This window comes from Haemaphysalis longicornis, unplaced genomic scaffold, assembly GCF_048455015.1.
Source record: "Haemaphysalis longicornis isolate Haplotype H1 unplaced genomic scaffold, Haemaphysalis longicornis Haplotype H1 scaffold_7, whole genome shotgun sequence".
Classification (NCBI taxonomy): Eukaryota; Metazoa; Arthropoda; class Arachnida; order Ixodida; family Ixodidae; genus Haemaphysalis; species Haemaphysalis longicornis.
Window position 1 is genome coordinate 60,579,380 of NW_027526422.1, and position 265,764 is coordinate 60,845,143.

The 265,764-nt window shown below is 49.0% G+C and overlaps 7 protein-coding genes across 15 annotated transcripts in view; 6 read left to right on the top strand and 1 right to left on the bottom strand.

Annotated features, from left to right (window-relative positions):
• The window catches only part of Myo61f (unconventional myosin 61F), a 150,982-nt gene extending 100,889 nt beyond the window's left edge, over nt 1–50,093 (top strand). For 3 of the 5 annotated variants that reach the window (XM_077677513.1, XM_077677516.1, XM_077677511.1), the window contains exons 2-31: nt 19,739–19,867; nt 20,509–20,624; nt 25,483–25,681; nt 28,358–28,438; nt 29,581–29,760; nt 31,156–31,254; nt 31,434–31,544; nt 33,778–33,849; nt 33,936–34,055; nt 34,170–34,246; nt 34,493–34,598; nt 34,954–35,034; nt 35,927–36,064; nt 36,499–36,547; nt 36,640–36,767; nt 36,879–36,984; nt 37,701–37,935; nt 38,944–39,020; nt 39,156–39,224; nt 39,927–40,011; nt 40,512–40,566; nt 41,084–41,188; nt 42,519–42,602; nt 42,690–42,783; nt 43,398–43,468; nt 44,525–44,666; nt 46,510–46,583; nt 47,893–47,996; nt 48,428–48,527; nt 49,513–50,093. In XM_077677513.1, the coding sequence (XP_077533639.1) occupies nt 19,739–19,867; nt 20,509–20,624; nt 25,483–25,681; nt 28,358–28,438; nt 29,581–29,760; nt 31,156–31,254; nt 31,434–31,544; nt 33,778–33,849; nt 33,936–34,055; nt 34,170–34,246; nt 34,493–34,598; nt 34,954–35,034; nt 35,927–36,064; nt 36,499–36,547; nt 36,640–36,767; nt 36,879–36,984; nt 37,701–37,935; nt 38,944–39,020; nt 39,156–39,224; nt 39,927–40,011; nt 40,512–40,566; nt 41,084–41,188; nt 42,519–42,602; nt 42,690–42,783; nt 43,398–43,468; nt 44,525–44,666; nt 46,510–46,583; nt 47,893–47,996; nt 48,428–48,527; nt 49,513–49,542 (3,117 nt within the window). In that variant the 3' untranslated portion in view covers nt 49,543–50,093. Of the gene's footprint in view, nt 1–13,878; nt 13,961–19,738; nt 19,868–20,508; nt 20,625–25,482; nt 25,682–28,357; nt 28,439–29,580; nt 29,761–31,155; nt 31,255–31,433; nt 31,545–33,777; nt 33,850–33,935; nt 34,056–34,169; nt 34,247–34,492; nt 34,599–34,953; nt 35,035–35,926; nt 36,065–36,498; nt 36,548–36,639; nt 36,768–36,878; nt 36,985–37,700; nt 37,936–38,943; nt 39,021–39,155; nt 39,225–39,926; nt 40,012–40,511; nt 40,567–41,083; nt 41,189–42,518; nt 42,603–42,689; nt 42,784–43,397; nt 43,469–44,524; nt 44,667–46,509; nt 46,584–47,892; nt 47,997–48,427; nt 48,528–49,512 lie in introns of those variants that run through there. The other 2 variants (XM_077677514.1, XM_077677512.1) reach the window with 2 other exon arrangements.
• A 4,012-nt stretch (nt 50,094–54,105) lies between these two features.
• LOC144145787 (mitochondrial import inner membrane translocase subunit Tim22) lies at nt 54,106–57,722 on the bottom strand. The gene is made up of 4 exons (XM_077677518.1): nt 57,470–57,722; nt 56,434–56,627; nt 55,244–55,316; nt 54,106–54,266 (listed from the first exon to the last, which is right to left on the bottom strand). The coding sequence occupies exons 1-4, from the start codon at nt 57,684–57,686 to the stop codon at nt 54,190–54,192; spliced, it is 561 nt and encodes a 186-aa protein (XP_077533644.1). The 5' UTR covers nt 57,687–57,722; the 3' UTR covers nt 54,106–54,189.
• A 185-nt stretch (nt 57,723–57,907) lies between these two features.
• Meftu1 (mitochondrial translation elongation factor Tu 1) lies at nt 57,908–59,562 on the top strand. The gene has a single exon (XM_077677517.1). The coding sequence runs from the start codon at nt 58,047–58,049 to the stop codon at nt 59,454–59,456; it is 1,410 nt and encodes a 469-aa protein (XP_077533643.1). The 5' UTR covers nt 57,908–58,046; the 3' UTR covers nt 59,457–59,562.
• A 439-nt stretch (nt 59,563–60,001) lies between these two features.
• On the top strand, nt 60,002–214,849 carry Med15 (mediator complex subunit 15). 5 transcript variants are annotated; one of them, XM_077677520.1, is made up of 17 exons: nt 60,002–60,116; nt 60,618–60,705; nt 67,047–67,098; nt 187,124–187,453; nt 188,560–188,723; nt 190,613–190,951; nt 191,613–191,720; nt 191,872–191,954; nt 192,415–192,557; nt 193,453–193,590; nt 197,991–198,054; nt 202,733–202,799; nt 204,790–204,995; nt 207,431–207,606; nt 209,969–210,067; nt 210,993–211,090; nt 214,596–214,849. In XM_077677520.1, exons 1-17 carry the CDS (start codon nt 60,046–60,048, stop codon nt 214,656–214,658), a joined length of 2,289 nt encoding a protein of 762 aa, XP_077533646.1. In that variant the 5' UTR covers nt 60,002–60,045; the 3' UTR covers nt 214,659–214,849. The 5 variants fall into 5 exon arrangements, with proteins under 5 accessions (XP_077533646.1, XP_077533651.1, XP_077533648.1 ...); XM_077677525.1 differs by lacking the exons at nt 60,002–60,116; nt 60,618–60,705; nt 67,047–67,098 and adding an exon at nt 88,497–88,530; XM_077677522.1 differs by lacking the exons at nt 60,002–60,116; nt 60,618–60,705; nt 67,047–67,098 and adding an exon at nt 117,113–117,182.
• LOC144145790 (uncharacterized) lies at nt 82,812–88,358 on the top strand. Its single transcript, XM_077677526.1, has 2 exons — nt 82,812–83,169; nt 87,328–88,358. Exons 1-2 carry the CDS (start codon nt 82,827–82,829, stop codon nt 87,603–87,605), a joined length of 621 nt encoding a protein of 206 aa, XP_077533652.1. The 5' UTR covers nt 82,812–82,826; the 3' UTR covers nt 87,606–88,358.
• On the top strand, nt 145,415–148,136 carry LOC144145788 (uncharacterized). Its single transcript, XM_077677519.1, has one exon. It carries the CDS (start codon nt 145,456–145,458, stop codon nt 148,105–148,107), a length of 2,652 nt encoding a protein of 883 aa, XP_077533645.1. The 5' UTR covers nt 145,415–145,455; the 3' UTR covers nt 148,108–148,136.
• Nucleotides 214,850–234,598: 19,749 nt separating the features above from the next.
• On the top strand, nt 234,599–251,291 carry LOC144145791 (salivary peroxidase/catechol oxidase-like). Its single transcript, XM_077677527.1, has 13 exons — nt 234,599–234,951; nt 235,590–235,833; nt 238,320–238,596; nt 239,202–239,420; nt 240,975–241,133; nt 243,068–243,178; nt 244,135–244,251; nt 244,786–244,940; nt 245,803–246,138; nt 248,231–248,436; nt 249,025–249,197; nt 250,959–251,055; nt 251,191–251,291. Exons 2-13 carry the CDS (start codon nt 235,615–235,617, stop codon nt 251,261–251,263), a joined length of 2,142 nt encoding a protein of 713 aa, XP_077533653.1. The 5' UTR covers nt 234,599–234,951; nt 235,590–235,614; the 3' UTR covers nt 251,264–251,291.
• Nucleotides 251,292–265,764: the final 14,473 nt, after the last annotated feature.

A 265,764-nucleotide genomic window follows, 5' to 3' on the forward strand; every position in this document is an offset into this window, starting at 1 on the left:
TCTTCAGTATATTAAAAAAAAATGTTTACCTCATTAACCGTAGTGAAAAAGAAAAGAGCCTAACCACACCCCTATGCCTCCTTTGGCGTTGTAGACTGCTGCCCTATCTTTCTGTATTTCCTCAACGAGCCCCTCATTTCCTTACTATATATATATATATATATATATATATATATATATATATATATATATATAGGTGCGTATATATGTATTTCAATAAAGGGGTAAGTAGAGACAGAGGCACACGAGCAAAACATTAAAAAATAAGTTTACTGACGTTTCAGGAAGAGGACTTCCCTTTTCAGGGTTATAGATATAAAATGTAGCAAGGGAGAGGGCAGGACAACAATTGTACGAAGTCTCCCTTCCCTTGCCCTGCCCTCTCCCTTGCTACATTATATGTATATATAACACTGAAATCAGCTTACCCTGTACTGTACTCTAAAGAAATAAAGTCATCTTCCTGAAGCGTCAGTAAACGTTTTTAATGTTTTTCTCGTGTGCATGTGAGCGAATCATAACCGCTGTAAACGAAGTATTTATTGCTTGCTTATAACGAAGTTTCTGGTCCTGTTTTACAACGAGGGTAGTGTATGTATGTATGTGTGTATTGGAGGTTAGGCATGAGGGGCTCGTTGGGGGAATACAGAAAAGCCAGCAATTGCTAGAACTCTCAGGAGGGGAGCCAAGGGGAGCATCGGGTACTGGTTTAACTGTTGTTATTATGATTTGCGAGGTTAACCAATTTATTTTACGTTAGGAAAGAAAAAAGAAGAAAAAGACGTGTCCACAGTGGGGACCGATTCCACATTTTCAATTACACGTCGGATGCCTTACTAACAATTCGGCTATCTGGGCGGCTGTGTACTTCGCAACTTTCTCGATCGGGTGTTCATGTTCAGTACAGTTGTTTCTGCCGGTTGAGGGTGGTAGCCAGTGCCACTCCGAATACGTTTACGTACACACGTGGTTATACGTAGTGTGGTGGTTCGGGGAAAACGAGCTCGCGACGCGCACGTTCTCACGACTTTCTCTGCATCAGACGGTGGCGGTTACATGCACCGATGCCGCCGGTTCTTTGCCGTGATTAATGCATACACGCCGCTGCCGAGGCCTCAAATGAGCCGGGAATTACGACAGCAAGGGCGGCAACGGTGACGGGTATTTGCTCCGACGTCGGTTCGTTGCCGCGATTACGGCGTATACACGCCAGGCACGCAGGTGCATACCGACGATAGCCTGGCTTCCCTCGGGGGTTATGCAGCCTGTAGAGCTGAATGTACGGCATAATTGCTCAGGCTGACAGGAACGCGTACGCGACGAATGCAGCGCGAGCTAACGAATGACTTTTATTAGCTGAGTGCGTGCATATAAAGCGCGCAAGGAAGGACGAAAATATTGATAGCACAACGGAAAAAAAAAACAAAAAAAACCCTGGTATTCAGGCGCACGCACGTGCAATGATTATTGGGTCACGGTTAGAGTAGGCCTATAGATAAAATCTATCTTTTCTTATTCTGATACAACAGGGGGCGGGGGAGAGTCGTCAGATTTCGCAGATGTTTTATAGTCAGTCGGCATTGGTTTAAATTGTTCACGCATGGCGTTTCCCCTGGAGAAATCAGGAATGTGACTGCATGTGTGCGTGCTGGGCAGTAAACAAGAACCAATTCGGTGAAACACTGAGACCTCCCATACCGGCACACAATAAAGTTGTTCTGTCTCTCTCTCTCTCTCTCTTGTATGTACTATCGTGATACATTGAAATACGAAGAACGGAGCGCGTGGATTTCAGTACATGCCGCGCATCCTTGCGACGGGCCGCGCATACGCAGTACGAACAAGTTACGAGAGTTCATGTCCAACCTGTGTATATAGAAAGACCATCGTTCGGCGTGTGAGCGTTTTGGTTTGTCGCCCGCTCACGCGAACGTTAGCTAACTCCGTCGCTGCGCTGAGTGAGAACAGCGCACGCATCATCATCATCCTGTCTACGCCCACTGCCTCTCTCATAGATCTCCACTTATCCCGGTCCTGTGCTAACTACGACCAATTTATCCCTGCAAGCTTCTCGATCTCATCTGTCCACCTTAGTGTTTACGAGATTTCGGCGCACGTTAAAGATCCCTAGGGGGTCAAAATTAATCCGGAGCCCTCCAATACGGCGCCCCTCATCGCCTGCGTTGCGTCGGCGCGTTAAACCCTACAATCAATCAATCATCTGCCCACCTTAATTTCTAACCTAGCATCTACCCTAGCACGCAGCTGTATACCTTCATTTTTTTAGATGCGGAGCATCTCATGCTCGGGGCTGTGTCCCTCCCTCCCTTGTCGTCCGCCGTCCGCACTCTACTGCGCATGCGCGTGTCTTCAGCCCCGTCAGCGTTTGGGCTGACGTCAGCGCAGTCCACTATAAAAAGAAATAGTTAGGCGGCGCCCGGTTTCGATCCCACGACTCTCTGACCGCAGCGGAGGTACGTGGCGCTCTTCCCACTGCGCTACGAACGCGCCTTATGTCCTTCACTCATTCAAACTACGTCAAGAAGCTACTGATACAACGAAGGCACACGAAGCTGAACGTCAACGGAAACGACGAACTGAAAACTAATGGGAACTTCAGTCGACCCCATGGCTGCTTCGCATATATCTTCTCAGGGTTCCCCTCCGAGAAGATGGTGTAATTTTTTTATTTCGTGCCGAGCGCACGACAAACGATGGAAGGACGATGGTCTCTGCATACCCAGGTCCGCCGCACGGAGAGACTGTATAAAACACGAGACCATTGCCATTTTCGAACATCCGTGGTTCACGTTTAATTGGCTGCAATTACGGAGGTTCTTTTCAAACTGCAGCCTTAACTCACGAACACTCGTAACTTATTTTCGTACATACGCGGCCCGTCGCCAGGATGCCTCGCGTTCCGTTGTTCGTATTTCGATGTATCGCGATAGTACAATTATGCAGGTTTGTCATCAAGGTGGTAGCGAAACACTGGGCATATAAAACGTCGCGCAGGCCCTTCGAACTGCGAACAGACGCGCTGAGATATGACGGACTTTGCCAAGTGGCCGACTAGAGCAAACAAACGGGATGAGGCAGTGTGCTGGCGTCCGTCTAATCTATTGTTCTTCTCTGAACCGTGCCCTTATCGCCAGAAACAACGTTGACTTGTGTGGAAGCCGTGACTGGGTGGGTACGGCTTGTGAGGGCGCCGTACTCTATCTGCAGTCGCTTCAAGGTGTGTGTCTTTCTGCGCGTATGCGCCTTTGACAACCCTGCGATAAGCCGTGTCGACCGTCATATCTGTCCGAAGAGAGCGCCAACACTTATCGCGGTGCGCCTCACGTGTTGTGCTATGGAAAGAGGGGGAGAGAGAGAATGCAGTTTTATGTAACTGCAGTCCACTTCGTGAGTTTTCAACAGCCCTGTGTTCGAATCCGCGTTTAACTACCGTTAGTTTTTTTTAAATACGGGTGCGCTTAGGGCCACCCGCCGTGGTGGCTCAGTGGCTAAGGCGTTGTGCTGCTGAGCCCAAGGACGCAAGTTTGATTCCTGACCGCGGCGGCTGCTTTTGTGGTGGAGGCGAAAACGCCCGTGTATTGAGATTTCGGCGCACTTTAAAGATCCCCTGCAGGTGGTCGAAATTAATCCGGAGCCCCCCACTACGGCGCTTCTCAGCCCAGGTGTATCGTCGGCGCGTTAAACCCCTCAATCAATCAGCGCTTAGCGACCACGCAAAGAAAGTCGTTACATGTCATCACGTCAGGGCGAATGGCGGTTCGGTTAAAGGGCCATAAAGACGAAACACACGTTTGCATAATGTTTTCGACTCGCCCATGGCGTTAGTGGCTCGTTTTGTTCAAGGTAACGGGTAACTCAGAAGCTGACGCTCGTTTCTCTAAGACAGTAGTATCAACGATATATGGACGATCATCGAAGGGACTCTGCAACAATTCCGTTGAACGCTTTCATTCTTTCATTCGCGTCTGGAAGCACTGTGAAAGCTGTAGTTATCGCAAGCATGTAGCACCAATGCGTGATTTTCTCGTCACAGCAGATCCACGTTCCGTTTCTGCTTTGCTTTTGTGGCGATTTTTTAAAAGTGGCTACCGAATTCGTTTATTGCCGCATCGGAAATGAAGTCGGCCAATAGACGCTACACCGCTCTAATGACGTCATTAAGGCGCTCGAAGAACGCCAAGACCGGGAAAGAGAGAGAAATTTTTGGAGCAAGATGGGCGCAGAGTAGCAATTTTGGCTGAGGTAAAAAGTTTAAAAAAGTGTTGCAGCATCTCTTTAAGGTGAGCGGCCGGCGAGCCAGAGGTTACATGCCGGGGCGAAAAGTTCGCGCTATCGTGCTTAGCTGCGCAAACGAGGGCAAAGTCGCTCGCACCGTTCTCTTTCAGCGGCCGGTATCTGTGCCGTTGGCGGTCAACACTGGCAGCAGGTGTTTAGCCGAAGCCGGGTGTTGTTTAGTTTCCACAATCCGGCTTTTAAGTCGCCCCACGGAGTTGGCGCGCACGCCTCAGGTCGTGACCCGTTCACCCGCCCGTGTCGAACGGCGAGCCATCGCCCGATAGACGCTGCCGCCGCCACGCCAACTTGGCCGAACGGTGGACCGCGCCTCCTCGGGGCTCTCTCGCGGCCTATTTTACAGTCCCGCTGGAGGAGGGATGAAACCAGCTAAAGAGGAGGAGGCAGAGAGGAAGTTTGTTCGACAGGGGGCAGATAAGCACACGTTCGATTCGACTGTGCGGCGGATGGGGTGACGCCATCGGCAGATAACGAGTGCGGAAGTCTTGGGGCGTTACGTAAAAGGGAAGTAAGACGCAATATAACGAGGCGGCTAGAGGAACGAGGTTGAAAGGACGTTTTCTTCGCGATTATTCAGTCGTCGGTCGTATACCTTCGTTCTGCGTCTGTGACAAGCTCGCGGCCGGAGGGCTGAAGAGGCGGCGGCGTGTTTCTGTGACCGCGTATGGTATACACACCGTGAAATACGAGGGAAAGAAAGAGGGAGAGAGGCCTTTCCACAACCACTCGGGTGTAACTCCGGTTTCCTTCCTCCATTCCTCATGTTTTCTTTTCTTCTATTCATTTGCATTTTTTTCCACAGCCCCGTTCATTGTGGGCGCTGCAGAGCGCTATATGTTGTTTTTTCTTCTCTTCTGATTTTCGGTCTTCCCCCGTACCCACAACGGGAAAACGCTTCGGTGCAATCGTGAGTGATTTACGAAAGACGGTTGTCGCATGGTTTGTCGACCACACGACAACCGCCCATGACAAATGTGACAGAATTGCTCCCTGTGTGTGAGTGCGTGTATATATCATTAGCAACTGTCTAAAACTGCGAACGAGTTGTGCTTCCGTAAAAAAAAAAAAAAAAAAAAAAAAGACGGTTGGCACTCAAATTTATTTGCCTTACTGTATAAACTTACTGATGCCATAATCTTCGTTTGATTGATTTGGGTATTCTGCAATGCCGCGCGCTGTCCCCGCTCATGTTTATCCGGCGGTAGGTCAGTCATCCACGTCTGTTATTCATACAGTCCTCTAGTCGACGTGTGCGATGCCAACGCGTCAACCCGAGCTATACGTGCGTCACATATCTCGCACCTGTCAAGTCGAAGTGCTCCTATCGCACGATGAAACGACACACGCACACGCATGCGTTGTGCCACAAATTGCGAGCATATACGTAATTTCACCATTTGTCGTAGCTCCCTGTGCTTTGAAACATATTTTAGCGCGAGACCGTTAGGTGCGCCCCACCTCGTAAAATCGCGTCTGTCGCGTGTGAAAACCATCAACCAGCAAAATAATCCCATGCGACTAAGAGGAGCTTTGATGGGTGACGTCGTTCGGTCAAATTGTGAAGCCTCTTAATCAAGGTAACGTCGGTGCGGTCGCCTTCATCACTTCAGGGGCTAATCACTACTCCATCACTCGACGCTGCACATCCCCAGAAGAAGCCGAATTTCTCACCACCGCTTTTGCCGCTGCTGACAACACATCCCCCGTCCGCACGACCAATATCTATACCGATTCCAAGTCAGCATGCTACCACCTGGCTCAGGGTCTCGCCCCTTCCCCTCCTCACTGTCCCTCTTCAACAACGTTAAAGGGCCTTTTCACGTGCACTGGATCGCGCTTCTCAGCTTGCCCGCGAAGCTCTCCTCGGGGCCTCTGTCGACGCCCTTGACGCAAATCCTTGCCCTCCCCCTCCGCTCCCCACCTTAGCAGACTTTCTAAGCACACGCCGCACGTTCCCTCCCCTCCACTCCGGGCTTACCCGTCGCGAGCAAGTGGTCATTCGGCAGGCGCAAGCACATACACTGCCCAAGCCCCCTCGGCTCCATCTATTCCAACGCAGGCCACCCCCCCCCCCCCCCCCCCCCCCTGTCCCACTCTGTCCCCACTCTCTTATTCCACCTACCGAAGACCACATTCTGTGGGAGTGCCCTTACAACCCTGCACAACCACACAATTACACCGGAGAGTGGCAGGCTGTTGCGGCGAGTCTCCAGGAGCAACGGGAACTGGCGGTCCACATCATCAGAACCCTCAGCGGCTGCCTGGACCGAGGCGGCTGATTCGCCCCACCATCCCATGAACAATAAAGTTTCTACCTACCTACCTACCTACCTACCTATCTATCAATCAAGGTCGCTGAAAGAATTCCGCGCGAGAGGAAAACTCGTTGCTAGGCAACACACAAGATGGTCGGTGTGTGGCGCTGCAGGCGGGAGCGTCCGAAAGCGCGTTGTAGCTGCTATACCTTGCCTCACTGCGACGTCGGTGACCGTTCTGGTCACAGCGATTGCTACATGTGCATGGAGAGCGTGCTAGCTGCACAGGATGCACAGAAGAGAGTATGAAGACGTGGTCAGGGCATATCTAGGCTGCTTTCGGCTTATTTTCTCGTGTGTCTGCAGTGTGTTGCCTCTATCGCCTTGGACGGCAGGGCCAAGCACTTCGACTGGTTTCGGTGATCAGCGTTGCGCTCGTCAAGCTGAACGACAGCGGAAATGATACCAAGCGTGATGCGTGTCCGTTAATCACGGTGTGGTGGCTAAACAATAAGCGAAGTTTCTTAAAGCGCTAAATTCCTGTGCAGGCAGTTGCATTGCGCGGCACTTAGGGCCGCGATTCCCCAGTTCAAGCATTTTTCATGAACTAGCGCTCTAGTTTGAGTGCTCTGGGCTTATTATGACAGGCCTTCCATTTCGTCCCGTGTTTCTGGCTAACTTGAGTACGTGCGCATTCGCAAATATTTACGTTTCGTAACGTTCAACGGCACCTGTTTTGAATCCCCGATGTTTGTTTCTAGGGTTAGCAAAATAATGGCGTTTTAAAAGCGTATACGAAACACACTGAATGCGACGATGTATTTTTATTTGCTTTTCTACAAAACTACTCTGCATGCCTCCCCCTAAGGGAAGGCTTGCCTTGTTGCGGTTGAGTAGGTTGAAGCCGTGACGCATTTCGAACTCTTCATAGGGGAGAGAGGGGCGGGGGGATATTACGCCACGGTTAACTTTGGTTTTGCAAGTGTCGTGTGATCTAACGTCAGAGCGAGCCACCGTTGTTCGATAATATCGCACTTTTGAAGCAGACAGAGGGCCAGACTAAGCATCTCAGTCGTTGCGTGTGCGTCAGACGCCACCCAGCAACAGCACGGTTTTGAATGGGCGCAAAAAACAACCGGCACCTGCGTTATATACAACGCGCGCACTTGCTTTTGCAAGCAATGCCGGAAGCTTCCCCTACCAGGTGATAAAAGAGGTCTCCCCTGGCCCGCTTGGCTTTCACCCAAACCACCGTCTCTCTCTCTCTCTCTCTCTCTCTCTCTCTCTCTCTCTCTCTCTCTCTCTCTCTCTCTCTCTCTCTCTCTCTCTCTCTCTCTCTCTCTCTCTCTCTCGTTTGTTCTCGCCGCACACATGCAACTGAGGCCCGGGTGGTAACCCGAGGTTTGGAGAGAAACCAGTCAGTTTTGGGTCCGACGAGAAACAGCAGCAGTGGTGGGTGGTGCGGCGTGCCATTGGAAATAGCGGTGCGCAGTGCGTGGGAGTCCTCCGCGGTAAAAGTAGTTCCAGGGGCTTTATTACGCAGCGACGCAGCCGCATCCGGCGCGTCTGACAACACGCCGCTGCGCGTTGCAAGGTTGTAGCTGCATCGGTGAATGAAATGCGGAAAGCCACGTACTCAGCTCAGGCTGCTATCGGCATCTTGGGAAGCGGACGGGGGAGGGGGGTGGGGGGTAAAGGAAAGCAAAACTGTGGTTGATTCCTCTGTCATAGGAATCGGTAAAACTCTAACGTTAAATGTGCAGCGAAATCTGTGGCTGAGCATGATTTGCGGGTCGGCGGCTGTCTTGTAGGTGTGCTTGGTGACCGACGTCCTGCTGGCGGGTCGCTTCGGCAAAGGTGTACTGCAGTCACTTCCGGGACGGATATGACGTCAGTGAAATCTTGGTGTATCCCGGCATAAATCACTTTCGTGATAAAATATAAAACCCGAAAACGAACAACCCTAAGTATAACGTACCAAGGAAGGAAAGTTGGGCTAGTTGGTTAGACTATACAGGGCACATTTTACTAGCGCAAAAGACTGACCACTAGAGTAAGAAAATCAGAGTAAGCCTAGCATTCGTCCTGTGATTTTCTTACTCTAGTGGTCCGTCGTTTGCGCTAGTAAAATGTATCCAATATAACGTACTCTTTAGTACTAAAGGTTGCTTCCCCGCAAGAAAGACCCTGTGTGCAGGGGAGCACCCTTTACAGGCCGCTTGCTTCGTTGAACTGGCGTCATTTCCGTGACGGATATGACGTCATTGAAATATTTGTGTATCCGAGAATAAAACACTTTCGTGCTAAAAACAAAACACGGCCTGCAATAGAGACAGGCGCGCATACACCTTTGCGGTAAAAAAAACCATTTCGACGTCGCCCTTGTTTTCACGTGTACGCATGAAATGAGAAAGTGCAAAGAAAGAGACTTTAGAAATCATTGGCGAATGCTTGCAACAGTCCAGAAAGGATTCGGTTGAGCTCTACTTACTTGTCGGACTCTCCCGTAAGGCCGAAGATCCGCGCGTACATTTTGCGCGTGCCCATATATACCTGCGTGTTGTGTGTCGACTGACGATTGGCTTGACCTTAACGCGGGCTACGTGCGTTGGAAGTTGATACGGAAGTGTCCGTGGTAGCGATAACAGCTCAATATTTTTTATTGGAATGCTTGAAGAGGTAATATGCTAAAGATAAGGCCAAGTAAACATAATACTGGGCGAGCAGAGCATATAAATTGGGGCTTTACATAATAACGAGTTCTTTGTGTATGTATATAAGCATATGTGTCTGTTTTTACGCATTGTATTGCAACCCTCTTCCATGCTTCTAGGCTAGGTGCGAGCACCGCCTTGACCTTTCTACTTCTCTTTCCTCCGTTCATAGCTACCGACCTTTGAGGACAATTATTTACCCGTCCGCATGACTAAGCCCCGAATCCACTGATAGTTTTGGAACATCAAGCTTTATACAAAGCGGATGTGAGGTGAGAAAAAGAATACTGAGGAATCTTTTTACGCCAAAGCCAACCTTCGTTGTTGAGGGTTTCACCCGTGTCCTTCACTAAATGGTGAGTGTGATGGTTGAGGGGATGTGGCCAACATGCTCACGTACGAACGTATGCACGAACAGATTTATGCTTAGAGCTAAGCATAGATTAGATTCTACGTCAAGAAATTTACCATCCCTTGTTAAAGAACGTTGAAAGAAGGGCGATAGCTAAAAGTGAGTCCAACCTTTGATGAAAGCGCGTCCAATCGGTCGTCAAATCTTCGTTCACGCGAAGAGCGAACCCGTGAGACGATTTTTCGCGCACTATGCAAACGCATCTACGAACGATCTAAATGTATGCCGATACGTGGTTTATGCGATAAAGGTATACAATTGTACTCCTTCTTCATGATTGATGCATGTATTGTATTATCTAGAACCGTTCGTTTTCTCGATTTTCAAATATCCGTTTTGACACAATGGAAGCCCCGTTTCACGCAGGCGCCGTGTGTCCATAGATGCATACCTGCCAGGTTTCCCGAATTTTCCGGGAGACTCCCGAATTTGCATGGTTTTGTACGGTTGTACGACCGAAACAAAAATCTCCCGAAAACGCACCCGTCTTCGGCTTAATTCTTTTCCCAGTATGGCCACAATGCGCAGGAGGTATACCTGACTACAGTGCCTAGAATATACTAGGCACTGTAACCTGACAATCCAACCCGACACCAGTTCGCATCATTATCAGTGAAGTGCTTAAAAAGCGAAGTCGGCCATGCGCAGACGGTGAACCTGTTCGTCCCATTGTTGGTTTATTGTTTATAAAAACGCAGCGCTGCCGCCGCTTTCATTTACGCACGAGCACGGCCGTTCTAAAGATTTAGCAAGTCTCCAGTGGTGTAGCTTGTTGTTAGTTTAGACGAAACAACAAAACAGTTCAGTTCCTGCTGTTTTGTATTGCGCTTGCAGTACTACTTCCAGGACTTCATGAAAAGGGCGGCGTTAGCAACGTCGAACATTTAAGTGGTGTAGATTGTTGGTAGTTTGGGCGAAGAAACAGTTCATTTCTGCTATCATGTAAGTAAATAAAAAAAAAATGTGTGTAAAGTTACCCATTCTGTTGTTGCTACTGCCCCCCCCCCCCCCCCCCCCCGGTAAGATCTCCCTAATGCCATCCCGGCAAACCTGGCAGGTATGTCTAAGATGTAATCAGAGCTTTTCGGTCGACCGACCGGTTTATGAGGATATGCATTAGCTTTTTCACAGGACGTCATCGGTTCCACTAAGAAAGCTTTCGCTTAAAAAAAAAAAAGAGAATTTCGATGCCTGTGATTAACCGATTGCAGCCAGCAACACTTTTTAAATGCTTAAACATTTTTATATGGATTCAACGAGTAAACCCGTCTGTTGGTCTCTAACGCTTGATGCGTCACACTTTCTCGGCATACGAAAATGATATTAATAAAGGGCCGCTTGGTCATCATGCTCTCATTTCAGAATTCCCTATACTCCCCTGCAAGAACGTCTTCTCAGCAATACAGTTGTGTCAGCAGTGAAGCCCACGCACTGGTTTTTGGTAGACATTGACAGACTATCACGGCTGAAAAGATTTCTTTCCAGCAGTCCACTTTTCTAGAGCAGTGGAGCCGACTTTAAGGAGGCTCGGTGTGTGGTTCAATCACTTATTCCACAATTACCACTAAAAATCTCTGCAATTGTTTTTCTGAACACAAGCCCTTCTAAACCCTGATACCCTAAACGTGGCGTAGACCTGTACAGTCATCGGCTGCGCTCTTAAGTGGACGATTGCCGCAATTGATGCTCCTCGTTGCGAATGTCATTTACATCTTCGCTACACCTGGATTTAAGCGCGCTGTTTGCCGTGCTTGCTACAACGTCAGTGCATGCGCACCTTGCTTTGCACTCATTTGATTTTTTTTTTGTTCCGGCTCACGCTTGCGTTTCGAGGCCCTCGGCATACATGCGAGGACATGTATGCTGAGGCCGCACTGTGCATCAGCAGTGCGGGCGCGGCGCGAAGAATCGTAGGCCACGCGCGCAAAGCCGCTCTCTCACGCACGCGCTGCTACCACACACCTGTCGACGTCGTGCGGGAGCCTAAAAATATACACCGCGTGCGCCGACACTCCACCACCCAGCGACCGACCTCACCCGCACAACACGCCCACAGTGGCCGCGGATGACATCGCATTAGAAGTATCATTTCATCCTCACGAAAAACTCCGCTGTGCGGCCGATCAGTCGGAAGGGGTGTTACACATTCACCCGGCAAACGACCACAGCTCGAAAACCGGCGTACAACGCATGATAAGTGTTGCCGAAGCTACGTTTGACGAATTTCGTGCAGCGCTTGTAGAACTACCACGGACGTCAACCAATAGTGGGAGCGCATGCAGCGACGTCAGCGGACGAGGGCAGCAGGTGTACCCCCAACGGTGTTCCTCCGCGGGGTCGGCACTCACGTCGTCTGCTGCGAGAATTCAAGCAGACGATACGACGAATGTCAGGACTACTTTCTTCCGCGCGTTTTTTTCAGCGTTTCATGTTGCAACGCTGCACCGAATTACAGGAACGTGATATCCATTTTTTTGAAGCACAAGGGCACTAGACCCGAAGATCGTTTTGTGCAAAGGGAGATTTCCGGTCTTCGGTTCCCTCCTTTTTTCCATTCTCGCCGCGTCCACCCTTGCATCAACCACAATCACTTTACTTTTTTTGTTTTGTATTTTTTCACCGTTCAGGGTGTGCCAAAAAGTAGGCCGTTAGGCTGGCGCCGTGACGTGCTTCGCTTACTGGCGCGTGTATTCACTCCGAGATCTCTTATCATGAAGAAGACACGAGTTGCGGTTGGGCTGTTAGGCGCTTCATTCCATTGCTTAGAATTCATGCCTTCCCTGGTAAACGAGGCAGAAGTCACGCCTGTAACATTTTTTTTAAAACGAGGCTTGTATTGACTGACTTGTGTCGTGGAAGCTCGTGATGGGGTCCCAAAAAACCAAGCCCCCCCCCCCCCCCCCCCTCCCCCGCCATTAAAAAATTGGGCCCATCTCCCCGCGAGGGGGACTCGAGTAAATGCGTCGCATAGGGGGTGGGTGTATTGCGTTAACGTTTAGTGTTTGGGGAGTTGGTGGTAGTGGATGCGTTGTATCAGCAGCTTCTTGACGTAGTTTGAATGAGTCAAGGATATAAGGCGCGTTCGTAGCCTTTGGTTCTGTGTCGGTTTTGTGGCGCAGTGGGTTGAGCACCATGTACCTTGCGTTCCACCCGCAGGGTCGTGGGATCGAAACGAGGCGCCGGTAACTGTTATTTTTTTATATAGTGTAGGGGGAGGGGTGCGGACCTGTTGTTGAGAGCGAGGAGGGTAGCGTGATGCGGGAGAGGAGGAGTGGGGGAGAGGGCGCACCTGCGCGCTGAGCTGTTGCGGACGGACGGTGAACGCTACATGTGAGTTAAAGAAATTAAAAAAAAAAAGAAATGCTTCCTGTGGTCGGAATCGAAGATATGAAGCCGACGTCTGTCCGATAGCGGCACTCAGACACTGTATTCACATGCAAAGCGTTGGAGGCGATCGTTGCGCTGCGTCGTTGCCATGGACGCCGCCGTTTACAAATAGTGCGAGCGATGTTGTGTGTGTGTGTGTGTGTGTGTGTGTGTGTGTGTGTGTGTGTGTGTGTGTGTGTGTGTGTGTGTGTGTGTGTGTGTGTGCGCGCGCGTGTGTGTGTGTGTGCGTGTGTGTGTGTGTGTGTGTGTGTGTGTGTGTGCACGCACGCACGCACGCACGCACGCACGCACGCACGCGGTTTTCTTTTAAGATCGGGTCAAGCTCAGCCAGTGGAGTAGGTCAGGGGTTCGGTTGGGTTGATTGGGGTTTGGGTTTGGTGTAGGGTTGGTTTGGGGTTTTGAGGTTTGGTTTGGTTTATACTCACTGGTGGCAAGCTTCGTGCGCACCCGTGTTTTCTGCTTTTTAAATTGTTGCTCACATATGGGCATTTTGCACAAGAAAAAAAAAAAGCCAGTAGCGATAATGACCAAGTGGGCGTGTTTCTCGTCCCGTACATTACTTTTCTTCCAGTCGGTCTGTTGGAGAGGAGACAAAAAAAAAAGAAAAACTGCTGCACCGTTATCGGTCAGGCACGTACGTTGCGCACAAAGGGCAGAAAAAAAAATACTGTAGCAGTATCTTTTTATACGTTTGTTTTTCTCACGTGAAGAATCACTCCTTCAGAAGAGTGATAAGATACTTGAAAGGGTAGCAGGCGGCAGATATTCTTCTGCCACGCAGATACCCTCCAGCAACCCACCGGTGACGAATACGCGAAAACTGTACTCGAGTGTCCGCTACGGTCCCTCGTACGTTGCGAGTTGCTCCGGGCATATAGGTAAGAGACGCAGCCATTACACACGGGAACGGGTGTTGGATACCTTGTTACTTGTAGTTTACTGTTTTGTTAATAATCACCAATAACATATCTGTGTTCATTGAAGGACGAAAACCTTTCCCACGAACATCCAACCACTCAGTTTTCCGAGTCCATTCTTTTTTTGCCCTCCCCTTGCACCTTTAGGATATCCTTATTTCACCGCTTCTACGAGCGCTTTGCATTCTGTATATCGATTACCGCCCTTTGGAAGCCGTTCTGTCAAACGGACGGTCCACCTGCTGCCCGTAATCTACATTATATGAACTGCTCAACCCCCACTTTTGCTTAGTATGAACTACTGGATGTCTTCCACCAGCGTTTGTTCCTTAATCCGCGATGATGTTTCTTATGTCTAAGTGTTTTCATCTTTCTTTCGTTCGTTGGGTGAACCTAAGTTGTCTTTCGGGATGCTTAGTACGACCTCAAGTTTCTGCCCCACATGTCATCACCAGAAGTAACGTGGTTAATTGTATACCAGTCTCTTCAGTGACAGGTATCTTACTGCTCAAAATTTCAGAATACCCACCGAATGCCGCCCAGCCCACCAGAATTCTGCGCCTAATTTCGTTCTCACGACTTGGATCAGCACTAGCAACTTATGAAGGAAAATTTGACGTCCACCTCAATTCAGCCATACGGCTACAAAGGAAAGCTATACAGCTTTCTCAGAAACTTCGCAGTTGAAGAAAAATTCGTCCTGGTCCAGGATTCGTCCTGGTCCCCTAAATCTAGTCTACTAGCAACTTATCCAGTGTCGTTACAATCATCCGTGTTTTTTTGCATATTTCTAACAGCGCTTTTGATTTCAGCGTATTTGTTTTTAACTCTGCGGCAAATCTATCATAGTAGGGTTCTTGAAACATGTTCTTCAAGGCCTACCGCGACTGACTCGGAAGGCGACGGAAGGCGACGAGCATTCCCAACGAAAGTTCCGTTAGCAGCGGTTTTATACTAAGTGTCATTAATTTCGTTTCGATGGTATCTCCTTGTCTGACACCATCCCTGGGAGCCTCTTAGTCTTCTTATGAAGGTCAATCGTACCTGTGCATCCTCCGGCCTACGCAAGGCTGCTGCATGTTCTTGATCTCAATACCTCCACCGCCGCAGTGGTGCTAGAATCATTGCCTGCGTTGTCGCATTTTTCTGTTCTTTTGTCACGTTAAATGACCTCTATCGTAGGAACTTGCGGCACTTTTTGGAGCATTCTCAGAGCGCGCTAACGCTTTGCGGTGTAGCGCGATCGATCTCTGGTTTCGAAGCTGCTCGGCTGTTCCACTTAACGCGCCCGCAAAGCGGTTACGGCTAGCCACGCCGTCTTGGGTCGGCTCGTTAATGCTTACTCGGCGGGGGCACTGGGCGTCTTCCGCGCGGCGAATAACACTTCTGTGTCAAGGCCGGGACCTCATTGGCTCTTCGGAACGATGCCAAATCGGCGTCGTCCGCGCACAAAGCGAGTTGTCAAGATTCACTCGCGCGCACCCGTCCTTCTTTCCCCTCTCTCCATTTTTATATTGAGGACGGGCGTAAGCGGATGTGTAGTCTGCGACTTACGAAGATCAACGAAAGGCTTTTGACAGTTCTCCTGGAAGTTCAACGCTAATATTAGAGCGCACAAGCGCGTGTTTTACACCTCGCTTTTGTTGTTTTACGCGCGCGTTCCTGAATTGTGTTAACAGATTTGAGGAACAGGTTTATGAACCTCAACAACTTCTAACAACTTTATTCAGTAGTTAAGTTGAATGATACCAGATTAAAAGATCTGGAAAGTTCCTTCGGCTTTACCCGGGCACCTCAGTGTCGTAGTGATGAGAAGTTAGGGGCGCAGCACTTACGAGGCGCGTTGCTTTGTTCGGCGTTCCGCTTTTCCTAAGTACAGCAAACGTCCGCTATGATGAAATCGTTGTATTCGAAATGTCGACCTATTCGGAGTGTTTAATGGTCCCCAATGCAGTGCGTTGAAAGCAATCATCTCTGCTCCAAATGAAGCGTCTAAATGAAGCCGGTTTGCTCTCCCGACTACTTTGTTAATAACGAGGGTGTATACTCTAAAGTTGGTAGAGCTCTATCTCCGCATTTGGACAATCGTTTTGTCCATCTCCGAATAAACATGGCGGCTTATCCTCCTTGGTCTCTTTTTGTAACATATGATATCAAACGAAGTTCGCCTCCGGTCGCCTGATAAAAGCGATCGAACTCTCCAAAACCGGGGTTATTTTTATTCTGATCGGGTTCAGAACTTAGGTTGTCAACATATATTCGAGTGTAACTCGTCTTTCGTCGTAATTGTCTTAAACGCCGCTTTATTTTACAAGAGCAGCACATTGAAACAAGTTCACAAAACAGTTTAATATGCATAGTCGCCTACAAGAGTTCGCCTTTGGATTGATACGAAAGGGGAAAGCCGTTCTTCAACGTTTATTGCCGCTTTGGAGAGAGCGACGCAAAGCCGTGCACGGTAGTCCAAGCGCAGCGTTCCGAACTCATGCGCGTGCTCCTCGCAGTCCTCGTGCGTGCAAACGTGCGACTTCCTTCTCGGCGCCTCTATCATCATCACCATGTTGGCGGTAAATTACAAATCCGCAACATGGATCTTACAGTTCGCCATCGTCTTTTGCGTCTGATGCGTTTGCAAGGTTTTTAAATAAACTCTGTAATTGCTTGTGTGAATTAATGAGTGAGAGTAACGCATTAATCGGATGAAAAAAAAAGATACCTCTCGATTCCGTCCCTGTGAAAGTGGCCGGATGACCAGCGATCAGCACAAAACATAGAGGTTACGCAGAATTTAGGTGAAAGGTAAGATGAAAATATTTCTCTTGACGACGGCCATCCCTCAAAACACACACACACACACTCGCACACTTTTATTTTGATTCTACTGATCCTCAAGACGGTCCTTATTGATGATGACCAATCCACACCAAATGCATATCCAGGAGATGAGGCGTGTAAGCTTCAGGTGCCAAATCGCATTTTGAACGGCGCGCGCGATTCTGGCGGTTACCGCATTCTAATAGCATATGCACCTGGCGTTCGTTTCCCTACGCCGCGCACCTGGTCGTCTTGTAAGGCGCACACTACATCACGCACTGCGTCATACATTCAGAGACCCTTAGCTCCGACGCGAGCGGCGACATGCACTTGCTTTGCCAATATGTGTTTGCTTCAGCGATAGGCTTGGTCTTTGTAAGCTGGCTTTTCCACATTGCGTTTTTTTTTTTTCGCGCACGCTCGCGGACGCTCAAAATCCCCGATCCGAGCCATAGAAGCTTCGCTTAAAAATTTATTGAAACTAGTATTTTCGCGCCGATGAAGAGAAAATATAAATTCGTTTAATTTGAAAGAACTAGGATTCAGTATCTCACTCAGTTCCATTAGAGCCACAGAAGATGTTTTTTTAACGAAAAAAAAGCAAGAAGTATTTAAAAACTTTCAAATTTTGCGCCACAGTGACGTGTTATGAGCACGAATGACGTCATACGGGCCAACAATAAAAACAATTTTCTGTGCAGTGCACGTTAGCATTCAAGTGATGCGGTCAAACGGAACTAGAGGCCCCATTACCGACGTCCAGTCATGTGTCGTCGCGACAGTCATGTGTCGTCGCGACAGGTCAGTTAGGCGGCCGCCAATCGCACAAACAAGGTTCCGTGACGTCATAGAAAAGTAGCGGGAAATTGGCTAGGGGGTCGCGACTGCTTCACACGTTTTCTTTAATATCTCCGTTATTTGTTCGAAGATTGCGATGATATTGGTATCATTGCTATCGGTACTAAGCAGTCTTTCTAATAAACCCAACTTGTATTTGTCTTCATGGCTCCTTCACAAAATTTCAAAGCCGAGATAACTGTGTACAAAGATAACTTTCTTTGTATGTGGATATATCTTCCAGTAAGCTTCAACCCTAACAGTTAAGTTTAATCTTTAAACACCTCAGAAATCTCAGAACGAATGCCCTTTGAACATCGGCATCAGCGTGACGTCATGTGCGCCTGGCCCCAAACTGCCGACGTCAGGGCTCCTGTGACGTAGCCAAAGCGCTGGCTGCTGTTGGCGCGCGCTGCTTCGCCTTGTGCCGGCAGTGGTGCGATGAGAACTGACGTCATGAGCGCCTTCCTGTCATGGCGGCCGCCTCAGTGTTCGTTTCGTCGAAACCGAAACTGACGCGTATAAACGAGGCTGTAAACAATTATTGACGCTGCGATAACCAATGTGTCATTCTATGATTAGTGGGCCGGTAGGCACCCATGGTAGCGAAAAAAAGAAAAAAAAAAATACGAGAATTTAGTGTCAGTACACCTGTAACTGCAACACTATGGTATCACGGTACGCAAATTAATTCGCATACATTTTCACGCATCAACCAGGACAATGCGTGTGTCGAAACTGCCTCGTTCAGCGTCTGTTGAGCACGGATACCTCCGCTTGTCTCGGACGTCCAACTTTATCGATGCACCCACTCGTTCGGCTTCAGTTTCGCCGATTTATCACCCTCACGGGAGCGTGCTGCCCACTTGCGCGTTGCGTGTTGCTTCGTGGTTACAAATCCGCTGGCGTGCCTCATTTGCAAGCGGGCTGTTCGTTATTGCGCGCTTGCCACTGCCCCGTGCACCGCGCTTGACGAATTGAAGCGTCGATAAGCCGTGACTGCAAGCATATGCGTTGTGATGTTTGGAGAACGTGTATGTATCGTGTAGGCGTGGCGCTAACAAGCAAGCGTGATCAGTTCGACTCCTGACAGAGGCTCGATGGCTTTAAAATTAAAATACGAGAACTCCCATTTGTGCGACCTACGTCAGCTGTGGCCTCAGCATCCTACGCCAAGAAATCGCTGCTACAAATAAAAAAACTGCATTGAAAAAATAAGCAGCTGCAGCGAAAAAAAAACAAAACGCAATAGCGGGTTAAAATTTGCGAACATGTTTACGTCAACAAAAAGGGCAATGCAATCCGCGGAAAAAAAGTCCACTTATTGAGGGCGGAAACGAAATGAACCTGTCAACGAAACAGAAGTTTTAGGTGTCCATATTGTTGGTTTGCAAAATAAAGCGGCCGGACTCTTGACATATATCCGTGTGTGATGTATTACGGCGGTGTTTTGTGAGCTGCTTTTTTTTCTTGTGGCCGTTTTTCTGGTTTAGTTTCCCCTGACGATGTTGACCTGTAAAAAAAATCCCGGGCCATCTCCACTAACGTCAAATTTGGGGAGGGGCGAAGCACGCTGTGTATAAGTATTCTTGGCGCCTTGGCGTTTTTGCCCGCAGACATGAAACCGTTGGAGGGTTGAGGTATACAGCTTTTCTGTAAAAAGTCTCGTGATTGAAGCACGAAGCGTTCTAGCTTGAGGCGTTGGAAAACGAGTGTCCCGGTGTTTTAGTACCGTGACTACATGAGACGACGACGACGACATAAGACGACGACAGCCCTAGACCCTATAGGGGCTTTGCCCCTAAAAAAAAAAAGGGGGGGGGGGATATCAACTTGCCCATGTCTGCGTTTGTAGGTTGACATCTCGGTTACAGTCTTGTTACGCAATAATTTACCACTTTATTAAACCCATGCTAAGTTGCAGGTGAGTATAAATAACGCGAAACAAGCTAAACTAAACACAAGTGAGCCGGAATTTATCCCATTTTAAACCACACCTAGTATATCCACGAAATAATGTTGGCGCCGACCCACCATGCGGCCTCACTCAATCAATCCCACTTTCTCTTTTCCATTTTTTCTGTCCAGGCCATGGAGAATGCGCTGCACTCGCGCGACCGAGTCGGCGTGCAAGACTTCGTGCTTCTCGAGGACTTCGAGAGCGAGCAGGCCTTCGTGGAGAACCTGCGGAAGCGATTCTCCGAGGACCTCATCTACGTGAGTTGCACACCTATTGTGTATACGTGTATGTAGGCCGGCTATACAACTGTATACGGCGCTCAGTCAGCGATCCGCTCGTTGTTTGTACAAATACTACCGGGGGCCCTGTCCAAAGGCTATTATGAAAGCGACGCACGAACTAATCGCAAATTGCGTTGGCCGAGCGCCCTAAGCGACTGCTTTCGCGTACTTAACGCGCCTTTATGGAGAGGAATCAAGGAAAGTCGTTCCGTAAACCGGTTGCTTCCGGGAACCTCGTTATCTCGTAATAATGACAGAATGAAGTCTCTGGATTGTCGCAAAACAAGTTTTTTTTTTCTAAATGCTGAGGGAGGGAGCACCAATATCCCATCAACAATACACCACGCATTTTAATAACAAAAAGAAAATGTCGAGGAATCGGGTTCTCTTGGGAAGCTAGCTGTGAACCTTCGCTTGGTTTAAAAGCTGCTCGAAGTCGCCAGTCTGATTAACTGTTAACTACTGCACGTTTTCTCGTAGTACTGTGCGGCCCAGCAGGGTACATGCATCAGTCGTTGCGCGTATATTCATGCAGTGCAATCCCTACGGCCGTTTAGCTTTAGCTGTGTACGGCGCTGACCGACGTTCACGCTGTCACCAATTCTCTGCACGCTCAGACATACATCGGGCCCGTGCTGGTGTCGGTGAACCCGTACCGCCGGATCGACATCTACAGTGACGACTACGTCAACCTCTACAGGAATGTCAACTTCTACGAGCTGCCGCCGCACGTGTGAGTATATCTTCTCTCTGATTCCGAAAAAAATGACGCTAGAATTTGAGCAACTGAACTTCTCACAGGAGAACACTTTCAGTTTGTGAACATGGTATCTGGTTTCGAACGCGTTAGCCGCTCGTTTAAGACTCCCCCCTCTCTCCCCTACATTTTATTAGAGCGAAAGCTCTATTACTCTGGGTACAAAACCAGAAAAGTGCTCGTAGCGTCCATCCGACCTTCAAGCTCAGCCAAGGTCAAGTCGGCACCTCACGCGTTTGCGGAGTGAAAGCGTCTATTCGCTCGCTCGTTCCAAGGGGAAGGATGGGGAGAGGGGGACAGGGAAAAAAAGGGGGCGTGGCTTGCACTAGTGGCACAAGGTTGGAGAAACTGCGGAGCTGGGGGTCGACCAAGCTTTTACCGGTTTTGCTAGGCCTTGCTAAGTTTTGTTAGATTGTGCGATGTTCTTGCTAGGCTAGGCCAAGTCAAGCCGGATTTTACAAGGCTGTTCTAGTGTGTCCCCCACACTGACAGCGAATCCCAGGGGGGGAAGAAGCTAGATCGACCCCTAGCTGCGCTGTTTCTGCAGCCTTGCACCGCTAGTGCTAGCGGCGGCATTTTTTTTTTTGCGTTTTAGAAGCCCAAGTATCACCTTCAAAATGGTATAGTAAGGGGTGCGCATACGTATATGCCCCTTGTGCTTACACTCGAACAGGCGCGAAAGCAGGCTTCGCTGTTATAATACCGTATCTGCGGTGGTGCACTCTTTACAGGCGGCACAATTTTTAATGCGTAACATCCTTTGCCGAGTACTGCCACAGCCAGGACCGTTGCATTCCCACAAAAATGCAGATATCGCGGAAGTTTCACCCATAATCGGTCTCTGTAATAGCGTAAATGGAGATAACTGGTCGCGCGAAATTTTGAAAAACTAAAAAATAAGAAAAATTGCACCATCTTCCCGTAGGGGAACCCTGAGTAGTATGCGATGCAGCCATGGGGTCGACGGAAGTTCCCATTAGTTTTCAGTTCGTCGTTTCCGTTGACGTTCAGCTTGGCGTGCCTTCGTTGTATCAGTAGCTTCTTGACGTAGTTTGAATGAGTGAAGGACATAAGGCGCGTTCGTAGCACATGCTCCCGTCTCGGTTTGTAGCGCAGTGGGAAGAGCGCCACGTACCTCCCGTTGCGGCCAGAGAGTCGTGGGATCGAAACCGGGCGCCGCCTAACTATTTCTTTTTATAGTGGACTGCGCTGACGTCAGCCTAAACGCTGACGGGGCTGAAGAGACGCGCATGCGCAGTAGAGTGCGGACGGTGGAGAACGACAACGGGGGAGGGACACCACAGCCCCGAGCATGAGATGCTTCGCATCTAAAATACAAAAAAATCGGGTAATGGGGAAACGCCCTGCATTTCCACAATAATGCAGATTTCGCGAAAGTTTCACCTGTAATCACTATAATAGCTTGAAAAAAGTTCCGTGATCGAACGAAATTTTGAAAAAGTAAACAACTACAAAATATATAAAATTATGAAAAATGACGCCCTGCATATCCACAATAATGCAGATTTCGCGAAAGTTCCAAATGTAATCGGTATACTAACGTAAATGGAGATAATTGGTCGGCTGAAATTTTGAAAACTAAAAAATAAGAAAAATATTAAAAATAATTACTGAAAATGGCAAAACATATAACTCAAGGCATTAATGCAGATTTCGCGAAGGTTTAATCTGTAATCGTTATAAAAGCCTAAATAAATATAAGTGGTCAAACGAAATTTTGAAAAACCAGAAAAAATATAAAATAATTATGAAAATGGCGAACCGTGTGGCGAACCCTGCGTATCCATAATGATGTAGATTTTGCGAAAGTTTGTAATGTAATCGTTATAATAACGAGAATGGAGATAATTGGTCGGTCGAAGTTTTGAGAAATAAAAAAATAAGAAAAATATTAAATTACGGAAAATGGCAAAACGTAGTTCCACAATAATGCAGACTTCGCGAAAGTTTCACCTGTAATCGTTATAACAGCGGCAACGAAGGTAATTTGTAGAATTAAATATTGAAAAACTAAAAAATAAGAAAAATATGAAATAATTACGGAAAATGTCAAACCGTACAACGCCCTGCACGTCCACATGAATGTAGACTTCGCGAATGTTTTACTTCTAATCGTTATAATAGCGTAAATGGAGATAATTGGTCGGACAGGATTTGGAAAAAGCAAAACATTTGGCGGTAAAAAAAACTCACACTCAAGACACGCGGTATAATGCTACTCGCCAGTAGATAATTCTCTGAATTTCTGCAGCATTTTTTTTCTTGGTATTTTTTCCTTTGCTAACGCTACCGGACCAAGCTGAAGATTAAACAGCTCCGTTGTTAAAAGTGTGAGGGCGCACACCACCCGAAAGTGTGCAAGGAGGGACAGGCTGAATCCAAGTTCACTGCGCGTTCGCGCCTACAGCGCCGACTGCGCCGAGCAGAGTGTTTTCTCTGGCGAGGGCGTCCATTGCGCGCTATCCGGGTGAAAACCGAGCAAGCGCCCGGCAAACTTTGTCTAATCGCGTTCCATCCGGCAAATATTTATATTTTTTTCTGCAGCCGTGTGTTCGCACCTGCATTTCCCTTCCTATTCCTGCTCTGCTGCTCATCCGCTGTCGCTGGCGGGAGGTTCCGGCAAGGACACGTGCCAATTTTCTGGCACACGCTAGTTTTTTGGAAACTCGATGGCGTGCAGCTGGCAATCTTTTCGTTATTTCAAAACTGTCGCGTAAAAATATCGCCCATGACTCACGAAGTCGGGTCAACACACACGATCCGACAAAGTGCGCACTCATGCTCCACGATCAGAACACACACACACACGCACGCGCGCACGAGGCTACTGTGAAAAAAAAATTAAAACGAACAAAAGTCAGTGGCGTTGTACGTATATGCGGCACGAGGTGCTGAATTTACAAAACAGTACGTATCCGGTTTGTGACAGAGCTAAGGTGTGGTGACGTACACCATGTTGCACGCAAGAAACAATATATGAAACAGCGTCGTCAAACCAGCGGGTGCTTTTGTTATGTTAGGCCTGTTTTTTCTCACCCCTACCAGCTCCGTATCGTATGGAATTAAGCGCTAGACACATGGACTGCGGGTGCATGCGATTCGCATGCGACTGATCCGCCAAAACTGGTCCTAACAATAAGTCGTAACGATCAGTCGCATGCGAATCGCGCGCACCAGCCGTACATGTGTCTAGTGCTTTAAGCCCCTACCGCAGCCCACGCGCAAGCACCTTCCGATACCCCAAAACCGGTTTTACGGATTACAGACCAGATTCTGTTTACGACCGAATATTCGCAGTTATCGGCTATCGGTTATAGGACGGAAGGAGTATTGTCTCGCTTACGCGCTGCCTCGAAAAAAAATTTCGAAGGGTGTTCGAACTTCCAAACCCCTCCTCTGGCTACGTCCCTGCTATGGACGTTCCGGCGTTACCGGCGCGATCTGTTCTGCAGAACCTACGGATCTGACAACCTTTCGGTTGTGCGCGCAGTCAGCTTCTGCTCCGTTCGCACGTCGGAAGCATCAGCTGCGTCGTGCTAGCGTGCATCGTGCTTAAAGATGGCGGTCGCGCTGCGTGAGATGATGGTAATGATGGCGAGCTGTAGCGCTCTGCGCATGCGCCTGGTGTAACGGCGCCGCGGCTCTGACGAAGCGAGATCGGCGTGACATGGTGGGCTGCTGCGAACGTAATAACCGGCTTGCCGCAGACGTAGCTAAAGCAAGTAAAGCGCCTAAAAATCATTGTGTCGGTAAAGCGTCTAAAAAGTACGTGTTGTATGTACGGACGTTGTTCTTCAGCAACGTCAATTCGTTTTGAGTGGTGAAGACAAATCACCTCGTCAGATAGCGCCGCATTCAATTAGCTTTTCTTGTGGGGCCTGTATGAACGAACATTATGTTTGCAAAGAGGTCATCAGCCGATTAGGGTGTACGCAAAACATGTCGGGGGTATACTCTGCGCTTGCGCTAAAAATGTGCTTGCGCTGGCGTGCTTCGCAAGAGGCTATTCGTATCCTTCTTCTTTCGTGTCGAATACTTTTGTGAGGGCAGCGGAAGTTGGCGGAGCGGGGTGTTGAATTCTGAAGCCATGTTTCTAGTTGCTGCCATGGAGCTGCTGTACACGACACGCTTGTGGCGGCGACGAATGAACATACCCTAAAACAAGTTATTTCGTCTTCGTTATCGCGCTGTTTAAAGTTCTTTAAGTTCTTTAAGTTCCAACTGACTAGCTTAACGAATCCACCTATTTACATTTCATCCATCCAAACAGCGCGAGAGCAGCCCAAACTTTACTATCCCTTCCCAAAGAAAGTTTAGAGAAGCGCGAAAACTTTTGCTAAACCTTCGCTAAAAGTGCGTCGAACCTTGGCTGAAAGTGCGTCCAGTCGATCGTGAAACCTTCAAAGACCCAAATCGCAAACGAAGAGCGAACACATGCGACGATTTTCGCGCACTTAGTAAACGCATCTACGAGCGATCCAAATGTATACCGATACGCGGTTTATGAGATAAGGGTATACTATCGTACTCCTTCATTATGATCGATGCGTGTATTTTCTTATCTACAACCGTTCCTTTTTCGCTATTTTCAAGTAACCGCTTTGACACAATGGAAGCCCGGTTTCACGCAGGCGCCGTGTGTCCATAGATCTTATCAGAGCTTTTCCGTCGACCGACCGGTCTATGGGGAAATGCATTAGCTTTTGGACAGGACGCCATCGGTTCCACTTGGAAAGCTTTCGCTTTAAAAAGGAAAAGTAGCCGAGCGGCGGCAATTGATGATCTTCTTCCCTTCTCACTCATAACCGCCCAGGTTCGCCATCTCGGACGCGGCGTACACGAGCATGCGCGAGGAGTGCCGCGACCAGTGCATCCTGATCTCGGGCGAGAGCGGCGCGGGCAAGACGGAGGCGTCCAAGAAGGTGCTCCACTACCTGGCCGCCGCCAGCCACCACTCGGACGCCGTGGAGCGCGTCAAGGACAAGCTGCTCCAGTCCAACCCCGTGCTAGAGGTGCGTGTGCTTCTTCTTCTCCTATGTTCCTCCCTCCTCGCTCTGGCGTCCAGCTGCACAGGCCTATCGGCATGGAAGACGGAAATCCTTGGATAAGGGAGCAGAACTCGATCGGACTTAAATTAACAGAAAAAAAAAAGGTGGGAGTCGGGCTGGACGTGCAACACGGAGAACTGACAACCGCTGAACCACCAGGGCAACGGAGGGGATACCGAGAGACGGTACGGGACTAGAAGTAGGAGACGGAATCGGATAGCTCGATGGAGGGAGTAGGGAAGAAAGCTTGGGGTCAGGGGACAGCATGGGATAGGAGCTGCTGGAAGTCAGTGGGAGAGGCCTTCGTACTGCGATGAGCGTAAAATGGTATGATGATGATGAATCAGGATGAACGTAATCTGGTAGTGTCGTACATGCCTATTTCTCTGGTGACGGTGTGAATCCGGAGACCTTCTGTATGGATGGTGTTAATGCCGCGCGTAAATTACAGCATGTTTACTAAAAAGCAATACGCAAGGAATAAAGCCCCTCCCTGCTGCCGTGGACGCGATGCGGGGGGGGGGGGGGGGGGGGGGGGGATGTTAGGACGCGCGGAGTAACCTGATCCGCGTGACCAGTACTATATTTCGGGCGCGTAATTACTCATGGAGAAAGAACTAGATTCAGGCAGCAGACGCTTAAAATCAACGCCTCTTTCTTAAGAGAAAAATGGTTAAAACGCGCTTTCTTTCCCATGAAACCTGAATCGGAAGTCAAAATCCTAAATTGCAAACTGCTTCGACTGTGTCAGAATGGCGCAGTCTGATTACACGTCGGCTTCATAACGCCAGGAACTCAGGTTGATTCCGGAACCGGAAAGCCTTTTTTTTTTTTTTTGATGAGCCTGATGTGCCCTCGCTTGTCATCGTCGTTTTGTAAAACCCAGTATGTGAAGTTAGCTTTCCTGCAGTGAGTCCTGGCGCAACACACATCAGTGACTCCGAGCAAGGCATAGAAACCTCTTCATGACTCCCCCGGTTAAACGTTCTGAACGAAGGAGAGGTGAATCGTTTCAAAGAAGTGTCCAAAATTATTCCTCGTTTTGTTAATCTAGCATTCTGATTTTAAATACTCCCCCGCCCTTCACTTTCCCCTTTGAGTATTTGGGTGCTTCCCCGCTCGCGTTTATGTACTGCGGCGGAAACTGCTTACGTTTCGACGCGCTTTAGCTTCCCCGCTTCTACGCCGCGGGCAGCTGCTGCCTTCCCCTCCCCCTTGCCAACCGCCAGTCGAGACGAAAATAAACGGAGGCCGAGACCGCGCGCGAAGCATAAATATGCGCCTAAGCGTTAATCCTCGAGTACCTTCTTTTTGGTTCGTTGTTCGATTTCTCCTGCTCTTCGTGCGGTCTCTACCCGACTTTGCTTTCAAAAACAGTTTAGTGTTTTATATACATTGCGCGTTTTTAGCCATTCACTTCCATTTACTTCTGTTTTTCGTGTCTGGTACCTCCATGCAATACAACCGCTTTTTACCTGATACCGTCGGTTCAGAAGGGTGGCTTCACCGCCGGTGCCACGGCTATGCGGTAAAGCACGCTTGCCGGGTATGCCTGACTGGATAATTATGCGGAGAGACAGAGAATCAACTGGTTATGCGGACAACGTTACTTTGATCAGGCGTAGAGCGAGGGAGAGTAGGAGACGAGAGGGCAGGGAAACAAACAAACAAAAAAACTTCAAAACTACCCGTATTGGGTATGCGTTCAAGACATATTGACGGTGGCGCTTCCTAACACAAAAATTAAAGCCGTTTCACTCAACGTGAAAGCTGTCGGGAAGTGCAGAGCAGTGATTCGCCATAATGGGCTGTGGCGCCGTTATCCGCTCACTCTTACCACAAATCGCGCTCTTCCCCGCCCTGTCTCAATCCTATCCTGATGAATTCAACGGAAGTTTGTCCAACGCATTTCAAATTTTCCGCCTTCGCAGTGCTAGCTCGCCCCCTGCCTGAAACTGCGCCAGCGGGTATTCTGTTCTTTTTGTGCTTTCTTTTCCTTCCGCACGTGCTGGCGTTGCGCTGCCACTTTTTTTTGTTTACTATCGTAAAAACCAACCCAACGAGCGTTTCATAACTAAATGAACGCGGGCGCTGCCGCTTATAATTACGTGTATTTTGCCTTAAATGCACCTGCAGTTTTCTTTGCGCTAAACAACGGAGAGATGAATGACAAGCGCCAGCGATTCACGAGTTTGGAACGGTTATGACTTCAAAAAACCGCTTGTTTTTCGAAGCCTCTGAATGGGTCCGTTACGCCGCTACGCCGGGTTCTACTTGGGTCCGTTATCTCTCTGCGCTGCCTGATTCCGGCAGTCGCTTGACATCGAGAGTTACAGCGAGCTACAATGACAAGGCGAGCCCCTACAGTGCTCTGCACTTAACGTGCTTTCGTAGATGGTCATTGTGGTTCATCCACACATGTCTCTGGATGGTGGTTCGTAAAGGCCCTCTTTACTGATCTAGTTCGTGAACGTGATGAAGGGGCATTAGTGGCTGGCACTGCAATGAGCCTCCGAGACATAAACAAGTTCAACCTTGCAATGCTGTACATGACCTTGGACATCGAAATAGAATGCCAGTGCAGGGATGATGCTCCAAGTAAAATTTTTCGACTGAGCCAGTGTCTGGTTTTTCTTTCAGGCCTTTGGAAATGCCAAGACAAACCGGAACGACAATTCCAGTCGATTCGGCAAGTACATGGACATCGAATTTGACTATCTGGTGAGTAGGGAGTCCCTTTCCTTTCCCGGCATCTGGTTCAGGGCTGGGTAAATCGCACTAGTACGAGATGGAAGATTTCCCGTCAGCGTTTTTCCGTGTTGAGGGAGAATAGGAGACAATCTGGGTAAAGTTGTTTTTTGTAGGATCATAGTGATTCCTTTTTTCACCACCAGTGAACAATTAAGTGCTGGGCTGCAGTGGCCGCTTTTTAAAGGGTGTGCTGTGGCGAAATACACCAGAAAGCTGAGATTTCATTGAAAGGGGGTAATCCTGCATGGTATGCATTACTTTATAGCCTTTCAATAGGGCACACTAGTTGTTTACTACTCCGTGGCTGAATTTCCGATATTCCAATCTCTTCAGAAGGTGGGCAGTAAATCTTGTGTGAAGTTTCAATGCCATAAGAATTCAGTTTGAGCTACTGTGCCCCTTGGTGACAAGCAAGTACAGTGGCACTGTAGAATGTCGTTCGTGTAATGGCGTCCCCATTTTTTTTTTTTCGAGTTAGCACACTATGATGAACCCCAGGAGTTAGTCTGAACTAACGAGTATCCTTTCGCTACTGTGTACCAAGTAGCCAAGCAGGTCAAACCCTGAACTGAGCTTTTGTTAGGTTGTCAGCACTAACCTTTTGATGTGAGTTGAACACCGTTCTAGCTACTGAGTTACAAACAGCGCAGTAACAGGACGATAGGAAGATCACACAAATGCTGCTCTGACTAACAACTGATGTTTATTGTCACGAACAGGTTAAATCTGCAGCAGCCAGCACAGTTTATATCAGAGCGCCCACTGTTGCTGCAGATTTAACAGCAGTGCAGATTACTGTGCCATAGAAGATTTTTAGTCTTTTGCTTTTATTGTTGTTTGTATTTGTCATTTCTAGATTAGTATGTCACGTGCTTCTGTCTTTTCATATTTACTGAGTGTTCGCGACAATAAACATTGGTTGTTAGTCAGCGCTGTGTTTGTGTGATCTTCCTATCGTCCTGTTCCTGCGCTGTTTGTAAATCAGTTATGTACCAACTGGCCCGCCTGCAATTCGTGTTGCTCTAGCGACTGCTTTTACTACTCTCGCCAGGTTCTCGCAAGTAGTTTACTTAAGGAATCCTTCTTCCCCCACTGTGTGTTTGCCTTAACAGGGTGCTCCCGTGGGTGGCCACATCCTCAACTACCTGCTGGAGAAGTCCCGCGTTGTGCAACAGGCCTCGGGCGAGCGCAACTTCCACATCTTCTACCAGCTCATCGCGGGTGCCGAGGACGCGCTCCTTGAGAAGATGTCCCTGCGCCGAGACCCCACCTTCTACTACTACCTTAACCAGGTAATGCGTGCAAACTACCGCATTTATTCGATTATAAGGTGGGCACGATTATAAGGCGAGGGTGCAGTTTGGAGAGTCGAAAAATAAAAAAAGGTATATTTCTGAGCTTCGAATATAAGGCGGAGTATGACTCTGAGACTACGGATTTTGGAAAAAAAACTCTCCTTATATTCGAATAAGTACGGTAGTTTCCTGTTGGTTCTAGCCAAGCATTGTCGTGACGTGTGAACATTTGGGACAAGTTTCAGCTTTCAGATCAGGCAGCTAGGCCCTAACGGTTCTTTGTTGAAATAATGGTTCATTATAGCAGGGGCTGAACACCTCAAAGTGGTGGCTAAGGCGTTATGCTGCTGAGCCCAAGGACATGGGTTCGATTTCCGGCCGCAGCGACCGCTTTCTGATGTAGTCGAAAGGCGAAAACGGCCCTGTGTGTCGAGATTTTGGTGCATGTTAAATAACCCCAGGTGGGCGAAATTAATCTGGAGTGCTCCACTACGGCGCGCCTCATTGCCTGTGTAGTGTCGGCCTGTTAAACCCCATAACCAGTCACACCTCAAGGTGCATGAGTGAGGCAAAGCTTTGCACAAAGTCAATACATCAGTATCAACCCATTCTCGCTGTATGGCTATAGGAATAAAGGCAAGAGATGCTTAAATATATAAAAAAAATATTTTTCTTGCCAATGCTCATGGCTTAGAAATAGTCTCTTTGTCGTACCTTTCGCGGTGCACTCTTTCAAACTTTGTCGTAGCTTTCGTGGTGCAATGTTTCAAAAGCTAGTTTTACATTTCAGCACCGTGGTGCTAGATGTACTTTGACATTGTTCCTAATTGTTGGAAAGAACCATGTGTTGCATCATAGATGTCGAATATTTTGCGACATTGGTAAAACAGGTGTAACTGTACTATGTCCATTGCTGTGACAGTATATTGTGGTTAGCCTGTTGCTACAGCACTTCTGTTGCTCTGTTACGCCTGAAATCAGCAACTCAATTCTGTATTGTTTAAAAGTTTTCATTCCATAAGAGGTTTTCACAGCTGGTGACAAGATACCTGCTTTATACTTCTCTGTGTGTAGCAAGCTGTTTGTAGGCTTGATCGATGCTAACAGAATTAACTGGGAGTAGAAACTTCATTAGAATTATACACAGACATGAGAACCTCTGGATAGGTATCAGCCAATGTGAATGAGCCAACCACAACATGTGTTGGCTAACTATTACATGAATTAGGCATTGCTGATTAATACATAAATCAGTGCAGTAAAACTCTGGCATAGATGTGTAGAATAAAAATGATGGCCCAGGAGATGCCCATAACACAAGCACATAACACAAGACCAAAGAGCATTTTTTAACAATTCTTCATATCCTTTCCCCGCATTTTATCCATACAGGGAGACAGCACAGAAGTGTTTGGAATCGACGACACCTCCCAGTTCAGGGTAGTGAGGGATGCCCTTTCTGTTATCGACTTCTCACTCAAGGAAGAAGAGGTGAGTCTACCTGAAAAAGGCTCTAAAAGAAACTTCACGCATTGGACGCAGAGAGAGATAAAATCCTGGTGTTGTTGTTGTTGGGCTGGATGGCCTGTGCACTGCATGAAAAGTGCAAATGTTACTTTTAGTGTGAAACTTTCACTATCTGATATGTTCTGAAAAACTCGATTCCGCAGGAGATCTTTGCCATAGTGGCCACCGTTCTGCACCTTGGCAACACAGGGTTTGTCGAGGAGAATGGTGAAGCCATCATTGCGCAAGACAAGCCCGTTGCAGCCATCGCCAAGGTACGGACACCGCCCGCAATTCTGGTTGGTTAGTTTGTGGTTGATGTAGCTTCCAGCAGGGGCTCTCAAACCAGTGCCACTTGTGATTACAAAGGTCTCAACAGGATTTCGGTACTTGGTGTCTCCTTTTAACAGTTGCAGGGGCAGTGTGCTGCAGGTGTTCATTTCTCCCACTCACCAGTGAATTGCCAACGAGGTTACACTGACAGGCTTAGGCTGCCACACGTGTTTGTCGTGATCGTGTGTGCCATGATTCACACTGGCTTACGGGCATCACAGCAGTGGACTGCAGCTCATGGTTTGTTTTAATACAGCATGGTTGGCGCCTGCACTGCTTTATTCTATTCGCATTTACCTTTTTTGTGGTTTGGGTTTCCCAGCCCTGCAAAGCATTAGTAGTTTGTAGTTTACATTGAAGTTTCTTGCAAATCTGTTGCACGAAACTGTATTTATAGGCGTAATTGCTTTTTGGCTTTTACGACGCCTGCATTTTGTGATGCTTTTTCACTGTCCCGAGAAAGTCGTATAATCGGGGGTTCTACTGTATTGGAAATTTTCGAAGTGAATTATCAAGGATTGTTACAGTTGAACCCCTTTATAAGAGACACGTACCGGGGAACAGGTTCTGTCTCTTATACGAGATGTCTCTTATAAGCAGGGAACCATGTTTTCACTTACTAATCAAATCCTAGTTTAATGTTGGCATCTTATGACTAAAATAAGCTCAAAAGAATGCTACAGCATGTTTCAAAAGATTCATTCTAATTTATGTTTGGCCCCGAAAATTTATGAAACAGTTCTGAATCTTTGTTTGCTTCATGACTGTATTTACACTGTTTTTTACAACCGATTCTACAAGCTTTTTTCCTTTCCTTGTTTGTGGAAGATGAATTGTAGATGTTGAGTTCACAAGCCTGATGAATAGCCAGAGAGCACAGCTTCTTCCGCTGTGTGCTCAGGCTATTCATTACGCTTGCAGGACCCAACATCTGCGATGCTTCTTGATTGGGAGCTACGTGAGTGGGAGAGCCCGCATGTGCGATCGCGCTCCATCCAATGAATGGCAGTGAGCTTCAATCACTTCTGTAAGTTGCATTTCCATTGGCAGGGCTTCTCATCGTCGTTTCATAGCTGACTGAACCACTTTGTGTTTGCTGAAGTTATAATAAATAGCGACTGCAGGCGTCTGTCATCCACCTGTGTTTCCAGAATGGAAGCAACTGCAATTAGTGACTGGTGGCACTACATCTGAAGTTAAAATGTCTGCTACAAGTGAGATTATCGATTAAAGTTCAAGAATGACTTGTCCCTTATAACCACTCTTCTACATCCGATGTCTGTTATAAAAGAGGTCAATTTAATGGGAAAGATAGGGCAGCCAACCATGTGGGTGAATAGTGTCTCTTATACCCATTTGTCTCTTACATCCATGTCTCTTATAACGAGGTTCAACTGTATGTGGGAAAAAGAAGCAATTACTGAAATTTTATGCCCAATTTTTGAAACATTAGTGACCTTGCCAAAGAAACTTGTGCAGAACTTCGCCAGCAGACAAAGTTAAAGGAAGTGTGCATAAAGAAAGCTTTGTGACAGTATTGGACAAGTTACGGCTTTTTGAAACTAACATGCACTGTACAGTCAGTGAACAAAAGTTTACCGACCACGAGGACAACAATTTTGGCAAATACCTCTCCCACACAGCAGCCCGGCAGCTGGTACGTGTGTTGTCAGGATGGCTTAGCACTCAAATAACCAATTACACACACATGCACGCACATGTCTGAAATTGCCTGAAAATTGTAATCCCACGTGATGTAAGCTCTTTCTCGTGACTGTACATCAGCAATTCTGAATGAGCCAGGACGAAATGAGCCAGGACGACAAGCCAGGCCCCTAAAGGGCACCGCACTTAAAAACTGGCGGGCAAAGAATGGGCGAGGGTGTTGAGAGACAGGACAGGAACAGCTGGCTGTGTATGGGAGAGGCCTTTGTGTTGCAGTGAACACAAACAGGCTGCTGCTGCTAATGATGATGATGTACATCAGCCAACACTGGCGATGATTCCTAAGGTTACTAGTTAATTTCACTGTTTTGGTTTTGACACTGCATGGTGATACAGGTGATTGCCGTCCTTGAGTAGTGTCGGGCAAACGCAGGCTGTAGAAGATGGCTGTTTGTCTCAGCATACCAAATGTACGGTTCGTGCGTGCTTGTATTTCTTCCACTGCTCTAGTTGCTGTGCTGTCCGGAAACAGTGCTGAGGGAAGCCTTGACCAACCGGACGATTGAAGCACGGGGAGAACTTGTAAGACCCAAGGGAATTTCTCTTGCGTATATACACTGGCTCACTGATGCAAGGCCTAAAGTACCCTGTGTTTTATCGTGTGGCAGGTGACGACCCCACTGAACCGTGACCAGGCCATTTACGCCAGGGACGCGCTGGCCAAGGCAATCTACGAGCGCCTCTTCAAGTGGCTGGTCGAAAAGATAAACGTGTCCTTGAAGCCAGTGGTGAGTTGCATCTGTTCAGTAGTTCTACTGCATAAGGTGTGTGTTGCTTGAAATATTATATGGTGCCCATATATTGCAAGTGTCTGACGTGATGCATGGCACATTTGCTTTTAGAAAACCCGCTCGTCCGAACGGAGGACCCTGATGGGTTTGCTGGACATCTACGGATTTGAGGTCTTCAAGAAGAACAGGTTTGCCTCTCCTTTTCTGTTTAGATAATCTTCATTTCTAGTATCAAAGCATCATGAGTGTTTTTATATGTTTTGGACATCTTTTGCAAACTGGTGGCTTACACAAGTCTTCCTTTGTCACCCACTTCCAAATAAACTTCGAGGCTTTTCAGATTACCATAAACGATATATTGCCTTTTCGTTGCAATTTGTTTGTGCGTGGACACAGACCACATATTAAGTAAAGGCACGCCCTTTTTTTTGCAGCTTTGAGCAGTTCTGCATCAACTACTGCAACGAAAAGCTTCAGCAACTCTTTATTGAGCTCACATTGAAGTCTGAACAGGAAGAATACTACAGAGAAGGCATTGAGGTACAGTGCTCACTCTTACACACTAGACACATTAGGGAGTTCTTTAAAGTGTTGTAAGAACTGAGATGTATCTGGTTGATATTAAAAAAAATAAATTGCGAGAAAACCGTCCTATCGCATGAAATTTCCTATGACTGATTGTGCCCTTGGTCATGTCATTAGTGACCATTCTAGAGCAAAGTCTGTTGTTGAATAGTGAGATTAGACCAATAATGTGATAAGAATGAAACTGAAGATAGTCAAGTTTCATTAGGGATTGGAAATGTAGTGAGGGCAACCTTGCCACGCAAATGGCTGCTCACCAAGTGAGAAAAGAGAAGACCTGACACATTTTCACTTTTTTTCCCACTTTCAGTGGACGCCCATCAACTACTTCAACAACAAAGTCATCTGCGATTTGGTGGAAGAAAAGCACAAAGGCATCATCTCTTTGTTGGTAAATTTCCCTCTTTATTTGCAAACATGATTGCCTCCATTCAGCTATTGGTTTTCGACTGACGTCTAACAACTCAAAGTGGAACAGAATGAACAATGCACTGCTGAAAATATTAGTAAATTGAACAAAAGCCTATGCAGGTATTTTATTGTATGTAGGGTTGCAGTTACATGTTAGGTCAACTGCAGCCACTAATAGTATTCTTCGTTGCTCTTTTGCATCTTCTGTGTACTGTATTTATTGCTGTACCCTCGACATGCCACGATTCATGGAAAAAAGGGGGTATCTTTTTGCTATTTTTAGCGCAGTCTAGCATAGATGCACCCAAATTCTTAAATCATGAGTGATGTTTTTCTTTATTTGTGATGAGATGGCTAGAAGCTGTGGCAGAGCCATAGGAAAAGTTGTGAGGGCTTTTCTCCATCTTTAGTGCATAGCACTTTGAAGCCCAGTAGCTGGGTTTGGCAACGGTGATGTCGATATCTATGTAACTGAGTGAGTGAACGAGGCAGCGAAGGCAGAAAGAAAACGGAGAGGAGCGTCTGGCGAAAGTGTGAGAGGGAGGGTGGCATGCGCTGCTATGATGTCATCTCTCTTATTGCCTCCCCCTTTGCACTTCCGCCAGATTCTCCTCCGTTTGCCACTCATCCGAATCACGTGACATTTGTGCGGGAGGTTCAAACACTATTTGCAACAACACACTTGGCGGCGGCAATGCGCTGCGAGATAATGGCAGACTAGCACACGCTGCTGTGCATTTGCTGATCACACGATCACTTCCTGAGACGCAGCAGCATTGCGCCGTGACCGAGAAGAGTGCAGTTCGCGCTGCGCACAAATTTTGCATTGGGGAGTAAAGTAACCGTCAGTGCCTTTTCCCCCAACACCCTAGGATGAGGAGTGCCTAAGGCCTGGTGGAGCCACGGACAAGACATTCCTCTTCAAGATGGAGCAGACGATCCGCATGCACCCACATTTTGTCTCCCACAACCTGGCCAGCAACAAGCTGAAGAAGGGCATTGCTAGAGATGTGAGTGGTGCATTGCACAATGCCCTTTCACTGATACCCTCTGGCAGACAATGGAGTATGGGGGAACTTTTCTCTGAAGGAGACCCAGGAAAAGAGTATTCTGTCCAATGCGGAGTCAGTTCAAGCCTGCTGGAAATGACATCTTCAGTGTGAAGAACTCTAGGCACATAAACAGAATTATGAGACACTGCGATTTCTCGTTTATGTTGCTGTCTTTAACAGCTTAATAACTAATAAACCGCTTCACAGTGCCATTGTTGTGTGCCATCTATTCCCCTGTCTTTACGCTACGACTACACTGTGGCTAGTCTTGAGTATTTCCTGTGTGAGAGAGATGAAAAGCAAAGTCCCGAAAACAGTTCCGACTATTACATAACAGTGAGCAGTACTGTTTGCAGCCATTTTCCTTACACCATCTCGCCTCTGTCTTGCAGGAGTTCCGCCTCATTCACTATGCTGGTGACGTCACCTACAAGATAGACGGTAGGCTTGCATCTCCTAGCCCAATCCCACTTGACTTAGTCAAACATTCTTGTAATCAAGCACATGGCATGCCTTTTCTTCTTCTTCACCAGGATTCCTTGACAAGAACAACGACCTACTCTTCCGTGACCTCAAGAAGGCCATGGCCGGGGCTGGCAATGGCATCATCAAGGATGCCTTCCCAGAGTCCGAGCTCCTGAGCAAGAAACGGCCGCCCACAGTGAGTTTAACTCCAGTGTACATGTTCAGCTAATTTTTTTTTCATTCAAAAAGTGTGAAGTGCAAGTTTGTTTTCATCTATCCATTCCTAAGTGGCACCATCTCTCTACAGGCTGCCACACAGTTCAAAGTGAGCCTGCAGGAGCTCATGGAAATCCTGATGTCCAAGGAGCCTTGGTATGTTCGTTGCATCAAGCCCAACGACTTCAAGCAGGCCTGTAAGTTGTTATCAGTTATGTCCATAAAGAACTTTGGAGCAAAATCAGTTGCTCCGTGAAGCGCAGTAAATATGACTGGAAGAGGTCTTAGCACGTGAGGAATGTTTGTTTACAGTTGTCCGAGTTGACAGCGATGTATTCAACTAATGTCGCACCATGTGGTGCACATAGTAAAGCTAATGTGGAAGGAGTGCCAGTTAAGGAATAAACTTCTTTCCTTTGTTTCTTGTTAAGCGCAATATAACTTAATTAAGCCTGTTGGTAATTGTTAGTCACCCTACCAAGAATGCAATAAGTACTCAAGCTTGGCCCATTAAGGCTAAATTAATCAGCTGGAATTTAATGTAGCACATTTCATAGGTGCAGTGGTTTCTCAGTGAAATAAATCTTGCACTTAAAAATTAGTGGTTCCACACACATTCAAGCATGCCACAGAACATGACTCGCATACACCACAGGTCACACCATTAGAGGCTAAAGCATTGTCTTGCTAAGTACATGGTCACACTTTCAAATCCCTGCCGTAACAGTTTTAATGGAGAAACGTAATGTCCATGCGTACGAGATTTTGATGCACATTGAGAACTTGAGGAAGTCGAAAAATTTATCCGTACCCCTCTGCCATGGTGCACTTCATAGTCCGTGTGTAGATTCGGTGTGCGGAACTCTGATTAAAACTTTAAACTTGCATTTTTTTCATGCTCTCTTCCTTTCAGCCAAGTTTGACGAAAAGGTGGTGGGTCACCAGGTACAGTACCTGGGCCTCCTTGAAAACCTGCGGGTGCGCCGTGCTGGCTTTGCGTACCGGCGCCGCTACGAGACTTTCCTGGAGCGGTACAAGTGCCTCTGCCCCGAGACCTGGCCAAAGTTTTGCGGCGGCAACGCCAAGGAAGGAGTGGCGGTGCTCATCAAGCACCTCAACTACGCACCCGAGGAGTTCTCCATGGGACAGTGAGTACATATGTCTGTGCGTTTTAAATGCAGCATGCTATATGCACAGTGCACATAGGCCTCTTGAGTTTGAACTGTGTGATTCCAAAGAATTCCCTTTTCGCTATCGTGATGAGGGGCACCAAATGTAAGGTGTTCATACTTAAAAATGAAAAATGATTGCACGATCTCTATTCTCTTTCTCCTTTTGGTTAGCTAGGTGGGTATGACACAAAGAAATGTGCAGCAGTTGTGCTGCTTACATCCTGATGAACACGATGTATGCTAGTGTAGGGACTAAAAATGGGGGCTTATGTAGAGAAATTTAAGAAGCACGGCTGTTGTAGATTTTCTTCTCCAAAGTTCTGAAAACTTGAGCTTTTCAGTCTTATAATGGCTGCCCAATTATTCCTTTTGACCTTGTTGAAGGTTTTGCAGCACCTAGACATCAAGCTTTGTTCCTCATCGAGTTTAGGCAGCCCTGAGGGGCCTTACAATTCAGTCTACGTATGGGGAAGATCAAATTAACAAGTGCAGCAAAATGAACTCGTGCGAATCCTTGCAATCACTGGAAATACTCTGTGTCTTTGTTTTTTTTTTTTACGTGCAACTCATTCTGCACGTGGTAGAGAGCTAAAGTATTTAAACACTCCTGCAGCATTGCACTTAAGTGAGAAGCCTGCGATAAGTCCAAAAGCTTAAATCAAAAAGTACCGCTATCTCATGAGTATGTCAGTTTCCCAACGTAACAGTATCTGGTGGTGCTGTGTGCCATACGTGTACATTGGAACACCACTGTACCTGCTGCTTGCAGGTTAATTAAATTAACTGACTAAATATGCCTCCACATTTTATAACTAGTTTTCCTTGCGTAGCAATGTACTAATGCTTTCCAGGACTTGGGGTGCAGACTAATCAAGCAAAAGGTCAACTGTAGAACCTTATACTTCGAAATTTCAATCACTGTTTGTGCAAATCGTGCCGTTACTCTCAAAATAAAACAACACGTCTCTCTCCGCTGCTTTCCAGCACCAAACTTTTCATTCGGTTCCCACGGACCTTGTTTGAAACTGAGGATGCATTTCAACAGAAGAAGCACTACCTGGGTAAGTGCTTGTCAGAGCTTTATACTCTGCAGCTCTGCTCGCATGGCAGCAGAGCAAATTATTACGAGTGAAGTGCAAACCAAATGACGTTTGTTGGCGACTTCATTTTGCCACCTTCATTTTCTCCCCGTTTAGCCTCCGTCATCCAGGCAGAGTTCCGGTGCTACTTGGCTAGGAAGAAGTACCTCGAGATGCGGAAGGCAGGTCAGTAGCCCACTTTGCCTGCTGTCAAGAGTTCAAAATCTGTCTTTTGGTGGTGTGCACATACACTTGCAATAAGTAGCAGTGGATTCGTGTTCTCATTTGAGATGAGAACAGAACAGAAAAGCATGCTAGCGACTGTACTTTAGACAAGGAACACTTCATAGCCCCTATAGCAGTGACACTTCTGTCATATGATGCATTTCTATACTTCAGGATCACACTAAGCACCTTGTGCCATCTAATGAATCGCTCGTGAGGGCCTAACCATGTGCGCAGCGTTACTTTTCTATGCCTCAGGTTTTGTGAGCGTTTATTCAATTCTTTTGGCACCCTTTTGTTCATATTTAGAGTAACTCGACAATGTTCCACATGGTGTTCTCAAGGGTAGTGGTTAAGCCACTTGCCTGTCACCATGCGTCCTTGGGTTTCATTCCCATCCCTAGAACACTTTTTGTTTCAGTTAGATGGCATAATTTGTGCCTTTGTGGATGCCTTTTGTGAACACCTGCTGAGTGTGCTTTCGCTAACCTAGACAAGAAATGTGTTGGTAGCAAAATATGTCTTTCGATAAGAATTACCTTATATGCATCATCAAGAAGAAAAGCTAAAAGCTAACTGGTGCAAATTCAGTGCAAGACCTTGTGTTGTTGAAACTTGTTTCTTGTGCTTTGAATTTGAATTGTGTTTTTTTTTCAACCACAGCAATCCTGATTGAGAGCTCTTGGCGGCGGTACCAGGCTCAGCGGCTTCTGGAGAGAAGGAAGAATGCGGCCACCGTCATCCGAAGGTGACAGTTTGTTTAGTGTTTCGCCCGTGGGAAGGAATTTTGTCCGAAAAGATCACCTTCCTTTGTACCCATTTGGAAAAGCATGCTTCCCACCTAAGTAAAGCCGATGGTTTTTCTCTAACAATTTGTTTATTGGTATGTAAAGTCATAGCTGACCATTTGTTTTCATAAAGTAGGCAGGAATTGAGGCCAGCCATTTTGTCTACATCTGTAGATCTTTCCCACTCCCCCTTTTTGTTTCCAAACCTCCACACAGTATGTGGTGCACGTGCAACACACTTTGCCATCTCGTGATTTCGCACCTCTTCACTGACACTAGTATGTTAATGTCACAAATTTCTGGCCATACCACATCTCCATGTTATGGCCAGAAGTTAAGAGGATACTTAAAATGTTTCAATCTGTTTCAATCCAACCATGTATCGGCAAAAATTTTACATGCATTCATACATTACGAAATCAAGGTTCACATGCATATCTAAAATTGTTGCGCCTTGCAGATTCATCAAGGGCTTCATCACCAGGAATGAGCCAGAGAACGACTTGAATGCCAGGGTAAGCGTTGTTGGCGATAGAAGCAACATCCTTGTCTGGCCACTCCCTGTAGTTGGCAACATTGGTGCACATCCCAGGAGATTTGTTAGGTTGTGCAACGGTGTAGGTGATCTAGGTGCTCTTACAGGTAACAGGGCACCAGTGTAGGCATTGTTAAAAGAGCCTAATGCAATTGGTTTGTGAGCAATAAAACGCTGAAAGTGTTCGTATGATAGTCTCTGTTGTCACAGCTGCTCATTACGCACAGCAGTTAAGTTTTACATACCTAGGCATACAAACTATACATTTCCTCGTTAAGACCTTGTTAGGCGTGTTGAAATAATCTCAACTTGCTCACGTGTACGTCAACATTCGTGGCTATGTCGCCAAATGGGATGTTTTGAAATCGCCGCTGCACAAGATGCTTTTGCAGTCAGATTACTTGCTGCTGTTTTAGTTCCAGAAGCTTAAAATAGAACATACAAGCAGTTACAACGTACAGGATGTACGCCCAAATACTTTTTTCTACGGCTTTCAGTTTGTGCGTCAAGTGCGTGTGGAGTTCCTGAAGCGACTGGCAGCCAGTCTGCCCCAGAGTGTGCTGGACAAGTCGTGGCCTGCGGCGCCCATTGTCTGCAAGGAGGTGCGTATACAGTTGAACCCCATTCATACGTTTTCCACCGGACTGGGAAAACAAAACATAACAACCAGGAAAATGCAGCAGTGAGAAAACCTTCGAAAATGAACGGAAACTGCGTAACTTTGACTTGCAACCGTGTATTTCTGCAACTTTGTCTTTCGAACCTTAAAAAACTCTAGAATGTAGGATTGCCGCTTCTTGCAATCGCTGGAAAACACCACGCGTGGCAATGCAAGGTCCCTAGCGATGTTGACCCTCTTCCACGCTGGTTGCTTGTCTACTGCGTTTTGTGGGTCAAGCTTTTCCTGAAGGGAAAGCGCCTCCCGTTTTTACGACGCCACCAAGGCCCGACAAAGCTTGCTGTTGCAAGTTCAGCGGGCTTCTCAGAGCATGAAGCACATGACGACAACGAGAGCGTGTGTTACTCTTGCGGTGGTGCTTTTATGGCAAACACACACTTCCGGCATTCCGAAGTGAAACTTTCATTGTAAGCACAGTGATGATGGTGATAGCATAGGGTAACATAGAGCCATCTAGTGTTGACGAATCGCACCCACGTGCAACTTCATGCAGTCAGTTCCGTAGCCAAGCCTGGCCAAGGCTCGTCAAATGTCAAAATGGCGGTCCGCTCATGTTTCCCGTGTTGCCCAGGTGGGTTTGGAGTGTCAGATTTCGACGAATGATCTGGGAACGTACTTTGAGCCACAATGTAACAGTGAGGATTTTAATACATGGGACTCTGTGAGCTGCGCCGGGGCTACACAAAAACAACATAGCAGCCGGGAAAACGCAGCACTGAGGGCCGTAAGAGCGGGGTTCTACTGTACACAGTGACAATAGTGACGATGCAGGCCTCTAAAATGGTGCTGCAAAGGGCTGGGGCACTGTTTATACACACCGGTTTTTGCCAGGCAGGGCTTACTCAGTACACCCTTGGCATTCCTCGCCACCTATTAGATATACCCCTCACAGTTTTACAACAGCCGATTATCGCTTGTGCTACTGTTTTACTAGAGTTGGGAATTGATTGCGATAAATCGACTGTTTGGCGATGGTAGACTCTTGGCAGCTCATTACCGAAAGCATTATAGAAGTGAGTTAGCAATAATGTAATGAAGTAATTGGCTTATTATAGTCTACCACCCCAATTCTGGTACTAATATAGATAGTAGTAAAGATATCTCCTAATCATACATCCCTCGAACAGGCTAAATTGCTATACATACATGGTCTCGTTTGAACAAATGCAGGCACTACGTTGGTAAAGCAGCCTATGCGCGCATTTTGCTTGCACCCTGAAATTAACGCACCGAATACATTATTTCGTTCTCAGACATCGGAGATCCTGCATGGCCTTCACCGCACGTGGCTGGTGAGGAAGTACTGCAACTCCATCACCCCAAAGCGCAAGGCGCTGGTGAGTTCGCCATTTCACTCTGTCTGCGGCACTTTTGAAGCTTTTGTCACATGTGAAGCATCGCTTGCTTGTCCAACACCCACCCAGATGGAGTGGAAGGTCGAAGCAGAAGCTTTGTTCGACGGCAAGAAGCAGAGCTACAAGGCGTCTGTGCCGCACGAGTTCCAAGAAAACAGGCTCGGTAAGGGGTCCAGCGGATCTGGACTAACATACGTTCCAGTTTGCAGCGTAATGATTTAACAATTGCAAACTCATATCCTGAAGAAGTCAAGTGTTGCCGTATTGCACTGATTCAAGTTCACGAGCGAGTCATTTCCTGTGCACTTGGTATTGCACAAAGCTGTGAACTTTGAACAAATCTCACTTTTTTTTATGCAGTTCCTCATGAGCAAGACGTTAAAGGAATTCTTCGCTGCAACATGGCTCTGAATGGTTGCTGCTGAAGTGCGGTCTAGCTAAACGTAGCCTTTATTGATGCACGGTATCAGTATAAACGAATGACATTTTTTTTTTTGTATTTTTTGTTCGGCTCACTAATTGCACAAACTGCATACCAAAAGCAGGCTATTCAAAGATACTTTAGGGTTCAACTTCGGAGGTCTCTCATGCAAAACTCGGTTAACCTATGTGCTTGAGGGTTTGAGCACTTGACGTGCTTTCATTGCATTAGCCGACAGCGACACTCCTAAACTAAGATGCTTGGCACACTAACTTACCTACGTTGGCATGTATAATAGAAAATGTTGCAAGGACTTACCAGTGAATGCAACTATGCCCTGATCACTTGTGTTCCAGCCCCCGACCTCGAGCTCAGGAGGGAGAACATGTTTGAGAAGTCTGTCAAGCACCAGGGCGAGAAGACCCTGGTGAGTAGTATATCACACCCTGACTATGCTCTTTGCATGTGTTGGCATAGCCTTAAAATAGCAGCACTGTTAGCCATTATTCAGCGCCCACCGCTTTGCGGCCTAATTTATCACAGTAGTGTTTCAAGGCTTTGTCAATGAAAGCATGAAACACTTGTGTGGGAGAAAAAGAAATGCCCCTCTGTACATTACCATGGCAGTACAGCCAATGCACTGGTTGCAAAGACTTGGAGGTTATTTTCTTGCGTGTGGAGATAGATTAATCAAAGTGGAGCATCACTTCTTTAATTCATGTTTTTTCAGAACAAACATTATCGTATTTTCAGCAAGTCATGATGGTGAAATTTGGAGGTGTCGGTGTGTTTTCTTGGTTTACCATCTGTGGTACAACTTGCCGTGAGGGTACAGGCAGTCATTCGGCATGTTTGGTTACACCTATCTTTTTCTGTAAGGATTGCTGTTCGGTGATAGGCGTTCAGTTTATGCGTAAACAGAATGACCATCAGCTATTTTACTAGCAAATTTTCTACTGAAAACAAAATTGGTAAGCAATTCGGGAAAAGTCCATCCTATTCCAGTTGTGGTAATGGCATTGGGAGTTTTTCTATAGTCTTACAGCAACAAAAACAAAGTATGCGCGGAGTTGCAAAACAAAGACTCCCGTACCCACATACTCGCGTTAAAAATGCAGAGAAAGAAAACAGTGGAATTCTAGATACCCTGACGCACACAGCCACAAATCTTCCGATCAAATCCTAATAGAATTTCCTTTTAGTCTACTCAATTCCACTGTGTCTCCGTGCATGAAGCTGGCTTTCCTTCATTACGCATGTGCTTGCAGCGAAGCATCCTTTACAATATCTGGTGTATGGTTAGACTCCCATTGACAATTATCACTGTAGTACAACTGAAAAATCCCCTGCTCTTCTTTCATTTTTGGTTTTCTTCATCTTGCTTTGCACTCAGAATGAAGTGCCTTCACGGCTGTGATTTAGAACCATAAATAGGGTTCCCCGGAGGTGGTGCAAATTAAGACGGTCTGTGTATCCCACGCAGTACTGCCTGGAGGTGACCAAGTACGACCGGCACGGCTACAAGCCTCGCGACCGGGTGCTCATCCTGACCGATGCGGCCCTCTACTTGCTTGACCGGAAGGACCTGCGCGCCAAGCATCGCATCCCCCTCAAGTCACTCGAAGGTAGGTGCTGTTTGTCGCGTTGTTTCCCAGTCATGTGTTGGTGTCAATTTCAGCCCCACATCAGTTACTAGTGTACAAAGCCCGTCGTCTGGCCGCTCCATTTGGTAGGCTACTATTATATCTGACATAAAGGAGAAGACAATGTGCTGTATTCATATCTGCAGTTTTCTGCTATTTGAGAACTGTAGCTTCAGTATAAGAATTGCCCAGCAAACCTTAATGAACATGACATAGTTAATTTAAACTAACTAATGTAGCTAACGTACGTAACTGAAATATTCATATCCTCCTGCTGTGCTTAAAAGGGACACTGAAGGCAACCAGCAAGTTGGTTTCAAACGAAAGTCTGGCCTTCCCATAGCCATTTCAGCATTGATTTGGTGCATAAATGTGCCTTATTTGCTGAGAAATCGCTAATCAAACAAAGCATTTCCCTTCCTCATTTCCTTTGCCGCCATTCTATGATGCTGCAGCCGCTGTTTGCGTCACGATAAACCGGGAGAAAGCGCGACAGTGGTAATTTATAGCTGTATAGAAGGAACCGAATACATCGGTACCACGTACCAAGCGGTTTCGTCAGTTTCCGTCAAATCAGTCGTGCTTTCCCGAACTCCCAGGTCCTTTGCTGCTCTGGACCACTAAGCACTATGCTTCCTCTTGGGACCCGTGCTATTGTCCTTTTTAGGCCGCGCAAATATTGTTGTCGAACCAGCCGCTTGTGCTATAGTGCACTAAAAGATAGAGGCATGTTGTGCAGGGGAAAAACCAATGGAGAGCAAGGATTCCTTTTGCAATGAAATAATTGTATGGAGCGCAGGCATTCTTCAGAACTCCTGTAGCAGCCAGCGCCACATATAAGTTTTTAAATCAAAATAAACAGTTATTTGACGGGTTTTATAAAACCTTATATCATGAAATAAAGAAAGAAGACTATTTAATGTGATAGATAAGGATTAATTTAACAAACAAAGGTTCTAAAACCAACTGATAAGCGGCAGCGGACAGGGGCACTGCTTACAATGGGAGTTCCTCAGCAGAAATTTTCATCGCAAAAGGGGACCTCCCTAATCGGCCCCAAACGACATACCTTTCTCTCCTAGTACACTGTACTTGTGCATAGCTTGCTCCTACATGCCTCCTTGCATAGCGGTACTGCTCCAAGTGTGGATGAGTAGTGCCGTCCAGTGGCAGTCAGGAAAGATTATGTGCATGCTAGACGTTGTGTACACTTGAGAATGCTGACCTTAGCTATAATAAGTAGTCCTGTGTTTTTTTATAAAGTGTAGCAAAAGCACATAGAGGGTCATAATAAAAGTGGTTACTCACAGTACTGTACAAGTGTTGCACAATTATCTGGCCGAATATCGCACCAGGTACTGCACCAAACTTAAACAAACGTGTTGGTGTTTGGGGTCACCACCAGATCTATCAACTGGGCTCCCATGATATGATGCTAAACATTATGCTACAAAAACTTCCAGTTAAGTTTTTATAAACTTGCAAAGGCATACTGTTAAAATATTTGCCACAATTTTAACCACTTCCGGTGCAAGTTGCACGGTATAGCCAGTGGCGGCGACACCTGTCTTCACATTTTCACTATGCTCTACCTTATTTTAGAAAAGCTACGTGCATGAGTGGTGTATTCATGTTCTCAGTGAGCTAATCATAGTAATCTATTGACCTGCAGCAACTTGCATTTTGTCTTCAGTGTCCCTTTAAGAAGAGAATGGAGTGTGTGTGCTCTTGATCAGAGTTGCGGTATGCTTGTTTAAAAACATGCCTAAAAGCTTCCCCGGTGATGAGATGACTCCGGGTGATCACGTCCTGTCTTGTCCACCAGCAGGAATCACAGTGAGCAGCCTGACTGATGGCCTGGCGCTGTTCAGGATACCACAGGACATGAAGCAAGACAAGGTAAGCATCCAGCTTTTCAGAAGGTAGCACACACCTGAAGCTCGTTGATTTGGAAATGTTTTAACTGGAATTTATGGATAATTTGAACTGGCCCTTTGGTCATGGCCAATAAATGTATATCCGAACTACCGCAACTTGCGATGTTTTTTTTTTTTTTTTGACAAAATTTAAGGTCTGTACAAATTGCTTTTTTGACACGAAAGGCAAGTCTGTGCAAATGGAAGTTGCATCGAGAGGAATGCTGAAAAGGCACGAGCTGTATGACAAATATTTTGTTATAACCTTAATTTTGCTATAAGTGGGTTATTAGTGTTATCAGTTGGCTGGACTATTTGCGTATACATATGAGCCTTTATTCAGCCCATCACATGATACATACTCATTAAAAAATGGCTGTGTATCTGCTTCTTTCAATGCAAATGTCGACACAAGATGATAGTCGACTGGCGACCCTGCCAAGTAAATGCATCCCTTCTCTTTCCCACTCACCTCTTGTGCTGTTCCTCTCCCGTCTCGTTCCTCCCAAGATAACACGCTAGAGGTTTGCTCAAGTCAGTTTAAATTTACCGCGTTCCACTGCTCCAAGTCGGGCGCCTCAATGCCAGCGCTGCCGTGTTGTGGAGATGTGAATGAATCGAGGCGCCCTACTCCGTTTATAGAACCACGTTGCTCTACTCCAAGCGGAACGTGGAACCTATCTAGTGGAACCTTTCGTTACTGTTGCCGTTTGAAGTTTCACCACGAGCTATAGTAGTGCGGGCAACAGCAGGCGACGGTTTTCTGCAGTTGATGTAGTATGTATTTATCCGAAAAACAAAGCATCCACGAATTTTTCAATAAACACTGCAAATATCACTTATATATTGATTTTCTGCCTTATATTTGCGTAATGTGTGTTCTTGTTTAACAATTTTGACAAGTATGAACATTGCTTCGGACGCAGACATTTAGATTTGGCTGTGCTGCAAGATTTTCTTGTTAATCATCCATGCAACACATGCATTGCACATCCGTATTTAAAAAAATAATCCATAAAAAGTTTATTCACTTTCTTGTTCAAGGTGTGTATCTCTATTTTGTAGGCAGTAATGCTTGAGCTCATATTTCCAAATCCTGCCATTTTAAGGGAGGCCTTCACCCCGCAGTGCTCGTAAAAAGACTTACGACGACGAATGAATGCTTGATCCTTTCAGCATGTTCACATACAGAACCGCACAACTTGCTGCATATGCTCAGCAACTGGCAGCCTGCATGCTTTCCAGTCATGCTTTACGCGATCATTCCAAGCCTGGCTCACTTCTATACGCAGGGCGACTTGATACTTGACATGGGCTCGCACCTGATAGAAGCCGTCTCCAAGATTGCCATGGCCTACGGACACAGGAACGTGGTCTCCGTCGACAAGAACAACTGGTGAGCAATTTTTTTTCTGCTCTTCCAAGTCAACTAGAATGGCTACTTACACGACAGGGCATAATTACTGTCAGTGGCTAACGCTCCAGATGTAAAGGCAGACTGTGCGTAGCTAGGCTGACTGCCAAAATGCTCGTCTGTACTGTGCAGACACCTTTGCTCACTCAGACCAGTGTTGCACAACAACTAACAAAATTTACAACTACATGTGCTTCTAAGGCATTTTTATCACGGAAAACTCTTATTCGAATATGTAATGTGCGGCATACGAGGTTGCCAAGTAATAAATTTTTTTCATTGGCTGCTCTTGTGCTGAGGCATTTTGGGGCTTTTGTGGGGTGAACTGTCAACCCCAAGAGGAGGGCATGGTGTAGCACAGTTTAAGCTCCTAAAAGTGTGATAAACATGATTTCGTCTCATTTCCAATTCAGTGTGGACCACAGGCTGTGTGGCGGGAAGCAAGGAACGATAGACTTCAACCAGGGAGCCAACCCCGAGATCATGAAGGGCAAGAACGGTCATCTCATAGTGGTAAGAACAATCTCCCATTTCTGTGCACCAACACTTGAACACCAGGAAAGCGAAATAAATTTAACAACAACAACAACAACAAAAAAACCTACTCACTGAGGCCATTGTACCCTGAAGCAATTAAGTTTCAGTGGTATTGCCACATTGTTACCAAGCTACTTACCTCAAGATGTCAATTCAGATCTAGCACAAGACAAATACGGCCTCATACTCAACGCAGTGAGGTGTTGGGAATTGGAGAGAGCATATGCAAAAGGAAATGTGTAACAACACAAATATTTATGCCTAGCTGCTCTGGGGCAACTTTCACCCATATTTCGCCTCATTAGTTAAGTTTCAGGTCCTACTCTCAAACGGCTCTCTTGTGCCTGCTTTGCCACTGTCTTTCGAGGGATATTAAAGGCCAACTGCACTGAAAATTTCGACCTCTTGAAAGCACTACTATTTCCGTATAGTCTGCTAAAAAAAAAGCAAGATGCAAAACACAACAGCTGAAATACGCGCATGGACGCCGCAAGCGGTCAGCAAAATTCTGCAATTTTGAAACCGAAATCGAGGAGTGCGCGGCCATTAAAATGACGTTGCAGCCGACCAGCGGCCAGCCAGACTGTCGGTCAGTAGCTTGGGAGCAACCCTGCGCGCAAGCTCTACACGCGCACGGGGCAGCAAATGGGTGAAGTGTTCGCAGCAGAGCTCGACCGGTTCCCCAGCTGTGTGGCTGGCCAGAGGAAGAAGCCCCCATCGGCTGGAGTGTCTCAGGCGCTTCATGGCTGTTTACGTGATTTGCTGGCAGGTGCCACGTGGTCTGTGGCGGAGCTTTTTTAAACGCTTCCGTGTGATCGAGGCATTTCACGGGGCTACCATTTGTGTCCCAGCTGATTTGATGGTACGTCGACGCGTAATTTGAGTGCAGTTGGCCTTTAAATTAAAAAGTCATACCAAACATGTTGAACATGCTGAACACGTATTGAACATGTTGCTGCAGGTTGCCATGGCTGCCCCTGAGCAGCGCTGACCAGCTGATGTTCCCGAATTTGCAGACTTGCCAAGCACCGAGACATTCTGCACAGAGCGACCGCTTGTGCCTTTGTTAACGACGTCCAGACTTTAGTGATGCACTGCTGCGCACTGCCTTGTTGCCACTGTGTGCCCCTTTTTGTCAAAGCTGAGTGCTTACTTCCGTCAGCATACAAAGTGTACAAAAAAAAAAAAGAACCTGCACACACACACACACACACCTTTACCGTTCTTTAACACACTTCCTCTTGTCAAGTGCCATGACCTCCCTTGTACTGTTGTATGTGTTGAGATGGTGCGACGGATACTTAAGCAAAACGATCATTGAGCTAGCATAAGTATGTCGTCTTTTTTTTTTTTTTCTTGGATGCTGTGTACCGTTGACAATCATTCAGATATGCATCTTTGAAAGAGTTTTTGTTGATATAGACTACGAATCAGTACTACATATTTAAGACAAATAAAAGAGGAAGATACTGTGATATAATCATGACATCAACTGTCTGCTGTTTACCTTTTTTTTGCAATAAAAACCTTTCATGCACTGTGTGACGGTTGTGGTGTCGGAGGAGCTCAGTTTCAGGATGAACTTCCATCTAATTTAACTAGACTGTACAGGCTTCACAAATTTTTGTCTAGTTCCGAGCAAAAAAACTCCCACCTCCCCTCGCGGGAACCCCTGTGTAGATGCGACGCATAGGGGGTTCACGTTGCAGTGTTGGACAGCGGAGGAACGACACTGGAACAATGGAGCGGAGCGGCGCAGGCACCGCGTTTTATAGCGCGCATAACGATGAGGGGACGCGCCGGCGCCAGTGCGTCTGCCGCGGCTATGATGCAACACAATCCAACACAATCCACTTTAATCCAATCCAATCGAATCGAATCGAATTGAATCCAATCCAACCCAATGCCCCTCGTGAGAGAGTGTTCGCTATCGGAGAGGAGAGGGGGTGAGTGGCGGAGAGCGCAGCTGGCGCGGCGAGGAAAATGGGGGAGGGGCGGACGCCAACAACGCCGGATGGATGCAGGGACAAGGCGAGTGAATGAGATGCGTTCGCATCTAAAAATAAATAGGCAAGTTCTATGAAGCAAAATGTTGTGCAGAAACTCGTGCTAATATCCTCTGATGAAATTTGAGGGTCTAAGCCTGTGATAGAGCAGTAATACGTGTACCTAAAAGTCAAGTAGCTGAAATGTACCAATCCATGTAAGCCATATTGCACAAAGCTCAGTGTAGTCTGGCACTAGAGTACACTTATTTTGCTGCTGTTCTTAACCTACGGTTAGTGGTGGACTCGGATTGTCCAGGCTCAAAACTTTAAAATTCGCATTCCCTCGCACAAAATGCCTACATGAAAGTGTGGGTTCCTTATAATTTTCTATTTAGGCAATAAGTGCTCACTTGGAGCATATCTCTGTACTTGGGTACAAGTTAAGAACTGCAATGGCTCATGTAGTGCACCACTCTGCCGAAGAGACTCATTCGGATGCGAACATAAAAAGTGTCTTTTGAAAGGAGATTGCACTCGATGTGTGGCATCGTCTGCTTTCTCCCATGTAGTTAGCCGTCATCAGCAGATTAAGTCCGAAATGTACTCGTTGTGCCACGCAGAGGAACAGCCAGCTGAGGAGATACGGTGCGGGGGCAACTTCTGTCTTTAAGTTGTACCCAAGTATAAAACCGTAGATAACTATCCGTGCTAACTAGTTAGAACTGTAACTATCACAGCACTTGAGAAAAAAAATTCTGCAAGACAAATCCACATATTCAACAATCTGCCAATGAGACCTGAATAAGAAGAGCATAAGCAGACCTTTCCAGGATTGTGTAATAAGAATAACTGCCTTTGTTGTTAAGCTCTGGAATCATCAGGCACGCATGCTACACTGCAACTACTTTAGCCCAGCGTCCAGAAGAGTTGGCTCATGTACTCCATACAATTGGTTCACGTCTGGTTCAAGAAAAATTTCTACAGACACTTATGGTGGTATGCTTTGCTTTGCCAGAACATTTTGGCGTCAGCTTGGCTAGTGTCATGGTGGAGTGAACACTTCTGTAGGTGAACAGGTCATGCAGACAAAACACAAGTTTGTTTGTTCGAAAGATTTAGTGTTTTCTAGCGCCCTCAGTGCTTGACCGGAAGCAAACAATGCTTTATTCACTGAGAAAGCCACTTTAAGCCAAAATTTCAATTCTCCCACTAAATAACATGTTGTGACGTTCGCAATGACATATCCAGGACAGGGCCTTAAAACTAGACAGTATGCTGACCAGGCCTGCTACCATCTCTCAGATGGCTGCTTGGTTACCTCGTTTACCTCTCACTTTCATAGATGGGGCTGCAATACCGCTGAAGTACCATGTTCGCACTTTGCTTTTGACTGCACTTTTATACCCGCTATATTTTTATTACGGTTGAGTAACTGTTTCCTGAAACAAGCTATGACTCAACAAACATGGTCACGTAAGCGGCTGTCCCGCAGGACAAGCCCAATGCATCCGACGGCTGTGTTAGGCAGTGTCATCCGGCAAAGTGCTGCACTAACTCTTTTGATGATTACGCATTCATTAGTAAATTTCATTGTTTACTCCACCATTCTTACTGCTATAAAAAGTCTAAGCATTAAATTTAAATGCAAATAGCTTGCATTGCAAGCTCATGAGAACTGCCTAACTTGCATTTGCTTTTGCCAGCCTCAGCCAATTGCACAGCTGCCCATAATACGTCATAGGCAAGTGAGCTAGTGAGTTGCATGGTCATTCGCTTTTTTTGCTAATTATATGACTTATGTGAGTGAAGTTTACATTAAAAGTGGTGTCAGTGTGATTCTAACGAGGCAATCTTTCGAATGAACCAAACTTGTGTTTTGTCTTCATGGCCCCTTTAATGCATGTGGTAGTGCATGGTCACCGCCTTTAAAGCAAGTGGTGCTTTCATGCCACTCTGTTACAAGCCGCACAAAGTGCCATGTCCTGGGCACAACTTCCCTAACTGCCTTTTGCAAGTCCAGGTGACATCACCTGGTGACATCATAAGGTGCTATGGGTCATCCAGTGTTGAAATGCCACACTATCTTTGTCTGTCATGATTATCTAGCTTAATTAAAATCCAGTTCATGCTAAGCTTGACACATTTGTTATTCTGCAATGGCTATCTTTTTAATGAATCGGCAAGGTTGCATGACGTCTCTGTATCCCTTCAATTCATTCTTGGTGCACTCGGCCACCAACGTTGCCGCTAAATACCGCACTATCTCTACACTGCTGTCCTGATTGTTGAAGGCAAAAAGTTGCGCACTAAGGTGCCGAAAGCAACGTGTCCTACAGTCAGTACATGCACTGGCAGAAAATCCTGTAGGCAGAGCACCAGAGACCACCATTTTTGGACAATGGTTCACTTCAGTATCCTATTTGAAGCAGCATCAATTGTACTTCGAAAGCAACAGCCACAGCCATTACACCATCAGGTTATTGAAAGAAATTTTAAGTGCAGAGCACTTTAGGGGCCCGCCTTGTCATATAGCTCACTCGCTGGGCCCAAGTAGAGCCACACGGCTTTCTGTCGCTGTGGTGTAACCCAGAGGCTTCGAAAGCCAAGCGGGTTTATAGGTGGTATTCGTTGAAAAGTTTAGCTGTCAATTTCTTCGCTTGGCAACACTGGAAACGGCCACGGACATGGCCGATGCGCCACGGACATGGCGCGGCTTGGGCCACTGCGTCTGCACGCCGAAAAAAAAAAAAACGCTGTCGTGTGTCGTCTTCTCCATTTCAACCCGATTCTCAACGGTGGTGTCAACAGATATGTTATTAATCGCACTCACATTGGACTCGAGGCAATACTCTGGGTTCGGTGAGGTAGAGTTTGTTAACGTGGGACCACGGTGTAAGCGTGGAACACAGTTGTGCTTAGCACGGACAAGTACCGCCATCTCGCGGAGCCCGACGTAACGAGTGACAGCGCACTCAAACGGTTGCCTGCATGCGCGCCTCGCCAGTGAATACAAGCAATATAGTCATAAGCGTTTGAAACTCGTGAGCCGCTGGTGCTTATCATACGTCTCCCCATTGTTTAGCGCAAGAGAACTGCTGGTATATTTGAGGCAGCAGTGCCCGCGTTCATTTAGTTATGAACGCTTGTTGGGTTGGTTTTTACGATAGTAAGAAAAAAAAGGGGCAGTGCAACGCTGTCACGTGCAAGATGAAAAGCAAGCAAGAAAGGAACAGAACTCCCACTGGTGCAGGCAGTGGGCACGCGAGCACTGCAAAGGCGGTAAATTTGAATTGCACTGGGGGGTAGCAGTGAGCGGATAACGGCGCTACAGCCCATTATGGTGAATCCCTAAACTGCACTTCCGACTGCTTTCATATTGAGTGGATAGGCTTTAATTTTTTGTACATGGTAACAATCACAATTGATGTTTGGTTGTAAGCTAATTGTAATATACATGGACAAATTACATAGCGAGGTGCGAGGGCACTGGTGTGTGATGTCGATAAGCTTAGCTACTAGGCTAGCATCATGGCTGCAAACAGCCAGAATAAATCTCGAGACAAATACTTCCTTGTCATTTGAATGGTTTAATATATATATATGTGCCTATAGTAATTGTTAAAGTATGTACACAATAGATTGACCAGAGGTCACCGCAGGTAGTAGTCGATAAGTGTTGAAAATGCTGCAAACCCCGCTGCTCCGAAGAGGCCTGGCTTCAATCCAGCTGTGAAAAAAAAGGACTATTATTATTATTTTATAATTATGGGGTACATGTACAGTTATGCAAAAAGTTTTATTATGGCCTGACTATATCACGGATCTGTTAGTTTTTCCCAACATGCTAGCTGTCAAAGAAGGCGTTTACCAAATACCCCTTTGCTCCTGCCACACTGGTGTGATTTAATACCACTTTAACTACATCAGTTATGTGAAAAGCACTGAGTAGGACAAACAGAATGATGATCAAAATAGAGTGAAGCCCTGACTCGATCAAAAATTGGGGACTTTTTGAGGCCACCATGGCAAAAGGTTTCTTTCTCGGTGCGCAACCTTGATGCAAGTAACCAGAAACGATGTGATTAAAATAAATTTAAAGTGAAATTTATATTTAAATCAGCTTAACTCGTTAAATTAGAATTGCATGCAGTGTGGTTTAGGCTATGCTTTATGGTTAAAGAATACAAATGTTGAACCACCTGTTCCCGCTAAACTGCGGCTTGATGAAAAAATTGGACTCCCCACCAGGCATGGCTTAATGAAATTCTACTGAACTGCAATTCTCCCCTCTTAGGCAGCATTTGTACAATTCAAAGCTGTTAGAAGGAACGCAAGTGCGTACGAAGGTTGCAGCGGCAATACAGGCGAAGCGAAACAGTGTGCAAGAGCAAAACTAACTCCAGTTGGATGAAAGTTAACAACTATTGAATTTGGACCCTCGGCCAACGCTTAGGTCAAGTGAAAATTTAGGTCAACACTTAAGCCCCCACCCCTTCGTGATACAAAGCACTCTTGAAGCAGATTGTGAAGCCAGTCGTGTGTGGTATGGATGGGCAATATGTTGTATAGTCACTCTAATTCCAATGTTAGTTAATTTAGTCTAGTATACAGAACAAAGCTCAATCAATGAAAAGTGCATTTAGCCAGCACCTTACGTCTTGCACTATTAGTGTTACAGCCAGCTCTACAACCCTCTCTACATACCTCGGAAACCTATGAGCCCTCCAGTAAGCGCGCCAGCCATGGTGCCATTCTTCCAGTCTGTTTTTGCACGGTGCTGAAAAAGTAAAAGTGATGGTTTAGGTAGAGCATGCACACCAAGTTTCCCACCTCAGGGATCACTCTGGCGGTGGTGAACAATGAAGGTGACCTCTGACAGCCATGTCAATGTGTTTTAGGATACAAGTAAAGCCCTGGACAGACAAAGTGGCTGCCAAAAATAAGTATGTGTTCCAGCAGAACTCAGCTTTTGCATTTGAAGTGAGGAAGACACAATCACCGCTTCAACATGAAACAAAAAAAGGGCCCATCTCCCCGCGAGGGGGACTCGAGTAAATGCGTCGCATAGGGGGTGGGTGTATTGCGTTAACGTTTAGTGTTTGGGGAGTTGGTGGTAGTGGATGCGTTGTATCAGCAGCTTCTTGACGTAGTTTGGGTGAGTGAAGGATATAAGGCGCATCCGTAGCCTTTCATTCTGTGTCGGTTTTGTGGCGCAGTGGGAAGAGCACCATGTACCTCACGTTCCGCCCACAGGTAGTGAATGCGTTGTATCAGCAGCTTCTTGACGTAGTTTGAATGAGTCAAGGATATAAGGCGCGTTCGTAGCCTTCCATTCTGTGTCGGCTTTGTGGCGCAGTGGGTAGAGCACCATGTACCTTGCGTTCCGCCCGCAGGGTCGTGGGATTGAAACCAGGCGCCGGTAAGTATTATTTTTTATACAGTGTAGGGAGAGGGGTGCGGACCTGTTGTTGAGAGCGAGGAGGGTAGCGTGATGCGGGAGAGGAAGAGTGGGGGAACGGCTGTTGCGGACGCTGAGGCACGCCAACGCCGGGTGACATCGTGAGTTAAAGAAATGCTCTGCATTTAAAATGCCGAGAGCATCCGTAATGCAAATGCTGATGATGAACCTGATTGGAAAGGACATAAATCATTCCTGCAGCAGTGTAAGGCCTAGGCTTGGCACGGTTACTCCAGCTAACAGAGATTAAATTAATAGCTTCATTTCAGAAGGTTGCTTTGTTGAACTCTGTAAGAAGTTTTGTGCAAATACGTTGATGTCCTTCCTTCCTATTTTGGATGTTGTCGTTTGATTGGTGATTTTTTCCCAATTTATCCAGACAACCCTGTAAGATCACTACAGCAAAACTGTCAGAGCGATCAGTTATCAGTCTTACCGATTCAATGGTGCATTCGATGGCAGCAAACATGGCCCCCACGATTGCAAAGTTTTTTGCGTACGACACAGACTTGGACTTCATGTCTGCAAACACCTGCCGCACGGTCATCTTCGCAGGGTCAACACCACCACCGGTCACATTCGGGTCCACACTTGCAGAGAAAAGTCCAAGTGCGGCTCCAAAGGCACCACCTGCGACCAGTGCGTTACAACACCATCGACATTTATCGGAAAAGCAAACAAATTCAGAAAAATAACAAACAGACGCAACCTTTTTAAGTACAAAGCCGCCATTTTCATGCACTTATTTTACTCATTTGACTTCATCAACTCGAAGAAAATTAAAAAAAAATCTAAAATAGAGTTGCGGAAATTTAGCAACGATTTTGATAACTTTTACACCTGCCCTATCGCTCTAAAATCTTTCGTTGTGTAAACAAACCTCCATCGAGCGTAAGAATTACTGCTTCAGGTAGTGCTGAGACTTCATATAGTCACATTTCATTTTGGCAAAAGGTTCACTCCAACCGTAGTTCGCTAATCGGCCGATTGTTGAAACAAACAAACAAACAAAAACATGCCACCGCTATTATTTACGGCAATGCTAAGGACGCTGATTAGGGCATTATTCGGTCCACGTCTGAGTACATTTTCGTCGCTTCAGCGGTAGGCAATATTTTTCTGTCAGTAGATCTATTTGAGTGTATGTTGGAATAATTGTTTAACACTCCAGAAAAAACTTAGTAACGTAGAAACGGAACGAAGAGTGTAAAACACGCAATCTTCTCACTGTTTGAAGCGAATTTCACCACAGATTTCGCGCGATTTTTTGCAGGTCAGGCATTCAAGGTTACGCTGTTCCACACTGCATGGTGCAACAGGTGAACACGCTACGCATACATGCGTTAACAATAACAGAAACATGTACAGATCACATATTAAAATCCTGTAAGGACTAGATTTTTTAATCCGCACACAACTGCACCATAAGCGACCGGTCGTCTGAACAAGCTGATGTCGAAGGGACTGCTGACCGAGAACACAGCTGATGCCGGTCTTGAAAACGCAGCTCTCGAAGGCGGCTTCCACGCGCAGTTCATCTTTCGTTTTGATCTTGTGCGGAAACAGCCCAGGAGGAAATATGACGTTTTCTCTAACACGCTTATTGGGTCCTATAAGCAAACCCATAAGCTCTGAGAAATTAATTTCGCGCACATTATCTGGCGAATGCACGTTTTTGCTGGCGTCCATTTTTAAACGCGCACTGCGTTGCCAACAGCATTTCCGAAAATAACCACATGTGAACAAAAAAGTAGTTTTGGTTCAAACAATTTAGAATAAATCAGCATCTGGCATTTCTAAACTTTAACAACACAATTTTTATTCAAAATATAAAGTAACAGTTTATTTACGACAAAATTTTTTGCTAGTGTTTGGTTTTGGTTTTGTCGTACACTTCCGCTTCCGGATTTGAACCTCACGTTTGCTATGGCGGAGCAGCGTGGTTGAAGTTGGAGGTGAAACGGAGATACGATTTTTGCCCCGTTTCGTGTCGAAGTGGCGTTTGATTACACCGGTAAGGAGTTCTAACGACGCCAGGGTACAAGAAATATGGCGAGCTCAATTCTTCAGCGGCTAGTCGGCACCACCCACGTACCCTTGAAGACGCTGGTCGGCAAGCAGTGCTCCGTGACCGGCGCGCCTCGACTGTGGATCGCACACCGCTTCTTGGCCACACCATCCCCTGCGGCTGCCAAGAAAGTGTACCAGAGGGAGAAGCCTCACTGCAACATCGGAACCATCGGTCACGTCGACCACGGCAAGACTACGCTGACCGCAGCCATTACCAAAGTGCTCGCTGACGAGAAGCTCGCGGCCGCTAAGAAGTACGAAGAGATCGACAATGCACCCGAAGAGCAAGCCCGCGGCATTACCATCAACGTTGCGCACGTCGAGTATTCAACGAGCAACCGGCATTACAGCCACACCGACTGCCCCGGCCACGCCGACTACATCAAGAACATGATCACGGGGACATCCCAGATGGACGGAGCTATACTTGTGGTGGCTGCCACCGACGGCGCCATGCCGCAGACAAGGGAGCATCTCCTCCTGGCCAAGCAAATCGGTATTGAACACATTGTGGTTTTCCTAAACAAAGCAGACGCAGCCGATAAAGAAATGCTCGAGTTGGTCGAGATGGAGCTTCGCGAGCTGCTTACGGAGTTCGGCTTCAAAGGGGACGACGTGCCCGTGGTTACGGGATCTGCCCTCTACGCTCTCGAGGGCAAGGAGTCGGAATTGGGCAAGAACGCGGTACTCAAGCTTCTGGAGACAGTCGATACCGCCATACCGACGCCCGTGCGGGACTTGGACAAGCCGTTCCTGCTTCCCATCGAGTCTGTTCACTCAATCCCCGGACGCGGCACCGTAGTCACGGGCCGTATGGAACGCGGCACTATGAAGAAGGGCATGGAGTGCGAGATTATCGGTCACAACAAGCTCTTCAAGTCGACCATCACGGGAATCGAAACGTACCACAAGATTCTCGAGGAGGCGCAGGCCGGCGACCAGTTGGGAGCGTTGGTGCGGGGCCTCAAGAGGGATGACTTGAGGAGGGGCATGGTGGTGGCGAAGCCGGGAACCGTGAAGCAGCACGACCGCTTCGAGGCGCAGGTGTACGTGTTGAAAAAGGAGGAAGGAGGCAAGGACAAGCCTATCCTGAAGTACTACCAGCCGATGGTGTACTCCAGGACCTTCGACTGCGCGTCCAGGGTGATGTTCGAAGGCCGCGACATGGTCATGCCTGGAGAAGACGCCAAGCTGGAGATCAGGCTCTACAAGCCCATGGCGTTGGAACAGGGGCAGCGCTTCACCCTCCGAGAAGGGCACGTCACTGCGGGCACCGGGGTGGTCACGAAAATCCTGCCCAACCTGAACGAGGAGGAGCGGCAGGACTTGGGCAAGTCGCAGAAGCAGAGGGAGAAAGAAGCCAAGAGGAAGGCGGAACAGAAGTCGTAAAATTCCATCCCAAGCTTTGCCCGTGAGGCTTCAACAAGGACTTTGTAGATTTTTGTCATTCATTATTGCCTTTTGTTGAGTTGTACCAATAAACAAGTCATCGTTATTTTTCTGTCTGTGTTCACGTGCAAAGAGAAATTTGATAGACATGCGAGAAATGCTTAGATTAAACGTTTCGATCGAGCGTCTGTGACACAGTTTGCCGCTATTTCAGCGGAAATTAGGCAGTGAACATGTGCTCTAAGAACCCGGGTGCGTACTACATTATAATTTTTGGAAATATGCTGACAATGTATAGTGCATCGAGTCGATTAAATTTTGCCCATTTGTAACGGGAATGTTTGACCTCTGCGCTACAGAATACAAATGAGGGGGTTTGTTTACGCCTTATCATCAATTTACTGATGCCATTTTTTTTTGCATTTACCGCCCTCAACCCCGCAGATTCTCAGCCTGCCAGAAGCGTAACCAACGCCTCCTAACGCGGTGACGTAAAATATAATTTTTCTGCAAAAACATTCTAACCATATCATAACCAAGGTTTCTACTTGTGAGGGCGCCACTGGTTCTCAAGACACGGAGTTTTGCAATGGCGGACAACGCGCAAGGCGACCAAAGCTGGCGTACCCAACCGTTTCGGCAAAATGTCAGGGGGAAAATGTAAGTGAACACTCCCGCAAACTTGTGAGGGCGCCTGTTTCATTCGTGCATTTTATTGCGCGACGATTGCCACCGGTCAAGCCGTACTTGCCGCCTATTTGAGCGGCATTGGGGGCGGCGTATCACTGCGTCGGTACTTTTTTTTTTCTCTTGTAAACAAGGAAAACGCCTCGATTATGTGCACTTGTCACTGGTTATGCAATACCCATAGTGACAATGAATGAAAGCATGGGTACCGACTCTTTAGTTCTTCGAAAACTCGATTGTTTAGGGAGCTCTGAACGCGTACTGGTAATCGTTCCCGTTGAAAGGTGAATACCCCTCGGTGATATATTTACAAGTCAGCGCTCCGTCGATCGGCGTTTGACTACGCGGTAGCAGAGTCTGGAATCGAGCGAAAGCACCTGGCCACTTTTCTCTGTGTGGCAATCGTGAGATATTGCGATACTGCCTTTTCGATGTTGACGTGCTTGACAAGAGGTAGTACTGTCTACATTTCAGTGAAGAAGCCATCAGACAAGCGGCGAATCCGACTTTTCGGAGCGCCACCGAGATGGAAAACCACGTATTTCAAAAGGCCCGGTCGAAGGTGAGTTGTTTTATTTATTCTCAATGTGGGCCCGTCCATTAGTTTAATGCTTTCTCACGCTATCGTCGATTGGGCTTTCTCACCCCAACGCATCGAAAACGTGCGAGTACGTTTTCAGCTGTCATTTGCACCAAGGAAAACCGTCATTTTATACCTTGCCCTAACCCGCTTACGCACTTTTAGGAGCTAAATGCTGCATGGGTGCCTAATTGGCCTAATTGTAGTGTGCGGTTAAAGGAGCCAAAAATGATTCAAATCTCGGGGAGTGATTTTTTTTTTTTTTAGTACGGTAGTTCTTCATAAAAACTGATGTTTAAAAGTAGCGGTAAAGTTGAAGGACGGCATTTTAAGCCTCTAATTTATGCATTCTTCCCATCTTCAGACATAACACATACGTGAACAAAAAAAAAGTGTATTTGGAATCGAGGGGATGCGGCATGTTACGTGACTATTCGAGCAAGAAGACAGCGCAATAGGGGCGTATATGTCTCAAGTCCTTGCAGAGAAGCCGTGCAGTTGACACAAGTCTGTTTTAAGCAATGTATGTGCTGAACGGGCGGCGAGCACACTGCATACGGAGACCGTCACCCAACTGAAGCAAGAATTTCGGCAAACAGAATATTGAGCATTAGAACAGTAAAACATCAAAGTGACCCTAACAGTAGCCATTTTTCTTTTTCCAGAATCCGTAAAAATGCAACAAGATGCCATAATAGCATTAATGCGTTTGATTCTGCCGAACTCTGGCTGCATGCAAGCGAGGGAGGGTTGCCCTCCCAATATCCTTTCTGGTTGCGTTCAGTCACAATGACACATTATTGAGTGGGCTGATACAAACAAAGCATTTCCTGTGCCTCCAAGGCATAGCGGGTAACAACACTGACGGTGGTGAAAGGGTTGGTCGAGAAAATCTGTGCGGTAGCCTTTCAGAAGCATGCTTAGGCCTGCTCGTAAAGCGAAGGCTTTACGAAGGCATTAAAGTTCTGATAGTAAATATCACCTCCATGCAAAAGCATGCTGTCATTCCTACCAGTGCTGTGACGTGACGGGAAAATGAGTTTGGCTACCTTTTGTGTACTCCATCTACTCCCACTAAGGATGCCACCTGTGCCTTCAGGGCACTGGCCAGCTTTTGTGAGCCTTAGTACAACAGTGTCGGCTTAGTTGGCTCTGGGGGGGGAGCATACTGCCTGAGCGCTTGCTTCTACAGTCTTGTTTCTTCCGCAGCAACAGCGATGAATAGATAATGGGGAACAGTTTTCTGTCAGTGCGGAGCATGTGCTCGTCTGTGGTACACTGTGCATGGGCCGTTGAAGGCAGCGCGAGAAGGGCCGAACAGCTTGAAGCACAGCGGCAGTTGGGTTATGGCGGCATATGCTTTGGACAGGATTGCCAGAGCAACAGCCAGAAGTGCGCACTGGGCAGACAAGTTCCTCTGCCGTGGTACCCCGAGGGGTACCGAAATCACCTTGCAGGCTTTGGATGCGAAAGTATTATGGCTTCTCCTGGTGTGCTATGGAGCCACAAGGGCTCGTGCTCATTTTGTGTTTTATATTTCCCCTTGGCACCTTTTCGTTCATATCTAAGGTACCTCGAAGCTGTGTTTAATTTGCCGTTGGGGTGGAGTAGGGGTTATGTCACTTGCCTGGGTTCGATTCCCATCCATGCCGGCAATGTTTTTTAAGGGCGAAGCTCTTTAGCAGATTGTGTTTTTTTGTGTCCTCTGTTAGAAGTACCAAAAAATTGCCCAGCATATGCGCTCGTGTGTGCGTGCCTCGCGACGACCGCCCAGCGTCCCAGGTGCACGTTTGTCAAGCCAAGCATACTTGCCAAGGTTGCCCCCCCCTTCCCCCTAAAAAAAAAGAACCTTCAGTATTTGTCATAATTGGGGCAACACTTGCTCAGAATGAGCAAGACACATCATAGTATACACCCTTTCAAGGTGACGTCCAATGATCCAATCACTTCCAAGAAAAATGAAAGCTCACACCTAGACCAACACTGATGTAGTAAAGGTCGTTGCGGCAGCGAAGATGAAGCAAATTGGCGGCAATTGTTGACCCAACCCGTCATGATGGTCGTCGAGGTTATGTACAGCTTCGCTACCTTCAAGTCTTGTGCGTTAGTGTGAGCTTCCTTCATTTTTTTATTTTGATGATTGCGCGCAGGCTGTTGGTTCAATTGGCTACTCACAGTGCTGCGTTTTTCCCCTCATGGGGTACATGTATGCTTTCGCTAAAAACGAAACAGTGCACCTCCTTCCTGCCTCGTCAGTTCATTCAGGTACGTGCTGAGTGTAGCACAGTGCAAAGTGTAGCACAGTGCAGAGTGTAGCACAGTGTAGTGGGCAGGTGACACAGTGCTGCACACATGCAGCACTGTGTAGCGCACAGGTGGCGCAGTGTAGCACAGTGTAGCACACAGGCAGCAGAGTAGCACAGTGTAGTGCGCAGGTGACAGTGTACCACACATGTAGCACAGTGTAGTGCACAAGTGACACAGTGTAGCACGCAGGTGGCACTGTGTGGCACACATGCAATGCAGTGCAGCACAGCGTAGTGCACAGGTAGCACAGTGTAGCATTTGGGTAGGCTGCCAGAAGGCAGCCATCAAATCACTGCAATGGGCTGCTGTAATTCTGCAGCTGGATTTTTTCCCCCCGTTATAATTAGAATACAAATCACTAGTGCTACGTAGTATTTTGTGTTTTTTTGCTGCTTTAAAAGGTTTGCCTAAGCCTTCACTGTTTATTTTGCCAAAATTTCTCAAAGGAGCTGCAATTTGCTCTCGCATTTGTTCATTACCGGGTGCAATGCAGTTAAACTTGGATATAATGAAGTTGACAAAAATTAGCAATTTTTCGTTACATGCAGGTTTTGAGTTAGATCTCGCGTGAATGAAGCAGAAATAAAACCGATATGCAAGGCATCACTGACGGTGAACTCACCCTTGACAGATTCATTTCACAGTGAAAAACGGCGTGATTTTCGCCTGCTGCTTTCACACGACCTTAGTCACTTCATGGCCCTGCAAATAAGCAAGGTCGCTTGCCCCAATATTCACAAATGTAACTTGCACCATTTCGCAAACTTTTTTCCGTACTCAAAATTGGTGAGAGCGTGCTAGCTGGGGTACTGTACCGGGCGGAGACGGTGGAGATGGAATTTAGAATTGCGAGTTTGTCTTGAAAAGACAAATCTTTTCGTTTTCAGGAAGCAGAACTCATCACCCACAAACCCATACCACAAGAAATACCAATCTTCCTACACAAATCGTCTTGTAATAATTGCAGTTGTTCTCCGGTTCATTATGTCTCGACTGTGAAGTACTTGGGAATATTTTTCAATTCTGACATGTTATGGAACAGCCAGTTGGTCTAAATTTGTTCCCATCTTCGTAAAATTCCCTGTTTGTTATTTTCAATGCGCTCAATATGTCCGGTTTCACTCCGTAAACAGATCGCGCACGCTCTTAGTTACAGCGTACTACGCTATGGTATTTGTTGCTTTTATTTTTGCTCGGCCTTTTGGCGCAACAAAGTTGACAGTTTATTGAAACTGGTATTGAAATCGATGTTGTATGGTACAAATATTGATGGCAATGTCTGTATTTTCTCATGGTCTCAGATGCCAAAATTCTTAGTTCTGTATACACAAACAGTAGTTCTGAAATATGTTTGGACGAAAGAGTACTGTGTTCTGTACATCCCTGTGAGGGACCTTCGTCAACGCAATCGTTTCGTTTTGCCTAGGACACGAACTAGGTATGGAGAACGTATTCGCGCTTTTTATGTCCCGCATACAATGAATTAGTTACCAGACAATGTTTTCTCCCTCAGTAGCCGAAAATTAATTAAGAAATGTCTGTTTGAACTTTTCTATTAACTATTTGCTCATCACTCGCCACATTTTTTAATATTATTTTTTTTCTTCTCTTCTTCTCTATTTTGTGTCCGTACCGGCGAAGCGATTGGCCTCGGTGCCGCCAACTTCTGTGGCTTCGGCAGGCCCACAAATGTACCTTGTATATTGCAATAAACATATATATTATTATTATATTTAGCAGTAGAGACGTGTGACTACATGCAGACAGGAAGGCACAGCACTTAAGCGACACTGCACTTGCACGTGGAAATGCGTGGTAGTGTGCGGTGCGGGTGAAATCTGCTAAATAAGTGCATTTCTGCAGCCAATTTTTTCGAAAAATGTGCAAAAGACGATGACCCATTAGCGTAGTGATTCCGTTTCATCAAGGTTAACCGTCTCAACGCCTTCAACACATAGAGGTCGCAAACACGTTGGCTTCAATGGGGGATGCCAATATGGAATTGAAAAACTTCATTAAATCCCAGAATTCGTTACATAGGGGTTCGTTACATTCAGGTCTGACTGTATAACAAAACTTTTGCTTCATAGCTCAGTGGGCTGCCACCAATCACTCTAGCAAAGCAGGAACTGTCAGCTATTGGTGCCTATAACGTCTGCCTTAAAGCTACCGTGGGCTGGGGTGCTGCACTTTTCATGCCGCTGAGGCTCACTGTGACACTGCCTCTGGAAGTGCCTCTGTAGAACTGGGTGTCATGCAAGTGTGATTGTGAAATGCAGTCGTCGTGTAAGGTTAGCGTCAAATGCCCAAATGCCTGCCTTGCCGCACTTGGAAAAGTAGGATATCACCGCAACGTTTGAATTAACATTGCAATGCGATTAAGAGCAAAATATGATGCAAGCTTTAGGGTTGGTGCTGATGTGGAGGCAAGCATGAACTGTGTTTATGCGCACGCAACTGTTGCAATGGCTGTGCGGTAAAAAGGGCTTCAGAAAGTCATTGCGATGCATTTGAGTGTCGCCAATGTCGAGGATGCACCTGCGAGTACAGTTATTGTGGGGTTGTGTAATTGAGTAAGATATTCAAACTTACCTCGGGTTCGTGAAAGCAGAATTCCAGTATCCGACGCAGTGAAAATAGTAATACATTGTGTTGTGGAAGTAATCAACAATGAAGGGAATGGTCCTGTCGAAAGTGGGCCACAAATACCCTTGCACCCTCATGAAAAGATTAAAATGATAAAATTAAAGAGGTTTTAACGCCTGGGCTATGAGCCACATCTCATTGGAGGGCTCTGGTTTAATTTTGACCACCTGGGGAGCTTTAATACATGCTGAGATATTGGCGCAAGGACGTTTTTGTTTTTTGACTCCATCACAAAAACAAGTTTGGAATACTGCTGCGGCTTTAACAGCATTCGGCTGAACATTTTTTAGAAATGATGGGTTGATTTTAAATATCAGAGGTCATGTATTATAGGGAATACTGTTATGGCTTAAGTAACACCCGGCAAAACAGCTTTAAAAAAAAATGCAAATGGCTCGTGAATATATCAGAAGTCACGGATGCAACGTTTGTTCTCCACTCAACTCTGTTTACTGTGGTATATAGGGCGTCTAAGTTGTTTGCGTTGACTTAAGGTTTATATAGCAGCTGCTTGTAGGCATGAGAAGTCGCGACACTGTTTTGACTTTTTGTGGGTGACAGTATTGAACTCGAAAGAAAGAAGTTTGAAGGATTGCTTGCTTTCTTTCGCATTTCGGTTGTTACTCTCACAACAAAGAATGGCTGCAGGTGTGCCCTAGCTGTGGGGCTCACAAAGCCACTAGTAGTATGCGTTGGGTGAAGGAGGAAGTTGGATAAGCAGCGGCTGTCGCTCTTCATTGCTCTAGTTCCTGCTCCACGTCCAGTTCAAAGACCCACATCTTGTTCAAGGACTCGGAGAAAGATACGAAGCGGGAAATGGACGCAGCCATCATGGTCTACAAATTATTTGACATTTAAATTAGTTAAGGTTGGCTTCCAGAGGATTGCAAAAGCTGCTAAATCAGTGTTGATCATGGGTCATCAGAGCAGAGGTGGATCATATATATATATATATATATATATATATATATATATATATATATATATATATATATATATATTTATATATATATGATAGCAGTAACGGTTTGGGATAGCACAACCTGAGTATACTTCGTATATATTGTATATATGGTGTGTGGCTTTCAGAACATACATCTGATGGGCTATACGTGGTCTTTTTTTCAGGTTTATTTTCTCGTAGGCACGTATGATATTTTAGCAGAATGTGGCTTTCCTCTGCCAATCTTATCTCTGACCAGCATTGATGGTGACCAGTTGTTTCTGGTGGATGACTATTGCTGGCTAAAAGCCCTCTTATCGTGTCATGCCTGCTGTGCTGTGGCTTGAAGTTAAAAGCCCTTGTTTGACCCCGTGTGGTTACAGACTGTGACATGTTTTGACTGTTACTATTGCTCTGTGTCTTGCAGGACGAGTACCTCTCCTACGTTGCGAGGCTCATCATCCATGTCCGGGAAATGAGTGAGTCGCTGCTTCATGGCGTCTTTTTTTTCCAGTCGGTTTTCTTTCATTGCAGCAAGAGCAATAAAGGTGCGCATCGGTGTCAAAGGCACCCAACCTGGGCTTAGTAAAATGAAGTTGTGTTTCATCTTTTGATCCACTTGATGAGACGTTCAACTCGTCGATTGGATGCAATATCTAAGCACAAGTTACTACTGCTTGTCTTACACGGCCCTCTGTAACTGCTGTTCACAGGGCTTTGGCTTGGGGAGCTGGAAAAATAGTTTACTGAATGCACGTCGCATGGTGCGTGTGCATCAGTGTCTGCGGTTATGGACTGTTCTCACTTCCATCTTAAAAACAGCGCACAAAAATTTGTGGTAACAACTCTACGTTACAGGGAAACTGTATGCGGCTAAGGTGTAGGATTTTTTGTGTCTGCGAAAATACATCTGCACGTGCACAGGGCATTTCATTCGTATTTGAGATGCTGTGAAAACGGCTCGTATAGGTTGCACTACTGAGGAGATGCATGTCTATGAAAAGTGACGCGGGGAACAGAGGAGGCAATGTGATTGGCGGATGCTGCGTGAAAAGAGACCGGAGAATCTAGTGGCGGGTATAACACACTCCTGTGGTAGTCGTCGGTGGCTGCAATGAGTGGGCGTCTGTAAGCCAGACAAAACGTGGTTTGTCTAGTTTGTTGAAACGGTTGGAACCACGGTATAATGATTCAAATCCACCACCCACTGTATGTAGGTCATGTATGCATACCCGCCAGGTTTCCCGAATTTTCCGGGAGACTCCAGAATTTTCATGGTTTTGTGCAATTGTACGACCGAAACAAAAATCTCCTGAAAACGCACCCGTCTTTGGCCAAATCTTTTTCCCAGTCTGGCCACAATGCGCTGGAGGTATACCTGACAATCCAACCCGACACCAATCTGCATCGTTATCAGTGAAGTGCTTAAAAGTGTAGTTGGCCATGCCCAGACGGTGAGCCCAGACGGTGAACCTGTTTGTCCCATTGTTAGCTTACTGTTGATATAAGCGCAGCACCACCGCCTCTTTCATTTACGCACGAGCACGGCCATTCTGTTGTTGTTGTTGATTGTAGGGTTTAACGTGCCGACGCAACGCAGGCGATGAGGTGCGCTGTAGTGGAGGGCTCCGGATTAATTTTGACCACCTGGGGATCTTTACCGTGCGCTGAAATCTCGTACACACGGGCGTTTTTGCTTTTCGCCTCCATCAGAAAAGCGGCCGCGGCGGCCGGGAATCGAACCTGCGACCTCCACGGCCATTCTGGACGGCCGTTCTGAAGATTTAGCAAGCCTCCTGTGGTGTAGCTTGTTGTTAGTTTAGACGAAACAACAAAACAGTTCAGTTCCTGCTGTTTTGTATTGCGCTTGCAGTACTATTTCCTGGACTTTCTGAAAGGGGCGGCGTCAGCCACGTCGAACACTTAAGTGGTGTAGCTTGTTGGTAGTTTGGACGGAGAAACAGTTCATTTCCTGCTATGTTGTAAGTAAATAAAAAAATGTGTGGTTAAGGTTACCCATTCTGTTGTTGCTACCCCCCCCCCCCCTTGTCGGATCTCCCTAATGCCATCCTGGCAAGCCTGGCAGGTATGATGTATGGAATCTTGCGAAACATCTCCGCGAAGTTGTAGTATTGATGTCTCCAAACCAGACGTGTGGTTCAGCCAGTTTATGTTGGGAGAATTTGGACCCTTGAATCGCTGAAGAACTGTGGCACTGACTGCGGAGATGTTTGTGCCATGCCAACAAAGGGCGGAATTGTGATGTTCACTGTGTATCCATTGTCAAGGCGCACCGAAGTGCAATATCAAGATTTTTGTGACTACGCACTTTGCATGGATTTATTGTGACGACACTACCCCTGTGTGATCATCGTTGGAGACTTCAACGTGGACAGTTCAAAACCTAATAAGGAATGGTTCACTCCATTGGTGCTAGAAGAGCTCGATTTGAATTGCCACACCAATCCAAGTTATGGAATTTCTCAACAACGATTGCATAAGATTTAACTTTGGCCAAGAAGCTGCCGTAACAAGATTGGGGCCAAACTGATCAGTGTGTTTTTAAGAGTAATCGCAAGGCTACCATTGCTGCCATTACCAAATGATAAAAATAAATACATGAACCTTTGTCTAACCCAGTGTGATGTCTTGACAGCTTCTCTGATCATCCACCTTCACCTGATTTTTATTTTATGGATGTTTTGCAAGCAAGTAAAACATTAGCTTATTGCAATGTTGTGGACTGATTCCAAAGGCCGCATCCCCACCATACGAGTTACAGCATGTGCCTCTATCCGCTTGCTGAATCTTCCATGCACTACGGCCGTGCAAAATCTGTTGTGTTCAAAATGCCTTCTAACTTTATGAACTTACAAGTCCCCAAGGGACAACCAACCGATCGTTGTGGAGTGCATGACCTCTAGCTTATATAAAAGCCAGCATTTTATATAGCACGCTAACCACAAGGAATTTGTAACTAAATTGGCAGATATAATTTTAATTTGCTACTATACTCTCTGAAACCTGAAAGGTGACACCATGTAGTGCCTAACATGACACTACTGTTTGCATGAAAGCAGCTCCATTTTGGTTTCGATGCGAGCTCAAAAGCTGCACAAAGGAATATGAAAGACCGTATTTTATTATTGCTTTAGCCGGGGACAAGTTTTTAAATGCTGTTCTTCATCTCACATAGCAGTTAAAGTACGGTGCCGTTTGGCTCACTGTCACTGGTGCCAGCATTAATTTTGGCAGCCCACTTAAGGCTTGTATATATCTAGCCATTCGGCTTTCAAATATTTCAGGGCCCTATCAGGAAAACCATTTTGGTGCCTTTCATTTGGTATCGAGAGCATGCACTTCACAAAAATCGGTTGGCTGTCCCTATAATGGGCTTCAATATAGTGAGACTCTAATCTTGAGCAAAACGCAAAAGATGTGCCTGGTTGAAATTCGGAGGCTGTCGGCATAGAGTGCGTGTTGTTGTGGGTCTCAGTTACCTCTTGCAAATTTCTCAATCAGACGCAAAACATGTGTCTGTTGGGCGGTGGAAATATCCGAGAGTCTCGGCTCCTGCACTGATGATACTGAGCGACCCAAGCCTTTCGGCATTCGTTTATATCTCTATGCAAAAGAATTCAGTATTTGTCTACATCTCTACAAGCATGTGAACGGAGCAGATGAAATGGCGGGCCATCTGAGACCAATCTGCGCATGCCCAGTGGTTTGTTTCGGGGAATCATTGCCGCGCAACTTATGTTGCGTCGTTCGTTAAGCGCTTATGTTGTCTTTATTTGAAGCCAGCTGGAGCTTGTTGGAACATGCTTGCCCACGAAGAGACAGTGGTGAACAGGAGTGGTTTCGCAAATGACTTCAGGGGTGCCCTGAAATGCTTTTGCGAATTTTGAAGGACACGGAATCCAAGTTTTGAGAACCGTCGCTGCAGGGCACAGGTGGCCACGCCTGACTGATTGTGAACTTCACGTGGTTGCCTAGGCAGCTGGGGTCAAGGTGCAGTTCATGTTATACCGACGGGAGACTGAGTTCTTTGATGGCTAACCATAATTATGCTCCATGTTTTCCTCCTGAAGAGAAAAAAAATGTTGGCGGGTCCATGCGTCCTGTGGAGCGACATGGTGGTTTTGGCGTACTGTAAGCATTCACTAGGATTTAGTGACAATGGGAGGATTGTTCGTTCGGTGTGAGGGGGGATAATGGATTAATGCAAAAGCATTAAATAAAATGGCCTATTGAAGAAAATGTGGGGGTGTAAGAATGCAGACGAGAGAACGAACAGACAGACAATAAATATCACCATCATCGTCAGCTTTCCCAACACGTGGGAACAGATTCGAGTAGCAGCATAACATAGAAGACAGATCGAAGCCATTCGAAAGCGTAAGGTAGAAGTGGATATCACAGAGCACATCAGTCTCTACATCTGGATATCACAGAGCACATCAGTCTGGATATCACAGAGCACATCAGTTCCTCAGACCTCTTCGTCCTGCTGCCCAACAATGCAAAGAGCGAGGTGAGGATTGGGGTTGTTATCTCGCATCCAACTCCTGAAAGGAGTGGCACAAGGAGTGAAATCCTGGTCCTCATGACGAATGAAAATTTTTTGTGGATTATGAAAGAAGTAAAAGAAAATGTCACCGATGTATTATGGTGCCGAAGAGGGAGTGGCATGTCACCCATTCCTCTCTAGAATGGGAAGAGAGGGGTGGAATCATTCTGCTTCGTAAATGGTAAATATTTGATAAGTAGGTTAGAAATGCCTTGAGCATTAAATGCTGCATGTTGAAAGCTTGGTGGTCTCAAGACTAGCATTATACGTGTGTCCCCTTCTGTCATACTTTACGAGAAACAAACTACCGTACATACACAAGAAACTGAAGTACATACTGACATTTGAACTCGCCCATTCATCAATAGGTGTAGCATGGCACGTAAAAATGCGAGTTGAGGAACAAGAAGGCAATAACAATGCTGTTTTTTTGCTGCCTTCTTTCACTAAGGCTAGAACTGGAATTTACTTACAAGAATTTACTAAAGAAGAATTCTTTTTCTCTTTCTCTCTCAAAAAAAAAAGAAAAGAAAAAGGCCTCTTTATCTTAAATCCAACACTGCATTTATGCTCCATATGATAAACAGCCTTTGACGTCGCAAGGAACAGTCTGTCAGTACTCAGTCTTTCAGTAATGGGTGAGTGCCTGCTTGAATAGTTCTATACAGCAGCAGTATTATGAAACTGCTAAGGTAGCTCAAGCCACATTTGGTCACAAGGGTATGGCAAAGAGACCGTCACTCATGAGTCAGTGTTCTCGTGACTTGTCCTTCTGGCAGTGCTTAAATCTGCACCAAACTTGGGCTCTGAATATTGCTTTTGCTCCCATGAGTCTCTGCCAGGCCATTACAGCGCACAGCAAGATCTACCAGCGCATTGCAGAGAGGGCATTTTTATTGCGAAACCGGTCTTTATTGCCCGAGCTACATGGCATCAGTTTCAAAACTGTGATGTAGTGCACAAAGCGGAGCAGCACGCACTAGCAGCAGCCAGTGCGTTGACTGCGTTACAAAGCCCTGACGTCGGCAGTTTGGGGCAAGACATTCAGCACGTCATGCTGAAATGTTGAAAGAAAAGCAATCCTGAGCATTCTCGTGCGTGCAGGTAAAAATTGATTTAGAGTATGTTATACTGAACGGTTACGGTTGAAACTTCCTTGGAGATGTCTCCATATGCGAAGGAAGCTTTTCACATAGTTATTTCAGCTTAGAAATTTCGTGCCAGTACTCCTTTGCGCCAAATGTTCAGAATTTGTGTCGGCACTGCGAATTTGAATTTAGATTTAGCAGCGGACTTGGCTGTTACTCCTTTTGTTGCCCACAAATACGGGTCTTTTGTTGCCGCCATACCCGTTCTTTCCCCGTTGCCACTCACACTGGCTGCAGTGCCGATTTTTGGTGCGTACAAGCGGTCACGGGAGTCTCAAACCCCATCGAAGCAGTGGCAGCTGGTGCTCCGCACTTCTAGTTGCTTCTACAGCAGTACAGCCGGAGTTCCGAAGGCCCTTCGAGTGTTGTCTCCATGGTGTCATTCTCTGCTCCCATATCACTCCGTCTGGTTACAGTACAATGCAAAAATGAACACAGCATTGTGAAAACTTTGCCATCATGCTCACGTAATAATAGGCACTGATGGTCTTTGCAGAAGAGTTTTTTTGGGGGGTACATGTGCCATGGCTGCTGGATGACTATGCACCATCCAGCACGTCCTGTTGTCCGTCACTGTTATCCACCATTGATGTTGTTTTGGAAAGGGTTGATTGATTGATTATGAGGTTTAATGTGCCGACGCTAGACAGGTGATGAGGCGCGTCGTAGTGGAGGGCTCCGGATTAATTTTGACCACCTGGAGTAAAGATGCTTGGGGGCATCTTTAACGTGCGCTGAAATCTAGCACACATGGGCATAGAAAGGGTTTGTGTGTTGACACTTCTCCCTCTGATCTGTGGCTCAATCTCCAATGACTGCCCGTGTCAAGCTTTGTTTTTGAACACAACTCGTATCTTCTATTGGGGAAGAAACTGAAGCAGAAGCAGAAACTGAAGCAGAAACTGAAGCAGAAACTGAAGCAGAAACTGAAGCAGAAACTGAAGCAGAAGAAAGAAAGTGAAAGCAGAAGAAACTGCTTTCTTGGGGCTGAGGGCATTCGTGTTTTGTGCGCACATACTACAGTGTAAAATGGTTCTCTCGTATGTCTGGCACTATTTGGACCTTGTGCGCGTATACTACAATGTGCTGGAAAGAACTACAATAAACATGGTTTTTCTTTTTTCCTTTTTTTATATGACCCGTGAGCCTAAAATTTCCAGTTCAGGGATGCAACAACCTTTTATCAAGCAGAGCATGCCCTTGATCTGTTTGGCATTTTGGAGCAGTAACTGATGTCTTTGGGTTGGGTGACTGATGGGGGAAATATTTCGTGTGCCTTTTTGTTAAACACTTCACTTTACTTATCGAGTACTGTTGAAGTATGCTTGAACTAAATTTTTTTTATAGCAGATCGTCCGAAAACGGTTTGGGAATTAAGTCGTTTACTCTGTGTGCCTAGAAAACTTCAAGACTGGTCTGTGTGCAAAAGTAAGTTCTTCTTATGAAAACCAAACTTCATTGTTTGGGATTGGACACTGATGCAGAGCTCACCATTTGGACATAAAATAAAGGTCATATTATCAGTAATATGATTTGATTATAAGATAATCAAATAATTTCAACAGGTTCCATATTACCTGTGTCAACACATGAAAATGTCTGTAGTTGTTTCTTTTTGTTTGTTGTGAAATACACCACATTGTCATGGACAGAGTAAACAAAAGTGCTCAAGAGAACTGCGAGCTCGTTCATCAGCTAGGAATGTTGTTTAAAAAAAAGTGGAATGAATTTCAATTGAAACATGGGATGAAGGAAGCTTTTCGGAAGTGCAGTTTTCACACACGCAGTACCAAATTATCTTCTGTATTTACTTCGGAGGCTATCTGAAATGCGACAGATAACACACAGCGCATGAATAAGTTGCTTCGAGGATTGTGTGCTTGTCAAATGAATATGCGGCACGTATTCAAGAAAGTCGTATGGGTTGTTTTAGTGTCCAAATAATCCTGAGCATGTAGTCAAGGCCACTGTGCTGAAAGCTACCTTTCACCAATGCTTTTGCGTACCAAGACCTGAATGCTGTGCTGATTACAGTGCACTACTGATGAGCATACCATGTGTGTGCTGGTTTTGTGGATATGATTTTTATTTATTTAGCTGTAAGCAGTTAAGGATACATGGAGGAAAAATATACCAAAATCAGACTGCTTGTGTCCGGCGATGTTCCAATGTTCTGCCATTCCTTATCAGACAGAGGTGGATACCCCGAGTTCCTGCGCGGCTTTGCTGTAAAGAAAAGGAAAAACAACATTGAAGGATAGGGAGTCTACATGTAATGGGCTTCTTGGTTGCACCGCATTAGTGGCACTGCTGCACATTCCGTTTGCAATCTTAATTAAATAAAAACTAGAATTGCTTACACTGTATCGTCCCTCCAGGCTAGTTTGATTTATGATGTCAAGGGCCCTCCCTGATTTCTCCTCTGCTTTTTTTTTTTCACCAACACACTAATGTTTTTTTTTGAATAACTTCTAATGCTTTCCTATTAATTTTACCATTAACCTTACACCCTTGCTTCGTCGGGAATCTGAATGTCTTCCTTACTGATGGCTGGTCAGATGGTTGTTGGTTCCTTTCTGCTGCGTACACAATTATTCTTCCTGTCCCCGCTTGAGGTTTAGGGCCGGTTTGCTGGCAGCCTTCTTGGGTTTAAAAAAAAAAAGAACACTGCAATCTCTTTAGTATTAATAAATATCTTCCCCATGTGGTCTGCCGCCTTTTGATTCTGTACATGTCTAAGGATTTTTTTTTGTTTCAAGCCTTTGTTTGCAGTTGGTTGTCTCTGATTCTCTCACTTTCTTTTTGACTGCCTTGAATGTTTCTCCTTTGCTTCCGGGTTGTACAGGGTGTTTCAGGGATGAGTACTTTTACAAAATATGCTTTCTGAGGTAAAATTGTTTTTATTGCGCGAAGTTGTCAGGGGCCGTGGCAGACGCAATAAAACGAGTTCCAATTGCTATTTAGGTCAATAGTTCACGAGTACTTGTTATTTAACTTCTTAATTGTTGCAGTTAGGCATGTGCTTGTAATGTGGTAATTGTAGAGGATCATCATTCAACCCGCTCGCTATCCAGCGTTAGATTTGCGAAAATGTAGTTGCCCGCAGACCCATGGGCTGAGTACTTCAGTCCTCCGGACGCGCACATCTAAGCTTCGCCGTTACGGTGCGCTTACGGTGCGCTTACCGTCTTGTGGCTACCGCGTACAAGACGGTAGGGATGCTGGGATGAACTGTCTCAAATTCGGTGCTGCGTATATTGTGGATGGACCATGACAGGCAGAGAGCACGCGGTTAACTGGGGATCTGGTTTTTAGGGGTAGGGGAAGCCTGAGCGTAAGGGCCATAGAGGTGACGAAGAGGCTGCTGGAATGGTAGGGCAAGGAAGAGGTTAGAGCCAGAAAGAGAGAGAGGGAGAGGGGAGAGAGAATTTTTATTTAAATCATCGGGAAACGGTGTCAGGCCTGGAGGCGTCTTCATTCCAGGATGCCTTGAACTTGGGCCTTGTTGACAGCCTTCCGATCGCGCATAGATGATCTTCAAGATTGGAACTGGCCAAGGATCTCTCCCAAAGCTCAGTGCAAGAATGTTGACTGGGGAGTTGTAGTGGTGATTTGTCGCAGTCACCCACTGTGTGTTTAACTACGTAAAAATTCGAATACGGGAGGGGGATGAAAGGAGGAAAAATAAAGGCGCAAATTCATAAATTTGGCACGAATAGAACGAATGTCGTGAACTGAAACATGCACAACGGTTGTTTCCAGCCGACGCCCTGATAGGAAGGGGAAGCCTGCAGTCATCGTCGTCATTATAATCGTTATCTCTCTTCGAGCAAGTGGCTGTCGCATCGTTGATCTGCGTCTAAGTCTCGTGAGAGCGACCACTTCGGAGAAAAAAAAAATGGAATAAACATCCCACGTTTGTATTGGCATTCTATACGTTCTCCTTCTCCGACGGACAGTTCGGTTCGAATTTCCTGTTCGCCGCGTTCTCTACGGCCTCGTTTGTCGGCGGTTTCGTAATGGTGTCGTGGAGGATTTTCTTCCATGCGCGGCGGTGCGTGCCAAAGAAAAAAGAAAAACTGCGGCGGCATTTTTTGTTTGTTTGTTCAACCTTGTCTATTTCACCCCTTCACATCAGATCACCTCACGCGGCTAGCCGCTGCCGCGGTGGCTCAGTGGCTATGGCGTTGTGCTGCCGAGCCCAGGTACGCGGGTTTTACTCCGGCCGTGGCAGCTGTCTTTCTGATGGAGGCCAAAGCGAAAACGCCCGTGTGTTTGGGATTTCGGCGCACGTTAAAGATCCCCAGGTGGTCAAAATTAATAATAAATTAATAAGTCACAGTCAAAGCATGGCCAGCCAGTAGTATTGACGTTGAAAATTAGAGAGGAAGTAGAAACGGCCCACACCTGTTTCATAAGTGAGCAGCTAATGGGGGTGAAAAGTGTAGGGGGGATTAGGAAATTTCATACCGGCCTCGTTACGTGACACGACGTTCAGCGCGGGAAGTAACACCTTCGCAGGTTATTACTGCACGGTAGCATGCAGCACGCACTACATAAACTGGCCAAGATCTGTGACACACTCTTCTAATTTCTAATTTCTAATCCGGTTGCATCGGCCACAAGTCTTCCGAACAACGCGGTCTTACCCATTCATTCTACCGCACTCGAGGGTCATTCCCTAGAAATCCGGTGGGACAACCCGCTAGCATTGGTGAACACAATTTTTCTGAGAGGTGGGTATGTGGTATGGGCTTACATGCCGGGATCTGGGCTGCAAAGCATGCTTGCGTGGTCAAGGGTTCGACGAAAGTTTGTCTGGTCAGGCATTGTATGAAGAAACAGTAATGTGGTCACTGATCAAGTAAAAAAAAAATGTACAAAGATGTTTTGAAGCCCGTACGGGTTCCTTGTTCACAATGAGGTCATTGTGAACAAGGAAACCCGTGTGGGTTTCGAAACGTCTTTGTACATATATTTTTTTTAATTTGGTCAGTGACCGCATTACTGTTTCTTCAAAGCATGTTCAGTTAGTTTTTTACCTTGTGCCTAACTACAGGCTTATATTTGCTGGTTTGTATCAAATGGGCGGGTAGGGTCGCGCCATGGTCTCCCAACTGCTACCGCACGGCTTCTATGCGGCCAGAGCGACACAGCGATTTAAATTCGCCGCCGGTTAGTCACGCGACACGCGTAAGGCACGATTGTACAGTGAACTAGAATAGTATCTGGAGGGCGGATTTGCGAAGTCTATCACTTGTGTAGACGGCTTACGACTTAAAAGCGTGGCTCAAGGCAGAGAGAATGACGTCAAAATGCAGACCGGTCGATTCAGTTGGATTTGTTTCCTTACGGCGGTGCCAACGCCGAGTGACATTTTGTAATGCGCCCGGCTAAGAGCGAGCTGTGCCAACACCATCTAGAAAAGGTGTTGGCTGTGCTCGTAAATTTGACCGCAAGGCGCCCGTAGGATGCTGCACCGCATTTATTCTTCGCCTGTGACTGTGGCTTTCCCGCAGTATGTGTCATGCCGAGGGGGTGCACGCTCTACAGGGGGAACTTGTGGCCTCGCGTTGTCGTCGGGCGGCGGCGGCGGTGGCGGCTGGAAGCTTCTATTCTGCTGTTGTACACCGGCGAATTCAATGTCTAGCGGCACTGGGAGCTTTTGGATTCGAAGTTTAGCGGGCTACGTTAAAGGCTCACGAACCCGTGGCGTGGTAGTGGACAAGATGGCGGGCTTGCGAACGCCGCTCATGTTTGCTGTCTACTCTTCGCTGCACCCACCGCGGTATCGCAGCGTCGCTTTTTTTTTCTCGTATACGCGAACAGCGCCATTGTTCCAAGCGCCATTTCAGCCTAACAGTGCGCGTTGTGGTATCGGGTCTTCTAAACAAATCACTGCAGAAAATCGTTGCGTGCGCCGCCGTAAGCCAGTCATAGGCGCGGGCACCCTTACATCCGCGCGCTATCACATCCACCCCTGGCTTCCCCGTCGTCTCGTTAATTATTTGCGCACTCAGCCGGACCCCTCCGTTCTTTACTCACATCTTTTTTTTTCTTCTTCTTTTCGTTCGTTTGACCTTTATATATTTTTTTAGCTCCCATTGCGAGCCGCCCTTCTCCGATGACACTTCTCTAGTTTCACCTCTCCCTCCTCTCTCTCCCCCTGCGTTTCGCTCCGTGGCTGGGCTCGTCGTTCAGTGCCCGGGGAACGCAGTAAACGACGGTGGTAGGGCTTAGTATATTTATAGCCGGAGGACACGAGAGCGCTGCACCTAGGTGCCGTCTGATTGGTCCATCGCGTCTGTGACGTAGCTGTGACGCGGACGCGTACGTCACGCCGGCTCTGTGTCTCCCGAACAGGCAGCCTCTTCTCCCGCTTTTCCTGCTTTTCTCTTCCCGGCTGTCCGTTTTTTCCCCCCTAAGCGTTTTTCCAAGCTTCGCTCATACTCGCTTGGCTTTCTACGCACAGCGTGCGACGCCCCGCTCTCTTATTTCTCGCTCATACAAACAGTTAGATGGAGAAACAGGAAAATGCGTGTTGTGGTGTTCGCTATTGTTTTATTCCTTTGTTCCTTACCGTTGCGTTGCGTTCTGTGTGGTAGCGTGCAAACGTAGGGTAGATGGGCGCTGTTTTCTTCTTATTCGACCGTCCGCGTCGACACCTGTGTTGTTTCGCATTGTGTAAGTGCGTTCTGGTACGTATCACATTATTGTTTGCGTATTATTCCCACACCTTCCCGCGAACTTTTTTTTTCTTTTGTTCCTGTATCAACCCCGGATCACCACCGCCTCCCTGGTTCCTTCTTTTTGTTTCTTACGCTTTTCTATTTTTATTTTCAATACATGCAGTACTTCACATTCCATACCCTTTCTACGTATCGCACAGCACGCGCGATACTGTTTATTTAGCGCGAGACCCCCCGGAACAGCGTTATAACAGGCATTCTGAGTCTGTTATAAAGTCTCTAGTATAGCAGTGCGCGCGATATCCAACGCCGCGTCCGAGGATGAAGGGGCGCCAGATGAGTTTCCCGCCCTACGAGATGCTCTCGAAGGTATAGTACTGCTACGCCGCAGTACAGTGTGCGCCTCTTCCCCCCTCCCCCCCTCTCCCCCCCCCCCCCTCCTTTTCCCGTTCCGGCCCCCACAAGGGGTACCGCTGGATGTTCCACTGGGGAAACCGCACCCGACTTTGCCCGCTGAGCCAAGACTCTGGTTCAGGGGCCTGCAATTTCGGTGTTTATGCGCGAACAGCGTGTCTTGGATCGAGCGATCCACCGCGCGTCGCTTTTTTTTTTTTTTTTTTAAAGATTGGGGTTTGTCTTGATGCGGCAAAGCGGGTGAAACTCGCTGCTTCTTTGGTCACTGCCTTCATCTGCGTTTTACTGGTGTGGGGGGAGAGAGAAAGAGATAGAGAGAGATAAAAACGTTTATTTATCTTAAAGAGAAAGGAGTAAGAGCGAAAGCGGTCAGCCTCCCAAGTCCAGGAGGCCGCGAGCCCGCGCTGATTCCAGTTCCCGGTTGACCAGGGCTTGTTGCTTAGGAGCCGAGCTGGTCAGCGCAGTCTCCCACTGCTCAGGTGATGGGTTGAGGAGGCGTGTAGGGCTGTCTGGGCACGAGTGCACCAAGTGGTAGGTAGTGAGAGGGAGGTTGCAAGAGAGAGAGAACATTTTAATGAGCTCAAATGTGAGAGGGAAACCCTAGTCCGGGAATATGCGTCGCCCTAGCCGTCTTGGTCCAGTTCACCAGGAGTGTCTGGTCCTCCAGTTGACAGCTGGTCAACAGTTTCTCCCACAGCTCAGGAAAGGAACGGATGGAGGGGGCTAACACACCTCGCGACTGCCACGTTTTAAGCTCGTGCCGTGGGACGCCTCTTGTTTTGGAGCGCCACCGAAGGAGTATTTCTGTTCGTTTATGATGAAAGCCGACGCCGGCTTTTTTGCTCAGTGAGACGCGTTCAAATCTTTCGCATTAAAATGAAGTGACGTAATCGCGTGGTTGCGCGCTGTTCTGCCCGGCAAAATGTAAATGTGCGCGGGCTCCTTAGGTTCAACGTGGGTGCGGTGACGCCCACTTGGATCCGGCGCCTATGTGTGACGATGTGTCATTTTGTGTCTGACGAATCGTGTTTGTTCATCCGTGACGACTATTGTCGCACTGTCGTCGCACCATTAGCAAAGTTGCGACATGCGTGTAGTTTCGTATTATCAGTTGAATCGCTGTGTACAATTTTTTTTTCTGGCGTAAATAGATGAAAATTGACGCTTTAGTATCTATTCTTTTCTGTGCATTAAGGGACAGTAAACCTAGTAATATGGAAAGGCGGGTATTTTTTTTTTTTGTAAGTTTTGGTGTAGATGTGCCTTCTCATGTACGCATTACCCACCCGCCGCTGGCTACTTCCTGCTTTTTATCCCCTCGCCATTTCGCGAGATTCACGCCGATTCCGTATGCGCGGCCGCATGGAAATGACGTTTCAAAGCCTTCGGCCGTGGCGTTTACTTATGTCCGGGCCAGCAGCATATATGCATGCCCTGGCGTAATCGAATGGGGGCGGCGCGGGCGCCGGTACCGTGCACGTGCTTTGTTCAGCATTCAGGGCACGTTTCGGCACTGACGTCGTCAGTAAAACCATGTTGCGCCACCCTCGCTTCCAGTGTTGTTTCTTGATTACTAGACATTTTCGTTTGCGCCGTTTCTTTCACTGTTTTGCCTTTGTCTCCCTTTTTTTTGCTACCTCTTACTGGAAGTGGACGGAAACGACGGGAGAGAAGTTTTTTCGCGCTGTGTATGCAAATGCGGGTCGTAGCTACGCGTGATTCGAAAGTACGGCGAAGATGAAAAAGACTGTCGCCGACGGCTCCCCGCCCCTTCATTCGGCTTACGTGTCCCTGTAACTTGAAGGCGTTGTATAATATTCGAACGATGAGTATTTCTGAAGGGCCGAAGCCTTCTCCAAAACATTGAAGATGAATTTAAGCGCGTCTTGCACCTTCGAGCCTTTTTTTTTTTCTCGACTGCGTCTTGGCTCTCCGTAGTTCTAGCGTGCTTTGCAGTAAACACGCGCGTTCACTGGGATAGTAGCCAAGACACGTATTTCCTATGTCTCCTGTTTAGTAATAGTTGGTACGGCAGGTTGCAAAAATGATAGCCGGCCGTCTTTTGTGACGAAGCGCGTTTGCTGTCTGCCTTGGTTCTACGTGTACACCGCGTGGCAAAGCCTTCAGCACTGCGCAGGCTTTTCTGTGGAACTGCAAAAGAATGGCTACTACTTCTCTCCGTTTCTTCGTGTTCGTGTAGGCATGCGGCGAGCTGGTGCGCGGTTCCCGCGAGTCACGTGACGCGCCTCCGTTTGTGTTTCTTGCCGCCGCCCTCGCACTGGGATCATCTTCCTTGGGCAAGGCGTGCTCGCCCATTGTTCGAACAGCTCTTCTGCTCAAGGAAGACAATATACGGGGGACAGAAAACCTGGACGCCACTCAGCACGCGATTGAGGAAGAATGGTGGGAAAGGACGCGCATACAGGGAAAAAAAAAAAAAATACGTGCGTAAACTGGCAAGAATAAACGAAAGCTTTTCGGGAAGATGAAAACATGGTCCGCGAAGAGGGTGCGAAGCAAGCCAAAAGGGAGCGAAAAAGGCCCCCCGCGAAATTTGCTCGGACAAAACGGGCGCGCCTGCGCCCAGCGATCGGCCTTCGGCGACGTCATCGTGTTCGGCGCCGTTTTTGTTCCTTCCGCGCCCGGCACTGGCCAATGGCGAGGCCGACAAGGACACTGCGAGGGAGGAAACTGGGAGGTTCGCGCATGCGCAGTGGACGCGCTTCCTGCGCGAGACGGAGGGAAGAGAGCTGCCTTGGGAGGGGAAGGAGAGGATGCTTGGGAACGGGGCGAAAAGAAGAGGGAAGAGAAGCAGAAACGATTGAACCAAAAGGGAGAGGGGGGAGGAGACAAAAGAAGAAAACGGGAAGTGGGGCATGGAGGTAGGGAGAGAACTGGGATGTGGAGCAGGGGAGGGGGTAGAGGAGGGCGAAAATTGTTGCGTAAGAATGGGCGTGAGTAAACGACGAGGCGCAGCGGGGGAGGGAGAAAGGGCGACAGCGAAGGGAAGGCGGTACGGGGGTAGAAAAGGAGGGGGGAGATGACGAAATTGCGTGCGCGTTCTCTCTTTGCACATGTTTATCGCGACTGCCGTGTGTTTAGAAGCTCGGGCTGAGGATGAAAGAGGGATGGTTGAGGGAGGAGGAAACGCCGGTAGAAGCCTGCGGTGGGGAAGGGAGCGGGGAAAAGAACGAGGAAACGTGCGTGCTGACTTTCTATTTTTTGCCTTTTTTTCGCGGAGAGCGTCGGGGTTTGTCGTCGTCAGAGGCGGGAGAGCGTCGGCGGGGGACAGGGGAACGTAGGGAGAGGGTGGCGGCGCGTAGGGAAGGCAAACAGGGAAGTGGCGCGCCTTTTAGGGAGGAAAGGGGGAGGGGGCCGCGAAGCTGATGGATGCTGGGAAGGGGGAAGGGAAGGGTCTCGGACCCCGGGAAATTCCCGGCCGCCGTGCCGCCGCCGCTGCTCCCGGCGCTCTCGCCCCGTGCGTGCGTCGACCCGAGCGAGCGGCGGCGCGGGGGAACGACTGCGTGGCCCGGCTCGCTGGCGCAGCGGCGTTCAGCGCCGCGTCCTCCGCCGCTTTCTGCTGCTGCCCCGAACGCGCTGGCCAGGAGCGCTGCTCCCCTTCTGCCTCCTCCTGCTCCTCCGAGCTGCCGCCGCCGCCGCGCCTCACAGCCGGATCCCGGGATTATTTTGCCTGTCTGCGGCGGCAAGAGACCCAAGGCTCGCTGCCCCGTCCGTCTCTTCTTATTCTTCTTCTGCAACGGCGAAAATAGCCCCCGTCGCTCGCTCGCTGCCTGCCCGTCGTAGTCGTCGCTTTTCCTTACCCGCTTTATTTGTCGTTTTTTGCGTGATTTTGCTTGCTTCCTGTTTCGGTTTCATCTTTTCCCCCCAGTTTCTCCCACTGGGGAGGGCCCCATTTCAGGCCGCGGCGTTGTCGGTGGTTTTCTTCCACCCTGATTTCTTTCCGCACGTTTCTTCCTACTTCCGCCTTTTATCTCTCCCTGTCCTCCGTGCGATATCCTTTTTTTTCTCGCACCTTGTGTGGTTGTTTATTGATTTTTCCCGGTTTTTCCCCTCGTGACCTTGTTTCGAGAGCGAGCACGTTACAAGCCCCGTTGGCCCATATTGGACAGTGCGCACGGTTCTGTTTCTCGTTTCTTTTTGTAGTTTCAGGTCGTTTACTTGTCGCTTTCTTGTGATTGCATTTCTTTAGCAGGCGGGTGTCGTGGTTGGTTTTGGGCTAGCGAACTTTTTTCCTCAGCGGGGCATCTAGAGCTTTGCGGTATTTTTGAGCATTTTGTTTTTTGGGATGTGAATCTGAGTTGTTGCTTCCCATGCCTAGTCTTACTGCAGGTATCAGTTATTGCATCCCTGCCCCAACCCTCGCTGCACTCCTTGTCTGTCTCTCTCTCTCCTTCCCTCTCTCGTTTTCTTACAGTTCTGACGTCATTTCCACCTCCAATGAAAGCTGTCGCTCTCTAAGGCCTAACTAGTGTAAATTTATATTTGGGAATCGTAGCACTTCACCTCTTTCAGCTCCATTTCTGTGTTGCCTTCCGAAGTTTACCTTTCTTGTTCAGCATTCTCTCTCTCTCTCTCTCTCTCTCTCTCTCTCTCTCTCTCTCTCTCTCTCTCTCTCTCTCTCTCTCTCTCTCTCGTTTTCTTAGTTTGGACGTCATTCCCACCTTCAATTAAAGCTGCCTCTCTAAGGCGTAACTAGTGTATATTTATATTTGGGATTCGTAGCACTTGACCTCCAGCTCCATTTCATTGTTTTTTTTTTTTCGGAAGTTCACCTTTCTTGTTCGCCGTTCAGTTAGTTTATTTTTTCTTCGCGGGGTCCGTATTTGGTCAAAGTGAATCTGTCTCGCTAATCGTTTTTTTTTCTCTCTCTCTCTCTCTCTCTTTCTCTGCTTCGTGGTATTGCTATTTGTTCTTTGCAATCGCGCTGTCCCCATCGCGTCCGTTTCGTTATCTCTTGCCCTCCTTGTCGCGTCGACGGTGGTGTCTTCTCGGCGTCCGCTTCCCTGCCTCCTCTTCCCTATTGGCGTCGGTAGCGTGCCAAGTTGACTTCCCCTGGGGCCGGGCAATTAGGGCCTCCCTCGTAGACGCGACCGACTCCCCCTTTCCCCCTGCGTTTCCCGCAGTCTCTGAGCCCTACCGAAGGTCAATTCTTGCCGATTCTACCTCGGCGTTTATCTTGTTGCGCGGGTCCGTGTCCGCTGAACGGTGAGCTGTAGCACAGTGTATCCTTTGTCTGGTCCTTGATTTTTGTGTTTTTTTTTTTCGTAATTGCCCGGTTGCTTTGCGCTGTGTCCCGTGTGTAGTGGTCTTTCCCTTTTTTTCGTCTTGACGAGCTTCGCTCGAACTGTTGAGGTCTAGTGGTATCTTGTGTCTTACTTTATTGTTTCCGGTTGCTCTTTTATTATTGTATTTCTTTCCTGTTATTATCTTGTAATCGGCCCTAATAAGAGCGCCAATTCCTCGAGTTCGTCAGTTTGGGGTCGATGCGCCAGCTCTGGCGGACCTTTGCCTGCTTCGTCCTGTCTCATTCTCGTTTTGTTGTTTTTCCTACGTACTGCGATCTGGTCGCAACATTTCCCGTCAAAGTCATTTTCGCCCCATTGTTGACTCTGTGTTCGCGTGGTGTAGGAGTCCTTCGTTGCAGCGCTTCTATTAAAACTGCCTTGCTACCCCTTCCACCCGTCCCCTCATTAACTCATGTGATATTTAAAAATGAATGAACAATTCCTCTTTTTTTGTTTTTATTTTCCCCGAAAACGTTAAGGGGAAAAAGCCGCCCCTTTGAGAGAGCGATAAAGCAGGGTATTCCTCTTGAGGCCTGTAGGTTGGCAAAGTTGGTAAAAGCTGTTTTTATTTGTCCCAATTTTTGTTCGTAGATTTGTTAGTCGTAAATTCTGAGCCGCGTCTCTCATTAGGCTTTCAGCCATCCTTGAGTCTGGGAAGGGCGCCTAAGGTAGCTCGTCTCACTACTCTGAGCATCATTTTTTGTTCTATTTCCCCGTCGTAGAGCCCCTTTCGGTAATATTCTTCAACCTGTTGCACAGCGTTTAATTTTTATCGACGTTGTATCGGTTAGCTTAAGAGTGGGCGCGGGTTGACTTTAAAAGCTTGCAGTGGACGTGGGAATGATTAAAAAAACAAACAAGAAAGAGTTCACTCGATGGTAGTTGGTAGGTCTTGTCGACGCTGACCTTGTCAGCATCGCTATATTGTGGCTCGAATGCTGTTCTCTTATTTAAGCTTTTTGATGGCTGGCAGTCATTTCTGCGCACAAATCACATTCTTATCCTTCGCCTTTCCGACGTCGACGTTGATGCTCTGTGCAGCAGAATGACCGGGGCGGTGATTTTCGGGAGTGCTCAAGGTCTGCTTTCTGTCCATAGGTCATTTGAGAAAAGGTCTCTTGCCTAATTTCATTTATGAAGCAGGGTAAACCTGCTTAATTCTTTCATTTTTTTACTTTTTCCGTTTTTTGCCTTGTTGCGGAATTCATTGGCTGTTTCGTCGCGCTGTCGTAGACGACGTTTATCGATCTCTTCAGATTAATTCGGCCTGTTTGTGGGCGATCCTTCTAGCCGTGCTTATGCAACGTTCAGGGCTCGTATTCTAGGTGGTTTTATAATTTCTCCGCCGCTCTGGGGTCTGAGTTTCTTTCGTCGTTTTTCGAGGTCTAGACGATCCTTGTGAACTGAGGCTTGTGCAAGGCGCAATGCTTGCGTTCTGAATGGTTTGGGAATTTTTGTTAAAGTTTGAGATGCGCGATATTTCGTGGTTTTGGTACGCTTCGGGGGGAGCAACGTTCACTCTGCGACTTTAAAGTGCAATTAGTGGCATTGAGCACCCCCCTCCCCTCTCCCGCCCCACTTTTTTCGATTGCAACGTGTCTCTGTGCGCAACATTCCGTTATTGCACGTTTGTGCTTGCTCTTGCCTTTGACTTGCTGTGCATGCATGCCTTACACTTGCGTTATATTGTTGACCTTTGAATTGATAGCTGCGTGAATAGTTAAACCTTTTGGAGGATGCTCGTGAGCTCCTGCCGGACGTTTTTGTCTTTTCGTTTTTTTACAAACTTGTCGATATTGCTTATAACACAGCGTAAATATATTCGTTTCATGGAGCCTAGATTTCGGTCGGCGGAACTACACAGCTCCTGCACCTTCGCGACGCTTTACTGACCTGCGTCTAACGATGTAATTGCACCGAGATGGGTTCGTTTGCTATATATTTCGTACCTCGAATACCGCGTTGTTTCTCTGTGAGTTAGCTCATTTTCCCGTCGCCCGAAGTGGTAAACGAGTGACAGATTTTAAACTTCGCGTTTATTCGCATGGCCGCAGGGATAAGCTACCTTATTGAGTATACTTTAACCTCTCAGTAACTTTTGGAACGCAACCCGAAGGCGTGTAGCTGCGGCGTTTTCAATGGGATGAAGTCAACCGTGTCCCAGTAACCAGTGCTCTTTACGCTCGCGGCCGTTGGAAGCCGAGTATCAGCCTCTGTAGAACCGGTGGAAATTAATGCAATACAGTTTAGGCATTCGAGTAGTTTAATTGTTGAACTGTGCAGGGGTAAAAGAGCAGTAAACCCGCGTTATAACGAAAGTTATTGGAGCAGCAAACCGGCTTCGTTATAAACGATCTTTTGTTAAAATTGGCGTTGACTCGCTGACCGTGCACTGTAGTGGAGACTGTGAAGCACTTCGAGAAAAGCGATATTTCACATAAAGCGAGTTCGTTATAACGACGGTTTACTGCTCACGGACAACAGTATAACTTTGGGGAATTAGCTTTAAAACGCGTTCCGTGTACTTAAAATGGGGGGAGATGTGCTTGAAATGGTGACCCTCGGTCTTCCATGGCGGCAGTTGACGAAGAAAAGGATGACCTTTTCTACCGGAGTGCCCTGCTGCCCGTGCTGCCACCGGCTTTCCACGCGAAGTGGTCGCCGCCGCACCCGCTGCCGTCTCGAACTGGCCACGGCGTGCCGTCCCTGACGCTGTTTGGCCGTCGATTATTTATTTCTTCGGCTGCTCTGTCGTGTTGTGCGCGCGTCGCCCGAGGATCGTCTTCCCTTCGTCGTCCGCGCCGGCTCGCGGCCCGCAGTTCTCACGCCTCAGGCTTATTGCGGCGCGTCTCACGTTGACACCTGGAGGGTGCAGGGTGTCTCGGTGTCCCCTTGTGCGAAGCATTTCAGGGTCGGCCGCTTTCCTGTGGCGCCGCCTGGTGTAGAAGACTTCGGCAGTGCGCCGCCCCGACTGACGACGACACCGTGACGCGAAGTGGACGAAACTGCGTTGCGGATTGTTTTCTTGTCTTATTACGGCCTTTGGTGAGCCGGATATTTATTAGTTCATCCCTGAGCGATTGAGACTGCACCGAAGAGGAGCGTGTTCGTTGGTTGTTACGGAACGCACTTGCAAGTTGTTTCGTTGTGTGAATTATTGCGTCGTTCTAGAACAAACTGTGGGAAGAAGTCTGCTTTGAAGACACCGGTTCTCAGAGTTGAACTCCTTGCAAGTTTTCGCCATTAAAGTGACCGTATTGCCAGTTCGTCAGGGCGCCAACGATCTGCGAGAAGTTGTCAGAAAACGTTGACTTCCCATGCACTGTCGAAGTGGAAAGACGGACCTCGAATACCTCCGTGGCGCCTTGCGCAGTTGCCAGGCGGCGTGGTGGCGCGATGACGTTGACGACCTAATTCGTTGACATCACCTCCGGAAGTTGGCGCGAACGAACTGTTTGCTTCGGGATGGGGAAAAAAAACAAAACAAATGAAGTGATGTGATGCGTCTCGTTACCACGGTAAACTGAAACTTGCGAGTGACGTGGGATTTTGTGAGCGGGGCCCTAGTCGGATCGATGGCGCAGTGATTGCATACGCGCCCTTGCACTTTAATAACGGACGACCGATCGACACTGGGCGCTACGGCTATGTTCGCCTGTACTGTGCCGGCGTGACCGAGCGCCGAACGAAGTGTGCTCGTCCATCGGGCGTCGAATTGACTTGATCCAGCCAACTTCAATCCACAGCACCGGAAAGGGGATCGTCATGTTCTATATCACCACATGTAAGTACTGGCTTACAGCGCGGCTCCCGGTGTCCCTTCGTGTCCTCCCCATCTTTGTTGTGCCACGACCCCAGCCTTAATTACGTTTCTCACTAACTAGCGTCGCGGTGTGAACGTTTTGAAGGCTGAGGTCTTTGTAGTGTTTTCCGTTTTCAAACGGCAAGCAGCGTTATAAATTCGCTGGTGCCTAAGTTAACTGGTTGGTAACTAAAGAACTACCGTTTTACCACTTGTTCGCGAGCGTACACATTGTTACTGCCGGGGTAACAGAAGGGGCTAGCGATAGACGGCCGGAACAAGTAGAGGTGGACCATTAACTCTATGGAGGGGTGAAACCAGGAAATTCGGGGGCAAAGAATGCACTAGGACATCCCAAGTTGGGATGTCCTAGTTGAAGGGACATGGGAGAAGCCTTTGTCCTGAAGTGGACACGAACAGGCTGGTGATGATGATTGGCACGCTCATTGTTTCGCGGCTTCAGGCAAACCTTAATGAGATTCCTAATATTTTTTTGGGCGTGGGCGTGCATTCACCTGCATGGACGCGCACTAATTTCCTGCTTTGTCGCTTAGAAGGCGTGTACAACTGTCAGCTTCCTTTTTCGACGCCCCCGGTTGCGACGGCCGCTTTTCTGGTGCAGGCGCAAAGCGAAAGCGCCCGTGTGTTCGAGATTTCGGTGCGCGTTAGATCCCCAGGTGGTCAGTGGTCAGAAGTTATCCGGAGCCCTCCACTACAGCGCGCGTCATCGCCTGTGAAGCGTCGGCTGGTTAAACCACACAATCAATCAATCAATCAATCAATCAATCAATCAATCAATCAATCAATCAATCAATCAATCAATCAATCAATCAATCAATCAATCAATCAATCAATTTTTTGACGGCATCGTAGCCTTTCTATTTTCGCGCTTTAGTTGCGCACCACGTGACGTCCTATCCGGTCTCTTTTGAGGGAGTTCTCATGTGGGTGTTCGTGGCTCTTAAGTTTCCAATTTGTTCGCCTCTCCAAACTGTCCGCCAAAGTAGTTCCTTCGGAGGGGAGGGGGGGGGGGGGAGCAGAACCCGTACTTTTACTGTAGCGTTTTGATGTCCGTGTGTCATCAAAATGTTCCGAGGCCTAAAACCGTATATCCCACTATCGAATGCCGGACATTTCATCTCGCTCGCTGTATGCATGCGGGCACAAACGTGAAACCCCCCGTTTTAATTAAATGTTTACGTAAAAGAAACGTTTTACGCAAGCGTCATACGCGCACACGTGGAGTGTGCGGGGAGCAATCTCGCGAAGTGGGCGTTCTAGGCTCAGAATTAATCGAGGCGAATCAGCGAAGCCGCAGTCGAAACACGGGATACGCATGTTTACACATTTTTTTTTTTATCATCTTGTAAGGGCCGCATGAGTTGCAGAAGGGAAGGTTAGAAATGGGATTGAAAGGGAAAATGTATAGGGAGGTGGGGAAGTTAGGAGCGAGGACTGGGGATTGTGCTGGCAAACGACGGTAAAATAGTGGAAAGAGCATCGCAATTGCGCCCTTTGTCGTAAATTTCTTTCTCCTTCGCGTGCCTTTAACTGCGCCAGATCCCGTTTTCGAACAGGCGCTTATACGCGAACTTATTCGTGTAGAGAGACGACCGTCAGCGAAGGAGAAAAATGCACATCCCATTCTCTGGTTAGTCCTTTGTCGCTCCTTCCGTTTCACATTTTGGTTTTGATTTTGCCGCGCGCAGGAAGTGATCCTACTTTACAGTAGTCGTCATTTTTTTTTATTGCGTGAACATCACCCACGCCTCGCTTGGCTAAGTTGGCGAAGTCCGCGCAGCCAAACAGCGTGGTTGAAAGCTGTCCTCAACATTCGGTCTGCGGGCGATTCACTAGCCCTGTGCGGGTGTCTTCTTCGCGATGAAGGAGATGCCATCGACAACACTTTGTTTCTAAGTGCGAAATATAAAACTGTCTTTATGTGTATTTCCACGCACGTGAAAAAGTAAAAAAAAAAATGTTCGAGCAGTTCCGCTCAACTGGAAAGCTGTCAAGTGCGGCGCAGTGATTCGCCACAGGAGCTGTGGCGCCGTTCTCCGCTCTCGGCTACTAACACCCCTCATGCTCTTCCCCTTCCTGTCGCACTCCTCTCTTGATGAGTTGAACAGAGGTTTCTACAATGCAGTTCAATTTTCCCGCTTTCGCAGTGCTCGCGCGCCTTCTCCCCTGGCAGCTGCTTTACCTTTTGTTTCTTGTTCTGCCGGGAGCAGCACGAGCGGGAGTTTTGTTCGTTTTGTGCGTCCTTTCATCTCGCAACGGCTGGAGCCTTTCTGCGCCATTTTGAAGGCGTCGTTTTCAGGGGCGCAGCACCTTCAGGCCGAGGCTTTTCCGGCGTCCGTGCTCACGGCATCGCACCTGTTAATCGAAACATCTGTGAACAAAAGGTTCAGAAAAGGTTAACAGGAACAAAATAAAAGGTTCTCAAAAGGTTAGAGAGAGAGAGAGAGAGACGCACAGCAGCGTGTAAATCGAAACATCTGTGAACAAAAGGATTTGGATTGGATTGGATTGAAATGGATTGGATTAAATTGGATTGGAAATCGTTTTTGGCAGCAGTAAGCACTCTCACGGATGATTTACGGTGAGAACGATCCCGAGTGCTTCGCCCACTCGTCATCATTCACTTCGTGGAGATGCGTGAATTTTTTTCTTCCGCGGCCACTTTTTTTTTTTTTTTTTTTTGCTATCGTAAAAACCAACCCAACGAGCATTACTAACTAAAAGAACGCGGGAACTGCCGCATAAGGGCATATATTTGGCCTCAAAAGTACCTGCAGTTTTCTTTGCGTAAATAATGGAGCTACAAATGACCAGTGCCAGCGGGTCCAGTAGCTTCGAATGGTTCTGCCTATATAAACCTCTTGTTCTAGTATCCCCTTAACTTTTGGCCGGAAGGCCGAGGGACAAGCGGGTATTTTTTTTTTTTCGAAGCCTCTGTTTGGGTGCGTGACGCCGTGTAATACCGTGACCGCGGACGAGCTACGACGACAAGCCGGGCCCCTAAAGTGCTCCGCAATAAAAAAAAAAAAATGAATCCGACCCCCAGCAGCGCCAGTCGACAGGTATGCGAGAAGGCTTGGGATGTTCCTCGGTTCGGCAGTAGTCCCAAAGGCATAATAAGGGTGTCCCTCATCCCGGATCCCAACTTACTCTAGCAGCCTGGGATTCTTCCTCTTGTCGGATCCTGATGAACCCGCATAACATACCCAAGTTATCGTTGCCTGCCTTAAGATGTCTCGACGGAGAAAGAAACGTCTTGTTGCGCCAGGAAACAGCGTAGAACCACTCGAGACCTCTCTTTCCAATTTTTTGTCAGATGCCGGGTTACCTACCTGCTTGCCCCTGGTATCCCCGGGCTGGTGGGTCGAAGCTGCTACAGCGGCCTATTGTGCGCCAAAGCGAGTAGAACTTTTTTTTTTTTTTTTTTTTTTGAGTTTGGAGAGTTCGAGCTTGCTCTCGCGGCTGTTTGAGACTTCGAACCTACTCACGTGGCTGTTTGGAGAGTTCGAGCCTGCTCTCGCGGCTGTTTGAGACTTCGAACCTACTCACGTGGCTGTTTGGAGAGTTCGAGCCTGCTCTCGCGGCTGTTTGAGACTTCGAACCTACTCACGTGGCTGTTTGGAGAGTTCGAGCCTGCTCTCGCGGCTGTTTGAGACTTCGAACCTACTCACGTGGCTGTTTGGAGAGTTCGAGCCTGCTCTCGCGGCTGTTTGAGACTTCGAACCTACTCACGTGGCTGTTTGGAGAGTTCGAGCCTGCTCTCGGCTGTTAAGGTTCTCCGACTAGCCAGCCGGTGGCCGTGGTATTTTTTAACAGCGGAGCTGTTGTTGCTGACCGCAAGGTGTGCGGCGTCTTCAGAAACCTCCGTGGCATAGTTACTCTCACCGTTTACCGCGACGTGAGCACGGGCTTTACGAGGAGCGCCCGGCGTCGTCCAGCCTTGCGCGTGGTGATCGCAAAAAAAACATACCAAGAAAACAATTCGCGTGCGTCCGCGCCTCAAGTGGGAGCACAAGACAGCTCGCGCTACAGACGCCCAGTTCACGAAGCCGATTGGCGCCGGTACTAGCGCCTGCTGACGCCTTCCACTTTGGGAGAAATGTGAAAGTCATGCATGAGGGAGACGACGATACAGATGGATGTGACGGTGACTACTGCTACTACCACAGTGAAAAGCAGCGACGGAACATGTAAATATACAATTTCGAACCTAATGCATTGCGTGGTGGTGTGTCCTGCAGTGCTTACATAGAAAGAAATCCTCCAGCTTCGCTGTAATTCAAGCTTTGCGCGACTTAGTGCAAGCTTCGGCAGCTTTTTTTCTGGCGTATTTTTCTCTGGAGACGATGTATATAAGAAAACAGGATGGCGCGAACTATTCGCCGTTGCGTTTCAAAACGTAAGAAGTCTTAAGAGGAAGAAGAAGCGCAGGAACACGTTTGAACGAGCGACGCGCGCGAAAGGTTCCGGTAGCTGGGCGGATTAACCGCCTGCAGACAGGAGGCCGCGGCTCGGAGTACAATCTCGCTGGATGTGCCTCGTAATGACTGGTTAGTTATGAGCTCACCTGCGCTACCACGGAAGAAGAACCCCCGCAATCGCGTGCGCGTTCCTGTAAGCGCCTTTGCAAGCGACCCGGATCCGAAGGGCTGACCGGCGGCACGTGGCGCCGATGGGGTCCGCATTCCGCATGCACACCGCAGCAGCGCGCGTATTAAATATGTACTCGCGTCTGGAAGGCACGCCTGTCTAGAGTGAGCGCGCTTACGCCGCTGCTTCCGTCGGCGTGCATGCGAGCTGCTGCTCCCTTGGGCAATGCGTTAGTACGGGCTCAATCACGGTTCGGCGGTGGCGCCATTTTGCGCCTCCTTTGACGCGCTGTCGTTTCGAAACGCGCCGCCGCAATCGTCGGTGGTTAGAGGCGCCGTGAAGGCAAAATACAACACTCTTAAAAAAAAAAAAAAAAAAAAAAAAAAGGTTGTGACACTTACTAACGGAACACTAGCCAGTTTCTTGTCACAGTATCCACGAGTACTTAGCGCATTTACGAACTACATAGTAAAAAAACTACGCGTCAGACTGTGAATTGATTGATTGAGTGTAGAGTTTTAACGCGCCGACGCAACGCAGGCGATGAGGCGCGCCGTAGTGGAGGGCTCCGGATTAATTTTGACCACCCGGGGATCTTTAACGTGCGCCGAAATCTCGTACACACGGGCGTTTTTGCTTTTCGCCTAGAATGTGAATCGGCTGAGCGCGCAGCGCCACATAGACAAATTCAACACGCACCTATCGCAACAAATAAATTGAGCAAGAAAACCAACGGGATGCACGAGGAGAGCGAGTATAACTTAGTTACCTTAGAAAGACATCTGTTCTTCTTGCTTTTATAGCCAGCAGCGGAAAGTCCTCTGATAGAGTCGGTGGGCTTGTCGCAAAAATTAAATATTTTGGCGAAAATTTTGCACATGCGTTTTAATTTGAGCCTATACAAATCAGCATTGGGATTTGCAAAAACTTTTTAATCGTGAGGTGGAGTGGGAAATGTGCTGTGGTTATTGTGTTCAATAACTCCTATCATTTTGTTACTATGAGTGAATGTTACTATCAAACGAGCAGCAGCGACGAAGTGCGCGGTCTAGACTATTAACGATAGCATTTAGGGTGCATACTTAGTGGCAGGTATACCTACGTACCGCTCTGGGGCTGGTAAAGTTCGTAAGTAGTTAGTAAATACAGCCCGTTACTACCTTTTTACTAGCCTTTTTTTTTAAAGAGTGAATTGTTTAGATTGAAAGAAGTAGGTTTCAGCATAGAGTTTCATACTAATATACACTAGAAGGAAATCTGGCGCCACTGTCTAGGGGAGCCACGCTTCAGCGAGCGTTCCGTCATGTACCGGGCAGGCACGTTCCACTTGTCCTTGGCATGGCTCACGAACAGGCTGAAAAGTTGGCTCTGGTTGCAAAAATTCAACAATATCACTGCAGAAGCTTAATCGAATTTGTTTTGTTATTATAAAATTAAAGCTCCAGAAAGATGTATTTGTCAGGGATTCTTTAGAAGTTTCATGCAAGGTGAACAAAAAAACAATGTTACCCGTTTTTATTGATTTTGGCTTCAAGACGAAAAAGATGCCATGCGGCTAACCAACTTAGCCAAGGAGGCCAGGAACGTCGCTAGCTGCAATGGCGCCCCCCACGGCGGCCCGCCAATGCAGCGACAGATTTCCCTTACTATATATTAGAATGAAACTCTGTGAGTACCTCACTCAGCTCCACTCCAGCCACGAGAGACGTTTTTGAACAGTTAATCCGCGAGAAGTGTTGCAAAAGTTTCAAATTTCGCCCTGCGGTGACGTCAGTGTTATGGGCAGGAGTGACCTGATTGGGTCAGAACTAAAAACGTCTTCATCAATGTGTTACCAGTACGGGTAGCGTTCAAATAACGCGATTAAACGTAACTATAGAGGCGCCACTTTCAATTGCCCAGCCTTGTGTCTTTCGGTGGTATTAGGTCGGCGGCCGTCAATCGCACAAACAAGATTCTGTGACGTCACAAAGAATTACCGAAAAGTGGCTAGGGAGTCGTCACCACTGCTTCATCTGTGTTCTCAAATATCTAGATTATTTGTCTGAAGTTCGCGATTACATTGGTACCATTGTTATCGGGACAACGCTGTCTGTTTAGTGAACAGAACTTGTATTTTGTCTTCATTGCCTCTTGGAAGAGGGTTCGAATGCAGCGTCTCGCTTGGGCCCAGTTGGCCCCGTCACCGCGTTACAACCGCTGCTCTGTACGTGTGTGGAAAAAGAAGAAACGAAGGAGGCATCGCGGGTGCAGGTACTATAGTGGCTGCAAGGGGTGTCCGCGCGGCATTGTGAATTGGGGGAGGGGGGGGTCGTTTGCAGCGCCTGTGGTAGCGTAGCTTATTTAGTGGTTCTACACACAACGAGTCAGGACGTCCACCCTGTCACGTGACGCCCGAGTCGGAACATTGTTTCAAAGCAGCCTTTCTGGCCCAACTGCTAACATCTAACCGTTACTAAAGATTAGTGGCAGCGAGGGGGTAATTCGTTTTCAGTTTATATGCGGTGGCCACAACAGGTGGTAGCATTCTATTTCGCCGGCGCTTGCAGAAGCTCGCGTTCAGTTCTGTAGTGCTGCTGAGACGAAAAAGTAGGCTGCGCTGTTTTGATCTTGACATAAGAAACGTTTTTGTTCATAGGTAGTAAGTTCAGAACGAACATTGTAGTGGGCCCAGCAAAGGCAGCTACACCTATCAGAGCCCAAAAGCTGACACCACTGAGCACCCGGCGGCATCAGTGGGCGCATGGAAGCGAGGATGGGGAAAGGGGGAGGTATATACCGAATTGTTACACCAAAAGTCAGTACACCAAAAGTCAGTACCAAAGTCAGTATATACCAAAAGTCAGTATTTATACGCTCCGCCAGTGTTCTCCTGATAGCGCACAAATTTATATGCGGATAGCTTCCCTCTTTACAGTACGATTAACCAATGTCGTGAGAGTGTAGGGCGTTGTAGGGGCTTTGGAGGGAGCTTTCAGTCGGAAAGATTCGCAAATTAGTATGTTGTATTGACTAATAAACAAAAATTATCCTCAGTTTAGCTGAATACAAACACGAACCAACGTGTTTGGTATTTATTTTCTCTTTACAGCGGCGGCCATCTTGGTATTATTCGTGTTGGCGATGACGACGACTACGGTCACTTTTCGCGTTTGGTGAGACACCTGAGGTTTTCGCCTCCGAAAGAGAAAGAACACCGCCTCAGCCCACGCTCGGCTGGGTCCGTGTGTGCAATGGCGTAAGTCACTGCCGCGTAAAGTCGGTCGCAGCGCTTCTGGGCAGCTGTTGTTGCGCTCCTGGCTACTACTAACCTCGCGGGAGTGTGTTTTGGTGCCGTCGAGTGGGCGCGTCTCCGCGTCAGCGTTCCCGGAGGAGCTCGGCAGTAAGGGCCAAGATTTCGCCGCGCCTCAAGCCTCGCCCGTCGTGGGCCGCGTCGCCTGCATAGTAAACGCTCTTTTTCGCTGCCTTTCGTTACTCGCTCAGGTGTTTGCTGCTTTTTTTTCTCTTCTCTCTCTCTCGTGTGTAGAGAGGGTCAGCAGTTTTCGTGACGTGTACTTCTGGCCGGGAGCTTTAGTAAGAAACGGAAGGACAGTATGCAGTTACGAGTAAACACATTGGGAGTGGCCGAAGTGCTGATGCAGGCAAGGTGTCGCCCTCCGCGGCACTCGCTGCTAGCTCGTCATCAGATATAAATAGATAAGCCTCTGGATTAGACGGAGCCTTTGACCGGCATATTTGGCTGGGAAACGGCGTTTTACAACTGCTGTTTCCTCATTGCAGTCCTTAAAAAAAAAACAAAAAAAAACAACACATTACATTTCTACAGCATCTATAGTTCATCTCACAAGCTAGCTGCAGCACTGTGGAGGCTACATTGTTATCAATAGTGCGTCCACTGAGGGCGCCTAATCCGCCGTGAAGGGGGTCCTGAAAGGACACTCCCTTTTCACCTCTCGGCAAGTGGCACCGCACGGCCCCGGCGCCTTGTGTCGCTTCCTTCGCGGTGAGTTAGGCGCCATGAGGGGGACAACAATGTAGCCTCCACAGTGCTGCAGCTAGCTTGTGAGATGAACTATAGAAGCTACGGTATCAGGCAGGTGCCATGCAACGATAACCCGATGTTGGCCGTCATTTCGAGGTGCAGTTTTACCTATGCAGCACGGACCCAGATATGCTATTTGAAAATGACTGTAAGGAAAATTGGCAGTTACTAAAATAATTTCTGTATATGGATGATACCCATCTTAACCCCAGAAAAATAATAGGAAATGAATGGCCGCCATCCCGCCCTGCTGAAGGGCATGTCTAGCGCAGCTTTCGTAAACCACGACACATGTTGATGGGGGAGGGTGGGAAACGTTTCTCGTTGTCTCGGCGGGCTTGTCGCTTGCACTCGGCTTCTCTGGCGGCAAGTGCTGGGTCCAGACGCTTGCGCTCGGCGTCTTGGGACAGAACTGCTGAGTCTCCTACCTTGCATGACGCATGCGCTAGCCCTCGACTGACGTAAACCCCCTCCCATTTCGAGAGCAGCTGCAAACCTAATCTTTACAGAACGCGTGTTTGGGGGGGGGGGGGGGTCCCATTGTTCCCCGGCGCCTCATCACCATGATGCTGTTTGGATGCTTTTTCTGTGTTTTTTTTTCTTTGCACCAGATGCACCCGCTCGGCGTCTTGGGCGAGAACTGTGGGGTCCGGGTTTTTTTTTTTTTTTTTTTTTTTTTCCCGACACGAAATTTTCCTACCATTGAGAAGCTAACAGCTTCGCTGTAAAATGGCAGCGCTTACACGGATTCCAGTGACACGAAAAACGCGTTTAGTGACCGTTTTGGCGACGCTTGCGAAAAAGCTGCACGAAGGAACAGCGCTGCACACGGAGCGGAGTACAAGACAAACAAACACCGCGCCGAAAGGTATAATACTCTAATCTCTTGTCAATTGAGGGTCGAAGGAATTCCCGGCCGCGGCGGCCGCTTTTCTGATGGTGGCGAAAAGCAAAAACGCCCGTGTGTACGTGATTTCGTCGCGCGTTAAAGATCCCCAGGTGGTCGAAATTAATCCGGATCCCTCCACTACGGCGCGCCTTATCGCCTGTGCAGCGTCGGCGCGTTAAACCCCACAATCAATCGAGGGTCGAAGGAAGCTGGTTACCGTCATTTGATGGCAGATTCAGGAGAATTCAATGGGCATATTGTTGGTGACGGTCGCCGCACTCCTCACCACTGTCCTCCCGTTGGGAAAACATGTCAACTCGTGTAATTATGGAACTTCCCACTCTTCTTTTGAAGTGGTACCCCGGCTTTCCAGGCGACAAGCAATTCTAAGGAAGCGGAACTTTCGAAATGAACGAAATGTTTTACTCCTCAAGGTTGGCGAAATGGTTATAACAAGAGATGTTCCCATTGCAGCCGAGAGTTACGCTCCTACTATCGTTATTTGTGTCCCGGGGACTTTGCTGCCATGGCCGGCGGACTGCTTAGGAAGCTTGTACGTCCCCTCCACTTCCCGCTCTCTGAATGCTTCCATCACTGCAGCCGTCCACCCCTACATATCGAAAGGCTGTTCGTGCCCGCTTTCATACTCCAACGTCAGTAACAGCCATTGGTAGGTCAGCGGTTTTTCTGTGAAGTTGTTGTTGTTGTAATCCTTTATTTCAAAGGGAAGGCCATGCGACCACAATAAGGGAAGAGGGGGAAGAGGCAGGGAGGAGTAGCCGAGTAGCACAAGTAATAGAAAATTTGACATCAACCTCAATGCGAGTTGTCGATCAATTCGCTCTCGCGCTGCAAACTGCTAGCCTCCTGGTTCGCTCAGTTGGTAGAGCGATGGCCCCGGTTAGGCAGTGGCACCGGGTTCGAATCCTGGACCAGGACGAATTTTTCTTCAACTGCGAAGTTCCTGAGAAAACTGTGCAGCTTTCCTTTGGAGCCGTATGGCTGCGTTGAGATGGATGTCAAATTTTCCTTCACAGAAACTTACTCCACCTTGTGGATTTCCCCTAAATCTGGTCAATTAGCGGTTATTCCCTATTCACCTGGGGTGTTCCCTTTCTTCGTTCCATTTCGCACGTCTTTTCCATTCGGCCCTTAACTACTGCTGGAACCTCGCGAGCTAAGCTGGTCCGTTTAGTACGGTTTCTTCGCCTACCTTTCTTTGCTGGAGTATAAATATTCGTATAACCTTTCCGCCGCTTTCACCATCTCAGCCGTTATGTTACCAGCTTCGTCTCGCAGTTGTTACGAATCGGCCAGCAACACGTGTTTTTCCGCATCAGCGACCACGTGGGAATCGACCATGTGCGCCCACGTGTCGGTGAATCGTGCTTCCGTGTCTCGCCATGCCGGGTCAGTCACCTCGCTTTGCCACGTGCCACCGGTATCTGCCAGCGCCACACCCTTCCGGCACCTGCCTTGACCTTCCCGGCTTAGACGTTTCGCTATCAGCGCGATCAGAGTTGATAGCGACCCCGGCACCTTTCAAGGACACTCCCCCCCCCCCTCTCTCGGACGCCACGAGAGGCGAAGATGACTCGCGATCTTGGAAAGACTGGGCGTGTGTGTGTCTGTGATTTCGTGGCGTGTTACTCTTGGGGGCGTTTTCTGGGTATAAAAGAAGCAGCACAAACGCTGATATTCATTCCTGTCTGAGCAGCGAATCCATGCGGTCGCTCTGCTCTAGTCCTGTATTGTAACCTCGCCCGTCAGGGCATTGTACGTTTTTTTGGCTTCGGCTCACCTGTCGCTATGAAGTAAACAGTTACGTTATCCTATCAGCTCTGGACGTCTTCACGGCTGCAGTCGTCCTTCACGGTCGCAACAACTGGTTGGCAGCGGTCGGAAGACAACTTCGTGATACCTGGAGCCAGCGGTGCGAGACCCAACACCACGGACGTCAAGGCGGCTTCGGACTTCGCAGAATTCACGGCGGTCAAGGGTGAGTGCGGAACTTTTCTTCACTAAGTTTTACCAGGCTTCTGAGGATAGCTGGTAGGGGGTCTGTTTTTGTCGCGTGGGTTATTCGCGCAAAACATTTTTTGGAGCAGTGGGAAAGCAGTACTCTAGACCGGCCATGAATTTGAAAGCGTTGAAAAAACCGCAGTTGTTGGAGCTTGCAAAAGAGTTGCGCTTGGATGTTACAGACGCGCTGAGAAAGCCAGAGCTGATACAGGCTATACTCGCTGTTGGGGCTGACGATGACGAGCTGTCTGAGTGCATTGAGACGATCAATGGCAGGGAGACCGCTAAACGTCAGGCTGCAGAGGCTGTGCGCCAGCGTGAGGAACGCGAGGAAAGAAAGCGCGAAGAGGAACGCGAAGAAAGAAAGCGAGAACAGGAGCAAGAGAGGCAGAAACAGGAACGCGAGGAGAAGGAACGGGAGCGACAGCATGAGCTGGAAATGAAGCGTCTAGACGTCGAGGCGTCTCGAACTAGACGTCAGAGTGGCAGCAGCGTGCAGTCTGCGGCGACTGAGCGACCTACGTTGCGAATGTGTGACCTAATGCGACCCTACAAGGTAGGAGAAGACATCGGTCTTTTTTTGGTCAACTTCGAGCGTACGTGTGAGAGGGCCCAGTTTAGCCGAGACTCATGGCCGCAAAAGCTACTTACGCTTTTGCCAGGTGAGGCATCCGACGTGATGGCCCGCTTGCCAAAGGAGGAGGCGGAGGACTACCAGAAAGTCAAGTCGAGCCTCCTGCGTAAGTACAGGCTGTCAGCAGAGGCGTTTCGCCAGAAGTTCCGTGAAGCCGAGAAAGCTAGGGGCGAGTCGTACTCGGAGTTCGCCTACAAGCTGAAGGCAAATATGGAAGAGTGGCTCAAAGAGGCAGAGGCTTTCGGAGAGCACGACAAAGTAGTTGAGTGCTTCGGTCTTGAGCAGTTTTACCGCCGTCTACCAGAGAACCTGAGACTGGGTGCAAGATAGGCCAGGGGTAAAAACTGTGGATCAGGCAGCTCAACTAGCCGACGAGTTCGTCGCACGTCGAAGTGCGCAGGGGCCGAAAGACGGCCAAAAAGAGTTCAGGCCGAGGCCTGATAAGCCAGGGCCGAAAGGCAGAGCTCCCCGGGAAGACGGTGGGGCAAGCGAAGTCGTTCTCGTGGATAGAGAAACTGGCCACGATAACAAAGAGAGAGCAGCAGACGCTGAGGACCAGCGCAGACAGAAAGCTTTCGAGGCGCGCCGACAGGCTGCATGTTACAACTGCGGCGAGACGGGACATTTCGCTGCCAGTTGTAAGAAAGGAAAACTAGTCTTTCACGAGCTAGATCAGAGTGAGGACAGCAGGCAGTTTCTAGAGCCGTACGTACGGGAGCTAGTCGTCAATGGTAAACCGTGCCGAGTTCTTCGTGACTCCGCGGCGACGGTAGACATGGTCCACCCTTCGTATGTTGAACCGGATCAGCTAACAGGGCAGTGTGTTTGGGTGAAGCCAGCCGTAGGAGCACGAAACGTTCGTCTGCCGATTGCTAAGGTCAGCATCGGAGGTCCGTTTGGTGAACTTGTGACGCAGGCAGCAGTATCCCCACAACTTCTTCCGGAGTACAGGTACCTATTCTCGAACAGGTCGGATCAGCTGTTAAGGGAAAAGGGGTACAATTTTGAGAAACTGCCGAGGAAAGAACCAGCTGAGCTCGCTGCGAAGAGCTCGAGTAACGATAGGGTCGCCACCTCTGTGAGGAATGGTGGAACTCAGACGGAAAGCGATGATGCGGCATTTCTGGAGACTCACGGCGGAGGGCAGCGTAAGTACACTGTGTGTAAGGCCCCTACGCTGAGCGGAGATGTTTCGTCGCCATGTTCGAAGTGCGCTAGATCACTGGAATCCTTGAAAACGGTTGTCGACCCGAACGCGCGCAGTTCGCGGGCAACTGAGCCGTCTTTTGAGACAGGGCAGCCTAGGTGTAGTGTGGTTCTGGCAGGAAGGAAGGAAAACGGAAACACGCTTCGGTCTTCGCGTGCCGAGGTTGTCGCTGAAAGCGCGAGGGACGACGAGGTAGTGACTGTTGGGAACTGCAAGGTGTCTAATGGGCTCGTCATGCCCGTTTCACTCCCAGCTGATGCTCCCGTCGTTAGGACAACATCAGCTGAGCTAGTTGAGGTTCCGGTGTCGCCTGTGGCTGAACCGAAGTCTGGAACCGACCAGCCTAGAGGAGTGAACGTAAACGCGTTCCGAGGTTCGTTTGCCAAACGCGTTTGTAAACAGGCGAGCAACGAGGAGGTAGCAAAAACTTCAGCGCGTAATTGTGGCGCGTGTTTCAGTGCGAGCAAAGCTGTGAGCTCGCATCGCGTCGAGGGAACGCCGCCTAGAAGCAGTGCACGCCTAACGTATGAACGGGGGAAAATCCCGCTCGCTCCTCCGCGCGCTCAACCTTTGTCGAAGAAAACGACCGGTGTCGTTTCACACGGTCACAGCAGCGTTGAGAGAACGGCTGCAACTAAAGTGCGGTACAGGAAGGGAAAAACTCGGGGCATTGACGAGAGCTCAAATCGCAGCTCTCGGCGCGAGAAGTGGCCTGTTGACGCCTGACTTTCTCAATTTTTTTTGTTTTTCCTGAAGCAGGTTTCGCCTTTTCGATCACGTTTTTTTTGTGTGTGGGACATTTCCAATCACGCGAAATGTCACCTTTCAGGTTTGTGCACTTGTCTAAAGTACTGCTGGGCTAAAATATAACTAGTGTAGTTAGTTATTAGCGTATTTTTTTCGCAACTAAAAGCCTGGTAGATCTTCAGTGTGGATTTGTCTTCGCACTTGCCGGCGATGCGGTTGTGTCTTGCTGTGTTGTTCTGTTGCTTGCCTGACCAATCCAGAGACGTTCTTGGGAAGCCACTACTCGTCCAGTGATCGGCCATGTGAAGCTCCAGCACGGTGTCGTACAGCCCAGGCCTGGAGTCGAGCGTCTGCTGAGCACTTCACTGCGAAAGTATCCCTCCGGACAACGGTTGAAGACCCTTATCCATCGGGATCTCGGACCCCCGGCGGAGAAGCTGTTACGAATCGGCCAGCAACACGTGTTTTTCCGCATCAGCGACCACGTGGGAATCGACCATGTGCGCCCACGTGTCGGTGAATCGTGCTTCCGTGTCTCGCCATGCCGGGTCAGTCACCTCGCTTTGCCACGTGCCACCGGTATCTGCCAGCGCCACACCCTTCCGGCACCTGCCTTGACCTTCCCGGCTTAGACGTTTCGCTATCAGCGCGATCAGAGTTGATAGCGACCCCGGCACCTTTCAAGGACACTCCCCCCCCCTCTCTCGGACGCCACGAGAGGCGAAGATGACTCGCGATCTTGGAAAGACTGGGCGTGTGTGTGTCTGTGATTTCGTGGCGTGTTACTCTTGGGGGCGTTTTCTGGGTATAAAAGAAGCAGCACAAACGCTGATATTCATTCCTGTCTGAGCAGCGAATCCATGCGGTCGCTCTGCTCTAGTCCTGTATTGTAACCTCGCCCGTCAGGGCATTGTACGTTTTTTTGGCTTCGGCTCACCTGTCGCTATGAAGTAAACAGTTACGTTATCCTACTGCTCTGGAATTCTTCACGGCTGCAACACCGGCTGGCCGCTCGCACCATACACGCTACCCATCGTATGTTGGAGGCCACGGAGAAAGGATCGGGTGCCCCCGCCCGGTCGCAACACAGTGCATACATTCTATCCGTGGCAATAGTGAGTTCCTTCTTCGTTGCCGTCAGTTAAGCTCTCGCCTTTGGTCAAATGTTTCTTCGATCTTTTTCACGTTGTAGAAACGATTCTCACTGTACCGGCCCCCGTTGATCAGTTTTGGCCGTTCCACATAGAGCCACTAAATGAAGCTAGCTTATTTAGTGGCTCTAGTTCGATTTGCTCCTTCTTTCCTGCATCTCACGTATTTCACTGGATACTAATCAGTTTATTCGTTTTCTGGGATAGCGTACCAGGTCCTCGCCCTCGTATACGGCGACTGCTTATTCTGTGACTATCGTGGGATCATTGGATCACGCACACGCACGCATCTCTTTCTCTCCAACACCCCCCCCTCTCTCTCTTCTCACTCCGCCGTGCCTTGTTTTTAAGAGGCAAGAGTTGGCTAAGCTTTAATGACTGGCTCGTTGCCCGCGCAGTCGCCGCCGCAGTGGGGCGCAGGCACCACGGTATGTGCGCGCGTTGACGGGGGTTGCCGGCGTATCTCGCAAAGAACTCGCGCTGCCGCGGGCTCGTCTGCCGCCGCCACGTGAAGCGTTGAATTTCCGCCGCATTTCCGCAGCCGCGTTCCGTGAATAGCAGCGAGGCCGCTCACTATACGCCCCGGCCGCTATGCCGTGTCGGCTGGGAGATAGCGCCCTGGTGAAAGGCCGGAAACCGGTGAGCGGAACAGCGGTCACGGGTGTCGCCTCCTGTAGTCGGTTCGGGATGCTGTTCCGGACCGGTGCGCCGTGAGAAGGGCGATAAACGGGAGTGGAAGCAAGGACGCCGACGACGATACGTGGTTGGCGAGGCGGCGCTCGGGACGTGCACACCGCGCAGATATGAGCGAATGTTGGGGTTTGGACTCCCTTTAGCGAAGGACCTCGCTTTGTCCGGGGCTTCCGTGTACACAGTGTTGCGCATGCGCGAGGAGCATTGGATTTAATTGGATTGAATTGGATTGCATTAAATTTAATTGTATCGGACTGGATTGGAATTGTATATACTGTACACACGCGTTGTCACTCATTTACATGCGCGAGTGGGCGATGCCACGGGTGATTTACGGTAAGTGCCTCGCCCACTCGTCATGATTCACTTCGTGGAGATGCGTGAATTTTTTTCTTTGTCTTAAAGGAGCCATGAAGAGAAAATGCAAGTTGGTTTTCTAGCGCTCCATATCTTTCTCTCTCTCTCTTTTTCTCTATCTCTTTCTCACTCTCTCTATCGCTCTCTCTCTTTCTCCATCTCTTTCTCTCTCTCTTTTTTTCTCTATCTCTTTCTCACTCTCTATCGCTCTCTCTCTTTCTCCATCTCTTTCTCTCCGCTCTCTCCCTTTATCTCTCTTTCTTTCTCTATCTATCGCTCTCTCTGTATCTTTCTCTCTCTCTCGATTGATCTCTCTCTCTCTCGATTGCTCTCTCTCTCTCGATTCTTCCACCCATCTCCACCATGTCTACGGCCGAGGCGGTGTCATCTAGACCGTTCAGCCTTTCTGCAACGCGCATTTTCTCTGGGGAAGTTTCCTTGGAAACAAAATCTTCAGTGGAAAAAAAAAAAGGGGTGGGGGTGGGTGCAGTGTGGGGGCTGCAGTTAAGGGCAGGGTGGGTGCAGCGCCACTCGGAAGCTCTGCCCGAGCTTACGTCAGCGCCTGAAAGGGCGTAATCGCCGAAGCCGGGCTCTTCCTTTATTTGCTGACGTCAGAAAACGGCGGCGACAGTAGTGAGGCGAAGCAGCCTTCGTAGGGGAAGACGATGCCGGCTTGAAAGAAAACGAGCGGGCAAATATTGTGCCTATGCAGCGTCGCGTTCGTCCTGATCGGAAGGACACTACTGCACCCCCCCCCCCTTAACCCCCCCCCCCCCCCCCTTTATTCGTGTCGCCGCTTCGATCTTTTCCCTCGTCTTTCCTGCGTTCCCTTTTCTTGTTGCGCGTTTTATTCAGGGCAGCAGAGGCATTTACATATAAGTCAGACACGCAAGAAAGGGGCGAATTGGCGTGGTTGTTCTGAGGCGCTGGGAGGATAGCTGGTCCGAAGGGAATGGTGGGCGTTCACATCCCCGCTGATATATATATATTGTTACGAAAAGACTACGAAGAGGGCAATGCAGCGTGGTTTGTGATCCCTGCCTACGACGACGAAGATCTGGGGGTGCGCGCTGCCTGCGCGGGCTCAGGCTTTGCCGCCATGTAAATCAGCTGTAAATACATCGTTTGACTGTCTCATCGTTCATGTCGTCTCTACTGCCGCCACGTAGCAATATATATATATATATATATATATATATATATATATATATATATATATATATATATATATATATATATATATATATATATATATATATATATATATTAGTCTAGTCCACTTATAACATATCCAAGTGCCAAGGAAATCCCATCGTTATAACCGATAATTGTCATAAGCGTGTTGCGAAATAGAAAGACGGAACAGAGCTCAAAACATTTTATTCGCATGCCAGCAAGGTCGTACTGCTACTAATTTGCGGGAAAGAAGCCACAGTCGGTCACCTTTGATTGCCGCGTGGGAAGCTAGCGCAAATCTTTTCCATTCCAAGAACACCTACAGGTGCTTCATCTAGCTGAGGTAAATGTCCTTGGCGGGAACAGAGTCCCTGAGGGACTGTGTCACGCATTGGGTCCCCTGAGAATACACTATCTGAGGAGGCTGTGCAACCGCGTCATTAGAGTCATCACTGTTGCACTTTTGGTGCACAATATAACCGGATTTAATCGTTATATCGGATATCGGATATATTGTTATAAACGATATCGTTATAATTGGACTCGACTATATATATATATATATATATATATATATATATATATATATATATATATATATATATATATATATATATATAACACAGAAATAAGGGTTGGCAGTCGAGAAAACCTCGGAAAGCAAAGGGGAGGATGTGGTAGATCATTGAAACAGATTAAGAATTTGGAAAGAAAGAAAGAAAGTGAAGAAAAAATGCCCGCCAGGTGGGATCCGAACCCACGACCTCCAGAATACCGGTCTGGTGCGATAACCACTACGCTACCGGCGGGGCGATTTTCCCATTCACTTTCTGGGGTATTTATGTTAGGTATGTTTGTTTCCTGTGCTTGGGGGTGGTAGCCAGCGCCATTCGGACTAATCGGGGAGAAGGGGACCTTCTTTTTAACCCCCGGGTCGTGACTCGAGTGTCTACGACATGTCCAGAGTGGTCGACCAGCTTTGAACCCTCTTAAGCTCCCTTTGGCAACAAGACTGCCAGAACAGAGGCCCTCGCTATGCATGTAGCGAATCAGAATAGGAAATGAGGGTCTCGTTGAAAATAACACAGAAATAAGGGTTGGCAGTCGAGAAAACCTCGGAAAGCAAAGGGGAGGATGTGGTAGATCATTGAAACAGATTAAGAATTTGGAAAGAAAGAAAGAAAGTGAAGAAAAAATGCCCGCCAGGTGGGATCCGAACCCACGACCTCCAGAATACCGGTCTGGTGCGATAACCACTACGCTACCGGCGGGGCGATTTTCCCATTCACTTTCTGGGGTATTTATGTTAGGTATGTTTGTTTCCTGTGCTTGGGGGTGGTAGCCAGCGCCATTCGGACTAATCGGGGAGAAGGGGACCTTCTTTTTAACCCCCGGGTCGTGACTCGAGTGTCTACGACATGTCCAGAGTGGTCGACCAGCTTTGAACCCTCTTAAGCTCCCTTTGGCAACAAGACTGCCAGAACAGAGGCCCTCGCTATGCATGTAGCGAATCAGAATAGGAAATGAGGGGCTCGTTGAAAATAACACAGAAATAAGGGTTGGCAGTCGAGAAAACCTCGGAAAGCAAAGGGGAGGATGTGGTAGATCATTGAAACAGATTAAGAAACAGATATATATATATATATATATATATATATATATATATATATATATATATATATATATATATATATATATATATATATATATATATATATAATAGCATTTGAGTATTCCCCCTGCTTGTCCCTTCCTCCAGACCGCTCCCTCGCCTTTCGTCGCCTTCGCATGCGGCCGTGGAGAGTGATGAATGCGCCTGCGCCGTTTCACTCTTCGCGTGTGTACTGTCGTCCTCCGCACAGCTCGTAAAGTCACAACCCGGCCGTCTATCCTGTCTCGTTTCTCGCGCCCACGTTTCAAAAGAGCGAAGGAGAGTACACAGGGCTCTTTTCAACGTTAGCAGCCGCACACAGTCTGCTGACTCGTCTGTCGGCATCACGGGGCCATCTGCGTCCGAGTGGAACACGGGCTGTGAAAGAGCCTAGTGTAGTAGCCTTTATTGCTGAGCCGAGAAGCCGCGAGGAGTTTGTATAGACCTTTCCTACTTCTTCGTGGGCGCACTTATTTGCGCCGATTTAGTTGACGCAGTGGCCCCGCAGGGGGCACCTTGTGTACTCAAGGTGTTTTGGTGAGTAGCGCCACCACGGTCCCGAGCTCCGCAGGGGTGCCTACTGCCATAGGCACTTGGTGACTTGCAACACCACGGACCCGAGCACATGTGGGTTGGACCCACCCACGCCCCGGCTGTGCGTGGCTGAGCCGTGTCCGGGGAAAAGGGAATCCTGGTGGCTGAGCCAAAGCCGGGGTTGTTTTGGACCTTCATGGCCCCCCGGTAGAGGCAACACACCACTTTGGCCCCTGCTTCTCGCAGACGGTGCCCCCGGTCTGACCCGCCCGGGGGGAACCAGCCAGTCGCCTTTTCCTGCCTCCCTCTCAGCTCTTTCACCTTCCTGTCTTCTTTTCTACCCCTATCCTGTCATCTCTTCTTTTCCTCATTTCCACACATTTCCAGGCGGCGAGGGTTAACCCTGGGTAAGGAATCAACCTTGAGGACTTAAACAGGGTTATAGCAGCTATGTATGGCTAACGCGCATCTAGCGCGTTCCCAGGTTGGGCTCGGTGGTGGGCGGCCAGCATAGCTGCTGAATTGATTTCACTTGTTATGGCAACAAGATTTTCTGCATCCCATGATCGTCCTCCAAAACGGGGACGCAACGAAGCAGTCCAGCAGTTTTTCACTCCTAAAAAGTCAGAAAATTTCCTAAAGTTTCACGTCATGCACTGTGAAAAAGAAGGCTTGTCAATGAGACGTCTGTCACCATTCTTGGTAGCCAAAGTTCTAACGAATGAGCTAGGCGGCGGTTATAAAGTAAGCAAGCTGGGAAGCGGTGACCTTCTCCTAGAAGTACAAGATGCAGCTCAGTGTGCCAAGTTGACGAAAATAACCACTGTTGGCGACAATCCTGTGAGCATCAGTCCCCACCGATCCATGAACACTACCAGAGGTGTTATCTCTGATGAAGACTTTCTGAACTTGTCTGAGCAAGAACTCCTGGAAGGGTTCGAGGGCCAGAATGTTGTGAATGTTCAACGAATCAAGATACGTAGAGATGGGAAGGAAATTCCGACCAAGCATGTAATCCTCACATTCTCGACCAGTGTACTGCCCGAGTCTGTCGAGGCAGGCTACGTTAAAATCCCTGTGCGTTTGTATATTCCAAACCCCCGTCGCTGCTATAAATGCCAAAGATTTGGCCATGGTTCACTGAGCTGCCGAGGCAAGGCAGCATGTCCAAAGTGTAGCCTCCCCGACCACTCGTCTGACACCTGTGAAGCTCCACTCCACTGTGTAAACTGCATGGGAGAGCACGCCGCGTACTCGCGCTTGTGCCCGCAATGGAAGAAAGAAAAAGAAATAATTGCTCTGAAGTATAAGGAAAACATTACCTTTAGGGAAGCACGACAGAGACTGTTCCTGACACACACTAGCTTTGCCGATGTAGCGCGACGGGGGGCGGCGCTACACTCGGTTCGAGTTCCCCTTGGAACCCTTTCAGTGAGGCCCCAAGGGACACCCCAAGCCCCCTCAGTGCCGGTGGCTAAGGCCACTGCACATGCCACAAAAGAAGCGTCAAGGGCTGCCCCAGCACCCCTTGATGCCAACGCTAGGCCCCTTGCTGGCACTGCACTGCCGGTCCCTGCTGAGAGGCAGGCTGCCGCAACCAGCCAGCCTAGCCCTGCTGACGAGGCTTCGCAAGAAGCCATGGACACAACGCCAAGCCGTCTGTTGCGTGGTACGCCGATAGGGCGCGGCACGTCACTCGACCGTTCAAAGCAAAAGACACCTAGGGTCACGGCTCCTGGGAAGGTGTCTTGAGCCTGGGAGGGTGACAGCATGGCACTCCCTTAATCCTTGTTCAGCATAAGCTGATGGTAACTGATAATGTAGTCCAATGGAACTGCAGAGGCCTCCTGAAAAACTTGGACGATATCTATGAATTGCTGTCACAACACCAAATAAGTATTATGTGTCTCCAGGAGACACACTTGAGGACGAACCAAACTAACTTCTTAAAGAACTACTCTGTATTTAGGAAGGACAGGGATGGCTGCATGCATCCCTCTGGAGGAGTTGCGATTATCGTGCAAAAATCAGTGGCATGCCAGTTCTTACCGCTACAGACCAGTTTAGAGGCTGTAGCCATACGAGCCATTATCTTTAATAGACTGGTAACAGTATGCTCACTGTACATACCTCCAGACCACGGGCTCTCCAGTATGGAGTTTGAAACATTAGTTGATCAGCTGCCAGAGCCGTATCTGCTAGTTGGGGATTGTAATGCTCACCACCCACTCTGGGGTTCTGCACGCACGGATGCTAGAGGACGCCTCGTTGAAAAGTTTCTGCTATCATCTGGAGCATGCATACTTAACAAGAAAGACCCAACATATTATAACACAACACATGCCACGTACTCCTGCATAGATCTCGCCATAGCCTCTCCAGTTCTGTTTCCAGCACTCCAGTGGAAGGTCATTAATAACCTGTACGGAAGTGACCACTTTCCAGTGAGCCTCAAGCTTGTAGACAACAAACAAGACAACACTCCATGCCCACAAAAGTTCAAGGAGGAGGCCGCAGACTGGAAAAAATTCAAAGAGCTCTCTGAGTGTCACTATACACTTATAGACAACCTTGGTATTGATGAAGCTGCTGAGACTCTGACCACCCATATAATTGAAGCTGCGCTGAGGTCCATCCCCCAGACTTCTTCTAGTAGGGTTGCTAAGCCGAAACCTTGGTGGAATGATGATTGTAGGCAGGCCCGTAAGGAACAGAATAAAGCATGGGGTGTCTTGCGTAGGTGCCCAACGACTGAAAATTTGGTACTTTTCAAGCGGGCAAAGGCCAATGGCAGACGGATTCGGCGTATTGCGAAAAAAGAAAGCTGGAATCGTTTTGTGTCATCAATCACATCATATACTGACACGCGGAAAGTATGGAGGAGAATTAAAGCACTCCGAGGAAGTAACACTCTTACGTACCCTTTGGTCAGCACAAGTGGAGACACTTTACAAGACCAAGCGAATGCTCTAGGCAAGCATTTTGAGTATGTATCAAGCTCAGCTCACTATTCAAATAACTTCCTGAGACACAAGAATGCAGAGGAACGGAAGATTGTACGTGACAAACGGCAGTCTGAGGTAGGGTATAATTGCCCCTTCACTATGCAGGAGCTTAAAGTGGCGCTCACTACTTGTGGTAAATCATCACCAGGTCGAGACCGAATAACATACACCACGATTAAGCACCTGCACGACGACACGCTAGAAGCGCTCTTACTGTTGTTTAACAAGATCTGGCGTGCAGGGCAATTTCCAAAAGTGTGGAAAGAAGCTATTGTGGTGCCGATTCTAAAGGAGGGGAAAGATCCATCACTTGCAACTAGTTTCAGACCGGTCGCTTTAACCAGTTGCTTATGCAAGGTCTTCGAAAAAATGATTAACCGTCGCCTTATCTATTTTCTTGAGTACCATGGTATTATAGACAATCGCCAAGCGGGATTTCGCTCTGGTAGATCGACAGCAGACCACCTAGTGGCTATTGAATCCTACATCAGGGATGCATTTGTTCATAAGCAGCATTGTTTATCAGTTTTCTTTGACCTCCAGAAAGCTTACGACACAGCCTGGCGTTACGGTATTCTTTGCGATCTTCGCCGCCTTGGAGTTTGTGGAAACATGCTGAACAGTTTGAAAGATTACCTTTCGGAGCGCACCTTTCAGGTTAGGGTTGGAAATGTCCTCTCGAGGATGTTCGTCCGAGAAAATGGAGTGCCGCAGGGTGGTGTGCTCAGCTGCACCCTTTTTATTGTTAAAATGAATTCCTTAGGAACTGCACTGCCTCGCTCCATATCCTACTCGCTATATGTTGATGATGTGCACATTGCGTTTAAATCATGTAATATGTCCATTTGTGAGAGGCAAATCCAACTAGCTGCAAACAAACTTACAAAATGGGCAGATGAGAATGGCTTCTGTTTTAACCCAGAAAAAAGCACGTGTGTGGTCTTCTCTAGGCAGCGTGGTATCCGCCCAGATCCTGTTATTAAACTCAATGAAACACCCATAGCAGTAAAAAAGGAGCACAAGTTCCTTGGGGTTGTGCTTGATGACAAACTTTCATTCATTGCACACCTCAAACGCCTTAAAGTTAAATGTTTGGATACAGTCAGGATCCTGAAAGTCCTCTCACACCAGTCTTGGGGTACTGACACAAAGTGCCTATTGGCCTTATTCAATAGCCTTGTGAGGTCCCGCATCGACTACGGGTGTCTTGTTTATCAATCTGCCGCGAGAACAGCACTAAAGATGTTAGACCCTGTCTACCATCTTGGCCTTCGTCTGGCTACAGGCGCTTTCCGAACAAGCCCTGTGTTAAGCCTGTATGTGGAAGCCAATCAGTGGTCTCTTGAAACACAGCGGAAGTACACTGGGTTGAATTATGCTCTAAAAGTGACATCCTTGACCGGACACCCGAACAGCACTCTAGGTAACCAGGCAATCAAGCTTTTTGAAAAGCGACCTGCCATGGCTGAGCCATTCCTTCTGTCGGTGAGGGCACTGGCCGCAGGCCTGGGAATATCCTTCACTGACGCTCAGAAAACCAGCTTTGCTGACTTTGTCCCTCCATGGGATCTCTGCCCTATCTCTTATGATCTCTCTTTTATGAAGATTGACAAAAGAACCGCTCCAAAGGAATTAATTATGCAGCATTTTTTGTTTTTGCAGAACAAGTACAGAGCATCTGAGTTCTACACAGATGCATCCAAGTCAGCTGGTGCAGTATCATGTGCTGCACATGGTCCCAACTTTTCCACGTCAAAGACTATGCCTGAAGCCACATCTATATTCACTGCTGAAACACGCGGCCTTGTATTGGCTGTAGAATATATTATTGAGAACAATGTCCCAAAGTCAGTGATATTCACGGATTCTCAAAGTGCTGTGCAGGCTTTAGCGTCAGGAAAGTTACAAAAAAATCCAGTCTTTAATCAATTGCTAAAACTACTGTGCTCAGCCCACAAACAAAAACTTGAAATCACTGTCTGTTGGGTCCCAGGTCACTGCGGCATAGCCGGAAATGAGCAAGCAGACAGGAATGCTGTAACTGCAGCTCTTCGGAATGATCTAGATATTTAAAGCGTACGTACGTAAGAGGCTGCGAGACCAATGGCAGGAAGATTGGAATGGGGAAACAGCAAACAAATTGCACATGGTAAAACCCAAGTTAGGTAGATCGATCTGTGAGAAACGAGACAGGATCACAGAGGTTACTCTCTGTAGACTGCGCATAGGCCATACCCATGCTACACATGCGTACCTATTGAAAGGAACAGAACAGCCACGCTGCTTGAGGTGTGGAGGGTCGCTATCAGTCATTCACGTACTGGTAGAATGCAAACTACTTGAACCGCAAAGAAAGCTTCATTTTCCAGAATTGTACACACGCATGATCCCTCAACACCCATTGCTGTTTTTATCAGACGAGCCACTTTTCTCTACTAACCGTGTTTTTAAGTACCTCTCAGACGTAGATTTTTTAAGGTATGTGTCGTATCACCCGTGAGCCGAGCCACCATCTCACGCTAGGACCCGGTAGGGCCACTCATTGCTACCGCAAAGACGGGGGCAAGGGGTGCACGTAGAAAATGCCTGGCATAGTGTCAAATGTTTTTACTTGGCCCTCTACACCAATTCTTGGCCCTCTACACCAACAGAAATCTGAGATACCTTTTATTATATATTCTGTACTTTATATTCTCACTTGAATAATCCTCACCATAGTACTGGCGCTCTTTGGCCTTGATGCCCTTGCGCCAAGAAAACCTAACATCATCATCATCATCATCATCATCATCAGTTGACGCAGTGGACAGGATTGGCGCACGCGCAGCACGTTTCAGAGCATGCCAAGATGTTGCCAAGGCTTACAGAATGAAAGGTCTATATGTGGGCCGCATCTCGGCGAATTGCATATTGGTGTGTCCTATGCGAAGCACTTTAGGACCTCGCTCTGTCCGGGGCTTGGCGTCCGTGTACACAGCGTTGCGCATGCGCGAGGAGCATTGGATTGGATTGGATTGGAATTGTATATACTGTACACGCGCGTTGTCACTCATTTACATGCGCGAGTGGGCAATGCCACGGGTGATTTATGGTAAGAGCGATCCCCAGTACTTCGCCCACTCGTCATGATTCACTTCGTGGAGATGCGTGAAATTTTTATTTATTTAACCCGGCCTAAGCCATCTGCGGTGACACGTACCCTTTGAAAACGTAGACCGTGATGCGTGTACTGATGATTGATGAAACGCGACCTGTCCTGTGTCTCGCCTTTGAACCCAATAGTTGCTTTTCGCTTGCGCCGAATCGCCGTCAATCGCGCGTCTTAGTTTCGCTGCGTTTAGCATTAGCGTTGACTTAGTCATTTACAGGCTGTGATGGAAGACAAGCGCCCGTGTAATTGCGGCCTGGTATTTTATGCATAATAACAATAAGAAAATGAATACAGACCACCGGAAATCTAAATTCATTCGGAGTCGTTCACTCTTGCGTGGCGTGTGGCCTTGGAGGTGTTCATTTGTCGCGCTGTTCCCGGAACGCGAGTTTTCCCGTTGTGATGATGGTGCGTTGAATCCTAGTGACATCGGATGACCTTTCTCGTGCCTCAGGGAGTTAACCGTGGTTAATTTGTGTCTGATCCTTACGAACGTTCGTATTTCGCCCACTGGGTCACAGACGCGCCCCCGCGTCTTATTTCCCCCGCCTCGCCAGCACTCCAGTCGTCCCTTGCGAGTATCTATAGTCGGCCAATCAACGCTTTCATCATCCCAAAGAAAGCCCTCAATGCATCTTCGAGACGGACGTTGTTGTGCTTTGACGCTGCTATCCTCAGAACGTTATAGTGTGGGGAGGCTGTCATTTTCTCTGAGATCTTCGCAAGTTTAAAGGCTATAAATGTGGTTCGGAGCCTGTCTTTTTTGTGCGTTTATGGTTTTTGTTCAGGGTTCGCTCAACTCGTCTCGATGGTTTTTAAGCGAGAAGAGAATGACAAGTCTGAAAAAAATAATAGAAAGGAGGTCGACGAGGAACCGCCGCTGCTTCCTTTGATCGTTGAGCCCGGAGCTTGTGGGGCCGCCGTGTTCGTTCCTCATTCGCGCTATTATTAAGTGAGCGACATCAAAAATATGGCGGTGGTAGGAGCTACTCGGAAAGGCGCCTGACAGCGCTTTGAAACGAGGTACAGCTGTCGGGGCACGTCTTCCAGAGCGGGGCTTGTGGCTTTGCGACGTGCCCGTAGAAGGGTGCGCGCGAATGAGGCGTGCCAGTCTGGGGCGCTCGTGCGCATGCGCGCCAGCACTGCCCAAGCACAGGCGCGATGTGGGGCCACTGAAGTTTGAACGCGTTTTCCGACACTAATCACACCCCTTCGTTTACATTGCCTTCCAGCCCTTTCCTCATAGCTCGCCTATTTTATAAATTCACGCGCTCTCAAGTAAATTTTGGCTGTTCTTTCTTGTGACGCGTGTACGGTGTGGCACCGTATCTGTCACTCACCGTAATTTTTTTTTTTTTTTGAAGTGCGAGTTTGGTTTATTGAAGAGATGTGCCTTGTCCCATAACACTGGGGCAGATTTTATCCCAAATTTACAATCAGAGAGCTGGATATGTTTTCTCGCAGGGTCTTTGTGACGTCACGGGAACTTTTCTGTGCAATTGGTGGCCGCCGCCGACAAAATCACTGCCACGAAACATGCGATCACAGTAGTGCCTCTGGTGCCGTTTTGTCGTACCAGTCGAATGCGCAAGTGCAATGAACACGCTGTTTTTCTGCCGACTTCGTGTAAGGTAAAATGTGAAAATTTTACGAGATTGTTTATTTTTTTTAAATGCAGGAATGAGGTTGAGTGAGTAACCAAAAGTTAACTCTTTAAAATTAAGCATGGTTGTATTATTTATGGCCTCTTTAGGAACGAAGCACGCTGCGGGAAAGTTGCGTCGGTAATAGTTTTTGCGTAGGGTCGTGACCAGTGCCAATTTATTCATCGCGCATTGCACTCACATAAGGCGTGCTCCGGCGAAATTTCGGGTGGTTCTCTTCAGGGCTATTGAAGCGTTCATTGGGAAGCTGTGAAGGGCCCCGAGAAATTATGTATGGGTGTTTTCCGCATCGTAGCTACAACTGGATTATCAGACGCGCTGTCATAGAAGGCTCGGATGAAAGGCCACCTGGCGATTTTTAACGTTCGCCGAAATGGCGACTCACAGGGGCTTTTGCTTTTCGATTCCATGGGGTAAATTACCGCTGCTGCCTGCCGGTTGTTAAAGCGCGCATTATTAGTAGTGCAGGGCCGTTCTTTCTTTCTCGTGGAATGAGACGAATGCCTTGCCCCAGCAAAAAAAAAGTGCCATGCGCACTGTTTTAGCCTCTAGTTTTGTACCGCTGCCGTGTTAGGAGTCGAACCCGATACCTGGCATCCCCTTTGCACCCTTTGAGCCTCTGCGGCGGGTGGCCAAAATAGTCTACGGCGTCGTGTACGAACGGAGCGCTGACACTTTTAAGGTGCACACACATATCGATAGATGTGAGCGAGGCAGTTGGCAGACGCGTCTGCCTGAACTATAACATTTCAGTAGTGTCAGTGCTAGTCGCAGACAGCGACATACCGAAAGTGACGGCCACGTTGACATCCTGCTGTCTAAAAAGAATAAAGAACACCGCAAATGCGACAGCTGGTTGCCTGTCGCGTTTCGCACCTGTTAAAGAACGATGCTGACATTTAGACGTCTCGGCTTGTTGGCGTTGGCTTGCTGGATGCAGACACGGCAGCTGACGCGCTTGAGCTCCCGTTCATTGCTCCGTAACTGAATTGGCCGCTGGAATGGTTTCTGAGGCCTTGTATGTCTCATTGGAGCGTGACCTTGAATGACCCCGGCGTCGGCGCGAACGGTACACAAACCCGAGGAAGGCCACAAGCAAAGTAAGGCATGCGAGACTTGTACCAGTGATGATTAAGTTAATCGATCATTCATTGATAGTGATGATTGATGATTAGTACGGCGGTATCAATATTGACTAATTTGGATTGAGATGATAAAGTATGCATTCAGGGTGATTGGGATGGATTAATTAGTGATTGACAGTAATAATTGGTAACGTGGGGGGGGGGGGAGATTAAGATGAATTAAGGTGGATTAGTGTTGATCACAGCGGATTGAGGTAGATTAATATATAATAGAATGGATTAAGGTTAATTAAGAGGGATGAAGAATGGTAAAAATAACGCGGCTGCTGTGTCGACGGGTGGACGTGTGTATAAAAGGTAGCCGTCACAAAGTATCGCCATATATATTTGCCTCCTGGGCTTTGTAACGGGCCCGCAAAGCTTGGTTACAGGTCAGGAGACCCCGCGTTTGTACCGTGTAAGAAATTGTGGCCGATCGTGTTCATGAAGCAGTGGGATCTGGGTACGCCATCCCCATGACGGGTGCTTTATTTGTTTATTTTTAAAGGTCTGTGCTGCAGGCGTCCACGCACGCATACGTGGATGAGTCCTAAAAAATACTTGCGGCCTAAAAGGGTCTTTGCAGGCGTTTTTTCCGGGTCTGGTCACAGCGTGTCGATTGCTCGCGTGAAGTGCAGTCTTTGTCAGGACGTTCTATTCCACGCCAAAGGTTTCTGTGCCACGAAGAATTCTAAGAGAGTATTAGCGTTTAACTGCGACTAAAATATTTTTATGGCAGTAGGAAATACGGGTGTTTTCTCCAGCTTTCTGGCATAAAAAGTTTCAGCCTCGCTCGAGAAGTAAGCTTGTTTTTTAAAAAATTTTTTGCCCTATGCACTTTTGGCATGGCGCAGAAAATTTGGGCAAAAACTACATTACCGTCTTGAGCAAAGCGTCGAATTTTGTTGCTTTATTTATTGACAGTGATATCATCCGCGCACTCCACGGGTGGGTCTGGAATATCATGTCGATTGCACACTCGCGTGGAGTGCTTTACATCTTTGAACGAAGTTTCGAGTTCCCTGGGATGTTAGCAAGGATGGCTTATTTATAGGCTTGCTCGAGGTTGACGGCGACAACGCGTTTGGGGGATTTATTAAGGAGGTGACGTCTTGGTGAGGTCCGGGCGCTGAATTCGATTTGAGGTGAGCCTGCCCTTAAAGGAACCATGCAGATAAAATAGAAGCTTGCTTTATTCGACAGATTTGGCTTGTCCACCAGCAAACGATGCTTTATTCACCGAGAAATTATTTTAAGTTCGAATTTCGATACTCCCGCCAAATCGCGTGTTTCGTGGCGTCTGCGATGACGCAACCAGGACAGGTCTTCGGGTCTACGTTAGTGCGCTGTTTACTCTGCAGCGGAACGCCTTTTTTACCGTTAGTTCTCCTAGATGGCGCCACCGTACTGCGCAGGACCGCTGTCTGCCTTTGTTTTGTTATTGACCGTATTTGCACCTGGCTTGTTTTGGTTACGGTATGTAGTAATCGTTTCGTGAAACATGTGTTATGCTCGACAAACAGGGTCGCGTAAGACAATGTCGCTTTCGCCAATCGGCCTGTATCGTGTGAGATAATTGCGAAGCCCCAGACTGCTGTGTAGCTAAAACAAGAATAGTGCGCGCAGTACCAACTTTTTACCCCACCATTCTTACTGCTGTAAAATGAATATGCATCACATTTAAGTGCAAATAGCTTCTTCGGCAAGCTTATAAGTCCTGCCTAATTTGCATTTGCTTATACCGGCCACAGCCGGCATAGGTTCTGTTGCGGGAAGTGAGATAGTGGGTCGCATGGTCATTCCCTTTTTTCCCTAATTATGTTGCTTATTTGAACAGGTTTACGTTAAAAGTGGTGTCAGTACGATTCTAACGAGGCAATCTTTCGAATGAACCAAACTCGTGTTTTCTCTGCATGGCCCCTTTCACGTGCCCCACCAAAGTGGCAATGTTTGTGCGGGACGAGGTAGGAAAAAAACCGATACAATGGGGTGTCGAAGCTGTATACAGTGAAGTCGTTCGGCTGTCTCTGGCTGGAACCGATGCCGGCGGCCTGTGCGGGCTCAGCGCTCTCGTCAAACCGTTCCTTCGAATAGGGGCCGATACCCCAGGCGTGTTTAGAGGCGCGGAATACGAAAACGCGATCTGCGCCCTTGTGTTGAAGGGGTCATGAAGACAAGATGCAAGTTTGTTTCATTAAAAAGACTGCTTTTTTCCTACAACAACGTTGCCAATTTCATCGCAAACTTTAAACAACTAATGGAAGTACCGTCCAGCCCGCTTATAACGGACACATCGGGAAGCGGAAATCAGTTCGTTATATCCGTTTTTCGCTATATCTGGACACAAAATCTATGTATACAACTGGTGACGGAAAACGAAGATTTGTTCGTTATAGCCGGATTTTCGTTAAAACCGGGTTCGCTATAAGTGGGATATACTGTATTAGTGAAAACAGAGGAAGCAGTGGCGATTGACCAGCCATTTTTTCTGCGACGTCTCTATGACGTCACAGAATCGTGTGAGTGCGATTGGCGTCCGCTGACCTAAGCCAAGAAACATGACTGGGCGATTGCAGTGGGGCCGCTAGTTACGTTTGACTGCGTCACTTGAACGCTAACGTGCAGTTAACGCACTGGTAAGTTATCTTTTGTGCCAGTCAATATTACGCCGCTCCTGCCCATAGTACGTCACCGCAGTGGGAAATTTGGAAGTTCTTTTTCCAAGATTTCGTGCGTTTTTTTTTTTCTTTTAAAGAATAAGTCCCGGGCCATCTCCACTAGCGTGAAACCTGGTGAGGGGGCGAAGCATGCAGTGCACAAGTGTGTTCTTGGCGCCTTGGCGTTTTTGCCAATGGAGGTGAAACCGTTGGGGGTGTAGAGGTATACAGCTTTGCTGTAAAAGTCTTTTGTCTTTGAAGTACGAAGCTCTCTAGCGCGAGGCGTAAACGAGTTTCCCGGTGTTTTAGTACCGTGACTACATCGGACGAACGACGACGACGATGACAAGAGACGCAAACAGCCCCAGCCCCTAAGGGGTTCCGCCCCTGAAACCTCGTTATTGGGGCTCTAGGTCTTTCAAATTGAGCTAAGTTGGGTTTTGTCTTCGTTGTCTGATGGCGTTGATTAGTTCTCCGTTTTGTGTAGTCGTAGTGCCAGTTATTTCTTATCTGTTCCTTGCCAAGTGCGATGTATATTTCTCAACGTCGTCGTAATCGGAATCATATCCCTGCCGACGTCGAGATTCGGAAGCTTCCACTTCCGGTTTAGCAATGCGAGCAGTCGGATATACTTCGCCCACTCTTGATCACCAGTGACGCGGAAGTAGCTTTCGGCGCAGCTCTTCGCCGTCGCGTTCTTTCGGTAGTAACCCTTTGAAAACGGCTCCTCGTTAACTTTTGTTGCGCTCATTTTCTTCTCTCTCTTGCGGGAGGGCGAATGTCGTCTGGGTCGTTCTCGTGGCATGCAGACGATGCAGGCGGCGCGCGTTTTCTTCTTCGAACGTCACTCGCGGAAGTGCCGACCAGAATACTACGCCGGCTGGATCTTGCGGAACTGGTTTGCGACGACGACGCTAGACCGTCCGTCCGCTCCTCCGGCCGTCCTTCCCCCCTGCTCGAGTCACGACACGGCAACGGCAGCGTGTTTCGTACGCACTCGATACGGCTCTGACGTGTCCCGATATTCGGGAGGACATGGCTGCTGTGCGGCAGCGGTGTCTCGACCGTCCTGTTGTAGCATATCGATAGTTTCGTTTCGAAAGGCCCGAGTTTCGGCGCGCGCGTCACGTGTTCGTGTTGGCTGGAATAAACGTACGGGTTGAGTATCCGAGGTATAACGTACAAGGTATAGGTGGGGCCTACTTCGGTCATATTTCGGTTACAGAATGTAAGATATATGCTTGGTTTCCAGCAAAGGTTGGCGGCGATGTTTAAAAGCGCTGCACCAGACGAGGGACCTTTACATAAAAGTACACAACACAGCGCTTTTAAGCATCACCAGTCATGTGACAGCTCGCCCAAACTACTACTCTGCTGCTCCAGCAAGGGCCTGTGCGTAGTATAGTATAGTTACTATACTACTATACCATACCAGCGCAGTATAGGGACCGCTTTCACTGTGGGGGGCATTGCTACAAATCTGCTTGTGTAACTACAGTGCAGACGCATCTCCTTAGCATCTTCCTGCCCTTTAAGGATAAGCATTTATATAGGATCTCTCTCTCTCTCTCTCTCTCTCTCTCTCTCTCTCTCTCTCTCTCTCTCTCTCTCTCTCTCTCTCTCTCTCTGTGTGTGTGTGTGTGTGTGTGTGTATGTGTGTTTGTGTGTGTGTGTGTGTTAGTTTAACTTTTCCTGCTATCCCCTTCCCTCCCACGTGATTCTGACGGTCTGTCCGTGCAGCATGTAGTTATAAAATAAAATCGACGTGTTTGTAGTCGTTCTTTATAATCTTTTTTTTTTTGCTCCATTCCCGCGACTTGTGAGCGTATGTTCGTTAGTGCAGACGCCCCTTTCAAAACACACACGCAGGCGCTATCGCGGTGATGTGGAAATTTCTGCATATGCCGACATTGACCCATTGACCGCTGAAGGAGCCGAGCGATTGGCCTTGGTTAATCGTTAGCCTGCGGGAGTGCACGATTACAGCCTAACTGCAACCACGATCTGCGTCAGAGAAGCGGCTCGAAATAGAACCGTTCGCCCCGTGGTAGAACCTTGCAAGAGCGGCAGTGATCTCCTCGTTCGCCGTCATGTTGCGTAAATGCCCGTCCCCCTCGCTCAGTACTCCGCATTCGTTCTCCTTTGCCGCAAAGTGCCGGTTGCGTAGATTTGAAATTCGCGCTGTCCCTCGTGAACGGCTTCGCTCGTAGGGTACGGGAGACCGCTTTCCAACGGACGGCGCGCCTGAGCGCGAGTTATGTTCTTGCAGACGCGCTTTGCGCGATGCGAATTCCACTCCCGTGATTCCCACGGCCTGCTCTAGCGCTGAGCCCCGTTATCTTTACTGGCCGTACGATATAGCGCTAACACCCGCCATGACCCTTCTTCAAACAGGACCTCGCGATACCCCTGTCTTGTGAGATACGATTTTGTAGTTCATACATGCGGGACTCCTTCCTACCCGCCCGCATGCGCAGCCGTATACTGCGCGGCTGTGTGTGTGTGAGCTCCTTAGCCGTGAGTCTCCGCGTGCCACGTCAGTAATGCGTTTCGCCATATCTTCTCGTCCCTGCACGAGCGTAAATCTTTGCGCTGCATGCGGGCGCTAATTTTAAGTGCAGTGCACTTTAGGGGCGCGCCTTGTCGTCGTAGCTCGCTCGCTGGACCCAAGTAGAGCCGCCCGGCGTTCCGTCGTAGCGGCTGTAGTCGCGGCGTAACCCGGAGGCTTCGAAAGCCAAGCGTTTACACCTCCCCGTTGTTTAGCGCGAAGAAAACTGTAGGCACATTTGAGGCAAAATATACCTAATTAACCGGTAACGACCGCGTTGATTTATTTAGGAGCGCGCGTTGGGTTGGTTTTTACGATCGCGAAAAAAAGTGGCAGTGCAATGCCGGCACGGGCGGGAGGAAAAGCAAGCACAAAAAGACCAGAACCCCCGCTGCCGCAGTTTCTGGCAGGGGGCGCGCGAGCACTGCGAAGGCGGGAAATTTGAATTGCATTGGGGGGGTATCAGTGAGCGGATAACGGCGCTACAGTCCATTATGACGAATCACTGCTCTGCGCTTCCGACAGCTTTCACGTTGAGTGGAACGGCTTTAATTTTTTTGCGGTGTACGGAAGATCGTGTCCACTCGGCTGAGGAATGACAATGTGTGGACAGATGATTGTACTTTGATTTACTTTTTGAACTTTTACAGGCTTTCTTCTTCATTGAAGCTTATATGGCTAAAATTCCACGTATTTTCGTTTTGTTCTCAAACGTGAACTCCCGCGCTTGCAGGCGTCTGTCTTTGAAACGCGAGGTGTTGGGAGAATGAACGCCCCATTGAGTTCGTGCTAATACGCGGTCACCACCAAAGTAGCGCGTCGTTAAAAACATTGATTTGGACCTGAAGCTTGTACGTCGCATTACTTGGACATGCACCTTGAGTAGATTAGTTAATAATGGACACCATTTGCATGATCACCACACGATTTAAACCTCAAGCTTATATATATCGCATCGCTTTGATGTGAACCCGAGTAGATTTCTTTTTTTCGATAGACCACGTTTTAAAAATTTGTGGAGTCGAAATAAATTCCGCCGTCAGCGCCCAGGAGAAATAAAATTTTCTCGTAGCTTCCACGCAAATTCTGTGTGGCCTCAATTCCGTCTACTAAAAATTAGCTTCGCTAGTCGCCCGCCCTTGCAGTGTGGAATGACTGACGATTTGTTGCTTTTTAGTTAGTCTCGTGTACTCGTTACCCTGCCAGAAGTGCGAAGGCAAATGAAGCGGCGCTTGAAAGCAACTTGCTGGTCGGTTGTAGATTTGTAACGTGTTATTTGCTGTACTTCTGGGAGAAAGTCTGTTGCGGTAAGCGAGCCATATGCAGTGATACACGTTAATATGTGGGGATTACTGGCCTGCTCTCTCTCTCTCTCTCTCTCTCTCTCTCTCTCTCTCTCTCTCTCTCTCTCTCTCTCTCTCTCTCTCTCTCTCTCTCTCTCTCTCTCTCTCTCTCTCTCTCTCTCTCTTCTGTCTATATTTAACCCTGTTCTCACAAGGCGAGACAAACAATAATCAGCCGCTCGCCGCTTGGCAGATGGAATCTTTACAATTGATCGCGTTCTCGCCTTCAACACAAAGGCATTGGCAAGCTGTGGGGGAAAAAAAGAAACAGAAACAGAAACATCTGTGCGACTATGTATATACAAGTGCGAATTCGTACGTCATAGCCTGTCCGTGCAAGTTAGATGCAGTTTTAATGCACTCGAAACGACGATATGAATAATCTTAAACGTGGCGTTTGGCAGTCTCCGCCATGAAGCAGCACCCAAAGTTTTATTTATTTATTTATTTATTTATTGACCGTGGGGTGGCGGAAACGGATATGTGTCCTTTTGTCGCGAAGCGGAGATGTCTTGATGTTTTCTGGTTGTTTTTTAAGTTCTGCCCACAGCCAGGGCTCTTCCTCCAAAATGTTGTGTGCGAAAGCGCTTCGGACGCGGCTGGGCGGTGGCCCCCTATTTTTCCTAAGAAACAGTTCCGGCGCGTGTGTCTGCCCGTCGGCCGACTCGGGAGACGCGGCTCTCGAGAGGGACCATCGGCGAATCTTGTGTTACACGCACGCACTGGCGTCTCCGACCCCCCGTTGCGCGCCTACGCGGGCCGCTGTGTACTTCCGACGACCTTCCCTTTTCCCCTGTTTACTTTAGTGCGTTTTGTCTAACTACTTGCTCTACGCCCGTAATTCTCCAAGCGCGCGTTTTCGAGTCGGAACCTTGTGTCTGTGTTTTTGGTCCTTTTCACTTTGGCGGGGACATGTCTGATTGGAGCTAAGAAGCGTCCTCCTGATTGGCTGCGGGTGTGCCTTAGCCTTTTCCCACCCGGTCCGCACACGCTAGGATGCGCTTTTTCCCCCAATGCGTCCCCCCAAAGCAAATATAACGCGGCCCCTCTGGAGAGCGGGGAGGAGAGCAACACCAGGAGAGCCGCACTCTGCCGCTCGTCGTCGTGCCCTCCCGCCGGGAGCCATTCGCCCGCCAACTATGTCCCGTTAAGTACTCTGAATCTTTGACTCTCTATTTCATCTATGTAATAAGTGTAATTGTGTCAAGTTCGTCTGTGCCAAATTTCATCAATGTTTACCCGTAAATTAAATCAGTTAAAGTTTGAACGTCTGAAACCTTCATCTGAGTGCTTCATCCTTCAACCGTAGCGGTGATGGACAGAAGTTGCCGTTACAAAAGTGGTGGAGTGTGCGGAGTAACGCAGACCCCGCTCTACTATCATGAGCCCCACCCTCAGAAGTCAAGACAACGCGATCCCCTCATCAGTTATGGAGCAAGCTGCTGCCGCTGCGACCCCCCAGGCCAGGCCCTTCATCGGACCGCCAACGTTCAAAGGGACACCGGAAGAGTCCGTTACTGAGTGGCTCACCTGCTACGAGCATGTCGCATCTTTGAACACCTGGGATGCCGACACCAAGGTAAAATTCCTCTATTTGGCTTTAGAAGGCGACGCAAAAAAATGGTACACCACGCAAATTCTGACTGGGGCGCCCGATTCCTGGGAAGCATGGACCACTCGAATCAAGTCGTGTTTTAGCAATCGTCATGCAGCCGAAATTGCTCATCTTCGCCTGCAAAACCGAATCCAGTTACCTTCAGAGAGGCCGGAACAGTACTACTATGACGTGATGCAACTGTGTGCACGGCTGGACCCGACCATGGCGGAAGAGGATCGCCTCCGGCATCTCCTGCGTGGGCTGTGCCCAAGCACTATGGAGAAAATTGTCATCTCTAATCCGGGCTCCTGCGCAGAATTTCTGCAGATCCTTCAACGCATCAACCAGGCCGCTCTCATGGCCCGTGCCTCCGGCCCGCCTCCTGCCTGCCAGCCGGCCGGCCCGTACCCGTGGACAGCGATCGCCGCCGGGACGCCCAACAATGCTACCGGAATGCAGCCGCCGTCGGTGAGCCCCGTCGTTTTCGATCGCGCGCATGATGCGGCTGCTTGTGCTGCGGCCGGATGCGTTCAGGGGCACGGCACCCCTACACCGAATAAGGACGTGAAAGCCATCGCAGACTCCATTGAGGCGCTCGCTGAACGTCTCAAGGCTATCGAAGACCAGTTACGCCACCCCCCTGCACCTTGGCCCCCGAGAGGGTCGCGGTACGACGATGGGCGTCCCTGGTGTAACTACTGCAAGCGCATCAGACATGTCCCCGCCAAAGTGAAAAGGACCAAAAACACAGACACAAGGTTCCGACTCGAAAACGCGCGCTTGGAGAATTACGGGCGTAGAGCAAGTAGTTAGACAAAACGCACTAAAGTAAACAGGGGAAAAGGGAAGGTCGTCGGAAGTACACAGCGGCCCGCGTAGGCGCGCAACGGGGGGTCGGAGACGCCAGTGCGTGCGTGTAACACAAGATTCGCCGATGGTCCCTCTCGAGAGCCGCGTCTCCCGAGTCGGCCGACGGGCAGACACACGCGCCGGAACTGTTTCTTAGGAAAAATAGGGGGCCACCGCCCAGCCGCGTCCGAAGCGCTTTCGCACACAACATTTTGGAGGAAGAGCCCTGGCTGTGGGCAGAACTTAAAAAACAACCAGAAAACATCAAGACATCTCCGCTTCGCGACACTTTCGTGGCTGTAGTTAAGGCTGCGTGCGGGGTCTGCAACTTGCGGCAATTTCGGGCTGCTCGAAATATACGGCTGTGACTGTGTAGCGGGAAGCAAAAACGAGAGAAGCGAGCATTCGCAACATGCAAAATGCCAACGCCAGGGAATGAGTAGCGTTTGAGGCAGACGCGGTTATATCGGCGGTTAACGAAAGGGCACACGCGCACTCACTGCTCCCTATCACGACGCGCGTTTCGCTTTTCGCTGACGCGAGGACCCGAATAACTCGCCATTGAGAACATTATTTTTTAGCTTACACTGGCTGTACACTGAATTTAAACTTGGTGTGGTTGCGGAGTCAGTGCGTAGCCAGTGTGAGTTTTCAAGAAAACAAACAAACAAACAAACAAACAAAAAGGATCCGCTGTCTCTTGCGGAATGGAACTGGATGGTTATTGCAGTGTAAGTATCGTTACGGGTGCCAGGTGTCTGTTATGATCGTGACGATAAAAATGCCGTGACTTACGTACATTGGAACGTGAAGTCTTTGTCAAAAGTTTCTAGGCCATGCTAAACTGTAATGGGCCACCAGAAATTCACCGTACAAGACTGCCTCTCCAGCGAGACAGAAAGGTTTTCTGACCGGAGGGTGGCGATAGCACATTGCTTTGTAAGGGTCAGAACGTACAGTATTTGCCAAAAGTTGCGAGGCTATGCCAAACGTAAGAACTTATACCTCTCGAGCGAGACTGCAAGATTTTTCTGCCAGGAAACTGGCAACGTATATTTCTTCTGTCATAAAATGATTCGGCTTTGCTTCAACGTTAAGCATTCGCTTTGAATCCTTTGCGGCCCGTAAAATATTGGCGTGGCCTGGAAACATTTGACGAAGACTACACGCACCGAGGCAGTTGTTGGAACTCGGGGCCAGGCATGCGTCGTATTCCGGGATGAAATATGCAGTCGTATTTGCGGCCTTGAGCATCCACGTCGGTAATGTTTCCATGTAGATAGACACGGCGACTCCTTTGTGTCTTCGCCTACAATTTTGTATCGTTACAACGAAATTCGCTTCTAACGAAGTATTGCTTACAGCGAAGTCAGTAACCCCTCTCGAGGACTTCTTTATGCGGGAATAACGGTACTTTTGCACGTTGCACGCTTCGCGAAGTGATGTTTGCACGAGAACGCCGCCCCCGTTGGTTGCGAAACCGAGCGAGCATTGTAAGTGCCCACCCAGCAGTCTGCAGAGAGGGAGAGATAGAGGGGAAGGAGGGGAAGAGGGAGGGCGGCAAAAGTGGTCCGTCGTCGCCCACGTCCGGGCGTTCATGGCCCCATTCTGTGAGCGGCGCGCAGTCCGCGCAGAAAAAGCTCGCGTGTCCGCAGAACGCCCCGCGAAAACGCCTATATCGACTCTCTTCGATTTTTCTTTTTTGGCGCCTCTTTTTTCATTTTAGACAACTCTCTGCAACTGTTATCATTGTTTGCCCGACGTCTAAATTACAGCAGCAGGCCGCAGATACTCCGTTTCTCGCACGCTGTGCCAGAAAAAAAGAAAACACGCTGAAGTCTCGGGTTCATAACACCGGACCGCCGCCGTTGATGTGGTCGGGTGGAAGAAAAAAATAAAAATAAAACACGCCGCCGGGTCTTATTGTGGAAATTCTAAGCGCTGCTACGCGCACGCGAGGTAGGTAGCAGCAAGCAGCAGTCCTGAGAGGCGTTCGCCGCGCACACGTCGACCGCTCGCTCGCTCTGTTGCGTTGTGGTGTGTTTGTATACGCGGCCAAACGAGGGGGCGAAGGCCATTGTTCTTCACTTGTCGGACAACATTCCGTTATTTTTTTTTCTTTCTCCGCGTCCTCGTCTCTTCTTCCCAGCTGAGAGGACTCGACGGGTGAAGTTGTTGGGAGTGTAGTCGCGCAGCGCGGCGATCGGGGTGGGAGAAAGCGCTTCTCTGTTTCGTTTATTAAAGGCTGCTGCGAGGAAGAGAAACTGACGACGCGGAGAGGGCGGCTCAACCCGGTCGTTTCGTATTAAAAATCCCGCGGCGGCGTGCGCGGTGGTGTGTTGTGCGGCAGCACACTCGATCAACGTGGGCGTCTTTGTCGTTGTCGACGTTGGCACCTCTCCTCCTTCTCCTCTCCGGCGGCTTACGTGCGCTGCCTGCGCCGGCAGGAATGTTACAACAGATGAGAAATGGGGCTGCAGAGGGGGAGGGGGAGGAGGCGGGCTGGATCGGAGGGGTGGACTCTCGGGCAGACGGAAACGGGGCCGCGGGGGCCTGGCGGCAGCGTATAGCGTCGGCGGCGCGGGCGAGGAGGAGGCCGGGAGCGCGGGGAGCGAGGTCCGCGCCGCGAGGCCCCGACTTCGTCGTCGTCGTTCAGCGGTGGTCGGACGCTGGACCGGCTGCCGCCATGGGAGGAATACGCGGGCGGCGGCGGAGCAGGCAGGCCGCCGTACGCCGCCCGGAGCGCCGCTCCGCCGCCGTCGTACCCGACGAGGCAGCTGATGCTGCAGCAGCAGCAACACCATCAGCAGCAGCAACATCGCTTCGGGTTCCAGCACGGCGCCGGCGCCGCGGCCGGCTACGAACCGACGCTGCTCAGCTTGCTCACGTGTACGTACAGTTGTGGTTTCGTTCCGGCGCGCTCAGCTGACTGGGCGGGCGCTGCGCGCCGCAGCTGATTCGAGGTTTTCGGCGCGCGCTCTCGAGAGCACGTGTGTCGCCGATCCGATCGCGCCTTCACATCTGTTGGGTATGCGGTTCTTTCCACAGAGCGGCGGAAACGCTTTTCCGAAGCTAGATAGTTCGTGCCATGGTGTTTGAACATCGACGGACGCGTGAATGTTGTGCCCTTTCGCGAGGGTGTATGCAGTTCGCGTGTGCTACCCTGAACACGGTGTCGCTGACCGGTGCCTTTTAACGCTCCGTGAGCGAACGTCGCTAAAGTTCGCGGGAGAGCTCCGAGGTGATGGTTGTGTCTGTTTAGAAGGCCTGTTCGGCAGTGACGCCCGTACGGCACACTCTGCTCCGCCGGCCTCTGTACTTCCGTTTGAGAGAACGTTGCTCGTGCTCTGTCGGTTTGAGCGGACGCCGGTGGTGCTGGCGAGGTCTTCCGTTTACGCCGTCGCACTTCCACGGTCAAGAAATGTGTATCGTCTTTTGTGAAGCGCCGCCGCGCTTGAGAAGCGGCTCGCAACTTCCCGCAGCTGTGTCCGTTCGTCGGTTTTGAACCGGAGAATGCCATTCTCGTTGCCGCCGCTCCGCGCAACTCGTTGGTTCTCGAAGAGCGTGCGTCGCGTCTAAGTGTTGGATGACGCGGTGTCACCTTCCCGGCATGCTTAGAGACGTGACTGTACAGGCCCGTCCTTGGAGGAGAAGGTACAATCGCCTCGAAGCGTCGGCACCCTGCTCTTAGTCAATCCCTGCACGAGCTGTAGAACGAAGTTCGTTATAGCGAGTAGCACTGTCCTGGAGTCTTCGTAGGAACCCCGATTGCGCCGCACCATATCCCAGAAGAAAAAAAAATGGTTACTTTGGTTTTACTCGCGCGCCGCTTACGGTGTTGAGGAAGTTGTTGCCTTTGTCGTCAATCGAACTGACCACTTAGACGGAGAGGCCCATGTGTTCGAGATTTCGGCGCACATTGAAGATCCCCAGGTGGCCAAAATTAATCCGGAGCCCTCTACTACGGCGCGCATCATCGCCTGTGTATACCGTCGGCGCGTTAAACCCCACAATCAATTAATCGGTTCATATGGAGAGCTTGTTGATCAGGCAGGCACTGCGGGGGTTTAATCATATGGCTGAGCAGTTTACATTGGCCCACGGTGTCTACTTTCTGCTGTATCGAGGATTAGATTGTGTCAATCTACTGGTTATATGCGCAGTTGCAAGGAAGCGTATAAAGGAGACCTACATATTTCGCTTTTGTTAGCCTATTTTTGGCTGCACGTTCAGTTTAACATTTCTCTTAAAGCGGCGCAAAAAATTATGAGTCAGACGTTTTGTGCCATAAACTGCCGCCATGTCCTTCCCTTGCGCGGACTTCCGTCGGCGAGAATGGGTGATCCGTTTCCCGACACTGCATGCGCGTTCTGTACAGCGGTAGATGCAGTATTGTCCGACGTTTTTATTCAGCGAAAAAAAAAATTCTTTTGGTTTTTCGTCGTGAACATACATCGTGCTTGCAACGCTGGAGAGAAATACTCGAGGAAAATTCAGCTGTTTAGCCTGTAGACAGTTTCCTAGATATCCCCGTCGTAAATTTGGGCCTACGCGGCATTTGTAGGTAAACTGTGCTCCCGAGCCGCGAATGTGTTCCGCGTAATAAATTGCGGGAACTTTTCAGCTAAGCTCCGAGTCCGAACTTACCCCGAAGAGCCAGAGGCGAAAAAGAAAATCAAACGAAACGTTGATTGCCATGCGTGAAGAGCCAGATGCGAAAAAGAAAATCAAACGAAATGTTGATTGCCATGCGCAAGCGGCTTAATAACCCTGCAATGGATAACAGGAGCACGTCGTTTGGAGTTTTCGTTGAACCGCAGAATTGATGCGTTTTTTTTTTCCTGGTATTCGATTAGCCCGTTTACCGCAATCGCTCCTTTCGTTGGCGTCGCTATAACTCAGACTTTGCGCGGCCATGTGGTCGACAGTAGGAAATTAAGCGGCGCGGGCTTTTCTTTGGGTTGCGTGGATGGGTTCCACCACTCGCCGTCGTTTTTCTCGTAATAATCATTACCTGGAGATATTGCAGAAGGGCGAAAGTTTTCTCCATTAGGCACCGAACGTCGTCCATATATCTATAGTGCTTGCGAATTTTATGTCTTATCTCTCGGTACCTACGACTTATATGCCTTTAACAGACAAATGCATTACTGAGGAGAGTTTATTTCGAGGGCAGTAGGGGAAGCCTGTCAAAGTATGAAAGCCGGAGGGTCTTTCATGAGATACCTCCATTAGACCCCACGTATTTCTACGGAGACTTGCACCCCTGCTGCACGGGCGTTTCGAGGACTTTGAGCCGAATGTCATTTGACTCAAACGCCACCTTTGAGCTGCTACACGACGTTTCTCAAGGGCATTTGGTTGGCATGCCATTTGAGTCAAAGCAGCGCGACAACCGACATTTGAGATTCTAAAAGCTGCCTTTGAAACGCGGACGCTCGTACTCTCGGGTGCAGTATCTGCATTCCGTAATTGCAAAAACTATTTATGAGTACAACTTGGTTTTTAACGCGCGGTATCTTGATTAAGGATTTTTGATTTTTTTTTTCTATCACCCAATCTGCGATTCAAGGTAATTTGGTACTCTCAACACCGGCGGTGCAAAAAAGAAAAAAAAAAACGCCCGCTTTTGTGTACGTTTGTAAGATCAATTTTATCACTAATATTTTTTTGGCTTAGTTTAACTTAAACAATTTTTTTTTTGTCAAATTACGTATACGAAACTGGGCAGCAGTAGCGACACCAAAACATGGCGGGTAAACACGTAAATTTTGTCGTGAGAGTTGTCGTGTAGATCGGCGGAACTCATTCCAGTTCAAGTGACATTTGAAATTTCGAAGGCCATTCGACTCAGATGCCCCTTCAGACGCTCGTGTAGCACACGTACAGCCGGTGAAAGGCTTGTCTATAACACAGCGTTCGTACTCTCAGCCCTATCCTGCCCCGCCGGAGCGGGATTTGAATAAAACTACTGCGGAATTCTGAAGTCTTAGCCCTTCGCTTTTGCCTCCGACATATTTAGAACGAGTATGTTTCGGCAGTTTTAGGATGTAGCTGGTTGAAGTTGAAATCGCTGTTATAGACAAGCGTTTTACCGGCTGTACTCTACACCAGACCCCTGTAAGCAGTCTTTGGTAGTTACTAGTAACGCGTTACCGGTAAAAGCAATCTTGGGTAGTAACGGGTTATTAGTAACGCGTTACCAGTAACTGTAACAGGAAATACCGTGACAGTTACTTTTCTTAATGAAAAAATTTCAATAGCAACGCTCGTAAAAGGCCGTGCTCTCAAGAACTGGCTTTCCACTTTTTCGAACTTTCTTCTTTTCCGTATCCTCTCCACCTTTCCACCTTTCACCCCTCGCAGTTTAGGAGAGGAGGTTGCATCTTTTCTGCAGGAAACATAGGTCGGAGGTCGGTCTTTAAGGTGATTTCTTGAATCTTTTCTTTCGTCTTGAGTCGAGCAGAAACAAGAAAAACAATGGCCGCGTATCTGCTCCTTTCGTTGCAAATGTCGACAAAAGACGATAGTCTTTCGTCGGCATTTGCCGCCTCCTTTTTTTTCCCCGCTCACCTCTCATGTTGTTCATCTTCCCTCGCGCTCCTCCCAAGTTAAACACGCTAGAGGTTTCCTCAAGTCAGTTTAAATTTACCGCGTTCCACTGCTACACGCCGGGTTCCTCGATGCCAGCGCTGCAGTACGGCGGAGACGCGCGTGAATCAAAGCCTCCTACTTTAAAGTTTATAAAACCACGTTTCCCTGCTCCAGGTGCGTTCCGAGCAGAACGTGGGACATATCTAGTGGGACCTTTCGTAACTGTTCCCGCTTGATTTCTCAAAATGCCGCCAGAGGCTTTAGTGGCGCGGGCGACAGCAGGCGGCGGAGTGATTTTTTTTTTTTCTGCAGTGCACGTAGTATTTCTTTTCGCAAAAATCAAGTATCCATGATTTTTTTTAAATAAAGGAACACTGCAAATATCACTTATGCAAAGGGAAGTTTGACATCCACTGAATGCAGCCGTACGGCTACAAAGGAAAGCTATACAGCTTTCTCAGAAACTTCGCAGTTGAAGAGAAATTCGTCCTGGTCCAGGATGTCAAGGTGGGTGTCAAACTTTCCTTTGCACAAACTTACTCCACCTTGGGGATTTCCCCTAAATCTGTTCTCAAATTTCACTCATGTATCGATGTTCTGCCTTATGTTTGCGTAATGTCTTGCTCTTGTTCAACAATGTTGGCAAGTGTTAACATTAACACCGGTCTTAGACGTTTAGATTTGGCTGTGGGTATATAAGACTATTGCGCAGGTTCAGCCTCGCTTTGGTCGGGTGGCTGGATCGAGTCACAGACGACAGACAGACAAACCGAAATTTCTGCGTTTTTAAGAGTCCAAGAAAGGCTATCGTCTTTAAAAAAGAAGCTGACAATTCGACCTCTTTTGAGGAGGAAGCTGGCCTATTCTTGCAAAGAAAGACCACCGAAGAAGGGCCTACTGAGATCGGGTACTCATAATGACTCCACGGGTGCACCAACACACAGTTAGTGAGACAATATCAGGCGTACACAACGATTGCTAGTGTTGGACGTGAGTGTTCCCCCGTTTTGGGTCTTACCGCCCGCAATTTTGACTACCTGAGTGTGCCTTCGCAGGTTTTGTTTCCAATAAAAAAAGCTATCGTTTGGGTTGTGATCTGATTGATTTATTGATTGATTATGAGGTTTAACGCGCCGACGCTACACAGGCGATGAGGCGTGCCGTAGTGGAGGACTCCGGATTAATTTTGACCGCCTGGGTATCTTTAACGTGCGCCGAAATCTCGAACACGCGGGTGTTTTCGCTTTTCGCCTCCATCAGAAAAGCGGCCGGGAATCGAACCCGCTTGTTTGTGATCTATTATACTCAGTTTTATACAGTAAAGGAAAAGTAACAACGTTACTTTTTTTATAAACGTAACTGTAGCAAGTTACTTTTGGAAACTCTGTAACTGTAATAGTTACTTTTTACTGGTAACTTACCCGTGACTGCCTGTATGTCAACGGCGCTACTCAAATGCATTGCTGGGGAGGCATTTTTTCGGGCCCCGTATAAGGCGTCTGAAGGTAAAGTTTGGTTACATTTGATTACATTTTCGTACGCGGCGAAAGGGTGCCCCACCAAGCGTTTCAAATACACGGACGGATGATTTCCTCGTTGAGTGAGGAGCAGAAAATTCCTGGAAAGCCGACGGGAAGCAGCGAGCAACGCCTGCCCGACGCGTGACGGTAAAATAGCGGTCGCGACCTGATCCGAGCTTCGCCCGCATATGCCGATGTCCGCCCCGTTTTCCCAATAACGCCCCGCACCGAAAGGGCATTGCCCGACAGCGCGTGGAGGGCGCTGCGTCATCGTTGATTATTTATGCTGGTATTCCCGGGATGGGTGGACGACGCACGCGCGGTGCGCGCTGAGGACCACCCGAGGCTCGTTTGGAAGTAGTTGGTTATCGCCAATAGTAGTGGGCGACGCGAGATATAGGTGCATTCCAGTGGGAAGCGAAAAGCACTCGAGCAAAAAGAAAAAAAAAATGAAGTAAGTTCTCACTAACGCGTAAGACTTCAAGGTACACCTTCACGACCATCCCGAAGGTTTAAATCCTCGATTGCAGCCGATTTGCTCCATCTTCGCTGCCGCAACGACCTTTACTCCATTATTGTTGCTATAAATGTGAGCTTCCTTCATTTCTTTTTTTTTTTTTTTTTTTGGAAGTGATAACCATTGGACATGACCTTGGAGGGGCGTATGCCAGGACGTGTCTTTCTTGTTTCGAGCAATTGTTGCCACGATTTCGGCGAACGCTGGAGTTTTTTTTTTTTTTTTCGGCCAATCTTGGCCAATTTCCCTAAGTGCGTATGCAATGGCTTGAAAAACGTGCGCAGGGGACGCTGGGTGGTCGTCGCGAGGCAGCACACAGGAGCGCTAGGCATTCTATTGGTTTTGTATACTGCCAGGCGGTCGCCGCGAGTCGCCGCGAGGCCCGGACACCAAAAATTACGTTTTACTGAACAGCTTCGCTGTTGAAAAAATTGTACCTGTTAATTGGGAACTGTCGATGAAACGCTCAAGCCGCCATGCTGTACACAGAGCTCTCGTAAAGTCGGCACGAAGAGCCTATGGCCCTGGATTAAGTACTTCCAGAAGACCCCATGCATCCCCACGGAGCGCTACTCCAAGCACGTTTTAGGGCACGCCTCACTACTGCGCACGTGTGTGTTGCTGGGAAGAAACTTTTAGCGGTACTAAAGGAAACCTTGTATGAAAATGTGAAGACGGTAGGTCCTTGTACAAGATACCTCCATAAAACCCCGTGTATCCACGTGAAGCGCACACCTCACTTTGCAAAATTTGTGTAACTGTCACGTTAGGCGCCATATTTACACGTTAGGCGCCACATTTGCCAGTGACTGGTTTGCACTAGAGTGGGAAGACGGGCTAGTTGGTTCATACTGATGGCAAAAAAAAAAAAAAAAACGCAAAGAAACTGAGCGGAAGACGAGAAAGAGACCCAGCGTCCGGTGTTTGTCTCTTTCTCGTCTTCCGTTCAGTTTCCTTGCGCTGTTTTTTGCGACTGGTTTGCAGCACGCACCACTAAACGGGTTCCCGCGCAGATTTGAGCTGAAGATTTTTCTACCTAATGCATCATCGTTTGGGAGCTCCTGCAGCATTTGTGATGCCCATTTAAGAACACACAGAGACGTAAAGAAAGGGGCGAGTGTGAAGTATGGATCCCACGATGTCGAAAGAGGTTGCGCCCACTTTTGTTTCCCAAGGGTGCGGCCTATTCGTTTTTCTTTTTATACTCTTCGAGCTCACGTCCGCAACACACCATCAGCCCACACCTGTCACGTCTCCAGGCTTTTCCAGGGACGACCCGATTTAGTCCACGCGAAAAAAAAAAAAAAAAAGCCCGTCAGTATCGCGTAAGAGTCACTGTATGAACATGTCGAGCAGCTCGTGGGAGGAGCGCGCCTGTGAGCATATTGCACGTGAAAAAAAAACACCTTGCACGTCTGCGTGCAACAGGGCGTGCGAGCATATCCGGAAGGGCGCAGCTGGCATTTACGCGGCCGCCCATGTATATGTTCCCATTGTGTCACCGTCGCATTCGTATTCACCGGCGCGCGTTATCTTGGCCCCTGAGGTGACTTCCAAGTCTTCGCCGGCCTCCTCTCTCGATCACGCACGCCACACCAGCACCGCCTCGACGAACAGGACTGCGCGCGGAACGATAAGCGCGGCTCTCCAATAGGCAGACTCCCGCAACGATAAAGCTTCAGGCTAGGGGGGTATTCCGTAAGCACCCGCAATTTCCGGTGTTTTTCGTTTTGTCTTATCTTCGACAGCGACGAATCGACGTTTATCCCTCTGTACGCAGGCCTGTTAATCTGGGTGGTGTTGACCACACCCGACCGCTTGTTCGTCTTCGTCGTTCACCTGAGCACATGTGCGCGGTAGCATGCGGCTTGTACCCCCCCTAACCTGCTGGCCCTTCGTCGCTGGCTTATCGGCGCGCACCGAATGCCGGTCGCAAGGTTGAAGGCCAGCGTTTTTTTGGTTTTCGCGGCGCCTGTGCGCGCAATCTAGCGGTGACGGCGTTGCCGCGAAGCAGGAATTCCTGTCTGCTGCTGACCCGTTTGGTCGGTTTTCCCACTTAGCCGTTCCCCCTCTCTCCCCATCTCCGGCTAGCTCTCACGGGGCATCCTCCTCATCCCCGACACGAATGTGTGTGGGTGCCGGAGCCGGCGCACGTGGTGTCGCTGTGGGTGTTGTCGCTGTTCGTGCGTTTGTTTGTTTCGTTGGCGGGTTTTTTATCGGGGTTCGTTTGCTCCATTCTCGAGCGTTGGTGGCAGGGGGGCGCGTGCATATGAATGGAGAGAGAAAAAATTGTGCGCGCGGGAGTTTAGGTTAAATGTGACCCCAGTGTGGTAATCTTCCTGGTTAAGTTTCTCGAAGAGGCTCGGGACATTTAAAGTTGGCGGTTTAGGTGTCTCGCGTTCAGGCGCCGCCACGTGCGTGATCCGAACCTTTGTAAACGCGCCACTGGACAGAGACAGTGTTGTGTGACGAACATGAGCGCCGCCGGATATTGGATCTATAAATGTGAGTGAGCTTCCCTCTCTCTCTTTCTCTCGCTCTCTCTTACTTTTCTCTCCATTTTCGTGCCCATGAACACGCAACGTCTTTCAGTTATTTCGTTTCGTTCTGCCGAAAAAAAATCCCGGGCCATCTACACTAACGTGAAACCTGGTGAGAGGCGAAGCATTCAGTGTATTCTTGGCGCCTTAGCGTTTTTGCCAACGGAGATGAAACCGCGTAGGTACACGTATACAGCTTTGCTGTAAAGGTCTATTGTCTTTGAAGCACGAAGCTCACTAGCGTCAGGCGTAAACGAGTCTCCCGGTGTTTTAGTACCGTGACTACATGAGACGGAACGACGATTACGACGACAGGAGACGCTAACAGCCACAGCTCCTAAGGGGCTTCGCCCCTAAAAAAATAGTGGCGGAACACCAGAGGGCTGCGCAGCGCATCTCCCAGAGAATTTGAAGAGTTGGGGACACCGCGGCAACTCGCATTGGCTATGTGGTGGGCAACGCAGTGGGCACCTCAACAGAAAGTGTGTCGAAAAATGTTGGACAGTGTTCGAAGAATGCTTGCAAAAGAGGGAGTGACAGCTGTCGCCCGTATTGAGTTACGGCGACAAGTTTTGCGCGATTTCGTACACTTTTCGTCCGTTGAACATGTATAGCTTCTCGTTATCGCGGCGTAAATGATACGGGCGACAAACGCACCGTTTATCGCACTTCCCATGTGTTCGTCCCTACGGTGGCAACACGGGGTTGTACCTCTACTACATCCTACGCTCGCTAGGACTAAGCCTCGCCAGGAATAAAAGTTCTTCTCTCTCTCCAGGACGCTCTCCTCGAGCTTGTTCCGGTCGGAGAGGCGAGCTGAATTATTTACAGGAAGGGGACGACGCTTCGTAATTTGAGAGAAAAACTCACTCGCCTGTTCGTCGAGCAACCCCCATTTCTGTCGACTCGACGGGAGAGCGCTACGGCTCGCAAGATTGATGGCGCGCTGCTTTGCTATGCGCCCGTTTTTGCGAATAGCGTTTGCACCCACGAGCGCTGTGTGATCGCTCGCGTGATCTGACAGTGCGTGCGCTAGAAAAACAAAAAAAGCACTAACCAGATTGTAAGCGATGTTCTTGTGGTGGCGAAAATGGCTGACCTACGTGAAGGAGCGATGGCGACGTTTCGTGATTCGGTCATATTTACGAGCGGATAGTGATTAGCTATCTCCCCCTCCCCCTCTCTCTCTCTAATACGCCAAACATATCTTGCATGGTGAACCCCGGCAGGTTTTCTGGCCTGGCCTCAAGCAGTTTTTCGTTTCTGTATCAGCTTGCGCTCAAAACAACAGTATATTGGCGAGCCTGCGTACGAAACGTATGCATGAAACTCCTCTTCTGCGGTTGACCAATATGGAAAAACCTTGAGTGCATTCGAGGCAATAAATTTACGCTTCATAGAGCCGCCGTTGCCTCCGCAAGTTCAAGCTCGACGAGTAGCTGGGAATCTCTCCCGGATGAACAGCAACTTCGATGGGAGCCAATATTTCTTGTTCAGCTTGAAGGGCTTTCAGAGCGACCATTTTGTCGGCGCCTTTCATTTCTAAGCGCGCGCACATAGCCGGTTGCCGGTTTATGCAGCCACGGGTTGGGAGTGGAGGGAAAAGGGGGGGGGGGGGGCGTGGACGCGCAGATATAGGTTTCATGCCCTCACTGATGGCATGTCCGTTGTGCTGGCGGGAGGTTTAAACGTGTACGTCCACTGCTCCAATGCGAACTTTCCGATGTCCTCAGTGTTCGAGCGGATTGGGTTTGTGGGTTACGCAGACGGTATGATGCCTACGACGCGGGAGGGACGCAGACAGCTCCAAGTTTGTCCGCTAGAATAAAGCTGGAGTCCGTCCTTCCAAGTTTCATTCGGCTATGTGCTAATTGCTCGATCGGAAATTACAAACACTCGTGTTTTGTTTCGTGCATCTCGAGGACTGCGCCCAGCTTCGCAAGTCATCCTGCTTCAGAGTGAAAGGGCACTAATTTTTTTTTCCGCTCATCTTGCACAGAGCTTCTAAATAATCCCTGACAAATGAATCTTTTTGCAGCTTCAATTTTATAGTAACAAAACAAATTTGATGAATGTTCACCAGCAATATTGTTGCTTTTTTGTGGCCGGAGGCAACTATCCAGCCTGTTCATGAGCCAAGCCAAGGACAAGTGGAACATGCCTGCCCGGTACATGACGGAACGCTCGCTGGAGCGCGGCCGCTTCCCTAGACAGTGGCGCCAGATTTCCCTCTGGTGTATATTAGTATGAAACTCTGATGACAGGTGACATGCAAGAGGTGTAGCAGATAGCAGGCGAAAGACCGCTATTGAAGCTACCTTTTGCTATTGCAGCGATGGCAGGTGAAGGACCGCTTTCTGAGCTGTCTTCCGATACCGCAGCGATAGATCGCGATAGACCTATTTTAATCCGTTCCACATGTTTGTATTTGGTTTCCCGTATTAATAATGTCACTGAGGCACTGCTGGGGTCGTGCAACATATGAATAAATTTATTGTGGGGCTTAACGCCCGACGCAAAGCAGGCGATGAGGCGAGCCGTAGTGGAGGGCTCCGGATTAATTTTGACCCCCTGGGGATCTTTAACGTGCGTCGAAATCACGAACACGCGGGTGGTTTCGCTTTTCGTCTGCACCAGAAAAGCGGCCGCCGCGGTCGGGATTCCAACCCGCGTCCTCGTGCTCCGTAGCACAACGCCGTAGCTACTGAACCACCGCGGCGGATATAAACAAATAAATGGTCGCCTCGAGTTGGTGTTTAGTGGCTCTAAATAGTGTACAGGTGGGAAGGGAACAAAAAAGTCTTGTGCATTGAAAAAGAAACAAACATTGTTTCAACCTTTTGTTAAGCAGTGCCTACACGCTGCGTGCAACAATAGCTGCTGTTTGCTAAAATAATCGGGCTCGAAGAAAAAGTAGTTGGAAAAGCTGGCCCCTTGCATAGGCAGACTCAAGTGTTTGAAACAAGACAATGTCTTTGAAGTGGGAACCAGTGTTTAGACGCTACACTGGCCCAGCTTTCCACCTTAAGACAATGTCTGCCAGGGGAAGCAGCCTTTTCATAAGTGAGTCACTAAATCTGTCGGATTCTTTGAGCAGCCCTTGTTGGAATTTCTTCTGGGCTTTTTTTTTCTTTGGCCCGCTTCTGCCATGAGGGCCGCCAAAGGGAACTGATGCATTGATACGTGCCATATTTTCATGAATGAAAACATTAAAATCAAAACTTCGCGCGCCGTGAACCGAGCAGGCCTTGCTGTTTCAATTCACGTCGCCGATGGAGTGCGCCAGGCAGGGTTTTGCATGTGTTCCGAAGCTGTCTGCCGTGGATTGTTTTACTCCAGGATTGATGGCACCTGTCGCAGAATCAGCTCACACCGCGAAGGTTTTTTTCTTTTTTCAACTCCCACGTGTGGTATGCCTTGTGTGGCTCAACTCGTGCGCTCGTTTTGTTTCGCTGTGTAGAGGGAAGTGTTACAGCCCTGACTGATTTCTACAAAGCTCGCGAAAAAAAAAAAAAAAAAAAAACGTACATCGAGCTACTGGCAATGAGGTCACTTTTGTCTGTTGTATGGTTCGGCGCAAGCTCATCGCGCGGAAAATGTTGGCATATTTCGTTCTTTTCTTCGCGCATGACTTGTTTAGGATGTGCAGTCGTTGTCAAAATTATCTAGGCCACGCCAAAAGCTGACAGCACAAACTTGACGTTCAAGTAAGACTGATTTAGTTTGTGACAGTAAGAAAAAAAAAAAGGTCCTTTCGCTGGCTTTCTGGCGCAAAATATTTCAGTCTCGCAGGAGTGGTAAGCGTGTACTTTTAATTCTTTAGCGCCTAATATGTTCGTTCATGGCTTAGAAACTTTGACAAAGCCTGTACATGCTCGCATTCTGCTAAAATACCCACTCTCAGATGTGTTGTGGCAGCCGCGACGTTACCAGACTCGCATCGGGGGAGCACGGGGTGAGGGTACTTTCGAACTCATATTTTTCGTGATAAAGCGCGGTAAGTGGAAAAGAAATTGAAATTTTCAGAGGGCATTCGAGGATATTCTTATATAAAGTGAGAAGGCGAAGCTGTGCGAGTGTTTGAACTTATGCTGACTTCAGGGCGCCGACAGTGGCGCCACTCGTGTCAAACTACGCGCCTTAGGCCAGTTTGCGCCTCCTGGTGAATCGCCCGCGAAGCAGTAGCCTACCACGTGCTTAGCGGTCTGTAGAGTGGTGCGTTGGTTCTTATCCATGGCTTCCTCGAGCATTTATGAAGTCCAGGCAGTCACAACGGCTTATCTTTACAGGGATCCTTTGCTCGTTTAGTTGGCGTCGCGAGATTCACGGGTTGAGTTTGGGTGGATTTTGGTGCTAGTTTGGGTTCGTTCTCCCTCGTGATTGTTGCCCGATGATCGTCTCGCGCTTTCAGGCTGCCTCTTCGGTGGAAACGACGAATTGAGTCGAGTTGAAACTGCGGCGAGAAGGGGGCTATGCCAGATGATTTCTGTTAGTTTTCACGTACGATCGTCGAGAATACTGGAGCTCCACTGGTGTTTGTCTGTTCGAGGCGGCATATGTTTGTTTGAAACATGTGCGCTTCTCTCCCGGCACGTGGCTTGATTCGATTACATTTTGTGGCGGATTGTTGTATTTCGCAATCATTTGTGCCTTCAAAAGTAGCTACCTGAACCGGATCGATGTAAAACTGGAGTTAAATGTCATAGTTCGAACACGACGTGAACGGCAACAACTGCCGGTACCACTAAACTCCGCTGTTTGGAATGCTAAGACAGAGCCGGAATTCGATTTCAAACGAAAATAAAAGGGTCGTTGCAAAAGAAGAAATTCCTGCGGGCCCCGGGCGCCGAGTTTTTTAAACGCTCTCTTCTCCCTCGAGCGTCTAACGCGGTCGTGATGGCGTGTGGGTCATTTTGGAGAGCACGGAGAGGGAGAGGGCGCCGGTTTTCTCTCCGCGTGTTGTATACACATCACCTCGCAACGGTTCGGCCGTCTCCGCTGTCATGCGTGAACCACGTGCTTTTCGAGCAACGGGACCCGTCGGGTTGCCGGAGCGCTTCGTGTCGAACCGGTTCATCCCGGCCCGTGCACGTGACGATCGAATGGTTCGGCCCGCTGCAGCTCTATTTATCGGCAGCGCACGGACACGCAGGGCACCTGCTTCCCGTACGTGACGTCGCTGGGTGGGCGCCGTTGAGGGCGTCGTGGTCATCGTGAGTCTGCTGCGGTATTGTTCCTTGTACTCGTCCCGTGGCAGATAAAAACACGTCGCATTTTTTTATCGAGCGGGTCAGTACACGTTGAACGCTACAAACAATTGTGCGATCATTGTGCAACACTGCGGGTAAAAGAGAAAATTTGGAAGAAGAAATGGACGACCCGAGCGCAGTCGTCTGTTTTGACCCCTCACTTTCTTTACTGGGAGTCTGGGTGCGGCTCGGGTTTTTACATGTCCATGGGCAGGATACTTTTTTGCGGTAACGCCCGTCCTTATCGCGAATGCCAAGTAAATTTCAATCTTATGTAGATGTCGTGGGAAAAAAATAATAGCGAAATTGGCCGCTAAGGTGACTCTATCTTTACGGCGAGTTTCAATTGTTAGTTATAAGTAGTCAGTTCACCGTGGAGTTGTAGACAGTTCTGAATTCCGCTCCGCTGCCAGTGCATGGTCGTCTACGGGAGGAGTGTGGTTACGGAAACAAAGTTTATGACGTTGCACTGCTCAAACGACTGCATAAACATAGGAAGTTATCTCAACAGGTATCATGAATAACTATCGGTCGCGGATTTCATACAAATAAGGTTGAAGCCGCCGCTCCCGAGCCATTCCGGCCGCATCATAAGGCCGCCGTCGAACGACTAACACCATCCATGTTTGCCCGCTAGGATAAACAAGTTCCTTTAACACAGAAGGATGCTTAGATTGGAAACACTTGCGCTTTGTTTCTTGTACTCACTGGGCCTGCTACCGCGGTCAATACGCTCGCAAATAAACTATTGCCAATTTTAAAGCGCGTTTTACGCTCACTTGATAGTATCCTCTTAAGTGCGGAGCACTTCAGGGGCCCGGCTTGTCGTCGTTGCTCATCCGCGGTCACGGTGTCACGCGGCGTCACGCACCCAAACAGAGGCTTCGCCAAGACGCCCGCTTGTCCCTCGATTCAGCCTTCCGGCCAAGAGTTAAGAGGTCACTTGAACAAGAGGTTTATATAGGCAGAACCGTTCGAAACTCCCGCAACCCCTGGCACTGCTCGGGCGTGCTGCAATTATTTAGCGCAAAGAAAACTGCAGGTACTTTTGAGGCTAAATATACGTACTTTACCGGCAGTACGATCATTTTTAAAGTCTTGCCTTATTCGATCCCCTTGTTCCTAGTGCCTCTTTTACAAAGTCCCTCAGCTGTGCTTATTATAGGCGGTTGTGTGCACGCCAGCAATAGAGTTGTGTATCGGAGCGGAGAACCGGTCCCGGTACGGTGCCCGGTAGGCGACCGGCGCTACTGCGCGTGCACAGTGTCGTAAAAACTGCTTTTGCGCATGCGTAGATGTACCGTGAACATTACGCTTCTCCGTGGAAACTGTGTGCCTCTTCTCTCGCTTTGTTAGCTCGTTTCGTTGTGTACCGAATGAATCGTCAACTCTCCTTGAAGTGACGAAGGCATCACCCCCTGCACCGTCAAAGCCGCCCACTTCATCCGTGGCACTGCCTCCGTCTGCCACGTGGGGGGGTCAGCGATCAAATATACCCCCTGCACCATCAGCCCCTGCACCATCAGCCCCTGCACCTAAACCCGCACTGACTGCACAAGCGAAGTCTGCGCCAGTGAATCGAGACCTGCCCCCGCCACCGCCTGTCGCACTGCAGGTAGGGCCGCCGATTACACCCGCACTCGCCTCCCAAAGTTCCCCCACTCCTTGTCGCGTCGACCAGCTCGAGCAGCGGCTTTCCGAGCTTACCTCGCGCGTAGTTGCCCTTACATCGCTAGTCGAGAACCAGCAAACACGTCTCGAGGCGCAAGACACACGCACTTCTAGCCTCGAAACGCTCATTACAACGCTCACGGAGTCGCTTAACAACCTAACTGCCACCATAAGCAAAAAATTTGATGACGCCCCAACACCCATGGAAGACACAAGCCAATCAATTAAACGCGCGCACCCGGTTTCCGCTTCGGTTGTTGGGGTGGCCCCCAAAATTAGGCCCGCCACCCTTCTCGTCCCACCCAACATTTCCGAATAAGCTCCCCTGTGGCACTAAAATTGGTACAGTGGAACTGCCGTAGCCTTTCTACGAATCGTACGCCTCTGCATCAATGGCTCCTTACGCAAGCCACACTCCCTCACTTTCTTCTTTTACAAGAGACAAGGCATGCAAAAGTTATCCCTGGCTATCGAGCTCTGCATGCCGACCCTATTACGCCGCTATCGTCCATTTACATTCGTAGGGATATCGCATATGAACAGGAAGACGTCCCCTCCTCATTACTTCCATACGTTACGGCCCTCTCCTATTACCCAGAGCCCCAGCAGCCACCCCTTACTCTTGTGAATGTCTACAATCCCCCCAATTCCACAGTCCTGCTCTCTCCTCTCTTTCGTTTTCTTCAATCCTTTCCCAAACGGCGTGACATAATCCTTGGTGGAGACTTTAACGCCCCAAACACCATCTGGGGATACTCGAACACCCTTCGTTCGGGCCGCCTTCTCCAAGCACACACCATGCAGGGTTCATATACACTCCTTAATACTCCAGACACGCCCACACGAGACGGATACGCGACACAACGCCCCACAACACCTGACCTTACCTTTCACAACGGACCGAATCCACCGGCAAGCTGGCAAGTCCTTCCGGATACCCTTCTCTCCGACCACCACATCATTGAAATTACACTCATGCTCACACACAAACCTAAGAAACGAGTCGTCACCCATACTAACTGGGACCGCTTTCGCCGCATGCGAGCCCAAGAACCAACAACTAGTAACTATGGCCTGTGGATACGATCGCTGAAGAGGGCGCAGTCTGAAACCACCACCGCCACCGTGGCCGACCCGCCGTCGGACAACCCCGATCCACACCTTATGCGTATGTGGAGACGCCGCAAACGCCTTCTTAGTCTTATACGTAACCAACCCCACAACACACAGCTAAGGCATAGCCTAGACACCCTGAACACCGACATACTAATTCACTGCTCCACCCTTGATTCAGCAAATTGGAATCGCATATGCGATTCCATCAACTGTTCGCTCCACACTAAATCACCTTGGTTTCTTCTCCGCTCCCTTCTTGGTCCTCAGCCGGCTCCCCTCCCCACTCTCCAAAAGCACCTTTCGCTACACGACGCTGACTCTCTTATCCGAGAGGTGACCGATTTATACATTCCGCCACCACTCCCTTCTCTCTACCCTGAGTACACAGGGCCTCCAAACAGTGATCTCGATCGCCCTTTCACATTACCCGAGCTGGAACGTGCTCTGGCTCAAAATAAAGCTGGTACCACTCCGGGCGCGGACCAGATCTCCTATTCCATCCTAAAAAACCTCCCTGACTCGGACAAAGAATTCCTTCTCTCCCAAATCAATGAATACTGGAGCACAGGTACGCTGCCTGAGGATTGGATTTCTTCCACCATCTCCCTCATCCCCAAACCTGGCAAGCCCCCCACCCTCCCAAACCTTCGCCCAATTTCTCTCACCTCTTGTGTCGGGAAGACGATGGAACGCATGGTTCTCGCGCGTCTCACAGACCTTCTCGACAGTACCAACTTCCTACCCAACAATCAGATCGGTTTTCGCCCCCATATGTCTACCCAAGACCTCTTTCTTCTTCTTCAGCAAACTTTCTTTCAGCCCTCAGGGTCTCAAGTTCATGCTCTCGTGACTGTGGACGTACGCAAGGCCTTTGACACCCTCCTTCACGACGCCATCCTTTCCCCGCTCCAAGACACTCATTGCGGCTCCCGCCTCTACTCTTATGTTCGTTCGTTCCTTCGCTCCCGACAAGCTCGATTCCGACTTGGGACCGCTCTATCCCCACCCATCACCCTTACCCGCGGTACCCCTCAAGGTGCCGTACTATCACCTACCCTCTTCAACCTCGGCCTTGCCCCCCTTGCCAGAGCCTTGTCCGAGATCCCCAACCTACAGTCGCTTCTATACGCCGATGACATTACCCTCTGGTGCACCCATGGGTCTCCGGGGGAGGTGGAACAAACGTTGCAATCTGGCCTTGACCTTATTTCTCAGTTCTTTGCCTGCTCAGGCCTGCAAGCAGCTCCAGAGAAATCAGAGCTGCTTTTACTCTCCACCAGTAAATACCAACGATCTGTCAACCCACTCTTGTCGCTTACCCTCGATGGCACTCCCGTCCCCCGATCTTCATCCTGCCGGGTTCTGGGATTTCCCCTCCAAGACCACTCCTTCTCCCATGTAATAAAGTCCACGATCACCACATGCCACCAAGTGACTCACTTGGTCCGACGGGTGGTCAAGCGGCGTGGGGGCATCGATGAACGCAGAGCCAGTCAGCTAGTAACAGCCTTCGCCCTGAACAAAATCTTGTACTGTCTCCCATACTGCACATTAACACAAGCACACATGCGAAGTGTTCAATCTGCCCTTAACACACTTTACAAAGCTGCCCTGCGTCTCCCAACACACGCCTCTACAGAGAAATTATACGCCACAGGTCTCTTCCTTCCTCTTCCTGATCTTCTGCGCCTCCACAGGGATCGACAGCTGGGCCGTCTGTCTGGCTCCGCGCAGGGCCATTGGCTGCTTCAGCGGGCGGGCATCAGGCCCATTGACTTTCCCCTGCACACCCCCCAACGGCCCCTTCCCAGTAACCTCCGCTGTGCCCCCATTCCCTCCAACATGACCCCACACCTTCACGAGGGCAGACGGCAAGCTCGCGCGTTTTACCACGACCCCTTCCCTCCGGACACTGTCACATGCTATGTTGACGCGGCGTATCACCCAGCTGCTTGCGTAATTATGTCCCGCCCCACTGACACCCCAATAACCTCCACAGCAGGACCTTACTCCCATCCTACTTCTCCCTTAGCTCTCGAACTCGCGGCGATCGTTCACGCAACTAGAGAACTAACTTCCCTACCCCCTTCCCCCCGCTACCGCATATGCTCCGACTCCATGGCGGCTATTCGAGCTCTTCGCGACAACCGAATTGCCGAAGATCTGCATGACGACCTCTCTGAAACTCTCACGCTCCTCTCCCCTGCCTCGGTCGCTGTGGTGTGGGTGCCGGGCCACTCAGGGATTATTGGCAATCAGCTGGCTCACCAGCTGGCCCGCGAGATTACTAACCGGGCGCCGGTGATCCCTTGGCCTTTCCCTCCCATGGCGGACGAGGCATATTTCTACAAGAAAACCCTCAAAGAGCACTACCAACACCTCCGGCACTCGCTACAGACTCTTCCGCCACCACACATTACCCTATCCATTGCACAAGTGCACACCCTTCGGGCAATCCAGCTGAACACCCTCACCACTCCGGCACGTCTTTACCACTACGGCTATCGCTCCGACCCATACTGTCCCAACTGCCCCGCTACGTACGCAAATGTTGAGCACATCCTTTTCTCCTGCCCCGCTGCCCAGCAGTCTCCTCATTACCCTAACCCCCCTCCTCCGAACTGGCGAGTGTGGTTGGCGTCGGCGGCCCTCGTCGACCAGCGAGCCATGATTCTTCTTGCGGAAGAGTACGATGCATAGGTCTTAATCTGACCAGAAATAAAGTTTTTTCTCTCTCTCTCTCTCTCTCTCTTGAAGTGGACCTTCCGGCATTGCTCCAGAGCAGTGCAAACACAGGGTGCCGCCGTACTTCGGAAATCTTCGGGAGAAGCCACCTTCGCGCTTAGTAGCTCGCCTTTGCGCATTTGCATCGTCCTTCGGGTCCTTGCGGTAGAAAAACGTTCGTGAGGCTTGGCAAAAAAATCCCAGGCCATCTCCCCTACCGTGAAGCCTAGGGGTGAAGCATGCAGTGTATAAGTGTATTCTTGGCGCCTTGGCGTTTTTGCCAACGAAGATGAAACCGTTGGAGGGTAGAGGTATACAGCTCTGCGGTAAAAGTCTCGTGTCTTTGATGCACGCAGCTCACTAGCGCGAGGCGTAAACGTGTGTCCCAGCGTTTTTTAGTACGCGTAACGTTCTAGCCCGTACTAAAAAAACACCGGGACACTCGTTCACGCCTCGCACTAGAGAGCTTCGGGCTTCAAAGACAAGAGACTTCTACAGCAGAGCTGTAGCGCGAGATGTAAACAAGTTTCCCGGTGTTTTAGTTCCGTGACTACATGAGACGATGATTACGACGACGATGACAGGAGACGTCAACAGCCCCAGCCCCTAAAAGTGTAGTGTATTGGTTCCGTTTGGCGACTGCGTCACATTCTGGCGAAACATCTTTGAAATCCTTGATCAAGCTTGCTAGTGGTTTTATGCACTCACTATGCACTCACTCGATTTCTCGCTCCCTGATAAAATCGTTATTATCATCATGATAATCATCACCACTACCAATGAAGTTTTTGTGGGAGAAGTGCTTTATCCGGGCGCCATTTTATATTTGTGACATGTATTGAACGTTCTTCAGGCGCGAACATTCTGCTTTAGTGAGGCAGTTGCTGCTGACAAGTAACGTATTCACTCGCTCATAAGATAGTTCAAAGGTCATCGTTTCTTTCTGCCGCAGGCTCCACTTCTGCCTCGAACCGCGATTGTCGCCACAATAACATTCCTGCGCCAAGTTTTCAAGTTTACGTTCTTGACATTTCGTAGCTACCGCTTGTAACGGCTCCTTAATGTCAAACGTCGTGAGCTCGAATAAAAGTTTTTTTTTTGTTTTTAATGCGTTTCTATTGAACCATCGTTTAACAGCCTACGCACGATCGTTTTTTCCTGGAAAGTTCTGTGGGCTGCTGTTTACCCCCCCCCCCTTCCCTTTTCCACGCTTACTTGCGAGATGCATCCAAGTGCCGTGTATTAACGAACGCACATTTGTATGGCACCCAAAGCCATGTTCGTGCAGTCGAGCCTTCTCATTGATACCGGAATTCGTCGATGCCACGAGCATTTAGAAGCTGGAGAAATATGTAAGGTGCACTTTGAGCGAAGTAATTTCGGGCTCATGTTTTGCGCATGCTGGAAAAAAATCGTGCACCCGTGCGTCTGATGACGACGGAGGTTGAACTCGAAGCTTTCTTGTTAGGGATTTCGTGGTTATCGTCTGAGTTTGGACGTTGATAAATCGCGCGCAGTTTGGACGTTGACGTTGCGGCTTTGACTTTGACCCTTCGCCATTTGATTTTGCACGAAGTTGGAGCTTCGCGTTCAATTATCGTCGTCGTTAGACGTAGGGGTGCTCGATTTTTCTGTTTAACTTTGCCTGTCCACGCAAACCCCTCGAAATCCAAACAGCTTCGGCCGTGTGGGAATGGCGCAATAGAATAGACGCAGCGCCACCTAGAGGGAATTCTAGGTGTCGTTGATAGACGTCCGCTTCATAACGGGAGGGACGCAGCTTCGATTCTGACCGCGGGAAGCGTTTTTTAAGTGCAGAGCACTTTCGGGGCTCGCCTTGTCGTCGTAGCTGGCTAGCTGGACCCAAGTAGAGCCACACGGCGTTCCTTCGTAGCAGCTGTCGTCGCGGCGTCCCTGAGAGGTTTCGAAAGCCAAGTGGTTTATAATATAGTCATAAGCGTTCGAAACTCGTGAACCGCTGGCGCTTGTCATACCACACCTCCTCGTTGTTTAGCGAAAAAAAAAAAAAACACTGTAGGTACATTTGAGGTAAAATATACATAACTGGCAGCGCCCGCGTTCATTTAGTTAGGAGCGCTGGTTGGATTGGTTTTTACGATAGTAAGCGAGAAAAAGTGGCAGTACAACGCCGAAACGTGCGGGAGGAACAACAAGCACAGAAAGAACAGAACTCCCGCTGGCGCAGTTTCGCGAGCACTGCGGAGGCGGGAAATTTGAATTGCATTGGGTGGTAGCAGTGGGCGGATACCTGCGCTACATACAGCCCATTATGGCGAATCACTGCTCTACGCTTCATTCAGCTTTCAAATTGAGTGCAGGTGCTTTGAAGTTTTTTTCTTTCACTCCATTCACGATCATCATCATCGTCGTAGAAAGTTGGCTTTCCTGCAATGCGTTTACGACGCGACATACGCCATCAGTGAGACGTAGCAAGCTTCGCTTTAAAAAGCGGCGCGTTAATTTAGGTTTCCCATGTCCGTGAGGGGGATAGGAGCGGAGGTCATAGTGCCGCAGACTTGCCTTCTTTACATTTTGTTACGTGCGCTAGCCGCGCCCGGCTTCCTTACACTAATTTTCGAGCTGAGCGCTGTTGCTCTTTTTGTCGTGTGCCGCTCCGGGCAATCTTGTTTGACAGGGATAGTGTTTCGTCCTGTCGTCGCTAGTCGAGACGACACTGTTCCTCGTTGATCGGCAGTGTTTTAGATCTAATTTTATAATTCCGGAAAAAATGGGTGCTGAGAGATAAATTCTCGCAGGGCGAACACCGCAGCACTCGACGCTCCGCCATGCACGTCACTCTGTTGACTGCTTCTTCGACGCTTGTTCGCACCGGTAAATGTTAACTTCAACAAATACCTTCGTTTTTCACTGCTTGACAATATTAATGCGGGGAACGAAGTAGTTGCGAAGTAGTAATTGCGTCTACTCGGAGGCAGAAAATGTATGGAAGCCTGGTGTAGGCTACTATATCTCCTCCTAATCCGACGACGCTGTTGGCCCCATGATCCGTGGCGCAACGGGTCTTGTTTCGCAGACTCGCTGTTGCTTCACCCGAGTCTCGTGGTCGGGGATGTCGTCGGCACGCGAAATGGAAACGGGATCTCCTTAATGTCGCGAGCGACTCTGGAGGAAAGGGAGGAGACGCTGGAGGAGGTGGTCCCTGGACGACGGTTCGGGGCTGCTGCTGCGGCGGTGGTGTTGCGTAGCGCTGGAATTTGTAGCACACTCGCATCGTCTGGCTGGGAAAGCGTCGACGTTCGATGAGCTCGGAGGTGAAGTCGGATGAGAGGCAACCCGAGACGCGTAGCGCGCTTGGGCGGAGCGTGCGCCAGTATGAGACACTTCATTTTTTCGAGGACAATGATATTAAAAGTAGGTGGCAGTCGTACTAAAAAAAAATTTCCCCTTTCCCACTCTCCCCCATCCACCACTGCGGCGTCTTACGACCTTCTTCAATAAACAGCCAATCAATCAATCAATCTGTTTAGCAAGTGGTAGGTCGAAGTTTACTGCTCTCTCTCTCTCTCTCTCTCTCTCTCTCTCTCTCTCTCTCTCTCTCTCTCTCTCTCTCTCTCTCTCTCTCTCTCTTTTAACTGTGGTCCCCTAGCTGAGACACCGCCGTGAACGAAACGGGAGGGCTAGTTAAGAGCGCAGACAGATTGCTATACTGAGTTCGCAGGATGTTATGTTCGTAAGCTCGTTGCACTTTTTTTTTTTTGTAAAGGGTTTCGCTTTCATCTATTTTTTTTTTATTTTCATAATTCGCGCCGCCGTGCTGCGGCCGCGTAGCCGTAATTCGCGCCTATTTCGAAGTCTAAATCACTTACGAGTACCGCAAACCCTCGTTTATAACGCAGTCACTTTATTCGGAGTGTTTCATGGTTCCAGGGCATAGAGAGCAAATCATCTACGCTTTTAACACATTATCTCTTATTACGAATTCCCTGTCCCGAGGTCTTTATTAGAACGATTGTATTTTTGTTTTTACGGAAAACTCATATTTGATGATCCTTGCTAGGATGTGTATACGCCTGCGGCTGCTCCTTGCGGTCGCTCGCTAAGCGTCCATCAACGTGATTGGTTCTCGACACCTCATCTTAGCCCGGATGTGCAGTAGCCGTTAAAGAAATACGCGGGGCAAGACGGATCTCAGGAAATCGAGCTCAAACTGGCACGCTGGGACGCTGCACATCCCCAATCAATGTGCGGCAAGAAATGCTATCGCACTTTTTTTTGTGCTCAGCGAATTCCTGAACACACATGCGACCCCATTCGCAGGGATTGTGCTGTCGTACTAAAGGTTCGTTTAAATTGATAGGAGTTGTGGTAGCTGTGTGCGCACGTGTCTGTCCGTGAAGATGAAAGCGTACGACTTACTCAGTACTGCTCGTTTTAACTTATGAAAATTAATCCCGAATGCAATCGACTCGAACGCTAAAAGAAAGTGTCATATAGGCTGGCTGCATTGCTGTTCAATTCCACTTTTGTTCTGAAATGTACGCTGAATCCGCCGACATAGCTTTAGACACTTTGGTAAATCTTGGATTGCCCTGGTGTAGCTCCGGCGCCTTAAACCCCATAAATTGAATTGAAATTTGGGTTTGTCTGCGAAAAAGACGCAGGTGTTCAGCCCTTTCGGATTCCAAACAATGCGTGTTTTCTTACTCTATCTTCCCCTAGGTAACAACAAAGCAAGCAAACAAACAAACAAACAAAGCGCGTCGACTGGAATTATCTAGACCAACAAACATCGCTTGCCGGAGGGGAGTCCCCGCGTCTTTGTCTGTGCTCTCGGTCGATGTGTCATCGTCTAAGGTGTCGCGCGTGGAATCGGCCCAGACCCGGATTGTTCTCGCTCGCCTTAATACTAGCGCGTTGCCGCTAGTTAGAAGAAGCCCGAGGGCGGAAGAAGGAGCCGGCTCGCTGCTCGCCTCTCTTGCCTCTTCGGGGCGAGGAATTGTTCCCATTGTTGTCTGCTGCTCCATGCGTCACTCCGGCAAACAGCTGTGGCCACGGCGGCTGAACGCCGAAATCTGTAAGCGGAGAATTTTTCGATATAGCTGCGGGCTGTATACAGCGTAATAAGCAGGGTTCTTAATAGATGTTTCACGGCTTTCGACTTTGTCACTTGTACGTGTGGTCCCGTTACGTTGAGTCGAAACAACGGCGAATTTTCAAGAAAAGGGTATACATATACTAGTGGCGAGAGAAATTAGAATACATAGATTGATTGATTGCAAGGTTTAACGCGCCGACGCAGCGCAGACGATGAGGCGCGCCGTAGTGGGGGGCTCCGGATTAATTTTGACCACCTGGGGTTCTTTAACGTGCGCCGAAATCTCGAACCCACGGGCGTTTTTACTTTTTGCCTCCATCAGACAGGCGGCCGCCGCGGCCGGGAATCGAACCCGCGACCTCGTGCTCAGCAGCGCAACGCCTTAGCCACTGAGCCACCGAATAGCTTGCGCTATTCCTCCTGTATACAAATGAGGGGATTGCGCAAGTGTCGGCAGTCTCAGCTTGTGCAGTGCTAATATTCGAGCAAGTGGAGATTGTGCGCAAAATCTTGTTCATTTTGCGCAAATTGGAGGTGCGCCCATCGGACGCATTGGAGGTGAGCCTGGGTGTCCATTTGCCGTAGGTCGGCGCAGCATGCTAATCTTCCATGCGCCTACTGCATGGTGGTCGTGAGGGTTGTGTTGTGATATGCGGTGTTACCTTATCGAATGCAAAATTAAGTCTTCATCCCCTGGGACAGCCTCTGGCACCCACCGGTAGCAAGCGCAATTTATTCTACTCAGCAACACTTTTTTTGTGTTTTTAGCTCCAACGACGTCATCCAGTTTCTCAGATGTTGGGATAAGCTATCTTGGCACGTCCTGATTAGTTACAGATAAGGGTGTCGCTCGCCTGAAGCTTCCCCTGCAGATCGAAAGCGACCAAACGTGTCAGTGTGTTGTTCGGACTCACGCAGGTTTTTTTCTTCGCTACCTCTTCCACGTTCCACGATAGCGTGACTATAGTTGATGACAGGGTAAGAATGCAGCTCCGCCCACAAGCGTTGTTTGGCCGCTAGCTGACTCTCCGCGGTTAGAAAAAATAGTTCGTTATATTGCAGCTGTTTATACCCATGATTACTAATATGAGCGGCTGACAGTATAACCATCTGATTATGATGTCGTTTATATATGTTTCATTCCGAAGAATTAATGATTTTCACAGGAAAAAGAAAAAGTCATCCTCATTGAAAACTGGCTCGGAGAAAAAAAAATTACTCACTAAAACAAAGATTATCCTTGATAGAAACTATTTCTGGTGTATTTTATGCTGAAATCAAAACTATCTGTGATTGTTTTTCTGTCTTACTGTTAGACAACAGAAATAAACATATAAACAACGCGCACACGATTTTTTGGGTCTGAATAGTTCGAATTTCGACCGCTGCACGTCGCTTAGCCGTCGTCTGCTTGGAGAAACATAATCAACATAATGGTCGTCGTTATATTTTGTCGGGCTCGTCGCAGTTCGACTATTTCTTCACTTCGCGTGTGCAATCATTGTCAAGAAATGTAGTCGGTACAATGTCTTCCACAGCCATCATCACCGCTAAATCAAGCGTCGTAAACGCAGGGTGGAAGAAAGGGGCGGTTCGTCGCCGCAATGGCTGGATGCAGTGCACGGACTGTGTAAGCCCAGGGTGAAAAGGAAACCAGCGGCGAAAATTCATCGGTGTCTTTCAGAAATCGGCCGCGATATCAACTCGCGGCGACGCACGCAACCGTGGAGGTCGCGATGCCGCATAAGGTGTCCTGCCTTGCGAAATCAGCTGTAGGTGCAAAGAAACAAGCGTTATTTTATTCCGCTTCAACGAGACGACAACACCGTATGGCGCGAGCAGAGGACTGCGGGATGTGAAACGTTACAAGACTAAGCATTTCTACTTCACGAGACACGCGAGTGGCAAGACGTCAGTTGGTTAGATTGACAGTATACAGTGTCATGCTTTCAATCCAGGCGACCATTTCCGAGGTGTTTCCCGGCGATGTAATAAAAGAGCTGCCGGCGTTTCTTTAGTGTCATATCACCACCGCGCAGTTTACAGTGGAATGATAACGCAGAGAACCCCAACTGGCAGTGAAAATTGATCGAAAAACACCCTTAAGCACTTGCAGCCGCCTAAAAAAATTACTGTTGCGAGCTTTTATGGAAAAAAACGAATAGTGACCTACAAATGCATCCGTCCGAAGTTCGTTTCCGAGTTGTGCTACATTCCACTTTCATTGGCTTTACACTCATGTGCAGCAGCCTACCATGAAGATATTTTTATTGTTGATTAGGCTTTTGAAATAGCATACATAAAGAAAATATTTGGTTCAACATGTAGTTGCTTTGCAGCCATGTCATGTCAAGCTTTTGTTGAAGCATTTTAATTTCTGATAATCTTCCCGAAGCCAATAATCTTCCCCTATGTACACCAAACAGTGACGTCGAACACTGACTGCCCCATACGAAACCTGAACGAACAGCTATACAAGTGCACTCAATTCTTACTGCACCTATTTAGACAACCACACTCAACAGGCCCAATGATATGAGTATGGACGTGAGATCTAAGTGAATTATTTAAAAATGTGCCGACATCTCCATGCAAGCATTTCCATTTTATTCACTTCTGCAACCAATCAGAGCACCAAACTGGAACAGGGAGAAGAAATATTTAATTCTCACTGCCCCTTGTCAAGGTGTCATGGGCTACTGCACAAGCATTTTCTATTCTTACCACTCTTTCCAGCCAGCAGCAGCAAAGTGGCAGCCTGAAAGCCTGACATTGGATCCATTTTTATTTGCTGCACCAGTGTTTTCAATGCCTAATGCAGCGTTAAAGCCAAAAGCAACGGTGTGTACGTGAAAAGCAGTGACTTCACAGCGTGAAGGTGTGGCATGAATTCATTCTAACGTACAACATACGCATCTTCAACTCTCACCACAACTTCATGGCCACAAACTACGTGTGTGCGAGAGAAGCAGCGATTTCATAGCCTGAAAGTGTGGCATGAATTTATTCTAACGTACTATGTAAGTGTCTTCAACCCTCACCACAACTTCATGGCTAGAAGCTACAATGTGTGCATAAAAAGCAGCGACATCACAGCTTGAAGGCCTGGCATAAACACATTCCAACGAATTTTATTAGAGCTTTCACTTCTTACCATAGCTTTCTAGTCAGAAGGAGCAGTTCAACCTTGCAGTGAGTTACATAGCATCTTGAAGAAGTGACCTAAAATCGTTGCGACCTGCTGAGTAAGTTTTTCCAATTTTTACTGCGTCTGAACCAGCTGGAAGCAACAGAACGCACAGAAAGCAGCGACATGACACTCTGGAGGCCTGAAGTTGAACCATTTTTATATGCCGCATCACTGCTTTCTATTATTCTTGCAGCTGTATAACCAGAATCAACAGTGCATGCTTGAAAAGTATGAACATAGCATTCTGAAGGGGTGACATACCTCATTTCTACCTGATACACAAGTGTTAGCAATTATTACTGCAGCTCTTCAACCTGAACCACCTTCAGTCACTGTTTGAAGGCTCTCCACAGTTGCTGGAACAATAAAAACATCTAAAAGTGGGAAGCGGTGTTGAATCTAAATTGAAGTATGCTCCATGATAAGACGCTCAAACATGTCCTCCACTCTGTATAATAACAGTCTATCATGACAGAGACACTGGAAATCTGAATGTCTGCCAATACACTGTAACCCTTTTGTTGAAACTTAAACTGCACAAGCACCAAAATGCAATCATTAAACTACAGCCATCACTATGAAACACAGCTGCAATAGACAAATTTTTATAACTCATAAAGCCCATCACACAAACTGCATGAAAATAAAGGGAAGATAAACTATTGGTTCATTCCTACTAAACGCATTCAGCTATTTCAAAACAACTAACAGCTCACGACACTTATGAGAAATTCCACACTGCACACGAAATACGCAGCCTCAGTACATGCATAGTCAGTTTCCCTGATGCCACTTAGTGTAGCGATGGGAACATACGCACTAATAAGCTTAGCAGGCATAATAAAAAGCTGCGCGCGTGTGTATTTTTGGCAATGTATAAAAAACTACGTGGTCATGTTGCGGGGCCACACATTTCCGGCTTCCTTCAACGACGTGGTTCAAAATCCACCAATCATGCAGTTTCGATGTTTATTTAGCCCTCTTATACATTTCAAAAATGCTACTGATGATTACGACCAACCAATGAGTCAAGAAACGAAACGCAACCACATTTGATTACCTCAACAATACTCGCACTCGTTCATACTTTTGTATGTTCGATAATGTGCCCATTGGCACAAACAGAACGCCATAGGCACCCGTCTCTCGCAGCAAGGCAGGTTCATACCGATTTTCTTAAAGCTACCCAACCCAGTCTCGGATAATTGTGCACGAACGTTTACTTCTTCGCGAGCCTCTGCAATAATGGTTTAATCACACATGTTTACGACAGGGAAAAAAAAAAAAAGAAAACGCCACACCGCTGCTCCGTTCGTACCCCGGCAGGCTAAAGCAATGCGCGAATCGGCAAGGAAAGATACCTTAAATTGTAAGATTTGGCAATCGTCTTAATGACGTGTTCGGCTGTACGAGCGGCCGTATCCGGCAAAAAAACACGCCGCACACGTTTGCACGATCCGCGTCGGGCCGGACGGACACCACGTAGGCCTGCGCTCCACATCGGGCGCAGCCTACGCTCACAGCAACATACGAAAACGCTTGCAACTTGTCACCGCTACTGCCGTAGACGAAAGCAAATCGCGTTATTTCGTCACAAAGGTTGCGTTACACCGACACAATTTCCACAATCACACCAGCAACAGATGCAGCTTCGACGCTTTGCCGTTCTCAGATCGAGTTCGTTGACGACGTTTCGAGTACGTAAAACAGCCCACCAGTGCCGCCACGATTTCCTCACGTACGTACAAACCACGACGCGGCAAGACACACACGGGACAGGTGACGATAAGCGGCTTCTTGATGCACTACAGCACATTCGTAACACAAATCGCCTACAGAGCTGTTGGTTCTGGGCAACCTCGTTGTCGCTCGACAGCGCAGCAGCGGTGGGGAAGCGAGCGCGGCCATATTGGAAGTAGTTCTCCTTTCAAATGTACGTCGCAGGCGTCACACAAACGGCGAGACGCCATTGGTTGCGGATGAACACAAAATCCCTTTGATCTTGAAAAGCCGCTGCAGAGTTAAGCTGTCACCAACTATAGTGTCAAGTCGCGTGTTCGTTGCCATGGCAAAGGTTTGGATCTATGGGGGAAAAAGCAGCTGCGTGTGCTTGCCTGCCTTTGTGTGCAGTTAATATCGTGCCATCGTGGTAGCTGTATCCGTTCCCTCACTCCTCGTTAAAACCGCGTCGGGAAGCACGCAGTCCGTGAGACACGGTGCATATCGTTCATCAACGGGAAACCGCCTGCGTTTAAACAGAGCGGTGTGCTTGTGGCACTCGTTTTGGGCGCGTGCGTGACAGCTGGTTTGGAGAAATTAACCTAGTTTTTCGTGCGCGATTTTTTTTTTTTTTTTTTTTTTTGTGCCCGCACGCACGTTTTAGCCGTGGAAGCAAACTGCAAGACCTTGGCGGAGCTATACAGCTCCGCACGTGTGCTCTCTCCTCGTGTCGCGTACCGAAGACTTACCCATCGTGATGTGAATGGCCCGTTCTTTCTTTTTTTCCTTTTTTTAACGCATACGCATTTACATGGGGACTCTCCGCGAGGAAATTCGTCCGTCCGTCTGTAAATCTTGATGTGTCAGCTTTCGAAGTATACGAAAAAAAATTAATAGGCAATCATGCTTTCCGATTAAGTGCATCCGTGTCGAGTAGTGAAGCCGACTCCCAAGAGGCTGGCTGTACACACTTGCATGTAATACACACGTAGGTCTTGTGATGATATCTAATAAAATGCCCTTGGATCGTCCATCATCCTTAAAATGGCTCATACAAGAAAGTCTTTTCAGCAAGGCATTTGTATATATTAGTGAAGCGGATTCTAAACAGGGTTGGTTTATAGCGCTCCATGAGGATACGTTATTAAGGTATAAGGCCCTAGGGCATTTCATACCTTTGTATAAGACGTCCGTTATTTCCCCCGGAAAAAGATTCTTTCCAGCAAACCATTCGTGTTTAACGTTGAAACCTACTTTAAGGGGATCGGGATCGGTCTATAGCAAAGCGGTTGTAAACAAACCCAATTGGCTCTTAGAGGCGGCTTAACCATGCATTCGACAATTCCAGCTATCAGGATTCTGCCATCTTTTCGTCCTCCGCCGCCTCCTTTTGTATTCATCTTTTTCCTCACTAATCTTGCTCCTCCTCCTCTGCCTTTTCGTCTCGTTCTCCTTCTTCGTGCCAAGACGTGGCCATGCTCTTCTGAAATCTCCCCCTTTCGGTCTGGGCATTGAACCGCTGGACGAGTCCCACGGGCGGCCGTCGCTCGCCTTTCTTGCCTCTGCCCGGGCGCGTTAAGTCGTCTGGGAGACGAGTCACTCGCGTGCGATGATGGCTTTTGAGTCGGCTTGCCGGGGCATCGACACTCGCTTCATCCTGTTCTCTCGCTAGCCCATTTGTTTTTTTTTTTTTTTCTTCCTCAGCGCCTCTTACATTTTATTTTCTGCTGGCCGCGTGGTACACTTCGTATTTGCTTCCTTTTGGAATTTCGTTCATTGAATGCCAAAGTTTAGGGAGCACCGACGTCATGTGGCCGGTGTATAACTGGGTCGATCGGCCGTGTCTTGATCCGGTAGTGCAGTTCTCGCATGCGTATAATAACGGCCGCTAGCTCGCTTGTGTTAATTAGGGCTGAATGAGGTACAAGGACTGTAATTGGATTTGGACGTGTGGTGCCGGCGTTTTTTTTTTTTTTTATGTGGGTGAAAGGGCAACGGGATCTCAAAACACCGACGTTGGGTCTGTACTGTTGCGTGTTACGAAGGGCAACTCGTCATCAACACGTTAATCCTAGCAGTATTGCACGTCGGCTATACAACGCTTAACATGCAGTGTTACACATACACTTGAAGCAATGAGTTCACCGTACTCTACCCGCATCCTTTTTTTTTTTACCGTTTTGTATTGGGAAGCCGTGCTGGCGTCCACTCCTACCTAGAAATCGCAACGTACTTCGCGCTAAGATGCTGTGCTTTATCGCTGAACATAGCATGTCTTGACGGTTTTAGAGACGATAGTCTTTCTTGGGCTACTTAAACCCGAAATAAAAATATCGTGTCCGTCCGTCCGTCCGTCCGTCCGTCCGTCCGTCCGTCCGTTCGTCCTCGATCGGTTCAGGCATCCGGCCAATAGTTAAAGGAATCCTTGGACGAGAAACTTATATAGGCAAAACCTTTCCGAACCACTGTATCTGGAAATATATTTTGTACTTGTCCAAAATGTAGATCAAAAAGAAAACATTAGGCATATTTGAGGCAATGCATCTATGCACAACTGGTACTCGCTGTGTTCTTTTAAATGTGTGCTTGATATTTGCAATAGCAAATAACAATACGCGCTGAGAACGACATTTTGGACCAAAAATACAAAAAGAGCTCGCGTGAGCCTAGGCTTCATGGAGGTGTTCCAAGTTCAACACTAAGCAAAGGTTCCAGTAGATGGCGCGAGCAGTTGAACGCGGGAAAACTGAATTGACTTGAGAAAGCCTCCGCCGTGTTTATCGGGAAAGGAGCGGCACGGTAGGGGAGAAGCGTGTGAGGGGGGCGGGGCAGAGAAGGGTAGAGAAGCACATGGCAGTGCAGCACAAGAATATCGTCTTTCAACAACATTTCCACAGAAACGAGCAGATCTCTTTCCGCGACATGGTGTATCGCGGCTTACCATTGCAAGCATACCTCAAGCCGGTGTGGCCGTGTTTCCTGAACTTAACGACGTCACTAGCTTGGCGAACCAACGCAGCCAGCTGTTCTTTCGCGAACGGAATTTCCGACGCTCTGCGTTGAAAGGTCTGGTCAACAGGCCGCTCTCTCCGTTCCGGTATACTTTAGTAGAGCTGTTTGGTATTTTTCTTCATGCCTTCTTTACTCTTCATGGTTGACATCCCGCGGCCTCGTGCTTCGAGTGTCGCGTGAGTGCGAAGCGCGCTCGGCGAAGGGCACCAGGATATTGCGCGACCGCGGGCTCTTTACCCGCGGTAAATGGCTTGCCGCGTTGTGGTCGCCGTCGCGTAAGTGCTTCTCAAACAGCCCCGCGACAGCTCGGTATGGTGCCCGGGAGCTCCTGCCGCCCGACACGCGGAGTGGATGAGGGGAAGAGAGAGGGAGGAGAAGGATATGGAGGAGGAAGAGAAAATGTCCCGGAAATAGATGAACTTGTGGTTGCGCCTGTGGACGAGAGGCGGAAACGCAGAAATGAAACAGAATCCCGTCGGTGACGACAGGAAGGAAGGAAAAAAGATGGCACTAGGCACTGGAGCACTTTAATGCTGGCCTGTATTAATAACAGGTGAAGTGGTCCATCAGCGCTGGGGTGGCTGCTGCTGCATTAAGGAGCTGACGAGTGCCGGCTGTATGCGTTTGGAGAGATAAGAACTCCGAGTTGCGTGGGCTCTGCTAGGAGGTCCAAGCGTAGCGGATACGCTGCGAACGAGAGTAGGCAACAAAGAGTATAGAGTTTGTATTGCGCTTGCGCCGAACGCCTATGGGTATACGCTCATTCACTACTCGCGTGCAGCTTGTTGCGTGAAGGCATCACTACCGCATTTTTACGTTGTATTGAAGCTTCACTAATCCGCCATTTACGGTATGTGTGACTTGGCGGCCACAAAATGTTAGCTGTTTCCAGTTATTATGCTCTGATAGTTGAAAAGAATAACACGCTTTTATAACTACATCTGAGCTTAGCGCGGCAAGTTGAGTTTCATATTTTCTTGGCTGTTTTTCTTGCGTGCGCTGGCTGGAGAAAAATGAACAGATTGGGCGGGGCATTTTCCGCGTATTCGCTGCATCGAGGTTCTTGTGACAGGTGTTAATGCTGGTGGGTCAATAGTCCCGCAGGGCTACAACTGCCCTGTTCCAAAGGCCTGGGCTGTACAGGTCGCCGAGAGTTTGTGGACCACAACTTTAAACGACCTCCATTTACTTTGTGAAAGTGGATTGAACGGTTACTTCTAAGCTTAGCGCGGCAAGTTGAGTTTCATATTTTATTGAATGTTCTTCTTGCGCGGGGCATTTTCCGCGTATTCGCTGCATCGAGGTTCTTCTCAAGACGTTATGATGCACAATCAACGCCTGTTAACAGCTATCGTTCTCTCTCGCTCCATCCCCCCTCTCTCTCTCTCTCTCTCTCTCTCTCTCTCTCTCTCTCTCTCTCTCTCTCTCTCTCTCGCTCTCACTCTCGCTCGTCATCGTGTGGCGGGCGCACTCGCACGATTTCGACTCGCTGCCGGCTCGTCATCGCCTTTTGAGCACCTAATTTCGAGAGAGCTTGGGGAGGGACGTGGGAGAAGTTGGCCTGGAGCGAATTACTTCTAGCCTCCGACCCTCCTCTTTCTCGTTAGTGCCCGCGCTTCTATTTCCGAAAGAGTTTATAGCTTCGCCAAGAAAGTGGTGCCCCGGGGAATGGCCAGACAGTGGTGGGAAATGGAAGCAACCAAAGGCTCGCATAACCGCACGCAGCGACCCTGTCGTCGCCGTCCAGCGCATGGGGAGGCATTTTCGTGCAATGGCTGCTCCGTGTGTATAGGGCGTTGAAGAGGTCGCTTTCTGGAAGTTCGTTGTTCCATGCAGTAGGACAGAAGTACCGCCGCGGTCGCGTCCTTCTGAGCCGTCCAGAATACGCAGCCATTGCGGGTTTCTTTTCACCGGGATCCGACGCGCATGCGTCATTTGCAGGCGAAAGCCACCGATTGTCGAAGAACGTCTTTACTGCTGCATCGTGTTTACGTCTCCTTCTCAGCTTTCTTCTCCTCGTATTTTGACGCGAATTACTCCGACAGGCAGAAATGGCCGCTATTCACGCCGCAGTCAGAGCCGTCCTCCGTGTGTACACGTGCCGCCACGTGCACGTCACGGTGAACGTCAACGCGCACGTACCATGTTGTTGCATTGTGGCACAGCGCCGGGATAGCGCAGTGATTAGCGCACTTGCCTCATGCTCCCGCAACCCCGGTTGAAATCCCACACCAACTAAAGCGCCTTTTTTAGTTCGGAGCACTTTAGGGCCGCGCCTTTCCGTCGTAGCTCGTTCGCTGGACCCAAGTAGAGCCATGTGCACGGCGTTCCGTCGTAGCCGCTGTCCTCGCAGCGTAACCCAGAGGCTTCTAAAGTCAAGCTGTTTATATAGTCATAAGCATTCGAAACTCGTGAACGACTGGCGTTTGTCATACATCTCCTCGTTGTTTAGCGCAAAAAACAAAAACAAAAAACACTGTAGGTACATCTGAAGTAAAATAAACTTAATTAACCGGCAGCGCCCGCGTTCATTTAGTTAGGAACGCTCGTTGCGTTGGTTTTTACGATAGGAAGCGAAAAAAAAAAGTGGCAGTGCAACGCCGGCACATGCGGGAGGAAAAGCCAGCACAAAAAGAACAGTTTCAGGCAGGGTCGCGCGAGCACTGCGAAGGCGGGAAATTTAAATTTCATTGGTGGTAGCAGTGAGCGGATGACGGCGCTACAGCCCATTATGGCGAATCACTGGTCTTCACTTCCGACAGCTTTCACATTGAGTGGAACGGCTTTAATTTTTACGTATTTATTTTCACCTTACAGGCACGGCCATTTTGTTACCCTTAGTGTTGACGGACAGCGACGAGTGTGGTCGCTTTTCGCGTTTGATGAGACCAGGGGCGGTATTCTCGAGTTTTGTCCCTTTTGCGTCCCTTTCAAAAGTGTCCCTTTTGGCGAGTCCTGATTGGCTAACTGCCAACAACCGGAAGTGACGTAACGCAAGCGCGGCAAACCTACTGCCAACCTTCCTCTATGCTGCCAACGTCCACCTCTTAACCGGAAGTTACGTCGCGATGAAAGGGACGTTTTCAAGAGGGACAGTTACGAGAATACCGCCCCTGAATTGTTCTCATTAAAAAAAAAAAAAAAAAGAAAAACTAACGTGCGTTCTCGCGAGAAGCTTTGGACATGGCTCAACAGCGAGGTGCGGTTTAAGTTGAAGTTCGGGGTTTTCTTGAGGTGTTCGAGCGGCTGTCCTGCGTGGTACTTTAAAAGTAGCGCACAAGCTTTTCGCGCGCCTGTCTTTCGCCCTTTTTGTGCCGAGCTTTTATACGGCCGCCCTAGATCGTCTGGGCGTTCGTACAGTGGGTACCTTTAACGACCGGCCGAGGCGCATAAAAAGGGCTGTTTGACGGGCCCGCCGTGGGGTTTACGTTGTTGGTCGCGGGGCCACAGCGGCGTCTGATTGGTTCCTATGGACACTTCGCTGTCGTCCGGCGGTTTTCCTCACTGCTCGCTGAGCCCGCATGGCCGCCGTAGCGGTCGACAGTGTTCCTGGAAACTGGACTTCGGGCCTGCGTTAAAACTCTCGTGAAAAAAAAAAAAAAAAAAATCAGGGAAGGAAGAAAAAAAACGCGGGCGTTTACTAGTATATAAGTTCTTGCCGTGCTTTCGGTGGCGCTGAAGATCTGGTTGTTAGGCTCAAAACCTACCCAAGCTCAGGTTAGAGCACTTGGCGAACGCTGTTATTTGAAAATTTTGAAAGAAGCATTGCAATGCGAATAGCGGATGCAAGCAGCCAGTCGTTCAAGCATCGGAAGCCTATATAAAACACCACATATTTAGCGAGTACATGTTTGGCGTATATAAAACGAGTGTAGGCGAGAGGTGGTTTTAATAGAGTAAACTCGCGTTATAACGAAATGGCTTATTTCGAAACCTTGCTTTTTTGTGAAATGTTACAGGGTGACTACTGCAGTGTACAAAAAGCAAATCGTGCGTAAAAAGCTTTGTATATTGAAAGCGGTGCATGAAAAGCTTTTAATCAAGCGTCGTTTATAACCGCGTCAATTTCATGTACCGAAGACGGCGTATAACGTATTTGGGCTAGTAGGTTTAAAAAGAATACTGCATATCCTCGGTTTAACGAAATCGCTTTATTCGAAAGCTCACTTTTCTCCGCGTACTTACTGCGGTGCATAGAAATCAGATTTCCCCGCTTTTAACGAAATGTCGGCTATAACGAAGTCGATTTCGTGTGCCGATGACTTCGTTATAACGAAAATACTGTACGCACAGTAACCCTCGTTTATAACGAGATTTGCGAAGTGTTACATGGTTTCGACGACTGAGTGCATAGAAAGCGAATCGTCCCAGCTCTCAAAAAGTGTCGCTTATAAATAAGTCAGTTTTTGTGCTCTGAAGACCTCGAATAGTGATGGTGTACTGCATGTATGAGCCAAACTGTCGACCCCGTGCGGAAGACTCCACGCGGAACTGTTCTTTCTGCCCTGTCGTATCCTGACGCCTCGCCGTCGGGAGGTCGGCCGGTGGGCCCAGTGGATACGCGTCGCTTTTTTGACCGTTCAGCCAGCGAAGGACGACAACCCGTTTGGTGAAGTGCGTGGGTATATAATATACCGGCGCGCGCTATGAATAGCGAAGGCGGAGGTCCGTGTATGCACGTCTATGGGCTCTCGAAGGAGGCTAATGGAGGGCCGCAGTGTCACTCGCTTGCGTTTTTTTTTTTTTTTCGTCTTCAATGTCGCGAGTCTTGTAAGTAGGACGCAGACGTGGCCAGTCGCGGGAGACGGCGAACGGAAAGAAAAATAAGAGCGGGAAATTTGAAAAGGGGAAGGAAGACAAGCGGCGAGCTTATACTTGCTCTTGCGTACAGCGCTTGGCGGCGCGAAAGTGGAACGTCTGGTCTGCCGGTTTTTTTCGGCGGCGTTGGAGGCCTGCTGCCTCTGTGTGTGTGTGTGGATGGCGAAGGGGGGGGGGGGGGGAGGTTACGCACGTGCCCACACGCGCACTTCACCCCTCCATACTCGGGCAAATCTTTAAAAAATTACTACAGAAAGTCTCCTCCTTCGTCTCGTCACGGCAGCCGGTTGTTCCTTTGCGCTACGCAAAGAGTGCGTTGATATCTGCTTATAAATTACTGCAGCGACGACAAACGACAGTGAGAAAAGCATACGATGTCACGTATTAAGCGCAGTTTCCTTTCGAAACGTTCCCGTGCGTTGACGTTACGAGTCCGTCGCCTCGGCGGAGTGATACACTACGTGAGCTATACGCCTCGAGCGCGGCCTGTAGGGGCGCCACTGAAATCCCCCTAGCGGCCCGCTTCGAAAGCAGGCGCGGGAGTCCCCGGCCCGCTCCCCACTGTCGCCGTTGCTTTTGGGGCTCGTTCAAGACAGCGATTTACCGTTTGTCCGCGTTCGAAATACCGAATAACGCTGAGCAGGCACTCTGTTTGCAAGCGTGGTATGTTCACGAGAGTATAAACGTTTATGACGCGAACTTAGTGAGATCTATATGAGCGCCGGGCGTGTGTCACAGGCGGGCGTCCCGAAGCCAGAATTTGCATGCAGCTGATTGCAATTCCGCTGCCTTGAAATTTAGTGACTGTGTCTCCGTAAGCAGTGTTTCCTCCGATGGTCATGTAGCGGCCATACACACTATGATGTAAATCGACTTTGTGCACTTAGAAAATCTAGCGGAGCACTCATACCTGACAGCACGCAAGTTACGCCTGCCAATATCACATATCAGATATTGATCAGTACCATGAACAAGCCAATGCGGCATAAATTTCACAAACATTGTACCAAAGAAGTACGATAAATAATGCAAAATTACACTCCGGAGTCAGCACACGACGACAAGTTTAATGCTGGGTCGACTTGTCCCGAGGTGAGCGCTCGCAAAGATTCATCTGTTACATTTATCCTCGACGAGAAGCGTGAAAGTGGGCTTATAGAGTAATCCGCGTCCGTGACCAAACTCTTCTTCGAAACACCGTCATACGAGTCGTGACACAGGGAGACTGCAGAATCTAGCATAAACCGAAATCAGAGACCCTTATCAGATACGACACTCTTCCAACGAGCCCGTGTGTACGAGATTTCGGCGCGCGTTAAGGCTCCAGGTGGTCAAAATTAATCCGGAGTCCTCCACTACGGCGTGCCTCATCGTCCCCGTTGCGTCGGCGCGTTAAACCCTGCAATCAATCAATCAACTCTTCCAACGACACCTCGTATCGCTTGTGAACTGCCTACCCTGTATTCTTCAAAAAATGAGTCCGCCGAGTGATCAGCCGTTTTTCAAGGCGAAAAACAAATGAAAAGTGAACACGCAGCTTGTGTGTGTGATTACTAAAACGTTCATTCGCTGATTTCGCTCCGCATTTGTAAACAACGATAGTTGAGCGTCCTCCTCCTCAATTCCCCCCCCCCCCCCCCCCCCCCATGTCTAGCGAAATATCAGTACATTTCGCATCTAGTTGGTCTGGTGAATACTACCTTGCTCAAACAAACGTCTTTAGCATTTGAGAAGCTGCACTCGTTTTTTTTTTTTCATTCCCGTACGACTATTCTATTTATTCCTTACTTGCAGACCATTCATTTTCCCATGGTTTTATTAACATATACCTTGGTTCTTACTATAAGGCATGAGTGGGCACATATCTGACTTAACATTTTCTTTTCTGTACTGAACATTTTCGCGTGGCTTATTCCCATAAAAGGCACAAGTTTTTGTCAGCTATTGGGTTATCACGTCCCCGAAACACATTTTTCTACGACGTACATATTCGAAGCAAAGCCGCATTTGTTGTCTGCGCTGCAAAACGAACCAACCTCTTACAGTGCCAATATCAGGTCTAAACGAGGCGACAATAAATAGAATTCACTTGTGCTGACGTGTTCGAAGGTGACAGCGGTGATATGCGGCTGCCATCGCCGACGCCCGCAAGAGCGGCCAAGAAGCGCGCAGAACCGCCTCCCCGTGTAGCTCTTGTTGGCGTTAGAGCGCTCTACCAAGACGCGGCTGTTTTTTTAAGTGCCCTAAACGTGCAGTTAACTTACAGACGTCACCATAACAAGTTGTTTAGAGCGCGGAAAGGCAAAGAGAAGCGAAAGAAAACCAAAACACTGCATGACCACATATCAGCCACGCAGCGCTAATCCCGCAAACGCCGCGGAGAAGCGGCGGCAGGCGGCGCAGCGATCGCGAATCTCGAGGCGTATTGCCGTTCCTAACTTGTACCCAAATGTACACACATGCACGTCATAAAAACAACGCACAAACGAGACCGGACTGGAGCTCAAGAAGACGCAAATGTCGTACAAGATTGTGCGCTGTTGTTTTTATGATGGATAGTATCCAGTTAGCCCAACGTTCAACGCTTTAGTACACGCACAGCATACGTGACGTGTTGGTCGAACTGTCCCGTTGGAGCAGAAAGCTACGATCGCCCGAATGAATTCTTTTGTGGAGGAAGAGGCTTTTGGCGAGGGCGTTCCAACTGTTGTGGCATTGTAGCGCAGACGCTTAATATTCGGTCCGTGGGCGCTATAGTGTATAGCTGCGTTTGGCCGTGGGCGACGGGATTTGCGATCAAAGGCTGACACGCACTGTGGACCCACAGATCGAGTTTGATCATAATCATGCGCGCGGGCAACTCAATCGCTGGCTAACCGGAAGCGTCCGCGCTGTTATGCTTGGCTCGCCTTGCGAGTGCTGGGCGTGTAGGCCGATTCTAGTGGGCGTTCTTTTAATTTTGAAGCAACCACCGGATAGGCATTTCTCAGAATCGAGCGTCGCCCTCTCGCTTCCGGATGTGACGCCATCGGTGACGTCGCAACCGCGTGTGACGAATATTGTGTTCGATTACACGTCCATTATAGAGACGTCATCAGCGACGGCAATAATAGGTACCGTACCTCTCCGCGACACTGATAATACCGCGGTAATCTGATCGTACACCACAAAACGTTTTTGTCAGCTGTCTCATCGAAAAAGAGCGGTATAAAATAACTAAAAAAACACGTACCCCGTGTTGTATACACACTGATGATAGAGGCAGAAAATATCTCTCAACCTTTTTTTTTTTCACCAATGGGTATTGATTGGCGGCCGAATTCGGTTTGTCTCATTTTCGTGCGTATCTCTCTCTCTCTCTCTCTCTCTCTCTCTATATATATATATATATATATATATATATATATATATATATATATATATTGCCGCGAACCGTACATTGGGTTTGTTTATTTGTGTTTTGCTTTTACCGCCCGGCTGCGCCGGTCTGCGTTATCTCTGCGCCAAGGGAAGCGCGTGTTCCATTCTTTCTTTCTGTGCCGCATGTGTTATCTGTTGTGATAGGGAGAGCATTCCGATCTAACGTGAACAGCCCAGAATAATCTTCTTGGATCTACTATGTTCTCGATGCGAATCGACGTTTCGAGAACCACGCGCGCCGAAAGATAAAAAGCCTGCAGTGCGGGCGCCGGGGCATTCGATTCGACGACACTCTCCTGTGCAAGTCACTTTGTTGACCGCTGCTTCGCCGCCTCTGTATTCTTTTGAGTTGTTAGGGGAGCACAAGTTCGCTCCAATAAACGTATTTCTCATTCAAGACAACTGCTTCGTCCTTGTCTTCGTGACATCTGGTGGAGGTGCGGGGTAGCAGGGTGATGTGATCGTCGGCGATCCTGACAGCAGCACGGTGATCGGGGTTCGGCTGCGGCGTCGTGGAGTGATTGGAGGAAAATGTTATCGACTTGGTCTGCAGATCAATTATTGCGCCGTTGTCCGTCAAAAAGTCCATTCCGAGAATCACGTCGCGGGAGCAGTTAGGCAGAACGACGAACGCCGCAGGGTACGTTGTGCCGTCTATGGTGACGCGCGATGTGCACGTTCCACTTGGCGTCACGAGGTGGCCTCCTGCTGTGCGTATATGCGGACCGTCCCATCTGGTCATAACTTTCTTCAGTTTAGACGCAAATGGTCCGCTCATTACCGAATAGTCAGCTCCCGTGTCTACGAGGGCGACTACGTCAAAGCCGTCGATGGATACCTTGACGTCAGATGCAGTCTTCCTCGAGTTCCGGGTTCGTCGGGGCGTCGTATCTCTGCTTGTACGTGTTGACGGTCGGGCACTGTGCATCGTCGTTGTCGTCGTCTTCTCAACGGACGTCTCGGTCAGGTCGGGTACGCGTCGCGCCGTGTAGCTGTCGTCGTATTCAGGAGTCTCGTTAGGGCTAGGTCGGGTCGTCGGGTTGAGGGCAGGTCGTGAATGATGGTCTTCAGCGAGTCGCTGCGTCGTTGGAGGGTTTTCATTTTTCCGCCGTTGTGCAACTTTACCTCCCGAAGTTGCTGCTTTTAGTTTCCCCCGCGTGGGCTGGGGGACCTTCCACGTGAGAAGTCAGCAGTGCTGCGGCGGTTTGGTGACTGAGACGGGTAGGGCGACGGTGAACGGTTGAAGCGGGCTGGTCCTCGGTTGGTGTTGGAGAGGTATTCTTCGATCTCAGCAGGGCGCTGGCCGTATCGGGGGCGTGGGGCGTCGACGGAGAACCCTCGCAAACCGAGCCTCTTGTAGGGACAGCGACGGTAGATGTGGTCGGCCTCTCCGCAGTGGTAGCACAGCGGGCGATTATCGGGCGTTCGCCACACGTCGGTCTTCCTTGGCGTCTGGTATTGGTCTACAAGGCGTCGGGCGGGCGGCATTGGACGGCGGTATGGCTCGGCCTCTTGACGACGGGTTGGAGCAGGGCGGGGTTGACGAACAGCCGAGGAGTAGGTCATGGCTTGTGGTTCGCGGGGTGCTTCCGATGGCGTAGAAGTTCCCAGTGCGTTTTGGACTTCTTCTCGGATTACGTCGGTCAGGGAAGCCACTTGAGGTTGCGGCGTCGCTGGAAAAAGCTTCCGAAGCTCCTCCCTGACCACTGCTCGGATGGTCTCTCGCAATGTATCGGAGCTTCCATTTGCGGCACCGATGGTCTCCGAGAACAGCGCGTTGACAGGGCGGTCGTACTGCCTCGTTCGAATTTCTAGCGTCTTCTCCATCGCGGCCGCCTCAGACGCGAATTCCGCTACTGTCTTCGGAGGGTTACGGACTAGACAAGCAAAAAGCTCTTGCTTCACTCCTCGCATTAGAAACCTGAGCTTCTTTTCCTCGGTCATTTCAGGGTCCGCACGACGAAAAAGTCGCTTCATGTCCTCAACGAAAATCACGACTCCTTCGTTGGGGTGCTGCGTTCGAGTTTCAAGCAAAAGCGCAGCTCGCTCTTTTCTCACCACGGTAGTGAAAGTCTTAAGGAACTCCCTTTTGAATTGGGTCCAGTCGGTCAAAGAGCTCTCATGGTTCTCGAACCAAGTTCGAGCAGCATCTTCTAAGTAAAAGAAGACATGCCGGAAAGTTTCTTCGTCGTCCCACCTGTTGAAGATGCGGACGCGCTCCAGCTTCTCCAACCATTCTTCGGGGTCTTCAGCGGGAGCTCCCCGGAACGATGGCGGTTCTCGGGGCTGCTGCAGGATGATTGGCGACGTTGTTTCTTGCACCATGGTGTTGGTTGCAGCGTTCCTTCTCTTGGGCCCTTCGGGCAGGAGACCGAACTCGGGTAGCAATCCTTGCAGTCGGGGGCTTTCTCTGGTTGGACTGGCTTGGCGGCTTCGAGATGTCGTAGAGGGCATAAAGACTTAGTACCCAGCACCTCCACCAGATGTCACGAAGACAAGGACGAAGCAGTTGTCTTGAATGAGAAATACGTTTATTGGAGCGAACTTGTGCTCCCCTAACAACTCAAAAGAATACAGAGGCGGCGAAGCAGCGGTCAACAAAGTGACTTGCACAGGAGAGTGTCGTCGAATCGAATGCCCCGGCGCCCGCACTGCAGGCTTTTTTGCGCAAGCTTGATGATGAACCCCGCGCAAGCTTGATGATCGCCGTCTACTGTGAGGATGCTGCTTCTGACATCGACGCTATCGTAGAGAGTGATCGAAGGTTGCTTCTCGACCGCGGTGTCTCCGTCGCAAGAGGCATTGCGCACTTTAAGCAACGCCAATCTCACGTTTTGGTCACTAATTTCACCGAAGAGTACCAGCATTTAAACAAGGGAGCTGCAATTGCGTTCCTCGAAGAAACACAAGAAGTGGCGAAGTTCTTTATAAGCCAAGTTGTGCTGCGACATGGAGCCCCGGAAGTCCTAATCACAGACCGCGGAACGGCATTTACTGCGGAGCTGATGCAAGGAGTATTACGCTACAGCAACACGGATCACCGAAGAACGACGGCGTACCACCCCCAAACGAACGGACTAACAGAACGTCTGAACAAGACAATCGCAGATATGCTGTCAATGTACGTTGACGTTGAACATAAGACTTGGGACGAAGTGCTCCCGTATGTCACGTTTGCGTACAACACGGCTATCCAGGAGACGACACAGCTGACGCCGTTCGAGCTTGTCTACGGTAGAAGGCCGACTACGATGCTCGACGCCATGCTTCCGCACGTAGAAGACGACGACCTCAACGCCGACGTCCACGGATATCTTCAACGTGCGGAGGAGGCCCGCCAGCTCGCTCGAGTTCGTATAACGGACCAGCAGCTGGTGGATGCGGGCCGCTACAACCTCCGACGCCGAGACGCCGAGTACCAACCAGGGGATCGTGTGTGGGTTTGGACTCCCATCCGACGACGCGGACTCAGTGAGAAGCTCCTGCGACGGTATTTCGGACCCTACCAGATTCTACGACGTGTTGGCCAACTTACCTACGAAGTGATCCCCGATGGTGACTCCGGCACATCACGACGACGCACGCGGCCTGAAGTCGTCCACGTGGTTCGCCTAAAACCTTTTTACGGACGATGACGAACTTTTATTTTCATTTGTTCGGACTGTCGCTTATGTTAGCATCGGGTCGATGCACTCTTAGAGGGGGGGTAATGCCGCGAACCGTACATTGGGTTTGTTTATTTGTGTTTTGCTTTTACCGCCCGGCTGCGCCGGTCTGCGTTATCTCTGCGCCAAGGGAAGCGCGTGTTCCATTCTTTCTTTCTGTGCCGCATGTGTTATCTGTTGTGATAGGGAGAGCATTCCGATCTAACGTGAACAGCCCAGAATAATCTTCTTGGATCTACTATGTTCTCGATGCGAATCGACGTTTCGAGAACCACGCGCGCCGAAAGATAAAAAGCCTGCAGTGCGGGCGCCGGGGCATTCGATTCGACGACACTCTCCTGTGCAAGTCACTTTGTTGACCGCTGCTTCGCCGCCTCTGTATTCTTTTGAGTTGTTAGGGGAGCACAAGTTCGCTCCAATAAACGTATTTCTCATTCAAGACAACTGCTTCGTCATTGTCTTCGTGACAATATATATATATATATATACAGTCGAACACGGATATATCGAACTCGAAGGGGATCGCGAATTAGTTCGATATATGAAAAATTCGATATAAAAAAATAAAGGCCCCGAGACCTTACCGGTGGCGGACGATCCCCTACAATCGGCGCATTCAAGAATGACAACTAATTCCGCACACACGATGCAACAGAATGTTTTATTTCCGTGAAAAAAAAAATCGCTTATCTTGGCCTGCTTCTTCGTCTTCGAAATGAAGTTGAAGACGCTGGCCTCGATCTTATCGAGGCTGTCCAGGTGCGACAGCCCGGTTCCCTCCATGTCGCCACAACAACGGCGAATCAAGCCGAACGCTGCCGTTGTATACTTCGGCGGCGGAGTACGCGCGTGTAGCCGCCGCCTCGTTCGGACGATCTTCGTCGCCACTTGAGCTGTCGGCCTGGGCATCCTGGGTCCCTGCGACCGCAGCTACAATGTCCTCGTCAGCGAGGCTCGCAACAGCCTGAACATTGCAGTCCACTTCCACGAAATCGTCCGCAGACACTTCGGGTGGAACGGCAGCCGGGAAGAGTGTCGACAACTCGCGAAACGCGTCGTCTATGCGCTCTTCGTCGCCGTCTTCACCGGTTTCCGCAAGTTCCGCCGTCCCGAAGCCTGCCTTCCGGAAGCAGTTGGCCACTGTGTCCGTCTTCACGTCTCGCCAGGCGCCCGTCAGCGTTTGAATGGCACCACGCAGGTCAACCTTCACCTCGGTGCCCATGCGGAGGTTGACCAGCAACCTATCAAGGAGTCGCCTCCTGTAGCCCACCTTGAAAGACTTGATGATGTCCTGGTCGAGCGGTTGCAGCTTCGCTGTCGTGTTGGCCGGCAGAAACTTCAGCCCGATGTTTTTGAGCTCGCAAGTGGTGTGGTGGGCAGAGCAGTTGTCCACAAGAAGGCAAGCGCGACGCCCCGACTTGCCCAGCTGGACGTCCCACGCTGATCAGAACTCACAAAACATAAACAACAAAAAAGAAAGAAAAGGCGAAAGGAGGAGGCCGCCGGCGCCCAACAGCGCAGTCCGAGCCGCCGAGCCCTCACGTTTTTCAAGCGTTTCGGGTGTCGGCGGAGGCGCTGTGCCGCGTAGGTGGCGAAGGTCGCGGGGCGCAGCGAGTGCCGAAGCGCACCTTACAGCTCGCGCGGCGTTCGATATATCCGATGGCGGGTAAAAATACCGTTCGATATAAACGTGCGAATTTCTATACTTTTACAAAGGATTTTCAAGGGGATAATTTACGAGTTCGATATAGCCGAAAATTCGATATATCCGTGTTCGATATATCCGTGTTCGACTGTATATATATATATATATATATATATATATATATATATATATATATATATATATATCGCAGTGCATGCCGATCACTTTTTTCATCCAAGACTCTCTTCTCATACACTCCCCTTTGATTATACTTTTTTCTGGTGTCCAGCGTTCGCTCCCACTCGCTGCCGATATGCCCGCGGCGGCGGAATCGATTGGCAGCATCGTGAATGGAGGTTGGGAGGGGAAAAGATGATTGAGCGTCTTGTCGCTCTCCTCCTCCTCCGCCCCAGCATCCTCCCTTTCGCGCCAAAATAACCTCGCCCCCTTTTGTTCCCCAGATGAACAAAACTTTCCAGCGGCGCGCGTTTCTTATATGCACAATGAAACGCACGAGTGGGCGCAGGCGCTGGCGACAGCAACGGCTCCGCGCGTGCGGTAATTAAAAGCGCTCCGGCAGAACCGGAAAAACCGTGCCGTCGCACCATCAGTTGGGAGGAGGAGGAGGAGGACGAAGGGCTAAATATAGCCGGATGGCGGCGGCCTCCCGAACTTGATGTTGCCGTTCGGCCGCTGCTGCATACTTTGTACTTTGATTCGCTTAGAAAGTAGCGAACACTATAGCGATGTTGCGCGTAAACTACCCCTTTTTGCAGGCAAACTGCTGGTTGCTGTGCGCTGGGGTGTTTTTCTTCGCGAACTTTTTCTCGGGCGTGTTCTGTGCCGTTTTCCCTGCGTGGGGTTAATGGAATGAACACGATTACGCTTTCTCGTCTTTTTTTTTTTCTTTTCTTGTCGAGCCAGAAAAATACAAATACGAAATGTAATTCGGCAGTGATTTCGGAGCCGATCGATACCGCGCTCACAGTGGGCGCGTGTGGTAGGCGTTCTATTCCGCTCTGGTGGTTGCGTATGGTGCCGTTCACGGTTCGGGCTTTACGGCTCGCTCGAAGTGATGCTGTTTCTGGCAGATAGCCCTAAACGATTTCGTTCGTTAGTTCGCTCCCCGTTGTCGCCGTTTTGCATTGGTCGTGGCGCGTTTTTCAAACTGCGCGTTACCCCCCCCCCCCCCCTCTCTATACCCCTTCACCCCTCCTTCGTTTTCTTAACTGCCTTTATAAGGGAACGAGCCAAAGCGGTGCTTCCAACCGGGGCAGCACAATTCGGCATTGAGTTATCGCGAATGCGGGCACCTAAAGAAGGCGAAAAAATCAGAAGATTCGCTGTGAATTTTGAGAAATTTTGTAAATGGGCCGCGGGAAACCGGCGCGCTGTAAGCATTTTTTGTCCTCCAAAGCAAACTTGCACTGTGAAAACTCGGGGAGACGGCAAAAAAAAAAAAGAAAAAAAAGCGGAACGAAGACAGGACGCGCTTTGTATTATTGTTGATTGTTTATTGTTTTATTGTGTTGCCTCCGCGTATGTGTGTGTGACGTCACCAACAACGAGGCGACAAATACAGCGATTGACAGCGGTGAATCTAAAAGTAATACACAATAAATTTAAGTGCTGTAAATGGGTTAGTTGCCTAGATGCGTGAAATCATTTGCTGTCAAATTTTAGACCGGAATTCTAACAAGGCGGTGACAAATAGCTAATTAGTTAGTCGCTTATATGCGTGAAATCATTTGCTGTCAAATTTTAGACCGGAATTCTAACAAGGCGGTGACAAATAGCTAACTAGTTAGTCGCTTATATGCGTGAAATCATTTTCGTTCAAACTTTAGAGCGAATTCGTCCAAAGAAGTCCAGATTCCAATTTTACCCTCATGAGCTATCTCGGGACTCCTTTATTTTTACCGTCTTATATTTGCGCTTTGATAGTCGCTATATATTCGGCCGACAGGGCATTTTCTGAATCTGGACCCATCTCTGCGGGAGGTTTGCTCACAAAATTAAGACCGCTTCGCTGTTTCCTTCCGCCCAGGCCCACCCGAAAAAGACAGCGTGGGAGTGTGATGCAAAGAAGAAAAAAAAAAAAGTAATTGCGTTGGCCGATTGCAAACTACATACGAGCGGGCAGTTTCGTGAGTTTTGAAGCTGTTCGTCCTGTACTCGGTGCCGGCTAGGAACCGAAGTTGTCTGGACCGCCGGTACGATATCTGCATTATCGATCAACACCGACGCGAACTCGAAATGGTGCGTTTTTGGGCGTGGAAGGGCTTTTTGTAGAGCAAGTCATCAAAACTGTTACGCAGTCGCAAGTACGTGTTTGCTTACAAGATAGACGGAGGGAGACGGTGCTGTATAGGCGTTTTCCTCGCAGCGGCTTTTATTTTAATTTTTCGTGGGTAGATTTGTGTTTTTGGCCGCGCCAAGTATGCCACTCCTGAAAACTTTACAGCGCATTTTCCCAGCCCCTGCTTCCTTAGATATCTAGCACTCAAGGTAGTAGTAGTTTGATAAACGGATTTTGATTGATTGATTGATTGATTGATTGATTGATTGATTGATTGATTGATTGATTGATTGATTGATTGATTGATTGATTGATTGATTGATTGATTGGGGGGTTTAACGCGCCGACGCAACGCAGGCGATGAGGCGCGCCGTAGTGGAGGGCTCCGGATTAATTTTGACCACCTGGGGATCTTTATCGTGCGCCGAAATCTCGTACACACGGGCGTTTTTGCTTTTCGCCTCCATCAGAAAAGCGGCCGCCGCGGCCGGGAATCGAACCCGCGACCTCGTGCTCAGGAGCGCAACGCCTTAGCCACTGAGCGATAAACGGATTAGTGTAAGGGGTTAGATGCCACTGGTACGAAGGCTATGTTCGGTTTAGTTCGAGTGCTTCGAACGCAAAGCTCCATGAGATCGCGTGCATGAATTTAAAAAAAAAAAAAGTATCGCCACCGTATATTTGGTTTTCTCTGTATGTGTGGTGTTTCGTGCTGCCCTTTCCGCTTCGACGCGAGCCGTCTATAGCTGCTGTATGCATTTGGCCAAAGATGCGAACTATCGACTGCGCGAAATCTGCACGAGACGCATACGAGAATGCGATTTATAAAAGGCGTTAGAGCCTTCATATTATGACATCATACTCCTTATATTGCTCGTGGAAAGATGTCTTCACAGTGATGCATTAGCGTGCAGTAGTGAAGCCGATTTACAGAGAGGCTCGTTTGGGGCCAGCGAATACTTTCCTCGAAACCTTGCGTGAAAGTTTGGCGCTCCCTCGTGCCTGGATTGCTTCTTGCAGGAACTGCGCAGCATAGTGGCACCTTTTCTGAGCCATATCGATTAAAACTGGTGATAATAGCAGCAGTAGCCGTAACCTGTGCAACACCTGGCTAAGGCATGCCGTAATTCAGTGACGTAATGTTGACGGAATGAATTGGATGAAACTTGGTATAGCGCTCCATAAAGACGCACGGTGTCTGATGAAGTTGTATTATAAAAGGCGCTATGATCGTCATTTTCTTTAAAGCGAGAGCTTTCTTTGTGGGAACGATGGCGTCCTATAACAAAAAACTGCGTTTCCCCATAGAACGCTTGGTCGACCGAAAAGCTCTGATAAGATTTCTGGGCACACTGCGGCTACGTGAAACCGGGCGTCCATTGTGTCTAAACGCTCGCTCAAAAATCGCGAAAAAGGAACGGGTAAGACAGTACATGCATCGATCATGAAGAAGGAGCACAATAGTTCATCTTTATCTCAAAAACCACGTATCAGCATATATTTAGGTCGTTCGTTGTGTATATGCGTTCACTTGGTGCACGAAAAATCGTCGCATGGGTTCGGTCTTCGTTTGCTATTTGGATATTTGAAAGTGTGACGACCGATTGGACGCACTTTAAGCGAAGGTTCGACGCACATTTAGCGGAGGTTCTCACGCGCTTTTGACTCAGATTTGATGAGGGAAACCTTTCGCGATTTTCTCTAATCTCATTAGGAAGCGATGCGGAAGATTTTTTTTATATATCAGGCTTCTTATATCGGCTCGAGTAAGATGTCTTCAGAGCAATGGACTTGTGTGTAACAGTGAAGCAGACCTTAAGGCGCTGGGGGGGGGGGCTCGGTGTTTATAGAGGAGCGCTTTACGCGTTTATCTGACGATTCCACCTCGGAATCTCTGCATTTTTTTTTTTCTCTTATCGAACGGCATTCGCCCGGGCACGAACACACCGAGCCGGCACCAGACGTGTGAGCATTTGTCGCCATTTGTTGTACCGGCTTCGTAACTGCATCGACAGTTTCGACGCGCTTGAAACGCTCCTTGTGGACGTGTCTCTTTTCACATCGTCGGCACTGCAGCATTGCAAGGAAACAGCCTTCTGCGTGCATGGGTAGTGTATATTGTCCTTACCGCGCGACGGCCCTGAACAGCCTCTCTAGCATTTGTTTGGACGATCGGAGGTGGCGGGGAAGAACATAAAATATGCTAGGAGCTGTCTCCCCCTCTCCCCCTCTCTCTCTGTATACCCCTCCCTCATGCTGACACGAGTTCCAATCGAAGTCGGCTAACTTTAGCAGTCTGCAACGACGGAAGAAATAAACGGCCTTGTCGTCTTGGGGCGCCCTGAAGTAGTGGCGGCCGAAGGCGTCCAACATAGTCCGTCGCACGGGTCCGTGGCAAGGGCCGAACACCGTCCCGTCGTGCCGCCACCATTCTCACGCACAGCGCAATAGTCTATGAGCGGCTTGTTCAGCTCCGGGCACGCGCAGCTGTGCCTGGCGTCGCCGTCTTCTTCAAGAGCACGCGGCAAATGTGGCGGGTTGAGTAGCCATTCTGAAACAAAGGAGACGGCTGTAACCTACCTCATGGTTGTCTGCCTGTGTTTTGCACCGCTGTGTTTAGTTTATTTGCCGCTAAGTGGGTGGGAAATTAAGGTTAGCGCTGCTTCCGGGATGGGCCCCACGCAATGGAGGAGGGTCACTCGCATGCCGCGCAGTTTCCATACAATTGAGGGGCCGTATGCGTGGAACACAAGGGTGCGCAGAAAGGCAGTATTCATTCACCGATCGCCTGCCGTCACGTTGTATGCTGTTGTTACAGGCCCGTTGGAAACGGGGACTAACCCGGAAATTGTTTGTGCATCAAGAGCCCTTGGCCTATCGCCGTTCTCCAGGCCCGCATTGCTTCGGCCCTTTGTTATCACCCTCTTTGTATTGGTACAGCTAATCCTTGACGCCGCGCGCAGCCTCTTCGTTCCCGTTTAGGATTGAGCTTCGCGGAACGCACTGCCGGCTTTTTTGCATATTACAGCTGCACCTGGGCGAGAAAGGGGATTTGGTCTTGCCGGCGTTGCTGTAAACAGAAACCGGCATCCACGCACGCTTGAAATTCTCGCATGGGGTACCAACCAAAATCACGGTGTCGCGCTTAATAAGCGCGATAGTCACACGCCCGGAAGAATAGCGACGCTGCCGTACACCTAATTTGGTCTCCAGTTTTCCGATGGCCGTGCGGAGACGCTGTTCTCCGCTGAACTGTTAACTTTTCAAATCTGCACTTCCCTCGCGTAACTGTTGCAGAAGCCTATATTTGCGTTTGGAATTAGAATCGCGCAGATTGACGATCTTCCAAAGAATAATACGGACGCTATTTGTGCGCGCTTTGCACCCGAGCGCTGCGCAGCCGTATGACAGCGAGCCAGCCCGTTGGATATTACGGACGTGTTTAATAATATCCGGAGCGCGTGTCGCTGCTGAATCGTTCATTTCGTGTGCCTTCTTCCTCCCTCCCCCCGCTGGTCGGCGGAGTGCGCTGTCCTGCAGCGTTGTGCACTGTTGCTCGATACGATCGATTCGGGAAGAGGAGGGAGAGCAGTGGAGAAGGAAGAGGAAGGAGCAAAGGGATGATGATGGGAGGGAGGAGGCGCAGCGCGCCCGCTTCTGCTGATGATGCCGTCCAGAGCATTGCAGGAATGCCGCCGTGCGTGCGCTCGATCGAACGTTTTGAGTTGTGGACTGTGTGCTCGCGTCGCGACAGTCCCCCCTCCGCTGAGGCGAAGTTATTGAGCGTCCTTCTCTCTTTCTTCATTTATTTTTTGTCCGCGCTTTTCGTTGCTGCAAAGCCGCGGGGGAGTGCACTGCTTGCGCAGCGCCTCGGAACGACTCGCTGGCTGGCTGTCGTGCAGGTCATTGATTTTTATACCCTAATCCGTTAATCCTCTCCGAGGACATCGGGCGACGGGTAATCCTTACGCCTCCTCTTCGCTTACACGCTCTCCCGCGCTCTCTGCGGCCCTGTGTGGGGGAGGGGGACGGGGTCGATATATTGCTCTTAACTCGCCGTAAAGAGGAGGGGGAGCTAACGAGTGCGTTTCGGTTGGCAGGCTCGTTAAAATCAAGGAGAAGTCGTTGTCGTCCGGGTCGATTTGGAGTTGAGGGTGACTTTTGGTGCAGGAGTCGATCGTGCTCAAGCCTAATCGGTGTGTCTTTGGAAAGCTTCGATAATCAAATGGCTTTTAGGGCGACTGAAATTACGCGGTGTTTTCCGACAGCGAAAGAAAACAGTCTTGTTTTTCGGGATTTTGAAGCTTGGTTCATTTCATTAACTCCCCAAAATAGACCCGTTGCGGTGGCTCAGTGGCTAAGGCGTTGCGCTACTGAGCACGAGGACGCGGGTTCGATTCCCGACCGCGGCAGTCGCTTTTCTGATGGAGGCGAAAAGAAAAAAAAAAAAAAAAACGCCCGTGTGTACGAGATTTCGGCTCACGCTAAAGATCCCCAAGTGGTCAAAATCAATCCGGAGCCCTTCACTACGGCGCGCCTCGTCGCCTGCGTTGCGTCGGCGCGTTAAACCCTACAACCAACCAACCAACTCCCTAAAACAGGCAGCACGTTCCCTGGAAGAATGAGTAACCGTTACCACCTTCGAAATGTCTTTGGACCTCCCGTTTTCATGACCCCGAGCTGTACCGTTTAAACGGCAACACGTAAAGGGGTTCCCCACAAGAACTAGTTATCCTAGATCTAGATTTTGCTCTAAATATTAGAAATCGGCTTTGTTAAGCCAGACAGTAAAAATGGACAAACACGTGTGACAACATTATCTGCCGCCTCGGTGACCCTTCGATCTTCAGTACGCAAATCTGGCACCGTGCGAAATTAACTCGTCACAGAACCTTCACCTCGAACATGCTCATACAGTGCACCCATTCACGCCGTCGCTCGCCCCACAGTACTAGCACGAACAGTATGTCCTCCCATTCTGTTTGTACTAGGGTCCTACTGGGAACACATGCATGTGCGTCCGAGCAATGCGTTTTCCGACGCGGCAATATATCTAGCCTGTTGGACGCGCGCGGGAGTGGCCGATCCGAAATAGACATGTTTCTGCCTAGTTTTATTGTCTGGCCTAGGGAGGCTCTTTTTTTTCTCGCATTTTGAGCGGAATCGAGAATGGAGTTTCTTCCTCCTTGACTTTATTTTACACCTTTTACGAAGAAAAGCTTCGTAACTAGTTTATTATTATTATTATTATTATTATTATTATTATTATTATTAATTTTATTATTATTATCATTGTTGTTGTTGTTGTTGTTGTTGTTGTTGCTAGAGAGCATGCATACGTTGAAAAATGTGCCAAGGAATACCTCTCCGATATTACCCATTAGTGTCAAGCTTTTGACACTTTCAGGTGTTGAGACAGGCCTCAAGAAGAGCAACAGTGAGCGGCATTTCTTTTTTTTTTTTTTTTTCGTTGCACCACAGAGAAACTGCTTGGAGCTAGCTAAGCTTCGGTGTAGTTTTCTGGTACAGAATTCGGGCAGTTTTCTTACGCCCTGCCTATACACAAAACCACAACGTCGAAAAAGAAAAATAAGATGCAACCGCCGGAGACGGCAAGGCAGTCACACCACACTCTAAATTTTTTTCCTTAAGCGAAGTTACCTTTTGGGCTATAACGACCGTTCGCGTAACTCGTAATCAAGCCATAAAAAAACCGCATGACCGGAGGGCATGTATGTTCGCGATCACTCGAGGGATCAATGTTTAGTTTGCGCACTTGGGTTTTAATTGCGTTCTTTTCGCAGACAGGGTGACGGAACGGGGTTTCCGAAGTATTCATGCGCTACAAATAAACAAAATATACGTACACTTAATACAGACAGGACATTGTAGAGAAAGAAGGTAAGAAATCTAAACGCTATCTATAAGTGGGAAAATTCTGAGTGTTTTTTGAAGGAAGGTGAAAGGGGTTACTGGGCTATGCTCCCCGGGTGGCGGCCGTTCTCATCCGAACGAATGGCACTGCATCCTTCCTTTGTCTCATCACATAACACAACCGCTCTTTTGTTGCAACACCATTGAGCACAGAGACGCGCAGTTTAATGAGCATGCGCGTATTGATGTTTTCAAAGTGATGGCTGTGCATGCGAGCCCGTGCAGTTTTTCGCCGTCCGATCCGAAAACTTCCTGTAAACATTGCTTCACTGCAAGAGAGAAAGAAAGCAAACTTCACGGAGAGGTTTGCAGGTCAGAATTGAAACCGAAAGCAAGTTTTGTAAGAGCGTTTCAGCGCAAAAGCGTAAAAATATTTATATTGATCCGTGAGGATCCGTGGCTGTTTGCGACTGCGCGCTTTGTACTCAGCCCGCTGCCCTTAGCAAGGGAGAAAATGGGGAAGGTAAGAGAGAGCCACGCCCTTAAACGGGTTAAGCTTGGATACGATGCATGGGTTCGATACACCATCCGGTGAAATCGTTGTGAACTGCGCGTGTGGGGCCAATGAACGCTTCTGTCAAATGATGGGGCGACTAGGCGCCTCAGTTATTTTGGAATTCGGTAGGGGGTTTTGGAGACTCACAAAGGCCCGCCCGACGTTGGTCAACTACCGTGGCCGGTATTTGGGTGCGCGAATAAAACCGTGTAAACACTCAAGTCGAAGCAGGGCCGATTTATTTATTATTCACTTAATGGTACTGTGAGGAATATGCATCAAAAATAAAATACAAGAGTAGCGGGCCAACATCGTCAGAGCGTTATACGTAAAAAAACATACACTGGGCTATTCGATTTCGTCTCGACTCACCGCTGATAGCCGGCGATAGTCCGCGGGTAGTCCGAGGGTTCTGCGCAGCATAGGAGTATGTGGGAAAGACGAATTCCGGACTGCTTCTCGCAGGGTGAGTCCGCGACTGTACATCGGAGGGCCCCACTGTTCCACAACTGAGCGAAAAAAAAAAGAAGAAAAAGAAAAAGGAGAAACACCTAATTTGGAGTTTATAAACAACTATATTATGAAGCCAACTGTTATTGTTTGCGGGCTTAGTTCGGAAATTTCGTAATCGGCAGGTGTTACCTGCCACCCGACGTTGACTGTTAGCGCCACTATCGGCCTGCTTGTGCCTGCTGCAGGACGAAGGCCTCTCCCATGGTAGCTTTAGTCGACCACTACGCTTCGCTAGCTTGACTGTTCGCTGTTTTCAACGTTCTGTGGGCATGCAGACAACCGATTTTTGTGGAGTGCGTGTCCTCTAGCTCATACGAAAGGCAGCGATTTATATACTGGGGTAACCGCTAGGATTTTCTAAATAATCATGCGGAAATAATTTGCTTTGTACCAAATTTTCTGAGGCCTGAAAGGTGGTGCCATGTAGTGTCTTAACGGGACACTACGTTACATGTCCCATGGCCTCTGTGATCAAGCTGCCGGCTGCGCGCAGCCGATCGCGCAGGCCACGCATGTCCAAACAACTTCGTCGATTTCAGCGCGTAATTCAAAAACCGCTTGAGGGAATAGGAAAAGATGCACATTATTGTTGTTTTAGCCGGAGACAAGTTTTTAAGTACCTCTTTTAATCTCACGTGCATTTAAACGTATGTTGCCGCACGGCTCACTGCCATGGTTGCGAGCATTCCTTCTGGCTGCACACGTATGGTTCGTAGATCTAAAAATTCCGATTTCATAAGTTCTAGGGCCCTCTCAGCAAAACCGTTCGGTGTTAAGTGGTTTTAAGTGATGCTCTTTCATTTGTGACAGATAATATATTCTCGACAAAATTCGGTTGTCTTTACCTTTAAGTCATGAGCCCCGTAAGTAAATACCTGCAATCTTGATCGCAGCTTTTTATGGAATTCAGCGGTCTGGTTGGAGGCACAACCCTTCCACCTCATTTACAGTCTCAAAGGTGACATTCACGTAACAGTGTCACCTCCCCGTCCTGTCCTGCTATGAAGGATAAACATAGCTGTTCTCCGATTGAGTCAGCCGCAACCCACACCAGTAAACCTTTACACCCGTCGAGTTTTTCAGTTGTGGCAGTAAGAATTGCCTGTCTGTGACGTGCTGCCCCAGCCGAGCGGAAGTGACCGACCGGCGCTCCCGGAGAACGTCTTGTAGTACCGTGCGGGCCCGCTCCCCGCTGTTCCCGCGTGTCTGCTGTGTGCGTGTTCACTTTGGTTAGTGCGCACTTAGACCCGGCGGTAGTAGTTCGGGCGGCCGCGCGCCTGTAGCAGGAGCACGTCCTTTCTCGGTACGAGCTCGTTTTTTGCGGGCGATAAACGCGGCGTTCCGCGTTCTGGACACGAAACTGCGCACTCGTCTCGTTGCTTCTTGCCTGCCTGCCTGGCTGGCTGCCTGCGCGGCTCCGTCGTCGCCGCCGTTGGGCAACCGACGACTAGCCGAGCTGCGCAAACGCGCTCTCGCGATCGACCCGGGTGGCCCGGCCCGTAAACGCGTCTCCCTTGGCCGAGCTCCTTCTTGCGACACGCTGATAAAAGTGCACTCCCCGCGCCCAATTTAATGGCCGCCGCCCGCCGCCGGGAGACTCGTAGGCGCGCGCTTGCGTGCCACGGCAGTCAGTCGAACTCATTTGGGCCGGCGGCGGCGCGCGGACGATGATGATGATGATTAGAGTCCTTCCCTTTGTATTGGGTCGCCGGTTGTCAACAACCGACTTGCCTGTGTTATTCCTATTATTTGCCCTGCCTTTACTAACGCAATGGATTTTCCTCCCCCATCCTCCCCCTTCCTGCCCTTGCACACTTGTTTTTTCCTCCCCCCGCTGTTCTAAATTCTCATCCATTTGATTACTCCTCCCACGTCCCCCTCTCTTCCCAACATCCACCACCACTTCGTCCGCCGCTTCGTCATCTCTACGGCCCTGAAGTTGAGGCTCCCCCTCGCACCAAATCCCAGTGCGTCCGTCAACGTCGTTTGCCTATCGCCGCGCCACGGTCGCATCTTTATGCAGTCTATGACAATAAGCTCTATGTTTTCCCGGTCCCTGCTTCAGCTTACACAGGTTTCATCCTGTTGCCTGGACCCCGCCCTGTAGAGGCCCATGTATGCCTGTGTTCTCAGACACTTCCTGCCCATGCTTCAAAGAGCGGTGCACTGCCTCGCATATAGCCATAGAAACCTTGCTTTCTGATTTCTAGTTTTTCTGTCCTATAGGTCTACTGCTTTTTGTTTTGCTTTTTTTTACGCTTCAATTCTCTGTGCCCAATTCGTCGTCTCTGCAGCCTTTCCCTGTTTTTTAACTGTTATTTGTTTTTAACAAGCTTGTTCACCAGTAACTACACCGTTCTGCGCTTCGCGGTCATACCAACGGCACTCCATCTTGAGGAATCAATCCTTCTTTGCCTCCGTTCCCCCCATCGGCAATTAACTGTTAGAACCGCGCATATCATGGACACCCCAGACATTTCTCGATGCGAAATTCTTTCTGCTCGCCTTCTCTCATTACAATAGCAAGAAAGTTTGAATAGGCTGGTGTGGCCAAGTTGGAGATGTCACGTAGCATCACAAAACCAACCACGCAGTGCAATTAAGAGCTTGAAAAAAATTGACGAGAAGTTTTTGCCTGAGACACAGCGCTTTTGAGACACTTCTTACATTACTGGTTATGACACGTTTATTCTTTTTAAGTAGCTTTCTAGTGTACTACCAGTAAAAAAATGTGAAAGCTTGCTTTTTAAAAATCTGGTTTCTTGTGCAGCCCATGTACATATGTATAAAGTTTAGTGCAGTCTCTAAATCTGGGGATCTAAATTATTTAGCAAATGTCCACTAAAGTGCACTCACTTCACACAGGCAGTCGTTTCTTTTGATAAAAGTGTTAACTGCGCACTTCTTTTGACCTACAGTTGTCGTTTTCTTGTTATTTTACTTTGCTCTCATGCCTGCAGAACTAGTCAGTGGCTTGTAATGGTCATTTACATTTTGGGATTAAATCTAAAAGCAATTTTGTGCTTCTTCATTGTTAATAATCTGAAAAGTATAGTTGCTCTTTGTTTGACCTCTGCGGTGGGTGTACAAATCTGGCTGTGGGCAGTGTCTGAGTTCTATAAGTTCTTTGTCGCAAAATTGCTTGGGCGTTGTCTTCCACTCACTGTAGTAACCCCACCCCCCCTCTCTCTCCTATGTGTGCAGACTCCAAGAAGGCCCCCCAGGCTAACATGGCCCCCAACGGTGGCGTGATGGGTGGTCCGCCACCTCAGGGAGGCGTAGCTCCCCCTGGCGGTGGCCCTGGAGGTGGTGGTCCAGGAGGCGTGGTGGCTCCCGGGGGCGGGGGCCCGGGGGGCCCTGGCCAGCCGCCCACGGACCCCATGATGGCCCTGCGCTCTATGGCCACCCAGGGTGGCGCCGGAGGCGGAGGAGGCCCACCCGGACAGCCTGCACCGGGGCAGCTCTTGGACGGCTCCCAGGCACCCCAGGGCGGCCCTGGGGGGCTCAACCCGCTCGCCATGCAGCAGCCACGCTGTGAGTGCCGGGACCTGTCTCGTGCGGCCGACCAATTTTGTAAAAGCACTGGCCATAAAAATTTAACCTCTGCATGTCGGTATTCATGACTCATAGAGTATTGATTTCTGTAGTAACCACGAGTAACTATTCAAACAGGAGTGGCATGCAGTGTGACACCTTTAGACGGGCAAGATCCCTTCGTGGGGATTATGCTAAAGGACTAAAGATGGCATAGCCTTTCTCCTTTCTCGGCATAATGGGAACTGACCTTCAAGGAAGTCTCGTATGCTATGACCACTCGGTAGCAATGGGGGACATTTTTTTATAAGGCTGATGGGCTCATTGTTTCACAGGCAAATGCATTCAAAATTCTCGGGCATGGCATATGCACTTTTGCATTAAATAGTGTAAATTTTTCTGCCTCCTGCTGCCCCCTTTTGATTCAGATGTTTGGGTTGCCCGGCACGACGTTCTGGTCCCGCCGGTTGTTTGTAACCGTCTTCACCATATTCATGCAAGCTTTTGTGACCTCTAAGTTTAAATTAATGAGGTTGCCTTATTTTGCAATATTCAAATCTAATACATATCAATCAAGGCAGCAAGGCAGCTTCTAGCATTAAATCTTGCTCTGCTGTTTTTTGCGGTTGATATTCTAGATGGGCTGCTGTGTTGTGGTTATCCGGCATACTTATACTTCTGGCGCAATGAGGCAAAACTAGGCGGCATAAATATGAAAATTGCTATTCCATCTACTTAGTCGTCAATTCTTCGAAGAAAAGTTTTGCTTGCTTGTGGTCTGGCATTGGCAGTATTTCTCTGTTTCAAACATTAGGCTGTTTCCTTAGTTTCCTTTTTTTACTTCTAACTTGGTGTGTCAGATAGATTCGCTACAGACTTTGGGAAGGTGGAAAATCTCTGCAGAGGAATGAGATTACATAAGTTGGAGGACAAGGAGTGGATCCAGATGACAAGGATGTGAAGAATTGGTAGTCTTGGGAGTTGTATTTGTCGTTCAGTGGATATCAACAGGGTGACGATGATGACGATGACAAGTCTGCTCGAGTCATCTTAGTTAAGCCTGACTTTTTTCGCTCACTGGCATGTCCTGCTCTTGTGTCCTCCAGTGATGCAGGTGGGGAACATGATGATGACCCCCCAGCCTCAGCAGGGACCCATGCAAGGACAACTGCAAGGACAGCTTCAAGGACAACTCCAGGGGCCACTCCAGGGACAGCTGCAGAACCAACTTCAGGGGCAGTTGCAGAACCAGCTACAAGGACAACTTCAGGTACTGTTGGTCCCTGCATCATATTGCATTTGTGCTCACTGTTATGGAGGACGACGAGGAGAGGCCAAGGGATGGGGCTTGCATGCACCACCATCAGCACCGTAAAGTACTGTTAGGTTAGGGATAAAATAGTAAGGTGCAATCAAACATGGTGCTAAATGCAGCCATAAATCCCATTCACTAGCACTTGTTTTATTTATGAGCAAGAGGACACTCATCATTGAGCAGTGTGCTGTAGTGAAACCTTACGGTGTGACGGGATTACTAGCGTAACTAAGGACGAAACCAATGGGCGCATAATGACACCAGTCCTTTTTAGTTGTAGTGAAGTCTTCTTTTCATTCTTGTTACATTTACGCTGCTAATCATGTCTTAATATAATCATGTCTTAGTATCCTCATTACCAGCTGGGCCAACTTTCTGCTTTACCCTTTCAGCCACGAGTTTTTAGAGAAACTGAAGCAAAGCGATGTTTTCTGTGTTTTCTTAAATTATAAGGCCCCATAAGCCCACAAACAAAAAATTCTCTCCATCTTCCCGCGAGGGGAACCCTTGGGTGATGCAAGGCATCTCACGGGGTTCAATTCGCGTTTCCGTTATGTCGGTTACCCAAATGTGGTTGAAGTGTAGCGAACCTTAAATTATGCTCAATCACACGTAGATTTCCAATTACATAAGGAACGTCATGTTAGTATCCATTTCAACTCATCGGACCAGCAGGTGGATCAGCAGTCGGAGCAGTAGCAGCGAGAGCGACTGACGGAGCGACTGAGGAGCGCGCCGCAGATACCGCGGTTATATAGCTGCTCCACGAGAGAGAGTGATGAGAGAGAGACGCGCATGCGTGCTAACGCACATCTGGCATGGCGAGGAGAACGAGAGAGTGTGTAGCATACGCACGCTAACGGTGTGCTGACGAACAGCTGGCATGGCGAGGAGGAACGCGCTAACGCAGCTGGCAGGCGAGGGGAAAGAAGGACAGGCCGAGTGTAAGAGATGCCTTGCATCTAAAAATTGAGCTGGTAGTGCAAGTATTAACTGATTTATTTAAGAGGCAATTCATTAGGACATCTGGCAATTAAAAATTCTCTCTTGAGCAGAAACTTTTTTTTTGCATGTTTTCCGAAATTTTATGACCATGTGAGCCTACGAATAAATTACTCCCACCTCCCTTCACGGGAACCCCTGTGTAGATGCGACGCATAGGGGGTTCCGTTGTTGTTTCCGTTAGGTTGATTCTCCCATCGCGTGAAACGTGCCGTGAACCCCCTGCCGCGGCTATGACGCAACGTGGCGCGGCTATGATGCAACACAATCCACTTTAATGCATTTCAATCCAAGCCAATCCAATCGAATCCAATCCAATGCCCCTCGCGAGAGAGTGTTCGCTATCGGAGAGGAGAGGGGGTGAGCGGTGGAGAGCGCAGCTCGCGCGGCGAGGAGAATGGGGGAGGGGTGTGGACGGACAACAACAACGCCGTATGGAGGGACAAGGTGAGTGAATGAGATGCAGTCGCATCTAAAAGTGAGCTTCTTGGTGCATGTATTATGGATTTTCAAACTTGGGAGTAAAACTAGCACCTCTGTTTTTTTAGCCTCAATGTCGTACTTTTGTCTCCACTGGAGCTGTGGCGTCTTTGTGGTGTCCAGCGTGCGCTAAAATGTAACAACTGTGATGTCAATTGCAATAGTCATCCTTGAAGAACAATTCCCCAGAAAACTAGCAGTTTTGGTTTCGTTATCTATGCGCTATTGGAACTTTCATGTCGGGGCATCAGTTGACACGACCAGGGTTGAAAAGATTAACTGTCTTATGGTGTGATCTTATTCTAGCGAGAACAGGGTTGATTGGAGCCTCGCCTCTTCTTCTTTTTCTTCTTCTTCTCCAGAGCCAGCTTCAAGGCCAGCTACAAAACCCCCTGCAGGGCCAGTTGCAGAACCAGCTGCAGGGGCAACTTCAGGGGCAACTCCCAGGGCAGCTGCAGGGGCAGCTTCCAGGACAACTGCAAGGACAGCTCCAGGGGCAACTGCAGGGGCAGCTCCAGGGACAACTGCAGGGGCAGCTGCAAGGACAGCTCCAAGGACAACTGCAGGGCCAGCTGCAGGGGCAGCTGCAGAACCAGCTGCAGGGGCAGATGCGTCCCCAGCAGCCACAAATGATGGGCAACTGCGTGCCCATCACCATGCAAAAGATGCGCCCACAGGGACCCGTGCCCAACGTCTCCGTGGTGAGTGGCCCCATCACTCCTCTGCCCTCGGAGGGTACATACAGCCAGGGCTGTTAGTACACGCCGGCATAAAAGCCATTGTTGGGTTTATTTAACTTTTAACATTAGAGCTGTTTCAACAGCTCTGATGTTCAAAGTTTTGCCGTGTAGCGTTACCAGAAAAAAATACCAAGAAATAATACCAGGCACACGTGAGCATGCTCCTCGTGAGGAGCGCCTGGCGTCGGCCAGCTTGGCCTTTGAGAACACTCTGCCCAGCATTCGTGGCGTGATCTCTCGCATGATGTTCGCCTCACCAGTTCACGTGCATTTGCGTCTAAAGAGGGGAGCACAGAAGCCAGTTGCGAAGCCAGGCGAAGCCAGTTGCCACGGGTCCTAGTGCATACTACTATGGCCCACTTTGGGAGAGACGTGAAAGCCTGCAAACTAAACAATTCAGGCCTGTCAGTCATGGAGAACTTTCAGCGGCAAGTCTGGTGTGTGAAAGGTTTTGTTCGAGGGAACGTGTGAGCAAACAGCTTCGGAGTATTTTCGGCACCAGAGAGTTATTTTCAAGTCATTCCAAGGAAATGCTAACGTGGAGGGGCTTATGGCTTGGAAGTTAGGAAAGAGCAAAGCTTTTTACACTCGCGCGTTCTCCTCTTTTGGTCCCCTGACACAGGCTCCCCAGCAGGCCAGCTCGGTGCCCAACCAGTTTCAGAGCCAGGCACCACCAACATCAGTGGTAGCATCCCAGCTGGCCGTACCTGCTCCAGCTAGCGTGGCCTCTGTAAGTAGTCACACGCGACGTCTTTTGTGAACATTTGACACCTTTGGTGGGACATCTTTCTTGCATTGCTTGCCGTGTTGATAAAGTTGGAAAAAAAAAAAAAAAAAAACGCAGAAACCAGAGGCTCTTGATTTTGCCCTTTCGACTCTAGGTTTCTAGCCAGGGGCCAGGTAGCAACCAGGGAGCAGTGCCATCGCCCGTGGGAGGCCCTTCACTGCCCAACAGTGTCCCAAGGTAGGTGTCTTTCTGTGAAAGGTGCATATTTGGACAAGTTGATACTCCATTACAGACATGTAAAGTGCAAGGAATTTTGAGCGAGGGACAAAGGAAGGCGTCATCGACAAGCACTTGGCTTGGCTTTGTTTGTGCTGCACTGCACGCAGTCTTCTACTCCACTTGCAGTGCATTTCAGTCTGTATTTGGACTTGAGCAAAGTAAATATTCTTCTAGCGCTAGTGCCAACCAAGTATGAGGTGTACACAGTGCAGCTGGAGAACTGTTACTGATTGATCACGCCACTTGTGGGTGGGTGGGCCACAAAATTACTACTACTGCCACCGACGTTGCTTCAGGCTGCTTCTTTTCCCTCGAGTGTGGCGGCCTGCTTTGTGCGCTTCGTGTTCTCTTCTTCATTTCGGCAAGTGCTTCTTCTCGTGACATTTTTGCGAGAAATGTCTTGCATTCTACCTCGCAGTCAGATGGTGCAGTCTCCGGCTGGTGGCTACGCTCCGAGTCCATCATCATCCCAGGTGGTGCCCTCACCTGCAGGCAGCTTCATGGGTCGCACACCCGGCACTGTGGGGGCGCCTTCGCCCGGAAGTACCCTGAGCACCCCAGGCAAGTGCCACTGGGTGAATTTTGAACACCGAAGAAATTGGCACCTTTGGTGGCACATTGTATTGCTTAGGTATTGCTAGGGCACAATACCAGTAGTGACAACGGCCTTCAAATTTGTACCGCTCTGCGAGTCTGAAGCACGACGTTGACAAAGTTTTAGCGTGAAAACATTATTTGGATATGTTGGCAAAAGTGCGCACCTGGCTGGTGTCTGCGAAAAGTGGGCACAAATACAGCTAGCCTTAAGTGCGCGCTCAATTTCTTTTGGCTGTAGTGCGTTCAATAAGAGCGTATGCATCAAAAACAATGAAATATGAAGAAAAAACACTCGGTGCATGCTAGAGTCTCATCAGCTGTGACACAAATAAAAGCGTGTGCATTGGAAATCTCGCCCGCAGTGTCAGTTGGCCTGCAGCTTCTGTAGAAACAGTATCAGAGCAGCATGATAATGATTCTGCAACAGGTAGCTCCAGAGAGTCCCATGTTGATGTTGTAGGCTTAGTGTCGACATTGGAGGATGAATTTAGCTGAAAAGGCGTTTCCACTCGTGTGCTTTCATCTCAATAGAGTATGCACAGTGATCCTCTGCAACTCTTTTTGTGAATGATGTTTGAGCCGATACTTGCTGCTGCTTGCAACAACCCTTGACATTGCTGAAACTAAAACGCTGCATTGTCTATCTACCTGCGGTGGCTGGCTTTTTGTGCGAGTTGGGTGACAATCCTGCGCATTGATTGCTTTCACTTAGAGCCGGGCAGTCATAATAATGTGCGGTAAAAAAAAGGCCCTAGGCCTAGAGCCGTGTTGCACTAGTTATCTCAATCTCCTTACGTGCTGTGGATTATGTGACCAAAGTTATGGGGGCAGAAGTTAAATGGGTAAATAAAACTCGCAGGCAATGTTGGAGGCACCACGCCCAGCCCGGCAGCGCGCACCCAGACTGACGACCAAGCCTACCTGGAGAAGCTGAAGCAGCTGTCCAAGTACATCGACCCGCTGCGAAGGATGATTGCCCGCATTGACAAGGATGAAGGCACGTATACCTCTTTTATGTTTGCTTTGCGCGCCCTTGTGCGGGCACCTGTTTGACGGCCGTGGGCTCTGCTATTAGGAACTCTATATTCCTTGTCGTAAAAAGAGAAGCGAAAGAAAAGGAAAAGAACACGACGACCTACTTTGGTGGGGAGACGGTGCAATGTGTTACATGCGTGAAGTTGGGGTTGCAGTCTTACCTAGCCAGCTACAGTTCGCAACGGCACGCAGAGGTTTTAGTTGCTAAGAGTGTGCAGCATCCTGGTTTGACTTATTGGGAGGGTGAAGACAGACTCCAAAAAGCTGAGACTAACAACGGGCTTTATTAAGCCGCTGACATGTACAGTCTTTGTCAAAATTTTCAAGGCCAAGCCGAAGGTGCGGAGACCGCAAAAAAGTTCAGTGTAGAAGTTTACGTCCCGAGCGAGGCTGAAATGTTACATGCCGGAAAGCTAGAGAAAACACCTTCCTTTCTTGCTGTCATAAAATATTTGTCACATTTAAGGGGGGACGCGGCTTTCAACTTCGGAAAAATGACCAAAACATCGTTTTTTTGAAACCCGCATATTCGGCTTCTATGTTTCCTATTCTGTGCGACTGCAAAGTTTTTACGCTGAAAAGCGTCGCAAAGTGGCATAAAAAAATACTTTTGTCAGGCGCGGTGACAAACTATCAGCGCAAAAGGGCGAAAAAACGGCAATTTTCGGAGCGCTCTATCTCCGCAACGGTGCCACCGGGCGCGGCCATTGTGATATGGTTAGATCGGCCGAGCGATCGTTTTTCCGGTTCCGCTCGTCTCTTTTATCTTCGTTTATTCACAAACGCACAAACGGCAGAAAAGAAACGACGCACAAACGAAGCTAGAAATAGATGCTGAACCGCTATTGGTCCTCCGGTCGGGGCGCAGAACGACGACCCTCCTGATTGGATGTCGCGGGCGCAACGCAAGATGGCGGCCGCCTGAGCTGCGTAGCGAGCGGATTGAGTTCATTTTCGCCGCTTCGCTCGGCCGAGTTTCTGTTCAGTCTGTGGTATTCAACACGGACGTTATTGCGATGGGAATGCCAGAGATAACAAGCCAGATTACGGGAAGTTGTGTGGCTCGAAAGGCGGAGGTCATCGAACGCTTCGTGGTGCGCGTGACTCTACCGTCGCCAGACCCCGGAGGGTGACGCGGTGTGCGCGCTTGCGATAGCGGTTCGTGAAGTGAACTTTTAGTCGGATTTGCGATGTTTACACGCTTAGTTATTGCTGTGTTTTGACTGTGGGCTCGCTAGCCTTGAGAAAGAAACGGTCGACGCGTCAAACGCTGCGGCGCGCACGTCATAGCCGACGCGCATTGGAGTATCACGACTGGGCAACCATTTACGATTGAACGCCAGTAGTTGTAATTAATGCCTGCGACGTTAGTTTTAATCTTAAAAGCGACCTGACCAGCCATATCAGGTATAATCAAAGCTCGATATGTCGCGGTAAGCGTGCGCTGCGATGCGCGCGAGCCATATCGCCTTTCTTGCGCAACGTTTCCCGTGCACTTGTAATTTTCATGCAAACAGGTTTGAGTTAGTAATATAGGAATAAAAATATGCTCTCTGCGTTAAAAATGTACGTTACTGTGGCAGCATTTAACAGTGATTTTTTTAGGGAAATTATTGATACCATTGCTCAGGGCATACTGGCTGTGCTGCGAGAAATATTGGATGCCTTGAATGTCAAAAGTAGTAAAAAAAATATGCTCTTGCATTGAAGTTGGGAGTTATGCAGAATACTCTACCAAGCTTCAAAGTAGCTCATTTTTAACCTTGTGGTATGCAAACTTTTGGCAATGAACACCTGCACTATGAGTACTAAGTTGCTGTGCCAGGCAAGATAAAACATGAAAAAAAAGCCAAAAATGTTCAAATTTAAGTTAAAAAAATGCTTAACTTGTTGCCATGGTGACAACACTGCAAAAGGAGGTTGCCCAGTGCGATACAGCCAACCAACTAACCTACTTTGCATTGAAAGCCCATTGAAACCCATCTCCCCTCTGTTTGGTTTGCAAAGGGGGGTATGTACTCTTCATGGAGGAGCTGAAAATGATGTTTTCTGGAAAGAGAAAGGCTGAAAAGGCACTCCAATTTCAAGGCAAGGCCTTCCAGAAGCCCCATGTTCAAAAGGACATGAAAGGCTACAACCGTGACGACTTTTGATATGTGAAACCTATGTTGCAACTTCGGAAGCCATTTTCTCAAAACAGTTTTTTTTGCCACCTGTGTCGCTTGTCCCAGGGATTTCTTCGTGACTGCTGGGTCTATTTTGATTCCGTTTCTTGCATTACATTCCTTGATGAACTGTTCAGGTCGTGACACTTTTAGTTTTCCAGATTTGTTTTTTGTGATTTTTTTATTCAAATAATCGTTCACAGTTGACATGCCTGTTGCACATTAACCTCTAAAAAATGAAAACTAAAAAACATTGTGTTGTAAAAAAAAATTCTAAAACTGTCACGACCTCGTCCATTCATTTGGGAATGCAAAGCACTTCGAACAAGTTTTCTATCGTGTTTTATAAGCCGCTCAAGCTCGGTACAAGCGGAACAGAAAGAAAATTTCATACATAAAAAAGTTATCAAAATATTAACTTCAAATTTTTATGGTGTTATCACAGAAGCATTTCCAGTTGCTGTGCCAATTTTCATCAAAATCCACAAAGAAATAAAAAAGTTGATTTTGAAAGCCACGTCCCCCCTTAAACACAAAGCTTATTTTTTGAATTCTTTGTAGTCTTGTAGGCTTGGGATTGGCCTAGAAAATTTTGACAAAGGGTGTACAAGTAGGGGCACATACAGTGCCACGTCATGACAACCTATGGTCGGTATAACCGGAAGGGTTGTTGGCCACATGTGGTCGCTCTGGACAGTTGCATTACTACGACCTGGAATGTGGACCAGCAAGCATTATTTTTTCTGCATTTCGTATATTTTGCTGCTTTTTGCATTGTTTACTGTCTCTCTCCATCTGCCCCAACGGTGAGAGCATAACTTGTTGTGTGATGCCATGGCCTAGCGGTCTTCTCCCAAGTATTGACCCAAGACACCTTCAGCTGGTGCCAAAATTGTCTCCAGCACTGCAAACCACACTGCTAGCTGACGCTTACAGGCTTTGGTGTGCTGGTAGCCCACAACGCTAAAATAGGGCTGTTTGACGTTGCCATTTAATAGGCATGTTATTACGACAGCGCATGCGAAGTCGTTGGTGAATACTTTTCACTTTGAAAAAAGAAAAAGATTGCACTGATAGTAAAGAATGATGAGAAATGTAGTGTAAAATAAGGGAACGGCCACCGTAGTGGTCTTATTTAAGTTCTGTGAGATGGTACTGCTGTAGAAAGTGGGCGTGTTAAAAATAATCTTCCGTAACTGAGCTCATTTTAATTTCACATGCTAATCTTACTCTATCCTATCTTTCTTTATTTCTTTCTCTTTTTTCTTTTTTGTAATTGTCGACTTACGTGGAGTAACTTTTTGCGCAACAAAAAAAAAAAAGAAGAAGAAGAAGGAAAAAAACCGCTACTCGTGCAAGGCCAGCGGAAGCATGGAAGAGCACATTTATTTTTGAAACGCTGTGATTAGACGCCCACCTGTGACACTTTGAACTTAGTTTGCGGGATGCCCATCTGTCATGTGGCATTACTTGTTTTGAGCTGTATCAGTTCGACACTGACCGCAATGAGGTGGTTGCGCTGTTTCGTGACGAAGTCAGCAGCATGACGTGGCGGCATTGCATCACTGCTGTGCATGCCGGCGTCTTCCGTAGCGACGGCCACGGAAACCTTTCCGAGCAGGTTCACTTGCGTAAACGTGCTCCCGCTGGAGTTCTCTCGATGGTCGATACGTCGAGTCTTCGGGCGGCAGTTGAACTGCCAATTTCTTCAGCCATTAAAATAGCGCTTCTCTTCAAACGGGCATCTTACTGAGCGCAACGTTGCCATCAAAGCACGTGAGGGCGGGGCCTCCACACAGTATGGCGCAAAAACACAGGCAAAGCGCTGCGCATGCCGTCAGCACCACCACTACCACCGTCGAAAAAAATCAAGGAACTGAAGAGAGCCAGTTTTGGCTTGTAGGGGATCCAAATGGCTCTGGCACATGTTGCCTACATAGATTGCAAAATGGCCAAAACGGTAGCTGTTGATGAGGATTGGGTGCATCATTGCACTGTTTAGGCACCTCGAATTTTGGTATTCGATTGAAATGCAAGAGTTGACTTAGCTTGCAATAATAAGAAGAAACACGTGTTACAATTGAGTAAATACGGTAGCTGTAAGTAAGTAACCTTGTGTGGCTATGTGAGTGGAATTAGTGAAATTTGCACGTGTGACTTTCTCTTAAAACACTTACGTGTCCCACTTTGTTTACAGACCGCAAAAAAGAGCTCAGCAAAATGAACAACCTTCTTGACATCCTGTCAGACCCCAACAAGAGGTGAGATCCTTTCTTCCGGGTTTGGTGCTGCTGGTATCCCACAACTTCGCGGTAGCTCACACGCCACAGCATGGGTTGGAATGCTCTTCTGGGCCTCTTGCCTGCCCTCTCTGCCTTTTGCGAGTCCCCATTCCTATTTTGGCTGTGCATGCAAGTCGGGCTGTATTTTTCCTGGTGCTGGGTTGCTCATACAAGTGTTGTTATCGGCTGGAAAATATTTCGTCACGCTCTTTTTTGTGGCATTCCACATAACAAGCTTTGTAACTACACCCCGCAAACACTTCTACTACTGCTGCTGCTATTTGCTCAACTTTGCGCTGTTCGATGCCCCACTAACTGAAGGTTTGGGTGTAGATAGGAAAAATGAGAGATTTTTGCAACCAGCAACTTGAGAGTGCTTACTTGCTAAGTGTTGTTTTCTAAGCAAACCTTGAAGCATGGCAGTGCTGTGTAGTTACTGTGCTTCTTGTCGTGGCGACTACAGTTTATGCCAGAGTCCCTCAGGATTTTATTGTCTCAAAGCTTAGAGCTAAGCCTTGTACAGGGAGTTGATAATGGGACCAGTAAAGCTTTCAGCTGGTATTTACACAGTGAAAAGCATTCTTCACTGCTTGAATTGTTACTTATGAAAAAATTTAAAGGGACCCTGCAGCACTTACCATCGACTATTCGGAATGTGTTTTGGGGTAAAGTCTATTGTCCCAGCAATCTCCTCCCGCAAGAATTATGAAAATCCGTTCAGTATCACCGAAACTACGTGCGATGAGAAATCACACATAATTGTCCCCTCTCAACTCGACCACGGACAATGCGACAAAGCTGCGCGCTCTCTCTCGGACAGGGGGGTGACTGGCGGCGTTCTCTTCGGCGGCCTTCGATATATCACAGGCCGGGGGTCTTTTCTTTTTCTCCGCAATGGGGAGGGGTCTATTTCTGGTCTGGTGCCACAGAAAAGCAGGCATGGCTGCCTGCTCGCAAGCAGGCACTCAGGCTGGTAGAGCGTTTTTGAAGCAATAAACGTTTACAATATTGTAGCGTGTTCTCGTTGAAAGGGGAGTATTGAGTTCATCACTCAAACTCTGCGCGCACTCAAAACACAAAAGAAACGCCAAAACTATGCGTACAGGTTCAGACATGGAAGAGGGTGATACACAGTGCCGACGATGGCGGATCATCACAGGAAATGCGAGAAATAAGCCGCGAAGTTGACTAGCGACAGCCAATAAATAGGACAGCCATGGCTGCAATGACGTCATTTAGGCCATGCCAGGGGTGCATAATGAGGAAAATTGAAGAGAGCACGGTTGTGTTTTCCTTGTCTTTCACAATGATTTGCGCGCTCACTGCTTCACGTGCACGTGTAATATTTGGTCAGGTATTCCTGGCAGTGTAATCTAAACATCGCTCAGTTTTACTTGCACTGCTCAAAGAGTGTTGCAGGGTCCCTTTAACAGAGAGATCAAAGGACTGGGTTTAAAAGACAGTGCCTGTTTGCTAGCTACGAAACTTTAATGGCAGCAAAGCAGAGATGTCACAGCATTACCTGTGGCATGCAGTAGCTCAGTGGGACATGTGTGGCTTTTTAAACCACCTCTGTTTAGCATCGCTAAGTCAGCTTATCTTTACCTCTCCCTCTCTCTCCCTTTGCTTGTAACAATTGTTGTCTTCTCTTCTCATCGTACTAGCTGTTAACTGTCAGCTAACTTGTGTTGTGTTCACGTTTCTCTTTTTTCTTTTCTTCCTTTTTTTTTTCGTTGCACGAGCAGATCAATGTGAGTAAAAGTTGGTGTCAGACCTGCATATTACCTTTTTTCCCACTGTTTTGCAAATCCTTTAAAGAAATGCATTAATAGCTAGCAAAGGAGCATTCAGTGAAGGTCAGTGTGCCCTGTAACGTGGCCAGTTCAGATAGGAGAACATTAATAACTGGCAGGGCACCATTTATCAGAGTCCTCCGGGTCCTCTGACAAGGCACAGCTTACTAATTCCTTTGAGTTGCCTGTTTCAAGTTTACTGAACTTCACTTCTCGTTGCCTGCCGTTCTGTGCCAAGCAACAAGAACTTATGCTAACTTAATTTAATGCATGGCATGTTGTTTAGTTAAGTGTGTGGTAAATGCATGCTTTTGGTTTCTGACTAGCATGAAATGAAGAATGTAGAGAACTGAAGTGTTGAGGGCATGCTGTGTGTGTTTGATGCACGTGTCCCATTCTCGAGGAATGCTCTGTGTTTTACAGCATTAGAGTCCCGTTCTGTTGGCTTGTATCTGCATGAGCAGTTTTGTCCAAGGCTTCCCGAGAGTGGCACCATTGTCAAGTTGTCAATGTGCGTTCTGCAGGAACAGTGCCGCAGCCTGAAGGAAACTCAGATCTCAGCTGCAACTTGAGACTTCTGGGGTATCAGTTACCTTAAAGCTGGAACTCACGGCAGGACGTTGTTTCGGGGTGACAAGCCAAATTTTTGGTGCAAGCCCTAGGCTGCACGTTCCTGGAGCTGTGTGCACAATGTGAAATGTTTTTGGTGAGCAGGTATCTTTGCAAGAGCTGTGACCAAGCTGTTGATTTTGTGCTGGTTGCATGTCCATCTGGTTGCAAACGTGGTGGCTGCCTTCCCCCTTTTTTTTTTTTTTACGTTACTAGTTTCAGTTGTGGTTGATAGTGAAATCGTCTTTTTTTTTGTCTTCCTTTCTTTTCTATTTTAATTGGGTTGTAGGCATGGATTGGTTAGCTGTAGTTAAGATTGATCAGCCATTATGACGGTGCTCATGTCGGCAGTCCACCAACATTTCTGAATCTGATTTCACTGCGTGGAAAGCATTATACATTATGCAAGGGATGATTAAACTTAATGAAGTTAAAAATGAAAATTTTACTAGCATTAAAGTCTGGCACAAAACATGGAAACATGGAAAATAAAGAATATGGGTGCACGTTGAGGACCTATGAGGGGTGTAAAGTAGACAGTGTCCCTCTACTGTGGCATGCCTCAAAGCCCAGATGTAGTCTCGGTGCATAAAACCGTGATTTCAACTTTGAGGCCTGTATCAGTGCTGTGCAGGGTGTTTGTTGATAACTTGGCACTGCGAGACGTCTGCATCGAGCCTATTGTAGAGGTCTGGATGTTTGGGTTAGACTAAATCTTCACACCGTGTTTTAACCAGATGACTCGCATAGCTTATTTCCTGCAGTATGTTGCGTATAGCTAGGAGTGGTTAGAGAAAAACCTTCAACCTGTTGAAGTGGTTGCTGTTGTTCCAGAAATGGAGCATCTCATCTCTTATCAAATGTTATCAAGATATCTTTTGGAGCAGTTTACTGCAACTTGAATTTATAGTCAACAGGTGCCTTTAGTTGCAGCATTCAAGTCTTGCTCTTTATGATCATAGTCTTGCATTCATTTTGCATTCATAGTCTCGAGTTCAAAGGTTCACTTTCCGCAACTTGCTGCTTCAGTCAGCACAGTGACAGCTTTGCTCGAGAATGAAAGTCTGCCATGCTAGCTTTGTTCAGCAATGGGTTCTGAGTCTGCTAGCCAGCTGTGTGTTACGTGCTTTTATCGTCTTTTTTATATGGCTGCAGCTTAACACCTTCTACATCAAAATGAGAACTGCTGTGTGATTGCCCTGTCTGATTAACTGATGCTAGTGCTCTCTGCACAAGATTTATGGCAACTTTGCTGGAGAAGCTCTTGAAGCATGTTCTAGGTGGAAATACCTCTAGAAGCAATGGCATGTCAACAAATTACGTGCGTCAACTGGTTTTTATTTATTAAGTGCAGAGCGCTTTATGGGCTCGCCTTGTCTTAGCTCGCTAACGGTCGATGCGACTGCCGGAATCAGGCGGCGCAGCGAGATAACGGACCCAAGTAGAGCCCTCTGTATTGGCGTCAGGGAGTCACGCTGAGGCTTCAAAAAACCACACAGTTTAAATTGTCATAACCGTTCGAACCTCGTGAACTGCTGGCGCTTGTCATACATCTCCCCGTTGTTTAGCGCAAAGAAAACTGCAGGTACATTTCAGGCAAAATCTGTGTAAATAACGGCCAGCACCCGCGTTCATTTAGTTAAGAACGCTCGTTGGGTTCCTAACCTAAGCTAGTAAGCGAAAAAAGTGGCCGTGCAAGAAAGAAATGGCGCGTTCAAAATGACGCAGAAGGGCTCCAGCCGTGCAAGAAAAAAATGGCGCATTTGAAATGCCGCAGAAACGCTTTAGCCGTGCAAGAAAAATATTACATGTTCGAAATGATGCAGAAAGACTCCAGATGCGCAAAATAAAATTGTGCGTTCAAAATGATGCAAAACAGCTCCAGCATACGAAATTAAAGCAAGCGCAAAAAGAACTGAACTCCCACTGGCGCAGTTTCAGGCAGGGGGCGCGTGAGCACTGCGAAGGCGGGAAATTTGATTTGCATTGGGTGGCAGCAGTGAGCGGATAACAGCGCTGCAGCCCATTATGGCGAACCACTGCTCTGCACTTCCGACAGCTTTCACATTGAGTGGAATGGCTTTAATTTTTTTATATATAAGTTGATGCAAATGGTATCTATATTATTTCTTTGTTGGTCTTCGGCTCATGTTGCCAAGATCTGTGCCTATCCTTTCTTACTTCCTAGTAGCACGTGCTAAAAAGAGCACGGGTACGGGGTGCTATATATCCCCTCCTTTTCTCCGATTGCCCAGGTGTCCAATGGAAACGCTATTAAAGTGCGAACAAGTCCTTGAGAGGCTGGAACTCAAAGTCAAATCGGTGAGTTGTTTTTAATGTGCCTTGCTGTTGCTCTTGGCCACTCCTTCTTCAGAGCTGCATTGTTGCTGTTGTTGAGAGTTAAAGGAGCCATGAAGAGAAAATGCAAGTTGGTTTTATTCGAAAGATTTCGTGTTTTATAGTGCCCCCAGCGCTTGTCCGGATACAAAAGGTGCTTTATTCACTGAGAAATTAAACAATTTAGGTTAAAATTTTGATTTTCCCGCTCAATCGTGCGTTTTCGTGGTCCCAAGTGACATCACTGAAACCGACCGCTCTGCAGCCTAGAGTACCTTCATTTCTGCATCCGCCGTACAGGGTAGAGACACGTATACGCTGGCGCCGCCATTTTTGGTTGCTCGCTCGCCGCCGAAGCAAGTCATTGTGTCAAAACCGCGCTAAAATTATCGCCGCAACGCGGTTTACTGAAGAAGTTTGAATCATATTGTCTGTTTCGCGTTGCTAGGTCCCGTGGGAAACGAAAAGAATAACGCGTTGAGCCCGTTGGCCCAATTGCGGCGGCACGGGACCGTTCAAAGGTTGTCTCCACCCTGTACAGCTGTGTTGGTTTGTTCCCGCGTTTCTTTACGTTCCGTAACCTAGATGGCGCCACCATACCGTGGCAAGCGTTTGGTTTGTTTTTGCCCGCATTTAAACCTGGCTTGTTTTTGTTCTGGGAGAAAATATTCGTTCCCTGAAACAGTGCTCGCTCGACAAATGGGGTCACGTAAGACACCGTTGCTTGCGTCAATCGGCCAGTGTCGTCTGAGACAACCCCAAGCCCCGTAGTGCTGTGCAGCTAAACCAAAGCATGCTGTGCGCAGTACGAACAGCAGAACGCATCAGTACTTCTATGTTTACATGTGCTTTCGTAACTTCCACTGTTTGTCCCATCATTCTTATTGCTTTGTAAAGAATGTGCCCTAAATTTAAGCGCAAATCGCTCGTTCGTCTAGTTTGGAAGTTCTACCTAATTTGCGTCTGCTTCTGCCAGCCTCCGCCAATCGCAGAGCTTAGCTCATGTGACGACATAGGTTCTGTTGCGGGAAATGAGCTGGTGGGTCGCATGACCATTCCCGTTTTTCCTAATTATGTAGCTTATTTGAGCGAAGTTTACGTTAAAAGTGGTGTCGGTATGATTCTAACGAGACAATCTTTTGAATGAACCAAACTTGTGTTTTCTCTTCATGGCTCCTTTAATAAGGCTTGTCTATAAACAGTGGTAATTCATGCTATGATTTTTTTTTTTTTTCCTTCGTTGCTGCGTTTTTAAATCACAGCTGGTTTCACTCCTTCGTTGTGCCTGGAGCGGTTGTTTATCATTGGACATGAAGACACACTGACATTGGTTTGGTTTGCTCAGTGGCAATAATTGAACAAATACCTAATTATTATTCAGGCAGGCTAAATGTCAGTTCACCAATTGGCATACTGCAGGGAAGTGTAAAAGTGCATCCATGGCGTGGTGTTCTCAGGGGAACTTGTCAGTTGGGAAGGTGGTTAAAATTTCTTTTGCCTTTTTTATTGCCAAAGTTGTAAAGAACATGGGATTTTTGAGTCTTCTAATTGGTTTGTTAAAGCTTTGAAATGATGAACAAGTGCTGCTCCCTATCGAGTTGGCTGCCTGCTCACCTCTTCCCTTGCCCCTTCCAGCCTAAAAAGGAAAAATATCCTGCAGCTGCTCATGTAGTCTCACCGAACCAAGCTGTACCTTGACTGCGTGCCTTGGGTTGCAGCATCTCGGTTTATTGTACACCAGAAAAAAACAGGAGTAACCTTTGGCCTGGAAGTCTGAATCGAATCAACTCACATCAAACCAAATCGGAAGGAACAAAGAAACAGGAGGGAAGGGTAAATGTGGGATCAATACACATGCGGCCAGTTTCTGGTCCAGTGGCAAGTTATCACGCATTGATCAGTACGGCAAACAAGGTACAAATGATCAGCGAAAACGATCCAACATCTCTCTCTCTCCCTCCCCTCACTGTTGCAGGCGGAAGGCTTTGTGGTGGGCGCTGCCGCCGGTGTTGGGGGCGTGGCCCCCGTGGGCAGCGGTGGGGGGCGTCTGCAGGAGCAGAACCTGTGCCAGCCCCTGCTGGACGCGGTGGCCAGCCACATCAAGTCGCCCATGTTCAACCACACCCTGAGCCGCGTCTTCGGGCCCGCCATCACCACCCTGCTCGGGCCCGCACCCAGGAGGTGGGCGGACGAGATGAAAGGGGAAGAGGGGAAGGGCCTAGCCATGCCTAACCTGGCCTGGCCAGGAAGATTCAAGCATAGAGTTTCATACTAACATACACTAGAGGGAAATCTGGGCCCGAATTCTCTAAAACGACGGGGCATCACTTTTAAACGACGGGGTAGCGCCATGCAAATGCATGTGTTCCTGGGTTGGGGCCGTCGCTTTGGGGTGTTTTGCGAAGGGACTGAGCCACAGAAAAGCAGTGTGGCAAGGGCGCGAAGCGACACCGACTGCCCCCCGTCATTTCGTTTGTAGCTTCGCACCCAAGCCACACTGCTTTTCTGCGGCTCAGTCCCTTCGCAAAACACCCCAAAGCGACGGCCCCAACCCCGGAACACATGCATTTGCAAGGCGCTACCCCGTCGTTTCAAAGTGACGCCCGTTTTTTTAGAGAATTCGTTCCCTGGTGCCACTGTCTAGGGGAGCCACGCTTTGGCGAGCATTCCGTCATGTGCCAGGCAGGCACGTTCCACTTGTACTTGGCATGGCTCACGAACAGGCTGGAAAGTTGCCTTTGGCTACAAAAAAGCAACGAATTGCTGTAAAAGATTATTCAAGTTTGTTTTGTTATTATAAAATTGAACCTCCAAAAAGATTAATTTGTCAGTGAAAATTTACAAGCTTCATGCGCTATAAACAAGAAAAAATGTTGCCCTTTTTTGTTGATTTTAGCTTCTAGACAAAAAAACGAAACCACATGGCTAGCTAAGCCAAGTGGTTTAGCTAAGTGGCTAGCTAAGCCAAATTGGCGCTGTACTTGCAGGCCGTCGTGGGCGGCCTGCAAGTACAGCGCCATATCATATTCAATGAGGCGTTGCGGAAAAAGCACCGGTTTTACGACGACACATGAACTACCGTCGGCAATCCGAATTACATAGCCCAAGTGTTGAAACTCTCAATTCACACAATTTTTGCGGCCAGTTTTAGTACAAATTTCACCTTAACTCTTTCGGGACCGCCGGAAAAAGTGATGAAAAAGGGAGGTCGCGGTACAAATTTTTTTTTTTTTTACATAAAGCAAAGGCACCATCCTGCCTTAGCATATACCAAAATGCAGCTAATTATATGTTCTTTTACATACAATACCAAGTTTTACTTCAACACTGACGATAGAACCATGAAAAAATCTGAAACAAAGAACTTCGTAAAAAAACTACAGAAAAATATAGAAAAAAGCGTAAATATAAAAATATTAAAAAAGAATAAAATTATTTCAGGATATAAAAAATCTAACACAATGCTTTGTTTCTTCATTGAAAAAGTTTTATGCGGCTAGGTGTAACTGGTTTTTTGTTTTGTGTGTGATCTCTTTGGCACTAGGGCCATGGCTACGTCGTCGCCCAGGTACACGCCGGGCTCTTGTCTCGGCGAAAACTTGATCCGTTTCTGCGCTGGTGGCAGGAGATCACCACCATATGTAGTTAACACCCTAGCGAATAAATATAAACCTGCCAGAACATAGTTCGAGCGCACATACCTACTCCAGAGCCAATTGAAACCGAAACCAACACCCACCTTTGAGCGCGATTTGATGTTCCAGGCTGATCGACACCCGAATCCTCACTCGAGCTGAAATCCGATCTCTAAAGCCGCATTTCGACTCTTCACTGCCACTCTCATCGTTAAAATCCACAGTAGAAGGCGAAGATATGCGAGCCGAGACGAGGCGGATTTCTTATCGCGCTCGCACGAGTATGACGCCATGTTTGTTTACATTCGAAACCGCTGCCCGCCAGAATAAAATATCTGACGCGTTGCCGCCTGGCGATAAAAAAAGAAACTTCACAAAAGAAAAAACTCCAGTTTTCAAACTATCGCCTAGATGTCGCTAGGTGTTCCCTCGAGCGAAAATTTGTATTCTGCAGGCTCGCGAAACCATCGATCATATGTGATCGATCGCCTATGGAGCGGTCCCGAAAGAGTTAAGTGGAGAGGTAGCTACATAGCAGTTGTCTCTGGGCGATGGGCAAGGCTTTGAAACCTCAATAACTGGTTAAATGAACTGTAAAACCGAAACCTCGATTTTACGAAATTCTCGATTTAACGAAATTTTCGCCCGCAAGTACGACTTTGTTATATCGAGGTTTAACTGTATATGTATGTATGAAACTCTATGGGTTCAAGAGAGAAAGGCACCTCCTACTTCGCCTCTATTTTGTAACTTAGTGCCTTTGGGAAAGGGCGAATGCGCAGCCAACAAAGGGCATGGCTCCAGCATTGGCAAGTTCCAGCAACCATACGAATCTGAGTACATCAGCACAAATCCTGGATAGATCGGGCTACTCGTGTGGCACACTTCACAGTGCATGCTCGGGTCTCACTCCATGAGGTACACGCAAACTGTAGTGACATCTTGGCTGACAGCATTTGGTGAGTGCGTGTGTGCTTGCAGGTCTACCAGCCCCCCCATTACGGTACCGGCCAAGCGTCGACGGCTAGCGGAGGAAGCGGTGGAGATCCCAGACCTGCTCCAGGGGGAGATTGCCCACCTTGATCAGCGCTTCAAGGTGCAGCTGGACCCCAGCCAGCACCTGGGCTCTCGCACCGTGCACCTCATCTGCCAGCTCGGTAAGTGGGGCTGCTGCTGATGATGGCTGCAGTGAGCCCAGGAGGGGTGTCAGCGCCGCCGTGAGGTTTATAGCCATTGGTGAAACAAGTACCTGGCCGTGGTTGGGGACTCAGGCACGAGTCCATTAGTGCATAAGTGGCTAAGACGTTGCAGAGGTGCTGCAGTTCTTGTATTGCTGAAATCAGCAGGTAATTAGATGGTGTGCTCCTGAGGAAAAATAGTCGACTGTTATTGTGGCATTTTTATTTCTGCAAACAGTTGATCAGCTAGTTGCACAAATGTTTGTGTGGCCATTGTTCAAAACCAAAAGCCAGGAAGCAGTGTGTCTATCAAGTCTCATTTTGCCAATCATATTTTATTGGTAGAAACAAAAAAAAATAGTCGACTGTTATTGTGGCATTTTTATTTCTGCAAACAGTTGATCAGCTAGTTGCACAAATGTTTGTGTGGGCATTGTTCAAAACCAAAAGCCAGGAAGCAGTGTGTCTATCAAGTCTCATTTTGCCAATCATATTTTATTGGTAGAAACAAAAACATTTTCTCTGCTGTGTTGTTAAGTGCCATTTTGTATTGGTAATTTCAAACAAGCAAGATTCTCTCTTTTATTTTTTAATTTTTTTTCCCACTTCGTGGTGTTTCTGCAAGTTGGCTTTTTCCAACTGTTGTCGTTTGAGGGCGTTGGACCTTTTAATTAATGATGACCACAACTGGAGTTCTTCTGTTTAACTGCTGGCACAAAGTAAAAAACTGCAAATGTAACTGATTACGGGAAATCGCCTAACTGGGAAATCCTGCATTTTCAAAGGAAGGTATCTGAACAGGTGGAGCAACTTCTCAAAGGTTTAGCTGGCTGAAGTGTTGTGGCACTTTTTCGGACCCTTCCTGTCTGGAGCGAGTATCTCGGAAAACGAAATAATAATTGGACTAATTGGTACCAATTTTTGACGGCCTTAGTTGTCAGTGCGGGGGTCGCTGCGTTGCTGTGTGGGGCATAGTTGATGTTCGCAGAAAAATTCTCGCTACACGGACATATTAATGCGAGATTGCTGCGTTCTTAGTGTATGGCGTCAACGTTTGTGACGAAAAGTCCTGCCGCGTTGGTATGTGCTCACGTAGTGGCGTGTACCAGACATGATAATTGTCCAAGGCTTCCGTGAAGGGCCTAATCATATAAATACAGTTGAACCCCTTTATAAGAGACACGTACCGGGGAGCAGTTTCTGTCTCTTATATGAGATGTCTCTTATAAGCAGGGAACCATGTTTTCACTTACTAATCAGACCCTAGTTCAATGTGGGCACCATGTGACTAAAATAAGCTCAAAAGAATGCTACAGCGTGTTTCAAAAGATTCATTCTAATTTATGTTCGGCCCCCAGAATTTATGAAACAGTTCTGAATCTCGTTTGCTTCATGACTGTATTTACACTGTATTTTACAACCGATTCTGCAAGCTTTTTTTTCTTTCCTCATTTGTGGAAGATGAGTCGTACATGTTGAGTTCACAAGCCTGATGAATAGGCAGAGCGCACAGCTTCTGCTGTGTGCTCAGGCTATTCGTTATGCTTGCAGGACTCAACATCTGCGATGCTTCTTGACTGGGAGCTATGCGAGTGGGAGAACCCTCATGTGCGATCGCGCTCCATCCAATGGATGGCAGTAAACTTCAACCACTTCTGTCAGTTGCATTTCCATTGGCAGGGCTTCTCATCGTCATTTCACAGCTGACTGAACCACTGTGTGTTTGCTGAAGTTATAATAAATAGCGACTGCAGGCGTCTGTCGTCCACCTGTGCTTCCAGGATGGAAGCAACTGCAATTAGTGACTGGTGGCACTGCGTCTGAAGTTAAAATGTCTGTTACAAGCGAGATTATTGATTAAAGTTCAAGGATGACTTGTCCCTTATAACCAATCTTCTACATCCGATGTCTATTATAAAAGAGGTCGATTTAATGGGAAAGATAGGGCAGCCAACCATGTGGGTCAATAGTGTCTCTTATACCCATTTGTCTCTTACATCAGTGTCTCTTATAACGAGGTTCAGCTGTAGTTAAAATAAATCCATTTCATTTGGAAATTTTTGTCTTTCAATAATACCTAGCAGTTGTCCCTCATGCTTATTATTATTTTTTTTAATCAAGTTATTAGAACTTGTGATTGGTGCTGATGAACTCGCAGATTCACCCATTGGCCACCGCATTTTTATGTCTGCGGAAAATTTGAGCTGCTTTGCTTTTGCTTTTCATCGCTGCATCCATTATGTGTGCACTAAGGAGTGTGGTAACATCTTGTCAACAAGATGCATGTTTCCTGCGCTGCAATGCTCGAATCAAGCATGGGCACTGCGCTGTTCCCTTGCAGACGACAAGAACCTGCCCTGTGTTCCTCCGATAACGGTGGCCGTGCCTGACAACTACCCCAGCCGGCCGCCCCAGTGCAACGCCAGCAGAGACCAGTACGGTAAGCCAATGATGGAACGTTCGCTGTCGCTCGAGCTATCTATGGGCAGCCAGTGCAGCAGCCTACATTTAGCTAATGTTCAATTCAGGATCATGAAACCTGTGCCAATAATACTGTGGGAAACAAAAGACTATGATCCTCGAGGTCCTATCACGAAAGTATGCTGCCAGCTTTTAGTGACTCTTTACATCATATAATCAAGATTTATGAAGAACACAAGCTCCCATCGCAGGCTGCTGCAACGATACATGCCGATAGCCACCGGAAAGGCACGGGGTTGCAGATACTGGCCATTGGCTGAAAGCCGGTGTTGGTGTTGTAGCTTAAGGCACACTTCTTTTTGATCAGCCATCGATCAACTGTGTGCATAAAATCTCTCACTTTTTTGATAGCTAGTGCAAGCAGTTCGCTGTTGTGGCAGTGTGTCGGCTCACCTTTATAAATTTGTTGTCTGTATGTGCTTGAATCACGGTTAGAGGCTCAAAAAAAGCCAATGAACACCAGAGTGGCACAGTTTGCCTCTCGTATTGGGAGGTTGCATTTACACTCGTAAGAAGCGCCTGAGAAAATTTTTGTAGCTCAATTGGTGGAACCTTGTGCGCTGAATCCGAATGCTGGAAGTTCAGGTCCCACTTTAGGCTGGTATTTCTTTTCCTTTTTTTCTGCTTCTGACTTTTAATGTTAACAATGTGTATATCCTTCCACCCCGTGTGGGTGATGAAGTTTCACCCCGTGTAAACAGTGCTAATCTGAAAAAAAAAAAAACAGCACATTCTAAAAGCAAACTGGAATGTAGGTTTTCCTTTGGTGTTCACATGCTTGAGACCTAGCATTCATCGAAAGTGACTTTTATGAGCCTTTGGGGATGTTTTGGGATATTTGAGGTCGCTGACCGTATTCCATGCCGGGCTCTTTCTTTGTTCAGATTCGACGCAGTTTCTACGGAGCATTCTTCAGGCCCTGGACGTCCACTTGAACAAGATGCCCGAGAAGTATTCAGTCACGTCACTGCTAGACACATGGGTGCGTGCTGCTGTGTGGGACCTCATTTGGCTGCTCTTTGCAGCCCGCAGTTTTTTAAGGGGGGACGCGGCTTTCAACTTCGGAAAAATGACCAAAACATCGTTTTTTTGAAACCCACATATTCGGCTTCTATGTTTCCTATTCTGTGCGCCTGCAAAGTTTTTACGCTGAAAAGCGTCGAAAAGTGGCATAAAAAAATACTTTTGTCAGGCGCGGTGACAAACTATCAGCGCAAAAGGGTGAAAAAACGGCAATTTTCGGAGCGCTCTATCTCCGCAACGGTGCCACCGGGCGCGGCCATTGTGATATGGTTAGATCGGCCGAGCGATCGTCTTTCCGGTTCCGCTCGTCTCTTTTATCTTCGTTCATTCACAAACGCACAAACGGCAGAAAAGAAACGACGCACAAACGAAGCTAGAAATAGATGCTGAAGCGCTATTGGTCCTCCGGTCGGGGCGCAGAACAACGACCCTGCTGATTGGATGTCGCGGGCGCAACTCAAGATGGCGGCCGCCTGAGCTGCGTAGCGAGCGGGTTGAGTTCATTTTCGCCGCTTCGCTCGGCCGAGTTTCTGTTCAATCTGTGATATTCAACACGGACGTTATCGCGATGGGAATGCCAGAGATAACGAGCCAGATTACGGGAAGCTGTGTGGCTCGAAAGGCAGAGGTCATCGAACGCTTCGTGGTGCGCGTGACTCTACCGTCGCCAGACCCCGGAGGGTGACGCGGTGTGCGCGCTTGCGATAGCGGTTCGTGAAGTGAACTTTTAGTCGTATTTGCGATGTTTACACGCTTAGTTATTGCTGTGTTTTGACTGTGGGCTCGCTAGCCTTGAGAAAGAAACGGTCGACGCGTCAGACGCTGCGGCGCGCACGACATAGCCGACGCGCATTGGAGCATCACATGACTAGGCAACCGGTTACGATTGAACACCATTACTTGTAATTAATGCCTGCGACGTTAGATTTAATCTTAAAAGCAACCTGACAAGCCATATCAGGTATAATCAAAGTTCGATATGTCGCGGTAAGCGTGCGCTGCGATGCGCGCGAGCCATATCGCCTTTCTTGCTCAACATTTCCCGTGCACTTGTAATTTTCATGCAAACAGGTTTGAGTTAGTAATATAGGAATAAAAATATGCTCTCTGCGTTAAAAATGTACGTTACTGTGGCAGCATTTAACAGTGATTTTTTTAGGGAAATTATTGATACCATTGCTTAGGGCATACTGGCTGTGCTGCGAGAAATATTGGGTGCCTTGAATGTCCAAAGTAGTAAAAAAATATGCTCTTGCATTGAAGTTGGGAGTTATGCAGAATACTCTACCAAGCTTCAAAGTAGCTCATTTTCATCCTTGTGGTATGCAAACTTTTGGCAATGAACACCTGCACGTATGAGTACTAAGTTGCTGTGCCAGGCAAGATAAAACATAAAAAAAGCCAAAAATGTTCAAATTTAAGTAAAAAAAAATGCTTAACCTGTTGCCATGGTGACAACACTGCAAAAGGAGGTTGTCCAGTGCGATACAGCCAACCAGCTAACCTACTTTGCATTGAAAGCCCATTGAAACCCATCTCCCCCTCCGTTTGGTCTGCAAAGGGGTGTATGTACTCTTCACGGAGGAGCTGAAAATGATGTTTTCTGGAAAGAGAAAGGCTGTAAAAGGCACTCCAATTTCAAGGCAAGGCCTTCCAGAAGCCCCATGTTCAAAAGGACATGAAAGGCTACAACCGTGATGACTTTTGATATGTGAAGCCTATGTTGCAACTTCGGAAGCCGTTTTCTCAAAACAGTTTTTTTTTTGCCACCTGTGTCGCTTGTACCAGGGATTTCTTCGTGACCGCTGGGTCTATTTTAATTCCGTTTCTTGCATTACATTCCTTGATGAACTGTTCAGGTCGTGACACTCTTGGTTTTCCAGATTTGTTTTTTGTGATTTATTTATTCAAATAATCGTTCACAGTTGACATGCCTGTTGCACATTAACCTCTAAAAAATGAAAACTAAAAAACATTGTGTTGTAAAAAAAAATTCTAAAACTGTCACGACCTCGTCCATTCATTTGGGAATGCAAAGCACTTCGAACAAGTTTTCTATCGTGTTTTATAAGCCGCTCAAGCTCGGTACAAGCGGAACAGAAAGAAAATTTAATATATAAAAAAGTTTTCAAAATATTACTTTGAAATTTTTATGGTGTTATCACAGAAGCATTTCCAGTTGCTATGCCAATTTTCATCAAAATCCACGAAGAAATAAAAAAGTTGATTTTGAAAGCCACGTCCCCCCTTAAATGTCCACTGTGGTTTTGGTGGGGCTTTGGCTTGTGCAGTAAATACGGGCCACGTGGTGTCAGTTTGGATTTCAGGAGTGATTTTTATTCATTTTAGATCAAAACTATTCCGCACACTACGAGAGAGGGCTTCGTTATTATGCAGTATATTAGTTGAGCACAGCGTCAAGTGGAATAACTTGTGTGAAAACATAGTTTGCCCCCACGGAGAAAGAAGTATTTGAGGAGGGGAATCCGCTGGGCTGGGACAGGGCGGACGGGCGGCACGTTAACCTCACTGTCTGGCGAGGAGGAATTGGAGCTTGCGGAGCAGCACAACAAATGACGTGTCAAGCGCACTGCCATAGTTTACACGTTCTTCTACGGATGCGACGCATGAAAATCGTAATATCATCGAATGTATTGTGAAAATTGCCAGGTTTCTTTCTGTGAAATAAATAGAAGTGCTGGACATTTTAGCAGTAGTTATTAATAAATACTGCCCTAGTTACAAGCTGTACCGCACTTGAAACAAAGTACTAGAAAGAATCCCGGAGCAGACGATGTCTGCCGACGCCGCCTTCTCGCCACGAGTGCTTCTCTCTCACCGCTCTCGCCTCTCGTGGTCTTCTCAGATTTGCGCGCGCTTTTCATGTTGCACAGGCAGGGCGGGGAAGTTAGGGCAGTCTAAATATAAACTAATGGCCCAGGGGATAAGAACCATCAGTCACTGTGACTAATCATGCCTAGATTCTGAACCACGTTCTTTTTTTTTTTTTTTTTTTAATTGTAGGTTTTGCATACTAAAAAAATCAAAGCCCCCTTCGTCTAACAACAACGCGAAGATTTCTTCCGCCGTAAGCCGACTTTAGTGAAAGTCTAGTCGCGCAAGGGATTCGTCGGCGTCGTCTGCCCATGATGGCAGCCGGCTATGCACTGACTGACCTTGAACGGGCGAGCCTTTTCAGAAAGCGCGCCGCGCGCGTTTTCCGTTTGGCGCCTCGCGACAGAGGGTGCGTTGGTGCCGTGCCCGGCGCCGTAACTTTAACGCGCCGCCGGAACAAGCCTGGTTGTGCCTCCTCAATAATTCTTGCTCCATGGTTTGCCCTTTTAAGACGTGCAAGATATGTCGCTATGCATTGCTTCCAAACTTGGCATTTCTGTTCTGCTTTGATAATGTTTACTTTTCAGTTGTATCGTTTCTTCATCCCCTCTTTCCCCTCTGTGGTGCAGGAAATGTGTGTTCGCCAGGCCTGCTCGCTACCGGACACCATGGCAACCACTGGGAGGGATTGATGAAGACTTTGGCCTAAGTTTGTTCATCTTCTCAGGACCTGACATCACCACAGGGTTGCCTTTGAGGCCGCGGTCAGCAGCTCACACCCAGCACAAAAATTACACCACCTCAGTTCCTGGCTGGCCCATCCATACCTGCTTGTAAATAGTGTTGATTGTTGCAAGTGCGAAAATACATAATCTTTGTTTTAGTTTGTGGCTCTGTTGTTGTGTCTTGGCGATGAAAGGGGGGGAGGGAGAGGCCGTAGAAGGCCAAAAGTAGTAGTTGAGTCGGTTTCTAAACAGGCCATATTATTAGGACACTCTGGGGGGTAGGTAGGGTCAGCTTCTCCCATTTCGGCTTGCAGCATGAAGAACGGAAGTTCTCTAGTGTTAACTGGGTGGTTTATTGGAACTCAATTGCAAGATGAGCGTCCTCTGCGGGGTGCTTTCAGTAACCACAATTTGCTCTCAAGAAAGCTGTTGTGAGACTAAGGAGGAGAGAGTAACCACCCAATTAACCCATCTGGGCAAGGAAGAAAAGATAATCTATGAGCATCTGCTCCTGCATCAACTCTTTCATCAATGTCATCATCCGTATGGGATGTGCCCAGCTGGCTACGAATTCAACTGCAAGCACTGAAAACTGCCTGATAACCTGTGCCACTTGGTGTCGGAGTACGACGGCACTAAGGTGCCACCTACCGTATTTCTGCGCGTATTAACCCGCACCAAAAACGCGAAATTTTCAGGGGCGAAGTAAGGGTGCGGATAATGCGTGGGGTTTTTCCTTTAGTGCAGCCTTGGCAATGCACGTCGTGCCGTGAAGCTCCTACGCAGTAACACTTACTAAGCCTTACATGGCAGCGATTGCACAAACCATACAAGGAGTCGCATAGAAAATCGTAGCGCAAGGCGGGGATCGCGTGCCAGGAAAGCGAAAAATTGGTGCAAGATGAGGGTCGGAAGAGGGCTCAGAGAAACGGTGATGCAGCCCGCACCGGGAAAGGGAAACAGCCTCACTGGAAGAGGATAGGCCGCTGTCGCATGTGCAATACGAGCCACCTTGACAGGTGAATTGCCAACACGGTCAAACCGGAGAGAGAGAGAAAATACTTTATTCTCTAAACACCCTAGTCTGGGCCGTCGTGCCACAGCCTCTTCATTAGGAGACGGCTGGTCCGTAGAACTCCCAGAGGTCTGCACCAACACGACGGCAGTGGGCTGCCTGAAGTTCTTGCGTCGCTTTGACATCCACGCCAGGACCCGGGTTCCACCAGTCCTCCCAAGAAGCGATGCGGGAACGCAGGTGTGGTGGTAGGCCTGGCGGATGGCACTCCCAGTAAAGGTGTCGTACTGATGGGTAGGAAGGCAGTTGGGTCTAGGGCAAGTGGGACGCGAGAGGATGCCATGGATGTGGTGGATGTGGGATGGAGTGAGAAGAGAGGAGGTTTGTGCTTTCTGGACCACATATGCAGCTTCATTGGAGAGGTTGAGGTGGGGGACCGGGAAACACTACCGACTTGCGCGTAGCATGCAGAGATGCCGTTGGCATGCCTGATGTTGTAAAATCTTTTGAGTGCCAGGGTGGTACACATGTGGCCACAACATGGACGGACCTGGGGAGAGTACTTGGGTAAGCGCGTGTGCTCGAGCATTGCCGTCCAAGTTGGCGTGGCCAGGGACCCATACCAGCTTTATCTTGTGGGGAGGATGAGCGCGAAAGGCTTCTGGAGGTGGCAAGTGAGTGGAATGAGCTTCGGAGGGCGCTGTCCAGAGGGCTGGTCAAGTGAGGACGGGCACGGCTGCAAAGTTCCGCAGGAAGTTCAACAGTAGATCAACAGAAGGTCAACTAGGCTTTCGCCTTCACATTCCTAGAAAGTGCGCAGCATCACGGGTAAGGTTTTTGGTGTTTGATGTCAGCTTTTGACGCAGCCATTCCTTACGAGAAAGAAATAAAAACTGATATTTTATGTCGCAACCACAATTGGGTAATTTCTATTGGCCGCGAGGCCCACCACTGGAGAGGCCGGCGCTGCGATCGTTTTGACGTCACTTGTAGGATCACCGTTCCTATCTTGCTGCGTAGTTGGCTTGCAGCGCGTGACGCTTCGCTTAGGAAGCGCGTTCTAAAAGTATTTTCGAGTTAATTTCCGTCGTTTGAAGTTAATCCTCGGTGCGTCAAGCGCAGTTCGACCTCATGAGGACTACGTATAACCGTATCAACTGTGGTTGATTATCCGCAAACACCATGAGCGTGATGGTGTATTACGCATGCGACCGAAGCGTAAGCAGCGGCTTGTTACCCCGATCAACAATGTGGACTGCGATGATCGCTGAGTGAAGTTTCTAGATTTCCCCTGTTTGCAGGAAATGTATAAAGCAGGAAATCGTGAAGCGTTAACTGCTCGCAGAAGCACACGCACCCGCCGTGCCTGCCCGCACAGCTGACAGTGCGGCTCGAACCGACGCAGGTCGCGGCAGCAACAACTTGTCGCCGCTTTTTAAAATCACACAAGTCGTGGAAAAGAAGTTCCAGATTGGTGAAAGTGGATGTTAGTGTGATGAAAAATTCTGATAGGTAGTGTCATGAGCTGTGGTTTTCAAAGCGATGCTCAAATATCTGCCGCGATTTACGCCGACCGGCCGCGGAGGTCGGTCCCGGCAGCGCCGGCCTGTTCACGCACGGTGCGGCGAGCGGCCGAAGGTTGGCTATGCTTGCGCGCAAGAATCGACCGAGGCCATGCAGGTATCTTGATCGTCGATCGCTTCAATGAAAATCACCGCGCTTACAGAGTTCCCAGCGCGGTGAAACGTTCTGTTAGGGACTGTCACTCGCAACTCTAACGGCAATGAAATATCTGTTGCGACGCCAAGCCTAAAGTTCCGAACATTCGATTACGTGCATCCGAAGCCGGCTGCGAGCTGTTGGCGGAGGCCCTCCCGTCGCGCACGCGCGTGTTGTGTTTGGGTTCCTCTAACTGCTTGGGGGGCCCCCAACGCTCGGTTCTCCTATTCTAAATATCCACATTACCCGAAATCATTAACTACGTGTTTCGCCTCGTACGCAGCCTCTCCTGTGAGAAGTCGTGAGTTTCGAAATTGATGCTTGAGAAATGCCGGCTTACTGTAAACATACAAAACACGCTGCAATTATAAATTACCACGCCGAGCAACTAATGAAAACTAAATATAGCCTTGTCCAAACCCGCTCAAAGGCATTAAAAACTCTCGTTCATACCATTCATACATTGCGGACAAGTCGCGAAAAGTAAACATTAGCCGGGCAGAGTACAGGCTACGGCAGTGATCGATAATCAAATCCGGGCATGACTATAAAAACATCGTAGGGGAGATAGGCACTGATTAAGCCAAACTGCAGACCATAACAACACTTTTAAGCATGTGCGGCGAAGCAATCTGATCACCGTTCTCGCATCATTCATTTACCCGGCAATACGAGCAGTTCGCGCGGTGAGATCACAAGTGAGTGACGCGTTTCCGTCGCTGTTACAAGGTGTTTGCTTGCACACACATGTCCCGTCACAAGTATTTCATAATGAATTTATAGTGTACTTTTCTCGGCATCAGTTGCATCGTCCTTGGCGTTAGCTGGCTGCGTATGTAAGAGCTGTGGGTCGCGATGGTAGCAACTACCTAAACGCGGCGGTGTCGCCGGGAACAAGCGAGTCGCTGATTGCTTGCCCGAATTATTTGGTTTACAGACAACTTTTTTGGTAATTTGCATCAAATCCACAAGGAGCGGGCGAGACGGTGGCTACAACAAAAAAAACACGCTCCTGCATACGCACGGGAAATGTGTTGTAGCAGACAACAACACGATTCGGCGTCCTACAAGTGACGTCACTCGTAGGTGGCGCCACGGTATGTCCTCGAGGCCAATATGTTCTTTGACTAGCAACTGCTATTACTGAGGTCAGTCAATTGCAATTCGCTATGATATATTGGGCAAGTGTGACAAACTCCAGCGTACATATTTATCTAGTGAATTGCAATTTATTCTGAAATTTCTGCTATTCCGGCATGGTAAATCTTCAAAATGTTGCAAAGATGTCTTCATGGTCCCGTCAACCAGCTAGCATTATGCTCACAGGAACGCATCAATACCAACAGTGGGAGATGCTCAAGTAAAAAACTATTACTTGCAGAAAAATAATTGGCACAGCTTGCACTAATTGTCACACAAGGCTTGAACCACAGTGAAGCAGGAGGATTTCTTTCTACACCACCACGCATTGCATTATGTTTGAAATTGTTTGTTTGCACATTCCATCTTCGCTTTTCATTGTGGTAGTAGTAGCCGTCATATCCATCTGTATCGTCGTCTTCCTCATGCATGACCGGCGGGCCCGGGTCGACTTGTCCGCAGGCTTTCACATTTCTCCCAGGCTTTCACATTTCTTCCCACTTGCTTCACATCTGGGAAGTTCGGCGCAGCTTACTGCGGAGATGGAGGAAGCAGAGACACAACAGAAAGCTCCGCTTAAGAATCGCCACTCAACACAGAAGCAGCCCAGTATGCAGCGCAGCTTTGCCGCCAAAACTGGCTATATATATGTGACACCCTAAACGGAAGACTCAGCACTTCGAAGTCATGGCACATTCTTAGATATCTGATAGACCGTACCAAGAGCAAGGGAGAAACTAGGAAGACAATGCAGACTATAACACACCAGTACCAAGGATCTGGAGAGGACCTCGTGTTCCCTCAAGAACAGGTATTCCCCGGACACACCCAAGGAAGTTTTACCGACATACAGTGGACCACCGAATGCCACCCTTGATCAGCCAATAACACCGGTTGAGGTGCAGGCGGCCCTGGCCAAGATCCACCGGAACACGTCTCGTGGCATGGACAAAATAACTAACAAAGCCCTGGCAAATCTGGACGACGCTTCCATCGTTGCTCTGGCCACCTTCGTGGACGATTGCTGGATGACCAGCATTCTCCCGAGTTCATGGATGGGGGCAGAAGTGAGATTCCTACCCAAACCGGGCAAGACGCCATGCGTCGACAACCTCCGCCCGATTTCCCTCTTCTCCTTCATCGGGAAGGTCATGGAACACGTTCTATACAGGTTGCAAAGGCACTTAGAAACTACAGACCAAATGCCACACACCATGTTCGGATTTTGCCCGCACCTATCCACGCATGACATCCTACTTCAACTGAAAGCCGACATCTTCGAAACGGCCAGTTGGACCACGCCGAAGGCCATCCTCACATTAGAACTCAAGAGGGCCTTCGACAACGTGGCTCACAGCGCCCTTATGAAGAACCTCAATGACCTCGGCTGCGGCGAAAGAACGTACGAATACGTTCGTTGTTTTCTCACATACCGCAAAGCTATCATCAAGATGGGAGACCTACAATCCGACGTTTTCGCACTGGCGCACCTGCACGCCGGCGACACAAGTGCCCGTTACGTGGATGCTGCCGAATATGCGAGCAGAAGAGGATTCGCCGTGGTTGTCGTCGATGCTGGGGGCAGCATCAGAGCGGCGGCCAGCACAGCGAGCGGTACATCCGAAGAGGCTGAAGAGGTGGCCATCGCACTGGCCATCAAAGACCCGGGCTGCCGCACTGTCCTCAGCGATTCGCGGCAGGCAATCAGGAACTTCGCCCGAGGCAGGGTCTCTGCTGCTGCGACGAAAATTTTAAATGAGATACCGAGACACTGGGAAAGGGCAAGAATAAAGTGGTTTCCGGCACACGCAGGGGAAGTGTCGCACACCAACGCCAACCACAACGAAACCGCACACGCCCGCGCGCGCGAACTAACAGACCGCGCCGGGTCAAGTGGTGATCACTTGTGGTTCAGTACAAGAGACCGAATGACCAGCTTCAACGAAATAACCAAGGCCTATCGGCTCGCCAGACGCACGCTCCCGCCGCCCTGTAAAGGGCTGAGCAGGGAGCAGGCAGTCATATATAGGCAGCTTCAAACACGAACGGTCATGAGCCCGGCTTTCATGCACAAGATTTTCCCGGAGGCACACCCCGACGGTACGTGCAGGGTGTGTCGCAACGCCCCCGCGACTCTTGAGCACATCGTCTGGGACTGTCTGAACTTCCCAGAAGATTCTACATCAGGAAGGCTTCCACCCGCCTTTGAAGAGGCTAAGCGATCTGGCAACCAAGACCTCCAACTCGAGGCCGTCCAGCGGGTCATCGTGGCGTTGGCCAGGCAGGAGACTTCACAGCCCGGTAACGGGCGGGGGGCCTCTAACCCTGGTGGCGACAGCGAGGACGCCACTGGCCAAGTCTGAAGTCCTAACTTGGACTTCAACCGCAGGCACAATAAATGTTTTTCCAATCCAATCTCGTGCGGAAGTAGGGGTACGCCGCAAGGCGCGGTTCTGTCCCCAATACTGTTCAACATCGCCCTAATTAACCTCCCGAAAGAACTGAACAAAATTTCGGACATCAACCACGGCATTTACGCCGACGATATAACGATTTGGGTGGGTAAGGGATCACTGGTAACCATGCAGGACCACCTCCAACAGGCCGCAGACGCTGTCCATGCGTACGCAAAGCAATGTGGCCTCACCTGTGCGCCTCAGAAATCGGAGCTTCTCTTGGTTCAAAAACGCCACCGGGATCCCACCACGGATATTCACGTCATGTTGGATGGCGTCATGATTTCCCCAACTCGAAACATCAAAATTCTGGGAATGACCTACCAGGAAAATTGTAAAAATACGAAACTGATCCGGAAATTGGACTCGTCAACCGCTCAGGTCGTCAGGATGCTCCGCCGCATTGCCAGCCAAAAACACGGAATGAAGGAACAGGACATGCTGAGTCTTGTTCAAGCTTTTGTAATTTCACGAATTACGTACGTCGCCCCCTACGCCACCCTCCTGGCCGCAGAAAGGCGGAAGACCGACACCAATAACGACAGGCCTTTAAACAAGCCCTCGGACTTCCGGCAAGCACTTCTTCATCTCGTTTGATGGTGCTAGGGGTGCACAATACCATAGACGAGCTTACAGAGGCGCACCTGAACGCCCAGAAAACGCGGCTAAGCACTATCCCGACAGGCCGGCAAGTACTTATGAACCTGGGATACTCACTCCCCTTTAATGGAAATGGAGACTGCCGAAGATATTCCACCGGAAATTAGGTCGAAGCTAAAAATTGCTCCCCTGCCAAGAAATATGACCCCTCAGCACCATGAAGGCAGAAGAACAGCCAGGGCATAAACCCTTGAAAGGCTGTACTGTCACTCAAAAACAACAGCATTCACAGACGCAGCGGACTACGCACGTGCAAATACCAAAACAGCGGTTGTCGCCACCCCCACTGATCTTATTACTAGTGTCACCCCTCGCCATGCTACCATCCTCGAAGCGGAAGAAGCGGCTCTCGCATTAGCAATAAGCCAGACCAAAGCCAAGATTATTATTACAGACTCGCAAGCGCCGAAGAATTTCCACAAAAGCCCTACGCATCCTAGTCCAAAACCCTCCTGAAAGAACAGTCAAAATCATTTGGACGCCTGCCCACTCATCTCTCCGCTGCAATGCAGCGGCCCACGCTCGCGCCCGAGATCTTGCTCGCCGGGCACCGCAAGAGGACGATGAGAGGACCAGACACTCACTTCATACATACAGCGACATCACCCAACACTACATGCTGACACGACGCACCTTCCCGCCACCGGCAGAAAAGTTAACAAAAGAACAAGTCACCATCCGACAACTTCAAACACATTTCCACATCCCACACGGCTACACGCAATTCACCCCACAATATACTACCCACTGTGCAGGCACTGCGGCAGCCCAGCAACGCTCTTCTGGTTTGGGCTTGCCCTTCAGTGGGAGAGTGAACTTGCCAGCTCGGACCTAAGTAAGCAGCTTTGGCTCGCTGAAACGGCGAAGACGGCAGGCCGCACCAACGGAGTCCCGGACTGAGGACCCCGCCCACTTACAAGCTCGATCTACCTGTTCAATAAAGTTTTCTTCTCCTCCGCCTCCTCCCAAGTGGAACGCGTCAGCACGCGCAGAACCGACGGCAACCAGCTTCGCGAACTGGTGTCTGTAGCGCGAGCTGCCTTGTGCTCACCCCTTGAGGCGCGGACGCATGCGAACTGTTTTCTTGGTATTGTTTGCGAGCGCCACGCGTAAGCCTAGACGACGCCGGGCGCTCCTCGTAAAACGCGTGCTAACGTGCGCGGTAAACAGCAAGAGTAACTATGACCTGGGGTTTTCTTTGACGCCGCACACATTACGGCCAGAAACAACAGCTCTACTGTTAAAAAAAAAGAGGGGGGGGGGGGTGGCGGGAAGCTACCTGCAAGAAAGTCGAGTCTACCGGCAGTTGAGATCAACAGCCCTCTACTTTGTGTCAGCCAGCCTAGCAAGGGAATGTTGGGGTGTTTGAATGAGGTGCGAGGAACAAGCCAGGTGGCCGAAATCAATCGTGAGCCCTCCACTGTGGCGCACCTTCATAGCCCAGGTGTAGCTTCGGCGCGTTGAACACCATAACCTTGAATTCACCGCAATGTACCTTTGAAGTAGTCCCTTAGTACCCGCACTGTGCCGCTTTGCACCTCTAGCTCATACTACCACGTGACAAGATTCACTGTTACCGCAGAACAAACATCGGACTCCGGTGGCCTGTACATCTGGCCCATCAAGTTTTCTAATGGCGAACGCACACAGGGCGGAGCCATGCGTTCCACCCGCCTGCATGCGCAGACGCGCCTCCAAAGCAGCCGCTCTTGTCACCGTTCCGACGCACTGCACCTTTATGTAGTCGCCGCGCATGGTCCATAGTACCCGCAGCAGCCGTTCTAGACCACGGTTGCCTGCTGAGCCACCGTATGCGATGGAGCAGCTAGCTGTTGCACTTCGTTCCACCCAATGGAGAGCTAGAATTTGCGGCACTACCAGTCGCGGATGCTGCAAAGCGTCGTCCACCTGACTATCGCTCATATCAGGACGTTGACTACTCTCGGGATATAGGAACTGATTGATTGATTGATTGATTGATTGATTGATTGATTGATTGATTGATTGATTGTAGGGTTTTACCGCGCCGACGCAACGCAGGCGATGAGGCGCGTCGTAGTGGAGGGCTCCGGATTAATTTTGTCCACCTGGGGGCCTTTAACGTCCGCAGAAATCTCGAACACACGGGCTTTTTTGCTTTCCGCCTCGACCAGAAAAGCGGCCGCCGCGGCCGGTAATCGAACCATGCAGCGTCCTTAGGCTCAGCAGAACAATTCCATAGCCGCTCAGCCACATGCGGAGCATGATATAGGAATTCAGTCGCTAAATTAATTCCGAGTGACCCCTTCACAGGGAAGATGAGAGCCGTTACAGGGGTCGAAGTGCCACTATAGGGTGTCCCAGCTATCATGCACCAAGATTTAAAAAAAGAGCAATGGCGTAACTCGAAGAAAACCTAGTGCATAATGTTTGCAGTAAAGAAGCGTACAGTAATTTTTTTTTCGTAAATGAGACTTAACTAATTAATCGTAATTAATTATCTAACTCGAGAATTACTGTCCTAATCACTGAAGTGTCAATGAGGCACTTGTAGGTACATACGAGGGGCATCTAACGGCGGTATTTTCAGCGACCAAGTAATTGCGTACTCATTTATTCGGACTGATAAAGAAAACCCGCGAGATATGAAAAAATACCACGTGCGGCGCTTCCGCGTGCATTGTAAAGCAGCGTCCCCAAATAACTTGATTGAAAGCAACTGCTTCGCGCGTTACCCGCCCGAAGGGACAGCGCATCACCGTGATAATGGAATGCATGGAAGGAGCAGCAACAGCAAGATTCGCGGGGCGCGCGTGCAGATAAGGCACAAACTCGGTCGCGATTTCTTCTTCCTGTCTTTTGTTTATTTCATTCACGGCCGGACTGGAGCAGCGGCGAGCGCGCACTTTCATACGGCCTGCGCACCCAAGAAGGAACCAATACAGCAGATTCTTTACAGTGGGGGCGCTTCGAACCAACCCTCTGCCCTTCCAACCCGCCTTTCTGTTAGTCGACGCATCGCCTCTGGCCGAGCAGCTGTGTGTTTTTGACAGTGCGCTTCGCTGCCCGCGGGCCGCTCAGCCCGACCGGAGCGTGAATAGCAGAATCACGTTTAGCTAAGCGATAACCCTATCTCCCTCGACGGGAAATCATTCGCGTCACTGGTCGTGCCCTGTGCGTGTGCAAACCAATACATCATCCGAAAGAAAAAATAAAAAAATAAGAAATGATATTTCAGTCACGGAAAGTGCCGTGTTTATTTGCCTGTCTCACCATTTTCATATAATACAGTCGCTGATAAGATATGAAGGCCTCGCATATTTTTCTTCATGTGCCCCGAGTTAAAATGTTTCTTTCAATTTTTTGATTAGGCGCTTCCGAGTGATAATGTTAGGCTGTTTGACCCAATTAGACCGAAAATTCAGAAGGGGGGAGGAGTCGCCTATTTTAATGACGCACATGTAAATTTACACGGACAGGTATCACGTGTAGCCACGGCAGGGCTAGAGCTGTGGCAAGTGCGCGCGCGCCGCCGCTCTACCTACCCCGCGCGTGCTGTAGGTCAACCGGCGAAGGTTGGTCCGCAGCGACACGAACTAGCGGCGGTCAAAGGTGGGAACTATACCCGAAGCGCAGGCCGTATGAAAGTGCGCGCCCGCCGCTCCTCCAGCCCGGCCGTGATTTCATTCTGGCTTACTCAGAGGCAGCCTGTTTGAGGGCGTTGCTTTACGATGCGCGCGGAGGCGCCGTCACGTGGTATTTTTCATATTTCGCGGGTTTTCTTTTTCAGTCAGAATAAATGTGTACGTAGTTCGTCGCTGAAAATACCGCAGTTAGATGCCCCTCGTGGGTACCTACAAGTGCCTCATTTACACTTTAGTGATTGGGACAGTACTTTTCTAGTTAGATAATTAATTGCAATTAATTAAGTCTCAATAACTAAAAAAAATACTGTACGCTTCTTTACTGCAAACATTATGCACTATATTTTCTTCGAGTTGCGCCATTACTCTTTTTTTTTAAATCTTGGTGCATGATAGCTGCATGGGACACCCTGTATATGGATGTCTCCGAAATGCTCTCCTTGAATATTAGATTCGGGCAGCCATTTTTTTGTCTTTTCCAACTTGATTTGTCAGTGCACTCTGGGTGGCCACTTTAACATCGTATCCATAATCCATGTCAGAGACAGTGTCAGGAGCACTAATGCCGCCCGTTTAAGAAGCGGAAGTGACGGGTGTCGCCATATAGAACGAGCCATCCTTGAGGCCACAGTATAGTGACATATTTATTACTGGGAGTAACTAAAGCACTAAGATGATGATAATCGTTATGCTGGCCCACAAAATGATGAGTGAATCAGTGAACAAACTTTATTGTACCCAAAACTGGGGGAGGCGAGAGGCGGAATGGGATGTTCCGCGGGTCCTTTACGAACGGGGTGATCTGGCCCAAATGATATGATGGACGTGGCGCACCACTGGCAGGAGTCCTCATAGAGGCCTGAATACAGACAGTTCTAGGCAGTTCTAAGTTGGGGAATGTGTTAGGCTGTAAAAGCCTCCATACTACAGATTGCCACCTGGTCAGGGAGGGATGTGGCGCCGGGTATTCGAGGCGGCCTAAACGATAGTGAATGCATGGTTACTCCCTTATATGTGACTAGCTTGTCCCTGCCCCCCATGTTGAGCACACGCTCGGAAGAGCCGAGGTGGTCCCGGCAGCTAAACCCTTAAGCCGCCCCATGAGCGTTCTCGTTTTCCGGCAGAGACGAATGGGCTGGCGCCCATACAAGTTAGACAGGACATAAGTATAGAAACCATAGTATCGGCAAAGTGTGCGTTGAGCTTCTGGGGAGATTCTGCCCCTAGCAAAGTTTCGGAGGGCTGTTTTGGAGTCCCTGACTAGATGTAGAAGAGCGCGCTAGTGCAATGGCCATTTCTGTCCCAGTTTCCGGGTGGATTGTGCCGATTCCTTAGACGTCGCGGCCTCCGTTACCACCCTACCTTGAACCCAATCTAATAAAGTGGTACTACTACTACTACTACTACTACTACTACTACTACTACTACTACTACTACTACTGCTACTACTATTGCTACTACTGCTACTACTACGGCGACGACGACACGACGACGACGACGTGCACACGGGGCCCGATTCAACGTCGGGTTCGATCGATCTCTCCTCAGCAAAACACCCGCCACGAGAACATGATTTCGTAGTGAGTTTCGAAGGCTATTTCGCAGTGTTTAGAAATGGGTTTAGATGTCGGCGAGTAAATGATTCTTCGGACATGGCTGCAGCAATAAGGAACGTTGCGCAAAATTTAGGCGCTCGTCGTTTGAGAAATAGGAATGATATAATTCATTAACCTTACAGTGCGGTGTACCTAATAGGGAAATTGATGCTTTTGAACTTGAAATTGAGCCTGTACTCGTGTGCTTGCTTCCCTCATTCGTCACCGCCTCAAGCGTTGCCGCCAGGACCAAATCCACCGCCATAACCGCCCGTCGGGACGGCACCTTCGACAGCGCCTGTGCTCTGTCATAGGCGCGTCGCTCAGATGATGAAAAGTAAAGAAATTTTGGGCTTGTAAGCTGCGTATCACCTAGACTGCCATGGGTGACCAAAACGAAGCCGGAAAAGTGACGTGGAATCGTCCGCGCGGAGGAAGCCACGCGGCAGCGAAAGAAGAGTTGCAGAAGCAGCGAAAGCCAATTCTCGACGGAGCAGCAACCAAGCCGTGCGCTCTGCCAGCAAAGCGAAGTGCATGTCAGGAGAAGGCTGCTCGTGGACGACACACCGAGCCAGACTGGTTCGCATAGCTGCAAGAACAGGCACAACGACGATTGCGGACTTTGCAAAACTTTGCGCGACACCTTTTATCTTCGCCATTTCGTGGTTCAGGCCACCAGGCCGATTTAACTGTGGTGGACGCTCACAGCACCCGTCTGTCTTCAGGAGGATTAAAAATAGCGCTTGGGAACGCCCTCGTGTTTTCTGAGTGTTGGGATCAGCTGCATAAGAATTCCACACTTCCCCCTTCCCTCACCCCCGCCAGGATTTCAAGTCAAGTCAGATCAAGCCCTGCACAAACTCATTAAGATCCGGGACTTGAATTACTGAAAACACACTTTCACACGAAGTCGTTTACTCCCTGTCTTATTTTGACCACAAAACTGCCCTACGTTGCCCACGGAGGTCAACGACGCCGGTCGTCGCACGGCATTTCCTGCCTTAGGAGCGCGAGCTGTCCTCTCCGTGGCGATGCTGGGCTCTATCAGCTTCGGCCGGGCGGTGAAAGCGGCGGGTGCCGATGTCAGCTCGGACGTAAGGCGCGTGGCCGCCTCTGGCAGGGCGGCAGTAATCAGCAGGGCGGCCAGGTTAGAGTTTCACCACCGGCTGCAGCCTCCCGCCACGACCGCGGGGCAGCCTTGTCAACGCTTTTCCTACGCGTGGCCGAGGGACGACCAGCCGCCGCTGGTCCGCTGCTACGCTGCGCTATGGGGTGAGTGGTCCGCGGCCTCATTACGATCGTTGCGTCCATAGACGTGAAAGTTTCGTAGCAGGAGAAACCCGGAGGTAGCGCGTGTGGATGGATTACTTCCGGTATAATTCGTGTACGGGTTTAATAAACTCGACCTTACGTCAGAGGTAGACAGGAAAGCCTACGGGAAGAGGTCATTCCTGGGGCCCTTACTGGACCTGGCAAGATGTCCGACACCGCCCTCTGTGGCGAACTGCAGCTGTACTGAATTACGTATTTAGGAAAACCGCTTGTCAATCCCGCGTCAGCTACCGAAAACCTAAATATCAAATATATCATTTTGCCCAGCTCACCCTTGGGGTCATAAGAATAACTGAGTAGCATGCAACAAAGAATAAGATACAGTATTCATTAAAGTTATACCAAATAATAGCCTCGCACCTCCGCTATGGTGACCTCAAGAGATATTAATTGGTTTGGGCGTGGTAAGAACACAACAAAGATATCCAGTACACAAGAACATTGAGTGCGCTCTCGGAGTCGTAATGTACCGCTGACGGAACAACGCCACGTTGAGTACCGCCATGACAGCGCTTAGCCGTATTGCAGATGGCTGTGTGTACGTTACGAGAGCGCCAACAATGGTTTCCATAACGCTACACACGAAAACGCACAATAATACCACCGACAGTGAGCCGCGAAATTATTACCCGCCGCGGTGGCTCAGTGGCTAAGGCGTTGCGCTGCTGAGCACGAGGTCGCGGGTTCGATTCCCGGCCGTGGCGGCCGCTTTTCTGATGGAGGCGAAAAGCAAAAACGCCCGTGTGTACGAGATTTCGGCGCACGATAAAGATCCCCAGGTGGTCAAAATTAATCCGGAGCCCTCCACTACGGCGCGCCTCATCGCCTGCGTTGCGTCGGCGCGTTACACCCCACAATCAAATCAAATCAAATCGAGCCGCGAAATTAAATTTAAATCATAGAACAGTCTACGTTCTGAGCATTCGAATCTAATTCGGTTTTGTACCTCTTTTCGGCAAAACACAGGTACTTGAGAGAGGATTTCAAGTTCAGCCTCCCTAAACTTCGAGTCGGTGGAAAATAACGTGCATCTTGGCACACGGAGGCTAACAGTACTCCGAGTGTTGTTCCTGAAATGTTGCATCCAAACTAGTCTCATAGATGTTCGGCTTCGTAGATAAGATGCATCAACAAACACATGATTCCATCAACAGACTTATGAAGGGCGTAGTTATCGCTGGTCTCTCCGATACATAGCTAGTGGTCCCTTCAGAATGCGGTTAATAAGTACTAGAATAAACGGGCGATAAAAAGGTATCGCAGATAGCCAAATGTAAGAAGTGAGTTGACGACTGTCACAGTGGCGTACCTTTATCGTCTGTTGCCTGATAAATGAGAAACAACAGGCGCGCGGAGCCTGGCCGGCTCAACATCAACTTACGCAATTAGATAACTTTTTTGCGAGGCCCAAACTAATAAAGCAGTGTCTTCATTCACATGTCTGCGCTTCCTAAGCGTGCACATAGCTATAAGTTAACACACACCGAAAAAGTTAATATATATATATATATATATATATATATATATATATATATATATATATATATATATATATATATATATATATATATATATATATATATATATCTGTCGTCTGTCTGACTGTTATTTTTGTGCTACAGGGATACAAAAGTGATAATGAAAGTCGAGAAAAAAAAGACCCCGTTTTCCGGAAGCGGGAATCGAACCTACATCCTCCGCATAACGCGTGCGGTGCACTACCAATTGTGCTATTCCGCCGCGTCTCTTTTTATATTTGGAGCTGCTCAGAGGCCGGTCAACTAGCACCGCCCTTCGACCATCGCAGGAGACGTAGAACATGTTTTTCCCGGCAGCCGCCACGGAAGACGTGGTCGCAAGTCGGGAATAGCTAATGACATTTCCGAACTGCTGGAGCCAGAACTTTCGTAATGCATTTTGCAGAACCGAAACATATCGGGACGAGGGATTCCGTAAGGACACATATCAAAGTTGCAGTCAATCAGCGCTATTATGAGTATAAGGCTATTATAAAATAGAGCTGCCCCAGTGGCAAGAAGGGCAGCATACAAGTGACGTGATCGCTGTTTTAAATCGGTCCTAGCCGAAAGTACCGACGCACCTCTTATTTGGCTGACAGATTCTCAGGACCGAAGCAAGCCTGCTGCCTTTTGCTCCTCCTGGTGGCGGGCAGCGTGGCTAACGCTAACACAGGTAAGACTTCCCCTTCACAACGCGGTATTAAGGGAAAGCCTTATGTCTCATTCGAACGTTGACCTCGAATGTGCCCAGCGTCGACACGAACGATGCAAAAACCCAAGTGAACAAAAGCATGCCAGCCGTGCATAAGAGATGAATAATTACCAAAAACCCAATTGATTAGTGACTGATAGTAATGGTTAGTAAGGTAAGGATTAATGTGCATTATGGGGAATTAAGGCATCATAAAATGAATTAAAACGAATTAAGGTGGAATTAGCTGGATTAATGTGGATTACGGCAGTGTTAAGATTGATTGAGGTGAGATTTCGTGAGGACTAAGTTCGCTTAAGACGGAATTGAATGAGATTACAGTGGGACTAAGGTGGATTCAGATGTATGAAATGGGTTAATGTGCATTACGGCAGAAACTAAGATGGATTAAGGTCGATTAAGGTGGATTACGGCGGGAATAACGTAAATTAAGATGGAATAAGGTGGATTAAGATGAATTAAGGTGAATTAGGACGGATTGAGGTGCTTCGAGTAGATAAAGGGCCCTAAAACAGAGGTGCTGCTGTCTCTACAAGTGGACGTGTATATAACCGGTACCTCTCACAATAGTACACCAGGCTTTTTCCTTCAAAGCCCCTAGGAATACTTACCCCGCCGCGGTGGCTCAGTGGCTAAGGCGTTGCGCTGCTGAGCACGAGGTCGCGGGTTCGATTCCCGACCGCGGCGGCCGCTTTTCTGATGGAGACGAAAAGCAAAAACGCCCGTGTGTACAAGATTTCGGCGCACGTTAAAGATCCCCACGTGGTCAAAATTAATCCGGAGCCGTCCACTACGGCGCGCCTCATCGCCTGCGCTGCGTCGGCGCGTTAAACCCCAATCAATCAATCAATCAATCAATCCCTAGGAATACTGAAGTGTCCTGAGAAATTTGTTTGCCCTATTTAGCAATAATAAATTAAAAACTACTGAAAACTTGTTTCCTTGTTAATATTTTGTTCCGTACATTACCCCGTCGGATCAACCCCGCTTGCCGCAGATTTCCTTCTAGGAGTGGACCTGATTCGCTTACCTTGTCACACCACAAAAGGCGTAGACTGCTTGGTTTGTAGCTAAAAATTTCGGGCTTAATGTTACTCGAGTTAGGTCCGGATCCCATGAGTTACCCCCAGTAATGTTCAGTTGTCAGTAATGTTCAGTTGTCAATGTTACTTGATTTCTCTCGGCCTTGGCGCTGGGAGCATGTTCCTTACCGTGGGTCCGTTGCTGGTAGCTTGTGTGTTGATCGCCGGTGTCACGAGGCATGGCGTTGACCATTTGGAAGTTCTGCGGATCCCTTGGCTTCCGGAGCGGGAATTGACGAGGAAAAATTGTGGGGATTTTTAAATTACATTTTCATGGCCTGACTTGCTGTTTACAAGGCCCAAGAACAATATATCATGGCTTGTAAATTTCGCCGCTAATCGAAGTTGAAATGGCGGCGGCACAAAAAAAAAATGTTGAGCCGAAATTTCCTCTTCGGGAATTGTGATAACTTGCGAAGCCTTCATAGTTTGTCACGGCTTCTTTAAAGGGACACTGAAGTGATTTGTAAACATTGCGGGATTACGAGCGCAAATTGTAGTCCGGAGACCCTAGGCCCTGTTTCGACCACTCTGAGCGCGTTTACACGAATTCATTTAGTAGAAAAATCAATTCGAAAATGCTGTCCTCCTCTCTGCACCCTCGCCCATTTTCTGAGGCGTTTTCGTGTGACGTCGGGAGGAGATGAGCTGGCAATTGGCTGCGCTACTGCACGGCACCCCGGCCTTCAGACAGAATCAGTCGGCCCAGCGTTTCGTCCGCCGGTCGCCGACGGGTCGTCGCAATTCGTTCGCTCAGTTGAAACGAAGCCAGGACACGTTTGTGAATGGAAGAATGTGCCTTTCTTTACTTCGTTAGTTTGTCCACTGTATCTAGCTCCAACTCAAGGTCGCTTCACACAAGCGCTGCACAAGCGCACACGCGACGCTTCGTTAGCTGGTACGCCAGTAGGAAAATATAAGGGCTCTTGAAGGCGGGAGAAGAGTCAGCGAAGTCAATATAGGTACTAAGGAAATAAAATCAACTGATATTTTTACTGTACAGCGCAAAACTAGGGTGCGAGAAGCACTTTCTTGCGCTGGGCGAACAAGCACAGCGGTCAGGAGCACGACTACGCATCTGCGAACGCTTTTCCGTCTAAGAAATGAAATTGCTAGACGTGAGATATTGTGGAAACTTGGGGGACGCTTACTGCACGAGCGAAATACAACAAATAGTCACCTAAGCTGCTTGAAATGCTAAAACTAAATAAAAGGGTAAACTGGTTATATATTATATACCTTATATTTCCGTGGCCGGCAGCGCTCGCCTGTGGCCGAGGGGTCTGGAGCGCTAGGTATGCCATTGCAAGTGTTTTGCAAGTCACGAGTTCATATCCCCGCGGGTACGCTCTTTTTTTTCTTGTAAGTTAACTTTTTAGTTTTCCGCCGATGTTTTCTGTGCTGAGTTCACCTTTTTTTTTTTTGGGGGGGGGGGGGGCGCAACGTTAATTGCTCCACGAACTAGTTCACAGAACGCGCGCAGGCTGACCCTGGCGCGCTAGCGAGTTCTCGTTGGCGTGCTGTTGCCATAAGCACCGACTGCTTGCGGGCAGTGGGCACAGGCCAGAATCAACAGACCCTTGGCCTGGTGCGAACACGCTTTTTACGATACAGGCATGAGTGAGGCAAGCTCCAAATATGGGGGAAAAGCGCATGACATTTGGGCGTCTGCGGGTACGCGGAGGGCGTCCATGCACTGCGTAGGCTTTGGCTAGTGATTGCTACGATTCCAAGCCGTCCTGGGAGGCTTATCTTATGCATTTTACAGCCGACACCATGGCAGAAGCGTGGGACGACGATTACTGAGGTATTGAGAATGCCCATCCAACGATGCCGTCGAATGTCAAGCACGTTGTTTTACAGAACCGAAACCGAAACTTGTTTGGTTGCTAACCTTGGGCATCGTCCAATCACGGTGCGTCTCCTCCCGTCGTCACAGCCTTTAGTTGGTGCGGTCGCCGCAAACCGCGCATGGTAGTTTTTCTTCTTTCGCGCTTTGTAAAATAATTACCGACTTGTCAACCGGATAAACGATGAACAGTGTGCTAATTTGAGCCGGTCTACGCAGTGCAAGCAAAAACGGGAGCTTGACAAATTCACTTCAGTGTCCCTTTAAATAGACCGTGCGGAGTTGACTTTTTTTTTTTTTTTTTCAATTTAGCAACAGAAAGTAGTGGTTGGCTTTTTAAAGCGCAAGCGCTACTTCGCTACCTCTTTCAAGGTAGCGAAACCGTGTCGCAACTGACCTTCAGGAGCCGACGCGCAAGCTGCGCATTATCGTTTCGCTTTCTTGGAGCCTTGCCGCTGCGGTACCACGGGACTAGCGAAGATGAGACGGCTGCTTTGCCTGCGTTTCATCGCTGAGCGCCGACTGGGCCCTCTGTACATGTGCTTCAGCGCAAGCGGGCCACATGACTAGGCGAGGGCTTAAAGACTGCTTCGCCGGCGCTTGGTCCCTAAGTCTCGCTATTGATAACGCACCGGTTGGACTGTCTGGTAGGTGTAGAAGCGTTAAACCTGAGCTGTTTTTTTTTTTCTTCGGTTCGTTGTTGTGTTTGGCGCACTGGCATCAGCGCTGGTAACATTTTCTTATCTGTTTTTGGTCTGCTTTTATCACGACTCTTCTCGGCACCATTTTTCAGCCCAGGCAGCGTATTTTTCTTTGTCGGGTTTTTGTTGTAGTTGACACCGCTCGCGACAGCGCGGGGATGTCTTTTTTTATCATGTTTTTTTGCTATGCTTTTATCTTGTCCCTTAGACGCCAGTTTTCACAAGCATAACGTGTTTTCGATTACCTTGATTGTAGTTATTTGAAAAGAAAGTAGCAATGAGTGTCCACAGTTCTTCCAGTTCCTGCTGAGCAGGCGTTGTTTATAGCACACACATGTATATAGAGTGGGCGGAGTGTTTGCTTACACAATCACTCCGTAAAAAGTCACCCCTGGAGCAAATTCGGCCTCTGTTCCGTATAACCGGTTTTGTGAGGGAACATAACCTCTTCCGTTGAGCCTCGTTTTTTTGCAGCATGGAGTGAGAAGAAAGCACACTGAGTTTTTTGCAACTTCCCCAAGGTGCCTGTGTTTGCTCTACTCCGTGTTATTTTGCAGATAGTTCTGCTCAAGAAACTGACAGTGCATTTCTTAACACTCGCAGGCTTCCTTGCGGATGAAGTCCAAGGGAATGGCGTCGGCACCTATCCCTACGCGACAAAGCAATTGAGTGCCCCCACCGGTTCTCCCGAAGAAGGCGTTACGGCTGAGCTTCCCGCCCCCTCCGATGGGGCTGTGCCATTGGATGCCGAGGCGAGGGCAGACGACCCGGCAGCATCGCCGGAGCAAGGCGAGGACGAAGACGGCATTGTCGACTCACTCGAAGACGATGACGTTCTTCAGCCAGAAGCTGACGGGTGAATCCTCAGGCCGCTTCATTTCAGTCACCCAGTTGTATAGCTTCGAGCGGTTGTGATGCGTATTCGTTATAACTCAAGTCGCAGTTGATATCGTGCAAGGAAATATTCTTTTCGATGGCCAGTAAGGTGTCGTCGACCCTATGCTCAAACATATTAAACAATTTAGCTCACCATTGGCCTCATAACAACGCCCTCGGTACGAGGTGATTTGCAATAACTGTTACGTTGTTGGAGAGATAATTTCGAATTGCCTTTAGTGCCACTTTTGCCGCCGTTAGCGCTATCAGTTCTCTTCGGCAATTGCTCTTCTCAACCTTCAACTAGGCGGGGGATGTTTCGTATCTAGGAAAAACCTTTGGGGAAAAAAGTGACACAAAGCTAAAGGGCAATTTACTCTTTCGTGGAAAAAGGTTTCAGTACTCTTAGACTACTTGCCCTATTGTTTTCGTATTTTGCATTTAGTAACTACAGCTATCTCAACAAAAGCACTGACTATTTTGTTATGAACGGCGGGTGATGCGTACTCCTCTCTCACCAGCGCACACGGTTGTGTCGCGAGTGGGGAGGCACAGCTCGAGGCAAGTAAACCAGGCCCACGAGTGAACCTAGGCTAGCGAGTGCGCATGCGCGTCCAGCGTGCAGGACACTCCTCAGGGGGACATGGCGGCCGCCGAGGACAGGGCTGACAGGCCCTACGGCCACCACGGACCCTACCACGCGAGGCCCGTGCCGCATCCACCGGCTCCGCGCCACCAGGTCCCGCCACTGCCACATCGCATGCCTCCGCCGCCACCGCCACCAGCGGTGGCCTATAACCGCGCCAGCAGCACCAAGCAAGGCCCTCCCGCACCTCCTGCCCACTACCGTCCTCCGCCGCGGGTGAGCCCGTCCTCTTTTTAACACGAAAGTGTTTTATTCTCGGATGCACGAAGATTTCGCTGACGTCATATCCGTCACGCAAGTGACGCCAGCACAACAAAGGAAGCAAGCGTTCTGTAAAGGGTGCACCCCTGCACACAGGATATTCTTGCGGGAAAGCAAACTTTAGTACTAAAGAGTACGTTATCGTGCACACAGGGTCCTCTTGCGGGGAAGCAATTTTTAGTACTAAAGAGTTCGCTATAATTCGGGTTGTTCGTTTTCGGGTTTTATATTTTAACCCGAAAGTTTTTTATGCCGGGATACACCAAGATTTCACGGGCGTCATATCCTTCACGGAAATGACGCCAGTACACCTTTGCCGAAGCGACCCGCCAGCAGGACGTCGCTCGCCAAGCACACCCACAAGATAGCCGCCGACCTGCAATTCATGCTCAGCTGCAGATTTCGCTGCACATTTCACTTTCGTGTTTTACCGGTTCCTATGACAGAGGAATCAACCGCAGTTTTTTTAAAAGGAAAACGTGAAGGGGAATCGGGTTCATCGTTAGGAGCGTGAAAACTGGCGGCTCCCATGCATAGGTGGGAATCGACGTAACGCGAAGCTTTCATCCTGGCACACCTTGGGCTGAAATGAACTCGCATGTGGCATTTTTTAGAAGTGTTGCTGCTCTTGCAAAAAGTTGCATGATTTCTCAAAACTGTGCGCAGCGGTGAGCGCGTCGAGAAACATGAGACGCGACAAGAAGCATTCAACGTCTCCATCTCCTTGGCGAAGAAGGGAACGTGATGCACTCAAGAAGAGAACGTGATGCACTCAACTGCGGTTTCCCGATGCTTCGCCGCCAGTCACTTCCCTGGCCGGACCCTTCGGGTGTCGTACGGGGAGGCCAGCGTTATCTGGTGTAACTTCCCCCGGTGTCCCCTGCGAGTTGTTTCCCCAGCCCCTTCGTGCACGATGCGCGGAGGCCGGCGTTATCGGGTGTAAGATAAAAAAAACTCCCCCCACCTCCCCGAAGGGGATCGTGCGGAAATGCGAATGCATTGGGTGCACCGATGAGTGCGCTGCGGCAAGCAGTAACGGAGAGAGGCGTGCGCTCCACTGCATTTATATACATTTTCCGAGCGCAGCGAGCGGAGAGAGGGTACGCGGAGAGGAGAGAGAGACTCGCGCAACACGCCCGCCCCGCGCGCGAGCTCTCTCTCCCGCCGAGCTCCGCGAGGCGAGCGCCCTCACACGCCCGAGCGCGCTCCTCCTCTCCCCTTGCCCTCCGCTACTCCCGCCCGAGCTACCACCTGCTCCGGTTGCTAGGCGCGCCACAGCTGTTGCTAGGGGCGAGGAGGAGCGCGGAGAGATAACACCTGCGGGCCCTGCGGGCGCACGCCGACGGAGCACGACAACCCCCGACTGTAGCGGCGCGGGTCCGCCGCGCCGAGACGACGACGACGACGACGACGACGAAGGCAGAACTACGAGGCGCGCGCTCACGTGCGCTCGCGCTGGAGGAATGCAGGCGCACGCCGACGGAGCACGACAACCCCCGACTAAGAAATGCATTCGCATTTTTAAAAAATCCACCAGTGCACGCAACAGCCGCAGCAGCAGCGGCAGCCCCGGGAGAAGAGTTAAAGAAAGCTAAAAAAAAAACTGCCTCTGCAGTCGAGGCACAGGCATGCGTTGACAGGGGCAATTAAAACATCAAAATGAACATATAAAAAAATCAGGCATGTGCAACTTAAACAAAAAAAAAACAGGAATTTTGAAATGTTCCTTACCTAATTATTAAATTACTGGAGATACCCGCCGCGGTGGCTCAGTGGCTAAGGCGTTGCGCTGCTGAGCACGAGGTCGCGGGTTCGATTCCCGGCCGCGGCGGCCGCTTTTCTGATGGAGGCGAAAAGCAAAAACGCCCGTGTGTGCGAGATTTCGGCGCACGATAAAGATCCCCAGGTGGTCAAAATTAATCCGGAGCCCTCCACTACGGCGCGCCTCATCGCCTGCGTTGCGTCGGCGCGTTAAACCCCACAATCAGATCAAATTACTGGAGATGTTCGAGGGGAGAGTCAGGCTTGTTTTTGTCAACAAGCAGACGCCACCGTTAAAATGTGAGGAGATTTCTTGACTGCGCTGGTTTTGTGGCCATCGAAGAGGATCATATAGGAGCGCATTGATATGGTGGCTGATTTTCAGTGCCCCCAGTCAAAGAAATTAGGGTAACTAAATGACTAAACGCTATGGTTACACCGCCGTGTAAGATTACAGCGGCTTCTAGCGCATTAGGGTAGGAAAGGAATCATATTATCTAAATGGCCAAACGAAATGGTTACACCGCCGTGTAGGGCTATACAGGCTTCTGGCGCATTTGAGCAACTGAAAGGAGTTAAGAAAAGCATTAGGGTGACTAAAAGGCTAAACATGAATTACGCCGCCACGTTGGGCTACAGCAGCTTCTGACGCGTTGTAGCTGTCCCGTGTCCTTCTGCAGGCCCTGCCGATGCACGCGCCACCTGCTCCTCCCCCGCCGCCACCACCGCCACCACCACCAGCCCACCCGGTGCACCTCGTTCCGGCACCGCCCCACAAGCCGGGCTACGGCCGGCCCAGGAAACTGGACAAGGAGCAGCGCCGCCTGCTGCCCGTGCGCTGCAACCCAAACTCCCGCTACCGCACCTACGACGGCTCCTGCAACAACCTCCAGTACCCCTGCTGGGGACGCTCCGGCGAATCCTACAGCCGCCTGCTCAAGCCGGCATACGCAAACGGTAAAGCCCGTTCGGTAACCGAAGGGATTGTTTGACTGTTGAGTGTTGCGTTTAACGCGCCGACGCAACGCAGGCGATGAGGCGCGCCGTAGCGGAGGGCTACGGATTAATTTTGACCACCTGGGGATCTTTAGCGTGCGCCGAAATCTCGTACACAAGGGCGTTCTCGCTTTTCGCCTCCATCAGAAAAGCGGCCACCGCGGCCGGGAATCGAACCCGTGACCTCGTGCTCAGCAGCGCAACGCCTTAGCCACTGAGCTACCGCGGCGGGTCGTAGCCAAATGGAGTGCCGGTAATTGAGCGCACGTAAATGAAGACAGCGTTCGTCTGATCTCTGCGCGCCATGCAGCTTCGAGAAACTCGTACGTGTGGGTGTAAGCAGACTATTCCGTTTATTTAAAAAAATTCACAAAACGTGCGTACAAGGTCTGGGTCGATCAGCTTACCTCATTTTCCGGTGCTTTCTTTTCCCCTGTGCCTACTACCAAATGAATCGAACTTTGAGGATAAAATTGAGACCTCGCCCCGTATTAAAGCGTATATCACCCATCACTTCCCTGTTTTTCTTCAAGCACGAGCCTTTAGGGGGTGGGGTCTGCTTGCAGGCATGTACACCATGCGGCGCGGCGGCTACGGCCGAAAGCTTCCCAGCGCCCGGCTGGTGTCGCTGGCGCTCTCCGGGAGCACGTGGCAGTCGAGCGACACCGAGTACAGCTACCACTCGGACCTGATCGTGCACTTCGGACAGCTCCTGGCCCACGACCTCACCTCGGCCGCCTCCTTCACCACGCAACAGGTCGTCGACGGAAAGGCCACCAAGGCCCGTGAGTTGCGCTCTGTGTACAAAGCGAAACGATATAAATCGGCGAGTGAGGGGTTTTAGTAGAGAGGAGAATTAGTAGAGAGGAGGAGGAGTGGAGAGTGGCGTACATGCACAGAACCATTCGGGGGCTGTCGTCTACCACATATACCGTGCTTAACGGTCTAACTGTACCAAATACCTAAACGCCGTCTTTTCCACCTATAATTATTGTATGCTACTTTTTTGTTTCAAAGGCTTAAAAACGTCCGAGTAAGAGGTGACGCTTTATTGTCACATAGTCCTATGAAAACAGTACATTGACGAAACCGTCCCCGTACCGAGCTCCGTCGCCTCCGTCATGTAGTGGTGGCGTGGTGGACGAGCGGCGAGCGCGAGAGCTGCCTCGGTGTGGACGACCAATAGCCGATAGCAAACTTAACTGGTTTAATGCATGATTATGCGAGAATAGCGAATATACAGGAACAGCAACCCGCTGTTGGGCTTACATGACTCGAGCGGAGTAACGCCAAGCTTTAAGGCCGACGACATTTTGAGTCCATTCGCTCAAGGGCGACAATTTATACCCAAAAGTGCCAATGGTCAACAGGCCTCAGCGTGTTATATGGCCCGAAAAAGAACAAATACACAAAACACATCTTCCCTAGATGCACTTTTCGAATGTCCCTAAAATTAACGGGGAGGTCCTGAGAAGTCGGCGCATTAGAAGTTGGGCAATCGATGAGTCATGCGTGCCACGGCCGCCGCTGACATGGTTCACCGACCTAGAGTGCACGCGCTTTGGAAAAGCTCCGGCGTGTTGTAACTTGTTTAAGGGGGACGGACCTTACCGCAACACGCGAAAACTTTCCCGCACCGCACCAAACTTGTATCACGTGCGCATATGGTAGCGGCGCGCTGAATCGTAACGAGTGTTCATGCCTCTTTCAAAGGGAAGGAAAACGCATCGTACTGAAGCTTTCTTTTACATATCTAAGTGAAGAACGGATATCCTTCTCACTTTAGCTCCACCCCCACCTCTCTCCTCACTCTCTCTCCCAATGTATTAATCTGGCCTTTTTTTGCGATAGTATGCCCTTTGGCATAAAGTCTTAGAGGTACAAGTTGGCACCCATTTCCCGGAGGAAATCCAGAAGACAGCGGTGGTGGGGCCCCCACAGCCATCGCTGAAGATCAGGGGGTCTCCCAGGATGCAGGCCTGTGCCGCATCCTGCTCTTCATCAAACCGTAGCTTTGCCATTTGGAACTACAAAGTGGGATCGAAGTGGTTCGAGTCCGGGGATGTTTCCGCATCAGAAAAGATGGCGTCCTTCTGGCTCATCACAGGGATGATGACGATGGCTAGGCGGATGTTGTAATGTACGTATGCGCGGAAGAAATTTTGCTTGGAGTAAGACGTGCACCATATGATATATAACTATAGACACTTTCTAAACGAAAGAACGGGAAAGGCAACTGTCATCGTTATAAAGCAGACCCTTATTGTCCTGTGGCCACTTTCGGTGGGAAACTTTAAACGAAACGGCGGGGCTCCCTTGTGACCAGCTGTCTGTCGCAGCACCCAAGTGCTGCGAAAAGGGATCCAAGCCCCACCCGGAGTGCTGCCACATCATGATGGAGCACCAGGACGAGTTCTACCCACCCGGACACTGCATGGACATGGTGCGCTCCGACTTCTACAACTCCAGCCGCACCTCCTGTCCTCGGAACAGCCCAGGTGCGTTATGGTATCACGGTTGTCGTGCGCATGCTTTGACGGTGTGCGCAAATGAACACGGTGCAGAAACGGCCGATTTTGCCGAAGAACGAGATAGCGCAAAGGAGCGCCGACTAAAAGCTTATTGGTTGCCGCGAAAGACTACATCTCTTGCACGGGTGGATTAAATTTAACCGACGGCTACTTTTTCATACCCAGCTTTCTCGCTCAAAATTCCGACCTCTCAGGAACCTAGCAAAATTACTTTAGGAAAATGATATTTGGCACAAAGCAAGATGTCAACGTGAAGATAAAAACACCAGAAGAATTTTCCAGGATTATGAATAGTTTATGTGCAATTCGCTGTCAAATATTACTCCTCATGCATTACTATGGGATAGTTTCCATGGCTCAGGAACCTAGCCGCAAAACGTGTAAGACTTGAAACTGTGCGAAAAGGTAGTGTTCACCCCCAACATTAGCAGCGCAAAAGAACTTTACATTACGCTAAATAACTACAGGGTAATCGCTGTTGAAAGGACTGCCATGAGCGGGAAAGCTGCACATGTGTATGAAATATGCGACAGCCATACACGTACTATTTTTAGATATTTTTAGATGTATGCAGTTAACCCTCGTTATAAGGAAGTCGCTCTTTTCGAAGTCTCTCATGGTTCCCACCGCAGTGAATTGATCGAGAGCAAGCTTTCTACGCCTCACCGATGGCGTCGAAAAGTGGAAACGCACTGCACGAAAGCCAACTTTACGCAATGGGCTTCGCGAAACGATCATGATGATGACAAGCGAAGGCACATCAAGCGCCTGAAAGAAAAAAAAAAACGCTTCTCGGGATTGGAATCGAACCTGGGTCCCTCTCGTTAGAAGCGGTTGCGCCATTCCGACACGTTCGAGTTGGACTTTGACTTTTATACTCGGGTTGCATGGGAAAAGCTTCGCGTTTTAATCATCTTTTTGATTTAAGAAAGGGGCATTGATTTTTTTCCTGGAGCGCTTGATGTGCCTTTGTGATGAAGTTCGGTAAAGCTTGATGTCGGACTAGTTGGTGTAACATGCTCTTGAAGGTAAGTTGCGCTTGTTATGTTAACAGAGACGGACACAGAAAAAAAACGTGCATTTTCAGGCGAAGACGGCGCACTAACAACTGGTTTATTCTGACCAGTACGAAAAGATATATATAGAACAACAAAGAATGAAACAACAAATTCCTGAGATACGGGGAAGGGAAGTCAAAAGGGTGAAATAAAATGATATAAAGATAGCGAGATGTCGATGCCGGTCCACATGCTGTCGTTAAAAAAGATTATTCTGAAAACTGAATCTCACGCTGGGTGAGCGCAATGGAACGGGGTGCTCACGCACTCTCCCCCATGCCCTGATGTCATGGAAAACGCGTCATAAATCTCACGGGACATTTGTCGGGAAAAATGGTGGTTTTGTTAAACGCAACCTCACACTTGCACCTCGCGCGGTGTGCCGCAAGATTTCCCACTGTGTCCGTCTCTGTTATCATAACAAGCGCAACATACCTTCAAGCATGCCTTTGTGAAAACCTATTGTATAAGTTGGCTTTCCTGCTGCACGTTTTGGCGAAACAGCCGCACAAGGGAGACATAGAGAGCTTCGTTTAAAATTACAAACCTCGCTTACGCTTGGACATTAGCGCTTCTCATGTCAGCTTTGAAATACGACGTGTAACACTGATGTATTCGAAGGCCAACTTACTCGAACCAGTGGCGTACGCGCGATTTCGCGAGGGAGACGGGGGAGTATGGCGTAGTTCTACTGAACTAATTGGCCGGAAATGAAAGGCGCTCGTTATTGGTGTCGTAAGACGTGACGAACCACACAGGCGCATTTCTTCATAGAACCAACTCTTATCAACGTCAATGCGGCACACCCATAAGCCGAGAAAGAAAGCTCTCCCGTCAATGCAGGTGACTACAGGGAGCAGATCAACGAGGTGACTTCGTTCATCGATGCCAGCGTCGTGTACGGAAGCAGCGAGGAGGAATCCAGGAAACTGCGCTCCGACGACGGAAAGGGAGGTGGGTGACGTTTACTCTTACAGCGCTGCCCGACACGCCCTGTCGCGTTCATGTGATGCTGCGAAAGCGCGGTGTACAACATATTTATTCCCGTCATAACTGGCTTTTAGAAAGCGTCAAACGCACACTTAGAGCTTACGTAGCGATAACGCTGGCGTCACGATACGTGTAATCGCCAAGCCATGAGTTCGGTGCATATATTTCACCACGCTTTGCTTTCTAACGCCGTCTGTTTATCGACCGTGTAACCTGCCCTGTCATCCCCTAAGGAGGGAGTAACCTTTTTCACATGAAGTCACTGTTTTAAAACGGTGTGCCTGTCATCTCATATGGGATGACGAAGGGAAGCTTAAACAAGGCCTCCTCCTTTTACGTCCTCCTTCGCATCATAACCATCATCGTCGTCATCACACACTCATCCCCCCGTTCCTTCTAGTCCGTATCCGTCGAGTATTTTCCCTAACCCGCGTTTTACCGTGCTGAGTTAAAGCTGTATTGTAAAGAGTGCAGCCATGTGTTTTACTACTACTACTATTATTATTATTATTATTATTATTATTATTATTATTATTATTATTATTATTATTATTATTATTATTATTATTATTATTGTTGTTGTTGTTGTTGTTGTTGTTGTTGTTGTTGTTGTTGTTGTTTAACTGCAGGCCACTGCTGAAACTTCCTTCGAGCGGGAAGTCCTGACGGTTCGCTTACCCTTTATTGGGGTTTTGTTGGAGACTAAACAATAACAATTATGTACAACACCGCATGGGAAGCATCGTACGCCCAGTCCTTGGTTGCGTTTGTCCCAGTGGTGCTGCAGATATTGTCGATGTATTCCTATTTCATCATGTCCCGTGTCTCGGCCCAGTGAATACAAAAGTATGCATTTAGGATGTTTGGTGCTCGAGAACAGCCTGCATCCCCCCCTCCCCCTCTCTCTGTCTCTCTGTCAGCCAAAATGAAGGTGGACAAGTCGAGCCTGTACATCCCCAAGGGCCTGCTGCCCCGTAAGAGCGAGGGGAAGTGCAACAGCTACATGCCCGGATGCGACAAGCAGTGCTTCATGGCCGGTAAGCCGCCTCAACCTGCTATGTGTGGTCCCCATGGCGCAAAGTCAAAAACTTCGTTCCGGTGAGCCACATATATGGCTGGACGCGCTTAACCGACGTCCGCTAAATGCATGCTCGCGAAATTCACCGACATATCTCTATCGGCGACAACATTTCAGTACATATTATTTGTCTCTGACTTAGTGAGTCCCAAATAACGGCAGTTTCCCCGCTACATTTTCCAAACAACCACTCCTTTTCCATTTTCCTTTTTGCTTTAGGTAATGATGTCTATATCGCTTTGTGTTTTATTCGAGTGCACTTTCTTTCCTCACTGCTGCTTTTAACACCGTAACCTTAGAGGTAACACGGCTAATAACTGCCATAGACATGTTGCCCTAACAGGCAGGCACTGGCAACGATGCGGTAACAAAACGGTGAACCCAAGAGTACATTGTAGATATTAAACTTGAAACAGCGACGGCAGGCCGTGCATGCTGCATCCCTCATCGTATACTGCTGCATGCACCCTCAATTCTTGCTCGCCGTGTGCAGGTGACCAGCGTGCGTCGCTGACGCCCGTGATTGCCTCGCTGCAGACGCTTCTGGTGCGCGAGCACAACCACATCGCGGACGAGCTCAAGAAGAAGGGATGGCCCGACGAGAAGGTCTACAACGTGGCCCGTAAGATGATCGGCGCTTGCTTCCAGGTGAGATGTCAGACAGACGAGCACGGCCTGCAGGCGTCCATTCAAAGTTTCAAAGTTTCAACGTTTATTTCTAAAGTACAGTGGTACGCGTTGCATAGTGTAGGAATACAAAGGAGGTCCCAAGGTTGGAAACCGCAGCCTGGTCACTCTGAAATGAACTGGTCACTTGAATGTAATGAGGTGAAGCTGAACCCCGCGATTGTCTTAGAGTGTGCGGTCCACTGTTAAAAGTAACCGGCGAGCGCGTGGCCGCTGCGCTCCGTGAAGCGACGACGCCGAGATGTGGTGAGACAGCTGGCACATGCGCACTGACCGCACGAAGCGGGAGAAGCCGCTTTGTCGTCTGCTCCAGCATCTTTCGATCGCAAGCTAAGAGGCACAGCGGAACGCCGTAGCAACCCGCCGCGCTGGCTCAGTGGCTAAGGCGTTGCGCTGCTGAGCACGAGGTCGCGGGTTCGATTCCCGGCCGCGGCGGCCGCTTTTCTGATGGAGGCGAAAAGCAAAAACGCCCGTGTGTACGAGATTTCGGCGCACGTTAAAGATCCCCAGGTGGTCAAAATTAATCCGGAGCCCTCCACTACGGCGCGCCTCATCGCCTGCGTTGCGTCGGCGCGTTAAACCCCCGCAATCAATCAATCAACGCCGTAGCAGACGACACAGCGGCCTCGCCCGCCTCATGCGGTTAGTGCGCATGCGCCGGCTGTCTCGCCACATCTCGGCGTCGGCGCTTCGCGGAGCGCAGCGGCCCCGAGATTTCTCTATGACCACACTGCACCTGAGGCGCATGACGGAACGAAGTCAGATATGACCGGTAGATCCGTGCGCTGTAAGCGGGATGTGCGTCGTGTCCCGCACGCTGCAGGTGATCGCGTACAAGGAGTACCTTCCGCACGTGCTGGGCCCTGGCATGATGGAGGACTACCGGCTGTCGGTGCCGACGAAGCACTACTACTACAACGCGTCGTTGAACCCGTCGCTGCTAAACACGTACGCGACGGCAGCCAACCGGGTGGGCCACGCGGCCGTGGGCACCAAGTTTCAGCGCGAGGGCCAGAAGTGCTTCCATACGTCGCGCGTCTCCTACGACCTGAACATGCTGGACGACTTCTGCAAGCCCAAGACGGACCCGGTGCGCTCGCTGCTGCTGGGCGCCGCCTACCACAACATGCAGCACCAGGACACCGTCTACAGCAAGGAGGTGAGGATGCCGAAGGCGGAGAACAAAGATTGATTGTTGTGGCAGCATCAACGGGGAGGATTTTGCTTTTGGGATTGTTTGGGTTGAACAGGGAGCTTGCAACGATGCGACGCCTACATACGGGTTGTTCTCCCGAATTTATGGTTGCACCTTTCCAACAAAAAGCGTTTCCCTTTCGTTTACTTGCGCACATTTTTACGTAAAAGCACAGAATAGCACAGGCGGTAAAGCCGACGGCGGTGTTTGTAGTAGCGAAACGGTCCGTAAAATGCGCTGGCGATTACTATACTCCATAATGCGAAATTTGTGAGCAGCGCGACCTGCAGTGTTCTCAGTCACGGCGCATATCTGCTGCGTCTCAGGAAGTGATCGCGTCTCGGGAAGTGATCGCGTGATCAGCGAACGCACGGCGGCGCTCATCTTAAGCTCATCTTGCCGCGGCGCGCGCTACTTTGCTGTTATCTCGCACCGCATTGCCGCCGCCGGTGAGTATGTTGTTACAAATCGTGTTTTAACCTCCCGCGCAGATGTCACGTGGTTCGAATGAGCGGCGAACGGACCAGCGTCTGGGGAAAGCGCGAAAGGGAGGGCAGGACGCTTTTTGGCGGCGACGCATGGCGAAAGTGTGAGGTTGGCTGCTGTTAAACGGCCAATGATGTTGACTCGCGTCTAGCTTGCGAAATGAGACAAAAAAGCTCCCGATGATGAGGAGGGGAAATGGTGTTGACAATGATGATATTATCAACAATGATCTAATCAACTAAGATGAATTGGTCAGTGATGATTGGAAGTGAGGGAAATGGCGCCATAGCCGCGCATGCCGCCCTGACCCCTCACCATTTTCCCAAACGCTGTTGTCAGTTTTCTTTCTGCCTTCGCTGCTTCATTCTCACTCGGTTACGCGGACAGCGACGGACGCCGCCTTCGCCACCGCTACCGCCGCAGCGAAACTAACGTACCGGGCGCCAAAGGGCTGCGCCCCGGCTCCTGAACAATGGTGTCATTGTTGCTAAGGGGCCAGCCGAACTCGTAGCGTAGTAAGAGGAAGCGGACACGGGTATGCGCCCGCCTAATGTTACACAGTTCTAGCGTCGCCATCCAATACGCGCTTTAATACCTGCAGCTTGACGTAAAATTGCATTTGACGTTACTTGACACGTCGTTAGGCTTAAAGGAGCCATGAAGACAAAATACAAGTTGGGTTTATTAGAAAGACTGCTTAGTCCCGATAACAATTATACCAATATCATCGCAATCGTCGAAAAAATAACGGAGATATGAAAGAAAACGTGTGAAGCAGTCGCGACCCCCTAGCCAATTTCCCGCAACTTTTCTATGACGTCACGGAACCTTGTTTGTGCGATTGGCGGCCGCCTAACTGACCTGTCGCGACGACACATGACTGGACGTCTGTAACGGGGCCTCTAGTTCCATTTGACCGCACCACTTGAATGTTAACGTGCAGTTAACGCACTGAAAATTATGTTTTATTGTTGGCCCGTATGACGTCATTCTTGCTCATACACGTCACTGTGGCGCAAAATTTGAAAGTTTTAAAATACTTCTTGCTTTTTTTTTCGTTAAAAATATCTTTTGGGGCTGTAATGGAGCTGAGTGAGATACTGAATCCTAGTTCTTTCAAATTAAACGAAGTTGTCTTTTCTCTTCATGGCTCCTTTAACACTGGTGCTACCAAAAGTTATGCCTAAACATAGGCTTAACGAGGGTGATTGGCCAGGTCTCTTAGTCGTAGTAGCGCAGAGAAGAAGGAAAACGCATGAAGGAAGGGGGTAACGATGATGAGATGACACGTGATAGCAACACGCACCGCTGCCTACCCCAGCGGCGCAGCAGTCACCGGTGAGCCAGGGCGTTGTTCGCACCCGCTGCCATCGCCGCGGCGCTCGGCCACAAGGAACATGGCGGCGCCCTCAATACCCGCATACTGTTTCGGCAAATGAACAGCCGTGCTTTCGCGTTCACAATTCATAAGGAGTGCTTCGGTGTCTTGTGTTTTTTTTTTTTCTTATTGGGCTGGACTTGTAGCCGGTACTGCAGCGAGGCCAGTCGCTGAATGAATTATTTGGCACAGATCACGCGCTACCTGTTCGCCGACCCGCCCAACCAGTTCGGCAAGGACCTGCTCTCGTTGGACGTGAACCGGGGCCGCGACCACGGGCTGGCCTCCTACGTGCAGTACCGCCAGCTGTGCGGCCTGCACCCCATCTACTCGTTCGACGACCTCAAGAAGGAGAGCAGGTCGTACGACGCCGTCAACAGGCTCAAGGCCATCTACAAGTAAGGCAGCTAGCCGTCCTCGTCCATACTGCAGCTCTCCTCCGGATGTTGTTAACCGAGAACGAGTTAAATGTTGCGGAAGTATGAAACGACACCCAGGAAGCGTTGTTGATGGCCCTCTTATTGCTTATTGCACACTCTTTGGGAACAAGAATGATTAACAGAGTGTACGCTTGGCATAAATAGCTTCTAGTCCGTCACTTTTTGACGCATCTTCATTTTGCAACTAAGGGCATTGGTATCTGCAAATAAAGCTGGATATTTTCGGGACCTCTCAGGTAAGGGATTCGCCGATAACAGCGCACGCTGGAATGAAGAAAAGAATTTAACTGTTTTTTTTTTCCAGGATGGTGCTTGATAAGTTCGCATCCATGCGTCGTAAAAATATAAGGTATAAAAGCCGTGATGATTTAAAAGACACATATCGCGGAAAACATATGCAGAAAATAGGACAACAAAATTTTCATTCGCTCGGGTGGCGCGTAGTGAGCAGTGTATTCAAACTTTCGGGCAGTTACTTTCGGAACCACCATGCATCGCCCAGCACCACGAATGCTGTGACCACCAGCGTGCTGTTCTTCCTCTCAGCAACTATATCGAGGACCTGGACTTGATTGCGGGGCTGGCCCTGGAGACGCCCGTGCACGGCTCCTTCTACGGTCCCACGACCCTATGCATCTTGGGGGAGCAGTACTACCGCCTCAAGTACGCGGACCGCTTCTGGTTCGAGAACACCTACCACCCGGGGGCCTTCAGCAAAGGTGCGAGCAAAAGCGCGACGACGGCGAGACTCGGACATTATCCCGTTTTTGAAGCAGACCGGGTATTCCCAAGCACAGATCTACGGCTTTTCGTAGTCAGTGGAGAGCTGAAAGTAAGGTATTTCAATTTTAAGTAGCATTATGTGCATCACCCTTCGCCCAAATCTCGGAAACGTGTATCTGTCTCCATTAGGAGTAGCTTGTTCGTCTCCCGATACGCTGCAAAGATGACAGTGCATTGGTGGCACAGTGCACCGTCTGCTTGGCCATCGCCCCATTCTGCAGATTCGCCCTGCTCGGCAAGTAGCCTGTACTACCACAAATGACTGTCGGCCGGATCAGCAGGAATCTCTAATCTCAACAGCAAAAGCATAGCCATTTCAAATGATGCTTATTTTCTCGCTGTAATGCAACAACAAAGTTTCTCCTTTTTTTTCTCTGTTGAGAAACGACAAAAATCTTCAGTCTTTTTCGGCTCTCGCTAACAAGCGGTCTCGGCGGCTGCGGGTTTACGGCTGATGCGGCGCAACTAAGGAAGCGAGCGCCAACTGTAAGAACACTAGAAATTTACCATGCTTTCCTAAAGAAAGTTGAGAAAGCACAAAAGCTAAAAGTGCGCCCAACCTTCGCTGAAAGTGCGTCCAATCGATCGTCAAACCTTCAAAACCAAAAATCCCAAGCGAAGGAACTCATGCGACGAAGTTCTCGCGTACTAGGAAACGCATCACGAACGATCTAAACACATATCGATAGGGGGTTTATGAGATAAAGGTATACTATTCTAGTCCTTATTCATGATCGATGCGTGTATTGTCTCGTATAGAGCAGTTCCTTTTAAGTGCGAATGCACTTTATAAGCGACCCCAAACCATCCACCGCCGGCGGCGGCGGCGTCCGCAGTGCTCCTCTATATTTAAAAAAGAATCCGGCGCCAGGTTTCGATCCGAGGACCTTGCGGCCGCAGCGCGACGCTCTACCGACCAAGCCACGGACGCGACGCTGATATCAGTGTTAGTGACGCGCCTTATATCTTTAACGCATTCAAACTACGTCGTCAGCGGCGTGCGTTGGCGACTCAGCGGCGTTATAGCGGCTTGATAACTGCGTGGTGTACACGTGATACTACAAACCCGATGGAAGAGATGGAAGAGAAGGCGGCGAGGCGGTGGGCTGCGGGGGCCGAGCGCAAGCGCCGCAAGCGGGCCGACAACCGTGCATTCGCACTTTCACATTCTCCCCCTCGGGGAAATGCGGGGGAATTTTTTGGCGATTTTTACTTAGCTGTTTTGACGCAACGGAGGCCGGGTTTCACGCACGCGCCGTGTGTCCAGAGATCTTGTCAGAGCTTTTCGGTAGACCAACCGGTCTACGGGGAAGTGCATTAGTTTTTTTGACAGGACGCCATCGGTCTCACTAAGAAAGCTATCGCTTAAAAAATGGGAAAGAAGTCGGTGCTAGGTAACTATGCTAGGTCTCTATGCTAGGTAACTATGCTAGGTGCTATGAAACTATGCTAGGTAACTATGCTGACCGCGCTACCGATTAAGACATTTGGCCACGATAGATGTACCCTATTCCGCAGCCAATTCGTCAGCTTATAATGTTATACTCAACACGTGCTCGAAGTACTATCTGATGACGCAATCCTTCCGCGGCTTGCAGCAGAATGGGTGCAATCCTGTAAAATTGATGAAACAAACGCGTACCAACATTAGGATATCGGCTCTATTTAATCGCGACCGGTTATTTGTATTTCTGCAGAACAAGTTCAGGACCTACTGAAGGTCACCATGGCAACGCTCATTTGCCGCAACACCGACGTAGAATACATCCAGCCCAATGTCTTCAAGATGGCAGGGTCAGTAACCTCTCTCACCCCTCTCTCTCTCTCTATTCTGTCCGGCGCACGATTTTTTTCATGGCAACGTGCCTGAAACAGCCCGAAATAGATCTCCTTCAATGACGGTTCTTCGCAATTTTTGTTGCTTTCCAGGGCAGGCAACGCAAAGGTGAGCTGCAAGGCCATCCTGGCGAAGACGGACTACAACTACAGTCTGTACAAGTAGCCCCAATAAAAGAGCGTGCCCAGGATAACTTAAGTGACCACAGCCCCCTGGCCCACGTGGATAACGCTAAGGGCAGAAGAATATTTTGTAGCCCGACCTCGCAGGGATTTGTCTTTTGTTGTCGTTTTGTCTTTTTGTCAATCGTAATTAATAGGCACACCACTTTTGTGATCCGGAAAACCCAAGGATGAGAACGATAAGAGTAATAACAAATGCCCGAGCGGGTCAACGACTCGGTGGAGTTTTGGCCACTTTACCATATCCAATGGTTGGATGAGGTAATCGCATGTTGGCCTGCCATTTCTGTGTTCACATATACTCCCTCAATTAACACTGGCGCTCGACTAAGGTGTTCGCATGGTTGCAATTTAATGCGCATATGGTTATTTCATGCCACAGAAAATTAATCATAACAGCCATGAATGAAACCCCGATTCTCAAGCGTGTTCTCTTGCAGGCAAAAAAATCACCTTTTGACAAAAACATTGTTTTCAGGTGACGGGACCACAAGAAGAAAGGGAGCATGAAATCATAATGCTAGTTTGGTTCACTCAATAGATTGTTTTGGCCCAATAACAATGAGGAAAGTTTTATCACACGCGTCAAACAAGTAATAGCGATATTAAATAAAACACGAAAAAAAAATTGGCGCAGCTTGCACTATTGGTGCAAGGCTGGAGAAACAGCTGAGCTGGGGGTCGACCTAGCTTCTTCCGCTTTTGCTAATTTTTGCTAGGCTTTGGAAAGTTTTGTTAGTTCTTCGCGACGTTCTTGCTAGGCTATAGGCTAACTGTTGAGGGGTGAGGCCAAGTTTAGCCGGATTTTACAAGGCCGTTCTGGTCGGTCCCCCACACTGACAGTGGATCTCAGGGGAGAAGAATCTAGGTGTACCCCCCGTTCCGCTGTTTCTTTAGCGTTGCACCACTCATGCAAGCTGCGCCGTGTTTTAGGGGCGAAGCTCCTTAGGGCGTGGGTCTGTCCATCCTCGACGTATGTATGTAGCCAACTCTAGTTTAGTTCTTGGATTGTTTACTAGATGGCGTGGCTACCTCTAGTTTAGTTCTTGGATTGTTTACTAGATGGCGGTACTTGTATATGATGAAAAGATGCGCTTGGATTGTTTACTAGATGGCGTGGCTACCTCTAGTTTAGTTCTTGGATTGTTTGCTAGATGGCGGGGAGCGTTGTAATAAAATCCGTTCGCTGTTGGCGCGCGCTCGGAGTCGCCCGATGGATAAGGCTGCAGATGTGCGAGCCCGCGAGGCAGAAGCGCTCCGTGAAGCTGCGCGACGCCGCCGCCAAGATCCTGCCGTACGAAAGCGGGAGGCCGAAGCGTGTCGTCTGGCTGCGCGACGACGCCGCCAAGATCCCAGCGTTCGAGAACGAGAGGCCCAAGCGTCACGGCAACGGCGCGAGGACCCTGCCGTACGCGAAGCGGCACGGCTGCGGCGCGAAGAGGATCTCCAAAACGTCAGAGGACGGGAAGCGGCGAGAGAGAGAGAGAGAGAGAGAGAGAGAGAGACTTTATTATAAGTAACCCGGCTTCAGGGGGAGCACCTCACAGGGTTCCGCCCTGACCTTAGTGTCCAGGGACACGGGACTGGACGATCGTCTTCAAGGTCCCGCGAGCGGAGCGCGAGGAGTGCCGGGGGCGCCGGTGAGGCGACCGGCCTCCTGCTCGGTCCGCCGCTGCGTACCCAGAGCCGTCGCCAGCAGCTGAGTTACCGCGGATTGCGATGCGAAGTCCTTAGCCACCAGTCCTAGAGCCACCCACTCGGGGATGGTCCGTGGATGTCCCCTGCGTTCATGTTCATCACATCCCCATAGCACGTGGGGTAAGTCCGCGATCACCACACCACACACACTGCACATGTTCGACGGATAGAGTCCAGGGCACACATGATGCGCCAAGGCTGGGGTGAGCACCGATCTCGTCTGGAGTTGGCGGAGATGTACTTCTTCTTCTCTAGTGAGACTACGATGTGGTCGGGCCATCTTTCGCCTTCGCGCCCTGTACCACTCGAGCACGTCACTGTACCCGGTGATAGGGCTGAAGTCGTTCTCGTGGTCGTCGCGGCTGGCAACCGCGTCCCCGTCCGTTGTCGAAGGTCCGTATGCCGTCGCGCGGTGTGCGAGCTCGCGCGCGATGGTGTCGGCATCTTCGTTTCGGTTGGGAGTGCCTCTCTGTAGTCGACCGACGTGAGCCGGGAACCAGCGGAGGTAAACCCGACCGCCTCTGTGCGGAGGTAGTATTTCGTGAGCGACACGGCCCACCGTCATCCTGCTGTAGTTGGTGATTGCTGTCAACGAGTCGCTAAGGACTGTGCTGACTTGTAGGGGTCGGCACGTGAGCGCCAATGCGATGGCCGCCTCCTCGGCTTGTGTTGCCGTATCCACTCGTACGCTGCCAGCAGCAACACACTCCCCGGTGCTTGCTCGTACGACCGAGAGCGCATATGTCCCTACTCTGTGAGGGTACGCTGCTGCGTCAACATAGTACGCGTCAGCGTCGTTTTCGTACGTGTGCGCCAGAGCGTTTGCTCGCGCCTTCCGGCGTCCGTCGTCGGTCCCCGGCTGGACGTTGCGGGGAGGCGGAGGGACGACTAGTTGCAACGAATGGAGACGCTTTCGTCTTTCATCATGCTTCGGGTAATCATCTTCTTTCTCTTCCGCTGCTGAACTGGTTCCCTCCGGAGAGGTTAGGCCCAGTTTGCGCAAGATAGTTCTGCCAGTTTTGGTGACTCCGAGTCGCACGAGCTGCGAGGTGCGCTGGGCTTCGCCGATCTCCTCCAAAGTATTATGCATTCCCAGATCAGCTAGAGCAGCGTTGCTGGTCCCGGGGAGCAGACCCATGATCGCTTTATACGCCTTGCGTATGGCGGCGTTGATTTTATCCCTTTCATGTCTGAGCCATTTATGGAACGACCCTACGTATGCGACGTGGCTGACGACGAATGCCTGAGCCAACCTGAGCAAACTGGCTTCCTTCATTCCCTGCTTCCTGGTGGCGACTTGCTTTATGAGGCGGGTCGCTATGCCTATCTTTGTGATCAATCGGTCCACTGCTAAAGAGTTTCCGCTGCCGGTGTTAATATGCATTCCGAGGACACGCAGGGCGTTCACGTGCGGGATGACGCCGCCGTCTCTCGTGCGTAGCGTGATCTCCGAGGCCTCTTTCGCCGCAGACTGGCGCCAGTGGCCCGCAGGGGGAAGAATGAGAAGTTCAGACTTCTGGGGAGAGCAGTACAACCCCGTGCCCTGAAGTCGTTCTTCGATGCAGTCGATGGCCTGTTGTAAGGTGGTCTGTAGGTGTCCAATCGTGCCCCCGTTCATCCAGATCGTCACGTCGTCCGCATAGATGGTGTGATTCACGGACGGTATGCGAGTCAGGCCCTCGGCGATTGGCAGCATGGCAAGGTTAAAGAGGAATGGAGATATCACCGCTCCTTGTGGGGTTCCCTGTCCTCCTAGTTCGCGCTCCTCGAGCTGCAGCTCCCCGGCCTGTAGCTGCACCGTCCTGCAAGACAGGAAAGATCGTATGTAGTCGTATGATCGCTTCCCCAGGCCAATTCGACAGACTTGCTGAAGGATGGCTGAGTGGCGCACGTTATCAAACGCGCTCTTGATGTCGAGCCCCAAGATGGCTCTGCAGTCGACAGTGCTGGGATGTTCAAGCAAGTCGTTCTGCAATAGGAGCATGGCGTCTTGGGTGCTGAGCTTGCTGCGGAAGCCCAGCATTGTGCAAGGGTATAGACCCCTGCTTTCCATGTAGTCCTGCCATCTATTATTTAAGACGTGCTCCAGGGCCTTTCCCACACAGGAGGTGAGAGATATTGGCCTGAGGTTCTCAATGTTGGGTGGCTTGCCCGGTTTAGGAATCAGAACTGTGCGGGCAGTCTTCCATTGTTTGGGCACGCATCCCGTTCGCCAGCACTCATTGAAGAATTTGGTTAACGTTGTGACATCGCCATCCGCTAGGTTCCGCAGCGTCTTGTTCTGTATTCTGTCTGGCCCCGCCGCCGACTTGCAGTTTAGCTCATTGAGGGCTCGGCGGACCTCGAACTCCCTAATGTCAGCGTCTAGTATGGCGTTGTCCTCTCCAGTGTATTCCGGATGGGTGACTGCCGGTGCTGAGGGTATGTATTTGTTGCATAGGTAGTCCTTGACTCCGGCTTCGCCCTGCTGCTTGATGGCTGCGTGCAGGATCTGTTCAAGTCTGTGTTTTTGATACGACTTGCTCTGCTGCTCGTCCCGAAGGTGACGGAGGAGTCGCCAGGTGCGGCTCACGTGCAGCTGCCCGTCTGCCTCTTTGCATATGGCAGACCAATGCTGTCTAGATAGATGTCGGCTATACGCCTCGATTTCTTTCCCGAGGCGTGCGACTCGTTTGCGTAGTGTCTTGCTCGTTCTGTTCCTCTTCCATCTGCGCTGCAGCGACCTTCGCGCCTCCAGCATGTGGGCCAAGCGGGAGTCCAACGCGGGGATGTCACTCTCTGTTACCGTTTCGGTGGTCGCTCGCCGGACCGTCTCGTTTACTTGCGCGGCCCACTCGACGACGCTTCCGCAGCTCGTGTGGGTGCTGAGCTCACGGAAAGCGTTCCAGTCCGTCATTCTATGCGTTCGTCCCCTAGGAGCCGCGCTCGGGACGGGGAGTTCAAGCCCGACCTCTATAATATAGTGGTCACTCCCGAGGTTCATGCCCGTGTTTTTCCATCGAGCCGGCGTCCCGGTCGGCGCATGGATGAAGGCGAGATCTGGGGTAGTGTCCCGTACCGTTGAGGTGCCGATACGCGAGGGCTGCGAAGCATCTGTACAGAGGTTGAAGTCGGCATTCTCCGCTTCCTCCAGAAGATTCCTGCCTTTGGCCGTCGTACGCGGGTACCCTAGTTCCTTGTGAGCCGAGTTGAAATCCCCCCCCACCACGCATAGAGCGCCTGGGGTGAGTTGTCGGGCCCTTTGAAACATCGTCTTGAATCTCTGGTGGCCGTGTTGCGGGTTGCTGTACACGTTCACGGCGGTCAGGGAAGTCCGGTGACTCTTTTTACCCACGACCACTTCTATAGCACACATTTCGAGTGCTGTCTGGCTTCCCTGAGGTGGGTCGAGGGGGATGAAAGTGATCCCTTTGCGGATGAATATGCACACACCTTGTGCCGCTCCTTTGCCGTGAACGCGCGCGCTAGGCGGCGCAGCGTGCACGCGGTATCCGGGTAATTTGGGGGGATCTTCCGAATGTGTTTCCTGAATCATAATAATTTCCGGGGGTTCCGCAATGGTGCCCAAGATTTGTTGTAGTAATGCCTTGCGGCGCTAGAAGCCATTGGCGTTCCAGTGCCAGATTCGGAAGAAAGTCCTATTGGGAGCCATCATCACGGGTTGTTATAGGCGTTCCATGTTGTTTACCCGCAAGGGAGTCGATTATGAGTTTTTTGAGTTCTGCAATTTCTTTCTTGATGTTGGCTTCCACGGAGGCGACTTTCTCGCCGAGTGCTTTGATTTGCCCGGCCTGTTTGTCGACTCGTTTTCCTAATTTATGGATACGGACGCCGTAGTTGATGCCGGCGTCCTCTACCGATGGGATCCTGATCTCTTCGCTGACGAAAGGTTCCTTGGCATTGCCGTTGTTAGTCTCCTCTGCAGATGGCTCTTCGGTCATATCGTCCTCGTCGGTGTTGTTCGTTGTCACCGCTCGCTTTCTGATTTTACTGGGCGGTTGGTGATGGGGCGATGTAGTGATTGGCTCACGGGCTGGCGTGAGGGTCGGCGGTCTCTGCACACTGCCGAGTTGCCAGCCTGTTTCTTGAGCCCTCTCCGTCGGTGCCGCCGTGCGCCCCAATTGCGCCGCCAGCAGCCTATTAATCATTTCTTTCTGCTCCTTGACAGTCTCTTGCAGCTGTACTATGATTTCCCGGAGCGCGGCCACTTCGCTGCCGCCGGCGTTGTCCTCTCTGTTTCCGCGGGGAGGAGGTCCGCTTGCCTTTCTTTGCGCTGGTTTCTTCTCGCCTCGCGCTGGGGGAGGGTAACCAGAGGTGACCGTCGCCCATGTTGTTCGATTATTGGAGAGACTGCGACCTCGTTCATTATTATTTTCCGTGCTCTTGCCTCTGTGTCGGCTCTGTGACCTTTGCCGTGCCTGAGCACGGACGCTCCGGTCGGGTAATTTTGGGAAGTCGAAGCCGACCGTATTATCATTCGAGCCGTTATGTGGCCGTTCCTTGCTCGCCGCTTGCCGTTGGCGTACGACAAAAGGGGTTTTATATTTGTTACGGCACTTTCCCGTACCGGATGGATGGGGGCCTCCACATAGTTTGCACCGCGGTTTGCAGCTAGCTTGGTGGTTTTCCGGCGGGTTGTGTAACCCGCAATCGAAGCAGACCTTTTTTTCCGGGCGGGGGCAGACGTCCTTGCGATGCCCAATCTCCCCGCATGACCGGCATACTTCCTTGTGTTGCTTGTATAATCGACACCTCATCATGAGGCTAGCGAATATTTGACGTACTGAGGAACGTTGTGTCCTTCGAATAAGATGATGATTGCGCTCGTTTCCCCCATTCGATGAGCGGCGAGTACAGTAGGATTGCGATCTCCCAGCAGGCATGCATTGATGTCTGCCTGCGTGTATGCCGGCGGGACACCGTATATGATGCCTTTGACTGTGTCGTTAGGCGCGGCACGATATGCGAAAATTTCATATTTGTTGCCTCGAAGTGCGATCGTCCTGACCTTGTCGTATCGATTAGCTCTCTCTTGGCTTGGAGTACTGATGACGATGATATTCTGCCCTACGTTAGGACAGACAGTGTCTTTCAGCGTCTCTTCCAATGGTATTTGGGCGGAGGCTGCCATGGCCGCCACGAATTCAAGAAGATCCTGCCTCCCGAGAGCGAAGCCGCATCGCGGGCGGACGATGATTTTGTGGTCATTTTCAGGCAAGTTCGGCATGCGCGCCGTTCTAGCGAGCTTGATGTTAGCTCTCTGCGTGATTTGCGCCCGCGTTGCATGCGATCGCTTACCGGGAGAGCGAGGACGATGCTGCTGCGATTGCCGGTCCTTGCCCGGCGGCCCGTCCTTGTAGGTGCTCTCTTCGCTCTTCTTTCGTCTACGTCGGGTAGCGACGACCCATCCCGCGTGTTCTTCCTCCTCCTGGCTAGCCGAGAGTGCCTCGTCGATCGTTGTTCCCCGCACTCGAACGGTCATACGGCCGGCGGTGAGGCCCACGTGGTCACCGGAGTCTTCCATCTCGTTCACCTCCATTGCCGCCAGAAGATGTTCGGATGCTTCCGTTGCTCCGTTCTTCACATCGGCGGCGTTCCCGGGCCCGAGGAGATCCGCGCCGGGAGTAGTGTTCGTTGCGACGGCCGAGGCCGTCGCTGGGCCTAACCGCTGGTCCGTTAGGCCTAGCTGCCGATCGGCCACGTTGAGACTTGAAGTGGGCGTAAAACGCCGAAAAATGCCCCGATCTTCCAAATTCTTTCGCCGGATGATGCCGGCGATCGAGCTGAAGCACTACTCACTTTTTCAGAAGGCTGGGCGAAATCCTTCCGCACCAAAACTCGACACTTTTGCGGAGCCGATGCGACACACGTCCGCACTCGACGGCCGCTCGCAGCGCCCCCCAAGCGGCGAGAAAGCGCGCGTATCGGCAGGCAGACCCCGATGCAGTGAGAGCTCGTGAGGCGTCTGCAAAACGCATCAGGCGAGCTCAGCCCCAAGGTGCCGACGCGCGGTTTAAGCGAGACTTTCTAGACGTTACGTTCGGACACTGATGTAGTGGGCGAACTTTCACTGAAGAGTCACGGTTTTACCGATGATTTCCCCTCAGGAGCTTCGCCCACTCATCATCATTCACCCCGTGGATATGCTGTGAATTTTTTTGCGTTTTAGCAGGCCAACAAGGACTACCACTTTTAAAATGATATAGTAAGGGGTGCGATATGCTCACACTCGAGCAGGCGCAAAAGCCGGCTTCACTGTTATAAGGTCCTATCTGCGGTGTTGCGCCCTATACAGGGGGTGCAGTTTCTTTCTTGATATTTTTCCTGCTAACGCCACCGTACCAAGCTCAAGCTTAAAGGTGCCATGCATAAAAAATACAAGTTTGTTTTATTCGAAATATTTAGTGTTTCATAGTGCCCTCAGCGCTTGTCCGGCAGCAAACGATGTTGGATTCACTGAGAAATCAAACATTTTAAGACAAAATTTCAATTCCCCCGCTAAATCCTGTGCTCTCGTGACGTCGACAATGACGTATACAGAGTAGGGCCTTAAAACTAAAGATGGCCTGCTAACCAGGGCTACTGACAGCTCACAGACGGACATTTGGTTATCTTGTTTATCGGCTACTTTCCTAGACGGCGCTGCAATACCGCTGAAGTTAAGGCTCCTAAAATTTTAGCTGTAGTGCCAGTGTTCGCACTTTGCCTTTGGCCAAACTTCTATACGTGCCGTATTTTTTATTAGTGTTCATACAAATTATTTCCTAAAACGTAAGCTATGACTTGTCAAACATGGTAACGTAAGTCACTGTGCCGCTTATGTCAGTTGGTCAGTGTTGTGTCAGACAGTGGGACGTGTCCCGACGGCTGTGCTAGGCAGTATCAGCCGGCAAAGTGCCGCACTAACTGCTTCTTTGTTTACGTGTTCGTTCGTTACTTCATTGTTTCACCCTCCATTTCTTACTACTCCAAAATGAATATGCATTACACTTAAGCAAAAATAGCTCGTTCTGCAAACTTATAAGCCCTGCCTAACTTGCGTTGGCTTTTCCCGGCCTCAGCCAATCGCGCGGCTGTGCATCATACGTTCTCGTGCTGGAAATGAACTAGTAAGTCGCATGGTCATTCCCTTTCCCCCTAAATATGCAGCTTATTTGAGCGATATTTATGTTAAAAGCGGTGTCAGTATAGTTCTAACGAGGCAATCTTTCCAATGAACCAAACGTGTTTTGTCTGCATAGCCACTTTAAACAGCTCCGCTGTTTAAGAAAAGGCGACTCCCAGCCGCCCTCCGACGAATTTTGTGTGACGTCACAGAATCCTGCTTGTGCGATTGACGGTCGCCAACCTAAGCCGCCGCAGCACTTTGCGATTGTAGTTCATTTGATCATATCAATGATTACGCGCAGTTAACACGCTGATAACTCTGTTTTGTAATATTCACCTATAGAAGTTTTGAATATTTCGCATTTTTTTTGTTACTTAAGTCGTCTCTTGGGGCTAGAATTGAGTTGATTGAGGGACCAACGGCTAGTTCGTTCACAATAAATGGGGTTGTATTGTAGCGGCGTAATTTGGTCAAATATCTGCCGCTACGGTAGCATGCCGATCGGAGTGAAGCAGTAAAGGCGTTGAAGAAGTTTTAAAGTTAACTGATTTAATTTACTGGTAACATTGATGACATTTAGCACATAAGAATCAGAACGAATACACTTGTTACATAAATGAGAAAGACAGTCAATAATCAAGAGTACTTAGCGGGACATGGCTGACTGGATCTCGGTCTCCCGGCGGGAGGGCACGACGACGGGCGGCAGAGTTTCTGAAGTGAGTCCTGGTGCAGGTCGCCCGCCGCCGCCAATAGCCGAAAGAGTCGCGTTATATTCGCTTCAAGCGGTCCGGGGAAAAAGTGCATACTGGGGCGTGCGTACGCAATGGAACAAAGCTTTCGGCAGCCAATCGGGGAGACGCTTCTTAGCTGCAATCAGACATGTTCCCGCCAAAGTGAAAAGGAAAAATCAAACACAGACACAAGGCCGAACCCGAAAACGCGCGCTAGGAGAACCATGGGTGTAAATAAAGTAGTTTAGACAAAACGCACTAAAGTAAACAGGGGAAAGAAAAGGAGGGTCGTCTGAAGAACACTGAGGACACGGAGCCCGAACGCGACCAGCGCACAGGCCACGGGGGGAATGGAACGCCGCTGCCGCGGTAACAGAAGCCGAGACGATGGCTCGCACCCCTCAACAGCCGTTGTCTCCTGGTCGGCCGACGGGAAAACACGCGCCGGAGCCGTTTCTCAGAAAAAAGAGGGCCAGGGCCCAGCCGCGTCCGAAGCGTTTTCACACAACACACTTGGGAGGAAGAGCCCCGGCGGCGGCAACAGAATTCACAAAAAAAACCAGACAACATCAACAGACCTCCGCTTCGCGACAGTATTATGTCTCCATGACCCCATTAAGGTCAAGAGAAAATAAAAAAAATTCACGCATCTCCACGAAGTGAATCGTGACAAGTGGGCGAAGCACTGTATGGGGATCGTTCTTACCGTAAATCACTCGTGAGAGTGCTTACTGCTGCTAAAACGATTTCCAGTCCAATCCAATCCAATACAATCAAAATCTAATCAAATCCAATCCAATGCTCCTCGCGCATGCGCAGCACAGCTCTCTAGGAGCACTCTCTCTCTCTCTCTCTCTCTCTCTCTCTCTCTCTCTCTCTCTCTCTCTCTCTCTCTCTCTCTCTCTCTCTCTCTCTCTCTCTCTCTCTAACCTTTTGTTAACCTTTTATTTTGCTCTTGTTAACCTTTTGTGAACCTTTTGTTCACAGACATTTCGATTTACACGGTGCTGTGCTGTGAGCACGGACGCCGGACGACGGACGGACAAGCCTCGGCCTTAAGGTGCTTCGCCCCTAAAAGATAAACACATGCTAGTAGTAGTCGAATAATTCGATCTGTTACCAATGTTTCAGATCATCAGGTAAACATAATTAATTAACATATATAACAGGTTACCTTAACAAATTAGCAAATAAAAGCAGTAACATTACAATTAAATTGAATTATGGTTTTAACGCGCCGAAGCTACACCTGGTCCGTGAGGCGCGTTGTATAGTGGAGAGAACCGGATTAATTTCGACCACTTGGGGATCTTCAACGTGCGTCGAAATCTCGACACGGGGCGTCTTCGTTTTAGATGCGAAGCATCTCATGCTTGGGGCTGTGTCCCTCCCTCCCTTGTCATTGTTGTCCGCCGTCCGCACTCCCACTGCGCATGCCTGACAAGACACCGCTGATGATGATTGTGGCAGGATGCCCCTAGGGATTGGCCAACCAAAGAATCCATCATGAGATTGCTTCGCGTTCAACCACCGTCGTCATCTTCCCGTAGGGGGAACCCTGAGTAGTATGCGAGGCATTCCTACTCTCCTCTCCGGGATTGCGCAACGAATGGCAATACCTGCGGCTCTGCGCGCGATAATGCGAAGCAGCTCAGGGTTAGAGACGTGACGGTAGCCGCTGCATACTCCGCTGGGGGCGCCACTGTAGCTCCGCGGTATAAATGACGCGCGCGCGCGCTCCGCTTCTCTCATTCTCCTCCCGCAACGCCGCGATCGAACTGAAAACTAATGGGAACTTGAGTCGACCCCATGGCTGCTTCGCATATTACTCAGGGTTCCCCTACGGGAAGATGGTGAATATTTTTCGTCTCCATCTGGAAAGCAGCCACCGCAGCCGGGAATCGAACTCGCGTCCTCGGGCTCAGCAGCACAACACCATATCCACTGAGCCACTCCGGCGGGTGAACTGTTACATTAGCAAGTACAAATTTATTTTCGCGGCACTATAAAAATGCAAGGTTGATTTAGTGCTTATTTGCAGTGTGCACAAATAAACAAGCAGTGCCTTCCAAAAAGGAGGCAACAACTGAGGTTCGTACCAAATACAAACAGCTGCTATGTAGAGTCACCTAGGTGAATTTCCAAGTGACTGTAGGCGAACAGCACATCCGACACAGATGGTAGTTTCCATGCTGCTCGAGCCACCAACACATCATCGTGGTCGTCTTCGCCGCCGCCGCCGCAGTCGTCATAATCATCACCATTTTTATGTCCACTGAATGACGAAGGCCTCTCCTGGCACATCAGCTAGTCATCTGTAAATCGGCGCACTCACGTGAAGCGGTATCATTAACTCCAGAGGGCAGCGATGGAACAACATACAAGGAAAATGCTGCATAATTAACAACGCATGTACACGCAAGTCAACAGGTATCCAGTGCACATTTCGAACATAGACTCCCGCTAAAACGAACTCGAAGGGACCGTGAAAATTTCATCAGAAATTCGTCTTGAGCGGAGGTTTTTGCGTCGTGGACGTTGCAAGAGAGCAAAAGTGCTGCTCGTCTTGACCGTAGAGTTCGTCGTCTTAAACGGAGTATACTGTACTTGCTTTTGCAGCAACAATGATAATTCACTGCACCATTAGTAGCACACAAACCGCAAACCGGCTGTAACTACACCGCACCATTGCTTGCTGCTATTTGCAGCTCCATGCTATTGCAGCTCCATGCTATTTCGACTGATACTTTATCCATCATACCGGCCGAATTAAAGCTTGCGTTAAACGTTGTTTGAGCAGAGCGACGGCATATGACTCGCTTTGGGATAGTTCCGATAGAACGCGAGTTACAGTCAATTGCTGTAACTGTACTCCTTCCGTAAAAACCCATGTATTGACAGCAGGCGGAAATACCGAAACGTTTCTAACTCTTCTGTCAACTATGAAAAATGAATGAAAGTCAGAATTTCGATATAATCAGCTTCGCGACGAATTTCAGCACGATTTCCTTTTCAAAATATCTATATTAGACTGGGGACTACAGAACATTGGCTTTGGCGCAAACAGTTTTGACGTCCGTATGCCGGACTTGATTCAACCTTCGGCAACTAAGGGCAACCAGTGCATCTGCCGGTGGTACAGCCACGGTCTGGGATGCAATTTGTGGGGCAGCCATGACGCGGCCAGTGCAGCAACCCAATTTATGACTCTCTTCCCGCGTAGACAGAAATTTCGCCGGAAAAAAAAGGTCAGCCACCTTTGCAATCGAGATGCGAAGATTGAGGAAACAGTAGAGCTGGTAGTCTTCACTAGCTCTAACTTGGCTTTTCTGAGGTATGACCTTAGTATCGGTGGATCGGAAGCTGATGCCGCCGAGCGCAACGCCGTATCTCTCAACTAGGAGAACACCTTCACGTCAGAGCTTACGTCTTCACTATGCGAAGTCAATATCCCACGGGCCTTCCCCACCCTAACATCTGTCCACTTCAACTCAGCCAAATTCCAAGACCAGCGTTCGCGCTACGAACCTAGAGAAAATGTTGAGCGCACCGAATGTGGTGAGCGGCTCGAGTTCTGAAACCGGCGTCTTTTAGATTTCTCTATCATCGCTTTTTTTATGGCTTTGCGCTATCACCACATTCGGGGCGCTCAGAAGTTTCTTTGGGATCGTAGCGCGGGTGTCGGCCTCGGAATTTGGCTGAGTTGAGGTGGACAGATATTCGGGTGGGGTCGCTCTATGGGAAACAGCTCTGCCAGCTCCGACTTTGGGATTCAGAAGGACTTGATTCTTCGAGCCCGGAGAGGAGCAGAATAGTCTGGAGCCCTGGAAGGAGGGCACCACCCCTATAGAACTATCGGGACACTTCCTTTTTTTATCTCCTAATAAGTGCCCCCCCCCCCCCCCTCAGGCCGAGGCTTGTCCGGCGTCCGGCGTCCGTGCACAGCACCGTGTAAATAAAAACATCTGTGAACAAAAGGTTCACGGAAGGTTAACAAGAACGAAAAAAAGGTTCACAAAACGTTAGAGAGAGAGAGAGAGAGAGAGAGAGAGAGAGAGAGAGAGAGGGATATATATATATATATATATATATATATATATATATATATATATATATATATATATATATATATATATATATATATATATATATATATATATATATATATATATATATATATATATATATATATATATATATATATATATATTGTCGCGAAGAGGAGATCCCTTGATGTTTTCTGGTTGTTTTTTAGTTCTGTGCGGCCGCCGGGGCTCTTCCTCCCAAGTGTTTGTGTGAAGGCGCTTCGGACGCGGCTGGGCCCTGCCCCGTTTTTTCTAAGAAGAGCATGCGAAGTTTGTCTCTGCGCGCTTACCGACCGAGAGAGAGAGAGAGAAACCGAGAGTCACGGCTGTTGGGGGAAGCGAACCCTCGCCTCGGTTTCTGTTACCGCGGCCGTGGCGTCTCCGACCCCCGTTGCGCGCCTACGCGGGCCGCTGTGTACTTCCGACGACCTTCCCTTTTCCCCTGTTTACTTTAGTGCGTTTTGTCTAACTACTTGCTCTACGCCCGTAATTCTCCAAGCGCGCGTTTTCGAGTCGGAACCTTGTGTCTGTGTTTTTGTTCCTTTTCACTTTGGCGGGGACATGTCTGATTGGAGCTGAGAAGCGTCTTCCTGATTGGCTGCGGGTGTGCCTTAGCCTTTTCCCACCCGGTCCGCACACGCTAGGATGCGCTTTTTCCCCCAATGCGTCCCCCCAAAGCAAATATAACGCGGCCCCTCTGGGGAGAGGGCGAGCAACACCAGGAGAGCCGCTTGCTGCCGATCGTCGAGACGCCGGGAGCCCTTCGCCCGCCAACCATGTTTCGTTGAGTACTCTTAATCTATTGACTGTCTTTTTCATCTATGTAATAAGTGTAATTGTCTCAAGTTTGTAAGTGCTA

Coding starts and splice junctions, on each gene's coding strand:
- LOC144145787 (XM_077677518.1), bottom strand. CDS start 57,686: ATGGACGCCAGCAAAAACGTGCATTCGCCAGATAATGTGCGCGAAATT. Junction 55,317..56,433: donor TCGAATGCACCATTGAATCG/GTAAGACTGATA, acceptor TTACTTTTTCAG/CACCGTGCAAAAACAGACTG. Junction 54,267..55,243: donor AGGGCTCATAGGTTTCCGAG/GTATGTAGAGAG, acceptor TTTTTTTCACAG/CTGGATTGAAGCCAGGCCTC.
- LOC144145788 (XM_077677519.1), top strand. CDS start 145,456: ATGCGTATGTGGAGACGCCGCAAACGCCTTCTTAGTCTTATACGTAAC.
- Meftu1 (XM_077677517.1), top strand. CDS start 58,047: ATGGCGAGCTCAATTCTTCAGCGGCTAGTCGGCACCACCCACGTACCC.
- Med15 (XM_077677520.1), top strand. CDS start 60,046: ATGGCGGACAACGCGCAAGGCGACCAAAGCTGGCGTACCCAACCGTTT. Junction 188,724..190,612: donor AGCTACAAGGACAACTTCAG/GTACTGTTGGTC, acceptor CTTCTTCTCCAG/AGCCAGCTTCAAGGCCAGCT. Junction 193,591..197,990: donor CCGCATTGACAAGGATGAAG/GCACGTATACCT, acceptor CTTTGTTTACAG/ACCGCAAAAAAGAGCTCAGC.
- LOC144145790 (XM_077677526.1), top strand. CDS start 82,827: ATGGATGCTGGGAAGGGGGAAGGGAAGGGTCTCGGACCCCGGGAAATT. Junction 83,170..87,327: donor GACCCAAGGCTCGCTGCCCC/GTCCGTCTCTTC, acceptor CCATGGCGGCAG/TTGACGAAGAAAAGGATGAC.
- LOC144145791 (XM_077677527.1), top strand. CDS start 235,615: ATGGCGGCCGCCGAGGACAGGGCTGACAGGCCCTACGGCCACCACGGA. Junction 238,597..239,201: donor CAAGCCGGCATACGCAAACG/GTAAAGCCCGTT, acceptor GTCTGCTTGCAG/GCATGTACACCATGCGGCGC. Junction 243,179..244,134: donor CTCCGACGACGGAAAGGGAG/GTGGGTGACGTT, acceptor TCTCTCTGTCAG/CCAAAATGAAGGTGGACAAG.